This window comes from Saccopteryx leptura, chromosome 5, assembly GCF_036850995.1.
Source record: "Saccopteryx leptura isolate mSacLep1 chromosome 5, mSacLep1_pri_phased_curated, whole genome shotgun sequence".
In the NCBI taxonomy this organism is placed as follows: Eukaryota; Metazoa; Chordata; class Mammalia; order Chiroptera; family Emballonuridae; genus Saccopteryx; species Saccopteryx leptura.
Window position 1 is genome coordinate 85,380,174 of NC_089507.1, and position 288,358 is coordinate 85,668,531.

At 40.1% G+C, this 288,358-nt stretch overlaps 2 protein-coding genes, 2 non-coding genes and 1 pseudogene across 6 annotated transcripts in view; 3 read left to right on the forward strand and 2 right to left on the reverse strand.

Annotated features, from left to right (window-relative positions):
• Positions 1 to 356: 356 nt before the first annotated feature.
• Positions 357 to 131,597, forward strand: NFKB1 (nuclear factor kappa B subunit 1). 3 transcript variants are annotated; one of them, XM_066384707.1, is made up of 24 exons: positions 357 to 490; positions 22,023 to 22,072; positions 27,243 to 27,318; positions 31,422 to 31,462; positions 35,482 to 35,580; positions 77,618 to 77,766; positions 88,012 to 88,175; positions 90,236 to 90,394; positions 92,090 to 92,194; positions 94,198 to 94,289; positions 96,594 to 96,732; positions 104,198 to 104,341; positions 105,613 to 105,702; positions 107,390 to 107,572; positions 110,030 to 110,171; positions 113,996 to 114,110; positions 120,167 to 120,368; positions 120,856 to 121,025; positions 121,342 to 121,444; positions 124,402 to 124,526; positions 126,534 to 126,600; positions 126,915 to 127,087; positions 127,961 to 128,141; positions 130,754 to 131,597. In XM_066384707.1, the coding sequence occupies exons 2-24, from the start codon at positions 22,034 to 22,036 to the stop codon at positions 130,909 to 130,911; spliced, it is 2,916 nt and encodes a 971-aa protein (XP_066240804.1). In that variant the 5' UTR covers positions 357 to 490; positions 22,023 to 22,033; the 3' UTR covers positions 130,912 to 131,597. The 3 variants fall into 3 exon arrangements, with proteins under 3 accessions (XP_066240804.1, XP_066240805.1, XP_066240806.1); XM_066384708.1 differs by having other exon boundaries at positions 31,425 to 31,462; XM_066384709.1 differs by lacking the exon at positions 22,023 to 22,072 and having other exon boundaries at positions 358 to 490.
• Positions 131,598 to 131,742: 145 nt separating this feature from the next.
• On the forward strand, positions 131,743 to 131,818 carry TRNAI-GAU (transfer RNA isoleucine (anticodon GAU)). Its single transcript has one exon. It is a non-coding gene; the product is annotated as a tRNA-Ile (tRNA).
• Positions 131,819 to 145,911: 14,093 nt separating this feature from the next.
• The window catches only part of MANBA (mannosidase beta), a 145,961-nt gene continuing 3,514 nt past the window's right edge, over positions 145,912 to 288,358 (reverse strand). Inside the window, exons 2-17 of the mRNA XM_066383897.1 lie at positions 269,400 to 269,494; positions 264,366 to 264,471; positions 263,366 to 263,536; positions 255,880 to 256,003; positions 242,137 to 242,312; positions 241,143 to 241,253; positions 206,837 to 206,988; positions 196,315 to 196,432; positions 194,975 to 195,061; positions 191,590 to 191,757; positions 178,695 to 178,913; positions 171,499 to 171,663; positions 155,594 to 155,738; positions 151,746 to 151,888; positions 150,264 to 150,521; positions 145,912 to 146,757 (exon numbers count right to left, since the gene is read on the reverse strand). Coding sequence (XP_066239994.1) covers positions 146,533 to 146,757; positions 150,264 to 150,521; positions 151,746 to 151,888; positions 155,594 to 155,738; positions 171,499 to 171,663; positions 178,695 to 178,913; positions 191,590 to 191,757; positions 194,975 to 195,061; positions 196,315 to 196,432; positions 206,837 to 206,988; positions 241,143 to 241,253; positions 242,137 to 242,312; positions 255,880 to 256,003; positions 263,366 to 263,536; positions 264,366 to 264,471; positions 269,400 to 269,494 — 2,463 coding nt within the window. The 3' untranslated portion in view covers positions 145,912 to 146,532. The remainder of the gene's footprint in view (positions 146,758 to 150,263; positions 150,522 to 151,745; positions 151,889 to 155,593; positions 155,739 to 171,498; positions 171,664 to 178,694; positions 178,914 to 191,589; positions 191,758 to 194,974; positions 195,062 to 196,314; positions 196,433 to 206,836; positions 206,989 to 241,142; positions 241,254 to 242,136; positions 242,313 to 255,879; positions 256,004 to 263,365; positions 263,537 to 264,365; positions 264,472 to 269,399; positions 269,495 to 288,358) is intronic.
• Positions 190,111 to 190,237, forward strand: LOC136407392 (small nucleolar RNA SNORA38). The gene has a single exon (XR_010751932.1). It is a non-coding gene; the product is annotated as a small nucleolar RNA SNORA38 (small nucleolar RNA).
• On the reverse strand, positions 277,368 to 279,783 carry LOC136405837 (protein disulfide-isomerase pseudogene; annotated as a pseudogene).

The following is a 288,358-nucleotide window of genomic DNA, read 5'->3' on the forward strand; positions in this document are numbered from 1 at the left end:
TTTTCTCTCGACGTCAGTGGGAATTTCCAGCCAGGAAGTGAGAGAGTGAGCAAGAGAGAAAGACAGAGAAGTGCACCAGCGAGCCGGGGCAGGAAGAGGAGGTTTCGCCACCGGAGCGCCCGGCGACGCGCTGACAGCTTCCCCTGCCCTTCCGTCCGTCGGGCCTCTCGCCGCCGCCGCCGCCGCCGCCCTCGGCCTGCGCCCCGCCGCCGGCCCCGCTCCGAGGGCCCCGCGCAGCCCAGGCCCGAGCCGCCGCGGCCGGGAAGGCGGCGCCCCGCGCTTCCCTCCGCCCGCGCTGCGACATGGCGCGGCGCTGAGTGGCCCGGCCCGGCGAGATCGCGCGCCGCTCGCTCGGATCCGACCCGACCCGACCCGCACCCGGAGCGGCTCCGCTCCCGCCGCCGCCTCCTGCTTCCCCGGCCCCCAGGCCCGCGTCGCCCCGGAGGGGACCCCGCAGGCGCGGGGAGGCCGACTGCCGACTCGCCCCAGGGTAAGCCACACTCGGGCGAGAGGGGGCCACGCCGGGGACCTGCGGCCGAGTCCCGCCGCCTCCCCGCCCCGCGCCCCGCACCCCGCTCCGACTTCCTCCTTCCCGCGCTAACTGCTGGGCCACACCGTGGCAGGAGGTTGACAGGAGTTGAGAGGCACTTAGATTGGCGACGGGGGGAAAAGGCACATCCGGACTTGGCGCGGGCGGTCGGCCCGAGGGCCGCAGCTGGCAGCTGCCCGGGCCGTCGTTTCCCTTCAAATCCCTCGGGAGGCCGGGCGGGATAGAGACCCCGGGAACTTGCGCAATGTTTTGTTTTTTTAACCCCACCCTCAGCCTCTGCTGGGGGATGCCTTGAGGGCTGAGGCGCGCGTGGGCTCGAAGAAGAAGCGGAAGGTGGTTGGTGCAGTGCTGAACCAGATTTCACCTAAGGGCGTCCCATGAAATGAAAGCAGAAGTGCTGGCAGTCCTCCCAGCTCCCCCGAATTGAACAGGATAGCCTCATTCCTTGTCTCCTGCCTCGGGAGGAAGCCCCAGCCTCACACCTTCCCTTACTCTCACGCACACACCCTGTATAGGTCCTGTACAGTAGTTTTTCAAAATGAGGAGGTCTTGATACTGATCCTGCAGGGCCTGGCATTTAAGAGGGAAAAGAAATTACATACATAGAGTACTTTTTAAACACTCGGATTATGTAAAACACTTGAGCAACGGTACCATGTTAATTGTGCATGACCGCTAAAACAAAAATAATGATTAAAACAAAGCCTAGCCTAAATGCAAGTTTTCTTATGGTCTTTAAAAATACATACCGGTGGACATATTAGCCCTGATTTATTGGTTTATCCTGAAACTTAAATGGGACTTAATGATACAGTATCTGATCATCAAGATTTAAGATGTTTTCATGGACTTGTTAAGTGGGGTTTTTCAGCATTGCAGCTTATTAAATAACTATATTTAACTTAAAGATTTTGTCATAAAGCCCATAATCTGAGAAAATGACTGGTATTACTAAAACACTTAATAGTTCTGGCATACAAATGTTCTACAAACGGGGGATCTTTGGTAAACACTAAAACTTGGAATCAAGATGAACAGTGCTTATTTTTCTAGCAGAACACCTCAATTGAATATTCTTGAGTACTTTAAATTAAATTAATGTTTGTGAAAATGTTAAAAGGGATACTTGATTAACATAAAGCCCTTAGCTGATACAGGTTGTTTTCCTGATTTTAATATTGTGCTTTCTAGAGATGAATTCTTTTACTGTTTGATGCACTGAAGAAATGATGTGATTTAAAGCAAAATATTTTCTTGAGCTTATGAACTTGGGAAGCCAGGAAATAAAAATATATATATTGCTTGTAGCCTTTTACATTTATTATGTAATTAAATTGCTGAGGTGAGAAAAACATATATGATAACTGAAAACATGAAATGTCTTGGAATTATTCATCCATATTGATATACCTGCAACTCCTCAACTTCCTCTGGAGCTTGCTTAGATAAAATGTCTTCCTGGGCCACAGCCTACTGGACAAATGTTAGCACAAAGGAAGACTCATTTTGTGTTGATTTAAAGCTAGCACTGAAATACTGCTTACTGTGAAGAGTAAACCACTTCTAACCTGTTTGAAAGACTTTTTAAAGAAAAATATAATCTAATTAGGTGTTGGTGGAGATTTGAAAGTTCATATTTTTATTTTGAAATTTTGGCTTTATCTTAAATTCTGCAGTTGGCATTCAGACAGTCTGAATAAATGCCCCTATTTTTCAAACCTAGTTAGTAAATACTGGAGTATCTATACAAAAATAGTTGTTCCCCTTTGTAAGCATGCTTTGATCTTTGTACTTCCTTCTTCTACCTCTTAAACGAGATCATCTATGTTGACTGAATTGCAGTTGGTAAAAGCTCAGTGAAGTCCGGAATAGGCAGAACTTCAGATTTAGTGATTATGTCCCTCATATTTCTCATGTCATGTTCCTTGGAACAAATAGAAGCTAGTTTGAGAAACTAGTATTTACTCAGGTTGTTTTGACTTCTGCTTTTAGATTTCCAGATAATGGACGAAGTAAGTTACAGTACTACCTTAACATTCAGGAACTATTCATTATGGTAGATAAGACGTCTAAATAATGAATTGGAGGCTATAGGAATCTGGAGCTGTCATTCAATCAGCAAGACCTTATTTTTTGCCTAATGAATGAGAGGTATTCCCCTGTTTAGAAAAGGTGAAAGTTCTGACTTGGAGGGGAAGTGGTTACTTCATAACCTTCAATTAGTTTGAACTTGGGAGATGAAAAACCAGTAGTTGACATTTTAAAATAATACATTAAAAAATAATATCTGAGTTTCCATGTGGATTTTTAATAGTCAAAGTATTATCTTTTTCTTTTTCAGAACTTAGCAGTAGATATCCTGTTCTGAGCAGGGAGATGATTGTAGTAGAAAGTGTTTCTGGAAATGCAGAGTAGTTAAACCAATAGATTAAATTTTAAGATCATGCCCTTCTATTCTACAGATTGAACATGAGTCACATTAGCAGGGATGAATACATAAGAATCAATGAATACACAAAATTCCTCATTAATTTATCTTAGTAGGAAAGGTGTTTTGTTTTGTTGTTTTGCTTGATTGGTTTTCTGTTTATAATATGAATCATATAAGGTGATGTGACTGTTATATGTTAAAAGAGGAGAAGGAGGAGAAGGAAGGATAGAATTTTAATGCTGAAGGACACTTAAATCTTCTATTTCTACAGGTATGATGAGAGTTCATTGAAAACTGCTTTCTTGGTGACCAGTAAACCACATTGAGTTTACTCTGCTTTCTGGGAATTGATTCTCATTTGTACTCTTGCACTATAAGTACTGAACTCACTATAGTGTTCTTAGAGGTGGACAGATAAATTAGAAGCATATATACCCTTTTGAGTTGAACCTGTCACTCCTTAGGAGACCTTGAGGGTTTCAAGAACTGGAGTCATTGAGCCTCAGAAGAATGTTTGAGTTTGTAGCATAGTCCTGCAAGTTAGTTTGGTCCCTTGACTGTGTGTGTGTGTGTGTGTGTGTGTGTTTAATAAAAAAAAGATTAATAATCAAATCCAGGTAACCAAATCCAGGTAACCAGGTAACTTGGTAGAGTTAATAGTTGGAGTGCATAACCAAGATGTTTATCTTGGTGATAGTTCATTAATGAGTATCCAGTGCCTTTTGTTAGATTTTTTTTAAAGTGGTAGTATTTTTTCATGATGATCAAATTGCTTCATAACTTTGGATTCTGCTGTATTAAGTAAAAAATGTGCTCGTGAGTTCCAATTAATAAGCTTTCTTATTTTCAGATAAAGTGGTAGACCTACCCTTAAAGATCAGATAATCATTTAGAAAAGAAATTATGAAATAAAATCTTATTGTTTCACTATAAATAATTTAAATTATTTTTATTTATTTATTCATTTTAGAAAAGAGAGACAGAGAGAGAGAGATAGAGAGAAGGGGGGAGGAGCAGGAAGCATCAACTCCCATATGTGCCATGACTGGGCAAACCCAGGGTTTTGAACCAGCGACCTCAGCATTCCAGGTCGATGCTTGATCCACTGCACCACCACAGGTCAGGCACTATGAATAATTTAAAGCCAACAGTTTTACACAATGTAATATAAAATTTCTTAAAGATTATAGACTCCTCAAGAGTATAGATTATGGATGAAAATATTTGCTTAATTTAGAGTATTAATCATAAAAATATCATTGTTTTGAATTTTAAAAAGAAATCAATTATTCTTTTCTCATATTTTTATAATAATTATTAGATTTAATTATCAGTAATACAAGTTTTATCTGTCTTAATTGGTTGCTTATTTTGAAATTAGAATAATGAAATGGATACTTTAAATCCCCATTACAAATTGGCTTATTATTTTTCACTTACATTTATTCACCATGAGGCCAAAAATCTTATAACCAACTTTATTGTGATTCGTACATAATTTCAACAGATTTTAATAAATTCGAACTGCCTATAGATTCAGTTTCTTTAAACTGTGAGAAAAATTCTGATTGATGGAGCTTTTAAAGAAGACTGTGAAGATTCTATATGGCTTATTCTTTAATAAAAAAGGAGAGAAAAAGGAACTACCTGAGAGAATCAAAATCCTGTCATTTCAGTTTTAAAAATATCATATCTAATCTATACTGTCAAATATCTGACACTTAACATTGTGCTTGTTGGTACACACTGAGCAATCAGTAACTATTTGTTGAATGAAGAAATGACATGTTTTGCTTGTTTAAAAAAGGGCAACCGTTTTCTTCAAGGAACAAGAATTAGACCATTTTGCCTTGCTTTCTGGGAAGAGAGAAGCCAAAAACTAGTTCTTCCTAGATATTATATTCTTATCTAAAGAACACTTGAAGCTTAATAGACCAAGTAATTTATTTAAAAGTACCCAGTGAGTGCCTTCCAAAAAGGAAGCATTTCATTCTGAAAGAGGAGTTTAAGAACTGGAAAAAAAATGGCTTTTAGTTCTAGAGTTTTAAAAGCATTCATCAAACAAGGTAATAAAGTAATTGAAATGATAAAAGGTGCTTGTATGAATAAAATTTAACTTTGGGGCTGTGCTAAAATTTCTCTGAGCTCCCTTGAAGCTGTAATTTCAATACTAGTATCTTCAAAGAAAGAAACAATGTTACAAGCACTGCTCTGTAATCTAAAGATTGTTAAAGCCCATCTAAATCCATCAAAAAGTAAAAACAAATATGTTATGACATCCAGAATTAAATACTTACCACCTATACAAAATTGGGGGTGGGGGGAGATTTACTAGCTATAAAATTCTGGAACAAGTAGGCAGTCAGCAAGATTTACTACTTCCCACTTGTATACTTTAATGATTTTGTGACACTCTAAAACCTGGGCCTCATCGTGGTAGGGTTTTGTTGGTTATTTCTCAGTTGTAGCATTTTCAGAAAGTTGTCCTTGAAACTTGGAGTATAATAGTTTATTCTGTGTGGACACAGTGTGTGAAATGACATGTACCATCCAGACTAGAAAAGAGCACAGTGCCAACACTCTCAGTCTTGTCACTGTGCTCCCAGAGAGTCAGAATCATTTTATTGAAAACTGCTGACTTCGGTCCACTCTGCTTTGCCGCCCACCTAATTCTTGTTCTGACCCTGTCCTCTCTTCGAATCACAAATATACATTCAAGTTTTAAAAGTTAATTTTTAAAATTGTTTACAAATACATAAATGTATAATCACTTTTGCTGTTGCCAACAAACTGAGGAAGAAACGACATATTTACTTGTTGAACAACTATACTGTAAAGGTGGCATTGTTGAAAAGTACTCTGAAAGTGAACAGCAGCAGTGTTGTTAGTTAAAATAATAAAGTAGTCCAAAATGCTCTGAGTGCAGCTTCCCTGTGAGAAGAGCCAGGGGAGGATAAATTTTGCTGTGCTCCATGACACAATCAGCTCAGCCTACACCTTCTGGGCATGAAGAGAAGTATAGGCAAGAACACCAGGTTATAACATTGTCCTCATCTTTGCCATATTGGTCAGAAATGTCTGGACAATTCATATATCTTATAGTGGAAAATAAAGCTATTGTGTTTTTCTTAGATTTTAGCCTTTTGATATCTGAGGCTCTCTAGCATTTGTGGATGAGATGTATTTTTTGCTAAGTTGAATTTAAAAAATATACTAAACCCGCATAAAGTTAAGCACAACTTTTAATTAACATTTAAGATAGTTTGATTGCTATAATCAATTTTGTCGAAATAGAAGTTATTTTAAAAGTTACTTTTATTATTTATCATGTCATTTGGACTAAACATACTATATTTCAGTGTCAGAGCATATCTATTTTTATTACCTCCAAAAATCAATTCTAACATATATCAAGCATGAAAGTAAAAAATTAAAAGTGATGACAAACTCACAAATCAACCTACTTATTTGTTGGTTGGTTCTGTGACCAAGCCTGCAATTCTTTGAAAATAAATTACTTGTCTTAGAAAATATGCCTTCCAACTCAAGAATTTTATGAAAGGAGGGAATGAACATTTTTTAATGTTTTAACATGAAATTCTGACTCATGTTATATTGATATTGAAGAAATTCTTTTTCAGCCAGTTCTTAATTATAGGTTTATTTTCTAGGATTTAACCAATTATCAGTGTTTGATCATTAAGACTTGATATATAAACCAGTGTCTTTTCCTTTTAAATGGGGGAAAGTGTGGTGGTGGGGGGGAGTCAAAAGAAAAAGAGTTCCTTACAATTTACAGCATCTAGTATAAAAATACAAACACCTTTATAATTTATGTATTTAGAATACAGATGTGAAAGTGTGATTGGCTGTTTATATAGAGTAAATTTAAAGTATAAAAGAATAAAAATGAAAGTAAAGAATATGAATTAAGCTTAATGTATTATAGTTCTATTGATTTCAAGGAAGTTCTTAAGGGAATACACAAAACCATTGATTTATGTAAAATTACAACTAAATATAAAATACCAGGGAAGTAGAAAAGATTACTTTTCAAATGTACTCACACTGCTAATTTAATCCAACCAAGAAGTATGGGAAAATACTTTTTGTTGGAGATGGATTAAAATGAGCCAAAAATATAGCCAGTCTTATACCATATTCATTTAATTCCCTTATTTATTATTTTAATATATAGTAAGGTATATATAAGTTGTGTTATATGTTTGTGTTTCAAACCTATGAGTCTTGAAAAATTTGGTCAAAACAAAGGCTAATGAAGCATAGACAAAAGTTTAAGTGAAAAGTCCTCTATGAAATTAGATCTTGATAGACCCTGGCAAGTTGGCTCAGTGGTAGAGCGTCGACAGAGCATGTGGATGTACAGTGTTCGATTCCGGGTCAGGGCACACAGGAGAAGTGACCATCTGCTTCTCCACCCTTCCCCCTCTCCTTTCTCTCTCTCTCTCTCTTCCTCTCCCACAGCCAAGACTCCATTGGAGCAAATTGGCCCAGGCACTGAGGATGGCTCCATGGCCTCACCTCAGGTGCTAGAATGGCTGTGGTCGCAACAGAGCAACAGCCCCAGATGGGCAGAGCATCGCCCCCTAGTGGGCTTGCCAGGTGAATCCTGGTCCAGTGCATGCAGGAATCTTTCTCTCTGCCTCCCTGCTTCTCACTGAAGAAAACAAAAATTAGATCTTGAGTTTTATTATTGACCTGAATGTGAAAAAGGAAAATAATGTAGACAGTGAGTCAGAATTCCACAGAATAGGGTAAATTCTGTATATCGTGGATGAGAAGATGAGGATCATAATGAAAGAAGTAGAGAGAGACTGCCTTTGAATAGAACTTTTTACAGGCATTTCATTGTGAATTATCCTGCTTTTAGTTAATTGAAAACAATGGTCATTTCCCCCACATTCTGGAAACTGTTTAGAAGTCAGTTGTGATTAAGCAAACCTCATGTACCTGGGAAATTAAAATCAGAATCAGGGTATGTGACACAATTAAGTGTACTTCCTGGCTTTCATGCCATATCATAGTGTTCATTTGAAATAAATTCTTTATGGTTTCTCTCCATATGTTTACCTAATTTCCTGTTTTATACAGTTAACTGAACGTAACAAGCATACCTGAGAGCATTTTAATATTTCCTAACTATTTTAAAGCATTACCTTTTGAGTCATTTACTCTGAAGTTCTTTGTCATGATGAGCCAGGAAAGTATCCTATTTCTCTTAGAAAGCCATTAGAATAGCCAAATAGGAATTAGTCCACATTGTCTGAAGAGATAGTTTAATCTTATGTTGAAATAAATGGATGATTTGTGGGACAGTTGTGCTATTTTTACTCTGTATCTGTTGAACTAAAGGAGTCCAGTCATTCAAGGTAGGCCACAAAAAACAATAATTTTATTTCTGAGACACAAGTATATCTTCAGATAGATGTTCCATCAGTATGCCAGTGTACAATTTATCATCATCCCTGCATGCCGTATTGCTTCCCCAGCACACCAGGGATTGCATTCATCAGCCCACTATGGTCCATTCAGTATTTCCCACACCAGAAATATAGGAACCTATTCTCATGCATACTTGTCTCCTCCATTCAGTCCCCAAGTTCTGTCGACTCACCCACCTCCTCATCATCTCCAGAATCCATTTCTTCCTCACTGAATTCCTAGTTTCACTTTTGCACTGTTTCCTGATACATTATGTCCTGCTTCTCTTCCATCCTTCATTCCCGAATAAGGGTCAACTTTCTAAAGTGCAAGTCTGATCATGTCGCAATCTTTGTGTTTCTGAAATGAATCTTCATTGTCTTCCAAGCTGATTCCTGGCACACCTCACCTCCCACCCTTGTTCCTCACCCATCCCCTGTTTCTCATATTATCCACATCACTTTTCAGTTTCTTATTCACCATATTTTCTCACTTCGAATGCTTCTGTGTATACGTGCTCTGTGAGAGGAGTACCCTTTCTTTCTTAGTCATTGTGCTAACTGCGCAATCTTCAGGCATGGTTCAGGCATCACCATTTCTCTCTCCCTCCTCTATCAATTCTCCCTACCCTACACATAAAGAGTCATGTGCCCCCATTCATGTTCACTTGACTTTTTATGCATTCCAGACACAAAATATCTTCAGGAAATGGACTTTATCTTACTTTTTATTTGCACAGCACCTGGTAAGTTTGCTGAATGAATAAGTAAATAACTAGACAGAAGATCAACAGACTGTGCTATTGATTAAGCTGTGTGGCTCCAGACAATTTAATTGACTTCTCTGGGTCTTATTTTCTCTCTGTAAAAACATAAGAGTTAGACGGAATGGACATCAACCTCTAAAGTAATTTGTTTCTTTGATATGATAGTGTTATTTGGAAGATTTCAGATTTTCTTGACATATTGAGAGAGGTCAATTAAGAAAGATGCATATGAGAAGCTACAAAGACAGTTATTGAGTATCAATAGGATAATATATATATATATATATATATATATATATATGGAATGACTCATTTTTTAAATTGATTTGTCATTTGTGGTCCCAGTCTAGTTTCTTCCTGACATCCAGATGATTCAGGAGTTGCATCTTTTCATTAATTAGTCTCTACTGTGAACTCATATTCATATTTCTCAAAAAGAAATTGAAAACAAACTTAATACAGAAATTGGATACAAAAGTCAGCATTTTAATTCTAAATTAGTTTAAGATCTCACTCATTGTAACTACATCTGGAGGAGGAAGAAATGGAAGTGGTGGTGGTGTGAACTGAATCCTCATCTGTCATTGCAAGAAACAGTTTCTAAAATTGACAAGTTAAGGGAAGAGATGTAAGCATAGTATTTGGAGATATGAAAAGAACACCCAGGAAAACCAAAAAGAGAAAGTTAGGAGTGTTAAAAAGTCAGTTGCTCTGAAAAGCAGGATTGTGGAGGTGAGGAGAGGTGGAGCAGGGGAACCTTTGCTTTTTGTGTATGAGCTCTCTACCTCTGCCTATAGGATTTCTTTTTTAGCCATGAACTTACTTGGATATGTGTTGAGTCCTTTCTATGTGCCAGGTTCTAGGCACTGGAAATCCAGTGCTGAACAAGACAGAAGCATAATTCCATGGAGATTATTATGAAATGTTTTCAATTTATAATTTTTTCTTTTTACATTAACCTTTTTAAAACTGAAGAATCACCAAAAGGAAGTGCACAAATCATAAGAGTACAGCTTTAATGATTTATCTCAAAGGGAACACCCCACAAGCACCCTTTCTGCCCTCTTAGCCAGGGCCACTACCCTTCACTCTCCTGTAAAGGGTTTCATTAATGATGTTTGAATTACATGCATGTTGATTCTATGACTCATGTTTATCTACATATAATGGAGAGTTGACTGAATGAATTACTCAAAGATGCTAATGATTAGCTTTATACCAGTATAAACTTTGCTATGGTGAAAAGCTCTAAAGGTCAGTTCATTTCAGATTCTCCTCACTAAACAAAATACACAGCTCACAAAAATTAGGGGATATTTCAAAATAAATTTGAAGCTACAAAATATCCCCTAATTTTTGTGAGCAGTATATATTAGTAAAAATATCCAATCATATTTTACATCAACTTGTCATTTAAGAGTTTGAGTATTTTGTTTATTGCCAGGCAATCAAAATCACTGACAAAGAAACATGAGAGAAAGAAATAGTCTATAGAAGGAAGTGTACTTTAGACATTGATATCTGCTTGTATTAAAGGGTTTATCTATATTAGTGGTCAGTATGGAAAGGCATTCAAAACTAGATTCAAGGTCTGAAAGTTCCCTGTGTAATGCCTGATTTTCCTTTTTTTGTGCATGCAAGTTATTATTTGTGTGTATGTGTGTGTGTGTGTGTGTGATTGGAAGGTCATCATTGTGGCTGTTTATTCAAGGAAACCCTTTTCTCCCTCCAAGCCAGTTGTCACCATGTCCATAGAACCAGGTATTGCTACTTCACATGGTGAATCCTTTTCTTTTAAAACTTAAAGGATTATTTTTATTGATATTTGGGGATTAATAAAAATGGAAATCCAAACTAAAGTCATGTTCAGATTTAAAGAACTTCATCAATTTCTCTATATTTGATTAAAAGAATATTAATCCTAATTTATAATCCTTGAGGTTTCCTTCCTCCTCGATCTGAAAATACAAATACTCCAAAATGATACTCAAGACAAAAGGCCAAATGTGAAATTAAAATTTGGTCACACTCTACTTTCTTAATTAAGAGTTTGTATTGAAAAATTTTTAGAGCAGCTTGAGGTTCACAGCAAAATTGAGGAGAAAGTTCAGAGATTTCCCGTATATCCCCTGCCCCCATCCATGTATTGCCTCCACCGTTATCAACATTCCCCACGGAGAGGCACATTTCTTTTCTTTTTTTTTTTTTTTTTTTTTTTGTATTTTTCTGAAGCCGGAAATGGGGAGAGACAGTCAGACAGACTCCCGCATGCGCCCGACCGGGAACCACCCGGCACACCCACCAGGGGGCGATGCTCTGCCCCTCCGGGGCGTCGCTCTGCCGCGACTAGAGCCACTCTAGCGCCTGGGGCAGAGGGCAGGGAGCCACCCCCAGCACCCGGGCCATCCCCGCTCCAATGGAGCCCTGGCTGCGGGAGGGGAAGAGAGACAGAGAGGAAGGAGTGTGGGGGGGGTGGAGAAGCAAATGGGCGCTTCTCCTGTGTGCCCTGGCCAGGAATCGAACCCGGGTCCCCCGCACACCAGGCCGATGCTCTACCGCTAAGCCAATCGGCCAGGGCCGAAAGGTACATTTCTTACAGTTGATGAGCCTATCACCCAAAGCCCTTAGTTTACATTATTACTTATTCTTGGTGTTGTGCATTTTGTGGGTTTGGACAGATGTATAATGACATTGCATATATAAGAACTTGACAATACTATGCTTCCATTTGTCCTCTTATCTTTCTATGTCTATTTATTATACATTTTACTAATGCATATATTATAAATGCCCAAATAGAATGGTTTATTTTTTTTAACATAAAGAAAAGCTATATACTCACCTACATATTCATCATCTTTGGTGTTTTTTATTCTTTCATGTAGATCCAAAATTCTATCTAGTATCATTTCATTTCAGCATGAAGAACTTTCTTTAACATGTATTTTAGTAGGCCTGCTAATGACAAATTCTCTTAGCTCTTATTTATTTAAAGGATGTCAATTTCACCATTATTTTTGAAAGATATAGAATTGTACACTGATATTATTTTTTTGTTCAGCATTTTCATTATTGTTTCTGATGAGAAGTTAGCCATCATACTTATCTTAGTTCCTCCTTGTGTCTAAATGCTTTTAGAGTTTTTTCTTTTAGCGTTAGTTTTTAACAGTTTGGCTCTAATGTGACTAAGCAAATGGTTTTATTTGTCTTTATCCAACATGAGGAACTTTGAGATCCTTATGGTTTGAATTTTTCTTCTTTTTTTATTTTTTATTTTTTTACTTTTCTTTTTTTTTTTAAATAAATTTTTATTAATGTTAATGGGATGACATTAATAAATCAGGGTACATATATTCAAAGAAAACATGTCTAGGTTATTTTGTCATTAAATTATGTTGCATACCCCTCGCCCAGAGTCAGAATGTCCTCCGTCACCCTCTATCTAGTTTTCTCTGTGCCCCTCCCCCTCCCCCTAACTCTCTCCCTCCTTCCCTCCTGCGTCCTCCCTCCCCCCACCCCTGGTAACCACCACACTCTTGTCCATGTCTCTTAGTCTCATTTTTATGTTCCACCAATGTATGGAATCATGTAGTTCTTGTTTTTTTCTGATTTATTTATTTCACTCTGTATAATGTTATCAAGATCCCACCATTTTGCTGTAAATGATCTGATGTCATCATTTCTTATGGCTGAGTAGTATTCCATAGTGTATATGTGCCACATCTTCTTTATCCAGTCTTCTATTGAAGGGCTTTTTGGTTGTTTCCATGTCTTGGCCACTGTGAACAGTGCTGCAATGAACATGGGGCTACATGTGTCTTTACGTATCAATGTTTCTGAGGTTTTGGGGTATATACCCAGTAGAGGGATTGCTGGGTCATAAGGTAGTTCTATTTTCAGTTTTTTGAGGAACCACCATACTTTCCTCCATAATGGCTGTACTACTTTACAGTCCCACCAATAGTGGATGAGAGTTCCCTTTTCTCCGCAGCCTCTCCAACATTTGCTATTACCCGTCTTGTTGATAATAGCTAATCTAACAGGGGTGAGGTGGTATCTCATTGTAGTTTGATTTGCATTTCTCTAATAACTAATGAAGCTGAGCATCCTTTCATATATCTGTTGGCCATTTGTATTTCTTCCTGGGAGAAGTGTCTGTTCATGTCCTCTTCCCATTTTTTTATTGGATTGTTTGTTTGTTTGTTGTTGAGTTTTATGAAATCTTTGTAAATTTTGGATATTAGGCCCTTATCTGAGCTGTTGTTTGAAAATAACATTTCCCATTTAGTTGGCTGTCTGTTTATTTTGATATCAGTTTCTCTTGCTGAGCAAAAACTTTTTATTCTGATGTAGTCCCATTCATTTATCTTTGCCTTCACTTCTCTTGCCATTGGAGTCAAGTTCATAAAATGTTCTTTAAAACCCAGGTCCATGAGTTTAGTACCTATGTCTTCTTCTATGTACTTTATTGTTTCAGGTCCTATATTTAGGTCTTTGATCCATTTTGAGTTAATTTTAGTACACGGGGACAAGCTGTAGTCGAGTTTCATTTTTTTTCATGTGGCTTTCCAGTTTTCCCAACACCATTTGTTGAAGAGGCTTTCTTTTCTCCATTGTGTGTTGTTGGCCCCTTTATTTTACTTTTCTGAAGTTGGAAATGGGGATGCAGTCAGACTCCCGCATGCGCCCAACCGGGATCCACCCGGCATGCCCACCAGGGGGCGATGCTCTGCCCATCTGGGGCGTCACTGCCGCAATCAGAGCCATTCTAGCACCTGAGGCAGAGGCCACAGAGCCATCCTCAGCGCCCGGGCAAAATTTGCTCCAATGGAGCCTTGGCTGCGGGAGGGGAAGAGAGAGACAGAGAGGAAGGAGAGGGGGAGGGGTGGAGAAGCAGATGTCCGCTTCTCCTGTGTGCCCTGGCCGGGAATCGATCCCGGGACTCCTGCACGCCAGGCCGACGCTCTACCGCTGAGCCATCCGGCCAGGGCCTATGGTTTGAATTTTTAAAAACCAAACAAAATTTCTGACCATGATTTCTTCAATATTTTTTCTCTTATTTCTCTCTCTTTATAGGATTCTAAATTACAGAACACTTGGTATTGTCTCATAGGCCACTGAAGGGGTCTTTATTCTATCTGACTTTTTTCTCTGTGCTTCAGTTTAAATAGATTTTTTTTTACCATTCTTCAAGTTTATTGATCCTTTATTCTATAATGTTCAATATACAGATAAGTCCATCTAGTGAAATTTCATTTTGGTTAAGAATTTTTTTTTTTTTTTTTCATTTTTCTGAAGCTGGAAACAGGGAGAGACAGTCAGACAGACTCCCGCATGCACCCGACCGGGATCCACCCGGCACGCCCACCAGGGGCGGTGCTCTGCCCCCCAGGGGGTGATGCTCTGCCCATCCTGGGCGCGACCAGAGCCACTCTAGCGCCTGAGGCAGAGGCCACAGAGCCATGCCCAGCGCCTGGGCCATCTCTGCTCCAATGGAGCCTTGGCTGCGGGAGGGGAAGAGAGAGACAGAGAGGAAAGCGCGGCGGAGGGGTGGAGAAGCAAATGGGCGCTTCTCCCATGTGCCCTGGCCGGGAATCGAACCCGGGTCCTCCGCACGCTAGGCCGACGCTCTACCGCTGAGCCAACCGGCCAGGGCGGTTAAGAATTTTTTATTGGATTATTTTCTTTTTTTAAGAGTTAATGTCTCGCCCTGGCTTGATAGCTCACTTGGTTAGAGCGTCGTCCCAAAGTGCAGAGTTTGCCAGTTCAATCCCCAGTCAGGACACATACAGAAACAGATGAAAGTTTCTGTCTCCCCACCCCCTCTCTCTCACGAAAATCAATAAAGAAAAATTTCTTTTCAAAGTTTTAATTTTTCTGATAAGATTTTCTATCTATTTATTCATTGTGTTCATCGTTTCCTTTACACTTTCAAACATATTTTTATTAGCTGCTTTCAGATCATTGGTTGCTATTGCCATCATATGTGTCATTTTTTCTTTCTGAATAATGTTTTCCTACTTCTCTGCATGTTTTGCTATTTTTTGTTGAACATTGTGGATACTCTTTATACAGAGTATAGATTTTTGTTTTCCTTTAAAGAACATTAAGTTTTTTTGTAACAATCAGTTTACTAGTGGATGACCTGGTTTTATTGATATGGGTTAGAGTGGCTCTTATTGTAGGGTATGGCCCTTACTCCCATTTAAGGTCCTTCTGGGATCACAACTGAATGCTCACATAGTTCACTGGTCATTCTTCACCTTGAATGATTAGAACTTCAGTGTCTCTCAGAAGTTTCAGGAGTCAAAAGTAAATTTGGAGCCTACCTCAAGTGTTTCTATTCCCTTATGGTGTTCAGTCCTATGCTGTCTTTTGTCCTCTGCTTCAAGTATTTTATATCATTTAATAGTTGAGTGTGGCAAGGAGGTGAGTTCAGTAATTATTATCTGTCATGATTGAAACCAGAAGTACACATTTTGACAAATATGAAGTTGCAATGTTTTTTGCCATTAATGCAATATTAATTAAGAATGCTTACAAATTTGGAAATACCAAAAAGCTAAACTCTCATGTCTACTCTTACACATTTATATCCACTTAAGATCATGGTGTAAATATATAGATAAAGTTTAACTGCTGTAGAACAGTATGCAGTCAAGTGTAAAAATCACCAAAACACTTAAGTATAATATTCTCATGTAGCCAACAGAGCTATAGGTTACAGGAAAAATGTAGTGTTTCTTGACAGAAGTTGGATTTGGGTAGAGGCTTAAGAAATGGGTAGTGTTTAAGTAGGAAAGATGGGACTTTTAGGATGCAAGGCATACTTTGAACAAATATACAAGAAGGAAATGTTTAAGGTGATTTTGAATAATCAGTTGCCTATAGGAGAGGATTTGGTTAGAATATAATAATAGATGATACTTATAATATGATTTAATATAATAATGTAATATGCTGAGTAGTCTAGGGCCTTCGACTAGCATATAAGTAAAATGGCAACAATGTGAGAAAAGCTTATAGAAGAAGTAACACCACAGTAAGGGAGGCTAGTAGGGAGGTTACTATTGTTATTTAGAAGGTTTAAGTAAAGTGAAACAGAAAGAGATAGAAGATATAATACACCCTCAAATCATCAGAAATGTGTGAGATGAGGGAAAAAGAGAAAAAAGGTGACTGAACTTTTGACCCTGAGTATCTGACAGAATGATATATTGGCAGAGATTGGGAAGTTCAAGAATGGGGTCTGTTACTATAAGAATGATGAATTTGGTTTTAGGTATTAGAGAATTGAGGGATTGAAAACATTATTAGCTTGTTTTATAATGGTATCACTGCTTAAAGCTAACAGCAATTTGTTAATATTTATATTTTGAAGATTTTAACAGTACTAATTTTATTTCTGTTTATACCATAGTGTCTTTTGACAAATGTACTTGTTTCTTTTGTTTAGTAGGGAACTGAATTAGCCAATAGAGTAAAAATAACAGTAAACCTTTTACTGTTTCAATTTCTCTTCCCACTTTATTATAAACATATTGTTTATCATGCTGAGTAGAACTCTAACAAATAGGTATAATTGCTGAATTACCAAGATAATTAACCAATGCACCACCTACCCTCCATTGTCCACATTTGAACCCAAGCACTTGACATAATATGATGGCATTCATCAAGGTTTCTTATATTTGGCATTGACATTTGGATCAGATATTTCTTTTTTTTTAAAGATTTTATTTACTCATTATAGAGAGGGAAAAGAGAGAGAGAGAGAAGGGAGGAGGAGCAAGAAGCATCAACTCCTATATGTGCCTTGACCAGGCAAGCCCCAGGGTTTTGAACTGGCAACCTCAGCGTTTCCAGGTTGATGCTTTATCTACTGCGCCACCACAGGTCAGGCTGGATCAGATATTTCTTTATTGTGAAGGGCTACCCTTTGCATTATAGAATGTTTAGCAGCATTTCTGACCTCTACACACTAGATGCCAGTAGGACCACCCACCCAGTTGTGACAGCTAAAAATGTCTCCAGACATTCATTACCAGATTTCCCTAGAGGCAAAATGCAAACATTTTATTCAGCAGTAATAGGATAGAGATAAAGAGGGAATGTGACAGTATATCCATAAATGTAGAATGGGAAAGAAATAAAAATGCTTGATTCTTCTCAGAATACCAAAATATTTATTGTAATTGTTCTTTCCAATTTATCATAAACATATTATGCCAAATAATGAAGTGGCTAACATTTGCTCTGTATCACTAATTGTGCTAATGATTGAATGTTGTACATGTATCTGCTATATCTGCTATGCCTGTTAGATTGACATTCCATTGTGTATAGGGACCGTATCTTATGCCAGCTCCAAGCACAATGTATTTGTCCTTACTAGATAGTTATTCTAGATGTTAGTTGGTCACATGGTACCCAAATAAAACAACAGAGAACTGAAAATAAATGGAAGAATAGGAGAACATGGAAAATGAGCTTATACAAATCTAAATATGGTGGGACACAAATATTGATTCTTTTTCAAAAACGTTCAAAAATCAGCTATTCTGAGAAAATTAACTAAACCCACCATTAACTCTTCTTTCATCATCACTAAGCCAATATATCATCACAAAGATGTAAATAAACAGCACCACGCCTGACCTGTGGTGGTGTATTGGATATGATAAAGCATTGACCCGGAATGCTGAGGTCGCCAGTTTGAAATTCTGGACTTGCCTGGTCAAGGCACATATGGGAGTTGATGCTTCCTGCTCCTCCTTGACTTCTCTCTCTGTCTCCCCTCTCTCTAAAATATAAATAAATGAAATCTTTAAAATAAATAAATAAATAAGTACCACTTAAACATTTTTTTCTATTATATTTATTATGAAGAGGATTTCAATGGTGCTTATAAATGTTTGACTCATTCCATACTTCATGTTTTATTCACTATATGTCATTAATTGTTAAAAATGTCAGTGTTAAACTTTACATTCAGGAGAGGTTTTGATTTTCTCTTTTCTGTTAAAATGTACATTTCCAATTACATAATTGAGCTAGAAAATTAAGACATAGAAATGTATAACTTTAGGGAGTAAAAGTTTCCATGTTATTATATATAAATCTGAACTGCTATTTTTAACAATTAAATAATATATAACTATGAATGTAGCATAATATAAACAATGTGCTATCAAAGGACATTTATATTGTTACCTTTTTTGCTGCAATGAATATCCTCATACTTATTTTTTCACATTTGCTCATAAGATTCTTGGAAGTGGAATTGCAAAGTCAAAAGATATTCTTATTTGACTGTTTCCATTATATGTAGTACACCTGTCGTATAACTTACAGACTTTCTCTCAAAAAAAGTCTCTATGCAAAGAAGCTCCAGACTATTCTTTCTCTTTATAATTCAACAGAGAAATGGTGTTTTCACTCTTTTTTTGAAATTTCATCCTCCTTGCTATCCAAAATGAAATATTAAAAATTGTACCTAACTAGTGTCTGTTGTGGCTGCATATAATCTTGAAAATAGAAGCACTTTATCTCTCTGATTCCCAGTGGCACCCTCTGGATGGCACCTCATTCTGCTTTCAAACTTCACATTGTGATTCATTAGTACAGGGGTCCCCAAACTACGGCGCGGGCCACATGCAGCCCCTGAGGCCATTTATCCGGCCCCCTTCTGGAAGGGGCACCTCTTTCATTGGTGGCCAGTGAGAGGAGCACTGTATGTGGTGGCGCCGCAAAGCGCAGCGTCGCTCACGTACAGTACTACTTCCAGTGACGTGGGACAGACGCCTCACGGCTCCAGAAGTGTGTCATATCACTTGTTACGACTAGCAGTGACAAATATGGAACTGGACATTGACCATCTCATTAGCCGAAAGCAGACCCATAGTTCCCATTGAAATACTGGTCAGTTTGTTGATTTAAATTTACTTGTTCTTTATTTTAAATGTTGTATTTGTTCCTGTTTTGTTTTTTTACTTTAAAATAAGATATGTGCAGTGTGCATAGGGATTTGTTCATAGTTTTTTTTATAATCCGGCCCTCTAACAGTCTGAGGGACAGTTAACTGGCCCCCTGTGTAAAAAGTTTGGGGACCCCTGCATTAGTAGGTCTTAAATTCACTTTAATGGGTTTGAAAAGTTTGGGATTTTGTAAGAAATGAAATCTAATAGAATTAAAAATTCTATTAGAATTTTTGGCCAGTGAGACCTGGTCAAAAGTATGAATATATCTAATTTTAGAAAATTTCCCATTACAAGGAAGGGAGTGTCCCCAACTCCATCTTTAACAGCCCAACCTTGTGGCCTTGGTGTTGCTGTCTTCACTAAGAACTCCTTATGCTAGCCTTTGATGTCAATAGTGGGATTGTCACAAATGTGCAAAAAATCATTCATTAGGCATTTTATGTAGAGATGTAGAACTCTTCACATATTCAGGACTTAGCCAGTTATAACATGCTGCTCATGTGAGAAATACAAGCAGCTCAGTGCAGCTGTTTTATTTATTGCTTGCTAGCTACAATACATTTTCTATTTTTCTTCCATGGTGTGAAAATTGTTCTGAAAACCTCCCCACTGGGGAGAGAGGTGCAGAGTGTAGGTGTGTCTTAGCACTCAACCCAGCAGCTCCCTTTCTGTTTCCAGGTCCTTCCTCAAAAGCACACCTGCGCTGAGGGAAAGTGAGAGGAAGGGTGGGGGAGGGGAAGTTGGGGCTTTCCCTGGTCTTTCCTAATCCTGCAGTTCCAAAGGCGGGCTGCTGTTTCAACATTTTGAAACCAAACCTGCTTTTACAATTAATGCAAATATTATTCAGTGATTCATCCTTTCCAAATCTTGGTTTCTTTTGACATTTATTATTAAATTAGGAATTAACACTGACATCACTCCAGGGTTACTGTTATCACAGCTCTTCTCAATGAACTTAAACTATCTTACAAAATTTGTAAAAGTTTAGATTTAGCCATCACCCAAGTATCTTTGGAGCTTCTGTTGGGCCTCTAAAACTATGCTCTTTGGGCACACGTTTGTGCACGGGGAGGCTGTTAGAGGAAGGACTGTGTTTAGTTGGGTGGTTTGTCTAGTACCTACAATTTAGGTTCATTAAGGTTTGAACAGTGATCCTGATAATAACCCTGCATCGATGCTAATAAAGTAGATTTACTTGAGTTTTTAAAATTAGGATGAGGACCGCTTCATATTAAATCCATGCATTCAAAGGTCAGGGAACCATCCACCAGTTTAAAAATAGAAAATATATTGAATGTAATAGAGGTACTGAACGTGTTCCGTCAGTTTAACAGGCCAGCAATTGCACCTCTGCTTTTGAGGACTGTGGGCTAAGATTGAGAGGATTCAAGTAATCAGCCCAGATTAATGGAAAGCCTAAAGGCAAAAAGATGTGGTTTTAATATACTTTTTGGAAACTAGGTCCCTGTGGTATTCCAAGAATAGGATTTTTCACATGGAATGTTGTAACTGGTATTACCACTGTATTTTAAAACTGTTTTTTACTCATATTCTTCATATAACTGAAAATTATGCTAATGATTCTTTAATATACATATATACCTGAGTACACATGAAAACAAGTTATGATAAACATTTATTAGCTATCATTCTGATTTCTTTTCAAAAGTCCATCCCATAAAACCTCTCATGTAGCAGATGAAGAAACAGACCAGAGAAAGTTTAGCTCTATATCCAGTCACATTCTCAGCAGTGGCAAAACTCTTCCATTTCAAATGACTTAATTCCTCTTTATTGTATCAAGTCAGTTTCCCTCCTTTTAACTGCTTGTCTTAATTGATTACAGCTATTTGTCAGTCTTCATTCAATAATTTTTTGTTTAGATGAATACTTTCTTGCAAATCTTCTTGTTCTATAGGACTGAAGGCGACCCTTTTCCGTTTAGTTGAAGTCAGACACCACCCTGTATCCCATTAGGGGGCTTCACGAGGTTTCCTCACTCCTCAGTCACACACTCTAGCAGATATCTGGAGAATTTTATTGAATATTAGGGTCCTCTTTGGATGATTTTGTCCTTATTGAAGTGTTGGATGATGTATTCATTAGGGTGAGGGCTAAACTGTTTTAATGAAGAGATCCAACAATACACTGGATTAAAAAACAAAGAAGTCTCTTTCTTACATCACCACCAGTATTAGCTATCTGCTACTCATCGTCATCTGTATGGTAGAAGCTCTGTCTCCTCCATGTCTAGGTTTTATGCAGCAGGAAAGAGGAGAAACAAAAACATGGAGGAAGGAAGTCAAGGGCCTTAAGCCCAGACCTGGAAGTGACACACTAGTTCTGACATTCCACTGGCAAGCATTTTATCCAACAGCCATCCCTGATTCCGAGATGTGGGGTAGACTCCAGCTGAGCAGTCACGTTTCTGCTATAACTCTATTAATGTGGAAAAGGAAAGAACAGATTTTGGTGGGCAGCTAACATTTTCAGCCCCAGTCTCAAGTGCCCTTGAGTGCTTTATAGACTTCATATGGTGAAGAAAAGAGATGGCCTCTAAGAATCCAACTACGCATGATTTTTATATTAAGGGTGAAGATTATTGTCCCAACTCCGGGCCACTGTTATGAGCCTGACATAAGGAATTTGGATTACACTTAAATGGTAATTCCTTGATTATGCAGTCTATCTACTGTTAGAATTAGATTCCAAAGAACTACACTATGTCCTCCTCCTAAGATCTTTATAAAAGGGTTATATTTGGTCTTAACTGGAATAATAGTTTACTCCCACATGATGGAGTTTTTAAGGTTCATTTCAGTCTTACACTTTGTTTTTGTTTTGCTTTGATAGACAGCTCCAGAATGGCAGAAGAGGACCCATATCTGGGAGGGCACGAACAAGTAGGTATTGTAATATCCCACTGATCATTTTTGTAAAGGTATTCATAGTTGAAAATATACGGAGGAAACAATAGTAACTATCAGGCAAACTAGAATTAGTAAAAAAGAAAAAATTATTTTAAATTGTTTTTGCAGTTTTCCTGTCCCTGCCTGTGAGATCAGAGAGGACATGTCTTATAAAATGACTAACTTAATCCCTGCTGTCACACACATTGCTGCATAAAGATTATATAAGCTACAGGTCAAATGGTAACCACAGTATCAGCATCCTAGCAGTGCTGTAACAAATGACCACAAACTACGTGGCTTAAAACAACAGAAATATATTCTCTCACAGTTCTGGAAGCTCTAAGTCTAAAGTCAGGATGGTGACAGGGTTGGTTACTTCTAGGCTCTGAAGGAGAATCTGTCTCGTGCCACTTGCCTGGCTTCGGGTGGTTGCCCGCACTCTTGGCATTCAGTGGCTAGAGTAAATGCCTCACTCCAGCTCATGGCCTTCTTTCCTGTGTAGCTCTCATTTCTCTGCATCCAAATTTCCCTCCCTGTTCTCATCTAAAGATGCCTGCAGTTGGATGTAGGGCCCACCCTTCAGTATGACTAAATCTCACTTTGATTGCATCTGCAAAGACCCTATTTCTGAGTAAAGTCACATGAACAGTAATGAGGGTTAGGACTTGAACATATCCTTTTAGGGGAGAACACAAAATATTATTTAAAACTCATCCAATGAGGAAGCAGATTGGTATAGCAAAAAGACCTTTTGGATTTAGAATTTGAAGGTCTTTAGGTGCTGACTGCTACGAATGAGCTCTTAATACTTAAGGAATCACTTAGCATCCCCTTATCCTCACTTTTCTCCTTTGCAAAACAGGAATGCTAACCCCATACTGACAGAGGTGTTGAAAAGACTTAATGGGCAGTGAATGTGCTTCAGGATCATAAAGCAATTACATTAGCATCTAGGAAAAGAAACCAGTGTCCTCTTTTTCTTTTTTCTCCTAGTTTTTTAATTGGAAAAAATTTGAAGCCTATAGAAATATTGAATAGTCCAACAAATCTTTGTTGATTATTAATATCTTGCTTTTATTTCTATATATTTTATATATATAATATAAAAAATGGTTAAACCAACCATTTGAAAGCAATTTTCAGACTCTAGGGTAATTATAATAACAATATTAAAATTTTAATATGATTTTTTAAGACATGTAAATAACTGAAGTTTATCATTCATCAGCTATTTATTGAGGTATTACTATGTAACAGAACATAGGCTAAGGAGGGGTACAAAAATAAGTGATCCATGACCCCAGTGTCAGAAGCTGCCATTCTAATAGGAGAGACAGTAACATAAACAGCTTTGTATGGTGATAAATACAATATCGTAGTATTGATCTATACAGAATGGGACAGAAATGTGAAGAGGGGTCACTCTGTGCCGCCTGGTGAGAAGAGCACAGTTATGGAGGACTTTCCAAATGAAGTCTATGGCAGCTGAGATTTGGAAGATGTAGTTAGTTTAGCTAGGCTAAACAACAAGAAGAAACACGAGGCACCAGGACACCCTAGGCCAAGATTTTTAATCATCTCACACTTCATTTGTAGTGGCAACCACGTAAGAAATTGGAGTCCCCAAATTTACACATGCAACCAATCAGTCAGAAACGTAAAGGCAAAAGTGAAATACTTTTAAGGGGTCTAATTATTGCTTTTAAAAATGAAATACTGGCCTGACCATGCGGTGGCGCAGTGGATAGAGCGTCGGAGTGGGACGCGGAGGACCCAGGTTCAAGATCCCGAGGTCACCAGCTTGAGCACGGGCTCATCAGGTTTGATTGAGCAAGGCTCACCAGCTTGAACCCAAGGTCGCTGGCTTGAGCAAGGGGTTCACTTGGTCTGCTGTAGCCCCCCGGTCAAGGCACATATGAGAAGTCAATCAATGAACAACTAAGGAACCATAATGAAGAATTGATGTTTCTCATCTCTCTCCCTTCCTGTCTGTCTGTCCTTTGCTGTCCCTCTCTCTGCCTCTCTCTGGCTCTGCCACAAAAAAAAAAAAAAAAAAAAAAAATACTGTACTTAACTAGCATTCATAACTCTTGATAAGGTTCTGATTGATTTAGAATAAGGATGCACTGCTTTTCACATTGATGCTCCTTTTGAACTTTATATAGGGTAAATCGCGGATATTTTCTTTGATTACAGCATGAAAGACATTTGGTTACTCATATTATCAAAACCCTGTGTTTTACCTTTCATTTTTAATATGCTGTCTCTAACAAGTAAAGGCAAAGTCTAACCAGTATTAGAGTTGTTTCTTCTTGGTTTTAGACCGTGCTTTCCTGTTTATATACAGGAAATCTTATCAACAAGAGATAGTCCTTTATGCCTCTTGAGAGTAAAATATGCTTTAAAAACATTCATTTTGAAAGTTTTTCTTATGTGGGCATTTTTGTGATTATCAGCAACAGGGGTAGAGCATGTTCTGGTATTTGCATTTTTGAGTGGAAAGGTCCTTGAAATTTGGGGTTTTTTCCTCTGGTCTCAAGCTTAAAGGTATATATTTCCTGCAGTTGACATGTCCTTAGTGAGATACTCTCAGTGTTGCAGTGTGTTCTGAAATTTGCCTCCACCTTTGACCTAATACACAAAGCAAGCTGCTGCACAACACAGCTGCTCTCTTCTTGGAAGTGGAGTGTGTGTCTCTCTCCTAAGATGTGTGTTTTTGCCCTTGTAGGGCCAGTAGTCGCACCCATCGCAGCCAGGCATGTGCAGGTTCACATTAGATTCGGACAGATGATGGAGAAACAGCAGAGCCAAAAACTGGTGGGCCATACCTTTATTCTAGCCTCACACCCGGCAGGCGAATAGAAACACACAGGGCTCCAAAACCCACTCATTCAGCGCTCACAAAGCTACTGACACATCCGGATTTTCCTAGAATCAAAGACCTTCCACCAGCTCAGTCACCTCTGGTTCCCCATCTGCCAACATGGCTTCTTACTCTCTGCACAAACTGGCTTCTCTCTCCTTCTCCTCCATCCTGCCTTCTTCCCTTCTTTACCTTTCTCTTAAAACTTTTGGGTGTGAAACCCCTCCTCCAGCAAGCATTAGCATACCACTGGCCCTTCCCAAGCAGGAAGGTAATTAGCAGTTTCACCTGGGCAGCGCTATTCATGTGGGCAGGGCCATTTTTAACAATTAAAATGAGCAAAATCAAATAAAAGTTTTACAAACTTATTTGCCCAACAGCCCTCTAGTCATTTCAGCCTCCTGCAGGACCATAGGAAAGGTGTTTCTTCTGCTTGGTCATCTTTCTGCTCTGAGACTTCTCTGTTCTGAGAATACTCTGTAGGGCAGGGCCCATTTTTACAATAACATGGTTTTTCATTCCTGTATTTCCTTCTCAGCAAACAATGAAAAGCATAAATGAACTTGACTCTTAAGCAGTGAAGTGAAGCACATTTATTACTCCTCAGTTGAAAATATGCATACCTCACAACTAAATGTTGTGTTATTTACTTTTTAAGAGTTTTTTCTCTTATTTAAATATCCTTACTCTTGATTGAACTAGGCATCTAGGTTCAAAAACCTAGTAATAAGAAAAAGCAGTCAATTGTAATAATAGATTTTTATATACCAGTTCCGGCATCTTTACCAACTAGCATATCATAAGAAGTGAAATATATTTGGTTTCTATGTTGTCCACAGACATTTTAAATACATCTTACTTACGTTGAAACAGTACCAAACTCAGAAATGTGAATTTAAAGTCTTGAATAAACTAAGAAATTTTTTCCTTGGGATAAGTAATTATTAGTAACTTATTAAGATAGAATATAATTCCATCAAAATATATTTCATGCCCACTATATTGGTTTTCTCTTAGTGCCGTAACTAATTACCTCAGATGAGTAGCTCAAAACAATAGCAAGTTATTCTCTTATAAGTGGGAGGTCAGAAATCTAAAATCAAGGTGTTGGCAAGGCTGCTTTCCTTCTGGAAGCTTTCATTTTCTTGCCTTTTTTGGCTTCTAGAAGCTGCCTGCTTTCCTTGGCTTGTTATCCCATCCACTACTCCAACTTCTTGCTTCTGTTGTCACATCTATTATTCAGTTTTTTTAATCCTGCATCTATCTTATCAGGCCCATTTGGATAATCAATCCAGGAAGCTCTCCCCAACTTCTGTATTCTTGCTTTAAAAATACCTGCAGCATTCTTTTTGCTGTAAGAGAGTATTCACAGGTTCTGGGGATTAGGATATGGATGTCTTTGTGGAAACCATTATTCAGCCTACCACACCCACTAAATTTCAGGTATTTTTGCATTGTACTAGGATTAGTGGTCAGCAAACCGCAGCTCTTTGGCCCCTTGAGTGCGGTGCAAAGGCCAGCTTAGGAGTACCCTAATTAAGTTAATAACAATGTGCCTACCTATATAGTTTAAGTTTAAAAAGTTTGACTCTCAAAAGAAATTTCAATCTTGTACTGTTGATATTTGGCTCTGTTGACTAATGAGTTTGCCGACCACTGTTAGGTAAATGAATGTTAAAATTAGTGAGGTAGCTAATTGTTCAGTTATCTGCACCTTGGACTGCAAGTAAAAAATATATATATATATATAATATATATATAATATATGTGTGTGTGTGTAGATGTATGTACATATTTGTGTATTCCAAGGCTCCTATCTATTAATAATTCTTTCAGGCCTTAAAGCTGAATGCCTAGCTTAGGGGTTTATTTACCATGATAAAAGAAATACAGATTTCTAAGATTATATTCTTACATTTATATTTATAAGATAGTACGAGCTTCAAGTCATTTATTCAACAAATATTTATGAGCTGTCCACATGTGATAAACATAGTCCGGGCCCTGAAGATATACAAGTTAAGCAAGCTGCCTCTGTGCACTTTATAGCTTGGTCATTCTTTTCAAAACCCTCTGTCACCAAAACATAGTCCATCCTTATGTAAAGTTCTATACACAGAAGAATTTAGCTAGGTCTCATGAAGGTATTTTTTTAAATACTGATTTGAAATATTTTCAAATTTTTGTATTTGGCTATAGTTTTTGTTCCTGTAATGAAGTTTTAGGGCAGCCAGCTTTAAATACTTAATACAGTGTTGGTAAAATAATGATTGGAAATTTAAAATCTTTTTGTTACAGATGTTTCATTTGGATCCTTTGAATCATACAATATTTAATTCAGAAATATTTCAACCAGAGATGCCACTGCCAACGGGTAAGAAAACTCCTCATTCTTCCTACCCTGTTGTTTTGCTTTTACTTTTGTTAAATTCAGGATATGCTAATAGTCTGTTGTAGAAAATCAGTCATGTACCTAGAAAGGAAATGGTGATTTATATTCTAAAAAACAATCTTAAATATACTTTCTTGAAATTTATGCAATAATGTTTCACCTCCATTACTCATTGTATGACTTACAATTGTTGCTAATATATGCTAAGACAGCTCAGAAGGAATTTCTTCACTCAATATAAGGATTTTCCCTTTTAACCAATCCTACCCTCTTTGGGTTATTTTTAACTCCTCGTTTCTTTGTCCCAGATTCAGGCAGGGCAGTCTTGAATCTCCAGATCTATTTCAAAAGCACGTATTTGAGTGCCCACTGTGTATGCCAGGCACTGGGGAAGCAAGTGTACAAAAATCATAAAATCAGCGTAGCAGGAAAACCATCTTTTCAAAAAGCTTTTAGTTCCACGTTCTGACCAGTTGGATAAAATGCATGCTACTCCTTCCTTCTCTCTTTTAACATGACTGTGTTAATTATCCCCATCCACAAATTGTTTGATCTCTTGTGAGTGATTTTAAAAAACAACACATTTATTCTCTTTTTTATTGATTGATTTTTTATTGAATTAATTGGGGTGACACTGGTTAACATAATTATACAGTTTTCAGGTGCCTAATTCTACAACACATCTCTGTACACAGTGTTGTGTGTTAAACCCCCCAAACCCCGTCTTTGTGCCTCACCATTCTTGATTTTTATGTAAGCTCTGTGTGATGGCTCTTTTTATGTAATCCTCACATCACCAGTGGGACTTAGCAGACATTCAAAACCTGTGAGTAAATCATAGAAGTTGTATAGAAAACAGGGAGTTTTGTAATCACTGAAGTGAACATCAGCTCTTCGGTTTACTATGGACTTGCTTGGCCTCATTGGGAGACTTTTTCTAATTTGTATCATTCTCATTTAAAACTATTATTGTTATTCTGGTACTTTTCATTTTTTAGATCAGAATGTATCCTGGTTTTCTTTTATCTCTGTTATTTTTAGGAGTTCATGGTAGGAAAATAATAAATCTGCTATCCCAAAGTTGGTATTGCTGAAGGCTTTTTCTCTCTGAGCCACAAAACATATTTTGTAGGCTCCCATATCTGAGCTCTCGTGAACTGCTCTCCAGTTTGAGCTCCAGGTCAGCTTCCTGTGAAGAACAAGTAAATGTCTTGGTAGCTTCTGTACTTCCTGTGAACTTTTAATTCTGGGGATCAAAGTATTTTTCTTAGTATTCGCGCTTTATTGAAATCATAAGACCTTGGTTCTGCCCTCAGGAAACATACATTTCCATTTCATGCCTTGTAGTTACCAAACAGCATCAGAGGCAAATGCTTTCATGTTTTTATTTCATCAAGTTTATGGGGACAGAAATAAGATTACCAAAAGAACCATCTTAGTAAATATTCTGTGGTCAGCACTTTACTTTGTAGAAATTATTTTGCTATAATATTAGAAAAACTTTTAACATTATACCAAAAAATCTTATTCCCTAGTTATTACCTCATCATTTTTATTTATATTTTTCCCTCTCTGTTATTGTAGCATAGTCAAGTTTTTATAATCCAATATGTATGCTGTTTTATTCATGTTTTAAAAAGGTAGACAGATTATAGAAACCAATATTGTAATTTTCACATGGACTATTTTATCTTGTATATGTCTTAAAATCTAAACTATGGGATATTGTACAGCTAGCTATTAAGTCTATGACATAATGTATTTAAAATTTCTAGTCACTTCATGTGATAAACATGTGACCAAAAAAATTGGCATTAAAACATATATATGCATATCAAATCTAATTTTCTAGTTGATTTAACTTTTGAATATGTTCCTTGAGAGAGAAAAATGGCCCCATTTCACTAATAAAATTGCCAAACCTTGAAATTTCACATTTTTAAAAGAAATTTAATCAATCAGCAAAAAGTAATAGAAAAACTTCAAGTATTTTTAGGAGAGTCAATAGTGAGAGAGATACCTGAAGCTAATATAACATAATATTAAATGTCAACTTTAATTGAGAAATAAAATTAATTAATTAATAGGTAGTGAGAGACTTAGTTTAAAGTAAATGTGCTCCAACTCCCCGTATTTCCCGTGGCTTCCAAATGCTGCTTTGGTAGATGCCTCACTTCTTCTTACACTCATTAGCATTCTAGAGGGAAGGTTTTTATGACTACCGTATTTCCCCATTTATAAAAGGCACCTTTTTGCAAAAAATTTGGGGTCTAAAAACTGGGTGCGTCTTATACAATGGTTATAGATTTTTTTTACTTGCATTTCCTGCTATTTCACGCTTGTTTTTGTGCTCATTGCTGAAGATAGTGATTTGTCATCAGACACAGATGAGGAAAAGCTAATGGATGGGAGTTTTGACAGTGATGAGGAGTTCTATGAATTTGATGAATAAAATTTGAGTTCAATTACTTTATGTAATACTTTTTTTTTTCAAATTTCGGGCCCCAAAATTAAGGTGCATCTTATACGTGGGAGCATCTTATATATGGGGAAATATGATATATTTGTTACATTGACATGCAAGCTATATGTTAATAGTGTGAAAATATTTCTATTTCTAATGAATTTTTTTATAAAAATTAAATTCTAGACATGTTTTAGGATCTTAAAATTGTAATTTCTTTTTTAAAAGTCATTTCAAATGTCCAGGGATGAATTTTATCTCAATAAGAGAGATAATTTACCTAAATTATATTACATTGGCCAGTCACTGGCCATATTTCCTTTTGTATGTATGTCTTGCCTCAAATTCAGTCATTTTTCAACTTTTAAATTTCTTGGATAAGAACGGGAAACAATTATTTCTTTGTTTCCTATAGTTCTCTTGCCTTATTCTGATTCATCATAAAACTGAGAGGATAAAAATAATTTCTCTCTTAAATGAGTAGTTTATTTCTTATTTCAGCCGGAAGGTATACATTTCTTCATAAATTTACTTATCTAAAATAACAGGTCTTGAACTTCTGGCTGAAGGACAGTGGAGACTGAAATGGACACAAGCATTCTCCTAGTTTGTTGCTGTTGTTGTTAGTACCAAGCTTTTTAATTTACATTCAGACAAGTGAGGAACACCTGTCCTTATTTATTGCAGAGCATTGGGTTATTATAAGACCCCCTGGGGAGATTAGGGACTTTGTCAGATTGAACAAATTTATACTTATACTGTTAGAGGTTCTGATTTTCCTTTGAATTTCCAAAGTCAGATATACTCAGGATATGTATTAAGCTTCTAGTTTTCTTTATGTTTTTATAATAATCAGAGTGCACCTATTTTCAATTAAATTATTTTCAGGATTTTACAAAATGCTTGTGCCTTTTTAGAACAGTTTCTATCAGAGCACGATATTCAAAAATTGTATACAAACATCCAAAGCTATGGATTAATTAGAGGAGTCTGCCATATCTGATAGACCAAAATAAGTCCAGGAGGGAAGGGGAGCCAGCTGACCAGTTAGGGAATGAAGGCAGTGCTTACGGCTTAAAGTAGGGAAAGGAACCAAAACTTTAAGGAAAAGCAGACGGCCTGAGACCATTATCTGTGTATTTCACACATGTAGGTGCCAGCTCAGTCATAATTTCATGTGAAGGACATTCCCTCCAAGAAAAAGAAGTCAGTAACGAATGATGTGAAGGCAAAGGAAAATGTCATGGAGTCCAGGAAGTCACTATTGGTTTTCATTGGTATTAGTGTCACTTTTAAAATGCTTTGTAGTGCACAAGATTGTGAAACCTACTAATATCTTAATCCTTACCAAACAGTAAGACTTTTGTTGGATTGTACACTATTCCATCATCATTTAAGAAATGTTTTATTGTGGTTCTCCAAAGGTGTAAACCTGTTAAAAGAAGGGTAAATTTAATATTCAAGTGAGACATAAATTATTCTTGTGGAATTTTAGCTAAAAAGTTTTAATTGAAACCTTTATTTAAAAACATAATTTCAGTTTTTTACTTACTAAATAGTTTATACCAAATTTGAGAAGCCTCACATTCATTTGATTTCTGTTTGTTGTTTTTGTTTTCAGCAGATGGCCCATACCTTCAAATAGTAGAGCAACCTAAACAGGTAAGAGGATAAAAAGGGCGGAAACTATCTCTGTAAATGTTAGATCCATTAAGTCTAATACTAATATCTCAAGCAGCAAAACATAGTGACTGAATTTTGTGAAGGAAGTAGCTTATCTAGATCAACAACCTGCCAAATTATGTAACAACTTCATTCATCCAGTTTACATTTCTCTTAGTCATTCTTCAGACAGTCTTAAGCCTCAATGCATACATAGTTCTGTAAAACTTCAGTTAATTATAGATCCTTGGTATCTTACTATCTCTACCAACTTTGCTTACCAGTCACTCCTAGGGAAGTTAAGCACTCTCCATTCATATGGAAATACACATACATGCAGCTCACATACACAGAGTTATACATCCATCAGTGGTGTCCATGCACATGCAGAACTCCTTAATCTTCCTCCTACCTTTGATAGCAGCAGCCTTTTATGTTCTGTCTTTGAATCATGTACCTTAAGATACTAAAACTACCAGTGGGGCATAGATAGTATTAGAATGAACAGTTGAGTTGTCTTCCTTCTGGTGTTAACTTTGGACTCAGACAGGAACGTTTTATTTTCTCAGGCTCTTCTTCTTACCACTGGATTCTGTATTGGATCCCTGGGAATCGAAGTGGCCTTCTAACCCTGCTCCAAACCTATGGATAATATTGAATAGAAATTGGCTGAGACCAGTGCTCTGAAAAGGAAGGAAATCTTTAATACCTGTCTATAGATTTCAGTTAGCAGGGGTTAGAAGTAATGTCCTCTCTACAGAATGTGGACAAAGCCAATAAATCTCTGAATGGATTTACTTACCAAATTTGTGTGAGACTGAGAGTGTATATACCTGCTGTCCTGCAGTTTTATTACCCAATACCTTTCCTAAATGTTTTTAGTAGCTTACCTGAGTGAGTGTAGCACTTTTCATTATGTAACACTTAACAAATGCTAACTAGGCTAAGAACTTAAATAAAGCATTTATTGTATTATTATAATCATGGCATAATATATGTATTTGGATTTTTGTCAGCATTGAAAAAGGGTATAAACATCTTAACTATGACCAAATAAGACTATTCTTATGAGGATGGACTTAGATAAAAATTTCTGATGTGGGGACCGGAATGCCACATGAGACTTGGGGTATTGTTCTATTTGCTAGTAGGTGACACATACTGACTCCCAGGCTGCCAAAGTGACTTTTCTTGCTTATGTCCAATTCTATAATAGTGAATTCTCACAAGAGATTATTAATTCTCTCAAAGAACCTCCCAGGGAAATGTATCTCTGAAATTCTATGCAGTGGTCTGGCTTTCTGGAAGTTTTTCTAATTGGAAGATCTAGATAATGTGTGAAACTGAAAAATCAACTAAAAACAATTTGTCTACATACCAAAGAGTATTTTTAGATACTCATTTTCATAAGCATAGCACTACAATGAGAAGTTTAAATACAGTCTGAGTCTAACAGTTATAGGGGAAAATTGATGTTTATACTTTACCTAAATTGTTATATAGTTCATAATTTAAAATTTAATTCACTAAAGGTGGAGGTGTAAAAGCTCATCTGGTTAAAACAATTGTTTATTTACCAAACTGATGTTATTTTGATGTCTGACTCCAGTGAAAGTAAGAATGTTGTATTTAAGTCAGACTTTCTGAGGGTGAACGTAGCCTTGCCTTTGAGGTTGATGACTCATTTTAAGCAAATGGAGTTACTGAGATGAATGGCTGTGGATTCACAACCCTTTAATCTGAAAAATTTAGAATCAGAAAAGCATCCAGACTAGGCGTTGAAGACATTCTATCTTCCTTAAAAAAAAAAAAAAATGTAATAAATTTTCACCCTCAGGTTAAAATTCTTTTAGAACTTGAGATGCTCTTGTGCAACCATGAAAAATATTTATTGTTTTATTTTTAACTTAAGCAAACTATTGACATGTCTTTTAACTCATATTTATTTGATACCATCCCCAATAACATATCACAGTATACGTGCAAATATATCTTCAACTGTCCTAAAGGAATTTTGTGACTCAAGAAAATGAATTGCTTTATTACATTTTAAAAAGTAAAAGTTAGAAAAATGTTCTTTTTTTCTTTGAGGTATCTTTGCCACAGTTCTCCCCAGTACTGACAGAAATGAGTCATAGCATAGAGACCTTTATAGTACTCAGTTCTGTTGCATACTATTTAGTGGTAATTATCTAATACTGTTTAAAAACTGAAGTTCTATTTAAATTGAGTAACAGTAAGTAAATTTCTACCTTATTTCTGGAAGCTAACTGTTGCATATGCTGATGCTTTTTCATGCCTTTAAGAATTTCATTTAATTAATCAAAATAAGCCACAACTTTTGTCTACAAAAAGTATAAGGCTGAATTTGTAACTTATTTTTTAGTTTGAATTTTTTGAAAGGCCAAATGAAAGACTTGCCTCTAAAAGACACTTCCCTAGTATGTTGGCCCCAGTTTGCTGAGCTGATCATATGCTCCGGACCCACCTGTGACTTGAGGCACTCTCCTTCACTAGAGAATTTGCAACACGCCTTACTCACCTCATGAAGCATGCTTTAGTGCTGATCCTCTTTGCAAATCAGTAAGATCTCAGAGAGTATGGAGACAGATGTTCCAGATGCCAGAGGTTTAAATTCATTCAGGGCCCCTGGACCCCTCAGAGACTGTTTCCCAAAGCCCTGTGTGAGGAATAATAAACTACAGTGCAGTCTAAGGTGGGCAGAAATTTCACATTGATCAGTGAGCTCAAAGCTGTTAAAACCTTTGTGCTTGCCAGCATCACAGTTGCTTGGAGGGTGCAGGGTGAAGCCCCTACCAGCTAGTAGTGGGTGTGCAGAGCTCCTCATGGTCCAGTGCTCTGGCATTGTTTAGCTGAACTTAGTCCCACAATAAAAATAAATGAAATATGAGAGTATTAGTATATTAACATAATCTTTTCACCAAAGGGTGAATTTGAAAAAAACGAAAACCATCTGGTTAGTGACTATTTAATTATAAACTACTAGATTGACTTACATCATTACAAAGGTGTCTTTCAGGAAATACATCGAAGGTTCCCTTAATATTATTATAAAATCCATTCTCATAATTTTCTTTGTTTTATTTTTTGTATACAAATATGTACACAAATTATAAGTTAGCTTTGTAAAGCATAAAATGTTAGAACTAAGAAATACATTAAAGATACTCTAGACTAATCTAATTTGTATTGGTTAAAACACATGGGATTTAGGTGTTTGTCAGCCCTCAGTAGTTCACATAGTGAAGACTTCCAGCTAATTCTACATTGATTTATAAACTATAGAAATGATCCCTGAAATCAATGTCTTTACATTGATTTATAGTAGTTGTAAAATTCTTAGTTAAAAATATTTCAATAGACTAGTTTGAGACTCATTCAGATCAGTTCATATAGAAGGCTTGAGCTTGATAATATCAATAATCATAAAATAAAAAATCTTCTGAATTATTGAGAGCTGGACAAATGCGGAGTCTAGCGTAAGATGTTCTACAACACTGAAGTGCTATATTTAACAAGGCATTTCTGTGTTCCCTCCTGAACCAACTGTAATCAGAGTAGATAAAGGAATTCCTTTAAGTAAGAGTCAAGGAAGCATAACTTGAAGTGATACGGCCAAGTTCAGAGCGTGGCGGCAGCAATTTGAGATGAAGAGGCTCTGGTTCAAACAAGCTGTAACACGTCCAGTCCGAGGGCTTACGCTATGTAACTCTTCAGCAGTTCACTCTCTGTGTATGCCTGGCAGAGAGTTTCTGCAGGGTCAGGGACCTGGCTTCTAAGCTACAGCTCAGTACACAAATATCAGTTAACCTCAATGTTCACAATAAATAAAATTATGGGGAAAATGGTTCTCATTTACGCAATCCGCTTTCACATATCTCTTGGGTTTTTTTCTCATCTAATACACAAAAGAATTAAAAATTTGTATATAACTTCGTACCAGTGCTTTTCAGTAAGTATTTCTCAAACTAGTTAGCTGTGTGTGCTCACCTTTGCAGAGAGGATTTCGTTTCCGGTATGTCTGTGAAGGCCCATCCCATGGTGGACTCCCTGGTGCATCTAGTGAGAAGAACAAGAAGTCCTACCCTCAGGTCAAAGTAAGTTCATGATATCCTTCCATGTGGATTTGGAAGATTTGATTTCCTAGGTGTGAAAGTGGTGAACTGTTTTACATGAATACAATTTGCTTTTGCCCCTCAATTGAAATACTCATGTGATTATTATAATTTTTAAATAAAAATTTTTCTCTTAGCAATAGAACTGACAGATTTTAAAACTTCATTATTTCCATTTAATAGAAATTACTTCAACAATAGCTAAACAAGTTTTACTATTACTTGATCACCTTTAAGGGTTTTTTAATTATCTACTTCTTGGCTCTTTAGTAAGTCTTTGAAAGAAGTGCTTAATTTCAGCTCTTGAGAGATTTATTGAAAAATGAAACGTGACTGAGTGTATGGTTATATAGCATAGTATTTAAGGTCATGAATTCAGATCCAAACTGTTACTGTCTGCATGGCTTTGACTAGATCAACCAACACTTCTAAACCTCTGTGCCCTAATGTGTAAAATGCAGAAATAGTGATGGTATATATATATTTAGAGTCTCTTAGAAATTAAATGAGAAGACATACATAGATAAGAGCCCTACAGAGAGCCTGGAAGTATCATTGAGTCTCTGCTTAGCAGATGTCCATTGACATGTGGGATGCTGGGAATGTGCTCTGTGATGATATGCCTGTGGTGTGCTTGGGCAAGCCCTCTACACGTCTTCAGGGTCCTTTTGTTTGTTCATTTCAGAAGAATATCTTTCTCTAAGTTAACTTGGTTTTTTATTTTCATAAATGGTGTCATATTTTATAGACTGATCTATAATAGTTTTTGCAGATAAGCCAGTCAACAGTTGCAATATCATTGTTTATAAAAATTTGAATTTGTTCAATAATTCAAGGCTTCAGCAGAAGATTATCAATTTAGTTCGCATTGAGGTGTGCGTGCCCCTTAGGATGTGACACACTGTTGCCCTCAGTCTTTTCGTTTGTTTGTTTTTGTGAATAGGTGAAGGGCAACAGTTCAGGCCCTCTGTAAAATCATGATGTCAAGGAAATTTGTCTTTGGTTTTGCCAGGCTTGTATTTGGTTTTCTCCCTTTCCTCATTCCCCACTTCTAGCCCAGACCTTTCTAATTTCTTAACCCTGTTCCAAAACAAAAAACAACATACTGTAATGTTATTCCTTACCTTTTGAGTGACACCGACCCATATTGTAGAGTTTGGGTCCTACCAAATCACATATGCATTTTAAGTCTTCGAGCTATCCTGTTGAATGAAAGATGTTTTTCTTATTCAGGGTCATAGGGAGGGTATATATGATGTGATTAGCCCACAGGAGACCACCGTCTATGGTCTCAGTCCTATTTTTTTTTTTTTTGTATTTTTCTGAAGTTAGAAGTGGGGAGGCAGTGAAACAGACTCCCTCATGCGCCTAACCAGGATCCACCCGGTATGCCCACCAGGGGGCGATGCTCTGCCCATCTAGGGCGTTGCTCTGCTGCAGCTGGCGCCTGAGGTGGAGGCCATGGAGCTGTCCTCAGCACCCGGGACAACTTTGCTCCAGAGGAGCTTTGGCTGCAGGAGGGGAAGAGAGAGAGAGCAAGGAAGGAGAGGGGGAGGGGTGAAGAAGCAGATGTGCACTTCTCCTGTGTGCCCTGACCGGGAATTGAACTCGGGACTTCCACGTGCGGGGCCGACGCTCTACTGCTGAGCCAGCCAGCCAGGGCTTCTCAGTCCTTTTGAATCAAGATAAGGAAATTAAATAAAGGAACCAGCATTTATTAAGCACCAAAGTTTTGCTGCGTGTTTTGTATACATTACCTCTTTTAATCTTCGTAACAACTCTGGTAAGTTAACCATGTAATTTAATGCCCATGAAGAAACTGAGGCTCAGAGAGAAGAATTAACTTGCCTTTCTCACAGACTGGTGGCTTTTTATCCTATAGCTGACTATTGCTCACAGAACTCTCACTTGGATTGTGTGCATTTGAGGTGCTGGGGACAGGGATCTAGGAAACAGGGCATAGGGGGACAATGGTGAAACAAGGGGCAGTGAATTATAACTATGGAATCAAGAAAAAGAGAGGCTCGGGGGACAAAGGGCACTCAGATATTAGGTAGCCAGATCCATCCAGCACTTACCTTTCTAACACATGTGTGCCATATATATAAATGTTGTATGTGTTCATGTGTGTACTTGTGATAAGAATAATTGAAAAATACATGTTATCGGCATTTACACTGATTTAACTACTGAAGAAATACGTAACAAAATTCTGTACAGAAATATAAATTATGGTATTTTCATGAACTATTTTGTTGCTCTGATCTTTCGTAGCTGAGTAACAATCATTGATACTAACAAATACATAGCATTAACTTTGTTGTAAATTTATTATCTAGTGAAAAGCTTTATGCATCCAATTATGCTCAGTCTTCACACCTCCTTCTCCTGTAGGGTTGCTGCCTTATATTTACGAAATAATTAGAAATGAAACAACCAAATGGACATTAGGTGTTCTTGTCAATTTATAGTTTTAGTATCAATGAGTTTAATACTTAGTGGGAAATACAGGTATGTAAGCAACTAATAATAAAGGAAGTCAAAATACAAATGTGTAAATTGGTCATTATTAAACTTCAGCTACAGCTTTATTATTTCACTCATTTATTTTTTTATTCACTAACTCAACATATATGTATTGAGCATTAAGCATTTTACCCAGTTGTAAGAAAAAGAAGAGTAGTTTAGAGAATCTGTTACAAACTGGCATTGTTCTCCTAGTAAGTCTATCATCATTTACTGAAAGTTTAAATGACTCTGCTGTTCGTAATAGTTAAAGGAAGTAATTTTATTTATCTTAGAAACTCTTGTTCAAAAAATGAGGAGGAGGAAGAGAAAGAGACGCCGTGAGATATTTTTTTCCAGAATTCTTTTCCCAATATTATTTTCAGTAGTCTTTTCATAATAGGTAGCTGAGGGTAACCTTCCAGTTTACAAGGGGATTTTAAGTCCCTTTGCCCTGTAAAATTCAGGCACAGGAAAGACTCGCACTCGGTGTATATATCTTACAGGAGGACCTTTACACTTGACTCTGTCCTCTGCAGTAGCTACCTAGGCGCCCACTGTGGGAGGCGGTGAGGGCAGCAGCGGGCAGACACGGCTAGATCAGGCCTTCACAGACTCAGCCCTGTTGACCTTTTGGGCCTGAAAACGCTCTTGTAAGGGGCTTTCCAGGGCATTGCAGGATATTCAGCAGCATCCCTGGCTGCTACCCGCAAGATGCCAACAACTACCCTACAGCTGTGACAACCAAAAATGTCTCCAGACATTGCCAAATGCCCCCTCGGGGGTGGGGGTGCAAAACCGCCCTACTTGAAAACCACTGATCTGGTGCAGCATCGAGTCGGCCTTAACCTTTGTCCTTTGCTTACTTTTCTACTCTAAAGCCGTAGCACATAAGGATTGCCTCAATATGTTATTTTGCAAATATACATTTCCTGGTTATCGGAAGATACTTATTTCCAAGATGATGATCATGGTGACTGTATAATTTCTTCCAGAATCTCTGAGCTGGTGTAGTTAGATATTAAGCAGAAAGATAAAAAAGAGAAGAAAAAACATTTAAAATATTCCATATTCCATGATAACTGCATATCTGAAAGTTAACACAGGAGTTCTGTCGGCTCTTGGCATAAACTTAACAGAAGAGAAAGTGAAAGTGGAGATGGGTTCAGCCAAGGCTGTGAACCTGCAGAACAGCTGTGTGTGAGCAGTGGGAGCACAGGTGGAATGGTCCTCACTCACCCTTCTGGAGGAGGGAGCTAGAATGGAGAGTGCCCCCACTCGCTCCAAGAATCCATTCCACAGGGACTTCAAAGGGAGAAAATTTAATTTACTGAGGAAAAAAATGATATTTCCAAGATTTACATACCTACGTATTTAATAAAGTACATTTATTCAAGCTTAACGGTAAAATGTTACGGGCTCTGCCTTTTCCTCACCTGTGCACAGCCTCTTACTCTTCTGCCCCCTCTAACCTCCCTCTCTTTTCCCATAATGCCTCTGTGAGATCACACCACTCCCTTGAGAGCCCTGGAAGGCAGGTGGTTCAGCGTGCACTCGCTCAGTCATATGCAGGCAGCAGCAGGGTTGCGTCTGACCTGAAAGCTCTTGAAGCAGGCTGTGGTTTGGGAGTGCAGACCCCTAACTGTACTTCCAGGCCACGTAAATTTATAATCTGCTTGATTTACTCTCTTGCTGATTGTCTAAATATACCTCAAGTTAAAATATTTTAAAACCAACTCCAGGAGGCTACCCCAATCCTCCTTTACCTATTAAAATTTTGTCCCATGTTTAGAACCCTATTTCAGATAAGCTTGGTGTAGGCTAGCTTGGACACTCTCACCCTGTCGAGATTGTTTCTAGAACTCAGGCTGCTGAGCCATCTGGTGCTCTGCATGTTTCTTTCCTGTCAGAGAACCGCAGTTAGCTTTCTAGAGTCTGGATAAGTCTTCACATTCTCTTCCAAAAATTGGTTTTAATTATACAAGATGTCAAGCATATAGAACATTATAAAACTGATATAATAGACACGATGTATTATGATCTCAATTTAATACATTTAACATTTGACCATATTCACCTCTGTGCTTTCTCCCTCTTTTGAAAATAGAACAGTTACATCTAAAGCCCTCCCCATTCATTATTCTGAGCTTTCATTCTCTGAAATGTTTCTACTGGCTTCATCCTTTTTCTTTTTGTTTTATTTTTCTTTTTAAGTAAGAGGAGGGCAGGTAGTGAGACGGACTTTCACATGTGCCCAATTAGGATCCACTGGCAAATCCCCCGCCCCCATCTGCGGCTGATGCTTAAATCAACCGAGCTATTAGCGCCCAAGCTCGAACCAGCCGGACCACTGGCTGTGAGAGGGGAAGAGAGAGAGGAGGGGAGGGAAGAAGAGCAAAGCAGCAGATGGCCACTTCTCTTGTGTGCCCTGCCCGGGGATTGAACCCAGGATGTCCGCCTGCACAGCTGGTGCGCCATCCACTGAGCAAACCAGCCAGGGCTAGGCTTCATCCTTTTTCAGGGCAAATAAGAGTTAAAACTAGGCTCCATTGAGGATTAGTGTTCACTTTGATCCCATTGATTCCTCTTTATCATCTAAATAAAACAATGTGGAGTTTATTCTGTCTCTTACAGCAAACAATAATAATAGAGATGAAGCTAGATAAAGTAAATATGCAGTCTAACTCATGTCTTGCTCTTTTTAAAAAAGAAGAGTTTCCTGTTGAACACACAGTGATTTATTATGCTGTCCTATAACATTTGCCTAGTTCTGATTTCATCGGGCTCCTAATGGCAGAGGCTGGCAGAAAAGCACCAGTACCTTCTTCCTTAAGGCCAGGCTTGTCCTTGCCTGTTTCTGACTCAGCAAGGAGTGCCAGGGAAGGCTCATTTCCCTCTTTTTCCCAAAAGTTATGCATGAGATTTTTATTAATCAAACAAACTGCCTTCCTCTTCACAGAAGTGGAAAGGTGCCCAAAGGAGCAGCCACACGGGGCTCTGGAACCCTGATTCTCTTCCACAGCGGCAGAAAGCTCCCGTTCTCAGCTGATGGGACATCCTCTGGTGTGGCTCACCCCATGCCAAACAGGAATCGGCATCAGTGACCCTGATTCTAAAACACAGATAGCTTGCCTGTGGTATGCTTATTTTCTCTTTAGTTATAAATATCAAATGCAGTGGGCTACAACTTGAAACATAGCTCATGTAACTATTTTTAATCAAATGTTTTCTGAAAGCTGGTTCTCACCTGTTTTCTTTCCTGAGTGTTTTATGTTAACAGGAGGCACGTGATGAAATGTTTAGGTCAACAGCAGCTTTTTTTATTGTTCCCTCAGCCCCCAATTAACTTTTTAAAGTCAATTCCTGGTGCCTCTCACTTTAAAATCCTAAAGGCTAAATTTCTGTCAAGGTCAGATGAAGACTGGCTGATCTGCTAGGGCATTTAAGGATATCACATATCCTTGCATAATCTCCCTTTCCTCTGTGTGGACTTGTCTGATATGAGATGCTCGCCATTTTAAGGATCTAGTTGTAATATCAACTTTGAATAATTTAATCTGTTTCAATTACTAAAAATAGCAGGGAAGAAGATCACCAACAATCAGTTAGGCAAGTGTATAGAACCTAGTTCATAGCATTTATTAAAATTTTCATTCAGACTCCTAAACTGTTCACTATTTGCATATGTTAATAAGGAAAATCACCATTTTTTTGTACAGAGACCTGTGCTATACGTAGTGAAGAGAAGGGCTTTGTGGCCTGGATCCCTTCTGGTGGTGTCAGAGGGATTTTGGACTTCTGGTTTTATATGCAGATTTTATGTGAATACACCTTTTATCAGATTCAGGCGTCCCCAAACTACGGCCCGGCCCACAGGCCTCATGCCGCCCTATGAGATAATTTATCCAGCCCCCGCCGCACTTCCTGAAGGGGCACCTCTTTCATTGGTGGTCAGTGAGAGGAGCACTGTATGTGGCAGCCCTCCAACGGTCTGAGGGACAGTGAACAGGCCCCCTGTGTAAAAAGTTTGGGGACCCCTGAATAGATCCTCAAAAGGCAGGACCCGAACATGGTTAAAAGCCAGTGCTGTAGAGTACATGTTACTTAAGCTTTTTGACAGCAACCAATTAAAAAAAAACTGGTGTGTGCATATATATATATATATATATATATATATAGAGAGAGAGAGAGAGAGAGAGAGAGAGAGAGAGATCTTTAAACGTTTTTCATTTTATATTTTTGTACTTTTTCATCTTATGTTTATATTTTTGCATTTTTAAAATTCTTTTAAAGCCAGTTGAAATACTTTAGATTTCTCAACACAAAGCCCAGCAAAGCCTCTGCTCACTGTGGCGTAGGGTAGAAAAGAGGGGAGGCTTGGTATCAACGGGTTTCACTGCTTTCCTCTCTTGCTCTTCCATAGAGCTGCTGATTAAACATGAAATTGTCTAATAATGATTAAAGCCAAAAAGCAGAAAACAACTCACTTAACAAGTATTCAGTGAAGACTGTCTGATCCTGCTCTAAACAATCAGAAAAAACTCCCATGTTTAACCACAATCTAGACTTCTAGGTAATTTTTCTTTCAAGTAGTTCAGAAGTTTTTTATTTGGCCCCTAGATCAAAATATTGCCTTGTAGAATGTTTTTAAAAATAGACCTCTTTGTTTGCATGGGGAACGGAGGGCCCAATGGGTGTGTAGAGGGTGTTATATTGAGTGGGACACTTGAAACCATGTCAGCACAATAAACTAAAAATTAAAAAATAGCCCTCTAATTTTGCTGTATGTATTCATAGTCTCTGTTATAAACTAGAGGAAGCTACTTACTAGAGGAAACCTCCAATGCAGGTCAGAGCTGTGAAAATCCTTGAAAATGAGTAGAACCATAAGCTCCTTGAATTTGAAAATTGTTTGAATTTTCGTTTTGTTTTTGTCGGTCCTGGCGTGGTAACCTTCCTCTGTTGGCCGTTCCCGTTTTTCTCCCCTCTACTTTTCCTTAAATGCATGATTATTCCTGTGACAACTCATTTGCTCTGAAGCAAATCTTTGATGTCTTCTTCTAACCCCAGGGTCCCAGTGATTATTGTATAGCATCTCATTTGATTCTGGTTTTCAGGTCTCATTAACTCACATGCTGATTATTCTTCTTGATAAGGTAAGAATATGCTAAAGCACTCCAGCCCCAAATGTGTAACCCCTCCTCCTCAGACAGACTTTCTCAGCCTGTCAGCAGATCTAGAGGGGAGGCTGCAAACCACCCTGCAGTCTCAGTCTCCTCCCTCAGACTCCAGACAGATTCCAGGTCAGAATCCTCGAACCTACATTTACGTCACCAAGGTCTCATAAGGGCCGACTGGAAGTGCATGCAGATTTTCACAAACAGTGACTCTCACCTTTAGTTCCTCATCTACCCAACAGAGGGATTACAGGAAGAGTTCATTGCGCTTATTTATATCATCACATTTAATCATGGCAGCAATCCACTGAGGTGGGGTCTATGGTCCTCACTCAAAAAACGAGGACACTGAAGCCTAGGAAGTTGTAAGGCCAGGAGTTGCAGCCATCGTGGTCGTGCGCATTCAGGTTCTCACTGGATTCAGGCAGACAGGAAAGAAACAGCGGAGCCGAAGGAGAGTGGGCTGTTCCTTTATTAAAGTCTCGCACTGGCCGACGAGCAAACACAGAGAGCTCCCAAAGCCACTGACACATTCTCCGGTTCCACAACCAGGAGAATCTTCTCCGGTTTCTCCTAGAATCAAAGGCCTCACTAGTTTCAGCAGAGCTCGCAAAGCCCCTCAGCTCTGGTTCCCCATCTGCACACCTCCTCTCTCTGCAAAAACTGGCTGCTTCTTCAGCACTCTGCATTCTCTCCTCTCTCACTCTGCAAACATGGCTTCTCTCCTCTCCTTCTGCTCTTTCTGTTCAAAACTTTCTGGTGTGAAAAACATCTCCTTTTGCAAACATTAGCAAAACAATAGCACCTCCCAAGCAGGAAGGTAATTTGCAGTCTCACAGACCACATATACTTGGTGCTGTCCGGCCCCCAATGCAAACTATAAGTGAGCAAACATAAAAATCCTATTTTACAAACTGATTTCACCAACAGAAGTCAAGAAGCTTACTCTGAGTCTTACAGTCTTTCAGAGATGGAGCCCATGATTTCAATTCAGGCAGGGTAAGTTAAGATTCTACACTCTTAACCATTAATTGTCATAACATTAAGAGTCCGTCTCTATTTGTGGGAGTCCTTTGAATCTGGGGTTCCTTATCCTCGGGGTGCATCAGAGTCAGTAAGAATATACTAAGCACAGAGATTACTGGGACCCACTCCAAACAACAGATGAATGAGTAGGTATAACCAGGGAATAGAATATTATGCCACTGTTTTAAAAAATAATTACGAAGGCTCTGTACCTCATGAAAAACGGCTTATAACCTAATGCTGAGGAAAAAAGCAAGATTTCAAATGGAAATCATAATCGCTGAAAGGATTCAACTCAAAGGGTTAAAGTCAAGATTAGAGACAGTAGAAGAAAGAATTATCAAAATGAATAATTAATCCGAAGTAATTGTGTGGAATGTAGCACAGAGAGACAGAAAACTTGAAAGAAAGGGTGAGACATAGGAAGCAGAAGAGAGAGAGACAGGTTTCTAATTGAAGTGCTGGAGGGAGGTAATAAAGCTGCAGGGTTCTGGTCTTATACTTAGAGGTTCTAGGTCTGGGGTTAGGTTCAGGCAGCTTGTGGACCACACTTTTAGGTTTGAAAGCATTCCTCTGAAGTCAGTGAGTGCAGGGCTGGGCATGACGTTGATTTCTAGTTTTGCCACTTATTAGCACAGTTATTAAACCAGGCCAGGCCTCAGTTTCTGCATATATAACACAGATAAATGCTACCTACTTCATAGGATATATATATGTATAAATGGAATTGTTCAATGCATTGCATTTAGTAAACACTTAAAAGTGATAGCTGCTTCTGTTTTTACATACCCACGTACATTATTTTGAGTATTAAGTGGCAACTTTGCTAATTGGTTTATGGAACCAGGAATCTACACAAAAGCTTCACCAGTCCACTCATTTATTTTCAACACAACCTCACTAATAGGTTTTGCTTCCACTCTATTTACACCATGCCTTTCCTTCTCTCTGGGGTTAAGGTAGGTAACTGAATACAGATGCTATGCCAAAAGCTTACTTTTAGATGTAACACATGATTTCTTATGAAAATTTTATAGATAGCAAGAGGCCAGAAAGGAATTTATTAAATTCTCATTAGGCTCCTTTACCTGTTTTCTCTTTGGCACTATGCATATACAAATTTGCATTAGGTATTGTTTGAGTTTCCTATGGCTGCCATAGCAGATTATCACAAACTGGGTGGTTTAAAGCAACAGAATTTTATTGTCTCACAGTTGTGGGGGCTAGAAGTCCAAAATCAAGGTGTCAGCCTGCTCTTCTGACGGCTCTCGGGAGGAATCCTTCCTTACGTCCTTCTAGCTTCTGGTGGTGCTGGCAGTCCTTGGCATTGCTTGGCTTGTAACTGCATCACTCCAGTTTCTGCTTGTCTTCCCATGCTGACTTCCCTCTGTATCTCTGTCTGAATCTCCCTTGCCTTTCTCTTATAAAGACCCCAGTCGTTGCATTTAAGTCCCACCATAAACCATCTGCAAAGACCCCATTTCCCAATAAGTTCACATTTTAAGGTTCTGGCTAGACATGAATTTGGGGGAGGACACTAGGCAACCCCATTACAAGTATATTGTGGCATTAAGCTTTAAAACCAGTGGTCCTGAAACTATGAGATAATGACCATGTTAGCCCCGTGGTGTACTGGGAAGGGCATTTACATGCATCCATGGTGTTCCCTTATATGCTGTTATTATATTCAATACATTTAGAGCAGTGAAAAAAATCTTTCAAGTCAAAGAATTTTGCCAGTATTTTAAATAATTTATTCAAGAAAGTGATTCCTATGCTATTTGTCCATTGAGTGGATGATGGGCCTTAAATGCAATAGTGTGCTAGTAAGTGTTTATAGAGCAGGTTCTCCAGGAATACAAAATAAGGCCCTGATTTATAGCATTTGTTTATTTCCTTGATATAAATTTTCCCACCATGGTCTATTTCAAGTTACCAACATGAAGTCAACTGGCTTGCAAATTTTCTGAAAATTTAACAGTCAACTCTTGTAAGCAGTTCAAACCAACTCTAGCACACCAATGCAAGGTTTCATAAAGAAAACAGATATGAGATCGTGTCCTAGATATTAACCCAATGAGCAGTAGTCAGATCAAGAAAAGATAATAAATTGCTTCATATAAAGTTCTTTATTCATGTGTTATATAATACCAGGGGCTTTGCAGGGTTTTAGTAAACACATTAAGTGCTGAAATGGAGACGTGTGTGATACAGTAGGTAAACTGAGCTGTGGTCTAGTGAGCAAAATATCATACTTGACAGCGGAGATTGTGCCCTTATAGATGGTGTGATCTTCAACAAGCCACTTAATCTTTTCCAACTTTATTTTCCTCATTTATGAGATGAGAAAAAAAAAACCTATGTCACAGGAATAGTATTGGAAGTAAGTGAAGGAATTAACATAAAAGCACCTTGTATAATCCCTGGCATGTCTATAGCATGAAATGTTCGTTCTGGATATGTTTATGTTTTTGATATAGTCATGAAAAATGTCTGTAAAATTATTGTTAGCACGACAAAGACAGGAATTATTTTTTCCTATTTTGTTTACTGCTGTATCTCCAATACCTGGAATAATATCTAAGTAATATATATATACTTAGCTAAAGAGGCGATAGATAACATGATGAATAATGATAGGTTGTTATTGGAAACAGCAAGGGTCTTCAACCGGTCTTCAAGGCTCCCTCAACTGCCCTTCCATCTTGTTCATTGCACCTCACCAGCCTTTCTTTCTTTCCCCTTCCCTACTTCTCCTGACCTGTGGTATCAGGTGACCTGTGTCCTAGTCTCAATGACTTAGGACACTATGACTTAAACCGTAGGCATGTTAAGAAAATTTTCCAAGTTGAAATGGGCTTTTCTGCCTCAGTTTCTCTATCCAGTGGAATCTTTCCATGGCAAGGAAGAGAAAAAACAACTAAAACTAAGCATTAATGGGAATCTATCTGTTTAAAAAGCTGAAAAGTCCAAAGGAAGAGCTAGCTAGCTTGAACTCTCGGTCCCGAGCCGACCCCGGTTGGCTTCCCTGCCCTCAGCACTGGCCTCTGTCGGGAGGCTCACCTTCTGGAAGGTGGCCCAGCAGCTCCAGGCTCGCTCTGACCCTGGTTGGCTTCCCTGCCCTCAGCACTGGCCTCTGTCGGGAGGCTCACCTTCTGGCAGGTGGCCCAGCAGCTCCAGGCTCGCTCTGACCCCGGTTGGCTTCCCTGCCCTCACTGGCCTCTGTCGGGAGGCTCACCTTCTGGCAGGTGGCCCAGCAGCTCCAGGCTCACTCTGACCCCGGTTGGCTCCTCTGCCCTCAGCACTGGCCCCTGTCGGGAGGCTCACCTTCTGGAAGGTGGCCCTGCAGCACCAGGCTCGCTCTGTCAGGGAACCAGTCCTGCAGCAGAGTCTGCTTTCCCCGAAGCTCAAACAAAGAGTTCAGAGGCCCCACCCAGGTCAGGGGTTTCTAGGCCTCCACTGGTCTGTGTTGTTTTCTGTCTGGTTCACCACAGAGGTATCACTGGGGCCAGGGACTGTGGGACAGTCATTATGTTAACAGCTATTTCCAAGATACACCCCTGGATCTGACAGTGAGATTTGTTGCACCACAAACATGTGGACAAATGGGGAATGGGTGGATACTCAAACAAGAAACATGAGTACTGGTAAAATTCAAACATTCAAAGTAGTAAATATCAACTAATTAACAGACTAAGACTTCTACATCCCCTTCATTGCTGAAATTGTGACTTTGTATACTCCCTCTTTAGACAAGACTGGAGAATGTTTGTGTGACATTCACATTGTTTTATTTTTTTTTTAAGTAAGAATTATTTCTCTATTTAAAAAAATCCGGTCCAGCCTGACCAGGCAGTGGCATAGTGGATAGAGCGTAGGTCTGGGATGGTGGCTGGCTCCAGCAAGGGGTGGCTCGGTCTGCTATACGCCCCCCCCCCCATCCCCAGTCAAGGCACATATGAGAAATCAATCAATGAATAACTAAGGAGCCTCAACGAAGAATTGATGTTTCTTATCTCTCTCCCTTCCTGTCTGTCTGTCCCTCTCTCTGACTCTCTCTGTCTCTGCCACAAAAAAAAAAAAAAAAGGAAAAAAAAGAATCAGGTCAATTTTAATAAACATTCAAGTAATTCAAAGACATGTATAGCCCTGGCCGGTTGGCTCAGCGGTAGAGCGTCGGCCTAGCGTGCGGAGGACCCGGGTTCGATTCCCGGCCAGGGCACACAGGAGAAGCGCCCATTTGCTTCTCCACCCCTCCGCCGCACTTTCCTCTCTGTCTCTCTCTTCCCCTCCCGCAGCCAAGGCTCCATTGGAGCAAAGATGGCCCGGGCGCTGGGGATGGCTCTGTGGCCTCTGCCTCAGGCGCTAGAGTGGCTCTGGTCGCAACATGGCGACGCCCAGGATGGGCAGAGCATCGCCCCCTGGTGGGCAGAGCGTCGCCCCATGGTGGGCGTGCCGGGTGGATCCCGGTCGGGCGCATGCGGGAGTCTGTCTGACTGTCTCTCCCCGTTTCCAGCTTCAGAAAAATGAAAAAAAAAAAAAAAAAAAAAAGAAAAAAAAAAAAAAAGACATGTATAGTGAAAAGTAAGTTTCCTTTCTATTCAAGATCCCTCTTCTCCCCAGAAAGAGGCACTGTTATGAATTTCTTGAGTAGACTTCCAAAAATACTTCATGCATATACAAGCCTATGTGTATATGTTTATGTGGATAAGCACATTATATTTATATATTATACATTCAAATACATATAAATTATAAAACTTATGCATTTATACACATACTTTCTGTTCATCTATAAAATATGCTGCCCCTTGATTTTTTTTCACTTAATGAATTTGGTAGGACATTCCTCAGCAGCATATAGACCTCTAGGAAATTAATAAAACAAAATGGTTAATAACACTCAAGAGCACACTACCCTGAGTTCAAATCTAGTTCCACCCTTTAATAGTTGTATAAACTTAGATAAGTTGGTTGTTAGTCAAATAAGTTTGTAAATATGATATATAGGTTTGCTTGCTTATAGTTTGCATTGGGTGTGGGGGATAGGCTGTAAGCAGGCAGGGTCGTTATAGCCAAAGCTTAGTTTTAAGACTAATCTTTTCCCCACACCCTTGTTGCATGATGTGGGGTGGTGTACTCTCATGAGGAATCCCATTATGCCTCAGATAAGTGACTGTATCAGAGACTTCCTTGTTTGTATATTGGATTAAAGGTTTTGATTTCTACACTATAAAATGGGGCAGAGGAGCCCATGCTGGAGGAGAGCAGAAAAAGGCCATGTGGAGGAGAGGAGAAATAGCCAAGATGGCAGAGTGCTGAAGGAGAAGCCAGTTTGTGCAGAGTTTGTGTGGGGAAAAGGAGATGGGGAACAGAGGTAAATAAGACTGGCGAGTTAGAAACCTTTGATTCTAGGAAACTCGGATAAGTCAGTGACTTTGGGAGTTCTGAATGGAAAGAGAAGTGTTTTCCCACTGTGTGTATTTCTTGCTTGCCGGGTGCAAACTAGGATAAAGATGATGGCCCACCAGTTCTTGGCTCTGTTGTTTCGTTACCGTCTGTCCAAATCAAATGCGAACCTGCACAGGCCAGGCGTTTGTGATGGTGGCCGTGGCTACTGACTTTACATTGGTTAACCCCTCTGTGCCACTTTAAGAGTAGGCTAAACAACAGTGCTTACCACACAGGGTTGTTGGGAAGATTAAAATAAAGTAGTGTTTATAAAGAGCAGTGATAAGTGCTCTGTGGGTGTCAGGTTTAGGTATCTGCCTTATTCTTTGCAAGAAGTGCGTGGCATTTCGTTGCTTACCTGCAGCTTCTCATTACTTCTTTTGTACATGCCATCTTTTGCATCTACTTTGCTCTATCAAGGACTAGCTCAAAAATCCTACCTTGATAAGCCTACTTGATCCCAACTTCTTATTTACACTGAAGTTCTTATATTTTTAAAATATATTTTCTCATTAAGTTGCCTTTTTATAGCCATGAAGTTTTCTTTTTATAAAGGTTCTTAATTTCTTCTGAATTATGGGGATATTTTATACTGACTTTATTTTCAGCTCTTTAGATTATCATTTCAGCTCCTTGTTTTATCATTTATTTCCTATGTAGTTTTCTGCCATATATATATATATAAATATATATATTTAAATTTATTGATTTTTGGTGAGAGATGATGGGGTAAAGAGAGAGAGAGAGAAACATCAATTTTTTTTTTTTTATTATTCATTTTTCCGAAGCTGGAAACAGGGAGAGACAGTCAGACAGACTCCCGCATGCGCCCGACCGGGATCCACCCGGCACGCCCACCAGGGGCGAAGCTTTGCCCACCAGGGGGCGATGCTCTGCTCATCCTGGGCGTCGCCATGCTGCGACCAGAGCCACTCTAGCGCCTGGGGCAGAGGCCACAGAGCCATCCCCAGCGCCCGGGCCATCTTTGCTCCAATGGAGCCTTGGCTGCGGGAGGGGAAGAGAGAGACAGAGAGGGAAAGCGCAGCGGAGGGGTGGAGAAGCAAATGGGCGCTTCTCCTGTGTGCCCTGGCCGGGAATCGAACCCGGGTCCTCCGCACGCTAGGCCGACGCTCTACCGCTGAGCCAACCAGCCAGGGCCAGAAACATCAATTTTTTGTTCCACTTATTTATGCATTTATTGATTGATTCTTGTATGTGCTCTGACCAGGGATTGAACCCGCAAACTTGGCGTATTGGGATGATGCTCTAACCAACTGAGCTACCTGGCCAAGACTACCATATTTTTTAGTGTAAGCACTCCTTCAGAAGGTCTGCCCTGATTTTTCATCGTTTCCCCCGCTAAGTTAGGTGGCTTCTCAGTGTTTCTCTTTAATAGGCCCACGACATTATTGTGTATCTTTATTACTTTTCCTCATATTGTCTCACAGTTACTTTCTTAACCTGGTGGTCTCCTCATCTCTAGATTTTATTTCTTGAGGCAGGCATCCAGTCTTATTCTTTATGATATATTCTTCTGCTGGTAGATGTACAACAAATATTTGCTGAATTAACTGCTTTGACCACTCAATTTTTGCTCACCAATTAAAAATAGAAATTTAAACTTAACTAGAAAGTTAACTTGTTTAACTAGCTAAAACTTGACCATGGGGACAGTTTCTCTTTCTCCTTTTCCTCCCTCTTATGGCTTTAAGTAGCCTATATACCATCTGATGCCTTCAAATTCTTTTCTTAAGCTTAGACATCTGCTTTGAAATCAAAGCTCCAGCTGTAGCTGCTTGATTGACGTTATCGTTTATATGTCTGATAGACTTAACATGGTCAAAACCAAATCCCAAGTCTTCCCCAGCAACCTGTTCCTCCTAATATCTTTCCCTTCTCAAAAATGGCAGCTCCATTCTTCCTGCTGCTCAGGCCAAAAGCCCTGGGGTTATCCTGAGCTCAGGTCTTGCTCCACCGCCCCACAGCTAATCCATCAGGTAATCCCATTAACTGGCTGTGCCTGCAGAATTTAACTAGAATCTAGTCACTCACACCTTTACTGCTGATTCCCTAATACAAACCACCATCCTCGGCATATTTTACCCAGTGGTTTTAAGACTCAGGGATGATTCTTTCCTGAATCAATTTTCTTAGTGACTGATGATTATAAATTTCTGAACTTCTATTTACATCATTCCTTTAACTTTTTGTTAGTTGCAATTCTCATGTTTTTTTTAAAAAAAGCGTTAGCCTGACCTGCGGTGGCACAGTGGATAAAGCGTCAACCTGGAATGTTCAGGTTACCGATTTGAAACGCTGGGCTTGCCCAGTTAAGGCACATAAGAGAAGCTACTATGAGTTGATGCTTCCCATTTCTACCCCTGCCTTTTTCTCTCTCTCTTTCTTCTCTCTCTCTAAAAACAATAATTTAAGTCTTTTAAAAAGTTATTTTTAAAAACGGAGCTTTCTCTTTGTATTCTTTTAAAAACTTTTTTAGTAGTAGTATGTACTCCTGGATTATTTTGTTATTCACTGCATTATGAGACATTCCTGTCATTATTTATTTTAATGCTTAAGTTGTCCCAGTCTCGGCCAGTGGGAGTCTACTGTGCTCGCTCCTATTTCCTTCTGATGGATCCCCACTTGATTTTGAACACTTCCTTATTTCTGAACTAATACTGTGAACTAAAGCTCACTCCCTGCTTTCCCTGCCCTGGTCCTGGAATCAGCTGTCTCTCCAAGAGGCCCTGGTTCCTTTTATGAGAGAAATTTTTTCTTGAATTTATACTGGCACCTCTAACTCCAGACCAACGCCACATTCTTTCTTTCCTTCCCCATTCTATATCTGTATTGTCTTTCTCCAATAATAATGAAAACCTTAGTTGCCAATAATGTAAGTATTCTTACTTATTTTTCTCCCCCTTGTGGTACATACAGAATAGCTTCAGAATTGCTATACCAGTATCCATACTAGCTGCAAACTTAGTACAATTCAAAATTTTTTTACAGGTTTTTTGATCTTCAAATATATTCAAAAGAGAGTATTCAGTCAGAGTAATGGATTCAAAAGTTTCTTGGTTTAAATATTTTTCCTTCTATATCACTATAGGACCATTCGGATATACAGTTCTAGTTTTTCTGTTTATATTTGGATTCAGGAATGTCCCAACCTTGTTGGTTTTTTTAACTTTTTAATAAAATTTTATTTGAGCCAGAGAGGATACATCTGGAAGCAAGATCTCCGCGGACTGAGATAAATGCTTCCAAGCAATGATAGTTTGTAGCCTCTTTTATTCACTTGGAATTAAGGAAGGAAGGTAGCAAAAAGAATGTGAAGGTGGGAGGAAGCAAGGTAGGGATCAGATTACTCAGGTTACTCAATATTTGCCTGACCAGGCATTGGCACAGTGGATAGAGCGTCGGACTGGGACGCAGAGGACCCAGATTCGAAACTCCGAGGTCACCAGCTTGAACCCGGGCACATCTGGTTTGAGCAAGGCTCACCAGCTTGAGCCCAAGGTCACTGGCTTGAGCAAGGAGGCACTCGCTCTGCTGTAGCCAAACCCCCCTCCCCATCAAGGCACATACGAGTAAAGCAATCAGTGAACTACTAAGGAGCCGCAACAAAGAATTGATGCTTCTCATCTCTCTCCCTTTCTGTCTGTCTGTCCCTATCTGTCCCTCTCTCTGTCTCTGTCACACAAAAAAAGATTACTCGATATTTAACAAAAGTGTTCTCTTGAAGATGGTCACACTTTAGGTGAGGAGTCTGAAAGAGGCATCTCAAAGGTATGTTAAACTGCATGCACAGAAACAATGAACAAGACTTGCTTAAGTCAAAAATAAGCCTCTTACTAAAGAAGTTATATGCCTGGGGCATGACTACCCACATGCTCTTCCCAGTTAGGAATTTGTGATCAGATCACCCTCTGAGGTTACATTCTGTGGTACTCCTTTTTCATCCACATGAGTTGAAAATGAATTTCCCAAATGAGAAGGGGAGATGATTGGAAGGCTGTCAGGTCTATGGCCTTTACTGTGAAAAACACTGAATCCTTTTTCTCCTGTGAACTATCATGATCTGAATTTTGTATGTTGTCTCATTTTTCTGTATTTTGCATCTAGTATAACATTGACATAAGCGTTAAAAAGAGTATAAATTGTTATACATGTTCAGTAATCATAAATAGTTGGACTATATAGAAAAACTCAAAGGATAAGTATAATATTATGATTAATGTCATTAGCAGACAGGTAAAGAAAATCAAACAGTTGGACTCTGAATTCAACATCAATCTGTAGGTATACAGGCCTGGCTGTCTTGGGCCAACCTTAGAGTTGATTTTATTGGATTTTTTGAATATCAGTCTCATAACCTTTCATTGGCATGAAATTAACTCTTTAGAAGTCACTATAAGTCAGGTTAGCTTATTAATTTTTAAAATAGAAATGTAGACACAAAATGGATCAGTCAGAGCCTTGATTTCAATTGTGTTCTGGATTCTTACTTTAGAAACCTGAACCCATCTAAACCTAGAACATTCCCTTTGTAGATTTCAGAGCCATCTTGGCCTCACTTCCTTTCTCACATTCACACAGCACATGTTTTTCTAGTGCACTCCATACGGCAGGCATACGGCAGGCATAGTGCGAGCTCTGTGGTCACACACCTGAACAGGATCAGCTCTGCCCCCAGGGTTACATGGAACACTCAGGAAGCAGATGCATACAGATGATAATACAGGTGTTACCCAGGATTTGCTGGTGGAATGTCTCGTCAAAAGATGTTCTGCAGTTTATGTGTGTGTGTGTGTGTGTTTGTGTGAGAGTGTATATGTGTGTGTGTGTTGGGGTGTGCTGGGGTAAAATACAGTCTTACTTGAGATCACCTCCTGGCTAGATAGTCCCAACCTCCTCTAATTTTGACAGAATGCTCATGGCATTTGATACATTTATTTCCAAACTAGAGACCGGAGCTGGATATCCATCTCAGGGAACTTAGTAAGAACAAATTACACCAAACATACCTCACTGTCTAGTTTGACTGGGTTTCCAGATGGTGAAATAGCGAGATGCTGGAGATCTCCGGTTTGGTACTTCAGGAGTTAATAGGATTTCTCATCCTGGTGATGTCAACTGGAGGGATATTTCCAGCCCCAGGGGCCTTTCCCCAGGCTCTTCGGTATATTTTATCAGTGCCTTCAATGAGGGCCTTATCAAATTTGCAGTGAAAGATAAATAGACATGAAGTGATAGGTAACTTAATTTGAGTTCAAATTAACTTTGAAAAGCTGGAGCAAAAGGCTAAATTCTTAACAGTGCTATTTAAAAGAGATGAATGTATCCAGAAAACAAATGACCACAAGTACAGAATGGGAGAGATATGCATGCCAAGCAATCTAAAGTTTTAGTTAATAATAAACTCAACATGAGTCAACAATGAGCTGTGACTGCTAAACAAGTAATTACACATTAGGCTGCATTAATATAAGTATGGTATGTAAGACAAATGAGGCAGTGGTTTCACTCCCAGTCTCCATTGAAAGCCACATGAAGATAGTGTGTACACAGCTGGGCACCACATTTGTAACAAAACAGAAGGCAACAGAACACAATAGAAGTGTGTTCAGGGCAGAATGGTGACAGAACTCAAACCTTTCTTAAAAAGGAAGTAGTCATTAAGAGTATTTATAGCCTGGAGAGTTTGGTTGCCTTCAGATATTTGAATGGCTGTCATGGGAAAGAAGGATGAGATGTGTCCTGCCTTTCACAGAAAGCTGAACTAGGAGAGGAGAGTGGAAGCACCGGCAGAGGGAGGTTTCAGTAGTCAGCTGCCTGCGGGTGGACTGTGTCGCCTCAGGATGGAGTTCGTTGTCACTGAACTGGTTCAGAAATAAACTGAAAGACTCCAGGGCAGGGAAGCTGACTTGTGTTAGCTTTACGATCAGTAAATTCTTTTTGTTTATGCCTTTAAAAAGATTTTCTACTTAATAAATTGCAACTTTGTAATAAAGGAAAATCGAGATTTGGTTATAGGACAGTTAGAATTCTCTGGCAAGTCCCTAAAAATAATAGAAATTAACAGCTTGCAGAAAATTTCATGCAAGCATCAAAGTTTATGATTTATTTCATATACTTTGTGTGTAAGTCTGCATCAAGTTATCACATTGAAGGTTTGGCAGTAGGGTTAAGTGCTTCCATTTTCCAGATTACTGGCTGATGTTATCCTAGAGCTTGTTAGAGATTTCGGTGTTTCCCCCCTTTCTCCTTCTGCTTACATCATAGTACATAGATGGTACGGTGTTGGTTAACCTCAGTCTGACACTTAGATTGGTTTTCTCTTTTGCCCTATCAGTGTCTGGGATGTAAATTAACCAACAAATGGCAACAAGAAATCAGACAAAATTTCCCAGTTCTACTCACTTGTAATTCTCCTAATTTAGTAGGGGTTTTCCTCAGGAAATCACAGAATAGTTGAAATTCTTTATCTTATGTACTTTCCTTCTGAAGACAAGAACAGTTAATTGTTTTCTTCCAAAAGTGGTCCAAATTCTTGTATCGGCAGCTGTATTTACTATAATACAAATTAAATGCTACATAAAATGATGTCTCTAAATACTTTCAATCATTGAGAGCCTAATTATTTAATTACATCTCTAACCAGTGTATTTCAGTGAAAGTGATAGAATAAGTTTATTAAACAGGAAAAATATGAGGATGATTGTATCCTGTTAAGAAGAAAGAAATCGGTGAAATTTATTTTTTTAATTTATATATTTTTTATTTTATTAAATGTATTCAGGTAACATTGGTTAGTAATATAAATTTCAGGTGCACAGCTTTATAATATATACATCTGTTTACTCTATCGTGTGCTGATCACCCGAAGTCTAGTCTCCTTCCATCGCCATGGATTTGGCCCCCGTTACCCTTTTGTCCTCCCCATCCTTTTCCCCCTCTGATAACTACCATTCTGTTGTCTATATTTTTTATTTTGTGTTTTTGTTTGCTTATATGTTTACTTTTTTCATATCGCACATGAGTGAAATTATACAGTTTTTATTCTCTTCCATCTTACTCATTTTACTTAGCATAATACTCTCAAAATCCATCCATGTTGCAAATGTGAATATTTTTTATATATATATAGCAAGAAAGAGAAAAAGAAAGAGAGAGGGACAGGCAGGGACAGACAGGAAGGGGGAGAGATGAGAAGCATCAACTTGTCATTGTGGCACCTTAGTTCATTGATTGCTTCTCATACGTGCCTTGACCAGGGGACTCCAGCTGAGCCAGTGACCCCTTGCTTAAGTCAGTGACCTTGGGCTCAGTTCAGCAACCTTAGGCTGCAAGCCAGTGACCTCTGGGTTCAAGCCAGCAACCCCACGCTCAAGCTAGTGAGTCCACGCTCAAGCCAGATGAGCTAGCACTCAAGCCAGCGACCTCAGGGTTTGGAAGCTGGGTCTTTAGCATCCCAGGTCCACATTCTATCCACTGCACCATCTCCTGGTCAGGCAGAATATTTCATTTTTTTAATGGCTGGATAATATTCCATTGTATATATGTACTACTTCTTTTCTATCCAGTATCTGACAAAGGACACTTGGATTGTTTTCATTTCTTGGCTATTTTGAATAATGCTGCGTTGAACATAGGGGTATGAATGTATGTATGTATGTATGTATTTATGTATGTATATCTTTATGAATAAGTGCTTTCAAATTTTGGGGGTAGATACCCAGAAGACAGAATGCTGGGCTATATGGTAACTCTATTCTTTATTTTTTGAGGAACTGCCATACTGTTTTTCATAATGACTACAACAATTTACATCCTACCACCAGTTTTGGGAGGGTTCCCTTTTCCCCACATGCTCTCTAACATTCACTGTTTTTTTCTCTCTCTAAATTGATAGTCATCATTCTAACAGGTATAAAGTGGTATTTCATTGCAGTTTTGATTTGTATTTCCCTTATAGCTAGTAAATTTGAGCATATTTTTATATATCTGTTGGCTATCTGTAGGTCTTCCATGGAAAAGTATCTGTTCAGGTCCTCTGTCCATTTATTTCAATCAGGTTTTTTGTTTGTTTTTGTTGAGTTTTATGAGCTTTTTATATGTTTTGGATATTATCCCCTTATCAGAGATATCATTTGAAAATATCTTTTCCCATTCAGTTGGTTGTCTTTTGGTTTCTTGATGGTTTCTTCTACTGTGCACGAGATTTTTAATTTGATGTAGTCCCATTCATTTATTTTTGCTTTTACTTCTCTCGCCTTTGGGATCAAGTTCACAAAAATCCAAGGTTCATAAGTTTATTGCCCATGTTTTCTTCTGTGTATTTTATTGTTTCGAATTTTAGAGTCAAGTCTTTATGTATGGTGTTAGATAACATTCCAGTTTTATTCTTTTGCATGTGACTTTCCAGTTTTCCCAGCACCATTTACTAAAGAGGGTTTCCTTTCTTCATTGTATGCTTTTGGCTCCTTCCTTGAAATTTAGTTGCCTATATATGTGGATTTATTTCTGGGCTCTCAAACCTGTTTCATCAGTCTGAGTGTCTGTTTTCCTGCCAGTACCATAGTGTTTTGACTATTATAGCGTTGTAATGTAGTTTGAAGTCAGGGCATGTGTTACTTCCAGCTTTGTTCTTTTTCTCAGGATTGCTTTGGCTATTTGGAGTCTTTTGTGGTTCCATACAAATTTGAGTTTTTATTGTTGTTGTTGTTGTTCTCTGTCTGTGGAAAATGTCAGTGGGATTTTGGTGAGGATTGCATTGAATCTGTGGATTGCTTTACATAATATGGCCATTTCAATAATGTTAATTCTTCTAATCCATGAACATGGAATATCTTTCCAAGAGATCAGTAATATTTAATCTCAAGTAAATTTAAGAATCACAGAAGCAGAAGATACCCTTAATCATCTTAAATTACATTTGAGTCAAAAATAATATGTTGTGAGATTTTAAAACTATCTCAAAAGAATGTTAAAAAGCATATTAATAATATATGTTTTAAAAACATATAAATCAGGAATCTACTATTTGTATTTTGAACAACTTCAATTATACCTTGCATGTTGTCGGATCCCTCTTAATTATTTTTATGTAGTTTGTAAGAATTCTTTTTAAACTTTGTAAATTAAACTTTCTCATTCTGTCTTTGTTTTGCTTGTCTTTGCCACCCCTCATACTTGCATATATCAGGAGTTAACAACACAGGACAGGCCCCTACCTTGCATTTACTGAAAATAAACACTTTGGGTATTCAATATCAGTTTTAATGACAAAAGTTGAAATCTTTTCCTAACATAAAGGTTTTTCTTTGTCTCTAAATTTTGACTTTCCATGCTATCAGAAGCCCTATTAAAACAGGTAATTTGAGTGTTGATTGTATGTTTTCTCAGTATGTAATTGTGGTGGAATGTAAAGTGTTCACAATTTAAAACTTAATTTTACCTATTACGTTCCTTCCAACTCAGAAATTCTGTGATTTTAAACTTTTTTGTTGTTTTCAGTTTCAAAATGTGATCTTTGGGTGTTGTCTGTGTGTCCTATAGTGATTACTAGGAATCATAGAATTTTAGAGCTGGAAGGTGCATTAGACACTGTCTAATGGTTTTGCAAATAAAGAATTGAGAGGCTCAAACAGGTTAAGAGACTAACACAAGATCATAGCAGTACTGGTGACTAGAACTTTCACCACTTACTGAAGCACTAAAAATTAACCCAAATGTTCTTATCTGAAACTCTGCAGATTTCAGGAGAACGTTCTTCCACAAATTTAAGAATTTTGAAGCATTTGGATTCAGTACAATTTATTCAACTCTATAAACTGTGTTGTTTTCTCCAAACCTGGAATCATGCTTGAAAATAAATTGTAACTTTGGATAGGGTAAAACTTCCTGATTTCACACTTCTGGGGTATTTCTCAGTGACTTAGACATGTAAACCAATGCTTAAAGTGAGGACTGTTTTCCAGCGGGAGGGTGAGGTCTGTGTTGGGGTGCTGCTGGAGAAAGCCCTCCTGTGCAGTGTCCACTTGGGACGATCAGCTGTCCACATTACTCGGGAACTGAGCCAAGGCAGCTCCTCTCCTCCTCCCAGCCTTTTTAAAACAGTTTTATTGAATTTATTGATGTGACATGGGTTAATAAAACTATATGGGTTTCAGGCGTACAATTCTATAACGCATCATCTGTACACTGTACTGTGTGTTCACCACCCCAAGTCAAGTCTCCATCCATCACCGTCTACCCCCCTTGTCCTCTTCTGCTTCCCTCCCCCCTTTCCCTCTGCGAATCACTGCACTGTTGTCTGTGTCTACTGCTTTTTTGTTTTGTTTTGTTTTTTACTTTGCTTAATTCGTTCACTTTTTCACCCAGTCCCAGAAACCACTTTCCCTCTGACAGCTGTCAGTCTGTTCTCTGTATCTGTCAGTCTGTTTCTGTTTTGTTTGTTAGTTTGTTCGTTAGTTTCTATATATGAGTAAAATGATAAGGTATTTGTCTTTCTCTGACTGGCTTATTCCATTTAGCATAATACTCTCCAGGTCCATCCATGCTGTCGTAAAAGGTAAGATTCCCTCTTTTTTACATATGAGAAATGTTCTATTGTGTAAATATACAACTTTTTTATCTACTCATTTATGGATGGTCACTTAGATTGTTTCCAACTCCTGGCTATTGCAAATAATGCTGCAATGAATATAGGGGGGCATATATTCTTTCAAATTAGTGTTTCAGGCTTCTCTGAATATATTCCCAGACGTGGAATCTCTGGGTGATAAGGAAATTCCATTTTTAATTTATTGCGGTAACTTCATACTGCTTTCTACAGAGGCTGCACCAATCTGCATTCCCACCAACAGTGCATGATGAGGGTTACCTTACTCCACATCCTTGCCAACACTTGTTGTTTGTTGATATATTGCTGATAGCCATTCTGACAGGTGTGAGGTGATATCTCATTGTGGTTTTAATTTGCATTTCCCTGATGATTAGTGATGTTGAACATCTTTTCTTATGCCTATTGGCTATCTGTGTGTCCTCTTTGGAGATGTATTTCTTCAGGTTCTTTGCCCATTGTTTAATTGGATTATTTATTTGATGTTGAGTTTTATAAGTTTTTATAAATTTTGTATACTCTTACCCCTTATCAGATGTATCATTGGCAAAATGCCCCATTCAGTGTGTTGTCTTTTCCTTTTGTTGATGGTTTCTTTTGCTGTGCAAAAATTTTTTAGTTTGATGTAGTCTCATTTGCTTATTTTTTTTTCCTTGCCCAAGGTGATATATCAGGAAAAATATAGCTATGAGAAATGTCTGAAATTTTATTGCCTGTGTTTTTTTCTAGGATTTTTAATGGTTTTGAGGTAAACATTTAAGATTTTTAATCCATTTTGACTTTATTCTGGTGTATGGTATGAGAAAGTGGTCTAATTTTATTTAGTTAGTTTTTGTACGTATCTGTCCAATTTTTCCAACACCATTTATTGAATCGACTATCTTTACCATGTTGTATGTTTTTGCCTCCTTTGTCAAATATTAATTGATAATAAGTGCATGGGTTTATTTCTGGGCTCTCTATTATGTGTCATTGATTATTATGTCTGTTTTATACCAATACCATGCTCTTTTTTATTACAGTGGCTTTGTAGGATAGTTTGATACTAGGTTGTGTAATTCCTGCAACTTTGTTCTTCTTTATTAAGATTGCTGTGGCTATTCTGGGTCTTTTGTGGTTCCATATAATTTTTTTGTGATTTATTCTAGTTCTATGAAATACACCATTTGTATCTTGATAGGAAATTGCATTGAATCTATAGATTGCTTTGGGTAGGATAGACTGTGTGTGTGTGTGTGTGTGTGTGTGTGTGTGTCTGTGTGTGTGTGTGTCTGACAGAGACAGAGAGAGGGACAGATAGGGACGGACAGACAGGAAGGGAGAGAGATGAGAAGCATGAATTCTTTGTTGCAGCACCTTAGTTGTTCATTGATTGCTTTCCCATATGTGCCTTGACAGGGGAGGCATTGGCTACAGCAGAGCAAGTGACCCATAGCTCAAACCAGCAACCTTGGGCTCAAGCTGGTGAGCCTTGCTCAAACCAGTTGTGCCTGTGCTCAAGCCGGCGACCTCAGGGTTTTGAACCTGGGTCTTCTGCATCCCAGTCCAACACTCTAGCCACTGTGGCACCACCTGGTCAGGTGGATAGACATTTTAGTGATGCTAATTCTTTCTATATGTGAACACAATATATACTTCCATTAATTTGTATCTTCTTCAATTTCTATCTTCAGTGTTCTATAATTTTCTGATACATGTCTTTTACATTCTTGGTTAAATTTATTTCTGGGTATTATACTTTTTTGATGCAATTATAAATAGATTGTTTTCTTAGTTTCCTTTTCTGATAGTTCATTTTTGGTGTATAAAGAAGCAACTGTTTTCTGGGTATTTACTTTGGATCCTGCTACTTGACTGAATTCATTTATCAGTTCTAGTATTTTTTTGGTGGAATATTTAGAGTTCTCTATACACAGTATCATGTCATCTACTAATAATGACAGTTTTACTTCTTCCTGTCCAATTTGGATGCCTTTTATTTCTTCTTCCTGTCTGATTGCTGTGGCTAGGACTTCCAGTACTCTGTTGAATAAGAGTGGTGAAAGAAGAGATCCCTGTCTTGTTCCTGATCTTACCCATTCATTGTTAACCTGTCCATTGTTTAGTAAAATATTATTTATCCTCCTTTTTTTATGTGTTTTTTGATATTTTTTCTCGTGATTGATTTCTAGTTTCATACCATTGTGGTCAGAGAAGTTTGGTATGATTTCAATCTTCTTAAATTTATTGGTACTTGTTTTGTGTCTAATATATGGACTATCCTAGAAAATGTTCCATGTGCATTTGAGGAGAATGTATATTCTGCTGCTTTGGGGTGAAATTCCCTGAAGATATCAGTTAAATTCATCTGATCTAGTGTTTCATTTAAGGCCACTCTTTCCTTGTTGATTTTTTATCTGAACAGTCTATCCATTGAAGTAATGTGGTATTAAAATCCCCTCCTATGACTGTCTATTTCTCCCTATGTGTCCATCAAGATTTGCTTTATACAGTATATATAATGTATAGATAGATGCTCCTATGTTGGGTGAATAAATGTTCACAAGGGTTATATTCTCTTGTTGGATTGATCCCTTTATTATTATGTAACGTTATTTTTTGCCTTTTATAGACTTTAAAGCCTGTTTTGTCTGATATAAGTATTGCTATCTCAGATTTTTTTTTGTTGTTTCCATTTGTGTATGCTATCTTTTTCCATCCCTTTACTTGTAAATCTGTATCTTTTTTCTGAGGTGGGTCTCTTGTGGACAGCATATATATGGGACGTTTTCTTATCCATTTATACTGCTCACGAAAATTAGGGGATATTTCAAACATAAATATGAATCTATAAAATATCCCTATGTCTTTTGAGTGGACCATTTAAGCCATTTAAACTTAAAGTGATTATTGATAGGTAAGTATGTATTGCCATTTTATTCTTTTAACTATGTTCTTCTATTTTGTTTTGTTCTTTTTCTTTTTCTTTTTTTTTTTTTTTTTTTTTTTTTTGTATTTTTCCGAAGCTGGAAACGGGGAGAGACAGTCAGACAGACTCCCGCATGCGCCCGACCGGGATCCACCCGGCACGCCCACCAGGGGCGACGTTCTGCCCACCAGGGGGCGATGCCCTGCCCCTCCAGGGGGTCGCTCTGCCGCAACCAGAGCCACTCTAGCGCCTGGGGCAGAGGCCAAGGAGCCACCCCCAGGGCCATCTTCACTCCAATGGAGCCTTGGCTGCGGGAGGGGAAGAGAGAGGCAGAGAGGAAGGGGGGGGTGGAGAAGCAAATGGGTGCTTCTCCTATGTGCCCTGGCTGGGAATCGAACCTGGGTCCCCCGCACGCCAGGCCGACGCTCTACTGCCTGCGAGCCAACCGGCCAGGGCCTGTTCTTTTTCTTGAAGAAGACTCTTAAATGTTTCTTATATTATAATACTGGTTTGGTGGTATGAACTCCTTTAGCTTTTTCTTTTCTGGGAAGCTCTTTATTATTTTTTTAATTTTAAATGATAGCCTTGCTGGGTGAAGTAGTCTTAGTTATAGGTCCTTGCTTTTTATCATTTTGAATATTTCATACTAATGCCTTTTGGCCTGAAATGTGGCTGTTGGGAAATCAACTGACAGTCTTTTGGGAGCTACCTTGTAGATAACTGTCTTTCTCTTGCTGCTTTTAGGAGTCTCTCTTTGTCTTTAACCTATTCCATTTATTTATGATGTGTCTTGGTGTAGCCTTTTTGGGTCCATCTTGTTTGGGACTATCTGAACTTTGTGGACTTGTGTGTCTTTTTCCTTCACCAGGTTAGGAGAGTTTTCAGTCATTATTGTTTTATCTAGGTTCTCTGACCCTTACGCTCTTTTCTCCTCCTGGTACCCCTATAATGTGAATGTTGTTATGCTTTATGTTTTCTCAAAGGTTCCTTAAAATAGTCTCATTTTTTAATGCTCCTTTTTCTTTTTGTTGCTGTGATTAAAAGTTTGCTGCTACCTTGTCTTTCAAATTGCTGATTCGATCCTCTGCTTCGTCTAACCTATTTATTCCTTTCATTATATTTTTTTATTTTAGATTTTGTATTCTTCATTCCTGACTGATTCTTTTTTATGATTTCTGTGTCCCTTTGTATGCTTGCTTTCTCTTTGTTGATGTTTTTACTAAGTTCCTCAAGCATCCTTATAACCATTCCTTTGAACTCTGTAGCTGGTAAATTATTTACATCCATTTCATTCAGCCCTTTTTCTGGAGATTTCCCCTGTACTTTCATTTAGGGCATGTTTCTTTATTGCTCTATTTTGGCTTCCTCTTTGTGTTTGTTTTTATGGATTAGGTAGATCTGACTTCAGGGCTTGGTAGGGTGGCCTTATATAGTAGGTGTCCTATGGGACACAGTGGCACAGTCTCCTTGATCACCTAAGCTGGTACTTCAGGAATGTCCCCTGTGTGGGGTATGTGGACCCTTATGTTGTAATTTAACTTGAATTTCTATTAGCTTGTTTGTGCATGGGGTTGACCCTCAGGCTGGCTGACGGTCAGGATCGACACAGACCACATTGTACAAACTGCTGTGCAGGTACTAACCACACGAAGCAGAATTCGCTTCAGCAGGGTCTGGGGCCTGCTGACATCTCCCTTTGGATATGCCACTTACGAAGCTAATTGGATTCTGCCTTGATGTTGTCTGAAGCTGACCACTGAGTATGTTCGTTATGTGGCCTTTTAGGAGGGACTCTGGTGCAGGCCACTGTCAGATGCTGCCTGTCACTGGCCCTGGGCAACCTGTTTTCAGCTACAAAGTTATCCGCAGTTTGTAACTTCGTCTTTTGTGCCTGGGTATATGTGGAAGGACCAAGCTATGCACTAAGGCCAGATTTTACCAACACCAGGTTTGGGGGCAGATCAGCCAGAATCCCAAGTCACCCCAAGATTTGCTTCTGCCTGCTTCTGCCCATAAGCTGTCTATTAGGCTCAGTGACTGAAAGAGCCTCTGGCATACTCAAGTTGCATGCAATAGGCTCTCAATGAGTCACCAGATAGGGGCAAGTTATGTTCACCAGATTGATACAGGTTCAAACTTGGTGCCAGTGCTGAGCCTGAGGCCAGTCAGCGAATGTCCAGTGCATACTCAGTCTAGCTGCCACCCTCCGGGTACTTGCACACTTTTGTGGTGGTGGTGGCAGGTCTCAAGGAGTCATCAGGGTGAGGCCAGCACAGTTTATCAGGACCAAACAGACCAAGATTTAGCCATGTGAAGGAAGGGCTCTACACTGCTCAGGTGCACAAGGGAAAAATAACCCCCATTCTAGAGCCACACAACTCAGCCTGTCCCAAATTCTGCCAGGAGTCCAATCTCAGCAGGGCTGCACCTCGGAAGTGGGGAGGATGGGACTAGTGGACCTCCTGTGAGGGGGAGGTACCAGTCAGGCTTGGGGGAAGGTGGGGAGTGGCCCCCATTGCAGAGCCACACAACTCAGTCACTGACACCCCTTGAGTCTGCTGGGACCTCTACACCAGGCCCAGGTACTTGACTCCTCAACAGGGCACTAGCTCCACAGGGTGGGGTTACAGGGAGTCCAGAATACAGGGCTATCAGTTTCCCCCAGGCTGATGCCACACGTAGGGGAATGCTGCACCCAAAAAAGATGTGTTTATAATGTGGGAGAGTGACTCAGTACAGGGATTCTCACAGCTGCCCTTTTAGCTCTCTCTCCCGAGCCACAAATTCTAGTCCCTCCTCTGCTCCACCCTCCCTCCGCCAGAGCCCAGTGTGAGTGGCTGCAAAGGAGATTTTGTGCATTGTTCCTTTAAGAGGGCGCCTGTGTCTCTAGCAGACCCTTGCCTCTCCCTGGCAGACAGAATCCCCTCTGTTTTTCACAGACATATGTTATATGGGTCCCTCTTCCCTACTCAGGTGCTCTCCTGGGGAGGCCAGTTTGGAGTTGAGACCCCACACTTCTTGGGGGAACCCCAGCCGAGATATCTCTCTGGAACCCAGCCGCTACCCTTATGGAGCAGAGCTAGCCCTTTTCATGTCTTCCCCTTCCCTGCCATTCTTGATATGGCTTCTTCTGTAAATCCTTGGCTATAAGACTTCTCTTCAGCTAGTCTTCAGTTGGTTATTTAGGTTGATTGCTCTATATTCTAGTAATTCTAGTTTAGTCCTGGTAGGAGGTAAGTGTGACAGCCAACTAGTTTGCCACCATCTTGGATCTCTGGATTCAGCCTTTGATGGTTGTTTTTCACACATCTTATCACCTTGACCTGTCCCCAGCACAAACTGTATGTCAGGGTTAAATTCTACCTGAAAATTGAATTTATAAAAATTAAAGATGTTTTAGCATCTCTGCAGCCAGTCTGTGTATAAACAAAAATTACTTTCTCACTGGAAAAGCCTAAAGTTCTTTAAAAATAATAATAATCCTCTTGTAAATAAAAACAGTGCCAGGGTTAGAGGTTCTCATCTGTGATTTCAAGCCAAGGAGTTAGTAGAATTCACAAGTTAATTAGTTTGGTGTACTTGCCTTTTTCTAGGACTTTCAGAAACTCCTTAGGTAATTCCTCATAGTTATATTAGTGAGGCAGACACTGTCATGTGACGGTAACCCTTCAATAGACCTCAAGGCAGGATAGAGCAGTGGGCCCTGCTGTTAGCATTCTTTTTGAATGCTGCCTGAGAGCTTTTCACCACTTTGCTGTTCCCTCCTTCCTCAGAGTAGGCTGGAGCCAATGATTTATTCAGTCAGTAGTTCTTTTAATAAATATTGACTAAATATAGGTCCTGGTTGTGTGCTGGGAGCCCGAGGAATACAAAGAAAAACTAGTGCCTTTGTCCTCAAGGATCAGCTGGTTTAATAGAGAGACTAAGATATGTCATTAAATGTCTGAAATGTGATAGTATTCTTTGTTTCATTTACCATTAGATAACCAGGACCTATAGCTGACATGTAGTAATTGCTGAATAAACTAGTTTTTGAAGGGAAGAATGAATGACCAAATGGCTCTAACATAAACTTATATGAGCCAGCTAATTAGGGTGCTCATGAAAGTCTTTAAGGCAGAAATTGCATTGGGCTAGAGCTCATGAGAAAAATTGCAACTAACTAGAGAAGACAGCACAAGCAGAAAAATGAGCAGCAAGGTCTCAAAAATAGAAGTGTCTGAGGATAAATTGGAATACTGAATAATTCTGCCGGCATGAAGAATATAAGAAAGGGAAAGGTGGGAATAAGGCTAGACAGGTACAATGGGCCAAAGCGTACAGGCTCCAGACTTTAGACTGGATTTTGTAGACAAATCCACAAGTTTTAATATAGGGACGATATGCTCTAATCAGCATAGTTCTCTAGACATTTAAATCTGGTAGCAATCTGCTAAAGGATATTAGCAGAAGGGAAAGGTACAGAAACATCAGCTTAAAGAATTGCAGTGATTCTTCATGATTTAAAACTCAGAGTGGGGCTGAGCTAAGTAAAATAATAGGACAGAGGAAAAGGACACATGTTCAAGGTTGGGGACAGAGTGTTGCCACCTGGCCAAAATTTGGCAGCTGATTTTACATAGAGGACAACAGAGGACTCCGAGATGAAAGTAGGATTTTGGTGTAATTGCGTAGAAGGTGGTGCCCATTTAATAAGGGTGGGGTTGGTTTCAGAAAGAAGGCAGTTTGATCATTCTTGGGTAAAGTGAATTGTAGAGATATTATGGACAGGAATATCCCTGCAAGGATCAGGATATGTTACAGATGCTTAAGCGGAAATGAAGCACATGAAATTTAAATTTAAGGAGCATCTGAATGGAGTAGACAATTATATCTTGAAGACTAGATAAGAGTGTCAGAGAGTGATCGTGGTGAAGATTAGAAATGAACCAAGGACAGATCTCAGACAGTTTCTTGGGGAAGAGGAAGAGCACCTTCACAGAAGATGAAAGGGCGAGAGAGAGGTTTCAAGGAGGGAATGGTAACAGGCTTCAGAGAGGTTAAGTAAGATGAAGAATAAGAAATGGCTAGTGGGTTTGGAAACGTGGAGTCAATCATGACCTTGAAGCATATAGTTAGTTTGCAAAGGGCTGAAGATTAAGTAGAAGTTTCAGCATTGGAAATTAGAGCTTCTCTTACATACTTGGTAAGGAAAAGAAGGAAGACACTCAAGCAGGTGTAAGTACTTTTTAAGAAACTTTCTCATTGGATTATAGGAGAAATAGTAGAATTAAAGGCTGGTTTTGTATGTCTTTGTGTAGTGCCTGGCCCATAGGTTTCAACAAATGCTAACCATTACAGTTGCGTCATTGTTATCGGGAAAAGGATTGTTTAGAATAAAAGAGAGGAGTGTGCATATTTTGTGGACTAAAGGGAAGTGGTTTTTGGAGAGGGGAGGAGAGTAATTCAAGAAGGCATGGAATTAAGGGCAAAACCAGGTCTAACCCGGAGAAGGGAACAAAGCTTCATTTCTCTGAATTAGGAGAGTATATGTGAAATAATAATAGGGACGTTTTGAGTCTGGGGAACAGTAAGGAAAAGAGAGGTTAAAGAAACTTACATGCACAGGTTTCCATCTTCTCATAAAGTCAGAAAGAATCTCACCCACAGATATCTGCTTAGAGCACAAAATGACAATATTCACAGGTGTTTGTTTTGAGCCTCTTATGTATCAAGAACTGCATTAGACACTTTAAATTATCTCCTTTAATCCTCTTGAAAATTCGAAGATTGTGTATTTGTATTTATATTTTACCAAGTAGGTAAACAAGTTAGAAAAGTTAAATAACTTGCTCAGGAGTACACAGCCAGTAATAGGAGGAGCCAGGATTCAGAGTAGGTCTGACTCCAGAGCCTGTGCTTTTTACTTAAAGAGAGCTGAGCAGTTTGAGACCTTAGAGGTGTAGCCCTACACTGCGTCAGAAGGTCCCGTGGGTGGGTATTCCCTTCAGTCACCAGAGTGAGCGTCATAGAAGGGGCCTTTCATTTGAGAAGTAGGGAACTGTGAGATTGAGGTGAATCGGGAATGTGAATTCTAGGTCCCTGGGGGCAATAGTAAGGCAAGGAGTAGAGAAAATGTTTGAATGCAGTACTAAGACCTCAGTACACCAGAAGACTGCCTTATGGGCAACAGCAATTAGGGTGGGAAGAAGGAAAGACAAGGGGGTATCTTGAACTTTGAACGAAAAGCCGTTACCTTGGTTTTCCAAGGGCGGTGATTCAAGAGTTACCTTTCCTTTCTCACAGATCTCACAGGTGCTGGAATCCCCACCCCTCAGCAGTTAGATTCCTCTCACTATAGCAGGTCCAGGGCCCCACCTAGGTGCCCTCTGCCAACTTAGGCTACTGCCTCGCTGGAATATGATAATTACATCCTAATTGAAGTAGCCTACTGAGAGGCTACACTAGGATCTAGCCAGTATTTTGAAAAGGCAACAAAAGAAAGACTATAATTACCTTATTTCTACCTCCACCTAACATAACTGTTTATATTTTGATAAACTGACTTTCATAAATAACATTTTAATCATGATTTAATTATTTAATTACGCATTCACTAAAGAATTATTATTGAATACCGAAAATATGACAAATGTCACAAGCACTGAGGGTAGAACGGGGAAGAAATCAGTGTCCCCATTCTTTTAGAGCTTCTGTTCTCATAAGAAAGGTAGGAAACAATGAAAATTAGTAAAATGTGTAATATTTTAAATAGTAATGAATAAAGGGAGAAAAATAAAGCAGGAGCAAGGAGCAGAGAATTCAGGGATTGGAGTGTGGCAGCCATAAAAGTTTGGATAGGTGAGGTGACCCGTGAAAGCCTCCATCGATACATTGTACATCATGGCACGTTTGCCCTTCTCATCTCGGCCTAACGTCTGGGCTGTTGGTCGAACAAGTGGGGCATTAAGCTGAAAGAACATGAACGAATCAACACAGATCCAGGAGCACTTCCAGAAAAACAACCGTGTCGTCAACAGCGAGTGGGTCCCACAGGGTATTTTCTTGTCATGCCACCTTCATAACAACACCACACTTACATTCAGGAGACCCAGGATGGATTCCAGAGTCCTCTGTGTCTTGGCTCTGTGACCTTGAGTTACCATATTCCCCCATGTATAAGACGCACCCTTTTCTGAAAAGTTTGGGGGTAAAAACCGAGTGTGTCTCATACAGTGGTTGTGGCATTTCAAATGCCATAGATGGAACTGAGGATGAGGCAATATGTATATGAAGACAGTGATTCATCATCAGACACAGATGAGGACAAGCTAATGGATGGGAGTTTTGACAGTGATGAGTAGTTGTATGAATTTTATGATGAATAAAACTTGAGTTCAATAACTTTATGTAATACTTTTTTTATTCAAATGTCAGGCCCCCAAATTAAAGTGTGTCTTATACATGGGAGCATCTTATACATGGGGAAATATGGGTATGTCACTTGTTAATCTGTCTAAGCTTTTGTTTTCTTATCTGCGAGATGGGGATAACAGTGCCAACCCTAAAACTCACAGGGTCATTGAGAGGCTCGAGGGAGAAGCAAGCTATTTATAAACACAAGAGAAAAAAAGGAACTAGGGCTTCTATGGTACCTTCCCTGTGCCAGGCCTGTGCAGTCCTCACAACAGCCTTCTCAGGTCGCATTATTGACCCTTGTTGTAGATGTGGGCATGAGGCTTGGAGCTGGTATCTAATTTGTGTAAGACCACTAAGCTGCAAGAAGAAAGAGCTGGATTTGGTCCCAGACTGGATCAACCTGAAATCCCTTGCCTCGAAAAAGAAACAAAAACTAACTTGACTGAGTGAGCGTCTTCCTACTCTATGCCAGAAACTGTTAGACGTGGTTCGGTACCATCTTGTGTCATGAAGATTATTCTATACTTTCCGGGTGCTGAACAAATACTAAGGAACAATAAAATCTGATTGTTTCTCATCACTGAGAAAAGATATATTATGAAAACAAAGTTCTTCTCTTTCTTCTATTTCCTTTCTTTTCTTCTCCCTCCCCTTCCCCACTCTCACTGTCCTTTTCCCCTCCTTCTTCATTTTATATTCTGACGTGCAACCCAACAGAGAAGAACCAAAGCCTACTTTAATAATGTCTGTGGCATGATGTTTTTTATGAAGGAAGGTTGCTTGCAAGAGTGCACTTCTGCCACGTCACAACTATCTCAGAGACTTCTTTCTCACAACACACACCAACAAAACCAAACAAACGGGTTTGTCAGGAATAACTGTCGCGTGCCAACACTGCACAGCACTGGGCAAAGGAGAGCTGCAAAACATTGGGCAGACTGCACGTACAAAAGAAAACGTGATCAAGCCAGGCGGTACCAAGTGTAAAGCAAAATGTGAACAGGATTTGGAGGTGGACAGGCCCACGTTCAAAGGACTGCCCGCCCCACCCAGTTATAAGAATGATGGCAGTTCACTTCATCTTAATGTGCCTCAGTTCCCTCAGCTGTGGAAGGGCGTACCGCTACAGACCCCATAGGGCTGATGTGAAGGTTGACTGAGTTAACATGTTCCCTTCCCTTCCATAAAACAGTAAGTGAGGACATCTAGATGTATGTACTCTGGAAATTTAACAAGCAAGAGAGGTAAGACAGTAACCATATAGTTGCCAATTGGTTTTACCATCTTCTTATTGCAGTAAGTTGCCTGTAGTTTTTCTTCCCTACTCCAATGACATCCGCCCCCACCCCCCCAAAGGGAGAGGAGTGGAGTTTTGTACACTAAAATGGTGAGGAGAGCATCATGGAAGATTCAGAATTAGGTCTTACCCTTGAGGAATGGGTGGTTCTAGGTAGAGAAAAGCAGGAAGGGACATCCCCAGGTATTGGAACCACTTTTAGGAAACTCTGAGAAGTGTAGTGAATATGACTAAGAAGATAATAAGTAGGACTCACCACAGAGCCTTTGCACATGCTGTTCTTCTTGTCGGGAATACTGTTCTCAACCTCCTTACCTCCTACTCACCCCTTCCCTTATTCCACTCCTGTTCTTCTTCCAGAGCTAAGCCTCTGTTACTCCATTAAGAAGCTTTCTCAGACTTTCTGACCAGGTCAGATCCCTACAATATATGCCCTTCATCAGTGCTTCACAGTTATGCATTTGCATTTATTTGTGAGATTCTTTGATTAGTATTGGTTCCACTCTTTAATTCCCATAAGGCCAGGAGTTGTGTCTGTTTTGTACTCATTATGTATCCCTTCATTCCCTGACTTACTGCAGGGCATAAAACATAGAGGGGCTTAATAAATACTCATTGAATAAATGGATGCATATTGGTTATCAGTGAGCTGTAATAGCCAGGACAGGAGAATTGATACTTGAGATTGCTAATCCCATTAGGTTCCAAGCACCGTATCAACTCATTTAATCCTTAAAAACAATCCTGTGAAATCAAGTATGTTATTACTACCATTTTAAACATGGAGAAACTGATATCCAGAGATGTTAACTATTCCCTGTTGATCCAGCCAATAAGTGTCAGGAGAGGGATTTGATCTCAGCTTCCAGGCCTCTGAGCTCTTGGAATCCACCACATTGCTCTTCAGCTTTCACAGTATAAAACACAGTTAGGTACACAAGTAACATTAGGGTAGATTTCTGCTTGAAAGTTGTGATTTTTTTTTTCTCTTCCTCTTTTTTAATGATCATCATCATTATCATCTCTTCATGAGAAAAACTGAGCAGAAAAGCACTCTATGCACCAGGTCTTAACATTCATGGTGACTCTGCACTCTGCCAAAGTGATTCAGTCATATTCACTCAGCAAGTAACCCAGGCATTTTAAATTCTGACTCTCAGAAAATTCTAGATCGGTTCTCTTAATAAACTTTAAAAAATCCATCAGTATGTACTTTGTCAGATAATGACAATGTTGTTTTTTTTTAAACAAAAGGAGGTGATTTGACTAAGTTTGTGTTATCTGAGACCTTGGTTTCTATTTCCTACTCAAAAAATAGATACACCCCATGGCCATCGGTAGGTACTGAGTTATAAAGCTCCCGAAAGAAAGGCTTAATTTCATCAAGGAAGCCACGAAATCCAGAGCACCCCAAGAATGATAGCTGCAACTATAATAACATAATTATTACTAAAAAGTGAGCAAAGTTCAATAAAATATGTCACTCGGGGGGAAAAAAAGACTTACCTTAGGAATACAGGTGGCCTTAATTAGTCATTATACTAGCCACCTGCCTTTAGACAGGATTTTTTTTTAAATCATCTCAGAGCTGTTGTATTATTTAAAGATCTCTAAGTAGAGAAGTACAGTATAGTAATAGATAAGCCATAGTTAATACTTGTGAACTACTGTTACTTACTGGACAGTGTTCTTAAAGATTTTACATACATTATCGTATTTGACCCTTACCAAAACCTGTGAGGTACTGTTATTATCTCCATTTTACAGATGAGGAATCGAACACTGACCAAGGCCACACAGCTAGAAAATGATAGAACTGTCTTTAAACCAGTTAGTCTGTCCCTCAAGTCCTTGATCTTAAAATGTTCCTTGGTAGCTGATTACTCAAGTTCTCATCTCTGTCTCCATGGCTGTAACTGAAAACTTAACTTGTGTTTAAACCATTAGAGTTTTAATTAAGAGCCTGCTATGTTCACTCATTTTCAAAAATAACCCCACCTTTCTAGAAGATACAGTTGCTTTCTACAAACTTAATTTACAAGGGAACCACTGTTCAAATTAGTAAAAGAGAAGCTGAATAAAAATAATCAAATTCTCCATAGAACAACTGAATTTCTAAATTGACTGCAAATAGCTCTCAGCTATCGTGGAATTTTATGAAGTGTCTCCCTCTCCTCCCTCATTAGAATCCCATTGTCCCCATTTGCCATGTAACCTGAAAATAGTATTTTTTTTTCTGTGTCATACTTCATCTTTCTTCTTTCAGTAAGTATTTTGGAAAGTCCACAAAACCCAGGGGCCTCCCTGTCCTTGCCCTGTGGTCTGTGTAAAGCCAGATGACGCTGCCGTGCTGACTTGAACTCTTTCAAATGGTTCAAAGAGCACATTACTCACTGGCAAATTTTCAGGTACCTTGACCTCAGAGACTACCCAGTTCCTCATTCTTGCCACTCTTTGATCATGAAGTAATAGCAAAAAAAAAGATGTGAGTACTTTTTGAGGACTCCTCTCACCTCTTTCCTTCAGTGACTGTTCCTTCATAGTGGCGACATTGAAGGGCCCAGATATCCCAAGTGATTGGGATCTAACCACGGGATTCCTTCTGGTGCCCTGCTTAAGCGGCAAGCCTACCTGATTCCTCCAAGTGAGCATTTTGTCATGCCTTACACTGTTGTGTTTCTGTGCTTAGTGCACTCGCACACAGAATTGACATGGTCTAGTTAGTGTTGCTGGAGAAGTCCCTGTGAAATATGCCCTCATAACAGAGACTGATTGCAGATGTCGACCCCCAAGCACAAAACTGGCATCAACGATCCAAAGAGTATGAAGAGACAACCGCCAACTTGGGAGCAAACGTGGACCTTTTCATTCCCTGTCCTGACCTGAAAGGCAAAGGCTTTCTGCCTCTTATTAAAGGGAAAGCACTAAGTGGATGCCCAGAGGGCTTTTTTCTTTAAGTTTTAAATTTTATTTAGAAAATTAACACGGTGACATGGAGCAATACGAGTACATAGGTTTCAGGTAAACATTTCTATGGCATTTGAACTGTTGATGATGTTGTATACCCATCACCCAAAGTCAAAGCATTTTCCGTCACCTTATATTTGTCCCTCTTTACTCCCCTCCTCCAAGTCCCTTTCCCTCTGGTAACCACTTCACTTTTTAAAGTGCTATACCTGTTTAAGAAATTATTTATTTGTGCTTGGAGGTGGTCAAAGCTTGATTTAATCATAAATGTTCTTTGGGATTAGCTTGCTCTGCAAGGACTGGCCACTCCCACTGGTGGCCATGCTCTTGAAGGGCTGTTAGACGGTTCTGAGTGAACTTTTGCAGCAGTTCTGGGTCAAGGTTCAGGCAGAGAAGCCCTGAGGTTTACAGTGGGGCCACACTGTTGGTTATAGGAGAGTCTGTCCTTTGCTTGGGGTGGGAGGATCTTCTCTCTCCCAATGCCCTCTGCAGAATAATCCCAGCTCTTATCAACCTCTCCTCAACTCTTGCAATTAGAGGTTGCATTCAGAGAAAATCCATATTGAAAAGTATTCTAACCAAACCCTGTGTCAACAGAATCTGAATCTACTTGATGATATTAGAGTAGAAGCAGACTGGTTGAAAGGTGTTGGGCAGATAAAATATATTATGCTCACTTTGTTAAAGATGGCGCTGCCCATATGGAAGCCTGTTGCCCAGGTGATATTAGTGTGTGTTGGGGGCGGGCTATGGGCAGGCAGGATCCTTGTAGCCTGGGGCTTGGTTTTAGGACTAAGCCTTTCCCACCCTTTTTGATGTGGGGTGGTGCAATCCCATCATGCCCCGGATAAGTGACTTTGATCAGAGACTTCCCTGTTTTGTATATTGGATTAAAGGTTTTGATTTCTGCACTATAAAATGGGGACAGAACAGGAGCTTGCTCTCTTAGTTCCTGAGATTAGCATTAGAGAGGAGAGAGCAAAGAGGAGAGCAGAGAAAGGCCACATGGAGGAGGCCAGGAGAAGCAGCCAAAGATGGTGGAGTGTTGAGTGAGAAGCCAGTTTGGGAAGAGTTTGTGCAGGGAGAAGGAAGGAGATGGGGAACAGAGGTGAATAAGTCTGGTGAGCTAGAAACCTTTGATTCTAGGAAACTCGGATAAGTCAGTAGCTTTGTGAGCACTGAATGTGAGTGGGTTTTGGAGCCCAGTGTGTGTTTTTACTTGCCCGTCAGGTGCAAGCTAGGATTAAAGATGATGGCCCACCAGTTTGTGGCTCCTTTGTTTCTTTACCGACTGTCCGAATCCAATACAAACCTGCATGGGCCAGACTGCTGTGATGGTGGCCCTGGCTACTGGCTTAACAAAAGGGATTCTGTCTGTTTCCAAGAAATTTTATTGGCAAGTGGAGGTTCTTCCTCAAGTTTGCTACTTGGAATTCCTGTCTACTTTCGTTTCCCTCTGAGGTAAAGGCTATTTGTGTAGGTTAAAATATTTCTAATGACTATATAGTGAGAGACCTTGGATTTAGGTCATGCTCTTCCTTAAGACAACCTGAGTTTAGGAGAGAGGGCGACCGACTCTTAGCCCTGAAAGTCCTGTGTACAGGAAACCCTGTTCGTTCTAGGCAAACTGGGATACTGGTCATCCTTTGTGGAGATATAATGCTTTTTTCTCAACAATTTGACTAAATTTATAACAGGATTATCACAGGATTCAGGAATGTAAAAATAAAACCATTAGTCTTTTCTGTTAATGTGACTTTAGCATTGGGACTTTCTCAAGGAAGGAACCTGTGGTTTGTTCCAGGGGACTGAGGACCAACGACAGGAGGAAGGGTATTGAACCTCTCTGCTTAAAATCGACTCATCCCCATGCTATTTCCTTTTTATTGTTGTTATTATCATTTTAATGGTATAACAATAAAAAGGTAAATTACCTTAAATGGAAAAAATCTGATTTTATCAATTAGAGCTAAATAGTTGTCAGGTCTGAGGATGTGCACGTTGGAAGTGCACTTATTTGATTTGGAGTAACGTATGGTGATCTAGGCATAGGTGACTCCGTTATCAGAGCTCAGCGGGGAGTGCCGGGCTGAAGTCTCCTAAGGGATCACTGCGGGCTGGTCTGTGAGTGTGGGTGTCACTCGATAACGTGCAGAGCCAGGTCCCTCGCTAGACTTTCTCCTGCCTAATCTCGTTGCAGAGACATAGGACGCACTGTTCCTGCTCCCCTCTCTCCTTGCCTAGATGTCCATTATCCATCAGTCCCAGTTCCCTTTTGATAGATCTTTTATCTGACTTTTATGACCGGAAGTTATGATGAGGGCATAGATGAAAATATGTTCTTGGTTAGTAGGAAGGGGATGCTTCCTGGCTGCACAGCAGCCTAAGGATGTGCTGTTCCAACTTCAGAAATACTGACTGTATTGTGTACGTCTGCTCCCTGGAGTCAATCCTCCACACACAAAACAACCGCCATTAGGGTTCTGATTGATTTCCACCCCATTTGTTCGTCACGTATTTTTACAAACAGAGCTGTGATTGTATATGTAAAGGTCTGCCTAATTTTGTGTCATATTTTTTACATTTATTGGCTGTCCTAAGCATTTTTCTACATTGCAATATAGCTCAGATGTACTAACTTTTAAAATGTGCTTCTTACATAGATCTGCAACTATGTGGGACATGCAAAAGTTATTGTTCAGTTGGTCACAAATGGAAAAAGCATCCACCTGCATGCACACAGCCTGGTGGGGAAACACTGTGAGGATGGGATCTGCACTGTAACTGCTGGACCCAAGGACATGGTGGTCGGGTAAGTGAGGGTGTATGATGCTGTAGAAGGTAGGGGCAGGTAGAACATGGCACCCAAGGACTTAGATCATTAAGGGCCTTTCCCAGACCCAAAGAAGGCCTAACAATGAAAATGTGTGACCTCAGTTGATTCTGAAGCATAAGGTACCCACACGCCTGGGTTTCCCTGAGACAGCTCAGTTTTCACTTGTGGTCCTGCCCTGATTACTTGTAGCACCCCTTTTCCCTCTTAAAAGTGGCTCCGTTAGGATTATAAATTACATGGTCACTTGACCTATGACACATTTGTGCCACTTTTAGCAATATTTTTCTTCTAGAACTAAGGACAAGAGCAAGTTAGAGAAAACATAACTATAACAGAAATCAACACTTTAAGAGTGGTTTTATACTCTTGATGATTCCTTTAATAAAGTATTGACTCTGTATTTATAGTGTGAACATTTTGAGCATGAAGTAGATAGATAAATATTATTTCACTTCTGTGCTACTTAGACAGCGTGCGCATACAAGAAGCCAAGGAATGCAAATTTGTTTTGTTTTGACATTAATTAGATTTGAAATGTAAATATGAAGTGACATATTAATTTAAGGGTTGGTCAGACAGATCAAACAATCAATTTTAAATGAAAGGGCTAGTATAAAAATAAACTCAGTCAAAAAAAGTAAGAAAGTTTTGATCGATTTTATATAATTTTTAAAAATATCTGTCAGAGTTTGCTAATACTGGTTTAAATAGTTTATGATTAAATCCTAGTTGATCTGGACTATTCACTCTAAAGAGAGGAATTGCTTTAACCAACTGTAATTAAGCTGATGGTAGCATTTTAGGCTTTAAATTCTGATCAAGTTTCAAGCTGGTTGTTATTGGGGAGGTGGAGCTTTCATGTTCCTAGGTATTTCTTTGTTTGACTGTGAAAATATTCAAGTGTGAAAAACCTAGACAGAGCTTTCTTTTAAGTCACTAAAATGTGATTCTTTTGATGTTAGAAAAAAAAAAAAAAGACTCTAGATTGGAGGAAGAAGCTTAAATTGATTTGAAAAATTCAACTGTGCTTTATATAAACTTGTTTCAACATCCTCTTGAAAGACTGGCCTGTTTCCTGTTGTACGTCACAGTGGGTTCATCGTCTGTTTTGGAATACCCTTACAGTTCCTGACTGACCTAGGAGAGCTTTGAAATGCAGGGTAATTGTCGGCGTTTCAGACTAATTGATCACTTAGTGTTTCTGCAGATTTACTCTAGTAGGCTGCCGTCAGTTTGAAGTGTTGATCCTCTTTGGTCCTGTTTAATCTGTGTGATAATCATATCCTTTAGAGGAAATTATAGATGAAGTTCCCTACTAATAATATTTGTTGTTATAAAACTTCTACTATGTTGTCTGTAATTTGGTGTTTCTGTGGTTTGGCTTAATAATCTTTCAGGATTCTAGAAGGAACTAATGGTTATTTATTTTAGGACCTACAGCTAGAGTCAAAGTTCTCTGTTTCCAAGGAAAGTGAGCAAACCCTTGACTCCTTTGCAGTGCTGAAGTGTGAGGTTCAGTAGTTGGGAGAACCCATTCATTCATTCATTTCCTCATTTCTTCATTCAACAAACATTTTGACTATCCTCACTCTTAAATTTAATCATCAAGATGTCTGTTCAGACAGCTGTGGGATCCCCTAACACTATACAATTTGACTGGGAAGTTAATCCAGAAGATACCACCTGAGAGTTAGAAAAGACTCAGCAGACTTTCTTATTCACAGTGTTCTATGAAACATTGGAACTTCCTTTGTAATTCGATTTTTAACTGAGCAACTTTTGCTTACAATGTTTTCCAAAATGACGTATTTCCTTCATGATTAAATTCTTTCTCTCTCTCTCTCTCTCTCTCTCTCTCTATCTCTTTCCAAAATCAGAACCTGTTACATTTTATTAGAAAAAAAATACCATGCTAGTGGTCTGGAAACCAGAATTCTATTTCCATTTCGGTCACTCTCAACAACAGGACTGGAGACAATTTGCGTGACTTCTTGAGGATTTTCATTTCTTCCCTCTAAAATATGTGTGGAGATACAGAATTTTTCTCCAGGCCCTTTTCATCTCCATAATTCCAGCCTGAACTAACATTAGCTAATACTAGAAATAACCTGAGCAGACTTGCCACCGACGTTTTTATGGTATGTCATCGATTATTATTATTGAGTTCTAACTTGTAGGTGAGAAGAGCACACAGAGAAAGTTAGGAAGATAGCCAGCATTATTCCTTAGACTTGTCAATGCTAGAATGGAACCGAGGTAACCTGTTTTCAATAATATAGCTTAGGCTAAAAGTACAGTATAGATTTATAAGCTTGGCACTTATGCAACGCATCAAAAAAGTTACATAAAAGAGGAAACTGAGATGATAACTAACCTTTAAATTATTAAAAACAAAAGAATTACCTTTCTTGGGGATTCTCAGTAAAATTTAGTTTCCATTTTCAAATATATTTTATCTATATTAAAATATTCACGATTGTGGGGTTGATTGCTTTAAGTTGGGGGATTTGCCCTTTTAATTTTTTAAATTAGTTTTCATTTTGCCTTTATAGTTCTTGTTTATTTAGTTGGCCTTTAATGCTGGTCCTTGTAAAAATAATCTTAGTTTGGTATTATATTTTTGACCCTGAATAACAGCAATTTGTGTCGACAGCATGTTAGTTCTCTGAAATATTCAGGCAATAGAAACTATTATTTGACTTTGTTTTAAGCCACTGTCCTTACCAATAATCACCACACCCTTATTTGCTTCCTGGCAACCCTTATTTAGAAAGATGTGAAGTCTTTTTTAAAAAGCAAAAAAACCCCACTAATATTTATGGCATATACCAAATGGTAAGCACTACAAGTAAATATATATATATAATTTTAAAAATACAAACAAGGAACATGGCCTCCCTCAAGAAGCTAGTGCAGACCATATTGCTGGTTTTGAAGGCCCCAAAACAATTAATTATTGGCAATTTCTTATGGGTCAACCTTAATACACCCAAAAGGAGCGTTTTTGAGAAAATAGACGAAATATGGACTGAGATGGTAAGTATCCAACTTCCAATTTAGGGTGTGAGTCTCAGACTGCCTTTAAATCCTGTGCCATCTCTGAAGTCAGTCCTAAGAGACATAATGGACAGGTCCAGGGGTGACATTTGTATCCCAAACCAATGACACTGGGATTCTAACCTACCCAGAGGGTAATAGCAGTTCCCAAATCATGCTGATGATGGAAACATCTGGCCCAATGCAGAGGATTTCAGACCTGGCTGCTCATTAAAGTCACCTTTGGTCTCTTTATAAAGATACTGATGCCAGGCCCAACTCACAGAGATGCTGATCTCATTGGCCTCCCATAGTGTTGAGCAGTGGTTCTTAACCTTGAGGGTTTTTTGGAATCTCCCAGAGGAGTTGTTAAAACACAGATTGCTGAGCCCCGCCCTCAGAGTTTCCAATTCAGTAGGTTTGGGATAGGATGCAAGAATTTACATTTTAATAAGTTCTGAGTTAATGCTGGTGCTACTGGTCTAGAGACTTCACTTTGAAAACCACTGATGTGGAAGAACGTGGCATTTTGAGTAAGCAACAGAATTCTAGTCTTAGTCTTATCATTAACTATAATAACCTTTTTTTTTTATTTTATTCAGAGTTAATTCAAGTATAATTTAAATGCTATGATACTCACCTTTATAGTGAACAATTCTGTGAATTTTGACCAGGCCTCATACAGGCACCACTGTCAGGGTATGAAAGAGTTCCATTACCCCCAAAAGCCCTGTGTGCCCCTGCTTCCACTCCAGGCCGTGGCAGCCCCTGATCTAATTCCTAGCCCTATGGTTAGTTAACCTTTCTAGGTGACACACAAATGGAATCATACAACATGTAACATTTTAAAATCTGTCTTCTTCCACTTTGTATGCTGCATTTGAGGTTCCTCCAGGTTGATGTGTGTATCAGTAGTTTATTCCTTCTAGTTACTAAGTAGATTTGCATTGTGTCGACGTATTGGTTTGTTTTTCCACCCACCTGTTGAAGAACATTTGGTTTCTTTCTAGTTTTTGACTACAACAGCACTTGTTGTGTGAAGTTTTCATTTCTCTTGGTCTTGGGTAAATACTGAGTAGAATTTTAGCGATGCATGCTAAGGATACATTTATGTTGAAAAGAAACTGCCACATTGTTTTCCAAAGTAGCTATACCATTTTACATCCCATGTATTTAACATTTATGATCCTCAGGTTTTTTTCTCTTGCAAGGTCTATAAAATATGTGCTCTCGTTTTCTATTACATTTTATTATATAAATTTTCAAACTTATACAAAAGTAGGAAGAATACAATTAAGCTATTTTTTGTATCCCAGTGTACCCCTCAGCCAGCTTCAATAATTATTACCTAACCAATCTTGATTTAAATATGCTCTTATCTAGGTACCTTTCAATTATTAATCTCTGATTTAGTGCCATTGTAGTAAGAGAGTACTTGGTATGATTTTTGAATTCTTTTAAATTTATTGAGATTTGTTTTATGGATCAGACTACAGTCTGTCTTGGCAAATGTTTCTGGGCACTTAAAAAGAATGATTAGCCTGAGTAAGTTAAATGAATGTTCTATAAATGTCATTTAGATCAAGTTGTTTGATAGTGTTGTTCAAGTTTTCTATATCCATACTAATTTTCTTTCTACTTGCTCTGTCAGTTATTGAGAAGGGGGTGTTGAAATCCTGACTATATTTATTGTATACCTAGTTCTCCTTTCAGTTCTTTAAGATTTTCCTGCTTATATTGTGAAGCTCATTTATTAGATAGATAAATATTTAGGATTCTTATGTCCTAATGCATCAAACTCCCTATCATTATGAAACGACCCTTTTTTATCCTTGGTAATATTATTTGCTCTGAAATCTACTTAAATTGATACTAATATAGTTATTTAGCCTTCCTTTAAATAATGTTAATTTGAAATGTTGTTTTCCATCCTTTTAGTTTTAACCTATTTGTGTCCTTATGTTCAAAGAAAATATGCTCTGTATATAGTTGGGTCTTACTTTTTTTATTCCATCTGATACTCTCTGCCTTTTAATCGGTATGCTTTTAAGTAATTTATATTTCATCTGTTTACTGATAGGACTTTGTTTAAATCTACCATCTTGTTATTTGTTTTCTGATAGTCACATCTGTTTTCTGTTCCTCTTTCTCTCTCTCTCTCTCTCTCTTTTTGCCTTCCTTTAGGTTAATTATTTGTTGTGATTTTATTTTACACCTTTTTGGGGGGGGTTAGAACTTGTTTTACAGTTTATAGTGTACATCTTAAATTTAACATAGTCTACCTTTAAGTACATTATATCTCTTCATGTATAGTATTCGAACACTGTACTTTTTTGTCAAAATCAATTTCCATTCTTATTTTATTTTTTATAGTATTCACTTTTTATTATTTACTATTTTCATTACAGTTGGCATACAATATTATATTAGTTTCAAGTATACAACTTAGTGATTAGACATTTATATAAATTATAGAGTGATCACCCCAATAAGTCAAGCACCCATCTGATACCATATGTAGTTATTACAGTATTATTGACTATATTCCCATACTATACTTTTGAACAGTATACTTTCATTTCCTCTCTCTTGACTTTTGTGCTATTATGTCATATATTCTATATTGATATATGTAAATATATGTGTTTAAATAAATATTCAGTTTGGGGCTAAAGTAGGTTTACAGTTGTGAGTACACAAAAGTTTATTCTTGTATTATTATTTATTAATTATGGTATTATTTTTCATACAACTGTAAACCTGCTTTTGTCCCACCCTGTATGTATAAATATGTATATAAATATATGACACAATATATTGTTTTTTATTTTTGTTTCAAACAGTCAGTTATCTTTTAAAGAAATTTTAAGGCCTGACCTGTGGTGACACAATGAATAAAGTGTCAACCTGGAATACTGAGGTCACCGGTTTGAAACCCCTGGCTTGCCTGGTCAAGGCACATATGGGAGTTGATGCTTCCTGCTCCTCCCCCCTTCTCTCTCTCTCTCTCTCTCTCTCTCTCTCTTTCTCTCTCTCTCTCTCTCACTTCCCCCTCTAAAATGAATAAATTTAAAAAATTTTAATTTAAATAAGGAAAAATATATTTACCCACATATTTATCATTTGCTGTGCTCTTCATTCTGATTCATAGTCAAGCTTTCTATATGATTTTATTTTCTTCTACCTGAAGCCCTTCAATTTTTCTTGTACTACTGCTTTGCTGCTGAAGAATTTTTACATCTTTAAACTCTTTATTTCATCTTTGTTTTTCAAAGGTATTTTTGACGGGTGCTGTATAGAATTCTAGGTTAACACAATGTTTTTCTTTCATGTCCTTATGCTGGGGTCTTCTGGCTTGCCATGTTTCCCACAGCAAATCTCCCATAATTCTTATTTCCATTTCTGTTCACACAAGTGTGTCTCTTTTTCTATAAACTTTTCAGATTTTTCCTGTTCACTAGTTTTAAGCAATTTTATTATAATGTTTAGTGTAGTTTCTTCATGTGTCGTGTGCTTTAGGGTTCATTAAAACTCTTGGATCTCTGATTAAATATTAAAACTTTTTACCCATTATTTTTTAAAATATTTTTTTTCATTCCTCTTTATTCTCTTTTTTCAGAACACCAATCACATGTATATTTGGCTGTTTGAAATTATGCCACATCTCATTAATGATCAGTTTCAGTTTTTTTTTCCTGTTTCATTTTAGATAGTTCTACTACTGTATCCTCAGGTTTACTAATCTTTTTGTCTTCATGTCTAATATGTTCTTAATTTTATCTAGTGTATTTTTCTTCTCTGACATTGAAGTTTTTATCTCTACAGGTTTGGGGTCTTTTTTATATCTTCCAGGTCTTTCCATAACATACTAATGCTTTCTGTTTTCTTGACCATTGACCATATGGACCATATCTATAATAGCTATTTCAGTATACTTGCCTACAAATTCTGTGTTCTCTCTCATTACTGTATGTGTTTCTATTAACTGATTTTTATCATAATTATGAGTTGTTGTTTTTTTACTTCTTTGCATGCCTGGTAATTTTTTTATTGGTTGGCAGTAGACATTGTTAATTTTGGATGTTGCATGCTGAATTTTTTTTTTTGTATACTTTTACATATTTTTAAGCGTTGGGATGAAGCTAAATTTGAGAACAGTTTGATCTTTTCTAGACTTACTTTTAAGCTTTGTCAGAGAAACAAAGCTTTAGGGTTAATTTCACACCATTAGCAAGGCATTTCTAAATATTCATTCTGATGATTTGTGTATTACAAGATTTCTTGCACTATTCTAGCCCTATGTATCCTCCAAGAATTGTTTTGCCTGCTCCTTTCTGTTGGCATTGGGCCCCTTGCTCACATACAGGCTCTGATAGTACTCAGCTGAAGACTCAAGGTGGAGCCCCTGTACATCTCTGAGTGTCTCTCTGGATGTGGTTCTTTCCTTTATGGTGCTCTGCCTGTCCATTCTAGCCTCCTTGGCCACCTCAAACTTTTCACTCTGTTTTCTCAACTCAGGGAGATCTCTAGGTCCTGTTTGGAGTTCCCTTTCCTGTGCTGCAACCTAGAAATTCTAAGCATTAAGCCAACATAATTGTAGGATTTGTTGTATTTGTTTCCCTTTTCTTTTTTTTTTTTTCTTTTCCTTTTTTTTTTTTTTTTTGACAGAGACAGAGAGAGGCACAGATAGGGACAGACAGACAGGAAGGAGAATGATGAGAAGCATCAATTCTTTGTTGCAGCACCTTAGTTGTTCATTGATTGCTTTCTCATATGTGCCTTGACCAGGGGGGCTACAGCAGAGCAAGTGACACCTTGCTCAAGCCAGTGACCTTGGGCTCAAGCCAGTGACCTTGGGCTTCAAGCCAGTAACCATGGGCCATGTCTATGATGCCACACTCAAGCCAGCAACCCTGCACTCAAGCCGATGAGCCTGCACTCAAGCTGGTGACCTTGGGATTTCGAACCTGGGTCCTCCGCATCTCAGTCCAACGCACTATCCACTGTGCCATGGCCTGGTCAAGCTGTTTCCGTTTTCTTAAGGATTACTGTCCCATGCTGCCTATTGTCCAGTATCTGAAAAAGATATTTTTGCATGTAGTTTTTGTTGTTTAAGGTGAAAGTTTTAGTCTGATCACTGATACTCCAGCATTACTTGAAACAAAAGATTGACTTCTATATTATTTCAGTTATTACCAGAATAAAGTCTCTATTCACATAATGAATGAGGGAGGGTGTTGCCTTTTTTTTACAGGGATTATATTAAAAAATATACATGAAAAGTATTGTATAGATGATAAAGTTTAAAGTGCTACAAAGATGCTTGTCATGACCATTACCTAGGAGTATAGCTCATTTTCCCACAGTTGCAAATGTTTTATATAGGAGTGAGGCCTAAAAGAACAAATATGGAGATGCAGTTTCTGAAAAATTGCCTATGCCTTCATACTTATTAGTATGACATGTTGTGTATTTTTTGTGTGCTGTATTAATTCGTGCATTTATTGATTCAACAGACATTATTAGACATCCAGTGTTCTAGGCACTGGAGATCTCTGCCCTCAAAGAGCTTAAATTCTCTTCATGTATTTTCTTCTCTGTGTATATATAAGCTGTCCCAGTTGTTTTCTGTCACTGTGGATTTGTGTTTAGTTTTGTCGGTGGGCTTCTATATGAGGGGTCATCTCAATCTGCCTGGACTCTTATATTTGCTTTCTATAGTTATCTATAGAAAGCTTTATCTGGCCTTCCCACATTATTATATTCTTTGTTTTATTCAATCCAGTTGTCATAATATTTCTGTCTTTTCTAATCTCTATTTTTTTCTTTCTGGGTGAAAGAGTAAAACAAAAGTCTTCACAAAAGCTTACAAGGTTTTAAAGGATCTATGCCACTACTTACCTCTTTGAACCCCTTGACCTCTTCTTCATTTTCTTCTAGCCACCTTGGCCTTTTGGCCATTGTTGTCTTTAGAAAACACCAGCCATGACCTCAGGGTATTTGCACTTGCTTTTCCCTCTGCCTTGAATGCTCTTCTTCTTCATCTCCACGCCTTTTTCCTCGCTTCCTTCAAGTCTTTGCTCACTTGTCATCTTTTCAATGAGGCCCTTTCTGACCTCTCCCAGTTTTAAGGTGTCATGCCTTCTACTACCTCTTCTATCAACCATTTCTACCTTATTTTTCTTGGTAACACTTAGACTATCTTCTAAATTATACCATAAAATGTGTTTCGTTTCTTCTCTGTTGTTGCACTAGCATATAAGTTTTGTGAAATCAGGAAATCCTTTACTGCTGACAGGAGCAGTGGGACTCTGCCTGGGGCTAATCAGGAGCTGAATAAATATTTGTTGAGTGAATGAGTCTCCTTGGTAAAGGGCTTTTTTGTTTGTTGTATTACATTTATTGAATATACTTCTTTGTTTTATATACTTTATTTTTAAAAATTAATGGTTGGAGAATTATATATATTTTCTTTAAAATCCCTTTAAAAACACTTTATTTAGCTTATTAATATATCTTGTTCTACAGGTATGTAGCCTTCATGAGATAAAAGGTTCTCCATCTCTGATTCAGGCGTGAGTCCATATAGAATTAGATACTATTCTAGTAGTAGCAAATAATTTCAACTTTATAGATAACCTAGGAGGAGATAGAATTCAGATAAGGGAACCCCAAATAGGATCTAGACTTTAAATCTCATCCAGAAATCCAAAAGCAAAAAAAAAATCCTTTAAAATAATAATATTCCTTTTGAGAAAAAAAAATTAGTACTATATTTGGAAATCAAGTATTTTATACAACTCTTCTAGAAACACTTTAAAATGAATTCATGTAAAATTTTCTATTAAGTCATATATAGATATCTACCCCACTCCCTTAATCATAATTTGAAAGTCTAATAAGCTCTTAAAACCAAAACATTTTGCTAAATTTACCACAGACACATTTGGTGGCAAAACCCAATCTGCCCTGATGTGCAGCTGGTTACAATCTTTATTTTTCCATTTGGTGAGTTTCGCTGCAGAAACCATAATGTATTTGATTAATAGTGTGGGCCCCAGCGATTGAGGACCTGTGAAATTTTTTTTTAATTCTCTTTGCTTAAGTGAAACCGTACATTCTAGTTATTAACTGCCTAACTTTTGGTTGCTGCTGTTGCTGTTACTGATTTTTTTTTCTCCCCAGCTTTGCAAATCTGGGCATACTTCATGTGACAAAGAAGAAAGTATTTGAAACACTGGAAGCACGAATGACAGACGCGTGTGTAAAGGGCTATAATCCTGGACTTTTGGTGCATTCTGATCTTGCCTATTTGCAAGCAGAAGGTGGAGGAGACCGGCAGCTCACAGGTGAGTGTCACTCTCCCATCCTTGTTTGTCTGAGAGCTCAGGCTCTCTTTTCTCATGTGTAGGCAATGTGCTCTTCATGCCCAAGGCCTCTCTTTCTCCCAGTCCATACCCCAAGCTGTTCCCATTCTTGTCCTGCTCAGAAACCTTTGATGGCATCTTGTTTCCTCTGTAGACTGGCATTCAAAGCCTTCAGTCTGGCCCCAGCCTCCTTTCTAGCCTCATTCAGCCCCTGCACCCACCTCTGCCCCTTGAACACCTCATTCATCTTCATACTTCTGTTTGTGTATTTCTCTACTTAAAATATCCCACCCTTCCCTTTGCAACCTGTCAAAACTAATTCATAATTCAGGACTTCAAAAAATAACTCTTCTGTTCTATCTCCCCCAGCTCACATTCTTATAAGGAATCTTTATTTCTTTGGGCTTTTCAGACACATTATTAACTATTCGCTCTATCATAAAAATGCTATGATTTTATGTTTTCCTATCTTTGCTCATATTTTTCCTTTAAACTTCAAACTGGTCCCACCACGTGCAGCATTCCTGCTTTGATATGTTCTCCTTTAGTCTGGCCACCCTGTCATCAGCTCACATTCAGCATTCCAAAACCAGTCATCATTTTTGCACAAAATGTGTTCCATCTTCTGATACCCAGACTCTGCACTTTCCATCGCCTTTGAGCCCACCTTCTCCTGGGGCTGCATCTCTGGCTGCTGTCTAGCTGTTCTGTGCTCTCTGGTACTGCACTCCTCACTCCATTTTTATTGTTCTGTCCCTGTCCCTCCCCACTTCTAATCCAGCTTACACCCTATGGCCAGATGGCTCTTACTAAGGCCTACATCTGATCTACTACTTTGTGTCTCCCCCTCGCCTACAAAATTCCAATTCAGGAAGCTGGCATTTAGGCCTCCCAAGTGCTGGCCCCAGTCTGCATTTCCAGCTCTTTCCCATCGTGTCCCTTCGTGTCAAACTGGAGTACTTCACAGAAGCACCTTGGTTTCTCACTCTCATTTTTGTGCCTTGGCAGCTTCCTCCCTCCCTCCCTCCTTTCCTTCATTCCTCCCTCCCTCCCTCCCTCTTACCCTTCCTCTCTCTCTCTCTCTCTCTCTCTCTCTCTTTAAATTAAATTTCTATACTTGCTCTTTCCTCTTTCTGGAATACCCTGTTCACCTTCTTCATAAGTATAAGTTCTACCATCCCTTCAAGATTTAGAGCAACTGTCTCTTCTGCTCTGAAGCCTCAGGGTTCTCCCCTCCTTTGATATTCCATGTCACTTCATGGGTAGCTAGCTCTCTGACAGTGCTTACCGCCTGAATTATCACCTATTGTGACGTGAGCTAATTGTGATTATATTCATCAGCATGAAAGCTTCATTGGGAGGGAAGGAAGGAGCCAAATGCAGTTGAGTCATTCTTTTTTGTTGTTATTGTTTAATGTTTATTTTGTTGATTTTAGAGAGAGGGGGAGGGAGAGAGAGACAGACCGGAACATTCATATGTTCCTGTATGTGCCCTGAGGGGGGATCAAACTAACAACTGAGCTTTGGGTGGATGCTCTAACTGAGCAGGGACAGGGCAGCAGCTGAGTCATTCTCTTCCCTCAGAAGCACTTTCTGAGCACCGACGGTGTACCACGATGGGCTCGGCACTGTGGGATGAACAGTCTGTGCTCAGAGAGCTCTGGGAATACTTAATTTTCGCATTTTGTAATACAACGGATGCACAATTGACTTATTCCATTCCATCTCATCTATTCTTTGTAGCTTCAACTCTTGTCATAGGCAGAAAAGGGAGAGTTCAGGAAAAGATAAGGAAAGGAGAGAAGCAGTGTGATACATGGAGGACAGTTTTTTTATAGTAATCCAGAGGAAAATACAGGTCTTCTTTCGATGGCTTTAATTTTGGATGACAGAAACAGAATAAATTTCAAACTTTTATTAGCAACATGAAGAATTTTTTTAAAAAACAATTTTTATTTCAAGTTTATGTTATTTGTGCTTTATGAAAGCATTCTGTCTAAAGTGGTCACGCTTCCCTCCTGCCCCGTGCTGGGTGGTCCTAGATCGGGAGAAGGAGATCATCCGCCAGGCAGCCCTTCAGCAGACCAAGGAGATGGACCTCAGCGTGGTGCGGCTCATGTTTACAGCTTTCCTTCCGGACAGCACCGGGAGCTTCACCCGGCGCCTGGAGCCCGTGGTGTCCGACGCCATCTACGACAGCAGTGAGTACTTGACTTCTGGTGGGAGGCAGCACCATATACTGTCAAGGACGGACTTGCAGTTACTCTCTCTGAGTCCCAGGGTGAGTGACTCAGTCACTTGGAACTTCATGCTTATCATCTCTGAAATGGGAATACTAAGATCTAATAGAAAAAGTTGATGTCTGCATTAAAGGTGAAATATTATAAGAGGCTCAATAAATGCAGTTTTCTTTTCTCAGATGTGCATTTTTCATCTTTTATATGTAGTGCCAAATCCCTTATTCCTTCCAAATGCCTTGCTATGAGGATATATTGTTGGTGCTCTTAGATGAGAAAAGTATCTCAATTTTTTTCATTGGGAGTCTGAACAGAAGTTAATAAAAGACAACTATTAGTCTTATCCACCTTCATTCTCACATTATAGTTTTATCAACACAGAAACTTTAGGTTAACTAAATGAACAGCATAAATTGGTTTCAAAATTCCATTTCAGTCTGTTTTAAAATGGCCTTCAAATTTATCATGCTAATTTGTATGGTAAAATTTTTGATATGTGTAAGATTTATTAAAAAGATATTTCCAGAAAGCCTGCAAGTGTACTGTGTAGGTTCGTTGAGAGTTTATAGGGTTTGGTCTAAGTAGAAAACCCCAGGATTTTAGTATAACTAACTGATTTCTTTAATTTAAACAAGTTTGAAAGGAAGTGAAAAAGTTATAATATTATGTAGACTCATATACCAAAGATTACCTTAAAGTGCAGCTGTTGGGAGGAAAAAAGGAAGCTTTATACTATACCACACAAAACTTTTGCCCCTGACCACACTGAATTTTAATTTATTTTGGGGAGAAGGAATATAACATCTCCATTTTTCCTTTTCTGTAGAATAAAAATTAATAAATACTTTAAGAAAATCATGCTTCTCCTAAATTTCTAGGAGATTTCTTTTTTTTTCCTTAAACGAGAAGCAGGAAGGCAGAGTGACATCCCATATGTACCCGCCTGGGATCTACCCAGCAAGCCCCCTACCAGACAATGCTCTGCTCATTTGGGACCACTGCTCTGTTGCTTGGCAACCGAGCTATTTTAGTGCCTAAGGTGAGGCCATGGAGCCATCCTCAGAGCCGGGGACCAACTTGCTCCAACCGAGCCATGGCTGTTGGAAGGGAAGAGAGAAAGAAAGAAAGAAAAAGAGAAGGGAGAAGGGGAGAGGTGAAGAAGCAGATGGTCACTTCTCCTGTGTGCCCTGACTGGGAATCGAACCTGGGACATCCATACGCTGGGCCGATGCTCTACCACTGAGCCAACCAGCCAGGGCCTCTAGTACTCTTAAAAATAGTATATCAGTATCATGAAAGCAAGCTTGAGCTTGTGTCTTGGCCTAATTGATGTTCCACCAGCTGGTGGTGCCTCCCAGAACCTCATTAGAGCTCTTTCTTTTTGTATTAATCTCTTTTACTGTGTTAGTGGGAGGAACAGAGATTGCTCCTATCTGCCTGATCTGTTTGGGTGGTAATGAACTAACCAGGCCCAAGCAGTGCTCTGAGGACTTCAGAAGACTTTTTGTTTTATTTGTATCCTTGTTAAAACAATGTGAGTGAAAGCATCAATTTCAACTTTCTTTTGACTAATGTGCTAAGGGCAGGGTTCCTCATAAGAGATTGGCTTGTGAAGCTGAGGATAAACCAGGATGTTTGTTGATTTTCTCCTATGGACAGAAGCCCCCAATGCATCCAACTTGAAAATTGTACGAATGGACAGGACAGCGGGATGCGTAACTGGAGGGGAAGAGATTTATCTTCTCTGTGACAAGGTTCAGAAAGGTAAATATATGCTCTGATCTCAAGATGCAGAATATTTTGAGTGTGTCTATGAGTCACTTTTTTGGCAGCAGATCCAGTAATATCCCTTTACAATTTATACATTTTAAATCTCCCAAATATAAGTTACCCATGTTGTGTTTTTAAACCCAACTAATTCATTTTAAAATTTTCAATAGAAGTAAAGAGAAATTCTAAAATGGGGATAATCAGTGACATTTCAGTGTTTTTATCCTTTAAAGTTTGGTATCTGAACTTAGTTAAACTAAAATGAGTAAAACTGCTGTTACACACATACACACACACACACAGAGAGTGAATAATGTTTAGTGTGTGTTACATACCGTGCTGTGCCATTGAGGCAGCCCTGACTCCCGGCTACTCCATGAACGAGCTGTGTCTACAACATGCTATCTTCAACAGCCCTGCTCAGCTCCTGGAGACTCATGCCTATGGCTCCTTCTGTGGAGTCAGTCCATCTTGTATGTGGCTTTCCTCTTTTCCTGCTGCCTTCTGTCTTTCCCGGAATTCTCATTTCCCTGCCTTCTCATGATGTGTTCGAAGAGGACAGCTTCAGTTTGTCATTTTTGCATTCTGTGACTTTTCAGGGTTAATTTGCTCAAAGACCCATTTACTTGTTCCTCTAAAGTTTTACGTAATATGAAATTGTTTATTTTGTTTATCTTACACTGCTTGGTAGCAACACTGAGAGAGCTTCTCCAAATACTTGCACATGACCCTGTGATGTCAGCTAAGAAACAGAAAGAGAATAGGGTTATAGGGAAATTCTCAGAGCATTTTTTCTCGTAATTGTGACTTTCAGAATAGGTTCTTGGCAGTCATCTCATTGGATACAGTACAAGATGGATAAGTGAGCAAAAGCTGAAGGGGATTACTTTCTCAAACTTCACTTGGTTTTAAAATAAAATGATTGAAAGTTTAGTGTAATAAAGATCTCCTCACTACAAAGTAATGAGCAACTTCAAAGTAAACAGATGTAGAAGTGGAAATATAGCCCCTAAATAAAAGAATTGTGGCTTTAAAAACAAGAAAGTTCTCATTTGAGGCTAAATACTCTGAAATGAAAAGTCAGAAAAAGGGTCAGATTTTAAGGTAAAGGTATATATTTTTATCAAAAAAAAATATTGCATTTTTCTGCTTATTCTGATATCAGCCTTCTTTTAACCCATTCTATTTAAGCAGTATACACATTTCCAGATTCCTGGCCAAGCCAACATCATCAGAGTTCTCCAAAAGTAGAATCCACAACTGAAATGTAAAGTTTAAATATTCTAATTTAATCTGAAGTGACTTGACCAACATAATATTTTTATCATTTTTTTTCAGTAAGGATTAATAAATTATTATAGTGAAGCAGCATAGTAGAATGTTTGTTTACAAGTAGAATGTTGACATTGCAAACTATGTTGTCTGTGTTCAAACCCTGGCTTCTCTATTTCCTGCTGTACAGCCTTAGATAAGTTACTTAACATCTCTGGCCTTCAGTTTCCCTTCTGCAAAATGAAGGTATTAATAGTACTCCTACATTACAAAGTATTGTGTGGATTAAAGCAGTTATTATATACATATAAATTACTTAGAACAGTGTCTACCATAGAGTGAACTTTATAAGTTTTATTATGTAAATCTGTATTGAATTGAACCACATTTTGGAATTCTGATATTCCTCACCATCCTTCTTCTTTCTCAGGAGTGACTTGGTTTAGAGATGGAGAGGTGGGGAGGTCAAAGATTGATTAAGAGAAAACTCGAATAGGTGAAACTGTCATTTTAAATGAAACTTGGGGCCCATTACTGTGGTAACTAATAAAAAAAAATTAATGATTTGTGAAAATTTTAAATTACTCAAAATCAATTCCACGTTAATTACTTCCAAAAATTTAAGTATATATAGTAGGTAGAATCTTGAACCAACTTTTTTTCAGCATGTTTATAAATATTATTACACTTTGTGCAAGTACACACCTGACTGTGACTATTTACAGATGACATCCAGATTCGATTTTATGAAGAGGAAGAAAATGGTGGCATCTGGGAAGGATTTGGAGATTTTTCTCCCACAGACGTTCATAGACAAGTAAGTGGAGGATGATAATAATGATGATCATGATAATGTTACATTTCTATATTCTTGACATTTAGCACTTGGATTCCATGTATGAAAAAGGAAAAATTATAAATATTTATTTAACTTTCATAAAAGAGTGCTGTTTATAAGACTTTTACAAATATTGCAGCAAAGTAACCTACCATAGAATTATGGGCAAGGGTCTATATAACAAAACACCATAGACTATGTGGATTAAACAACAGAAATTTATTTCCTCACAGTTCTGGAGGCTAGAAGTTCAGATCAAGGTTTAACAGGGTTAGTTTCTGGTGAGAGTTCTCGTCCTGGCTCCCAGATGGCTGCCTTCTCACTTTGTTCTCTCATGGTGGAGAAAGCAAGCTTTTTCGGTATCTCTTCTTATAACACACTAATCCTGTCCAATCAGGGCCCTGCCCTTATGACTTCATTTAACCTTAATTATCACTATAAAGGCCTTATATCCAAACACAGCTACCCTAGGGGTTAGGACTTCAACATACAACTGTTGGGGGGATACAATCAATTCATAACAGTATTCTACTGGAATATTATGGTGAAACCTGCTACAAGGGTGTTCTAATAAAGTGTTGAAAGGAAGTCTTCTAGTTGAGGCTGATGGCATCATGATAAATCAAGATTTCCCAGTGACAAGTCTATGACTAAGCAATGAAAATGCTAAATCCCTTTCTTAATGATTACTCTGAATCACTGAGGAATACTATTTTCAGAAAAAAAAAATTGAAAAGGTTCTAAACATCCTTCAATATGTTGCCAATTATATATAAATTCTATTTATGTGATGGGATATTATGCAGTTTAAAAAGAATGAGTGCTCTAGCCAGTGTTGTTGTGGATAGCATGTCATCCAGAGCGCCAAAGTCACCAGTTGGGTTCCAGGTTGCTGGCTCAACCCCAAGGGCTCCAACTTGATCCTGAGGGCACTGACTTGACCCCCACTCAGGGCACACATGAGAAGCAGTCATTGGCTGCACAACTAAATGGAACAATGAGTTGATGCTTCTCTCTCTCTCTCTCTCTCTCTCTCTCTCTCCCTCTTCTCTCTCAAAATAAAAAAAAAATGAATACTCTATGAACTAATACAAAAAGCTCTCAAAGCTACAACCTTGAAATTTTTTAAAGACAGATATAAAACAAAGTGTATATTAAAAAGATTTTATGTTCATGTTTGCACATCCATAAAGAAATGCTAGAAGAATGCCAAAAAATTATAAAGTCCTCTGTGTTTTCCTGGGGGAGGGGATGCGATAAGGAAACAATAAGAATTGCCTGGATGGTGGACAAGAATGGCAAGGAGAAATTTCAATGTATGCCATCATATGCCTTTTTATATTTACAAAATTTTGATCCCTATGAATATATTGCATAGTCAAAAAAATAAAATTTAAAAAATGTAAAAATGCCTAACTTTTCTACGACCACCAGAGGTGTTACAGAATGCCCTGTATATGCCTAGAGCCTTGGCCATTCTCGGCTCAAAATACTCTGCCCCTGTGATGATGTCTCCCTTGCAGGGATTGTTTCTTCTCCTTCTCAGCAGGCATGCAAGCTGATAGCAGTACCACCTTCCTCATCTCTCTCTTTCCACAACCAGTCTTTCAATGTTGCTGCAAATAATCTTGGAGTCTTTTAAGGTTGTTTTGACAGAGGTGTATGTAATGTATATTTTCACATGATTCTTTACAAATGAAGACATTTGCAGTACCTCAGCAGTCCTGCTTCAGTTTCTCAGTGACAATTTAATTAAAATGTATGGGCGGCCCTGGCCGGTTGGCTCAGCGGTAGAGCGTCGGCCTGGCATGCAGAAGTCCCAGGTTCGATTCCCGGCCAGGGCACACAGGAGAGGCGCCCATCTGCTTCTCCACCTCTCCCCCTCTCCTTCCTCTTGTCTCTCTCTTCCCCTCCCGCAGCCGAGGCTCCATTGGAGCAAAGGATGGCCCAGGCGCTGGGGATGGCTCTGTGGCCTCTGCCCCAGGCACTAGAGTGGCTCTGGTCGCGGCAGAGTGACGCCCCTTGGTGGGCGTGCCAGGTGGATCCTGGTTGGGCGCATGCGGGAGTCTGTCTGACTGCCTCCCCGTTTCCAGCTTCAGAAAAAAAAAAAATGTATGAGCATAGAATCCTGAGTTTGTAACTTTCTTTAAGGTACCATATATTTATATATATATATCTTGGTACACTGTGTCTAAGCACTGGTTGCAAAAAATATGTCCAATAAGTAGCATTACTGGGGGAAATGTAGTCCTGCCCTAACATTTGGATCTTTGTTTCCTGCAGTTTGCTATTGTCTTTAAAACACCGAAGTATAAAGATGTCAACATTACCAAACCAGCCTCCGTGTTCGTCCAACTTCGGAGAAAATCTGATTTGGAAACTAGTGAACCAAAACCCTTTCTCTACTACCCTGAAATCAAAGGTAACTCAGTTGTTTATATTCTTGCTCTTGTTTCAATAAGAGGATGAGCTAATTAGAAAATATCAGTCACCTCCTTTGAACAGCTTACTAGTAACTGGCCCCTGAGTCCATGGTACTTATTTTTAGAGAAGTTAGTATGGCATTTTGGGGTCATGGAATTAAGCCCCATCTTTTAAAATAATGTTATTTTCACCAAGCTTATATGAGATCCAGACCCTTGAGAATTTAAAATGATCATTTATTGAGTAATGCAGTGTTCAGGCAGTTGAGATGAAAAGATAAGGCTTGCTGTGTCGGAGAGTCAGCACACCATCAACCAGGCTCACGCAGGTGATCGGAAGACTCAGCCCCCATGCACAACTAGAACAATGAATCAAGTACCATTCTACTGTGCATAAAAGACACACCAAGAAGGGGAGAGAATATCTCCTTAAATAGTTATAATGCAAATTAATTACCGCTCACAAAAATTAGGGGATCAGGGAACGTGCAGATACTCCAGTACTTTCAGCCTTTAATATAGTGCATTGTCACCAATGAAATAAAAGTTGGTTTTGCATCTTATTTGCATAATAGGACAACTTTCTTTGACCTGTTATTTGCTTTTCTGATGTTCTTGTTTAACAAAAAAAAAAATCAGCTGCTTCATTTTTTATCGCTTCATATTCCTTTTGAAATATCCCCTAAATTTTGTGAGCAGTGTATTTTGATAAGTTCCAAAAGTGAGGCGTTCACAAGCACATTTGAGAATGCTGAAGAAAGAGAGCTCTTGCTTCTAAAGCCACTTACAAGAAACCCTGCAGAAGGGTCTTTAAAATTGGAGATATATTTAAGTAGTTGGGTGTGAAAGGAAAAAGGGAAGGAGTTTCCTAGGCTTCAGAAACTTGTGTTAAAAACAATTTGTGTTTGCCTGACCAGGCAGTGGAACAGTGGATAGAGCGTCAGACTGGGATGCCGAAGATCCAGGTTTGAGACCCCGAGGTCGCCAGCTTGAGCGCGGGCTCATCTGGTTTGAGCAAAAGCTCACCAGCTTGGGGTTACTCAATCTGCTGAAGGCCCACGGTCAAGGCACATATGAGAAAGCAATCAATGAACAATTAACGTGTCGCAGTGAAAAACTGATGATTGATGCTTCTCATCTCTCTCTGTTCTTGTCTATCTGTCCCTGTCTATCCCTCTCTCTGACTCTCTCTTTGTCTCTATATAAAAAAAATAAAATAAGAAAATAAAAAAATTGTGTTTGTTCAGAGAATAGTGAGTATTGTGAGCATTGAGATGGACTTCTGAGGCCAGGGAGAGACAGGAAGGCCAGGGCCAGGCTCTGAATTGCTTGGGTTGGCTACTAAAGGATTTGGCATTGATTCTGGAGAGTGGAATGACCAGGCCTGTTTGAATCTGGAACAATGGCTCTGACTTCTTTATATAAACACTGAGGAGAATCTCTGGGCAGCAGACAATGAGTCAGAAGCATAATGCAAGAATCCAAGTGAGAAATAGGTATCAGTGCAAAGAATGAAAGTGGAAGGTGGATTCAAAAGGCAGTTCAGTGATGGTGTCGAGAGGCATGAGACGCTGGTTAAGGAGGGTGAGGGAGTAATTCGGAAGTCATAGATGGTTCTAGGAATGCCAGCTGGGGACGTCCGTGATGTGGGTGAGCTGATGAAAGAATCAGGGGAGCAAAAAAGTATGTCTGAGTGGGCCAAGAGAGAGCTCAGTTCAGGTTCTTGTGGCAAGTTCCTAGTAGGCCAATAAAAAGGGAGGAATGGAACTCAAGAGAGGGCAGGGTGGGAAATTTTGCATTGAGAATGCTCTCGACTGAGTGTGACAGGTATTTCTCTTCCTGGTGTCCACTGGCCCCCAAGGGGTCCATAGATAGAAATGTACTTTAGTATAATTAGTTATTTTTGTAATCCTACTTTTTATTTTACATAGGTGGAATATAAAAGTGAAACTCATGGACATAGACAAAAGTGCGGTAATTATGGGGGGAGGGGAGTAAAGAGGAACAAATACACAGTGACGAAAATGATTGGACTTTGGGTGATGGGCACATAACACAATCAGTAGTTCAGGGGAAATAGAAATGTTTACCTGAAACCTATGTACTCTTAAAAATGTCCCCCCATTAAATTTAATTTTCTAAATAAATTTTTTAAAAAGGAAAGCTGTGATTTGCTGAAGGAATTCAAGACTTCACAGACTGCAAAGTGGGCCATGGCATAAACAAAATTAGAAACCCCTGGACTAGAGGGAAGTGAGACTAGAGAGGGAGCTCAGTAAGTGATTGCCGCAGGCCCCACAGCCACGTCCTGGCTGAGGGTGTAAAGCACAAAGGTGCCCTGCAGCAGTCCACACGTGGTGGATCCTCTGATAGCAACATGTGATGAGTGATTTAAAGAGGACTTTGTTTCCCTGGAATCCATGTTATGGCAGGAGCATGTAGATGCTTCCTGAGTTTTTATTTCTTTTCTGAGGTTGTGACCTCGCCACTGATGAGTCAGATTTATAGTGTGTTCTGTGACTGGTGGTTTGAAAACACTGTCAGTAGCAGGACCTCTTTTTCCTGTCCGCATGAAATTTTATACAGAATCTCAGTGTGCAGACCTGATAGGCTCTGGTTAAAATAGGGGTGGGAAGCTCTGCCCCTTAGCCTTTCCCAGGAGCTCACTCACCTCTCTTCACTACCCCAGCCAAGAGCTGCCTGGGGTCTTCTGAAGGCTTCTGTCTGCATAAAACTGGGAAATTACTGCTTTGGATTAAACATCCATCTTCAAAAATAGACAAAGTTTTTGGACTTTCTAAGAAAAAAAAATAGATTTTTTTATCCTTAACTGTCTCCAAAATAATGCCAGTTTTTCTAACACAGAGAGAGACTCATATTTAAAAAGGAAGCCCAGATATGTATGAGCCTAGGAATATTCACAGCTGAGCTTGGTTTCTAGGCTGCTTGTCTGCCTTCCCTAGTGGTATGCGTGCAGCAAGAGAATGTGATATGGGAGGGGCGTGTTCGGATTCTGACTTTATTGCTACCCTCTCATAATTGTTATGGTAGGAGCTCTCTGATGCTGGATAGAGAAGGCAGTTCCCTGAAAGTTCAGAATCCCACCTGAATACTTCAAGCACTTACCTTTCATGCTGTCATTGACTGAAAGCTCTATGCAATACCAACAATAAAAGAAGAACCATCTGGGAAAATAAGAGTTAGCAGTAGAGCTCCACAGAAAGGATGACCATCATGTATGGTGATTGAATCATTGTGAGATTAGAACTGTTTTATTGAAGGTAACAAATTACCTTAGTCTACAAAACATTCAAGGTTATAAAATTGCAAAATGAAATAATCACAAGAAGAAATAATCACATCAGGCATGTGACTAGTCATAAAAATAGCAGGCCATTTAACATAACAGTAAGTATGTGGAAATGATTAAAACTCTACAACCCAAGGAATCATTATATACACTTCTCAGAAGTCGTTGCCCACACCTTTCACTCCCCCAACCCTGGCAGTCACTTGCTGTCTCATTGCCTAATTTTATGTTCTTCATTATTTTTATTAGTATATAAAATTGTCTTCTCTGCTAATTTATGTATCCATTATCTTCCTCCTACTTCCAGCAAGAGAAATACTCTTTAGGTCACAGATTTGGTCTCTTTTTAAATTTTTATTTATTGATTTGAGAGAGAGAGAGGAAGGGAAGTTGGAGAGAGAGAGAAACATCGATTTACTGTTCCACTTATTTATGCATTCATTGGTTGATTCTTGTATGTGCCCTGACCAGGGATTGAACCCACAACCTTGGCATGTTGGAATGATGCTCTAACCAACTTAGCTACCTAGTCAGGGAAGATTTGGTCTTTCATTTTCATTGCTACATCTCCAGCATCTAGAACAGTATGTGTCGCATAGTAGATGCTTATTAAATATCTGAGAGCTAACTTATTGACTGTACAAATTTGCCTACCTCATTTAAAAGGATAGCAACTTGTTGAAGGCCATCAAGTGGACATTAGATAAAGAAATATAGCATATTCTTCTTATTGTTGAGAATCACCCAGCCCTGAAATATGCTGCTTCTGTTGGCATTGGGATTGGCATTGGCATTCATAAAAACTTCATGGAGATGCTTGGGTCCAAGGAAGATATTTTAAATAATCAAGAGAGGGCAAGGGAAGAAAATAGTTGAGGAACTGCTTTGCAAAAAGCAAAGAAAGACTGTATGACTTTTTAGTCTAAAAAGAAAGAGATGAGGAAGAAACACTATAATCTTTAAATTGTGAAAGAGACCCTGGCCGGTTGGCTCAGTGGTAGAGCATTGGCCTGGCGTGCGGAAGTCCCGGGTTCGATTCCTGGCCAGGGCACACAGGAGAAGCACCCATCTGCTTCTCCACCCTTCCCTCTCTCCTTCCTCTCTGTCTCTCTCTTCCCCTCCCGCAGTCAGTGAGGCATCATTGGAACAAAGATGGCCCAGGCGCTGGGGATGGCTCCATGGCCTCTGCCTCAGGCGCTAGAGTGGCTCTGGTTGCAACAGTGCGATTGCCCCCTGGTGGGCGTGCCGGGTGGATCCTGATTGGGCGCATGCGGAGTCTGTGTGACTGCCTCCCCATTTCCAGCTTCAGAAAAATACAAAAAATAATAATGATAATAATAAATTGTGAAAGATGTGGTTAGGATAAATGCAAGCACCTTCACTGGCAATCTTGAACCTGAAAAGTGAGAATGAGGTACTTTTAAGGCACATGCACAGCAAAAGTGGTGGAAGCTAAACATTTATCTTTAGTAAACTCACCTGTTATCTTAAGTCATTGGTTATTAAATGAAGTGAAAATATTTTAGAGTGTTTCCCAAAGAATGGCAGCTTAATATAATGGGAGGTTCAGTAGACTTTGGATCTGATCTTCACTCTGCCCTGATCTCAGACCATCTAGTCACCTTGGCATCAGTTCCTCTGCTGTAAAAGGAGGGTTTACAGTGAGTGAGTCGCTGTCTACACTTTGGCCCCTTCTAGAGTAGGTTGATATTTCCTAGTACATCCATCCCATGGTGCCACTGTCAAAGGATAAATGAACCCAGTGTGGAAATATCATGTAATCTTCAATTCCATAGAAATTTAGACTATAGGGTTTTGTTTTGTTTTTATTAAAAAGCTTGTCACGTAGAATTTTCTTTATCAATTTTTTTTTCATTGAAATCTTAATGGCTATAGGAGAGTTAATATCTTTTTAATTGCCTTATATGCTAAATGAAATAAGTAAATCAGAAAAAGCTAAGAACTATATGATTCCACACATACACAGGATATAAAAATGAGACTCATGGACATAGACAAAAGTGAGGTTGTTACCAGAAGAGGAGAGGGGAGTAAAGAGATAGATACATGGTGGTGGAAAGTGATTTGACTTTGGGTGATGGGCTTACAACACTATCACCAGTGAAAATGCTATAGAGATGTTCACCTGAAACCTGTGTATTCTTATTGTCACCCCATTAGATTTAATTTCTAAATTTAGAAAAAAATGCATTTAAAAATTTTTCATTTTTGAGTGAAATATAACCAGTTAACATCTGTTCTATAAGTCAAAAAAAAGTACACAGCAAATACAAAATGATCTCTGTGCTCAAAAGCATGTCAAAAGATAACATTTATTTCTGAAGATGCATAAGTTGTCTGTTTCCCTCTCATGTTTCATATTCCCAATGAACTAATATTCTCTGTCAGTGCAACAGTTTATAGGATGAGTAAATAAATATGACTATTAGTTATACTACAACTGGTGGGAAGAATTTATAAATCTCCCCAAAACTTTTGATAGGGAAGTTGTTACAGTGTCTCCACTTTGAGCTCACCTCTTTCTGTGGAAGCACAGTTTCTTCAACGCTGACCCACCGTGGCTTCTTTTCTTCCTTACAAGTCTGAACATGATCAGTTTTTAAATGATGATTTTTTAAGTGCACTTTGCTACCCAACTTTCCCCTGTTTCATCTTTCACCTGCCCTGAGATGACAGCAAGATAATCAGTAAACAGCAGCATTCTTTCTAGCCGGGAGATGACAGAAACAACCGCAGAATTAGAAATAAGTGCAGATATTTCTGAACAGAAACAATGGCCACAACTGACATTAAAAGAATCAGAAATAGGACAATTGTTAAATATTGGGCTGCCCATGAAAAAAAAAGACACTGCATTGACTGTTTATTCAATTTTTTAAAAATCTTTTTTCACTCTTAAGGCCAAAGGAGAGAAGGGAGGGGGTAAATAAATAATAGGAAAATCAGAGAAGAGAAAGGGAAACAGAAAGAAGAAACAAGAATGGAACAGTAGGCTGCGAGGGCAGCGCCAGAGCTCAGAGGGGCAGTGGGCTGGCAGGAGCTCGTGAGGAGTGAGAGAAGAGTCAGACGAGCATCTAGACCTGGACAACCAAAACACTCGGCATCGCTGTATTATAGTCAAGTAGTGGTCGTGGACCTTTAGCCTTGCCTATCTCTTCAGTCACCCCGAGGGCTACAGATCCCTCTTTCATTTTACTTTTGCCATCTACCCATTTTTATTAGCATGGTGACCACTAAGGAACAGTCTCCATCACCATCTGTCTGCACTGTCTCTGCCTCTCACTTGGACTCTATTTTGTCCAGTGTACCAGTGGCAGATGAATCTTCCTAAAACACCAGCACCACACATCATTCCCCATTCAAAAACATTGGTTGGCGCCCCTGCCCATAAATTCAGTCCCTCCAGCTCATCCTCCAGGTGCTCCACGATGTGGTTCCAATCAGAGCTGTTTCTCAAGAATTGCTCAGACTAAACTTTCACTTCAGCCAAACCAGTCCACTGCTGTTTCCTAAGTACAGTACACACTCCTTTCCTTCGCTACTTTCCCTCCATGGCTCCTTCCCAGAACACCCTCCCATTGCCCTCTCCTATATAATGGTGATTCTAGGAGACTCTGTCTGGATTTTCTAGCTGCCTGGCACCTCCTCCACGTCCTTCCTTGAACTCCTGCATTTAACACATATAACATTGCAGTGCTGTCTCTCTCACTCTTTCTCCCACAACCTTAAAATTGTATTGTCGGGCTCTTGACAGCAAAGACACTATGTCATACTTCCTTGTATCCCCAGCACTTAGCTCATGGAAGATACATAATTAAAGGTATTCAGTATCTTAGTCTTCGATGAGCAATCTAGTCTGTCACTAATTTGAATGACATTGGAGACTTAAGAGACTGTTACAGAGAGGACTTGGGTGTGTACTCTTTCTGTGGTCTCTCTGAGGCTGGTTCTCAGTCTTTGTATCACTGGAATAAATATAATGCTTCTTGAAATTTGGCATCTCTTCCTCCTTGGGTGTTTTCTGTTTCCCTTTAGGACATTTAAAAATACTATCAGAATCAATATTCTTTCTGTGGCTGGTAGTGGAACTGAATCAGTCTTTTCTCCTCTGGTTTCTCTTCCTTTAACGACAGATAAAGAGGAAGTGCAGAGGAAGCGGCAGAAGCTCATGCCCAACTTCTCGGATAGTTTCGGCGGCGGCGGCGGGGCGGGGGCCGGAGGCGGAGGCATGTACGGCAGCGGCGGCGCAGGAGGGGGTGCCGGAGGCTCCGGCCCAGGTACGGAGCAGGGCTTTTCTTTCTAAAGACTTCTCGTCAGAGAACAACTCCTGTTTTTTTATAGGTTTCTCAGTTTATCTATAGGTAGATTGGCCATGATATTGAGTGTGATACATCAAATTACAACTTCACAACAAATATTTTTTCAAAGAAATACCATTTCATTTTACAACTTGTAGATAATACCAAAAGTTCTGAAAAGAGTCACCCAAGTAATTCTAGTAATTCAAAGAATTCCTCTGTTTGTATTTTGATATATCCTTTTTTGGGGGGGCATAGTTGTTTTGGTATTCTTAGGAAACATTGAAAATTATAGACAATTTGAAAATACATAAAATCCTGCCATTCAAGGTTAACTTCTAATTATTTCTGTTTATACATAATAGTATATATTTATGCATTTTCCCAAATACATCTGTGTACATCCTTATTCACAGTAATTTAATTCATTTATTTGTATTAGCTGTTTATTATCATCACATCATCATTGTGTGTAGAGAATCATTATGCTGCTTTTCCATAATGGGTTGCCATAAGCATTTCTGAAAGTAATGTAAACATTATGTAAGCATAATTTTTAAGTATTGATTTAAAAACTTGTAATAATTCATCCAGCAAACCATAACATAACTTACTGGACCATTGTTTCCTTTTCCTGTGCAAAATGTTATACTGAACTCTTCTGTGCACATTGCTTTTATTTTATTCCAGATTTTTTTAAGATTAGATTCTCTGAAGTAAAATCATTATGTCAGTGAGTATAACATGTAAAACCAGCTGCTCTCCCAAAGTTTTTTACCAGTTTATGCTTCTGCCAAAATGCATGCGAACAAACAGTGATGGCCATGTTTCTGTTCAGGAGTCGGTATATTTCTTTCTGTGTTTTGTTTGGTTCAGTTTTTGCCTCCAGAGGTTGTTTTCCTTTCTTCTGGTCTTCTGTGTCGGCAAATCTACTTTGGGTGGTGACCACTCTTCGTTAGCCTCTCCGCTCCACAGGTGTGGGAGATTTTCTCCAGCATGGATGCCCCGTGCTGCCCCAAGCCTGAGCACTGCCTGACTTGCCCAGGTGCAAATTTGCCAGAGTGGAATTCTGATTATCTGTCACCCGCCCTCTCCATGATGCATCTTAGTAAATCAACAGAAGCGCTGTGTCAGGCAAATGCCCTCCCACACCAAAGCCTGTGCTCACCTACATGGAGGACACTAAGGTTGCTGAGTCATTATAAAAAAAAATCATGCTGAGAGTTCCTTTGTTCTGCTTGTCATTTCAGGGTATGGCTTCCCCCACTATGGATTTCCAACATATAGTGGAATTACCTTCCACCCTGGAACCACGAAATCTAATGCTGGGATGAAGCATGGTAAGTAATACATCTTTTATAATTCTGAGGAAGGAAGAAAAGAATTAATGCCAAAAAAAGGATTTTTGTTGTTATTTATCACAACAACGTTATCATCTTGAAAACAATGATGAGTGCAAATAAGCTAAGAAGATGCTTTTCCAAAAAAAATATTATTTCCTGGGGAAAATTCTACTCCTGATGCTGTGTTTATACTTACATATTTATTTGGTAAATGGCATGACTAGGGGAAGAAAAGGACATTAAAAAGGGACATGTAGAGACTTGACTATTCAAACTTAAAAAGTAACCAAACTTAGCTATTATCTCCTTTTTTCAAAACACTGTACTTTTGAAAACATTTTGAATTTTATACGGATGGCCTTTTCCCATCAAATACTTCCTCTAATCAGCAGTTATCACACTGTGTATTCATAGATGACATTTCATGTCCATACTCGTGTTCCCATTGAAGAACTAATACAATGAAGTCTTCCCTTCTATTGAATGCTTGTTTTATGTCAGCTACTTTAACCTGTTTTAAGTAATCTTTATAATCACTCTGTAAGGAAAATATTAGCGTATTCATTTAACAGTCAGAGAACACTGAGGTTCAGAAGTGTTCATTCACTCACTGAAGGACATACATGTTTGTGGTAGAAGCAAGATTTGAGCCAGATCCACCCATAAAACATAGGTGCTCTCTCGTCGTGCCTGTCCAGTGACACAGGCGGATCTGGAAGAGCGCGATCTGAAACGACGCGCTGGGCAGCTCCCATGCCAGAGCATGTGAGTTGAGATCACATCTTTACAATGTACTTGGTTAACCCGCATTAAGAAAGAAAGAAGTGCTGTGTTTTTAAGAACTTCAGAAATTCCACTTTCTTGCAATTCACAGAAGACTTTTATTTCATTTTATCCCTTACAAAGAAACAGAAGAAATGTAAGTTTTTAGGAGTATAAAAAAATCTTTTTTAATATCTTAAAAGTTCTCATCACAAGAAAAAGTTTTTGGCAACTCTGTATGCTGATGGATATTAACTAGATTTATTGATTAATGATCATTTTGTAATATATACAAATATCAAATCAGTATGTTGTACACTTGAAATTAATAAAATGCTATATGTCAGTTACACCTCAATTTTAAAAAACTTGTTTAGAGCTGAACCAGGTAGTGGCACAGTCGATACAGTGTCCCCAGAGACATTGTGCACCCAGGTTCAAAACCCCAACGTCACCAGCTTGAGCACAGGTTCATCCAGCTTGAGTACAGGGTCACCAGCTTGAGCGCAGGGTCACTGGCTTGTGTGTGGGGTCTTAGACATGATTTCATGGTCACTGGCTTGAGTCCAAGGTCGCTGACTTGAGCAAGGGATCACTGGCTCAGCTGGAGTCCCCCCTCCTTCAAGGCACACATGAGAAAGCAATTGATGAACAACAAAGGTGCTGCAACTATGAGTTGATTCTTTTCATTTCTTTCCCTTCCTGTCTCTGTCTCTGCTTTTATCTCTCTCTCTCTTTAAAATAAAAAATAAATAAATAAATAATTTAGAAGTAGAGTTTTTAGAAGTGAGAGTTCTAAGCATGTTACTTATGACCATTTTTAAAAAGAATTTTAAAATAGCCAACCTCCATTGTAACAGTGAATTATAACTTAATAAATTGATTTTATTGAGAAAAGCTGATATTTTTGCTTTTATCTTAGGAACCATGGACGCCTCATCTGAAAATGACCCCGATGGTTGTGACCAGAGTGATGACAGAGAGGCTGTAAGTCTATCTGGGAAAGTAACTGCAGCCACAGAACAAGAGAAGTGGGCCGGCCACGGGGACGATGTTACTCTGACGCAGACGAAGGGAGTGAAGGAAGAGAGTGCTAGGCTTCAGGGTGAGTGAGTACACGGATGGTTGCGTTGTGTGGTCAGTGCCAGGTGTAGAAGTGACTTCCAGAAGACAGGTTTATTTTGTTGTTAATGTTAACCTGAAGATGATAATGTCAGTATCTAGTTCACTGTGCTCTCCAGAGTCCTGTATGCCTTTTAAAAAGCATGTGCCGGCCCTGGCCAGTTGGCTCAGCGGTAGAGCATCGGCCTGGAGGGCGGGGGACCCGGGTTCGATTCCGGGCCAAGGCACATAGGAGAAGCACCCATCTGCTTCTCCACCCCCCCCTCCTTCCTCTCTGTCTCTCTCTTCCCCTCCTGCAGCCAAGGCTCCATTGGAGCAAAGATGGCCCGGGCGCTGGGGATGGCTCCTTGGCCTCTGCCCCAGGCGCTAGAGTGGCTCTGGTCTCGGCAGAGCGATGCCCCGGAGGGGCAGAGCATCGCCCCCTGGTGGGTAGAGCATCGCCCCTGGTGGGCGTGCCGGGTGGATCCCGGTTGGGTGCATGCGGGAGTCTGTCTGACTGTCTCCCCGTTTCCAGCTTCAGAAAAAAAAAAAAAAAAAAAGCATGTGCCACGTAATTTTATTCACACTGGGATTTCCATTTTCCTAGTGTTATCTTTGAATATAAAATACAAAAACTTACATATGCATTCTCCAGTTATAATCATGAAGTTTTAGAGCAGCGGTTCTCAACCTGTGGGTTGTGACCCCGGCGGGGGTCGAACGACCAAAACACAGGGGTCACCTAAAGCCATTGGAAAATGCGACCCACAGGTTGAGAACCGCTGTTTTAGAGTATCATGAGATATAATCTAATTTGTTTCTACCAAAAATAATACAGAACAGTTTCTATAACACCTGATGCCCTTTTTAAAGAATTAGAATTGGGAGGGGCAGTGTATTTTTGTGTGCATTTTGAACCAGTGCTCTTTAGAGTATATATCAGGAGTCTAGGTCATCCTAGATTGTATTCAGAAGACTTTCTATAAAGGGGAAGATAGTAAATATTTAGACTTGGCGGCCACATGTGGCTTCATTGCATAGAGAACAAACCCTGCTTAAGTAGGGCGCCATGTAAACACAGGCCACTCACAGGGTTTGGTCCACAGGCCACAGTTCACCTTTCCTGGCCTGTAGGAAACAAACTATAAAAACACCAGTAGCTCATGAAAAGTCTGTCTGTCTGTGGCAGAGACTGTGTTTTTTGACACTATCTAAGGCAGTGGTCCCCAACCCCTGGGCCGGTCCGTGGGCCATTTGGTACCGGTCCGCAGAGAAAGAATAAACAACTTACATTATTTCCATTTTATTTATATTTAAGTCTGAACCATGTTTTATTTTTAAAAAACAACCAGATTGCCTGACTGGGTGGTGACACAGTGGATAAAGCGTCGGACTGGGATGCGGAGGACCCAGGTTCGAGACCCCGAGGTCTCCAGCATCGCCATCTTGAGCGCAGGCTCATCTGGTTTGAGCAAAGCTCACCAGCTTGGACCCAAGGTCGCTGGCTCGAGCAGGGGGTTACTCGATCTACTGAAGGCCCACGGTCAAGGCACATATGAGAAAGTAATCAATGAATAACTAAGGCGTCGCAACGAAAAACTAATGATTGATGCTTCTCATCTCTCTTGTTCCTATCTGTCCCTATCTATCCCTCTCTCTGTCTCTATAATAATAATAATAATAATAATAATAATAATAAACATTATTAAAAAAAAAAAAGACCAGATTCCCTCTGTTACATCCGTCTAAGACTTACTCTAGACGCTTGTCTCGGTCACATGATACATTTATCCGTCCCACCTTAGAGGTCGGTCCGTGAAAATATTTTCTGACATTAAACCGATCCGTGGCCCAAAAAAGGTTGGGAACCTTTGATCTAAGGAATGAATTGCTCAAGACTCCAAGAAGGATTATTTCACCAAGAGATTGAGTATTTACAAGTACAGCAAAATATACTGCTCACAAAAATTAGGGGATATTTCAAAATGAATATGAAGTGATAAAAAGAAACATTTGATTTTTTTTATTAAACAAGAACATCATAAAAGCAAATAACAAGTCAAAGAAATTTGTTCTATTATGCAAATGAGATGCAAAACTAACATTTCATTGGTGAAAATGCACTATCCAAAAGGCTGAAAGTACTAGAGTATCTGCATGTTTTCTGATCCTCTAATTTTTGTGAGCAGTGTACAATCAACATTATTTGGAGATTTATTGTTCCTTTTAAAATAACAGACATCTCTGAACTTCTTTCTCCTTAAAAACTGTACATAGATTTTTGAGACCAGCCTCGGTGATTGATAGCGAGCCAACGTTCAGTTGTGCGCTCAGTGCATGAGTACGGAAAGGAGGATGTGTGTCGAGGTGTCAGAACACTGATGCCGATGGCTCTGACCTCACGCCGTGCCTGTAGAGCAAGTATAGGAAACTCAGCTGTGTTGTGGTCATTGCCTTGCAGATCAGCTCTTCCTAGAGAAGGCCATGCAGCTCGCCAAGCGGCACGCCAATGCCCTGTTTGACTACGCGGTGACCGGAGACGTGAAGATGCTGCTGGCCGTCCAGCGCCACCTCACTGCCGTGCAGGATGAGAATGGGGACAGGTAAGGCAGGGCTTCTGTACGAAGGGCTGTCGTGGGGTAGGGAAGAGAGATGATCATGTATGCATACTGGCTAGTGAAAAGAAGACTTGATCAAAATTATTGGATCCTGTACCTGGAACACTCTCACAAGGAAAAAAAAATGTGTCAGTAAGATGGAGTGGCATAATTTACGGCTTCTGTCCTGTGGCTTTCCACCTCCTGGCCTCTAGAAGAGCTGGAATGTTCATGAAAAAGTGCCTTCTGGGCAAGAAAACTAAAATGTGTTAGGAATATTCCTTTTTGAAAAGCTTTGCTTTATTCATGGAAATAACATTTGGAATAATATTTATTAAACAAATACTTAGAATAATAGTTTTTGCTTTATTTATTGGAATAATAAAAATTAGAATAATATAATAATAAAATTTGGTCCTAGCAAATCTCTAAAGCACTTGTTATCCCAACTGTGTATCTGTGATGATAGTTTACTCAGTAGAAAGAAAGCCCAGTAAAGACACCATAGTCAATGGCCACACCACTGAGCATTCCCGATCTCGACTGATCATGGATGTTTAAGCTGGATCAGGCCTGGTTAGTACTTAGATGGGAGACTGACTACCAGGGAATACTGGGTGCTGTAGTCTTAAAAAGAAAAAGAAAAGGAAAAAGACAGCGCAACAACAAAATGATTGAGGCAAATGTCATTCTTTCCCAGTTACTGGTTTCTTCTCTACTGCCTCTGATAATGATCACCGCCAGCCTATAACTGGCTCAGACTCGTGACTGCTCTAACCCACATTGTATGGGCATCTAACATTCCCAACACCATGCCTTCCATTCCTACTGCGACTGAGCTTATATTTGCAAAGCCACCTGGCTTCTTTCTAAAACCGTTCTCTTTGTCCTTTCATTGAGACTTCTAAAATGATCTCAGCAGCCTATAAAAATAGCAAGAGACAGCAACTCTCAGATTAAAGTCAAATGCCTGATGTAAAACCTTCCTAAAATAGTGTTAACAATGAGAAATCCTTTTCCGTGGAAGAGCTCTTGAGTGCTATGTTTTAAACCTCAGTTTAAAAGCTGAACCAAGTGCTTTAGGAAAGTGCCAGCCTCAGGTTTTCAGACAGACCTTTGTTCTTGTCCCTCGCAGCGTAACCAAGGATGTGGTGTGACCACTGGCCTTGTTATACAGTATGAGAGGAACCGGGACTGCCTTCTCTGTGTAATGCCATGCACAGCAGAATGTTTTTTAACAGGGTTAAATTATCCAATTAGCATTCAGTAGCATATAACCACAAGAGAAAGCAGTTAACCAGGGCAGGACAGCAGCATTTTAAGTGACAGTTTTAGGGACCTGCTGAATTGACGAGACTAAGAAAGACAGCACATACCAGTTAGAAAGGGACTGCTAGTGTTTGTAGGGAGGATTGTGGAAAGAGATACCAGGTGTGTGATTCCAGCGTGTGCACTTAGGGGAGGCCGTGGACAGAGATAGAGGGCCGAGGAGGTGGCCTTCTGCCCCAGCAGGAGAACAGTCCTCGAGTCCCCTCCAAGGACCCCAGACACACTCATGTCGGCATGCTCTCGGAGCTTCCCGCAGCGAGAGGCCAGGGGGCTGAGACTTGAGACCAAAGAGGAGTGAGTCCTCAGAAAAATGCAGACAAGGGGTACCTTTTGGTCTTCACAGCTCAGTCCTCTTGTTTCACTGAGCTTGTCATATGCAGCTAATAATCTGAATCCTGTGGCTATTAGTCATCACAGAAAATACAACAAAGAAAAAAATAATAAAACTTCTGGTACCGGGGAAATTCCCATGAGGGTGTGAGGATTTATGGGGGAGGGGAATGTACTTCTGCTATGAAATGCTGAGCTGCACATGGAAATTTTTAGGCTGTTTTTGAAGTGCGGCCTTTTTCTTGGTATGTGTGCATCATGTCTGCGTCACAACTTCAGGCCTTTTTCAGAAGTCTTCCAGCCTCACATTTCAAGGGACAGTAGTGAAACTCTGAAACCATTCATTTAAAAATGTATCCCAAGTGATGGAGCCAGTTTGGTTTTCGAGGCCTGCCTGTGCCAATGTCAGACCCAGGAAAGCTACATGCAATCACTAAGAAAAAGGCCTGGGTAAAATGGCACCCACTGTCTTTAGAGCACACACAGCCTGCGCCTCAAGTCCCAGAGGTACTGCCATCAGGTGATGCTGTGGGTGGCCCTGCATCACAGTCTGCCCATCCTTTAGAGCAGGGGTCCCCAAACTACGGCCTGCGGGCCGCATGCGACCCCCTGAGGCCATTTATCCGGCCCCTGCCGCACTTCTGGAAGGGCACCTCTTTCATTGGTGGTCAGTGAGAGGAGCACATTGACCATCTCATTAGCCAAAAGGAGGCCCATAGTTCCCATTGAAATACTGGTCAGTTTGTTAATTTAAATTTACTTGTTCTTTATTTTAAATATTGTATTTGTTCCTGTTTTTTTTTTGTTTTGTTTTTTTTTTTACTTTAAAATAAGATATGTGCAGTGTGCATAGGGATTTGTTCATAGTTTTTTTTTATAGTCCGGCCCTCCAACGGTCTGAGGGACAGTAAACTGGCCCCCTGTGTAAAAAGTTTGGGGACCCCTGCTTTAGAGGATCCATCCTCTAAATGTTCACTTACAACTCTTTGGAGCAGTACACATGTGCCCCTAAAGCAGGATTAAGAGATTAAGGGGTTGAGAGATGACTTTGGAAGAAGACGGACAATCTTGAGCTCAAATCCCAGCCTCACTACTCACTGGCTCTGTTGACTCAGGTTGAGTTAAACTATACCTATAAATCTCAGTTTCACCTAGCTTGTCAGATTGTTGTTACGATAAATGAGATAATGTATGTCAAGTGTTTAGCATAGTCTGGTGAATAGATGCTCTAAACAAACAGTAGCCTCTTTCATTGTTGTTATCCAACTAATTTTAATGGTAAGTTTTTTTAACAATTTAAAAAAAAAGGAGTGATGCTTGGCAACCACCATTATTTTTTACCTCGTTAGTGTAAGTCCCTAGGCTCCCTCTGTCATCCTTGTTTTTCGTGCCGAAACTGTGTGCGGGGCCTAGCAGGCTGACCCCGAGAGAACCGCCTCCGAGCAGGTCACAGGCCGGGGAACGAGAAGCGTGTATAGAAAACTGTAGTTGTGCCCCCACGCGGTCAACTTGAGGGGAGACAACTGGCTCTGCCTGGGCAGTTGGTAAAGTCTTCTCCGGGAATGGAAGGTTTGAACCAGAAATTGAAGGATGGAGAGACACTGTCCAGGCAAAGACGAGGGAAGCAAAACCATCTGAGGCAGAGGGGATATTTGAGAGGGAGAAATATGTCTGCCTTGTTCCCTCAGAAATTTGTCTTGAGAGTCTTAAAAAGCTACCACACTGTAGTTTGCAGGATGGAGGCAGGGCTGGGTGAGGTAGCTACCGCTTCGGAACAGAGCCAAGTTCAGGCATTTTACATGCGTCCTCCGTGTGTCAGGGACAGCCAGGGAAACGTTAGGGGGAAATGCCCGGGACCCATAGCACAGAGGCAGAGTTCGGATTTGAACTCAGCTGTCTCTGCCTCAAAGCTCAGGTGCCTTTCCACCTCAAGGGGTCACCTGAATGTCCCCAGAGACAAGACAGGCACCATAAATGAGTGTAGAAGACTTGAGGAGGCAAAAGGGCCTCCTCACCTTAGATTGAGACATTTTGTAGATTCAAAACATTTGGAGGCCAAAGAAAACTAGGTATGATAGCCAGATGCAGTGTACAGTCTAATCATATCTTAGGAATCTTTTGTTGTTTTTGTTAACACTTTAATTGATACTGCCATTATATTTTTGTTCCAGTGTCTTACACTTAGCAATCATCCACTTTCACACTCAGCTGGTGAGGGATCTGCTGGAAGTCACATCTGGTTTGGTTTTGGATGACATTATCAACATGAGAAATGATCTCTATCAGGTATGCAGAAATATCAGGGCTACAACTGAAAAGTCTATAGTTTGTATATACGTGTGTGTGTGTGTGTTATTTCTGATAATGTTAGCAATAGAAAAACATACAAAACATCTTTGCAGGTAATATCCTAAAAACCCATCACTTGGATGTTCTTTAACAAGCTAGGTGCTTTGATCTGTGGGTGTAAGAGCACTCACTCCGCAGTGACCCTGCTGGAGGAAGGGAACTCTAAACTGTACAAGCCATCAGAATCGATCCATTTGAGAAAGAGAACCTAGTGTAAATGCATCACATCTGTCAAAAAAAATAAAACTGAGCCTGCGCAGACAGTGGTGCAGTGGATAGAGCATCGGACTGGGACGCAGAGGACCCAGGTTCAAAACCCCGAGCTCGCCAGCTTGAGTGAAGGCTCATTCTGGTTTGAGGACAGTTCACCGGCTTGAGCCCAAGGTCACTGGCTTGAGCAAGGGGTCACTTGCTCTGCTGTAGCCCCCTGGTCAAGGCACATATGAGAAAGCAATCAATGAACAATTAAGGTGCCGTAACGAAGAATTGATGCTTCTCATCTCTCTCCCTTCCTGTCTGTCCCTATCTGTCCCTCTGTTTCCGTCACACACACACACATACACACACACACACAGAATAAAATTGAAAAAGGTTAAGTTTGAAAAGCCAATAATTTCCAAGAATTTTGAAGTCTGCTGAAACACATTTTGACAACCTTTAAATGTATAACAAAAGGTGCTGATGAAATCAGAATATAAAAAGATGGGGGGGAAAAACCAGAAAGACAGCTCAAAGTGAGGAAAACAGGAAACACTGACAAGTTTTGCCCAAATCAGGTGTCAATAAAAATTAGGCAGCTCAGAGCAACTAGAATAACTCTGTTAAGGAGGTCTTTGGATGCGGAGAGAAGTTAGGGGGAGCCTCAGTGAGGCGCCCTGATGGGCAGGTGCAGATGTCAGGTGAGGAAAGGAGATTAAAACTGCTTGGATAGAACCAGCACCTGGAAGCTGCGTGCTGGCAGCCCCGAGACCTGGGCCAGCCTCTGGCTGAGGGCTCACCCGCTGCACGGGCTAGAGGTGAGGAGGGCTCGCTTCCCAGGGCTTCCCCCGGGCCGGCCTCTGGCTGAGGGCTCACCCGCTGCACAGGCCGGAGGTGAGGAGGGCTCCACTTCCCAGGGCTTCCCCACCTCTCTGGGCGCTGTCCTCGCCCCTCCAGGGTTCTGCACCGTCTGCTGCTCTCACCCCTACTCCTGTTTCCTCCTTTCCTTCCCTCAGCCCAGAGGGACCACCCAGCCCTCCTTGGCCTAGATGGTGGGCTTGGAGGCTTGATTCAAGCATCTGCTTCGCTCTAAAAACATGTACAATTATTTACATGATAAAGGGCCTGTTCCAGTTCTTAATTTTTTAAGCAGGTGATATGAATCATTTTTATTTCCTCAAAGCAAAAGTGCTGAAATGTTTCCATGTAGTTGTCAATAGATTTTTATCTGTTAATAAGTGTGTCCTGGAAAGGCAAAATAAAAATTTCCCATTGGATGTAAGGGCCAATGAAGTGAGGGATTCCTCACTAACTCAATATAAAATAACTAGGGTGAAATCTCATTTCGGATGTACTACATCAGTGGTAGTCAACCTGGTCCCTACTGCCCACTAGTGGGCGTTCCAGCTTTCATGGTGGGCGGCAGCGGAGCAACCAAAGATAGATTTAACTATAGTAAGTTGTTTTATAAAGATTTATTCTACCAAACAGCAAAAATCCGACATAAAGTACTTGGTAAGTAATTATTATTATATGCTTTAGCTTGCTGTAACTCTGCTTTATAACTTTTATAAAGTAAAGTTACTTCCCTACTTTATAAATCAACATTACTGTGGAACCTGTGGGCAGTTAGAAAATTTTACTACTAACAGAGATACAAAAGTGGGCGGTAGGTATAAAAAGGTTGACTGCCCCTGTACTACATTTAAATGATATCTTCTCCAAATACCTGTCATACCATCTTGAGGGTTGTTGGTATTTGGAAAGTCATTTAGCCCATAAAGCTTGATTCTGTTAGGCTTTTGGACTGACTTCCTTTTCACCATCACAAGTATACAAGTCAGACTAGAAATGGAACATTGTCACTTCTTGGTCCTCCTTTCAAAGTCTGCTTTAACTTCACTGCCTGTAGGTCAGATTCCAGGAATTGCTTCTTTTTCTGTTTGTAAATGGGACCTGCAAAGGACACAGAACAAGAGGACTAGCAGTTGTAGTTTACTGTGTGCTGAAGTCCTTACTGTATCGTTCGGTTACATACGCTGAGAGTCCAGTGTGTAGAGACAAAAGCCCTGAAACCACCACCTTTGACACTCTGAGCCTCTGAGTCAGGGACTCTTGAGCAAATATAGGCCCATTCTTTCCCTCCCTCACTACTATTCTAGTTCATGGGCAAGGATTTTTGATCCCCTGGTATGATTTCTTGGCCTCAAACGCATACCCAGTGTCAACTTCTGTTTGAAAGCTGAAAACCACTAAGACTTGGCCTCTCGTTTATCTGCCGTAAAGGTTCCCGTAAACTCTTCTTGATGAGAAATTGAACAGCTCTCTAAGTCGTTTGGGTTATTTGGTAATCATCTTAAACATCTTCCCAAAATACCTTTCTCTAATCTTAGTACATTTCTGTGCCCATCTGTCATGATTAAATCACTCTTCCCACCCACTCTCTAGAGACACACTCAAAATAGTCCATATCCATAGAGCTAAGAGTTCTCTGAAAATATTTGACTCTTTTCCCTTTAAACCCACTTTTCCTCTCCCCTCCCCTCATCTCAACGTAGACAACCACTCCAGTGTGTTTGATATGGATTTTTTATTTGCATATATTCCTAAAAAACATTAGTGAGATTTTTTTTTTGTGCATGTATTTTCTTATGTTTTTAATTATTATAAATATAATAGATATTGGTAGCTTTTAAAATGGCACAGAAAGGCCCTGTCTGGTAGCTCAATGGACAGAGCTTTGGCCCAACGTATGGATATCCCAGGTTTGATCCCTGGGCAGGGCACACAAGAGAAATAACCATCTGCTTCTTTCTCCTCCCTCTCCCCCTTCTCTCTTTCCCTCCAACAGCCAGTGGCTCACAGGTTCAAGCATTGGCCCCAGGCACTGAGGATGGCTCAGTTGGTCCAAGCAGCAGCCTCAGGTGCTAAATATAGCTCAGTTGACTCAAGCATGGCCCCAGACTGAGGTTGACGGGTGGATCCCGGTTGGGGTACACACAGGAGTCTGTTTCACTATCTCCCCCACTTCAGTAAATAAATAAATAAATAAATAATAAAACGGCACAGTAGGGTGTGAATTCCTCGGAGAACCCAGGTGCCCTCCCTGGCAGCGTACCAAGTCTCCCAGCCCCACTCGCAAATATAATTGTGGTGTTTTTAAGTATTTCCCACATATCAGCTACATAAACATATAAACTTTATTTTTTTTATTTTTCAATTAGAGTTGACATACACTTTTATACACTACTGTGTACACTATTATAGTGACACACTATTTCACATATACAACATACATGATTAGACATTTAAATAATTTATAAAATGATCACCCTGAAAATTCTAGTATCCGTTTGACACAATATATAGTTGTTACATTATTGACTCTATTCCCTGTGCTGTACTTTATTTCAGCCCCATAAACTGTTTTTATAATTGGCAATTTGTATATCTTAATCACTGAAATAGGTAGATATTTTAGCATATCCTCACATACGATCCACATGTGGATCATGTTATTATATCTATACTGTGGTCCTGCTCCCGTTAACCTTTCCTTTCCCATTTGAACTTTGATGTAATTATAGATTCATCGGTGGTTGCAAAATATGTAGCAGAAGGTCCCATGTACCTTCAGCTAGTTTCCCCTATGATAACATCTGGGTGATAAGTTCAGTGTCAAAACCAGGAAATTGACATTGATACAATCCACAGATCTTACTCGGGTTTCACCACTTTTACGTGTACTCATTTGTGTGCGTCTGTATAGTTTTTTATGCATGTATTTTAAAAATGCATTAGTGGCTTCGTGCTACGTCACTAGATTTCTGCCTTCTTTCTTTATAGGATTTACCCATGCACCTGTGTGTAGCGCTAGTTCGTTGTTTCTGTTCCTGAGGAGAATCCTATAGGGTCCATCCTCCTCCTGTAATGTACCTATTCCCAGTAGTGGACACTTAGCCAGCTTCTTGCTTCCCACCCCTGTAGACAGTACTGTGATGAACGTCCTCACCCAGGCCCCTTTGTGGATGTGTATCATTCGGTGTATATGTAAGAGTTAGGCTGCATTTGTCTACTTGGCTCTGAAGAATATTTGCATGTGGCCTGGATCCCTATATTGTGTAAGATATCATCCTGGGGTTTAAGATCTAAAGCCTGAAATATCATAGAAAACCTTTGGTGGGACCTTGGGAGAAAACTTTTAAAAAACAGAACAAAATAAAAAAATCCTCTCATGGTAGAGAATTTGTATGCTATGAGAAAGAATTATATTGAAACTTCAGATAATTCCTAATCTCTGAATGCTATAAGATGTTATCATCTCTGATCGTCTTTTCTCATTCTACTTGTTTTCCATTTTCCATTTTCCCCAAATAGCATTTCTGATTAGTAAACACAGCTTTTATTTACTTACTTGTTTTTTTTTTAGAGGAAGGCTTTTAGCCAAGAGCCTACATATCTAGTTTTGAGGATATCATTTCATTTCAAGCTGGGATATAGTCCTAAAAGACAAAAAAGATAAAAATAAAGGGGAAAATGGAAATTTGGCCAAAAATTCCACCTTGTTTCTGCTGGATTCAGTAATGACTGAGACGGAGACTTCAGCAGCAGAGTGTGTTTAGCCCCAGTTCTTGCGTGCTGTGGCCGCGTGCTGTGGCCACGTGCACCAGCCCCGGGCTGTGGGCTGCCGCTGCTGTGGTCCCTGCCCCGTGAGAGGGAAAGTGTAAGCAAACTGTCACCAGACAGGCTACTTCACAAGCTCCTGTGAAATAGACTGGTTAATATAAAAATACTATATTGCTGTTCTCTGTCAGTGACCTCAGTTCTTTGAAAGATACTTTTGTGGTTGTGTTTGTCTTACTCACTTTGAAAACACAGTTTTTAAAACATCTCATTTGCATTCGCTGAGGTTCTACTTCACAGGCAAGGGAGTCAGACGGACCCTTTCCTTAACTGTGAGCTATCGGCAGGTCAGCTGTTTGTTCGTCTGAGCCCTCTGCGTGAGGGGCTGTTGTGCCAGTTATGAATTATAGAATCCTTTGACACCTTTTATAAAATGAGGCTGAAGAGGTCCGTTGATTGGTCTCTGGCACCAGTCAATGGAACGATATCTTTTAATTAACAGATTTATTTTCCATGTCCATATAAAATGACAGCACCTTTGTTAATTGGTTTCTGTTGATTGGTTCATGTAAAATTCTATAGTAAAACCATAGCCTTGATTTGATTTAACATATGGAATTACAAGCTGAAGATAGAGTCTTACTAGAATTTCAAGATAGTTAAATTTACTAATAGATGAGTTAACAGAGCAACAATTAGTGGGCTGGAATAAGAAACAAGAAAGCTATTAAGAATTTTAAACACAAAAATAATCTTTTAATTTTAATATTTTTAATTTATTGATTGATTTTTAAAGAGAGAGAAATATCCATTTATTGTTCCAGTTATTTATGCATTCATTAGTTGTTTCTTATATGTGCCCTGATGGGGAGGTCAGACCCACAGTCCTGGCATATTAGGGTGATACTCTAAACTACCCAACTACCTAGCCAGGACTAGAAACATAATCTCAATAAATGAGTGGCCCAAAGTTAGTCTACTATATATGCTTCTTTAGCATATGATATAGGACAAGGAGTAATTCCTTTGCAAAGGTGAGGAGTTACTTACTTTGGGAATGAAAAGTGGCCCATAGTATGACTCCCATCTACTGCCGGGACCGCTGCCAAGCCTGTGGGTTATTAGTGTTAGCTACTAACAGTGCTATCTCCTGCCCTTCTGCAACTTCCCAGACGCCCTTGCACTTGGCAGTGATCACCAAGCAGGAGGCTGTGGTGGAGGACTTGCTTCGAGCTGGGGCCGACCTGAGCCTCCTGGACCGCTTAGGGAACTCTGTTTTGCACCTAGCTGCCGAAGACGGACACGATAAAATTCTCGGTATTTTACTCAAGCACAAAAAGGCAGCACTACTTATCAACCACCCCAATGGAGAAGGTAAGAGAAAAAACGCACGTCACGGTGTTACCTTCTCTGCTTTCTAACCAGTTAGTAGGTGTTTGATACATGTGTGTTGCTATTTGATTTGCACCCAAAGTGCTTTTCTTAGTCACCTCATCTCTTGTGGGAATTTCTGTTGCTCACCGTAGCTGATTCCTGTAAAGACGACCTGGGAAAGTTAGTCAGTTGGAGGAAAGAGCAGAGGTCTGACAGACCTTGGGCTTGAAGTGTAAAAAGCATCATTTATTCGGAGAACCTTTTTTGCTCTTGGTGTTTCTTGAGAACATAAAGAAGACTGGGTTGACATGCAGAACATTTGACTTACAGTGCCTGATAGGCTATCTAGATAGAGACTCTCTCAGCACTCAACATGCTGAAACCCGTCAGCCTGCCCGCCCTGTGGACCAGTTTCCTTCGGCTCCACTGACGGTCATCTTGTGAGCAGCCTTCTCACCCCGTGACTGTGCCTCTGCTTTGGCCGCAGGTCTGAACGCCATTCACATAGCCACGATGAGCAGCAGCGTGCCATGTCTGCTGCTGCTGCTGGCCGCCGGGGCGGACGTCAACGCGCAGGAGCGGAAGTCGGGGCGCACAGCGCTGCACCTGGCTGTGGAGCATGACAACGTCTCCTTGGCTGGCTGTCTGCTTCTGGAGGTAAAGGATGCATGCCTTTGCATTAAATTCCTAGGAAGAGTTAAGAAAATCTTTTCAGAAAATGCTGTTGGTAACAGCCTTTCTTCCGATGTTCAGCTCTATTTCCTGTCTATGCAAGGCTTCAGAGCTGCAGCATCAGACTTCCCCGGCATTCTTTGCCCTGGGCTCAAACTGGGGATTGTTTCAATGGCAGAGCCTCCTTCAAATAGCAACTGTGCTAGTAATAGAATTCACGGTGCCATGAAGACTGGGGACATGGGGACAAAAGGATGAGAGAACCTTCGACTAACCCTTTCCTGTGTGGGCCGGGTTGTAGGGTGAGGCCCATGTAGACAGCACCACCTACGATGGAACCACACCCCTGCACATAGCGGCCGGGAGAGGGTCCACCCGGCTGGCGGCTCTTCTCAAAGCAGCAGGTAAGGCAGCCTGGCAGTCAGTCGTGGGAAATGTTACCAGGGATGCAGACCAGCCTCAGTCGAGGTAGAGGATGCACACACACATATACGACTTGTCAACTTCAAAGCATATGAGGTAGTCAGACTTTTATTTTGAACACTGATAAAAAAGGGAAAAGAATCAAGGATTGTCTTTCAATACAAAACATACAGGGTGGACACAGAGTCGATAGGGAAATGTTCTTTTTATAAATCTATGCTAGATAATGAGTGATAAAGGAATGATACGCTCTCACCATTTTCACTCCCTCATGAGTGAATTGATCTAGGCGATGGACAGGAATGCTGCTGACATGACCAGATGGGAGAGAATCAGACACTTGCTTACCTGCCAAATACCATGAGATAGTCTTGCCTCACTCACCCCAACCCCGCTAACCCCCCCCCAAATTAAACCTCTATAGCAAACTTCTATTCAGGGTCGCCTTCTTGACGCCACAGATCTGCTGCTGAGAGGCATGAGTAAAAAAGTTCTGTGACAGTTAAAACTCCCAGAAAACACTGGACTAGTAATCCTGGGCTCCATCCTGAGAGTCATATTAGTTTTTACTCTCTAATTCACCGGTTTGTTTTGGGTTTTAGTTAAGTTGACTCCCATGACAAGAGATCTTAAAGGTAAATTTAGTTCTTACAGAATTCTGAGCAGAACTAGTCTGATCACATCAGAAGTTCCCAGAAGGAAAAATGTATTGGTATAAGAAATAATTTAAAGACTTTCTTTTGCAAAAAAGGTCTCTTAGAAATTGAAGTAATAGGGCCTGATCAAGTGGCACAGTGAATAGAGCATCAACCTGGGATGCTAAGAACCCGGGTTCAAAACCCTGAGGCTGCCGGCTTGAGCATGGGGTCATAGACATGACCCCATGACTTGAACCCAAAGGTCACTGGCTTGAAGCCCAAGGTCGCTGGCTTGAGCAAGAGCTCATGGGCTAACCTGGAGCCCCCCAGTCAAGGCACATATGGGAAGCAGTTGATGAACAACTAAAGTGCCACAACTACAAGTTGATGCTTCTCATCTTTCTCCCTTCCTGTCTCCGTCTCTCTCTCTGGAAGGAAGGAAGGAAGGAAGGAAGGAAGGAAGGAAGGAAGGAAGGAAGGAAGGGAGGGAGGGAGGGAGGGAGGGAGGGAGGGAGGGAGGGAGGGAGGGAGGGAAGGAAAAGAAAAAAGAGAAAAAGAAATTGAAGTAATAGGAAAAAGTGGGGCATGTATTGAGTACTATCGTGTGTGAAGCACTAAAAATGGCTGGCATTTATGGATCTAACTCTGTATCAGGCCCTGTGGTAGACATTTCACATACACTGTCTCATTTAATTTCACTTAAACCTCAATAACCTCTTGAGATAAACCCCATTATTATTATTCCCATCCTAACAGATTAGAGAAAGTTTTGCGTCCCAGCCCCAGGGCTGTGAATCACACCTTGTTCTCAACACTCACACTTCATTTCTCTGCTGTGTTTTTCTCCCCTCTCTTGCTGAAGGACCTGCAGGTGTTATTTTACTTAATCCTTGCCTCCTATGAGTATAGAAAAACTATTCCTCTTCATATTTGAATCGCTATGGCCTTGAATATTTAGAACCTGAAAAACTGTTTAATGAAATTGGTATCTCAAACATGCCCTGGTATACCTGATTTACTTTAGAGGTCGTTACATTTTTTTACTTCATGAATTCAAGAAAACAGAGCAGGTTAGATATCTTCTTAAGACATTGAGTCTAGAAAGATATAGGAACGTCTTCTTTGGGGCACCACATTTTTCTAACAAGTAAAATCATATCGCAAATTAACAGCAGCCTTTTCTCCTTTGCCTAGTTAAACTTTCTCTTAATAAGAGACTAGTTTGGTAAGCTAGCAATTATACTTAAGAAGTGTCTTCAGACAAGAAGCTATAATCCTTTCAAAAATGCCTTCTCTTGAATTCTCAGTATCCCATGGAAGGAGTGGCAAGTAGCAGGTTCTCTAGTAGATAAATAGAGAAACTCGGATGAGGAACCTCATCCTGAACTCAAAGTCATGGAGAAGGTCACTTAAGGAAACAACATAGCTCAGCTCCTCCAGGCCTCAGGCCCGTAAATTGTTCCTCTGAATTTCTCCGTTTTCCTAGCCAGATGACACACTCCTCGTAAATAAGGCCAGGACTGGGATAATGAAATAAATAGCATGAAGTTCCTCCTCTGACTCTCCTTAGGCACTCCCTGTTATTACAGTTAGCGCAAAGCAGAGTTCTCCCAGCAAGACAGAAACGAGCGCCTCTTCCCAAAAGGGTGTGCTGGACTTCCTGCTGTTCATTAGGCATCAAGCTAAGCACGCCCTCATTGAAACAGTCACTAAGCCTTGCAGAAGTAACTCTAGCTCTACTGTTTGAGTTCCTTTTGGTGTTTTTTGCTACAGGCCAAGGAACAGATGAGATTTTCCAAGATCAGCCTTAAATTCTCCGCTAACTACACATCTTAACAGAGGTTTATATAGTGCTTCTTGTTTAATGATCAGGGCTCTGGCAGTGCTATACACAGGAATGAAATGAATGTGTTGGCACTAAACTGCAAGTATCATTGGTCTTTTGAGCAAATAGAAGTTAAGAAATGCACGTAAATTTGGACATCAGGACCCTCACCCTGAGGGTGCACTCTGCCCCTGGAAACTGCTGGCATTCTTCAATTTAGAACTGTCCCACCGAGTTAGATGTGAGAGCATTCCAAGTCTTTTGAAAGTGTCCTTAGCTAATAAAATATCACCAGCCACCTTCACAATCAAAAGAAATTAGAATTTAAAAGACAGCCTCTGGCTATTTCAGTAGAAATATGTTTTATATGTTTATAAGTAATATTTTTTATATATTTATATAATCTGACCCAGGCAGGCTGTTGGAATTTGACAAGATATGGGTTTACCTAAAACTGTAAAACTTGACTTCCCAGGAGCAGATCCCCTGGTGGAGAACTTTGAGCCTCTGTATGACCTGGATGACTCTTGGGAGAAGGATGGAGATGATGAAGGAGTCGTGCCTGGAACCACACCTCTCGATATGGCCACCAACTGGCAGGTGGGTGTCGCGCCGTCTGTGGATGGCCGTCCTGGGAGCTGAGCACTCGGGACTGCAGGGAAGATGGTCGGCCTGGGAGCTGAGCACTCAGGACTGCAGGGAAGATGGTCGGCCTGGGAGCTGAGCACTCAGGACTGCAGGGAAGATGGTCAGCCTGGGAGCTGAGCACTCAGGACTGCGGGAAAGATGGTCGGCCTGGGGGCTGAGCACTCAGGACTGCAGGGAAGATGGCCGGCCTGGGGGCTGAGCACTCAGGACTGCAGGGAAGATGGTCAGCCTGGGAGCTGAGCACTCAGGACTGCAGGGAAGATGGCCGGCCTGGGAGCTGAGCACTCAGGACTGCGGGAAAGATGGCCATCCTGGGAGCTGAGCACTCAGGACTGCAGGGAAGATGGCCATCCTGGGAGCTGACCACTCGGGACTGCAGGGAAGATGGTCGTCCTGGGGGCTGAGCACTCGAGACTGCAGGGAAGATGGCCGGCCTGGGAGCTGAGCACTCGGGACTGCAGGGAAAGATGGCCGGCCTGGGAGCTGAGCACTCAGGACTGCAGGGAAGATGGCCGGCCTGGGAGCTGAGCACTCAGGACTGCAGGGAAAGATGGTCAGCCTGGGTCTTACTCCCCAAAGCACATGCTTGCTTTTTTTTTTTTTTAAAGAAAGTCTGCTTGTCAAGTGCTGTATTTATCTTGAAGAGCTTATCCATGAGAGATCTAGGTCAGCCGAGATCTTGAGTGCAAGGGTGCAGGCCTGATCAGATAGTGCTCAGCTGTGAGAGGTTAGATGAGGGAAACACAAAGTTCACATCGCGAGTTATCCGCCTCTGAGCTCACATCAGCATTGTCCCCCATCTTAATTTCTGAGGCTGGGATAAATGGGACGGTTTGCTTGAACTTTGGTAAGTGATTTCTCAACACGAAAGGAAACTGGACATTCTTCTGAGAATTTCAGTAATAAAAACAGAGGAAACAGGCTTAAAGCCTTTCCCACAACTCCACTGACCTGAGACCTGAGGTGAGAGGCAGTGACCAGGTCCTCCTGGCGAGGAGAGCCAGAGAGAGGAGTAGGCTGCACACAGACCGCCAGCGCGCCCAGACTGGCTTTCTGAGGGCAGGCGCTGCTCCCAGCCAGCACGGCGCCTTGCTTCCTCGCGGCCCATGCGCATTGAGCTGAGACCCTGGCCGAGACCACTTGCTGCTGCTTTGACACTGAGCACCTGCGTTCCCAGAAGCCTCACCAGGGAATGCAGACAGATAACCCGCTTAAGTGACCCAAGTCGTCCTTCTGCGGTCCGCCAGCAGAGAGTGCAGAAAGGCCTCCAGAGCTATGGGATTTTGTTTTAACTTAAGACCTTTCTGGCCCCTCAGTTAGAATATTAATAGAAGCTAGAAAGCTAACATCAGCCTTGAGAGCATTTCTGGACCTCAGTTAGAACAAGTTTATAAAACTTGTTCTCGTAAGCCTTTTCCTAGAGAGAAGGGGGCAGCGAGGGGACAGAACTGCACAGCTCTGGGAGGGTCAGCCCTTGCCCGGTTCTCGGGGGACACCACTGAACAAGGCCCCTTACCAGGCATGGTGGAATTGGCAGCCTGGACTGCCTTGGCCCTCAGAGGGCTGTGGCCCTGCTCTCTGTGATGTAAGGCTGGGTCCTCTAACTCTTCTCATACGGCTCTATGGAGCATAGCCTCCCAGCCCCAGAGTCCCTAGGGCCTGTGTACCCCCAAAGTCCCTAGGGCCTGTGTACCCCCAAAGTCCCTAGGGTCTGTATACCTCCAAAGTCCCTAGGGCCTGTGTACCTGCAAAGTCCCTAGGGCCTGTGTACCCCCGGGCATGGTACTGACTCCTCTCCACTCTGCCATCTTTGGGGTCCTAGACCCTCCTGAGAAGCACATTCTGAGTTCATAATTACCACACACACACACACACACACACACACACACACACACACACACCAGATTTCTCTCAAGGTCCTGTTAATGTGCAGTTGTTCTCATGTTTTTCTCTCACCAGGTATTTGACATACTAAATGGGAAACCATATGAGCCAGAGTTTACATCTGATGATTTACTGGCACAAGGTGAGTTCTGTTCACCAGTCTTAGCTCTGCACTGTCATTTGAAGGGAGCGGGAGAGAGCTGGCATTACCCAGGGTGCTCTGTGAATGGCACAGAGGTTATTCAGAATCAGAAGAGCCTGGAGGTATGAGGGGGGACTGTCCAGTTGTAATCAGTCTACTAACTGCTGGTGCTCAGCTGGGCTCTGCCGACTCTCGGGTAATGGCGCTTGGTCGCCTCCAGGAGGCGTCGTAGAGTGAGCAGGTGGCAGCCACCACTCTCTCCACAGTGTCTCTGTTCAGCAAGGACAGTTGTAATTCTTCTTCATTTCCTTCAGGAGACATGAAACAGCTGACTGAAGATGCCAAGTTGCAGCTCTACAAGTTGCTGGAACTGCCTGACCCAGACAAAAACTGGGCTACTCTGGCACAGAAGTTAGGTTTGGGCGTCCTCAATAATGCCTTCCGGCTGAGTCCTGCTCCTTCTAAAACCCTCATGGACAACTACGAGGTAACACGTCCCCCAACATGGCTAACTGTGTTTACCTGACTTTGTGCTGCCAATGTCACTGCTGAGCACAACCTCCTCCTCCCTCTCTTAATTAGAAAGCAGAAAACCCATCATTACCCTTCCCTGAGAGGGTGGGCAAGGCCAAGATTGAAACCCTCCTTCCTAGAAGGCTGTTTTCAGATACCTTGCGATGTTCCCTGTTTTCGGATACCTTGAGATTTTCTGCAGAAATGCGACTGATGGGGTCAGGACAGTCGCAGCACTCTGCACTCCCTGACCAGGCACAATAGACTGTAATCACCTCTCCCCAAGATCGGCCTTGATCTCTCTCAGGACACAGTCAGCTTTCTGCGAGGAAACTCCTAGTGGAGGAGCCATTACCTGGTGATGCTTCCATTTCTAAAACTAAAAGATAAAATTACATGGGATGAGATTAGTTTCTTCTGAAGAGTTTATTGCCAGTTCTTGTTGGCCTGTGGTTTTCAGAGCTTCAGCTTCAGCGGGGACACAGCCTGAGCTCAGCCTTAGGGGTTCCACGGAGCACCCTCCCTCCCGCCTCTCCGTCCCTGCTCCCTCTACACCGCCGCTCTGTAACTTCCTGAGGGCTCCTCGAGCTGAAACAGGAAGCTTGACTCAAAGACCGTATTTTCTGACTTCTTTAAAAATAAAAAAATTTAAAAACCGTATTTTCTTAGACACGCTTCGCTCTGACCTCTCCAGGACCACCAGCTGTTGGATGTCACAGTGGAGGCGGCGGCTTGGCAGGGGACAGGGTGTGGCCCAGTGTTTGTTTATAGCCCGCCCGCCTCCTCCTCGCACTGGTTTTCACACAAGAACACATGAACGTAGTCTTTCTGCATCGCTTCCTTGCAGGTCTCCGGAGGGACCATCAGAGAGCTGATGGAGGCCCTGAGACAGATGGGCTACACCGAAGCTATCGAAGTGATCCAGACGGCCTTCTGCTCCTCGGGAATCACAGTCCCCAGCCCAGCGAAGACCCCCGCTCAGGCCCACTCGCAGCCTCTCTCACCCGCCTCCACAAGACAGCAAATAGGTAATGAACAACAAGACAGGAGAGCAGCTGACATGTTTTCCTGCTTCCCAGGCCAGTGTGTGCAGTCTCTTGGGATATGGCGTGTCCTCCCCACCATTATCTCCTCAATACACTGTCCCAGGGTGGGGTCCTCCCTGCCGGGGGCTCACAAGGTCCCTCCAGCCCCTCCTGACGTCTCTGTTCAGGTAAGGGGCTGTCCCAGGAACAGTCACATTACACAGGAATTACTTAGATTCAGATAATACTAAAACAACACGGCGCCGCTGATCGAGATAAATATTTCTCTCATCTTTTAAATTGAAAAGAGATAGAGACAAAAATGCGCTAGAACCAGCACCGGCCCCCAGCCTGGACAAACTGAGTTGGCCAGCACCTGCCCGGCTCCGCAGCCTCCTCCCGCTCCTGACACTGACCTTGCCTCCCACCCTCGCTGGTTCCGTCTGTGGGCCGCCTGAGTGCACAGCGTGGCAGCCCACTTACCCAGCAGCCTGTGTTTCCGTCATTCATTCACTCTCTCCACAACCGTCCGGCTCTTCCTCCCCAGCCCCCAGCCCCCAGCCCCCTGCCCCCTGCCCCCTGCCCCTGCACTGGGCTTCCTCCCTCCCACGGGATCGCCAGCACGCCTGCTGTGGTCTCCCTCATCTTTCCAAAAATAAACAAAAACAAAAAGCACTTCCTCCATCCCACTTCCCCTTTACGGTCAGCCCGATTCCTCTGCTCGGCCGCACAGCAGAGCTGCTCACGAGAACTCTTTAGCCTGTTCTTCCTGCTTTCTCTCCTGTCCTGACGCCTGCAGTGGGCGCCCAGCCGCCCCTCTGCCAGTCTGCTCCCATCGTGATGCCCAGTGTCGGGTCACCTGCTCACCATCCTTCCCATCCGCTCCGCTGCACCCAGCACACAGCGCAGTTGACCCTTCGCTCCTGCTTCAGAGTCTCCCCTTCTTGGCTTTCCCACAGCCGCTCCCTCACCGCCTCCTCCAAACGCCCCATTGAAAGTCACAACCCCCCAGAGCCCCGTGCTGGGCCCTCCTTACTTGCCCCGTGCTTCCCCAGGACTGGACCGTCGATACCCATCTGAGCTGAGTACCGGCCACGTCAGTCAGCGGCACTGCCACCCTCCAGGAGGTTAAGACAAATACCTAAGACTTGCCCGCGAATGCTTCCGGGTCTAATTCCATACAGCTAGCCATCGAGTCTCTTCCTGTCGGCCGCCCCAGCCTCACCCAGTCCACCGTCACGGCTTGTCCCCATTGCAGCAGCTCCTGACCAGTCTCCCATTCTCCACACAACAGGGAGCTCTACAACTTAGTGAGATCATGGCACTCCTGTGTATGCCTTCCCTTCATCCATTCCACAAATCTTGACTGAGCGCATCCTGCGTGCTTAGTTAGCGCTGTTGGAGGCTCTGACCGTTGGGTGGTGAGCAATAAAAGCAGTGTCACCTCTTGATCCACTCAAGCTTGTAAACATGGCTTTCCTCGGCCCTGCCCCCCAGCCCTCTGCCCTGCAGCTCCACTCTCCTCCTGCTCCCCCCTCACTAGTCCAGTCCGGTCTGAGGGCCTTGGAACCGCTCTTCCCCTTCCCTGCAGAGGTCCTCACCGGCCTGGCTCCTTCTTGCCATTCAGTTTCAGCATCTTGTCAATGTCACCTTGTCAGGGAGGCCCTTCCTAGGGGAGTCAGGACAGGGGTCGCACCTACTTTAGAAAACAAGAGCGTATCCCCCGGGAAAGCGACACACATCTTCTGTCTCATGACCTGAAGCCCCTTCCACACAAAGAAAGGGGTTCTCATAGATTAAAAGGAAATAAGCCCTTGATTTGAGGTTATTTTTTAAATACCTCACAGTTCCTAGAAACACAATAAAGACTGGTTGATTGAATAAATCAATAACAAGACAGTAGTCATGTCACTGCTATTGAGGTCTTAATATACCAGAAGAGAGCATTTTGGTTTAGGCATATTCAACTTCTGTTCCCTTGGGCACTCTCTCTCTACAGGAAATAATGCACATTGTTCATTCAGATCTCTAAAGCCACTTCTCAGTAGGAGATGTGGCCTAATTGTCCTGTACAGACTCATTTTCATCAAATCGCCTTATTTTTTGCCACCAAGCTGTCTCTGAGGCAGTGTGTAGTGCTTCAGAGTATATAAGGTCCAGAAAGAATCTTATTTTTAGTTCCTGCTTCTGTCACCACTTGATTTTGCCCAGGTTCAGCAGTTTCCCCTATTTCAGCTGTAAAACGGGCGCCACAGTGGGTGGAAAAACACACCTGATTCTAAGAAAGAAAGGTACATGTTGGGTCAGGAGACTCTGAAAGGATTCTGATAAACCTGAGGCTAGGTTATAAGAAAGATATAAAAACATTTGGTTGATTTTGAGTCTTCACAGTTCCTATATTACTTTGGGTACTTTCTGACCCTCCCCCCACTGTGAGTAGGAGACACGAGAGGACAGTGAGGTGGAGTGTGGCAACCTGTAGAACCCAGTGGGCAAGCAGAGCCCACCTGCCTTGTAGATCTGAGCGTGGAGCCTGGCCGGGCTGCAGGGGTAGGAGAGCTCAGGCTCGGCGGGGTCCTGGCTGCGCTGCCTGAGTCCATGCTTTCTCCCCTCAGACGAGCTCCGAGACGACAGCATCTGCGACAGCGGTGTGGAGACATCCTTCCGCAAGCTCAGCTTCACGGAGTCCCTGACCAGCAGCAGCTCGTTGCTAACTCTTAACAAGATGCCCCACGATTACGGGCAGGAAGGACCTATCGAAGGCAAAATTTAGCCCTCTGGGAGTTTCCAGCAACTTGTAAACCAAAGTTCTGAAATCGACTGCATTGTCCAAAAGAAGGAAGGTAAAGTGCATCCAAAGGTGCTCCGAGGTTGGCCTGGATCGATCTGGATTTAACTCAAGGCCTTTTAAACTTGGCCTCCTTTCTGGGTCCTTAACGTGAATTTCAGCTCAGCTCACTGCAGATAGGCTCGAACAGCCCAGCGCTGGCTGGGGCCGCCCCTCGCTGGGGCGGGGTGCCTGGCAGGCTTTCCCGGCTGCTTCCTGTCGCCATTGCTGCTGTCTCTCTGCCGCGCCCCCACTGTCGTTCAAAGGTGTACCGGTCCCCACCTGCTGCCCTTCCGGCCGTCCACTGCACAGTCATGAGTTCAGATTAAGGATTAAGAAAATTCTTAATATTTTATTAAGAATATTTTAAATGAGATATTTTAAAATCAGCATCTGTGTAATTAAAAAAGGCTTACTGCTTTTTCTAAGGTGGCTATCGCTGTGATTTGAAAAAAGAACATATATGTGTCAATATTTAAAAATGGTTACAATCTGCTGAAAATGGTATTTTCCCCTTTTTCTGCATTTTGCTATTGTAAATATGTTTTTAGATCAAATATGTTGGAAAAAATGTTGGGTTTATAAATGCTATTTTTTATTTTACTTTTATAATAAAATGAAAAGCAAGTGGATGGCTTGTCTTGTTGGATCTATACAGACATTTTCCTCGCAACCACAGGACCGTTCCACAGCCTGGTTGTCACATTCACATTCCCCTGGAGAATCAATTTTTTGATCCAGAAATAAACAAAAATCATCAAAAAAAAAAGTGGTATAGCCCTGGCCGGTTGGCTCAGTGGTAGAGCGTCGGCCTGATGTGCAGAAGTCCTGGGTTCAATTCCCGGCCAGGGCACACAGGAGAAGCGCCCATCTGCTTCTCCACCCCTCCCCCTCTCCTTCCTCTCTGTCTCTCTCTTCCCCTCCCGCAGCCAAGGCTCCATTGGAGCAGAGATGGCCCGGGCGCTGGGGATGGCTCCTTGGCCTCTGCCTCAGGCACTAGAGTGGCTCTGGTCGCAGCAGAGCGACGCCCGGAGGGGCAGAGCATCGCCCCCTGGTGGGCAGAGCATCGCCCCTGGTGGGTGTGCTGGGCCCGGACGGGTGCATGCGGGAGTCTGTCTGTCTCTCCCCGTTTCCAGCTTCAGAAAAATACAGAAAAAAAAAAAAAAAAAAAGGTGGTGTAACCTGAGATGAAAGCTTGGGTGGTTCAGTCCTTGCTTGGCTCATTTTACTCAGGCTGAGTCACTTCACCTTCCTCCACTGAATGCAGAAGTCTTCCTTCTCACCCCACAAGGTGTTCTCAATGCCTTCATGACGCATAAAGTGTGGAAATTTCAGCATCCCAAGGAGTCTTTTTATTTTTGTGACAGAGACAGAGAGAGGGACAGATAGGAACCGACAGACAGGAAGGGAGAGAAATGAGAAGCATCAGTTCTTTGTTGTGGCACCTTAGTTGTTCATTGATTGCTTTCTCATATGTGCCTTGACCAGGAGGCTACAGCAGACCGAGTGATCTCTTGCTCAAGCTGGCGACCTTAGGCTCAAGCTGGTGAGCTTGCTCAAACCAGATGAGCCCTTGTTCAAGCTGTTGACCTCGGGGTCTCTAACCTGGGTCTTCCGCGTCCCAGTCCGACGCTCTAGCCACTGCGCCACTGCCTGGTCAGGCCCAGGAAGGCTTGCACAAGAAACCTTTCAGTATGAAGCTCTGCTGAACTCCTCACTCGAAGAGTTAGGACTAAGGGAGAGGAGACATGAACAGTGAATTGGGTGCTGTGGTAGACACACTGATATACAACTAAGATCCCTCTTTCACAGAGGACTTGTTGGCCCAGCGCTGGAAGACACTTGACAAATGGCCTCAGCTACAGAGAGCCACCCACCCAGGTCACACACCCATTCCCATGATGGTCTCATGTTACACTGATTGACGTGGCACACAAAACCCTGTCCAACCCAGGACAACGCTGAAGGACTGACCTCCAGAGCTCCCTCAAGGTTGGCTGAGGTGGTGTTTGGGTCTGCATCACAGCTGAACTCTTCCTTCTGCCTATACTCTTCCTCTGCACCTCCTTTCCACAGGTTCGGGTCCCGGGGCTCCCAAATCAGCACCGGGCACGAGGGTCTCCAGCTCTGGGCCGGCTCTCCAGAGAACCCAACCGCACAGATGCTGGGAACTAATGCTGACCGAGTTTGCACAGCATGTGAAGTCACGTATTCATGAAAATAAGCCAATGAGATGTATAGAACTATTCCCAATGTGCAGAGAAGGAAACTGAGGCTTCAAGAGTTCAAGTAGCAATGAGTTTATATATCAGAAGCAAGCTGCTTCTGAGTTTATATCCAGGTCTGCTTAGCCCCAAAGCTCATGGGTTGGAGAATTATCTTGGTAGGATGAGAAGGTAGGTTAAAATAATTGAGCCCAAAATTAGACACTGAAATGTATAAGAATTTAGTATATGATAAAGTAAATTTTCAAATCCATGAGGAAAAAAGATTATTAATCAGTAGGTAGATGTTCCAACTCGTTAGTCACTTGGGAAAAAATTGACCTGAACCCGTGTCCCTCCTTTCACCAAAATAATTTCTGAATCTGTCAAAAATTAAACCATAAAAATACTAGAAATCATGGGCAAATTGAGAGGCCATCTAAGCAAGACTATTTGATGGTGAAAAAAAGTTTGGGTTCTTCATTTTACAGTGTGTCCCAAATGAATGAATTTTTAAAAATTCTTCTGTTTTTTATTATACTACCATTTCTCTACATATCCCAATCCATTATTCCAGTTTTTGAAAGTTGTGTCTTTAAAGTAAATGATAATAATAATAGGTCTGACTTTCTTTAATTGTCCAACAAGCCCATGTCTCCACTCCTCCACCGGTTCCTCTGTGTCAGATAGTAATTTTCTATCTGGCCATGATAAAGCCTCCTATCTTATGGTACAAAGACCAAGGGGAGGAGGGCTACCTTCCTTCCCTGTGAATCTAAGAGGACTGGTGACAAAAATAGAATTGATACTAAGTGACTTCCAAGCTTAGGTCAGAAAATGCAATACAACTTCTGCCCAGTCCTCCTGAGTCACGCTCTTGGATCCCAAGATCTTGGGATCTGAGAGCCAAGTGACCACATGGAGAAGCCTTCCCTGAGGTCACAGCCAGTGCCAACATCAACCAGCAAATGTGTGAGGGAGTGAAGATGTGAGATGATCCCAGCCACCAGTCATTGAGTCACACCTGGCCAGCCTTCAAGCTACCTCAGCTGTCCGGGGGTCAGGCACCTCGGCTGAGCCCCACCCAATGGCAGATCATGAGTACAGTAACTGTACTAAGGGTTGATGTTGTAAGCCCTGGGGGTGGAGTGGATTGCTACCATTGTCTAGGTCTCTAACCTGACAGTTCCCATACCCGAAGGTCACTTTAAAGAGAAGCTGACTGCAGGAGGAACAACTAAGCTGCTCATGCTGAGACTAAAAATAACACTCCCCTTTTTAAATAGGAAGTCCCACTTCTCTTCAGTTCCAGAAGCTTCCTTTTCCTCCTCCCAGAGCTCAGTGCTGACCTGAGCCTCTGTGTGGTGCTCTAAAGAAAAGGCTACCAAGGCCAGCTGTGCCTGTGAGGCAGGAGCCTTTCCTTTTGTACCAGCAGATGGGGACAAATGACAGAAGGAAGACAGGCATTCAGGCCAGCGCTACAACGGGCCTGAGCTCAACCTTCCCTGAAAGCTTGTCTTTCAGCAGGAAGCCATTTAAAAATAGCTTTCTCAGAACCTCCGTCTCCTTTTGATGTTTCTGTACACTGCAGGCGTAACCTAGACTTTTTCAGGATCGGCTGACTTTCTTTCTGGCGGCAGGAAGGCCTGCTGCTGCCCATTTATCTGCCTGAGTCCCCTGCAGTGATCACATGTGGCCTGGAGGCCCCCGGCCGCCAGCACAGGCGCAGCCCCACAGACCGACCTGCGTCTTAGCGAGGGACAGGGAGGGAAGGAGCCAGGCTAACCTGAGCACGTACGGCATGCCGCCTCCTTTGCATTAATGATTTCTAATATTCTCAAGAAGTCATTATCAGGCACATATTTAACCCCACTTTTAAAATGAGGGCACGTCATCTAAATATTAACTAACTCAAGATTTAAATCTAGATCTGATTCCACAGCTTATTCTTTAATGATGTCTGACATCTTTTGAAGAAAAGATGCTATATTTAAAAGAGAAAAAAATTCATTCAAATCTGTACAAAGATGATCAACTTAATATACGCCCCAACCTAAAGTCAAAATGAACTGAAAGTATTGCTAAAAGGATATGTTGCTTAAATATTAACATGACTTAATCCCCCCCCCCCAATAACAGTCTAAGATGCTTGTATGAATTTTTCATGGACCAGAGACCTCTGGTTTTATCACTGTCTTCTTCTTTTGTACTTTCGGAGGGAATTTTCTTTCTGACTGGTGCTTCCCCAGGTGATGAGCCTGGGAAGGCACAGGAGTCAAGAGATGAAACTAAAGTTCTGTTTATTTTCTTAGGATCACAGAACTTGGAGCTGGACAATAGATTAAAGTTCACCTAAATAAATCATCCCCGTTGCCATCTTTCTTTAAACACCTATAATGTGAAAGCATCTCTTCATATATATAGTCTTTCCTCCACTCCTGCTGCTTTGTTTAAACACCAGTCCTAGAGACTACAAGTTCCTGTCCACTGGTTTTCTAGGTTCATGGGTTGGCTTTGGGGTTAGGGAAGATATTGAGGAGGGGCTTGAAATGAAATGAATATCATTCTCCACTATCAGGAATTCTGTTATGTCTACAACAGCCTTCTCTCATTACCCTGGACAAGTGACTAGTTCCATAAAATTTTCAAGCATCATAGAATGAGAGGGATATAGGGGCTTCTCCCTTGTATCAACTAGCTTTTCCATGTTGATATCTCTTTTCAAAATGATTACTGGTATTTCATTGAAATCTCCCAACCATCAAAGAACAAAGATTTCTTGAGCATCTGTTACATGCCAGGCACTAAGTGAGTGGCCATCTTTCACTATTTTATATTACTTGTTCAAAAAGCCCTGTGAAGTAAAAATTTTGTCTCTATTTCATAGATGAGGAAACTGAGGCATGCATAAAGCTTTTAACCACAGGCACTACTGAGTCCAGTAACATTTTTCTTTTTAATGTTTATTTCATTGATTTTAGAGAGAGAGGAAGGGGTGAGAGAGGGAGAGAGAGAGAAAGAGAGAGAGAGAGAGAGAGAGAGAGAGGAACATCAATCTGTTTCTGTTTGTGCCTGACCAGGGATCGAAACAGTAACCTCTGCTTTTCCAGATGATGCTCTAAGCAACTGAGCTGTCCAGCCAGGGCCAGTAACATGTTTTAATGAGCCACACTTGCCGCAAGGGCCAGGGCTGGTGGGGTGTCTCTCTTCCACTTCATCATGAAGGGATCCAGGCTGACAATCACTCTTCCTCCCACCCTTGGCTCCCAAGGTCTTGCTGGAGTGAATGGTCCCAGTCCGCTGGAAGGACAAAAGAGCATAGAGGAGCACATGTAGGAGTTTTTAATGGCACCTCCTGTCACGTTGCACTAGAGAAAAACTTTAGTCCTACGCCACACAGTGAGCAGCAAGGTTGTACAGGTGATCTACCTTTGTTCCCATTATTAGGCAGAGGGTTGATTTTGGTGAACAGGTTCTAGTCTCTGGCATATTACCTGGCATATTACCTGAATGATGGAGTTTCTTTCTAGTTCCAACTTGTATGCAAACATTCACTTACTCTGAAAGTCATAGCAATCATGGTAAATGGCCCCACCAAAGACAAAATCATTTCTCAGGATTAAAAATAAAAGTCACACTGTACGGATAAAGTCAGTTTGTCTCAAGAAATTCTTCAAAGATGACCAAGGGTATTAGAACAGGTAAGATGGGGGAGTTACAGCAGAGACTTGTTTATCCTTCTATAATCCGCAAACACCTGATAGGACCTTGACTGCCAATTTTCAGATGAATGGGAAGTGAGCAGAAGTTGGTTCTTAGGGAAGTAATACTCTCTCCAGGCCAGAAGACTAGCAGATGAAACAGAATTCTAGATACCGCTCTCCCGGGACACCTTGTTGGGACCCAGGAAGCAGAGTTGGTGTGAAAAGGTGGGGCGGGAGCCGCAGACACACGAGGCAGGCGAGCGAGTCACACCAGGGACTGTGCAGAACTGACCCTGGGTACCAGGCAGCCAGGCTGCTTGGTCCATTCTCTGTGAAAAGAGAGTTGTTTTCATTTCAGAACTGTTTCTGTAGTTCCCCTCCCCTTTCTTTAGGCAAGCATTCACAGCTTATTTTTGCTTTAAAAATTTAAATGAGAAACTGCACGCCATGGATTTTTTTTCTTTTGCAGAAAGAACACTTATTTATCACTTTGTTCAAATGTAAATCTTCCTTTTGCTTTTGAAATAAATTATCTTTTGTAATTTTTAATTTAAAAAACTTTTAGAAAAACCAAAACCCTTTAAACATGAATACTTTCATTTACAAAATATTTCCAAATATTCTCATAACAATCCAAGAGGTAACATGTGCTCATGCATGAGTGGTCACTGTTGGGTAAATAAGTTTACAAAATGTGTTATTTATACTCACTTTGTTAAAAAAAATGGCCACTGCTCACACGATAATGCTGCCACATGATACTGATAATTACCTTTCTGCTTGGAAGGGGCTTGGTTATGCTAATGTGTGCTGGAGGTGGGGTGCCACGCTTAAAAGTTTTAAGAAGAAGAAAGAAGGAGGAGCAAGGAGGCCATTTTGGCAGAGACCACGTTGTTGCAGAGAAGACAGGCAGCCAAGATGGCAGGGTGCCGAAGGAGAAGCCAGTTTGTGCAGAGAAGGAGATGGGGAACAGAGGTTTATAGGGCTGGTGGAGCCTTTGGTTCTAGGAAAACCAGGAGAAAGTCAGTGGCTTTGGGAACCCTGAATGGAAAGGGAAATGTTTTCCCGCTGTGTGTATTTACTCACCCACAGGTGCGAGGCTAGAATAAAAGATAGCCCACCAGTTTTTGGCTCTGTGGTTTTATTACTGTCTGTCCGAATCTAATGGGTACCTGCATGTGTCTGGCGGCTGCGACCGCCACAACTACTGGCCTTATAGTCACTCAGCCTGACGCCAAAGCAGTCCTTGCCGGCTTCCCCTCCCAGCGCTGATCAGGGAAGGTCACAGCCACCATTTGGCCGGCCTGCCTTCCTACCTCGCCAAAAGCACAACTTGAATGATGATCAACATATGCACACACAGCATATGGGCCAGGGGCCATATTGGTTCTGAAAAGTAGAGACTCCGAGTTTAACCCTTCAGGAAAGGATGTGTGGGCAGCGCGTCCTCCACACGCCCACTCGGCCCAGCCTTAGCGAGAACGCCGCCATCACGCCCTCTTCGTTCTCATTCCTTTCTTCAAACCTGCCTTGACTCAAGTCTCAGCTTTCCCCTTACTGCTGTTTCTGTGCCTCTGAGGAGCTCACCTGACTTCTCCACCATCAGTGATCTATTCCAGAGGCTTTGTGCTAAGTTTCATAGATCCATAGCAATTAAACTAGGATTAAAAATCATTAGATGCCACCCTTTTGCCAAGGTAGCAACACTGGAAGGAAATAAAGTAAGTGAAGCAGAAATGTTGCTGCACAGATCTGAGCCCGGCGAGCAGCCGTGCTGGAGCCTGTGGGCGAGGGAGCCCCAGGACATACCTGCTCCCTCCTTCCTCTCTCTCCCCACTCTCTTTATTGTTCTCTCTCTCTCTCTCTCCTTCTTCTTCTCCCCCTTTCTCTTCCTCTTTCCCTTTCTCCTTCACCCTTCCTCCCTCTCTTTCTTCCACCCCTTCTCTGCTCTCATCCCCCCTCGCTCTTTGCCTCCAAGCCACCCTGTCTTTCAGGAAAGACACCTGCATTCCGGCGCACGGGCACCAGCTCTCAGTGGGAGCGGAGGCCCTGCAAGCTCTCCCTTAGCCTGCCCTCCTGCCCTCCTGCCTCCTGCCCTCCTGCCCTCCTGCCCTCCTGCCTCCTGCCTCCTGCCTCCTGCCCTCCTGCCTCCTGCCCTCCTGCCCTCCTGCCTCCTGCCTCCTGCCGGGGGAGCCTCAGGAACCAGCGCCCAGGAGCCAGCACAGCCTGCCCACCCGCCTGCCTCACTTCCTGTGCACAGGAGGCCCCTGCTGGAAGAAGCAGAACTTTGCACAACCACCCAACGGCTGGCATGCCTTTTGCTACTCAACTTTTTTGCTTCATTAAGATTAGGAAGAGGCTTACAAAAAAAAAAGGGAATTAGAAGCTTCAGCTGTCGGCCTGAATTTTTCTCCTTCGCCTCAGGTTGGCAAGGAGAATGTAAGACTCCTAGGTCTGTTCACTCCAGCACTGCCAACTTAACCTTTGAGTTATAATCATCATAAGCCAGCATTTACTACCCATTTTCCCACCTGAGGCGTTTTCATCCTTTACCTTATTGAATCCTGAAGACCCTGTAAGATAGTTACTCTTAACCCCATTTTAAAGATAAGGAAACCGAGGCTTAGAGGTTAAGTGATTTGTCCAAGTTCCTTAGGTGTTGGAGCCAAATTTACATATTGGAGGTTCAAGATCAGAGCCGTAAACCTGTGGCCACTACACTACATGTGGCTTTCATGTGTGTATTTTTGACAAAATCTAGTTCATTGTATTTGCAAGGCTGACTAAATTTTTTTTTAGTTCAAGCACCAAAAGTGGGGATAGGGGAGCGCGCCAATCACCCAACTATGGCTGGGTTCCTTCTGGCACAAAGGGGCAGCGTCCTCCCTTCACCCACCTGGGCAAGTGAGGCCTTCCGGGCCTTCCTACCCAGAGACCCTCTGAGACATCTAAGTACCTTTGAGTGGATGACCAGGCTATGTAAGCAAGTAACTTCTTAAAACACTGTTTTGGCCAACAGATCATCCACTGTCCACATATGACCTGACCCATACTTTTTCTACAACTGCACATTCAGGATGACTGGCAGGGTGATGAACGTCTGACTCTGGGAAGGAACCAGGTCCTCACCTCTTCCCTTCCGGGTACCACTGCTTCCCTCATTCCCACCAGCCTCCCTGGCTGACACTGTTCCCATCACCATGGCCTCAGCAGGTTCCAGTTCTGCTCACATCCTTAGGCTTTCTTTGAAGAGTTAACACAGAAGCAGTGATCATTATAATAGCTAACACTTGTTGAATAGTTACTGTGTGCTGACTGTCTCTATGCATCATCTCATGTAGGCCTCATAATTAACCTATGAGTTTACTATTATTATTATTTCCCCTATGTTTAAAGATAAAGAAACTAAGGCACAGAAAGACTCAGCAACGTTTATGCAATGTCCAACAGCCTACTACTAGGGGATCTGGAACTCGAACATAAATATGTCTGATTTCAAAACCCATACCTGTAATTGTGGTAGGTGCTTCTGGTTATAAAATTGGAATACCTGACAACTACTAAATTAAACAAATAGGACCACAGTTTTTTCTTTGTTGTTGTTGTTATATATAAGAGAAGAGTTAGATAATCACAGGGCTAGGTCAGCAGTTCAACGCCTCTGACATCCCACCATGTCAATAATGTTTCCTCAAGGTCATGAAAAGGCTGCAGCAGCTCCAGATGTGTCAGGTCCTCACAGAAGCTTCTCAACTTCACCCAACAGCAGAGGGTCCCTCCTCAGGTCTCTTTCTTATCAGGCAGGAAAACCTGTCCCCAAAACCCCACATTAAGTGTCAACTTCTGTTTCATTTGCCAGAATTGGAATAATATGCCTAACCCTAGACCAATCATTGGCAAGGCAGAATAGAATTAGTATAACTAGTTATGATTCAGTTCCTGGGGATGGACACACAGCCACCTGATGGATGCCAAATAACATCTACTCCAACTACTGGGAAAATCTGAGTTGTCTCCCAGCAGCCGGTAAATTGTACAAAAGTCATAATAGTTACTGTAAAGCCAGGTGCCGTGGCCATGCAGGTTCACATTGGATTCGGACAGACAGTAAAGGAACTGTGGAGCCGGAAAATGGTGGGTCATTCCGTTATTATTAGAGTCTCACAACGGCATATGAGCAAGCAGGCAGGGAAAAACTGCTACCCCCCCCCCATCACTAGCCAAAACCAGCCTGGGTGAAAAACCCCTTCTCTGGCAAACAACAGCAAATGCCCCCACCCAATGGCAGCAGGTAATCTGCAATCTATAATCTGCCTCCCTGAGGGCAAGCACCTGCAGCCTTCCACAGACCACACACAGGGCGCTGCCCCAAGCTCATGCACCAACCAGGCAAAGTACAAGCAAGCAAAACTAACACACTTATAATACACTTATTTGTCCAACAGTAGCAAAACAGAAAAAGACAAGAGGGTTGTTCACACATACATTATGATGCAGAGATGAGTACTAGTTCTCAACCAGAAATTTCCATGATCCCAACATCCCATTTCCCAGGAATTCGAAGTCACTTGGCATTACTGTCATCCTTTGTAACTTGCCACTTCAGAGCATGATGTGAAAGAAGTTGGTGCTCCATAAATCCTGTGTAAAGGTTGAGACCTGACTTAAAGGGTTAATCTGTGTTACTGTCACAAACATTTCTTTCATGGCAGGATTCAGTCACCCATGTCTGCAGAGATAAGGAGAGGTAGTTATAACACTTGACACAATGATGCAATGTCCTTACTTCTGCAAACCCCACTCTCTGTGTGGCCCTTATTCTAGGGCTCCAAGGTGTCTTGGCAGGTTAGCCCAAACTTGGCTTATGAATCACAAGCTAAGAGCCCAGCCTATCTGATTAGTCAGTCTGTGCGTTTCCTTCTTTATATTTTAATTATAGCAGTATTTTATTACACCTTTCTCAATTAAAAAAAATATTCATCTAATATTTTAATCATGAACTTTCTTTTTTTTTTTTTTTTTGTATTTTTCTGAAGTTGGAATGGGGAGGCAGTCAGACAGACTCCCACATGCGCCCGACCAGGATCCACCTGGTACGCCCACCAGGGGGTGATGCTCTGCCCATCTGGGGTGTTGCTCTGTTGCAACCAGGGCCATTCTAGTACCTGAGGCAGAGGCCATGGAGCCATCCTCAGCACCCGGACCAACTTTGCTCCAATGGAGCCTTGGCTGTGGGAGGAGAAGAGAGAGACAGAGAGGAAGGAGAGGGGGAGGGGTGGAGAAGTAGATGGGCGCTTCTCCTATGTGCCCTGGCTGAGAATCGAACCCGGGACTCTTGCATGCCAGGCCAACACTCTACCACTGAGCCAACCGGCTAGGACCCATCATGAACTTTCAAAAGAATTTTTCCTAGTGTTGAAAAAGGTGGCTTTATCTAACATTGCTCCCCCATCACTGTCACATTGACCTAACAGGACTTGTCAGCAGCTGAAATGGCCTTATTTGTTTACTTGCTTATTGTCTGTCTCCCCAAACAATGGACAGTCCATGAGAGCAGAGGCTTGTCACTGCAATACTCCCAGTGATAGGAACAGTGTCTGCTCAGAGTGGCCCTCAATAAATACTTGGTAATTGAATGAACACAGTTTTAAAGTAAACAGTCTTTATAGTCAGAATATAAATGTGTCTGACACTGGTTTTGTCTATGACTTTTAGGGGTTTGTACAGCATCACTCTGGTTCATACCTGCCGAAAAGTCAATTAGAAAACAAGAATTCCAGCCTGACATATGGACATCTTGGGTTCAATTCCCAGTCAGGGCACACAGGAGAAGCAACCATCTGCTTCTCTCCCCTTTTCTCTCTACCTTTTCTCCATCTTCTCTTCCCACAGCCAGTGGCTTGATTGGTGGAACACTGGGCCCAGCCGCTGAGGATAACTCAGTTGGTCTGAGTGCATCAGCCTCGGGTGCTACAAATAGCTTGGTACTCAAGCATCGGCCCTAGATGGGGGTTGCTGGATAGATCCCGGTTGAGGTACATGTGGGAGTTTGCCTCACTATATCCCCTCTTGTCACCTAAAAAAAAAAAAAAAAAAGAATTCCCGCACTGACTTGGAAATATTACTAAACACCTTTCTGGCATAACCGGTTACTTCTCATTTTATGTCCTTACTGAACTGATAAGATTGCATTCACAGTCAAGGTAGACTCCAAGTATATTTTTAAATGCTTTGAATTCCCCACACATACAATGCCTACTTGTTTTTCTCCCTCAATCTTACCAAGTTGGGGAATAGGTTTCATATCTGAAAGCCAGAGGTAGCCCCAGAGAATATTTCTTCTGTCACTTTAGGAATGCTTGGGAAACATATCTTTATTTCTCCTGCCCTCCATTTCCCTTTCATTCCAACAGGACAAAACCTTCTTATTTATTTTCCAGGTGGCTTTCCATGGCTTGAAAACCTCTGACAATGAAAAGTCAAGTAAGAGAAAAAATAAGTGTAACGGTGAATACAAATGAGCAAATGACCATTTTTTATTGTCCTCTTTGCTCTAAAATGCGAAGATGTAACCCAGTGAGCTGACTTCCCTTGTCTCCCTCTCTCTGGAATGTAGCCCTCTGCTCCCCATCCTTCCAATCTATTAGCATGTGCATCACTGCTGACAGAATCAGCTCTCAGGAAGCCAAAGTCAAGGGGAAGCGCGTCAGACTCAATTCCAAAAAATGCAGCAAAATAACCCTATTAGAATGGTAGACATGACTAACCACAGAGCCACACATGAACTATGGGAGGACGGTCTAGACATTACAATTCTCTCACAGAAATCATGTGTATATAGCACATCTCTCTCCTTTTATAAATGTTGCCATCATATATTTATGCCCATTCATTAATTTATTCTTCCTTTAAAGATTCATTCTTCTCTGATATCTTTTCCACTTTTAAAATTGTTTATCAAGACATTTGACTTTGTTTCACTTTTCCTATAGTTTCAGGTACTGATTGAGTGACAATGATTATGATGTTAAAAAAATTAGCCTGACTGGTGGTGGCACAGTGGATAAGAGTGTCAAGCTGGGATGCTGAAGTCCCAGATTCGAAATCCTGAGGTCACTGGCTTGAGCATGGGCTTGCCAGCTTGAATGTGGGGTCATTGAAATGATCCCATGGTCACTGGCTTGAAGTCCAAGGTCACTGGCTTGAGCAAAGGGTCACTGGCTCTGCTGGAGCTCCCCAAACAAGACATGTATGAGAAGCAATCAATGGACAATTAAAGTGCCGCAACAACAGTTGATGCTTCTCATCTCTCTCCCTTCCTGTCTTGTGCTAAAAAAATAAAAAATAAATTTAAAAAGTACAACCGTTTACTTAGCATTTATTTTGTTCCAGACCTTATATCAGGGGTCCCCAAACTTTTTACACAGGGGGCCAGTTCACTGTCCCTCAGACCGTTGGAGGGCCAGACTATAAAAAAAAACTATGAACAAATCTCTATGCACACTACACATCTTATTTTAAAGTAAAAAAACAAAATGAGAATACAATATTTAAAATAAAGAACAAGTAAATTTAAATCAACAAACTGACCAGTATTTCAATGGGAACTATGCTCCTCTCACCAACCACCAATGAAAGAGGTGCCCCTTCCGGAAGTGCGGTGGGGGCTGAATAAATGGCCTCAGGGGGCCGCATGCGGCCCGCGGGCCGTAGTTTGGGGACCCCTGCCTTATATGATTAGTCCTCCCTTTGAAGGTTAGAGATTATTATTTCCATTTTACAGATGAGAAAACTAAAGTCTACAAGGTCAAGTGGTTAGTGGTTGCCCAACGTCACACAGCCGATAAGCCTCACAGCCTGGATTCTGACGCAGAGAAGTGTGGCTGGAAGCCCTGCTACCTCTGTGTAGCAAGGTCACACTCCAGAGCAGCTCTTCCGTTTACAGAGCCCTCTCTAGGTGCCAGCACTGAGCCAAGCCCTTCGGCTAAATTTTTAATTTATTCTTCAAAACAAGCTTACAAAGTGAGTATAATTATTCCCATTTTACCACAAGAAAACTAAACACAGAAGTTAAATGACTTGCTCTGGTGGGTTGATTCAGCGGCCGAGTGTCAGCCCAGCGTGTGGAAGTCCCACATTCAATTCCTGGTCAGGGCACACAGGAGAAGCGACCATCTACTTCTCCACCTTTCCCCACCCATATCTCTTTCTCTTCCCTTCCCACAGCCACGGCTCGATGGTTCAAGCAATGTTGGCCCTAGGCACTGAGTACAGCTCCATGGCCGTGCCTCAGATGCTAAAATAGCTCAGTTGCTGAGCAACAGAGCAGTGGCCCAGATGGGGGCCTGGTAGGGGGCTTGCTGGGTGCATGCGGAGTCTGTCTCTGCCTCTCCACCTCTCATTTAATAATAATAATAATAAACTTAAATGACTTGATCAAGGTCACAGAGCTAGAAAGGGTAGAATTGTGATGTAAGTTCTGGCCTGACTCACAGGGTGCCTGGCATAGCATAGACTCTAGTTTTAAGGAGAAGAGTATCCTCTTGTCCCCCAGCAATAGTTTGAGAAAACAGGAATTTCAACAATGACAAGAAAATGATGTCATATTTATACAGTAAGAATCTTCTGAGTCACATCCCTAAGTCCCAGCCCTCATAAGGCTTTTATAAATAACTGAAATAACTCAACACATAAAACGAAGAAACCCTTAGATACAGAACAAAAGGCCTGGGTTGTCTGCATTTATTTTCTTTTTAGTTACTGAACCATGCGTGAAACTTCTCAGGTTTAAAGCCAAAGCAATTGCCTAGTCTTGATTTTAAAGCCAAATTCTCAATGCTGGTCCATTCTGTAACCAACTACATGATTCTTCCCAGAGGAAACCCCTCAGATATTTTGGTCAGATTCGTCAAACGCTCTCAGTTTATCAACTAGAATAAAAACTTGGCCAAGCTAAATGAAAATTAATGTCCAGCATAGTATTGGGCACAACTGAATGATTATGGAATGATTAAATAAGCCACAGATGAAATATCAAGTTGTCAATGCAATTTATATAAATTTTAATTTTTGCTATGACTCAAACTTACAGAAAGTTGCAAAAGCAGTACAAAAAAACTCCTACACACCTTTACCCAAATTGGTGCTTGTTAACATTATGCCCCATTTGCTTTATTATCAGTGTAGTTTTATGGACCTGATCAAGCGTAATAAAGTCATTTTATACCCTCTTATAATTACTCAATGCAGGTAAAATGATTTAAACCCAACTTTAAAAGAACAGCAATTTGTTGCCAGGGTCAACTGTCTCCTTCTAATTCCTTTGAATTGAATTGCTCATTGGATTGAGCCCAATCGGAAGCCCTGTGGTCACGTTCCCATGGTGCCTCAAAGACCTACTGTGAGGACATCCTTTTCTGGGTAAGAGGCGGCCGGGCTGTATCTGGTTCGTGTGGCAGTAAAGGTGTGAAGGAAGACTGCACGCACGGTGCCGGCTCAGCCTCCCCGAGAGGAGCTGCGCACACTTGGTGGGTGCAGACGCCGATGTGCAGCGGCAGGCAGACGCTTCCGGCTTCCTCCGCTTGGCGCCCGCCCGTGGCCTGAAGCCCCAGCGGGGCACGCTCTCCTCTGGAGCCACGGAAAGGACGGCTTGGATGCTCTCAGTAGAGATCAGTCAAGGAAGTCACATGGAAGGACTGTTCCAATTCACTCTTGCTGGTGGGCCTCCAAGGGTAAAATAATACGGTCTGTTTCTTCTCAGTCATGAGAAAACCATTGTCACTGAACCTCCCTGGGACACTCCCTACATCCAGCCAAACAAAGGGAGCGACAGCCGAGGTTTCCAGATCAAAAACAAACGCGTCCTCTTGCTGAAAGATGCTGGCCTGAAAGAAAAAGGCAATAAAATGAAGGATGAGGGAGGAGCCCTCTGTTCCATATTCAGTGACTATCTGAGCATCATGTGGGCGTAATGAGGAGTATATTTCCTACAACTTTGGTTCTGCAACTGCTAAAGTCACCTACTAAAAAATACATGGAAACTTTTTAAGGCTGTGGAAAATTACCAAATTATAATCTCAAACTAAGTGCAGAAATATGTAGCTTCTTATTACTAAAGAGACTTTCACAAGAAGTCAAAACTTTATAGCTTTTCTAGTTTTTCTCAGGGTATCATCAAGAGAGGAACACTCTGGCCTCACTGCCGGGCCGGTTAATGACCTTCGTGGGAACTGTCTGGAGCCAGCTGCAGAGCACAGCCAGGAGCTCGCCTCCCAGTCCTCCGAAGAGACCAGGAACCCACCCAGCAGCCTGCCTGGCTGGTGCAAAAGCTCCTGCACTCGGGCTTCCTTTTTTTATTGCACAGTACCGTAAAATCACCTCAGAACTTTTAAGATGCGTGAACCCCACACAGTATCAGCAAAGGAGAGTGCAGTTGAAATCTCGTCATTAGCCAGCCCACCAGCACGTGCACAGAGGGAGGCCCAGCTCAGCCATAGAGGGTGGGGGTTTACGAGCCTCACTTAGAGTAAAGTGACCTGATCGTTAAAGTTCTGTGTTTTTCATGAGAAACATGAGTCCTCAGCACGGACACATGCCATACCATAGGTCTGACATTACATGTTATAACACAGTGTGCATGTTATATTATACTGTGCAATGTCATGTTATATATGTCCATTATGTTGTATGTGGCAGAAAGAAAAATTATTACTATACATTTAGCCTTACATACTTGTTTGATCAGCAGAGTTCTGAACTATAAATAAGAAATAAACCTACTTTGGTAGAAGCAGAAAAGTGTATTAGCTCTCAGAGGGTCAGAGATTCAGGCTTCAGGCTAGATGTCAAATTCCCAACTCTGTCACCCAGCTGTTTCTGTGAAGATCACAAAGCAGTCGCAGCACACAGTTCGCAGGGAGGCCCCGGTCACTGCTGCCCCAGGGCCACGGCCAGAGGGGCTCTGGGACCTGCTACCTCGCATTGCCTCCTTCCAAAGGGACATCTCCTTTCTGTATGTCTGACTGCAGAGCCCGGGGCTCAAGCTTGCACCCTGGCTCCATGGAGCAGGGAAAACAAATTTCTGGCATGTACCTGGCAAAAGGACACGCAAGTACCTGGCCTATGTTAAGCCAACAATAAATGTTTTATTATTGTTATTAAATCCCTTTAGGAAGGGCAAGTCCCACTAAAATACAAAGGAGGTAGGAAAAACAAGTAAGTGCTACTGCTCTTCTACCTCAAATTATCCCAAGGTAGTGAAGGCTCAGCTAAGGAAAGAGAAAAGAATTGTTTTCAAAATCCTAAATCTAGTCTGCTATATAGTTCATTTTTCTTTTCTAGAAAGAAGCTATGTTAAGATATGTCATTTCCTTCGTCTGTTCTATATCAATTGTTACAGAGAACATAGATTTTCTTGTGTGAATATTTCATCATTAATTGGGAAAGATGATATATGTTTTTCTTTTTTTTAAGTGAGAGGAGATAGAGACAGACTCCCACATGCACTCGGACCAGGATCTACCTGGCAACCCCGTCTGGGAATGATGCTCAACTCAACTGAGTTATCCCCAGCACCTGAGGTTAATTCTAGGCCCAGTCGAGCCTCTGGCTGCTGGAGGCAAAAGGAGAGAGAAGGGGAAGAGGGAAGGGAGAGAAGCAGACGGTCGCCTCTCCCGTGTGCTCTGACCAGGATCGAACCTGGCACGTCCACACACCACGCCAACACTCCATCCACTGAGCCAACCAGCCAGAACCAAGATAGATGTTTTCAAATCAAGGATTAAGAGTTTTTATATGATTACTTCTGAAGTAAATGTAAAAAAAAAAAATCCTCTCATTTAAACTTCCCCAATAAAGCAACGGGAAAAACAAATTCTAAATTTGCTAAAACTAGAGAACAAACCTTTCTAGAAAAATATTTTCAATCACTATGTGTTGCAGGAAAAGGAAGGAAAGGTCTCCAATAGACTAAAGAGATTCCAAATTCTCCAGCTGTGCAATTTATAAAACAACACATCCTGATCTTCCCATTGTTTTTTCTTAGCAATTATAAAGAGATTTGGTAATTAAGCTACTTTGCTGCAATAAATCAAAGAGAGAGGGATGAAAACCTTAAAGATTAATGGACTCTACTTAAAATCTCAAAATGAGAGTGCTCCTATTGGGCTCCAAAGCTTCCTTCAGTGTGTTAGTCCCTCTAGACTCATCTGTTCACTTGTAAACACACATGGTAATGTAGATTTTAAAAAGGGGTTCTGTATAAAGTAACCTCACAGGGTGATCTGATCATTAATTCCTAACTGAGCAGGTCATGATGTGCAGTCACATCCCAGACCTATGATTTCTTTAGTAAAATGTTTATCTATGGCTTAAGAAAGCCCTATCCACTGTTGCTGTGCATGTAGGTTAACACACCTTTGAAACACTAGAAGTAACACTCCTGGAAGCGGGCATTACACTCAAGATAACAGATAATCTTGTTAACTATCCCGTAATCCAATTCTTGTGTTGCTTCTTCCCATTTCCATGTAATCTTCTTTATGTTCCTTCCTCAATTTCAAATGCATAAATGAAACTGCAAAACTATTATTCTCTGGAGTATTTAAGATCTTGCTTTCCGGCATGTGCCATCAATTTGGCTCAATTAAACTCTTATAAAAATTCTTTTGCCTGACTGGTGGTGGCATAGCGGATACAGCATCAACCTGGACCATTGAGGGCCCTGGTTCAAAACCCCAAGGTCTCTGGCTTGAGCGCAGGCTCGCCAGCTTGAGCACACAATCACTGGCTTGAGTGCAGGATCAGCGACATGATCCCAAGGTTGCTGAGCCCAAAGGTCGCTGGCTTGAGCAAAGGGTCACCGGCTCTGCTTGTACCCATGGTCGAGGCACGTATGAGAAGCAATCAATGAACAACTAAAGTGCCGCAACTATGAATTGATGCTTCTCATCTGTCTCCCTTCCTGTCTCTTTCTCTTTAAAACCAATTTAAAAAATAAAATAAAAAATATTTCTTTAAAAAAAAATTCTCTACAAGTGTGAACATTTCTTACATCAACAATAATACTTCAGGGTTGGTACACGAAAGCCCCCAGGACAAAGCCTGGAAGCTCGTGGCGGGTGACCCTGACACCTCTCCCTCCACTGCACAAGCCCCAGGAGGGAGAGGTGATGGGACAGTAGGAGTCACAGGAACAAAACCTTTGACAAATGCTGAATTAGAAATAAAAATCATTTGGTCTTTGCTTCCAGTGGAAAGGAGCCAAAATTCCTCAGGTCTTGGGTAAATTCAGTTCCAAGGAAAAATTCTGCAAGAAGCGAGATGCAATGCACCTGCCCAGAAGCAGGACAGCTCCGCACAGGCACGGTGACCCCGGCCGCCTGGTGCTTACAGTGATGTGTGCCTTGTGGAGCCCCACGGCCTCCTTCAGGGAGGACAGGAAGTGATGGTTGGTTGAGCTGGAGAGCTCCCTGCCGGCTGACAGGTAAAAGGAAACCACACAGCTCTGCCGTGTGCAGTTCCCGCATCTCCTCAGCAGTTCAGACACCCGCTCCTGATAGAGGAGAACAGCCTCCCCGGCTTGCATCACACTGGGCCGGGTCCCCTGGGAGCACACAGGCTCCAGGGAACTCCACCTGTGGACTCTCATCTGCAGAGAGACAAGACATGACAAAACATTTCTTGGGTTACTATTTTTTTAGAGAATAATAGTAGTAATAATAGATGAAAGTCAGAAGAGCAGGACTGGTTAAAAGACCATGAAACCCGGGTTTAACCTAAGCCGCACCAAGTACTAGTTCTATAACTGAGCAAGTCACTCAGGTTCTCAAAGTCTCCTTTTCTTCCTTTGTTACATGAGAGTAATAACAGCACGAACTTCACAGGCTGTTGTGAGAATTAGATAAAGTCAGCCATGGAAGGCACAGTTCCCGGGGCACAGTAATTATTCCGTGAACATGACCCATGCTCAATGTTCTCCAAACTGTAGCCACACAAGACTCGAATTTCCACCCTCTCTTTTTACTTAGCATTGTTCTCAATCCAAGTTCATTTTTCCATGTATGCATTCTGAATAATTTTACTAATTTCCACTCTAACATATTTTTTAACAATTTCTTTTTAATAAGATTTAGGCTATTTCCTGTTTTCTGTGATTATAAATAACCTTACATTTAAGTGGCACTGTACAGTTTATAATTCACTTTCATCTAAGTCTTTTATTCATTACCCACAGAAAGCCTTTAAGAAGATAGGCTAGGATCTTGTTACAGATGAGGAAACTGAATCACCAAGACATTAAGGCATAAGGTCACCAAATAAGCAACAGTTTCACCCTGAATCTAGGTATTCTGACTCTGAGGACTGCTCATTTTTTGCTACAGGCACTAGAAACATTTTGATACAAGTTAATCCCTCTTCTTTTTCCCAGAAGAAATAGAACCAAACAACTAAAGAAATTATCAGCCCTGGCCAGTTTGCTTAGTGGTAGAGTGTCAGCCTGTTGTACGGATGTCCCAGGTTCAACTCCCAGTCAGGACACACAGGAAAAGCAACCGTCTACTTCTCCCCCCTCTCCCCTCCTCCTTCTCTCGCTCTCTCTTCCTCTCTCACAGCATGGTTCAGTTGGAGCAAGTTGGCCCTGGGCACTGAGGATGGCTTCATGGTCTCACCTCAGGTGCTAAAATAGCTCAGTTGCCAAGCAATGGAGCAACACCCCAAATGGGCAGAGCAGTGCCCAGTAGGGGGTATGCCAGGTGGATCTTGGTGGGGGCACATGCAGGAGTCTATTTCTTTGCCTCCCCACTTCTCACTTAAGAAAAAAAAAAGAAATTATCTAAAATTCTCTATCTCAGAGACAATCCAAGCAACTTACAGTGAGCGTCACATTACAGTCGAAGTGAAGGTCTGACACCCCGTAGACGAAAAACATGCCTTGATTCTCAAAACCCACAGGCAACAATGGCGCGAAGAAATGTCGAGCAAAGTAATGAAGCATTTTCCATTTTCCTCTGTACTCTAAAAATAGGAGAGTTAGAAGAGGGGCAGAAGCAAGCAGTCAGAGTCATTGTCCATATGGCCTGGCTGGGCATGACCTGTCAGGATGCTAGGGACTGAGGGTAAAAGGGACACAATAAGGTCGGGAACCCAGGTTTGTTGAGAGCTCTATGCATTACGGCCATTACCCCATATTATCCTCACATCTGGTAAGGCACACATTAACATCCCACTTTTGCCAAACATACACGGGCAGTATTTTGGGTGTGGACCTGACTCCTAGCTATCACTTTCTCACATGCATTCTGTGTCCAGGAGCTCCACGCATCAACACTCCTTTTTACTATGTGCACATGAAGAAGGATGTCAGGAGCACTGCCAGTGACCACCCATTACAAAGACTCATTTGTTAGAATGATGTAGAACTCAAAGTCTTATTTTCCACAGGCACAAATCCTCTGAGACAAACAAAACAACCACTGTCACTAATATGGCTAGCAAGTTCAGACTGGAAGAGAATACCCCAACCAATGGCAACTAATGACAGTTCCTCAAATACAAACAGAAGTTGTTGAGAATCTGTAAAATTCTGTGCCCTGAAGGCATGTCGAGTATGCTAAACCCACAGACTAAAAAATATTTCAACATCCCTGTTTCAGACAGAAGAGCCTTCCCAACAAAGCACTGCATCACCAAACAACTTCTAAGCAAGAGAGAGACAGAGAGAGACAGACATACAGACGGAGATACCCTAGAATTCACAGTGCAACTGTTGAGATGGAGGAATGTGGTGATGAAGTTCAGATAGATAGAATTAATTTTGGGAGATTTTTCAAAATGTCAGCTATCAGCATTTCAACCTCCACTCTTAGTATTTCCCTTTATAAAACAACATTGAATAGGTAAGGGTGAAGAGGCCTTTCTTCTTAGATAAAATGAACTAGAATTTATATTTAGAAAGTTTTTCTCAAAATTGGAAGGTGGCTAAAATCTGCGGTAGCTTACACACTATTATGTGTGATATCCATTACAGGGAGGGGCGTCAAATGCATGAGTCCAGTGATCAAGGCCACAGACACATACACTCAGGAGAACAGCAACTGAGCAAAAGGGTGCACAGATACACACCCTCGTCCAGGGGTCAGGAACCTTTTTGGCTGAGAAAGCCATGAATGCCACATATTTTAAAATGTAATTCCATAAGAGCCATACAACAACCTGTGTACGGTACGCATTATGCAATAAAAATTTGGTGTTGTCCCGGAGGACAGCTGTGATTGGCTCCAGCCACCCACAACCATGAACATGAGCAGTAGGAAATGAATGGATTGCAATACATGAGAATGTTTTATATTTTTAACGTTATTATTATTATTTTTATTAAAGATTTGTCTGCAAGCCAGATACAGCCATCAAAAGAGCCACATCTGGCTTGTGAGCCATGGGTTCCCAACCCCTGCCCTAGTCACTTATCAGTGACAAAGTCTGGATATCAACATAGCACTGCATAACCAGCGAAAAATGCTATGTGATTTCTGGCTTTCCCACTTGCTCTGTAATTGTTCAAGTTTATAATCCAAGCAAACTGCCCAGTGTACTTTTGTATTTGCAAAATTATAACAATAAACAAGCCTGATTTTATTTTTAAATATATAAGAATCTATAGCCTTCAAATAGCTATTTATTCCTTTAAAGTATCACCATGTCAGATGATAAGAGGTGACATATATCTCCCCCAACCGCATACTGAACCCGATTTATCGAGCCAATTACAGAATTAAGCAGAGGCTCCAAGGCTGCCCAGAGCAGGAACAGGTACAGCATAACTTGCCACAGCTTCTCCCTGGCACCTATTTCCTCCAACAGGTACTAGGAGACAGTGACCCTCTCCACGGAGGCATTGTCTTATTAGAGTTTAGAAAACACACATTTTTGCTTTGCCATCAGACTCTTATACTTGAACTTACCCACACTCTGTGAAGAACTCATTAAAATAATATGCCTGCAGCCATTTAAAAGAAAATTTACAAACACTGGGCTGTCCTTTCGTCCCTTTTCTTTTTTTTTTTTAATTTGTGTGTGTGTGTGTGTGTATCAGAGACGGGGGGTGGGGCAGACAGACAGGAAGGGAGAGAGATGAGAAGCATCAATTCTTTGTTGTGGCACCTTAGTTGTTCATTGATTGCTTTCTCATATGTACCTTGACCGAGGGGCTACAGCAGGCCGAGTGATCCCTTGCTCAAGCCAGGGACCTTGGGTCCAAGCTGGTGAGCCTTGCTCAAACCAGATGAACCCGCACTCAAGCTGGCAACCTCAGGGCTTTGAACCTGGGTCCTCTGCGTTCCAGTCTGACACTCTATTCACTGCACCCCTGCCTGGTCAGACTGGGCTGTCCCTTTTCTTGAACCAAAGTCAGCCTCAGAAGTCTAGAACCTCATCCACAGACAGAGAAACCAGGGTCAGCATCCAAGCATCTCTGAACAGTATCTTTGTCCAGTGTTAAGTGTTCCAGAAGGCTATACCCCACAATCTACCTGTGATTTTCATTCAATACCCTTTTATCTGGTTGGTGTTGATAAAGAGTTTAGCCAGAGAAACTTGATCAAAACTCCAATTCCCACCTGACCAGTGGTGGTGCAGTGGATAGAGTGTGGACCTGGGACACTGAGGTCCCAGGTTCAAAACCCTGAGGTCACCAGCTTGAACACAAGCTCTTCCAGTTTGAGTGCAGTCTTACCAGCTTGAGCGTGGGGTCACCGACTTGAGTGTGGGATCATGTTGATGCCAAGGTTGCTGGTTTGAACAAGGAATCACTGGCTCAGCTTGAATGCCCCCCACCTCCCTATCAAGGCACTTATGAGAAGCAATCAATGAACAACTAAAAGTGACCACCTACAATTTAATGCTTCTCATCTCTCTCCCTTCTTCAGAGAGAGAGAGACAGAGAGAGAGAAAGGGATAGAAAAAGAAAGAAACTAACTCCAATTCCCTTCAAGGAATGCCCTGGCACCAAAGTCTGTGGTGAATGGATTTTAGATTTGCATCCATGGCACATTCAAAAGCCTCACCCAGCAACATGGCCTCTTTTACTTTATGACTTTGCCTCATTTTTAACCCAAAAACTTTTGTTTATATTAACTGAACTTTGTTTCAAACCACCTCTGGTCAAGGCCAAAAATGCACCATTACCCCTTAATTTTTAATGGGCCAAAACAGAGTAAGTCACACTGCAGGTGCCATGCCAATCACCTCCGCTGCTGCTAACTGAACTGGTTCAATTGAGAACCCTTCCTACTTGGACTTCTAACTCTACTACCTTCCCCCTAAGAGATAAACTGGGCAAAATAAAGATAACCTCATGGCTGCTTAAGTAAGTGCTCCTTTTGCCCTGGAAAGTCCCCTTAAATAAATTCCAATCTAAGCAATAATTGTAAGATAACGTAGCTGAGATCTCCACGCAGGAACCTATTTCCTTCACTAACCTGCTTTTGTGATGTTGCACAGGACAGAACTCATAATGAGGCTGCCTCTGAGGCTCCTGGAAAGACTGTGAAGGAGGGGGGCGGGTGGGGGGGTCTGTTCACAGACCAGCTGCTGGAGGACCTCCTCGCCTCGGCCTCCGTGTTTTCTCAGTGCCTCTCCCCACAGGCATTGCGCGCTCTCTCTCTCTCTCTCTCTCTCTCTCTCTCTCTCTCTCTCGCACACCGAGAATGCTGAAACACTTACCTAGGGAGGCCCAGGAAGGAGCCTGCCAGATGTCATTCAGCTGCCAATACAGCGCCCCCATGGTGTGCCCTTCTCCGCCCACTATCTCGCTGCGACTGCGGCGGTAGAATTCAGTTTCTATTTTGACACACTGGGCCTGCATCACCTGATTCGGGGGAAAACATTGAGACACAGGTGTTACTGTCTGTTGTAGGCTGTCCAGATCTGAGAAAATTACAGGCTTGTGTGTTTCTTTTTAAAAGCAAATTGGATAAATCAGGGAATTTGATTAGTATTACATATGCCATTATTATACTAGATCAGGAACTATCCCCTTCATATGAGAAAAGCTGTTGTTTATTAAAAGGTGGTTTGTTTGGAAGGCCCAGTGTTGGATTTATTATAACATTTGGGTAATCAAGAAAAGAGGACAGCCTGACCATTTGGCTCAGTGGATAGAGCGTCGGCCTGGTGTGCAGATGTCCCAGGTTCGATCCCCAGTCAGGGCACACATGAGAAGTGACCATCTGCTTCTCTTCCCCTCCCACTCCCCCTTCTCTCTCTTCTCCTCTCACAGCCAGTGGCTTGACCGGTTTGAGTGTTGGCCTCAGGTGCTGAGGATAGCTCAGATGATTCAAGCATCAGCCTCAAACGGGGGTTGCCAGGTGGATCCCAGTCGGGGTACATACAGGAATCTGTCTATCTCCCCTCCTTTCACTTTTAAAAAACCAAAAAAAGGAAACAGGATAGAATAAAGGTTTTTGCCAATGATGGTGTAATGATGGAAAACGAAGACTGTTACTCTGGAGCAAATGTTGTATGTATTGAAACACAAGATTTCCCTCAGTGATAGGTTTTACTAACATTTTCAGAGCTATTTTTTTAAAGTTTTATTAGAAAAAATTCTATAAGAAAAACAATTATTATTATGAGTCTGATCCTGTTCTACTCTAACCTCTTTTTTTTCTAATCAAGCAATTGTTTTATATCATGACTTTGGAGAATGTAGAATTTCTTATGAATGCAATTCCTTCAATATGGCAGAACAGATAGTAGGTTGCAGAGATGAGACAAGTGGATTCAGTTCTTGTTTGAGAGGCAATAAAAAACTTCACACAAGCCTGACCTGTGGTGGCACAGTGGATAAAGTGTTGACCTGGAATGCTGACGGCTCCAGTTCGAAACCCTAGAGTTGCTCCGTCAAGGCACATACAAGAAGCAACTATTGTCTACTCTCCCCCTTTCTCTCCATCGCCTCTCTTAAAATCAATAAATAAAATCATTTAAAAATATCAAGCAGGACCCTTAATTACTGTCGTTATCATTAAAAAATCAGTCTCTTATCTGCTGTTTCTGACACTGTGAGTGTCTCAGGCTCTCAGCTTGGGGTTGTAGTTAGGAAAGGCTCATGAATGATAGCTCATTAGAAGAGGTCACCAAGGAGAACCTGGAGAGATGGTCAGAGCTGCGAGGACTCCTCCATCAGGCAAAAGGATGACCTTGGAGGAGAGCTGGATTTTCATAGAGGAAGAAAAAGGAGGATACATATATGGCCACTAGAAGACTAAGCCCAGATGCCTTCCTATAAAGCTGTAACAGCTCAGATAGAGGTAGAACCTTTAGACCAAGGATGGCTGGCTAGTGAAGAAGTCATAAATAAAGTTACAATTTCCACAAGGCAGAGCCATAAAATTCCAGAAGGGAAAATCAAGAAAAAATCATGGTCGTTCAACAAATATTTAGTAAGTACTACAGTATGTGTTATAAGCTAACAACAGCAAGCCCCTCCCCCAGTCAGAAAGATGGAGCCTACCCTGTGGAGCTTATTGGCTTGTTTAGAAGACAGATCTGAATCTGAGGACCACACAAATAAATGTAAACTTTATTTCTTTTCATAGTTTTCTGAAGTGAGAATGAGGGAGGCAGAGATAGACTCCGGCATGCCCACCAGGGGGCGATGCTCTGCCCATCTGGGGCGTTGCTCCACTGCAATCCGAGCTATTCTAGCACCTGAGGCAGAGGCCACAGAGCCATCCTCAGCACACAGACCAACTTTGCTCCAATGGAGTCTTGGCTGCAGGAGGGGAAGAGAGAGATAAAGAGAAAGGAGAGGGGAAAGGATGGAGAAGCAGATGGGCACTTCTCCTGTGTGCCCTGGCCAGGAATCGAACTCGGGACTTCCACATACCAGGCTGATACTCTACCACTGAGCAAACTGGCCAGGCCAATAAATGTAAACTTTAAAACAGCAATCAGTGCTACAAAGGAGAGGCACGTAATACTAGGAGCTTGGATGTTAGGGTGTAGCTGAGGGGTGAGGACTGACCTCAAAGAAGAGAATAAGCAGGCGTCCCCAAACTATGGCCAGCGGGCCACATGCGGCCCCCTGAGGCCATTTATCTGGCCCCCTGCCGCACTTCCGGAAGGGGCACCTCTTTCATTGGTGGTCAGTGAGAGAAGCACTGTATGTGGTGGCCCTCCAACGGTCTGAGGGACAGTGAACTGGCCCCCTGTGTAAAAAGTTTGGGGGCCCCTGGAAAGGAAAAAGAGAGGCCGACCTTGCAGCCAGAGAAGACAATGTGTGGTGAGAGGGGAATGCACAAGTGGAGAAGTGCAAGAAGGCCAAGGTGGCAGGAGCACAGAAAGCAGGGAGCCTCGGGAACGGCTGCTGAGCTAGAGGAGCCTGGGAAGGTTTCCTGTGTGGCCTAAACACCACTGCAAGTCACAGAAAGCTGTTAACCTAAAGCAGGGGCAGTCAACCTTTTTATACCTACCGCCCACTTTTGTATCTCTGTTAGTAGTAAAATTTTCTAACTGCCCACCGGTTCCACAGTAATGGTGATTTATAAAGTAGGGAAGTAACTTTACTTTATAAAATTTATAAAGCAGAGATACAGCAAGCTAAAGTATATAATAATAATTACTTACCAAGTACTTTATGTCGGATTTTCACTAAGTTTGGCAAAATAAATCTTTATAATACAACTTACTATAGTTAAATCTACCACTGACCTAAAGGGTGACATAACCAGATTTTACTTTCCAACTGAGAACTCTGATTACTGAAAGGAGAATGGATTACCTGGGACCAGAATAGATTTAGGGAGGCCATTTAGACAGCTATTAAAATCCTTTCAAGCAAGAGATGATGTTAGCTGTGAACAGATGAAGAAAGAGCCCTTCTCATTCTGGAACCAGACCACTGGGACTATAGTAAGGACTGCAGGCAAATGTGCTGTAAAGGAAGAATCCCACACACACACATAGGCATTGAGGCCAACTCAAAATGACCACAAGATAAAGTCCGAATACATTAGTCTGACAAGAAATCAGAGTGAATGCAGTAGAAACCCAGACCTAAAGATTTTGCTCTACGGCAGTCATGCGAATCTGCAATTACACTCTGGATCTCAGCTAGGTCCCTCGTAAAAGTTCCAAGGAGAAAGATTATCTGAGCTGAGGAGAAAGATTTATCTGGGCCTGGATGGCTAGGCACAGAGAAATTAAGTTTGAGTAAGCATTTATGGATATGTTGAGTTATTGTGCAAAATCAGTGTTGTAGAGCAACTTCTAGAAAGTTCAGTGACGATGAGCAGCCAAGAAGTGGAATCTCAGCGGAAACTGATCCGAAGGCAGCACCAATTTTCAATCCACACCCACTACGGAACTTTACCTCACATCAGCATGGAAAGTAACCTCTGCCTGTTTCAGAGTTAATAAATCTAAACTCATGCAAAGCACCCTGAGCCTCCGAATAATGGCCCACCAACCAAGTTAAAATTGGCTCGAGGACACAAAATCAAGTTCCTGACCCTAGAGCATGTACCCCTGAGGCCCAGAAAGACAGGACACCTCTGTTTCATCCCGATTCCTGCAAAATCAGCACTGCTTTAGGGGCTATGTGAGGAAGGATCACAAGAGGAAGACTGAAGAATCTTCATCACATCAATGAGTAACAAGGACAGGGGAAGTGGGATTCTGGTCACCACCAGACATTTCTACAGCTGCTGGCCCAGCCCAGGTTGAGCACAGGCATCGAAAGCCAACTACCACAGACAATCCACTCTGGGTGGCAGTCACATTCTGGAAATCCTGGGACCTGAGGTGTACTCGAAGTCCGGGCCATTCCTGATGTCCTGAAGAAGCCAAAGGACCTGCAATGTTCTGACATTCCTCAGGGACTTGGCTCAGTGCCTACTCATGAATGGAAGAAAAGGCGAGGTGTCACTCGAGAAGTTTGGAACTGGAATCACTTTCCCTGGATCCATATTTATAAAGTAGGGTGAACAGAAAAAAAGTAAAAAACAATGTTGGAGTAAGAACAAAATATCAGCGTATAACACAGCAGAAAATCAAGTCATCTCTTTTAGGTGAAAATGAACACTTCCAGGACGAAGCAATAACCTACTGAAATAGTCACTGTTGTGCTTAGTTAGATCAAATCCAAAGGACAATTAGATATTTTACTGATGTTCTTTACAGAGGAGACCTGCATTTTCTTTTCCTCACAGTGAATTAAAGAAGAAAAAAAAACCTGATGAGTGATAACTTATTTACATCACTCCCAATTCTTTTCCAATCTTTGTTAACACATATTGTAACTTGTTTACATTTAGAATTTTATGTTCTACTTTCACTTAATTTTCATATATGTGCATTTCCATGTGCTGGTGCTTTCTATATGTTTCTGTGCTTTAATTGGTAATATAGTTATACCATACTTTGAATAATCATTCTCCAATTGTTAGGCATTTGAATAGTTTCCAGTTTTTTTCTATAAATACAAGAGCAAAGAACATTTTATTGTCCCAATTAATTTCTTCACTTCCTGTGTTGCCACTTTTGATAATACATGACAAATTTTCAAGTCCTTGTTGTATATTGCTATATTATGATCCAGTCAAGAGGCTCCATAAACTGGTGACTTCCAGGCTAAACTTACCCCACGCAGGTTTTAACTGGCCCACCTGGCAGGTGTTTCATGTTTCTTCTTATTGGTGTTATCACTGTTTAATGTCTTCAATCCGGGCCTCCACACTCCATTCTGCCACAATTCTCAATAATCGCACTCTCGTCCATTTAAATTACCTCCCTGTTGCCTACGAACATTTGAGTTTTCAATCTCTAAACTATTCCAATTTTCACAACCACCTGCGATAATTATTTATTTCTGTATATCTATCCCAAGTTCATTGCTGTAATTTACCTTTTCTGATTTAATAAATATTAATAATCTTTTAAATTCTATAATTAAAGTGGTTTTTTTTTTATGTAAGCAGAACTCCTAACCCTTGCAAGCAGTGAAAGGAGAAGAGCATGAGGCCAGCTCTAAGCAGTAGCCTATCATACCTTAACTTAGAGTGAAAGGGGGAAAGCAAGGCTCTGGAGTGCTCCAGGCTCTGCATTGGTCCAATGCACTGGACAGGTGGTGCCGTGCCAATAACATGGCTCTGGGTTTACCCAAACCAGTGGGTGCCTGTCAGGACTAATGAATGACACTTCTGTTCATAAAAATGCAGAAAGCCACTGCCCACTCTTCTTCTCAAAGGGAAGCTGTACAAACCTAGATCTCTGGAACTGCCTTTTTCCTTTTAAAAACTGTACCTATATTTATACACTAATGCATAAATTTTCCTAAAGAGGGCAATCTTTACATATTAAAAAGATAAATGCTTAATCATCTCCAAGGTTACTCAGTCTCATTGTTAGCAGACAAATCTTATTTTAGTTTCAAAAATATGCCTATATTCAGCAGCTTGCCTGATTGCACTTATGAAATCAGTCTCCTCAGAGAAACAGATGGTATGGTAAAAAAGAAATTGGACCAGGACACCAAGACCTAAACTTCCAGTTCCAGCTCTGCACTGGGATGGAGGCTGCTCACTGTCTACAGAAACTCATCATCCCCTTCCTCCCGGGCGACAGAGTTGTAGCTGGACTGCATGTTCCAGAATCACACCGCTATTCTTGGAAGTAGGAGTAGCCATGTGGCTAAGTTCTACTGACAGATGTGACTTATAGTCTTAATTTACTTCAAGTTACCCTGATGATAAGATTCTGCCAAAAAGCCATTTTCTAAACTGAGGTATAATTCACACCATACAATTCACCCTTTGAGTTTACAATTCGTTGTTTTCTTATTTAATTTGTTGGGGTGGTATTAGTTCATAAAATTATATAGGTTTCAAATGTAAAATTCTATGAGATATCATCTGTATATTGCATTGTGTGCTTACCACTCAAAGTCAAATCTATCTCCTTCTGTCACCATAAACTGACTTCCTTTAGCATTTACTACCCTTCCACCCTTCTTTCCTTCTGGTAGCCACCACACTGTCGTCTGTGTCTATGAGATTCTCTTTGTCTGGTTTGTTCATTTGTAGCTTTCCGTTTCATATCCCACATATAAGTGAAATCATACAGTTCTTGACTTTTTCTATCTGACTTATTTTTCTTAGCATGATATTCTCAATATCTATTTATGTTGTTACAAATGACAATATGTCATCATTTCTTATGGCTGAGTAGTATTCCATTGGATACATGTACCACATCTTCTTTACCCAATCATCTATTGAAGGGCACTTCAGTTGGTTTCATGCCTTGGCCTTTATTAGTATCATTACAGGTTGTGCATTACCTAATTACAGCATGTTTTTATCACCTCAAAAAGAAACATTGTACTGGTTAACAGTCACTCCGCGTTCTCCCCTGTCCTCTGCTTCTGGAAACCACTAATCGACATTCTGTTTCTACAGATTTGCCTATCCCGGACAGTCCACGGAAATGGGATGACGCAATGTGTGGTGTTCTGTAACTGGCTACTCTCACTTAGCATAATGTTTTCAAGGTTCATCTGTCATGCAGCATGTACCAATATTTTATTCTTTTATTGTTGCTGAATATTTCATTGTTCGAATATACCACATTTTATTTATCCATTCATCGTTGATATGTTTGGAATGTTTTAACTTTTTAGCTCTTTATGAAAAATGCTGCTATGAACATTTGTGTTCTATTTTCTGTCAACATATGCTTTCCATTTTCTTAGATATACACCTAAGAGTAGAATTTCCGGGTCCTATGATAATTCTAGATTTAACTCTTTGAAGACCTTTGCACAGCAGGTGTACCATTTTACATTCCCACCAGAATACATGAGGGTTCCAACCTCTCCATATCCTTACTGTGATGGTTAACTTTATGTGTGACCCTGACTGACTTAAAGAACACCTAAATAGCTGGTAAAACATTATTCCCGGGTGCGTCAGTGAGGATGTTTCTGGCGATTTGGTAGACTGAGTAAAGAAGATCCATTCTCAGTGATGTGCGTGGACACCATCCAATCAGTTGAGGGGCTAAATAGAACAAAAAGCAGCGGAAGGAAAAATTCTCTCTCTCTCCTTGAACTGGGATGTCCATCTTCTCCTGTCCTTGGACATTGGCGCTCCTGGTTCTCAGGCCTTCAAACTCCAGGACTCACACCAGAGGCCCCTCAGGTCTCAGGCCTTCAGACTCAAACTGAAATAGCCATGGCTTTCCTGGTTTTCCATCTTGCAGATGGCAGCTTGTAGGACTTCTCAGCCTCCGTAACCATGTGAACCAATTCCTATAATAAATCTCCTTATAATATTTTCTTTTCTTTTTTTTAAACTCTAGATATACTACTATATAAAATCTCATTGTGGTTTTAATTTAAATTTCCGTAGTAACTAATGATATTGAGCATTTTTTCATATACCTACTGGTCATTTTCTTTGGAAAAACAGCTATTCTGATTTTTTACCCATTTTTAATTGGGTTGTCTTACATTATTGAGTTGTAAAAGTTTTTTAATATATTCTGGACATTATATCCTTATTAGATATATGACTTAAAAATTTTCCCCCATTCTGTGGACTATCTTTTCATTTTTGTGACAGTGTCCTTTGACACACAAAAGCTTTTTAATTTTTATGAAGTCCATTTTATCTAGTTTTTCTTTGGTTGCTTGTTCTTTGGGTGTCCTATCTAAGAAACTGCTGTCCAATAAAAATTCACAAATATTTACACCTATGTTTTCTTCTAAGAGTTTGATAGTTTTAACTTTCCTGTGTAGATCTCTAATCAATTTTAAGTTAATTTTTGAATATGATATGGGGGAGGGGTCCAAAGTCATTCTTTCATAAGTGGACATCCAGTTGTTGTAGCACCAAAACACTATTCTAACTCCATTTTATTGTCTTGGCACCCTTGTAGAAAACTAATTCACCAAAGATGTTTGTGTTTATATTTCTGGACTCTCGATTCTATTCAATAAATCTATATGTCTAGACTTATGTCAGTACCATTATCTTCATTACTTTGGCTTTGTAGTAAGTTTTGAAAACGGAGAGTGTAAGAACAAATCTGTCCTTTTTCAAGATTGTTTTAACTACTCTGGATGCCTTGCATTTCCATATGTATTTCAGGATCACTTTGCCCCTTTCTCTAAAAATGATAGGAAAAATTTTGATAGGGATTGGGTTGAATCTGTAAATCAATTTGGGAAGTACTGCGATCTTAACAATATTAAGTCTTCCTATCCATGAACACAGGATGTCTTTCCATGTCTTTAATTTCCTTCAACAAAGTTTTATAGTTTTCAGTGTACAAGTCTTGCATGTTTGGGTTAAATATATTTATTCCAAAGTATTTTATGCTATTGAACACTATTATAAATGATACTGTTTATAAAGTTTTATTTTTTAAATTGTTCATTACTTAAAATACTACTGATATTTGTACATTAGTCTTATATCCTGCAAAGTAGCTGAATTCATTTATTAGTTCTACTAAGTTTTTAGATTGATTTTTTATGGTTTTCTGTATATAAGGTCATGTAATCTATAGACAGTGATAGTTTTACTTCTTCCTTTCCAAAATATAAATACCTTTTATTTTATTTTATTTTATTATTTTTTTTGTATTTTTCTGAAGCTGGAAACGGGGAGGCAGTCACACAGACTCCCCCATGCACCCGACCGGGATCCACCCGGCATGCCCACCAGGGGCAATGCTCTGCCCATCTGGGGCATCGCTCTGTTGTGACCAGAGCCACTCTAGCGCCTGGGGCAGAGGCCACGGAGCCATCCCCAGCGCCCGGGCCATCTTTGCTCCAATGGAGCCTTGGCTGCAGGAGGGAAAAAGAGAGAGAGGAAGGAGAGGGGAAGGGGTGGAGAAGCAGATGGGCGCCTCTCCTGTGTGCCCTGGCCGGGAATAAGGCAGGGAGAGGAAGGAATGCAAAGCACAAATTCACAGTTGCTTCTTGTATGTGCCTTGACTGGGCAAGCGAGGGGTCTCAAACCAGTGACCTCAGCATTCCAGGTCATCTCACCTTGTCTACTGCATCACTACAGGTCAGGCTTATTTCATTTTCTTGCTTACACTGTCCTGGCCAGAATTTCAAGTACAGTGTTGAATAGAAGTGGCAAGAGTAGGCATCCTTGTCTTGTTCCTACTGTAGAGGAGAAAGCTTTCTTTCACCATTAAATATGATATTTCCTATGTGATTTTTTTGTGTGTGTGTGTGTTTGGTCTTTTTTTACAGGGACAGAGAGAGAGTCAGAGAGAGGGATAGATAGGGACAGACAGACAGGAACGGAGAGAGATGAGAAGCAACAATCATCAGTTTTTCGTTGTGACAACTTAGTTGTTCATTGATTGCTTTCTCATATGTGCCCTGACCACAGGCCTTCAGCAGACCAAGTAACCCCTTGCTCGAGCCAGCGACCTTGGGTCCAAGCTGGTGAGGTGTTTTTTTTTTTTTTTTCTCAAGCCAGATGAGCCCGCGCTCAAGCTGGCGACCTCAAGGTCTCGACCCTGGGTCCTCTGCATCCTAGTCCAACGCTCCATCCACTGCGTCACCTCCTGGCCAGGCTCCTATGGGTTCTTCATTGATGCTCTTTATGCTCAGGTTGAAGAAGCTCCCTTGTATTCCTAGTTTGTTCAGTGTCTTTTTTTTTAATCATGAAAGTGTGTTGGATTTTGTTTAATGCTTTTTCTTCATCTATTGAGATAATCATATGGCTATTTTTCACTTATTCACATGGTGTTTGACTTTCACATATTGAGACAGTGTTGCAACTGTGATAAATCCCAGTTGATTATAGTATATAAATTTTTATAATTAGATAAAAATATGTTTGGATTGCTGGTATTTTGTTAAAGGTATTTTTCTGTCTATATTCATAACGGATGTTGATCTATAGTTTGCTTTTCTTGATGTGTCATTGTCTAGTTTTTGGTATCAAGATAATAATGGCTTAAAAAATAAGTTAGGAAGTGGTTCCCTCTCTTTTATTTTTTAGAAGAGTTTGTGAAGGATTGGTCTTAATTCTCATGTTGTTCAGAATTCACTAGTGAAGCCATCTTTATAAAAGGAAGTTGTTTTTTTAATTACTGACTCAATCTCTTTAGTTATAGGTTTACTCAGATATTCTATTTCTTCTTGAGTCACTTTTCACAGTTTGTATCTTTCTAAGAATTTGTTCACTTCACCTAGGTTATATGACTCATTGTCATACAACTGTTTATAGCATTCCCTTATCACCCTTATTATTTCTGCAAGGTCAATAGTAACGCTTCCTTTTTCAGTCCTGATTTAGTAATTTAGGTCTTGTCTCTTTTTTTCTTGGACAGTCTAGCTAAAGGTTTTCCAATTTTGCTGATCTTTTCAAAGAACTAACTTTTGGTTTAGTTGATTTTCTCTATTATTCCAATAAGGCTTTTTTTTTAATGTGCCAAATTTCTGATGTCTGCTTTACTTAACTGCTGAAAATAGACATGATAATTTAACCAAACACCTCAGCAGTTACAGAATTCCCCTTATCACACTTTGTAAAACTATAGTTTTAAAAGTAGAAACCTATTCCATTTATTGCCCTGAGAACTTTGACAAAATATTTAGACTTTCCGAGCCTGATTCCTCACATACAAAATGGAAATAATAACACAGATGTCTGAAGATATTAGAATTACATGAGACAAGGTATACAAATCACCTCATGGCCCAGGGCTAGCATTTAGTAGACACCCAAAGAATGCTGACCGTCTGCCTGACTGTTAAGTTACATGACACATATCAATGCAATATACTAGTACATAAAAGACTATGTTAGTAATCTCACCTTCATTCCCCTCCTTTATGCAACCTATCCCCATCTGAAAAGCTCAGCATGGCCTGGATCATTCATCATGTCTCAGTGCTGCTTACCAAACAAATAACTATTCCAGGGCAGCGCTGTCATCAACACCTGGCCCACTGCAGCACAGCCTGCCTTGTTTTCTTACCTCTTGTGATTAAGTTACTTGCAACATGGGGAGGTAAAATGGACCCCTAAAGAATATGATGCACTCAGAGACATCCACACACATCTAGCCCTCATTACATACCCAATAAATATGTGAAGAATAAATAAAAGCACCAGAGGGGTGATAAGCTAAGGGGTTAGTAAAGACTGTCACTACTCCAGCTTCCTGTCTCAGTGCCTCGTCAGAGGCCATGTGGCAGAGTAAGTCACTTAACAGTTAGTTTAGATGTGCCAGTGTAGCTAGTCAGTCTTCAACTAAGCAATGAGGTATGTGTAACACAGCTTAAGAGGGTGTGCCTGGGTGTGTGGGCGATGTGGAATACAATGCAACAGGACATAGCAGAAGAATGAAAGGTGAGGCAAGATCATTTGTAATATTAAAAGAATTAAAGAGGTAAGAACTTCCAGGGATACCTTTGCAGTTATACAATAAAAAGAAGATAGGGAAGGGTCTGTGAAGAAACTTACTGTCCAGGTTTCTCAGCCAAGGTTGTTCTGAAAGTTGCAAAAAATAATGCTTAACAGAATGTCTTGAAGAGCGGCACACAGGAGAGTACCCTGTTCTTCAGAACAGTATGACAGATTATGAGAAAAAGGACAGGGGGTAGGAGTAGGAACAGAAAAAATGGACCAAAGAAAGGTTTTACATGGATTAAAGATGACTGTCCTAAAATCAAAGAAGGGGAATAAAACTTTTTACCGAACATTCTCTATGTGTCTCTCAGTCAAGAAAATTCAACACTAAAAACTAAAAATTCTTAATTCTGATTTTTCATCTCAGATCCCATCTAGTATATCAAAAAGTCCCAAGGTAGAACCAATGAAGACAGATCCAACTGTGGGCCAAGACCTGATGGGACACTAGTGCTGAATTATCAGACAAAACCATAACCAATAAAACCCAGCAACACATAAGTCCACTTGTCCACTTCCTAACTACCTCAAATGCTAATGAGTTCAAAAAGAATTATTTCTGCTAGTTCTCTGAATATGGTTTTGAGGAAACAATAAAGTAACAGTCAAAAAAGAACAGCTTGGAGGAGGAAAACCAGCATGAAAAACAACAACTGAAAAGGTTCACACATACACACACACACACACACAACACAAACACACACGGATCATCCTGTTTTGCATATCAAAATTGAGACTTTTATAAAATACTGGTTATAAAAAGCTAATAAAAATCAAATGTAACACTTCAAAGGGGACAGATATTAACACTATCTTTAAACTTGTGTTCTTTGAGGTGATTTCATAAATTACATATCACAGTGGCAAAACTTCACTAACTGGTAAGATTATAACTGAAACTTTGAAGTTCTCTTAACCAAGTTTTTGCCTTCTAACAAAGGGTGTTTTGGCTCACAGTTTTCTGTTTCCAATTCATCCTGGGGTTTTGCATTTTCAAACAGGTGAAAACTGATAAGAGTGAGCATGAGTTTGAATAAAAATTGGTACATTAGGTGCTAAGATGCAAAAATTTAAACGTGATCATGTTTGATAAAATTTTGTGATCCATTTCAGATCAACTTACATTACTGGAAATAGGCTCTTACCTTCTCTCTCGGAACTGGAAACAAGTATGGCAAAAACATCAGCCAACGAAGCAGTGGCTTTCATATAGTCTTACATAGTTCACAGTTTCATGAAATAAAATAGGCAAATAAAAAAGCAAAATGGAAATATTCAAATGAAATTATAATCCAAAATTCAGTTCAATAGTTTCTTTTCTCTTTCTTTTTTTTCTTAGTGAGAGGCAGGGAGGCAAAGAAATAGACTACTGCATGTCCCTAGACTGGGATCCACCCAGCAAGCCCCCTACCAGTGATGCTCTGCCCATCTGCAGCTGCAGCACCATTGCTCAGCAACTGAGCTATTTTAGCACCTGAGGCTCGGCCATGGAGCCATCCTCAGCACCTGGGGCCAACTCGCTCTAACCATTTGAGCCGTGGCTATGGGAAGTGGAACAATGGAGAAGCAGATGATCTCTTCTCCTGTGTATCCTAATCAGAAATCAAACCCAGGACTTCCACACACTGGGCTGATGCTCTACCACTGAGCAAACTGTCCAGGGCCTCTATAGTTTCTTAAAAAATTAAACATTAATTTCCCACATAAATAAGCAATTTCACTCATATATTTCTACCCTAAGGAAATTAAAATATATGCACAAAGATTTTAAAGTATTCATAGCAGTACTATCATAACAGTCAAAGTAAAAAATCAATAATAGGCCCTGGCCGGTTGACTCAGCGGTAGAGCATCAGCCTGGCGTGTGGAAGTCCCAGGTTTGATTCCTAGTCAGGGCACAAAGGAGAAGCGCCCATCTGCTTCTCCACCCTTCCCCCTCTCTTTCCTCTCTATCTCTCTCTTCCCCTCCCACAGCTAAGGCTCCATTGGAGCAAAGGTGGCTTGGGCACTGAGGATGGCTCCATGGCTTCTGCCTCAGGTGCTAGAATGACTCCAGCAGCAACAGAGCAATACCCCAGATGGGCAGAGCGTCGCTCCCTGGTGGGCATGCCGGGTGGATCCCAGTTGGGCACATGTGGGAGTCTGTCTGACTGCCTCCCCACTTCTAACTTTGGAAAAATACAAAAAAAAAAATCAATAATAATACAATGTCCCTCAACCGATGAGTAGATAAATAAAAAATGGTATATTCATACAAGAAAATACCATTTAGCAAGAAAGAGGAATGAAGTAGAAATAGATGCTATATCATGAAAGAACTTCAAAAACATTACATTCAGTGAAAAAAGCCAAATGCAAAAAATTACATATTACAATGATTCAGTTATATATCTTGAGAAAAGTAAAATCTTTAGAGACAGAAAGTAGATTAATGTTTGCTGGGGCTGATGTTGAGAAAGGGGAGTGAATGAATCTGGGGTGTATGGAATGTTCTAAAATTGGATTGTGGTGACAGTTGCAAGAGTCGATAAATATAGTAAAAATCACTTAACTGTACACTTAAAATGAGTGAATGTTATGGTATGTTAATGATATCTCAAGAGAGCTGGAATTAGACTAGCCTAGTACTGTGCAAAATGTAACATGCACAGATATTAAGTATACAATTCAGTAACCTTTAACATAGGTACACAGCCATGTAATCAGCACCCAGATCAAGACACAAAACTTTTTCACATTCCAGAAAGTTTCTGTGTAACCTTTCCTACTAGTAGTTCATCATCACCCTCCACAGGAGTGGTCACCACTAATTTTCTATTATCGTGATTCATTTTGTCTATATGGAAACGTCAGTGTTTCTTCTGCTCGACATAATCTCTTTGAGATTCATTCAAGTTGATGCTAACATCAGTAGTTCATTGTTTTTCATTGCTGTGGAGTATTCATTGTATAAATATAGCACAATTTGTTTATAAAATCTTCTGTTAAAGAATATTTATTTTGTTTCCAGTTTGGGGCTATGAATAAAGTTTCTATGAACATTATTTTAGATGTCTGTTGACAGATATATGCACTAATTTTTCGTGAGTATATAGATAGAACTAGAATTGTTGATTTAAAAAGTAAGCAAACTTATAGCTTGGGTAGAAACTACCATAAAGCTTTCCAAAGTAAACAAATTTCCACTCTTCCTAACAATGTCTAAAAGTTTCAATTGTCCTATCTCCTCACCAATAGTTGTAATTTCAATCTTTTTAATTTTAGCCATTGTGCTAAAGTTACATTGTATGTAGAGGTATCCTGGCGTGGCTTTAATTTGCATTTCCTTGATTAAGAATAAAACTGAGCACATTTTCATATACTTACTGACCATTTGGATATCTTCATTGGTGAAATGCCTGATTGAGGTTTCTGTTCATTTCTTTTTTTAACTTTTTTTTTTTTTCATTTTAGAAAGGAGAGAGAGAGGAAGAGAGAGAGAAGGGGGGAGGAGCAGGAAGCATCAACTCCCATATGTGCCTTGACCAGGCAAGCCCAGGGTTTCGAACCGGCAACCTCAGCATTTCCAGGTCGACGCTTTATCCACTGCGCCACCACAGGTCAGGGTTTCTGTTCATTTTTTAATAAACTATCTTTTTCTTATTGCTTTATAGAAGTTCTTTATTCTATATATAAATCTTTTATCAGATATATGTATTACAAATATTGTTCCCCAATCTGTGGCTTGCCTTTTCTCTCTTAATGGTGTCACTGATATATAAAAGTCCGTAATATTAACAAAGTCCAATTTATCATTATTTTCTTTCATAGTTAGAGTATTTTATGTCCTGTTTAAGAAATCTTTCCCCATGCCAAGGTAATGAAGTATCTCATATGTTTTCTCCCAGCAGCTTTATTGTACTGCTTTTCATATATAGTTGATCTTTATAGTAATCTTAAGCTGGGAACGTCTTAATGTACAATTTTTTGTAGAACTTTCTGAGCTGTTCTTGTAAGAAAGACAAATGCAAAAACTTAACTATTTCAAGTCTTAATGTGTCATCATACATCTATCTTAAAGAAGATAAATTCTTTAATGAGTAAAATGAAAAATAGTTTTTACCACATAAGGTTTATAAAACTTACATGATCTCTTATGTTAACTGCAGAAATCTTTTGAACTCCAGAATGAAAATGCCTTACCTGAGTAAGGTAAATGGTATCTTTGAATGCGCGTATTAGATCTGTGCTTTGCGGGAGTTTGAAGTGAAGTCCAGCCTGCTGAAGCATCTCATCGTTACCATTTTCATGATGTTGTCGATGAAGTGAAAATCTGCTTTTGAAAGACCAGTCCTCTTTAGATGAAATCTTTTGAGTAAAGAACAAGAGGTAAAAATTGGAAAAGTAGGAGTAAAACTACTTTTCTACACATTTCTGACAAACTTGAAAAGTACTCTATACACTATCCTAATGTCACAAATGTTTTTGTCATCATACTGGTTACTGGTGAAAGAATGGCCTTTTGAAAGGCGAATTACAAAACCAGGCTTTGGCACCTACATATCCCCCTTATTCATATCTAAAAAATTACAATTTTTTAAGTGAGAGGAAGGGGTACAGTGAGACAGACTCCTGCATGCATTCCAACTGGAATCCACCTTGGCAACCCTCATCTGGGGCCAAGGCTCGAGTACAAAGCTATTTATAGCACCTGAGGCTGACATGCTCTGTTGTGACCAACTGAGCTATCCGTAGCACCTGGGGCCACATTCAAATCAATTGAGCCACTGGCTGTAGGAGGGGGAGTGGAAGAAAAGAGGGAGAGGGAGAAGGAGAGAAGAAGATGGTCATTTTTCCTGGTTGCTCTGACTGGGAATTGAACCCAGGACATCCATTCACTGGGCTAATGCTCTATCCACTGAGCCACCAGCCAGGGCAAAAAAATTACAATTTAAAAACAATTTATTAATTTTTTTTGAGAGAGAAAGGAAGGGGGGAGAGGGAAGGAGAGAGAAAAACAAACATCAATTTGTTATTCTACTTATCTATGCATTCCTTGCTTGATTCTTATAAGTGCCCTCACACAGGATCAAACTCACAACCCTAGTGTTAGGACAACACGCTAATCAAATGAGCTACCTGGCCAGGATGCAGAAAATTATAATTTGATATTTCCATTAAAAGTCTTGTCTTTAGAAAGTATTATTTCTTTTTTAAATAGTAGTTACATGTATTTTTATATGTTATCTTATCTATTTAAGTAAATTATCAAAACTGAATAATGGACTGAAATCAATATTGTTAAAACTGTCAATTCTTTAACAGGAATAAAACATCACTATTAAGATGGTAAATGCTTTAGCATTTGCTCAATTGTTTCCCAGTGATTACTAAATATATTTGAAATGTTTAATTTTGATATAGTTGAAGACACAAATCAAAAAGTGATACTCCATTTCCCTAAAATAAATCCTTCTCTTTTTTTTAAGCCTGGCACAACTTACAGGATCTTTCTTTTATCCCTTTGATAAGCTGTCATCAAACCAAAGTAAAAACAAACACACATTTGAAGTGTCATTTTATCAGTAATTCTGGCTTCTAGGTCTATGATTTAATGCACTATTAGCATTTGTTAAAGATACAAGATAACTGCTGGCTACCTCTGAAAATATCAGAGTTTTTATCCAAGGTATACAGAGAGATTAAAAAAACAAAAACAAAACCATATTCCATGCCCTGGCCAGTTGGCTCAGCAGTAGAGCATCAGCCCAGCATGTGTAAGTCCCGGGTTCGATTTCTGGTAAGGGCATGCAGGAGAAGCGCCCATCTGCTTCCCCACCCTTCCTTCTCTCCTTCCTCTCTATCTATCTCTTTCCCTCCCACAGCCAAGGCTCCATTGGAGCAAAATTGGCCTGGGCGCTGAGGACGGCTCCGTGGCCTCTGCCTCAGGTGCTAGAATGACTCCAGCCACAATGGAGCAATGCCCCAGATAGGCAGAGCATTGCCCCCTGGTGGGCATGCCCAGTGGATCCCAGTCGGGCACATGCGGGAGTGTGTCTGACTGCCTCCCTGCTTCTAACTTCAGAAAAATAAAAAATTTAGAAAAACATATTCCACTTACCTTCAAAGAACCCTAAAAATTAAAAAGTTTAATCCCTGTTCATAAAACATGATTTATAGTTCTGAGTTCTGAGTAATCATGCATTGCATAGATCAATCACCTTAAAAGGAAGAGATATTTTTTAGGCATATATTTACATCAAACATAAGTAATGGACATTAGCCATATTTAATGTGGAAGTTTTTTCAAATTGTACATATTTTTTGAAGCTGTTACTACTAGACAGTGTGAACATGCATTACTACTATTTATTTAAAATAAAGATATTAGCATTACAGTCATCTGTACACATCTGAGATGCACTTATCTTTACCAATAATCTTCCTTTTTTTTTTATCCTTCTTCCTTTTTAAAGTCTGAAGCACACATCTGGGCCTCTCAGCCCCCTCTCACATTGGTAATGATTTGATGTATCCCATAATCAGTAAACCTAACCTTCTGTTATGTGGAAAACTTTCTACCTTTCAATAGCTGTGGTTTAGAAGTCTTAGAAATTTCAGCTATAATAGTGTTACCAGAAGGAATGAGAAAAGTGCCAGGTAAGGTTATAATCATTCTAAGAATATTAACTCATTTAAGCCTCAGAACAACCCTGTGGTAGGCACTATTGTCACCCTATTTTACAGATGAGAAAACCAAGCACAAATAGGTTAAGTAATTTCCCCAAAATCCAAAGCTAATTTGTACAGTCTAGCTCCAGCCTCTAGTTCTTTAAACCTAGATGCATCTGAAGAAAATGTAACTATCATACAAGTCACATAGCCAAAATGGCCTTGATGAGTAGTAACAATAGCTTACATGATGGGCTCTCACTGTGTGTCAAGAACTATACTTAGGCTTCAAAGTATTAATTAACTTGATCTTTACACACAGTCTCTCTCTCACACACATACACATTCTTAAAAGGTTATTTACTACTATTAATCCCAATCTACCAATAAGGACACTGAAATTCAAAACAAATAATTTGTCCAAGGCAATATAGCTAGTGTGGGCAGTTCTAGAATTCAAATCCGGATTTGTTTATTCCAAAGCCCAAGCTTTTAATCACTGCACAATACTGATAACTGCCTGCTGAAAAATATGATCATTTTACAAAGAAGTAATGTATTCCAAAGTAGACAGAGACATTTTAATATTTTTGTTGAATACACCAGAAAAGCTCTAAATAAAAGAGTCAAAGTTTTACATAAAGTTGTTCTTCTGGTTTCTTCTTTCTTTGCAATTACCTATTTAAATCCTCAACTAAGCAATGTTGCTTCAAAAGAGGCAATGACTAAATAAAGGGCTCATACTGAACAGAACTTCCTTCATCTTTCCCTATTTTAAAATATAGTGTTGAACAGCGTCAGACAAATCACAAAAGCATGGAAATTACATCATTTTCAGGAAATGTATAGAAATGCTTATAAATGTAGAAAAAGGTTTAGTAATTTCTAAAACTCACATTTCTGAAATGTAGTGAAAAGAAAGTGACTAGCTTTAGAGTCTGATAGTAAGTTTGAATCCAGATACATTACTATTAGGGATATAGATAGAACTCTCACTCTCCAGCGCCTTGGTTTCCTCCTGAGCTTCAGTCGAAGTGGAAAGAGGATGGGTCACTGTTAAATAAAACAATGGGTGGCCCTGGCCGGTTGGCTCAGCGGTAGAGCGTCGGCCTAGCGTGCGGAGGACCTGGGTTCGATTCCCGGCCAGGGCACACAGGAGAAGCGCCCATTTGCTTCTCCACCCCTCCGCCGCGCTTTCCTCTCTGTCTCTCTCTTCCCCTTCCGCAGCCAAGGCTCCATTGGAGCAAAGATGGCCCGGGCGCTGGGGATGGCTCCTCGGCCTCTGCCCCAGGCGCTAGAGTGGCTCTGGTCGCAATATGGCGACGCCCAGGATGGGCAGAGCATCGCCCCCTGGTGGGCAGAGCGCCGCCCCTGGTGGGCGTGCCGGGTGGATCCCGGTCGGGCGCATGCGGGAGTCTGTCTGACTGTCTCTCCCTGTTTCCAGCTTCAGAAAAATGAAAGAAAAAAAAAAAAAAAAACAATGGGTACCTGATACAGAGTATCTGCTCAGTAAGTATTTTTGCTTCTTTCATTTCCTCATTCCCAGTCTCAATACCTGTTCCTATCTGAGTCAGGATACTAAACTCCATCCTCCTTCATTTTGCAATAATAGAATTCCCAAAAGATCAGCTTTACAATATTGAGAGTAATAAAAATTAAAGATGGGGAGGATAAAACTAAGCTTACAACATTCCTATTAAAGCTAAAGTACAATATAACTTTGATATTAGAAGCAAATATAGTTGTGTCCAGGTGGTGAAATTGAGAAAGTTTTTGAAATTGTCTTAAAATGTTGTGGTTACTTTACATAAGTGGTGGGGGGGGGGCAAGAACGATATGATCATTTCAACAGATGAACAAAAGCATTAGAAAACATCCAACACCCTTTCATGATATAAACACTCAACAAACTAGGAGTAAAAGGGAACTGCTTCAACCTGATAAAGGGAATCTATTAAAAACCTACAGTTAACATCACACTAAACAGTAAAAGACTGAAAGCTTTCTCTTCCTAAGGAAAGTAATGGGACAAAGATATCTGAGCTTACCACTTCTATTCTACATTGTACTAGAGATCCTAGCCAGAGCAATTAGGCAAGAAAAGTAACTAAAAGGCATCCAGATTGGAAAAAAAGAAATACAACTACCTCTATCTGCAGATGACACACTCTTTTATACAGAATCCTTAAAAAATTAAAAAATATATATTAGAGCTAATAAATGAGTTCTGAGAGGTTGCAGAATATAAGTTTAATATGCAAAAAGATAATTTTATTTTTACACTAGTAATGAACAATATGAAAATAATATTTAAAAAACAGCTTAATTTACAATAGCACCAAAATAAATTTAACCAAAGAAGTATAAACATATACTAAAAACTATAAAATTAATGAAGATATCACATGTTCATGGATCAGAAAACAATATTGTTAAGACAGAAATACTTTTACAAACTGATCTATAAATTCAACACAATCCCTATCAAAACACCAGATGGCTCTTTTGCAGAAACTGGCAAGATAATCTTAAAATTCATATAGAAATACAAAATACTCAGAATAAAAATAATCTTGAAAGAACAAAGTTGGTGAACTCATACTTCCTGCTTTCAAAACTTACTATGAAGCTACAGTAATAATGACAGTGCATACTGACATAAAATAGACATACAAATCAATGGAACAAAATTGAGAATCTAAAAATAGATCTTAACATTTGTAGTTAATTGATTTTTGACAAAGGAGTCAAGAATTTAATGAAGGGAAAAAATAATGATTTCAATAAGTGGTGTTGGGTCAACTGACTATCCACATGCAAAAAAAATGTGGACATCTACTACACACCATACAAAATAGATCATAAATGAAATCTAAATTTAAAAGCTAACACTAGAAGACAACACTGGAGTAAATCTTTGTGACCTATGTTAGACAATCATTTCTTAGATATAACTTCAAAAGCATACGAGATAAAAGAGAGGATTGATAAGTAGGGCTTCATCAAAATTTAAGATGTTTATGCTTTCAATGATACCATCAAGTAAATAGAAAGACAACCCACAAACTGGGAGAAAATATTTGCAAATCATATATCTGATAAAGAACATATCTAGAATATATATATATATATATATATATATCTTACAACTCAATAATAAAAAGACAAATAACCCAATTAAAATATGGGCAAAATATTTTAATATACATTTCTTGAAGATATATAAATAAATGAACACCAAGCATATGAAAACATGATCAACATGATTAGCAAAAGAAATACCAATTTCCTGTGAATATAAATGTCCAGGAAAATGCAAAAAAGAAAAAAAAGAAGAAAGGAAAGGAAAGGAAAGGAAAGGAAAGGAAAAGAAAGGAAAGGAAAGGAAAGGAAAGGAAAGGAAAAGAAAGGAAAAGAAAAAAGGGAAGTAGGGAGGGAGGAATGAAGGAAGAAAGAAAAAAGAAAAGGAGGAAATGGGAAATAACTAGTAAGAATGCAGAGAAATCGAAACCACCATACATTGTTCGTGGGAACATAAAGTGCAACCACTATGGAAAACAGTTTAGTGGTTCCTTGAATTGTTAAACATAGTTACCATATGATCCAGCAATTTTACTCCTAGGAATAAACCTAATAGACATTCCCACAAAAACATGTATACAAATGTTCATAGCAGCATTATTCATAATAGCAAAAAAGCAGAAATAACACAAATAGACATCAAATGGTAAATAGATAACAAAATGTGGTATATCCATACCATGGAACACTATTCCGTAATGAAAAAGAGTGACATATTAATAAAGGAAACAACATGGATGAAGCTTGAAAACTGTATGCTGAGTAAAAAAAGCCAGTTTCAAATGATCACATATTTTATGATTCTGAGTATATGAAAGGTGCAGAACAAGTAAACAAAGAAACATGCAAAGCAAATTAGCACTGCTTAGAACTGGGGTGGGAGGAACAGAGAGAGTAAGGAGGGACTACTGGTGGGTACAGTGTTTCTTTGGGGATGAGAAAACTGTTCTAAAATTAGATCATGCTATGGCTGCACAACTTTAGGATTATCTTGAAAATCATTAAACTGCACACATTAAATGGGTGCTTTATATGATAAATGAATTATATCTCACTAAAGTTGTTCTAAAGAGAACACATACAACTCTAAAACTAAACCCATCTATGAAATTGAATCATCAGGAACAGAGAAAGTGAAATGTCTAAGGAAAACCAAATACACCAACAAAGGAAAGGGGGAGGAAGAAGAGGAAATGGAAGGAGAGAAGAAATGAATGATTCGATGATAACATTAGATAAAGACTTATTTATCACATTCATTTCTCCTACTATAAAAAATTATCTAGTTCTGAATATCTGTAAATGATTAAAAAAATTGTAGGATATACAGAAAGTAGCTGAAAGTTATTTTCATGTGTAATAATAAATCAAGTTTAAGCAGCCACTGGCTCCCATTAAATTTGTAAATGCTCCTGAAGGAATATAATTAAGAACAATATAGAAAAGTTATAATCCCCAAAATGATGACTATAAGAGTTTAGCTCCCCAAAGTTTAAAGAAAAAGAATTACCTTCTATCCTCTTATTCCTAAAAAATAATTTAAAATTAGAAGTAGATTTCATTTGGTTTACTGAACCACTATGGAGGAAGTGACATCTGCCCACTGCCCACCATTCTAAATCACTGGGAAATCAAAGATGGCTTACCTGTTCTAATGTACTGAAGGAAGGCCAGGACTGATATCCATATTCAGATACAAATCGGGCTTTTGGGAAAATCTTCCAATCCCAGCAATCTCCAATATAGTCATAAAAATGTACGTCACCAAAATGCTTGTCGTATGGGTTGACAGAGAGCCAGCCCTCTGCAATGGTTTTGGCCCCATTTGTAGGACTGGATGTAATAAAAGGACGAGTCTTGTCTTCCTGAGTTCAGAAATAAAGTGATTTAAATTTTATTTAATATTTTCACCCAGTAAAGTAAAGACAACTTCTTCAAAAATACAATCAAGACCCAGAAATGCCAAGTAGCCAATAGAAAAATAATAGAACCAGTTACCTTCTTCCACATTAAACAACCACCCGTGTCTTTCTGCTATTCCAAATTCTTTATATCCTTTCATAATAACACTTAGCTTATTCCTCACAGTAGCTGTCCCTAATCTTTTACAATCATGTCTTGCTTCAACCTTACCTTCTACCATAATGGATAATGTAGAGTCTAGTACAGAATATCTCAACCTTAGCACTACTGACATTTGGACCTGATAATTTTTTGTTTTTTGTGTGTATGTTGGGGGTTGGGAGTATCCTATACATTCAAAAGATATACAGTAGCATTCCTGGACTCTACCGTTAGATGCCAGGTACCTCCCCTCACCACCACCCCAAAAAAGTACCAGCAGACACTGCCAAATGTCCTCTTGTCCTTTGGGGACAAAAATCTGCTTTTGAGAAACACTGGTCTAATGGTTAAGAATAGAGGCTATTGAGTCAGATGGATCTAAGTTTAAATCCCAGATCAGAACCTTACTGTTTTTGGACAGGTGTAAGCCTCAGTAGCCTTATCTGTAAAATGGGGATAATGGTATCTCCTTACCAGGGCTATTATAAATGGTGAGGAGTTCATGTGTGAAAGAGGTGTCTAAGAATCCACCAAGATTCATGTCCCGTTTCCATAATATATAGAGTTGTCCCTGGAAAGCGCCTTCCTGGCCTTACACCTCTGTGGGGCCAGGTACCTTACTCTCACCCTCTTCCCCCTCGTGCAGGGCCTAGGAGATGGCTGAACCAGGAGATGGAAGGAGCCTACGGCTCTGAAAGGAGAACAGGCTGTGCTCCAGGAGTAGCCATCTTCAGCCAGTGAATAGGAACCTTTTCTTATGTAAAACACTGCAACTATGTGCTTTGTGTGCTATAGCAGCTAGCATATCTGCACTTAATGTAAGGCCTAGCACACAGGTAGCACTCAAAATGTTTTAGTTATTATCATCCCAACAGATAAGCTCACTTCCTATTTCACTGAGAAGAATTGTTCATTTAGCAAGTATGTGCCATGTTTATTGTGTCAGACACTTTGCAGCACTGCAAAAACAGAAAATCTGTGACGTTGTACAGTATATACATCAGCTCTCTTTGGAGCCCTGGCTGTGCACCGGGCATGCAGTTTATTCCGTGCTGGCGGTTCAGCAGGGAACCAGACAGACATCCGACTGACCTCTTAAAAGAATAGACTGAAATCCACTGGTGAAAGCAGGTGCTGAACAAGTGGGGGGTAAGTGTGAAGAATGTTTTGAATAAAAAGGCTCTTTGGAAATATAAAACATATTATAGAAGGCCACTCAGGCTTCCCTGAGAATTATCAGAAAATAGTTTTCTCAACTTTTTCTATTAGGTTTCACTTTTTTTGGTATATCCATCCATTTTTTCTTGTTTCCCTTCTGTCATAGCGGGGAAAGAAAACAAACACCTTACTCCTTTCTTACTCATCTGTTTGGCAGCCTGTCTGTTGTCTGGTCATCTTTTTATTCTATTCTGAAACTATAGCCAATAAACTGTCCTCCACTCTTAAAAAAAAACAAAACCTTTCTCTACTGCCCCACTTCCTCAGCCCAGGACTCCTCTCGTCCTAATGAAAAATCCCCATTGTTCCCTGCAGTCCAGCATTTTCTCTACCACCCACTCACTCCTCAGCATCTGACATTAAGGTCCTGATCATTCCACATTATGAAAATTGTTTTTGGTTTTTGGGGTTTTTTTTGTTTTTTTAAAAACTACCCATGGATTTCTATTTACCAAACTAAGCAAAAATGCCACACTCTTCCCACTCTGGTGTGCAGTAAATGACCTATTTACCACCCATTATTTTGAAGTTCTCTCTACCCAGGGGCTCATTCACTCATCTTTCACATTCCAGTTTCCCCACACCTTTCTCACTCTTCCTTCCCCAGCTCCCTCAGCCTCCCCCAAGGGGTTCCCTCTCACTAAATGCTCAGAGTCCTCCCAGACTACTTCATCTCCACACTCTACCCCCAATAACCAGCTCCATCCTCCCACCTGGCTTGTCCTGCCAACATCTCAGATCCAGCCTTTCCTAGCATAATTCCTTATTCACTATTCAAACTTACTTGACTGTGCTGACTACCTTCACTAAGTGTACCCAAATAAGAGTCATCTTAATTTCTCCCTCTCTCTTTTACCTCCCACATTCACCTCTGAATTACAATACTTTTTTCCATCACTTCATTTCCAGTTCCACTCTATTGAACTCCACTACCTATAACCAATACAATCTTGAACAATTAATCTTCGTAATCCTTCAATGTGTTCATCTCTAAAATAAAGATTATATTACTTACAAGGATAGTTGTAAAAGTTAAATAAATTCTATAAAGCAGTTATATCATTGCTATAATAATATTAATAATAATCGTGATTAATATATCAATGCCTGACATTTATTATTCTCAATAACTTTGAATCCCTGATTTTTATAACTGGTTTCCCCATCTAGACTCTTATCTCCCTAATTATTTGCTGTACCTTTTGGAATAGGTTAGATAAAGTTCCTCCTCTCTCCCAAAATGCCCACTAGCTTCCTACTGTCTACTGAATAAAGAAAGCCCAATTCCATAACATTCAAAGTCCTTCTAAGATTTGCTTCCAAGATGCCTTTTCTATCTTTGACTTTCCATCAGCAAATCTGGAGTCCTTTGCTTCAAGCACTAAGCACTGCTGCTTCCTGAGTACTTTCACATCTTTTTTTTATTAATTTTAATAGGGTGACATTGATAAATCAGGGTACATATGTTCAGAGAAAACATCTCCAGGTTATTTTGACATTCGATTATGTTGCGTACTCATCACCCAAAGTCAAATTGTCCTCTGTCACTTTATATCTGGTTTTCTTTGTGCCCCTCCCCTCCTCCATCCTCTCCCTCTCCTCTCCCTCCTCTCCCCCCTCAGTAACCACCACACTCTTGTCCATGTCTCTGAGTCACATTTTTATGTCCCATCTATGTATGGAATCATATAGTTCTTATTTTCTGATTTACTTATTTCACTCCGTATAATGTTATCAAGGTCCATCCATGTTGTTGTAAATGATCCGATGTCATCATTTCTTATGGCTGAGTAGTTTTCCATAGTGTATATGTGCCACATCTTCTTTATCCAGTCATCTATGGAAGAGCTTTTTGGTTGTTCCCATGTCTTGGCCACTGGTACTTTCACATCTTTTTACCTTTCTCACATTGTCTTTCTGGCCTAAAATATCTACTGAATAATCCTTTGCCTCCAATTCTACTTCACCTTTAAGGATTGGTTTGAATGTTACCTTTTACTTAAAAGCTTTCCTAGATCCTTCCATTTAAAAATAATGGCTGGCTTGAGCACAGGCTCCTCTGGCTTGAGCGCAGACTCACCAGCTTGAGCGCAGGATAACTGGCTTGAATGTAGGATCATTGACAAGACCCCTTGGTCACTGGCTTGAGCCCAAAGGTCATTCGTTGGCTTGAAGCCCAAGGTCACTGGCTTGAGCACAAGGTTGCTGGTTTGAGCAAGGGGTCACTGCATTGGCTGGAGCCCCCTGGTCAATGCATGTTATGAGACTCAATCAATAAACAACTAAGGTAACACAACTACAAGTTGATGCTTCCCATCTCTCTCCCTTTCTGCATGCCTATCTCTATGTATCTCTCTCTGTCTCTCTAAATAAATAAATAAATAAATAAATAAATAAATAAATAAATGGTCTTCCACATCATTTCCACCATTCTGGAACTACATTTTTCATAGCACTTCTTTTACTCTGCCCCGTAATTCTTCTAATGTTCCACCTGTGAGCAGACTATAGCCACATGAGGAAAACTGTTTCCCCATAGCACTGGGAATGGCTTTGTTACTGGTAATAGGTACTTAGCAGATGTTGACTGAACTTAAAACATTAAAAAGCACTGTAAGATCCTGGGTACTCTTAAATTTTAGACAATATTCTGCTATAATGGCTTTGAAGTGAAATTGGAGGCTGATCAATTGGCCTTAATCACTCAAGCTTAATTAATTTCCCTCCATTCCTCCAGATTCGTGAATAATTTGGTAAGATAAGCCAATCGGTAAAATTACTAATGAGCCTCTCCCTAAAAATATCTGCTGCTGCTGATGCACTATGATTTGTTTTCATTTTTGTATCATTTCCTCTTGGGTCCTCATTTTTAGTCTATCTCACAGATGACCTCATTCTAGGTCATGACATTAAATCCTTATTCAGACCAAGAAATGTTGTAGAATAAACCAAAAAGAGAATGATCATTTTTAAAAAAATATGATGTACAATAGGAAACTAATTATAACAATTAGTGTGTGACTAGATCCATTTATAGTCCTTTTCCTTAAATGCCCAATGCTTTGATAGAAATAATACTTTGATAGAATATAGCACTTAAATCCTACCAGTCTTCAAAGAAATTGGCAAACATCCATTATTGCTCAGATAATCTTTTTTTTTTTCTTTACAGGGACACAGAGAAAAAGTCAGAGAGAGGGATAGATAGGGACAGACAGACAGGAACAGAGAGACATGAGAAGCATCAATCATCAGTTTTTTGTTGTGACACCTTAGTTGTTCATTGATTGCTTTCTCATATGTGCCTTGACCATGGGCCTTCAGCAGACCAAGCAACCCCTTGCTGGAACCAGTGACCGTGGGTCCAAGCCGGTGAGCATTTTTTATTTTGCTCAAACCAGATGAGCTCGTGCTCAAGCTGGCAACCTCGGGGTCTCGAACCTGGGTCCTCGGCATCCCAGTCCAATGCTCTATCCACTGCACCACTGCCTGGTCAGGCACTCAGATAATCATTTTAAAATACAAAGATACCTTATGCGAAAGGCATCACATTTCCATTTTATAGACAGAGATGTAGTGGCACATAGAAGCTAAATTTTTTAAGTTCAAGAATGTAGTGTAATTTGAGAGATTAAATTTCATAACTGTCTGAAGACCTATCCTGTTTAGTAAAACCAACAAAGGAAGATAAAGATGACCAGCATTAATTAAAAGCCTATGCACCAGAATCTGTGTAATGCACTATTCATTATTTCACTTAATCACAGCAACTCTTAAGATCTATTTTTAACCCAATTATACTGATAGAAAAGTGAAGATTCAGTAACTTGCCCAAGATTACATGGACATGTAAGTAGCCCAGCAAGGACTTAAGAGTCATGACCACTTAATAATTAAATTTTGAAATGAAAATCCTCAGAAATAAAAATTCATTTCTTAAATCCATCTGATAGGAAAAACATAATACTAATACTGTGAAGTAAAAGATGGTAAAGTAAATGTTATATAAATATTAATTAAAGCCTAACCCACCACATTTTATAAATAGAAAAATTCTTCATGACATGACTTAGTATATCACATAGACTAAAAATTTAAACCTATGTTTTTAGGTATTCTCACTGAAGTTTCTTATATAAATAAAAGTGGGCATATTTGGGTACCAAAATCACATAGTATTCTTTTAAATATATCCCATTTCATATTGCTTCAGGGTATAGCCAAATACTTAAAACATGTAATTACAGATAAAAAGTTTAAGTACAATCAGATTATTAAATCACATGTCAAGCATTAAAGTTTTTTAAAAATTAAATTTTTGAAGGCATTACTTTAAAAAAAAACAAAAATGTTGCTTTCTATACCTGCAAAAAATAATAATACAATTTGTTTTAAGATATAATATACATGTATGTAGTAAATACAGGTATACTATGCCTATTAAACAGAGTAATGTAAAGAGAACCACCCCAAGTGGAGTTGGGAGTCAGCACTTTCCTCTACATTTGTCCCTTATTTTATACACATATTCATTTATTACATATATCAAATTCTACTTCAGCATTTACTTACAGAAATTTATTTTTTGTTTCAATTGCGGTTGACATAAATATTATATTAGTTTTGGGTGTACCACATAGCAATTAGATATTTATGTAATTTACGAAGTGATTCCCTGGTAAGTCTAATACTCATCTGATACTATACTAGTTACTAAGATATTTTTTACTACATACATTCTCTATGTTGTACTTTACATCCCATGACTGCTTTATAACTGGCAATTTGTACATCTTAATGCCTTCCTCCTTTTTACTCATCTCTCAACTCCATCCCCTCTGTTTACCATCAAAATGTTCTCTGTATTGATGTTTGTTTCTATTTTGTTCATTTATTTTGTACTTTAGATTCCATATATAAGTAAAATGATATGGAATTTGTCTTTCCCTGTCTGACTTATTTCACTTAGCATGATACCCTCTAGGTCTATCCATGTTGCATAAATAGCAAGGTTTCACTTTTATAGTTGAATAATATTCCATTGTGTGTATATACCACCTCACCTTTATCCATTACCTATCAATGGACACTTAGGCTGCTTTCATTTCTTGGCTATTGTAAATAGTGCTTCATTAAACATAGAAGCGCATCGTCTTTTTGAATTAGTGTTTTAGATTTCTTTGGATAAATATCCAGAAATGGAATTTCTGGGTTCTTGTTTATCTCTTGTTATATAGCCTTTGTTTTAAGTCTATTTTTTTCTGATATATGTATTGCCACCCCAGCTTTTGTCTCATTTTCATTTGCATGAAATATCTTTTTCCATCCCTTTTCTGTGTGTCTTTCTATGTGAAGTGGGTCTCTTGTAGACAGCATATATCTGGGTCTTGTTGTTTTATCCATTCAGCCACCCTATGTTTGTGTGTGTGTGTGTGTGTGTGTGTGTGTGTGTGAGAGAGAGAGAGAGAGACAGAGACTGAGACAGAGAAGGACAGATAGGGACAGACAAGAAGGGAGAGACATGAAAAGCATCAATTCTTCATTGCGGCACCTTAGTTTAGTTCACTGATTGCTTTCTCATATGTGCCTTAACCATGGGGCTACAGCAGACAGAGTGAGCCCTTGCTCAAGCCAGCAACCTTGGGCTCAAGTTGATGAGCCTTGCTCAAACCAGATGAGCCTACGGTCAAGCTGGTGACCTTGGGGTTTCGAACCTGGGTCCTCTGTGTCTCAGTCCGATGCTCTATTCACTGCACCACTGCCTGGTCAGATCACCCTATGTTTTTGATTGGAGCATTTAATCTATTTATATTTAAAGTAATTATTGATAGGCATGTAGTTTTCGCCATTTTATTATTCATATTTTGATCTTTACTTCTTCTCTTTCCCCCTCCTCCTTCAAGAAGACCCTTTAACAAGTCTTACAATACTAGCTTGGTGGTGATAAACTTTTTTAGCTTTTTCTTGTCTGGGAAGTTCTTTATCTATCCTTGGACGCTAAATGATAGCTTTGCTGGTTAAGAGAAATCTTGGTTGTAGGTCCTTACTTGTCAATACTTTAGATATTTCATGCCAATCCTTTCTAGCCTGCAAATCCTCTGTTGAGAAATCAGCTGACAGTCTTATGCAGTATAGAACTGCTTTTTGCTTGCTGCTTTTAAGATTCTCTGTCTTTAACCTTTGCCATTTTAACTATGATGCATCTTAATATAGGCCTCTTTGAGTTCTCTTTTAGGGACTCTCTATGTTCTTGGACTTGTATGTCTTTTTCCTTTGCCAAGTTAGGGATGTTTTCTGTCAATATTTCTTCAAATACATTTTCAATTCCTTGCGCTTTCTCTTTTCTTCTAGTAACCCTATGATGCGAATGTTGGTATGTTTACTTTTTTATTTATTTATTCATTTTCCTTTTCACTGTTCTGATGGAGTGCATTCTGCTACCTTCTCCTACAAATCTCAAATTCAATCCTCTGCTTCATCTCATCTACTGTTGATTCCCTCAAATGTATTCTTGATTTCAGTTATTGTATTATTCATTTCAGACTGGTTCTTCTTTATGTTTCTATCTCTATTTTTAAGTTTCCCATCTTTTTGTTAAAGTCCTCACTGAGACCGTCCATTCTTCCCCTACATTCACTGAGCATCCTTATAACTAGTGTTTTGAACTCTGCATTTCATAGATTGCTTATCTCCATTCTACTTAGTTCTTTCTCTGGGGATTTCTCCCGTTTCCTCATTTGGGGTATTTTCTTTGTGTTCCCATTTTGGCTGCCTCTCTGTATTTTTTCTGTGTATTGGGTACATCTGCTACATCTCTTGGTCTTGACAGAGTGGCCTTATGTAGTAGGTATTCTGTGGGACCCAGTGGTGCAGTCTCCCTGGTAACCTGAACTGGGTGCTTCAGGTTTGTCTCTTGTGTGGGTTGTGTGCGCCCTCCAGTTGTAGTTAAGCCTAATGTCCATGGGCACATAAATGAAAAGGATTGATTGGTTGTAAGAAATGGTTATAACTATAGAAGAGAAACTGTTGTTCAGGGTCTACCTCCACAAACCAGAATTTGCTTTAGCTAGGCTATTGTGCCAACCAAGTTCGCCCTTTGGGTATGACATTTGTGGAGGTGTTTGGGTTGTGCTCTCGTGTGATCTGAAGTTGGCCACCAGGTGTGTTGGTTTGAGATCTTTTTGTAGGGATGCTGGTGCAGGCCAAGGTCGGTTGCTGCCTGTGCCGAGTCCCAGGCCATTTTACATGAGATCATTTATCTGTGTTTGCCACCTGTGCTGGGCTTGTAAGTGCCTGGGAAAGATTAAACTTCTAACCAAGGCCAGCTGCCACTGGTGCTGGACTTTGAGCCATTTAGCCAAAAGTATGGGGCACACCAAGGCCAATCACTGCAAAGGGTTTGTGAACCTTTGAGAGATTTTAGGAAAGTCTGCATCACAAGCCAAAACTAACTGTTTGTATGGAAAAGGTGCTGAAAGCAGCCTGTGTGGGTCCCAAGTTGGGTACAGCAAGGGCTCAGGGAATCACCAGGATAAAGTGAACAGTGTAAGCCAGGTTGATAGAAACCCAGACTTGGATGACATCAGAGAACAGGAGACGAGAGAGATACTCCAGATCTTTCCCCTTCAAATTTCAACAAATTGAACAACTATAATGTAGTGAATAAACCCCAGCTGGGCTCACAGGTGTGCCTGAAAGATCCACGCACTAAATAGACTAAAGGGGGCATGGTGAAAAGGGAATAAAAAGGGGGTGAAAGATAAAACACAATTTTGGTGGGTTTTGGAGAGGGGAGGAGACAAATCCAGAGTGTCTTTTTTTTTCTCTACTGCACTATGGGGAGGAGGGAAGCTTGGGCTCTCTGGATTTTGTCTGAGGGGTATGAAGAGGGAAATTTGGAGTGACTGGGTCTCCTTCTGTAGGGAGAATTGGAGAGATAGAGGGGCAAAGGGTGAGATAAACCAAAGCAGACAGACTGCGGGGTCACAGCCGATGTTCTTGCGATCAGCCTGTAGCCCGCACTTGGCAGAGACAGAGAAAGCTGAAGTGTGTGTGGCCCCTCAGCCTCCCAGATCCCGCCTCCCTCATCTTGTGGTACTGAAAGTGACAGACACAAACCCACAGCTAGTTCTCCAGAGCTGCTCTCTCCCCTGAAGAACAGAAGTGTTCCACATCTAGTCCCCAGGTCTCTTGAGATGTGGAAAGGAGCGCAGAAAGCCTGAGATCACCATTTCTAAAGCCTTAAAGCAGGAAATCTAAAGTGGTAAAGCCTTCTCAAGAGGCTCCACCCACCAATGCAACTGGGACCCCACCTACATCATTGCCACAGCAACATCTTCGCATACAGTCCAGAAACTTCACAGAGATAAAAGTTGTAATACAGTGACACCAACAGGAAGAAACTTCTTGACACCAAAATTTACTTTTTATTTCCTTTTCTCCTCCTTTCTTTTAATTCCTTTTTTCCTTATTTTTCTTTTTCATTTTTGAGTTTCATTTTTACTAAATTTTTATATTTTTATTCTTATTTTTCTGTGGGTGTTTCTTTTTTATTTTTCTGTTTGCTTTCAATCTTTTTTCCTGTGGTTTTTTTTTCTTTACTTATAACCGAGGCATTACTATATATCGGAACCTGCTGCATTTTTTACACTAATAAGTGAACTATCAGAAAGAGAAATTAAGACAATTCTATTTATAATTGCATCAAAAGGAATAAAATATCTTGAAATAAATTTAACCAAGGAGTTGAAAGACCTGTAAACTAAAAACTATAAAACATTGATCACAGACATTGAAGATACATATAAATGAAAAGATATTCCATACTCATTAACTGAAAAAGTTAATAGTGTTTAACAAACCATTCTTCCTAAAGCAATCTAATGATTCAATTCAATTTCTATCAAAATGTCAATGGTATTTTTCAGCCTGACCAGGCGGAAGCACAATGGATAGAGTGTCAGACTGGACAGAGAGGACCCAGGTTTGAAACCCTGAGGTCACCAGCGTGAGCACAGGCTCATCTGGTTTGATAAAGGCTCACCAGCTTGAGCCCAAGGTCACTGGCTTGAGCAAAGCATCACTCTGTCTGCTATAGCATAGCCCTCTGGTGAAGGCACATATGAGAAAACAATCAATGAACAACTAAGGTGCTACAACAAAGAATTGATGCTTCTTATCCCTCTCCCTTCCTGTCTGTCTGTCCCTATCTGTCCCTCTCTCTGTCTCTCTCTGTCCGTCACAAAAAAAGGTATGTTTCAGAAAAATAGAATGAACACTCCAAAAATTTATATGTAACCACAAAAGACTCTGAATAATAAAATTAATTCTGAGAAAGAAGAACAAAGCATAAGGCATCACACATCCTGACTTCAAACTATATTACCAAGCTATAGTAATTTAAACAGTATGGCACTGGCATAAAAATAAACTTGTAAGTCAATACAGCAGAATAGAGAACCCAGAAATAAACCCACATATATATGACCAATTAATTTACAACTAAGGAACCAACAATATGCAATGGGGAAAGAACATCTTCAATAAATGGTGTTGGGAAAACTGGACAGTCAATGTCTTACAGTGAAACTTTTAAATTCTAGATAAAATGTTATGTTACCAGAAAACATAAACATTATAGTTCCAGGATAAGTTATAAACCCAAACTGGATAATAACCATAGGAGAAATTAAATATATGGGGAGAAATATATGCCCCCCCAAAGGCACTGGGCCCAGACTATTTTATTGGTGAATCTGTCTTAGTAAAATTGATCATCTCTATTTTATTTAAATCGTTCCTATGCATTTATCTTTGGACATAAGAATTGGAATCAAAGAAATGTGAATTTAGATAAGTTTGGGGCCAGCTTGCTCCCTGCATGCTCAAAACCAACCATCACACATAGAATAAATAAGTAAATAAATAGATAGTTTGTATGCATTTTTTAAAGCCTCCTAATTTATTCTGGGAAGTGAGCACAACAAACATATACACACATACAAAATGTTACAATCTGGGTTCTATGGGCCAAATCTATCTTGCCAATAATTATGTATAAATAACATTTTAAATGCTAAATATAAATGTTACGAGACCCAACATCCATTCTCCCATAACCACAGACCTCTCTTCTCTTTTTGTGAGCCTCATCTATTCTTCTTCACTCAACTTTTTAAAACAAATTTGACTTCTCTAGGCATTTGAATTTACAGTTCTTACCAATTTCACTTGTGAATATGAAGTTTTTAATTCTCATTAAAATATTAGCAAATCAAATATGGCATAGAGTAGAAGAAGAAAGCATTATTAACTATATAAAGCTTATACTAGGACCAGGTTATTTACCATTAGAAAATTAATTCAACAAATACAAGGTAACGGAAAATGATTTGACTTTAGGTGATGGGTATACAACAAAATCAACAGTTCAAATGCTTTAGAAATGTTCACCTGAAACCTATGTATTCTTACTGATTAATGTCACCATTAAATTTAATTTTCTATATAAAAATTAAAAAGAAAAACAACTAAATTCTGTTGTGTTTTTTGTTTGTTTTTTTAGAGAGAGATACAGAGAGACAAACAGGAAAGGAGAGAGATAATAAGCATAAACTTGTAGTTATGTCACGAGTCATTCATTGTTTCCTCATATGTGCTCAGATGGGGGATGGGGAGTAGGGCACTGCAGCCGAGCCCCTGACCCCTTGCTCAAGTCAGCAACTTCAAACTTCAAGCCAATGACCATGCGGTCATGTCTATAATCCAAAGCTGAAGACTGCAATCCCGTGCTCAAGCTGGTGAGCCCGTGCACAAGCCGGTGACCTCAGGGTTTCAAACCAGGGTCCTCAGCATCCCAGGTCAATGCTCTACCCACTGCGCCACCACCTGGTCAGGTTTTATTATCTTAATGTCACCTTTAAAAAAAAAGTGGTAGATCAATATATCATCGAATATAGAGATTCACAACTTTTAGGAATCCATGGATAGTCTCCAAAGTGTCTGTGACAACCTGCAATTGTAAGCACAATATTGTTACATGTGTGGTGAGTTCCACAGATAGGTTAATTCTTAAAGAAGGTCAAAATCCATGAATCCTTTCACAGGCTGCATCATTACAATGGACCGCTCCTCATTAAAACGATATTGTTGAAGGTTGCCCTAAAATAAAGGGCATAAAAATATACTATACTAATATTCAAACTGTTCTATTTCTAAAACAGGTTCTTAAATTCTACTGCATTAAAAGCTATCACTTACTGCCAAGACGACCTCTCGGATGTTTTTCACGTACAGTTCCACATAATCCCTGATGTAGGTAGGCAGGTCTCTCCGGTCTATGCTATACCAATTCCTCATCAGTGCTGCTTCATTTTCATTGTTTCCACTCCATATGATGATGGAGGGATGAGATTTCAGTCTCCTGATCTAAAATTTAAGAGAACATAAAACAATTTTCAAATGCTCAACATAAAAAAATCTCAGAGCTATAATATTTATAAAATTACAGCTACTGAATTTCTGTACATAAATTATTATTATGTTCCAGTAAACTCTTCAGAAAATGGCTAGTAAACTTACCTGTAGGGATACATTTTAAGAAATCTCTGAGATTCTTTTTATCTAGATTTTACAAACATCAATAAGATAGGGTTCCTTGGCCCTGGCCGGATGGCTCAGTGGTAGAGCATCAGCCCACCGCATAGAAGTCCTGGGTTTGATTCCTGGCCAGGGCACACAGGAGAAGCGACCAACTGCTTCTCCATCCCTCCCCCTCTCCTTCCTCTCTGTCTCTCTCTTCCCCTCCCGCAGCCAAGGCTCCACTGGAGCAAAGCTGGCCTGGCTTCTGAGGATGGCTCTGTGGCCTCTGCCTCAGACACTAGAATGGCTTTGGTTGCAATGGAGCAACGCCCCAGATGGGCAGAGCATAGCCCCCTGCTGGGAGTGCCGGGTGAATCCCAGTCAGGCCATGCGGGAGTCTGTCTCTCTGCCTCCCTGCTTCTCACTTCAAGAAAAAATAAATTAAAAAAAAAGATAGGGTTCCTCTTCTCTGCTGTATAAAAACTGAAGAAAATATAATCCCTTCTTTAAACAACAACAAAAAAGAAATCAATCTTATCGTTATCCGATTCACCACAACAATGTTCTAAAAAATACAGAATGCAGAAGACGTTACATACAGGGTTAGCTGTCACAGCGCCAGTTGAGCTTTGTACAAACAAAGAAACAAATGAGACAGAGCAAATACTTTGGCTGAAAGATGTATCAAGGTTCCCACGCCATCTCCAACAAGGTAAAAAATCATAAGCACTAGAGGGGATTTTACAAAGTAAGGGAGTGTCAGAGATACTGTGGAAGTTAAAGTCAGATATATAAAATATTTTAAAGAAAAAAGATTAAGACATCAAGAAGATATCTCCTGAAATCAGTATCAGTGTCATGTCCTAAGAAATCAACTAAGGTTAAGTAAGTTACTGAATCTATCTAAACCCTGCCAACCTTAAGAATTGACGTCTGTATGACATGGGTTCACTGTGGGCCAGCCCTAGATAATGGAGAAAGGATCCAGTCCTTCTAACACCCTGGGAGATGTACCCCAACTGGAGAGGGCAATTAAATCATTGAGGACAACGGAGTGAGTCAATGGTCAAAAGAAATTCTTCTGGAACTTAATTTACAGCTGCTCTTTCACTGTAATGGATGATTACAGGGATGGAGCCCAGCTGGTGTTTCCACTGTGGTCTCCAAGATGCTAAGTAATTCATACATGACATAGAGATGCATTAAGGATATATTAAAGCGATATATCTCATTTTAAAAAATCCTGCATTTTTCTAAACCAACCTCAGAAACATTATTCCCTTTATTTGCCCTTATATACGCCCAGGTAAGTGAGGGCTGCTACCAACGGTAACTGGCGTGTTTGTGGTGCTGATGAAAACACAAATACAAACACGGAAGAGGCAAGAAGCTTCAGTGACTCTGTGACACCCTGAAGACTGACCTAGAATTTTATGGTAAACTTTATTTTTAAATGTTAACAAATGTTGCATAAAATGCTCTCTTCTTTGATAACACATAAAAGAACTGAAGGCACATAGATACCGTATTTTAATTATTTGTATGAAAGATATAACTAAAATGTTTGAAAGCTGCATAACTAAAATTTACACTTGAAAAGTTATTCATTCATTCATCCATCCATCCCTGGCGAATAATCCAGCCAGGGAGGGGGACGCAAAGGGGAACAGGCCCTGGCCTCGGGGAGATGACAACCTTGCAGGGGTGACAACACCTAAACAAAGAATTCAAAGTGTGATGTAGGCCATAAAGGGCAATGGCCTCATGTAGATGTGCAGCGTTAGAAAGGCTTTCCCAGAGAAGGCCGTGCTCACTGTCCGAGGGGCCAGAATGAGTGAGGAGGGCCACAAGGGAAGGTGACGCGGACGGTGTTCCAGGGCACACAGCGCGGTGGAGATGGTGCTTAGCACGAGGAGGTGGTGCTGGGTGAGGTGGAGAGGTAGGCAGAGACAGGAGAGGGCCAGCTGAGGGTCTTTACCTTTATCTGGAAGGCTTTAAGTAAGGAATGATTCGACTTGTCCTTTTTAAACCGTTTTTTAAAATAAAATACAAAAAAAGAAAAATTATGGCATAGTAATTGTAAGGCAATCGGTCTGTAACCACCACCAAGATCAAGAAAAAAACCTTTACCAATGACCCTAGAAGCCCTCAGGGGCCCCTTCCCAATGCAGTCCTTTTCTGCTTCCAAAACAACTGCTATCTGGAGTGTTACAGTAATCTCTTCCTTGCATTTCTTTTGATTTTTTACACAAATACACCTCACTATAATTATAATCTCAATTACTGTATAAATACACTTCATGGATTTCAATCCACTGACATTCTTATCCTTATTGAACCTCTGATTGTCCCAGTTTTGGTTGGTTAGAGTCTCGTCAAAGTTCCTTTGGCATATCTTTGATAGCTTCCTTGGTATCTGTGTGTCAAAATATCCCAGGGTTGTCTAGTATATTTCCTGTCCCAAACCTAGAATCAATTTTTCAAGAAGACCTTCTCTTAATGGAAAATAGTACTTCAATATAAGGATGCTCAATATTACTAGGTTGTTCATTGTTTCTAGGCCTTTCCAGTGAATGGAACTAGGACAGAATCACTCCTTTGCATTTACAGATCTGTAAATATAAATATGAGTGTGTGTGTGTGAGGAATGCAAAAGCAATCGGGGAATCAAGAATCACTTTAAATTTTTCACGAGAAATTTAGACTGGCGATGTCAATTTTTGAAAATAGCAGGACAAGCAAGTTTAGAGAAGGTAATACAGTATAAATTTGTTTTGGACATGTTACATTTGGGATGCCTATTAAATCTCCAAGTGGAGGCACGGAATTGGTAGCTGGATTTCAGAATCGGGAATGCAGCACTGAAGTCAGGACTGGGGATAAACCTGAGAGTTGTAAGACGGTAAAGCCGCGAGACTGGGAGGAAGGTCCCACGAAGTCAATTACCTGTGATTTTTCATGGGATTTAGTAAAGAGAACAACAAAAAGAAGCATGGAGAGATTTAACAAGAGGGAAAACTAAAACGTAAGTCTTTTCCTTCTTCTTGGAATGGTAATAACGTACCTGGTAAGCAACTTCTGTTCTCACTGAATCTATGAAGTCTCGATCGGTTGGATAAAGGGCACAGGCAAACATAAAATCCTGCCATACCTAGCAAACCAAGTAAAAGGCAATAAAGCACTTCTGTCGATTTTATCACACAAAAAGAAATTCTTCACTCTGAATTATGGAGATTATCTTTCATGCAAATGAAAACTCAGGTTTGCCTGATGAGTGTGAGCATTTGCACACTACCAGGTGCGAGGCCCTGGGAAAGGCACTCAGGGACCCCGTGACTTTCCAGAAATGCACGTAACTGGAGGGAAACCAGACAAGAGGAAATGTTCGGTAGGCAGGAAAGAATTCAAATAAGGAAATAGTGAATGTGTTGAGAGGAATATAAAATTTAAAATAAAGCTTCCCCCCAACAGCCCCTCCTCACTCCTAATTCAGTCTAATTTTCACTGGGAATTTGGTATTGAGAGATGGACCAGACTGTTAAGAAACAGACATTGTTTATAAAGGAATTAAGTTTTCATAGCCAAAAAAATTGACTACCTGGACATTTCCGTACTGACACTACAGAAGCTCACTCCTAAGGAGGCTGTCATGGAGCATGGCCCCAAATCGGTCACCGTGAGTGGGAACCTAGATTCCACCACTGCCCGACTGTGTGAGAGTGGACAGGTTATTTCATCTCTGTGCATGCAAGTTTCCTTATTGTACAATGGGGATGCAGAACAACAATAACCACCCCAGAGAATAGCATGAAGATGAAATAAAATAGATGCAAAGCACTGAGAACAAAGCCTGGCACTCAATATTATAAAATATTGTAATATGACTATTAGCATTATCAATATTATTATAATTACCACTCTTCTATGGAGATCTTTATATTTGAAAACTGTAACACTAGAACTAAAAATATATTTCCTATGCTTAACCCTCACTAATGCAAAACAGGTTGAAAGTGCTTAATAACAGTATAAAGCACACTCTAACTTTATTTAATTTTATTATTTTTCTTCTCTCTAGTGCTTGTTAGTGCTGCTTAAAGTTAATATTTTTAGATATTTTTTCTTTTTATGCATACTGTTATATCATAAAGAAAACTTCAGAGAAAATGTAGATACTTAGATATAACTTTGTACTATAGAAGATGTCTATCACTTTAAAATAATTAAATAATTATGATATTCACCATCAACTATGGTTCTGAGTTCTTAAGCTGCCATTTATTCTTTTGTAAAAAAATGGAACATCATTCCTGACTCTGAGAAAAGAAAGAATGAGCAATATGACCCTCTTAGAACATCGATATAGTAACATATCAAGAAATAAAGTGCTTGTCAGCTACTCACCATTATTCCTAGTTCATCACAGAGTTCATAAAATTCATCACGCTCATAAATACCTCCTCCCCACACCCGAAGAGCATTCATGTTAGCATCCACAGTGGACTGCAAAAGGAGCGATAACCTATAGACAAATTTTAAAAACAAATACTCATTTAAAATAATTGGGAATGTTAATAAAAGATTTAAAAAACACATTGTAGTTGATAAACATTTAAAATAGCTGTTAGAAAAACATTTTAGCCCTGGCCGGTTGGCTCAGCGGTAGAGCGTCGGCCTAGCGTGCGGAGGACCCGGGTTCGATTCCCGGCCAGGGCACACAGGAGAAGTGCCCATTTGCTTCTCCACCCCTCCGCCGCACTATCCTCTCTGTCTCTCTCTTCCCCTCCCACAGCCAAGGCTCCATTGGAGCAAAGATGGCCCGGGCGCTGGGCATGGCTCTGTGGCCTCTGCCTCAGGCGCTAGAGTGGCTCTGGTCACAACATGGCGACGCCCAGGATGGGCAGAGCATCGCCCCCTGGTGGGCAGAGCTTCGCCCCTGGTGGGCGTGCCGGGTGGATCCCGGTCGGGCGCATGCGGGAGTCTGTCTGACTGTCTCTCCCTGTTTCCAGCTTCAGAAAAATGAAAAAAAAAAAAAAATTTTTTTTTAAATTATGATGGTTTGGCTATAATGCTGAGTGAAGAAAGACAAAATTATATGGACAATAAACTATAACTACATAAAATAAACAAACCTAGAAAAATTATGGGTGAGATTTTCTCGACTTTCTAAATTTTCAGCAACATTATTATACTATTTTTTTTTTATATATAATTTTATTTTTTTAATGGGGTGACATCAATAAATCAGGATACATATATTCAAAGATAACAAGTCCAGGTTATCTTGTCGTTCAATTATGTTGCATACCCACCACCCAAAGACAGATTGTCCTCTGTCACCTTCTATCTTGTTTTCTTTGTGCCCCTCCCCACTCCCTATCCCTCTCCCATTCCCCCCTCCCCCCCCGTAACCACCACACTCTTATAAATGTCTCTTAGTTTCACTATTATGTCCCACCTACGTATGGAATAATACAGTTCCTGTTTTTTTCTGATTTACTTATTTCGCTTCGTATCATGTTATCAAGATCCCACCATTTTGCTGTAAATGTTCCGATGTCACCATTTCTTATGGCTGAGTAGTATTCCATAGTGTATATGTGCCACATCTTCTTTATCCAGTCATCTATTGATGGGCTTTTTGGTTGTTTCCATGTCCTGGCCACTGTGAACAATGCTGCAATAAACATGGGGCTGCATGTGTCTTTACGTATCAATGTTTCTGAGTTTTTGGGATATATACCCAGTAGAGGGATTGCTGGGTCATAAGGTGGTTCTATTTTCAGTTTTTTGAGGAACCACCATACTTTCTTCCATAATGGTTGTACTACTTTACATTCCCACCAACAGTGTATGAGGGTTCCTTTTTCTCCACAGCCTCTCCAACATTTGCTGTTACCTGACTTGCTAATAACAGCTAATCGAACAGGTGTGAGGTGGTATCTCATTGCCGTTTTGATTTGCATTTCTCTAATAGCTAAAGAAGATGAGCATCTTTTCATATATCTGTTGGCCATTTGTATTTCTTCCTGGGAGAAGTGTCTATTCATATCCTCTTCCCATTTTTTTATTGGATTGTTTGTTTGTTTGTTGTTGAGTTTTATGAGTTCTTTGTATATTTTGGATATTAGGCCCTTATCTGAGCTGTCGTTTGAAAAAATCATTTCCCATTTAGTTGGCTTTCTGTTTATTTTGTTATCAGTTTCTCTTGCTGAGCAAAAACTTCTTAGTCTGATGTAGTCCCATTCATTAATTTTTGCCTTCACTTCTCTTGCCTGTGGAGTCAAATTCATAAAATGCTCTTTAAAACCCAGGTCCCTGAGTTGAGTACTTATGTCTTCTTCTATGTACTTAATTGTTTCAGGTCTTATGTTTAGGTCTTTGATCCATTTTGAGTTAATTTTTGTACAGGGGGAGAGACTGTAGTCCAGTTTCATTCTTTTGCATGTGGCTTTCCAGTTTTCCCAGCACCATTTATTGAAGAGGCTTTCTTTTCTCCATTGTGTGTTGTTGGCCCCTTTATCAAAAATTATTTGACTATATATATGTGGTTTTATTTCTGGACTTTCTATTCTGTTCCATTGGTCTGAGTATCTATTTTTCTGCCAATACCATGCTGTTTTGATTGTCGTGGCCCTATAATAGAGTTTGAAGTCAGGTATTGAAATGCCCCCAGCTTCATTCTTTTTCTTTAGGATTGCTTTGGCTATTCGAGGTTTTTTATAGTTCCATATAAATCTGATGATTTTTTGCTCTATTTCTTTAAAAAATGTCATTGGAAGTTTGATGGGAATTGCATTAAATTTGTATATTGCTTTGGGTAATATAGCCATCTTGATTATATTTATTCTTCCTAGCCAAGAACAAGGTATATTCTTCCATCTCATTATATCTTTTTCGATTTCCCTTAACAATGGTTTATAGTTTTCATTATATAAGTCCTTTACATTCTTTGTTATGTTTATTCCTAAGTATTTTATTTTTTTTGTTGCAATCGTGAAGGGGATTATTCTTTTGAGTTCCTTCTCAGTTGTTTCATTGTTGGCATATAGAAAGGCTATTGACTTCTGTATGTTAATTTTGTATCCTGCGACCTTACTGTATTGGCTTATTGTTTCTAGTAGTCTTTTTGTGGATTCTTTGGGGTTTTCGATGTATAGGATCATATCATCTGCAAAAAGTGATACCTTTACTTCTTCTTTTCCGATATGGATGCCTTTTATTTCTTTGTCTTGTCTGATTGCTCTGGCTAGAACCTCTAGTACCACATTAAATAAGAGTGGAGAGAGTGGACAACCCTGTCTTGTTCCTGATTTAAGGGGGAAAGCCTTCAGTTTAGTGCCATTTAATATGATGTTAGCTGATGGTTTATCATATATGGCCTTTATCGTGTTGAGATATTTTCCTTCTATACCCATTTTGTTGAGAGTCTTAAACATAAAATTGTGTTGTATTTTATAGAAAGCCTTTTCTGCGTCTATTGATAAGATCATGTGGTTTTTGTTCTTTGTTTTGTTGATATGGTGTATTACATTAACCGTTTTACGTATGTTGAACCATCCTTGAGATTCTGGGATGAATCCCACTTGATCATGATGTATTATTTTTTTAATATGTTGTTGTATTCGATTTGCTAGTATTTTGTTTAGTATTTTAGCATCTGTATTCATTAGAGATATTGGTCTGTAGTTTTCTTTTTTTGTGCCATCCTTGCCTGGTTTTGGTATGAGGGTTATGTTGGCTTTGTAAAATGTGTTTGGAAGTATTGCTTCTTCTTCAATTTTTTGGAAGACTTTGAGTAGAATAGGAACCAAGTCTTCTTTGAAGGTTTGATAAAATTCGCTGGTATAGCCGTCAGGGCCTGGACTTTTATTTTTGGGGAGGTTTTTAATGGTTTTTTCTATTTCTTCTCTACTGATAGGTCTGTTTAGGCTTTCTGCTTCTTCTTGACTCAGTCTAGGAAGGTTGTATTTTTCTAGGAATTTATCCATTTCTTCTAGGTTGTTGAATTTAGTGGCATAAAGTTTTTCATAGTATTCTACAATAATTCTTTGTATATCTACGGTGTCCGTGGTGATTTCTCCTCTTTCATTTTGGATTTTGTTTATATGAGTTCTTTCTCTTTTTTCCTTGGTAAGTCTTGCCAAGGGTTTGTCAATTTTGTTGATCTTTTCAAAGAACCAGCTCCTTGTTCTATTAATTTTTTCTATAGTTTTTCTGTTCTCTAATTCATTTATTTCTGCTCTGATTTTTATTATCTCCTTTCTTCGGCTGGTTTTGGGTTGTCTTTGTTCTTCTTTTTCTAGTTCCTTAAGGTGGGAAGTTAAGTGGTTCACTTGGGCTCTCTCTTGTTTGTTCATATATGCCTGAAGTGATATGAACTTCCCTCTTATCACTGCTTTTGCTGCATCCCATAGATTCTGATATGTCGTATTGTCATTTTCATTAGTCTGTATATATCTTTTGATCTCTGCACTTATTTCTTCTTTGACCCATTCATTTTTTAAAAGTATGTTGTTTAGTTTCCACATTTTTGTGGGATTTTTTTCCTCTTTTTTGCAGTTGAATTCTAGTTTCAAGGCTTTATGATCAGAAAATATGCTTGGTACAACTTCAATTTTTCTGAATTTGCTGATGTTGTTTTTGTGGCCCAACATATGGTCAATTCTTGAGAATAATCCATGTACACTGGAGAAAAATGTATACTCAGTCACTTTGGGATGAAATGTCCTGTAGATGTCTATCATATCCAGGTGCTCTAGTGTTTTGTTTAAGGCCACTATGTCTTTGTTGATTCTCTGTTTGGATGACTGATCTAGAGCCGTCAGCGGCGTATTGAGGTCTCCAAGTATGATTGTGTTTTTGTCAGTTTTTGTTTTAAGATCAATAAGTAGCTGTCTTATATATTTTGGTGCTCCTTGGTTTGGTGCATATATATTAAGAATTGTTATGTCTTCTTGATTCAGTGTCCCCTTAGCCATTATGAAATGGCCATTTTTGTCTCTGAGTACTTTTCCTGTCTTGTAGTCAGCATTATCCGATATGAGTATTGCTACACCTGCTTTTTTTTGGATGGTATTTGCTTGGAGTATTGTTTTCCAGCCTTTCACTTTGAATTTGTTTTTATCCTTGTTACTTAGATGAGTTTCCTGTAGGCAGCATACAGTTGGATTTTCTTTTTTAATCCATTCTGCTACTCTGTGCCTTTTTATTGGTGAGTTTAATCCGTTTACATTTAGTGTAATTATTGATACTTGTGGGTTCCCTATTGCCATTTTATATCTTGCTTTCTGTTAGTTTTGTGTCTTGTTTGATCCTTCTCTTTTGTTTTTCTATCTTTTGTTTTTATTTGGTTGTATTCCATACATCTTTCCACTGTTGCTATCTTTTTTATCTCATGTGCTTCTGTGGTGGTTTTTTCAATGGTGGTTACCTTTGAATAATGAAAAGGGTCCCTACCCTGTTCATTGTAGCGAACTATTTTGTGAGTACTTTTGCACTCCATCGTCCTTTGCTACTGTTAATCTCCATCTTCTCCCCCTCTTTCTTTTTGTTGTTATCACAGTTTAAATTTGGTTTTATTGTGTTCTTCTTGGAGCTTTTACTTGTGACTCTGTTTTTTTTTGTTCTTTGTATCTGATTGGAGAACCCCCTTTAGTAATTCCTGGAGTGGGGGTTTTCTGATGATAAATTCCCTCATCTTTTCTGTATCTGTGAATGTTTTTATTTCTCCTTCATATTTGAAGGATAGCTTTGATGGGTATAGTATTCGTGGCTGAAAGTTCCTGTCTTTCAGGACTTTAAATATTGGGGTCCATTCTCTTCTAGCTTGTAGAGTTTCTGCTGAGAAATCTGATGATAATCTAATGGGCCTTCCTTTATATGTTGTATTCTTCTTTTCCCTGGCTGCCTTGAGAATTTTTTCTTTGCTGTTGGTTTGTGTCAATTTCATTATGATATGCCTTGGAGTAGGTTTGTTGGGGTTAAGAAAACTTGGAGTTCTGTTTGCTTCTTGAACTTGAGGCTTTAGTTCTTTCCACAGGCTTGGGAAGTTCTCATCTATTATTTGTTTGAGTATGTTCTCCATTCCATTTTCTCTCTCTTCTCCCTCTGATATACCTATTATTCTTATGTTATTCTTTTTGATGGAGTCAGATAATTCTTGTAGGGCTATCTCATTTTTTTTAATTTTTGAGTCTCTTTCTTCTTCTCTCTGTTGTGCCTCAAGTTGCTTGTCTTCTATTTCACTAATCCTCTCTTCTATCTGACCTGTTCTATTAGCTAAGCTTGTTACTTCGTTTTTCAGCTCGTGAATTGAGTTTTTCATCTCTGTTTGATTTGTTTTTATAGTTTCAATTTCCTTGGACATATATTCTTTGTGTTCATTGAGTTGTTTTCTGAGCTCCCTAAATTGCCTTTCTGTGTTTTCTTGTATATCTCGGAGGATTTTTAGGATTTCTATCTTGAATTCTCTGTCATTTAGCTCCAAGGTTTCCAATATATTAAATTTTTTCTCCATAGATTTTTCCTCATCTAGCTGTGTTACCTCTCTTTCTTTTGTATCCATGATATTCGATTTTCTCTTCCTTAATGGCATCTGAGGGTGGTTTTGTTGATAGTATTAATGAGATTTAATAAAGAATAAAAAGTTTAAAAAAATAATAAAAAAAAATCGAAAAAAGTTGTTTTTTTTTAAAAAAAAAATTAATAATGAAATAAAGAAAAATAAAATAAAATAAAAATTAAAAAAAAAAGGAAATTATTCCCCCCCTCCTTTTTTCCTCTCCTCTCCTCTCCCCTCTTGATAAAATCTTGTGGTGGACTGTGAATTATAACAAACAATGCCTGTGATGGAGGGCCTGAATTGGGGAAAAGTAATAAAGGGGCAAACAAACAAAAAAAAAAAAAAAAAGAAAAAAGAAAAAAGAAGAAAAAAAAAAGAGCGTATGGACCCACAAAAAGCAAATAAGGAAAAAATTTGGGTCAAGAATAAAATGATTTGCTTTTAGGTGTTGGTTGTCTAAGAGTTATGATGAGAGGATTAAGAGGAAAACGGAAAAATGGGGGGACAAATTAAAAAATTACTATTGTATTTAGTGGAACAAGAACTAGATAATATGGAGAGCCAGGGATGGGAGCACTGCTCGTGAGTTAAAAAGGTGAAGTAAAAACCCCCCAAAATGCCACAAACATGAGTTTGAGTCCCAGATAAGATAATTTGTTTGTTATTGAGGTTTGAGTGAGAGGAGATGTAAAGGAGAAAGGAAGAAACTAATATAGAGGGAGAAAAGAAAGAGAGAGAGAGAAAAAAAAAGAGGGAACCACTAAAAGAAGAAAAAAGAAAGGAGAGAGAGAGAGAGAGTTAAGGGTTTTGGAGTGCAACCCTCATAGAGAGAAAGGAAGAGAAGAGAAAAGATAATGGGAGATGTAACACTTATGGGTAGTGTAGTTCAAGGAGAGGAGAGAGTAAGACCGGTAGAGAGTTAATTGGCCAAATTGGAGGAGGAAAAAAAAAGTATCAAGAATGAAGATAAGAGAAACAAACGAACAAATATAATAAAATGGGATAGGTTATAAAGTCTGCAGATTATTCTTGATTTTGAGAGGTTATCTTCTTTTTCTTTTCTCTCCCTCTTCCTGGTCGGTGACTCTGTACCCCGGGTTTTGCCCCTTTGCCACGCTCAGGTGGAGGTTTGCAGTTGATAAGTCTCTATGGCAATGTCATGTATTGTGCTTTAGTCTCGTTGGCAGTCTAGGCTATTAGCATTTATAGGCTCCGACAGTGAGAGAGTCCGTGTTCCTAGAGCCTTTCTCCTAGTCTTTCCTTCCTCAATTAGTAGCCTGATAATCCAGCTATGGGGTTGCTGCTGCCTCTGCCTGGATAGTAAGAGGCTCAAAGAGCTGGCAACTCCCCACTCTATTTCCACTCAGCACAGGGCTCTGGGTAAGGCTCAGTCAGTCAGAGCTGCTAGCATAATCAGGCGGGCTTTCCGGCCATTCAAAGACCTCTGGCTCTGCCACTCTGTCCGGTAACACAAGCGGGTGCCCACTTGCGGGGCGCTTGGAGGAAACTCTCACTCACTGGCTGCGCGCGCAGACCAGGATATCCGGCCAGCAGTCTCACGCTCTGAGTGAAACCCCCAACCGCAGGGAAAAGTTGCAGCGTTGGATTTGAGTCTCGCTCCGTCCCCGTGCACGGCTTTTGCAAGGCGCTGGGGCGGCCCGAGATTCCGCTTTGGCCCACACAAAGGCCCCTGACTCTGCCCCTCTGTGCGATAACACGGGCGCGCACTGCCGAGGCACTCGGAGGAATCGCTCACTCCTTATCTGCGCGCGCAAACCAGGATATGAGGCCGGCCGCGTTTCCTTCTGAGTGATACACCCTCCAGTACGGAAAATCTCCACCGTTGGAATTAGTTCTCACTCCCTCCCGTGCGTGGCTTTCCCAGGGCACTGGGGCTGCCCAGAGACTCTGCCCTCGGCCCACAGAAAGGCCTCTGACCCTGCCTCTCCGTGAGGCAACACGGGCACTGACTCCCGGGGCCTAGGAAGAAATCTCTCGCCCACTAACTGCTCACCAGCCAGGAGACCGGGTAAAATGGCCGCGCCGCTTGTCTTTCTTTGTTTGGGTTTGGCGCGAGTGTTAGCTTGTATTGCCCGGGTTGCCACAGGATCAGATTTTCCTCGGCTTGGATCTCCGTGCCACAGCCTGGTTCGGCCGTTTGTTTCGCGGCCTGGATGTATTCACCCCCTTTGCCCGCCTCAGTTTCTATATTCACAGTTACCAGAGAAAGCCGCCCTGTTTAGGTTAGTGAGGAAGGCGGAGCATTTCTTACTCCCTATTTCCTTCGGGGTTTGGTTATATATTTAGCCAATTTTTCACTCAATCATACCTTTGGGTGTATTGCGAAGCATCTGGAAGCTCCAAGTATAGGTTTTTCTGTTTCTGGTTGAAGATCTTGTTGAGTTTTGGGGGAGATTTATCGGTATCGCTTCCTACCCCGCCATTACTCTGACGTCATCCTCTATTATACTATTTTTAAACCTGAGTTTTTGTCTTAAAGTTATTCATGTAGAAAAATACAGTTGTAAATTTTGGAAAGTATGTGCTAATGTTATATAACCATTTTAAACTATAAGACAAAAATCAAAGTTTGAATATTAGTACCTAGCTAGCTTACTCTCGTCTCCTTTTACAATTTCTCCAGGCTAGTAATTCTTTCTCTAGGAAATTTCTTCTCTGTTTTTCCAATTCCTATTCACATTAACCTCAGGAAAGTGTAGACATTGACAGCTCCCTTGAGAACATGGTCCCTCCATCTCCAGAGCAGTGCCCACAAAGGAACAGAAAAGACCACTACCAGGCTAGCCGGGGACCCAGAGCATCATGCTCCCAGCAAAGGATCCCAGGGGCACTTTTACTAATTGGCCCAGCTGTGCTAAACAGCTGCCACTGAAATCAGCCAGGAGAGGAGTGGAACATTTAAAAGGATGAGAGAGAGCTAATTATCTATGCCAATGCCTGGATAATTATTTCAGTTAATATAAAATTCAAAACAATAGGCCCTGGCCGGTTGGCTCAGTGGTAGAGCGTCGGCCTGGCGTGCAGAAGTCCCGGGATCGATTCCCGGCCAGGGCACACAGGAGAGGCGCCCATCTGCTTCTCCACCCCTCCTCCTCTCCTTCCTCTCTGTCTCTCTCTTCCCCTCCCGCAGTTAAGGCTCCATTGGAGCAAAGATGGCCCGGGCGCTGGGGATGGCTCTGTGGCCTCTGCCTCAGGCGCTGGAGTGGCTCTGGTCGCAACATAGCGACGCCCAGGATGGGCAGAGCATCGCCCCCTGGTGGGCAGAGCATGGCCCCTGTTGGGTGTGCCGGGTGGATCCCGGTCGGGCGCATGTGGGAGTCTGTCTGACTGTCTCTCCCCGTTTCCAGCTTCAGGAAAATACAAAAAAAAAAAAAAAAAAAAAATTCAAAACAATATACACATTTTGAAGTAAAATAAAATTACTACAAGTTTGGGCAAACTTAAGAGTTTAGTTACTAACTATATCTACATTCTAACCATCAAATAATATGCTACAATGCATATTTATACATTTGTAAATAAGTTAAATGTGTTTATTTTCACTTCACAAGGTTTGTTTTCACTAACAACACAAAGACAGTTTACAAACCCCCCCAAAAATATTTCTTTCTCATGCTGTTCCATTCTCAAAGCTTCAGAAAAATACTTTAATTTTTTTCTAGATCTAGAGTTCTAAAGATTTTTAGTTCTTTCTATTAAGTTAAAGTAAAATAATATGCAAATACCTTAGCATGAAGAGGTAAATATGGGTTTTCATTTTTTAAAAGTATGAACAAAAATATTTTAGGTGCTCTTTGAAAAACTGGGGAGAAAAACAAATTTAATCATCTTTTTTTTTCAGGAACTAATGATCCAAAATTAGTTACTTTCTTATTCCCCCAGAGAAAATATAGTAGTCTCCTAATATTTGGATGGTTTAAGCAATCTCAAATGGTTTAGCTATAAGACTATATAGCTCATGAGAATGGAATATTGAATTTTTTTTAATTTATTCATTTTAGAAAGGAGAGAGAGGGGGGTGAGGAGATAGAGACAGAGAGAGAGAAGGGGGGGAGGAGCAGGAAGCATCAACTCCCATATGTGCCTTGACCAGGCAAGCCCAGGGTTTCGAACCGGCGACCTCAGCATTTCCAGGTCGACGCTTTATCCACTGCACCACCACAGGTCAGGCCTGGAATATTGAATTTAAAAGTCCTTTCAACTCTAAAGTTTCCATCATCCTAGAATTCTACATTACCCCACAGTTCCTCCCACTGGAGCTAAAGAAAGTAAGAATGAGTAACTCTTAAGCTTTGTGAGACTTAATAAAAGAGAACCAAGGAAGGAAAGATGATAACTTACAAGTCAGAGGTTATTCGATCCTGGAACGAATCTGCTGGGATCCAGTTTGATCCTTTCAAAAATATGGGAACTCCATTAATTTTGAAGTAGAAACTCAGACCAGGAGACCCTTCTATGGGCTCTTGTATCAGATCCACTGTCCTAAAATAAACCTATTGTGAACAGAATTAAATATAGAAAATCAAATTGAAAACATAAGCAAAGGAGGTTACTTTTTTAAAAAGGAAAGCAAACTTTTGAACAATTTACATGAACACAATTTTATGATAATTTCCTATGAAACAGTGTGGAAGTGCACATTTCAGAAAATATATATATATATTATTGCCAGACTTTGTTCTTTCTCTTTTAAAAAAGAGGAACCATTAAAAATTAAAATGTAGACTTCCTCATGAAATAGGCATTTGTTAACTATGACAATAGAAATATATTTGAAGATAACACTTCAAAATTAAAACAAAAACTGATACTATTTCACAAAATTGAGAGAGAAATGCCACCACTTAAACTGATACATCTTTGATCGAAAAACACATTCTCCATTTCAGTGTTGTTAAAATACACCAAAATGTGCACTTAGAATCAAAAAAATATAGCACAATGTATTTCATAAATTAACAACATTCCGATCTTAACAGCACATTACTGTAAAAACAATGTTTACTATGCAATTTAATCCTAACAATTATGACATTAAAGTCAATGTGTGTGAGAGCTCAGGTATGTGACTGAGGAGCTGTAGGCAGTGTTCCCAGTAGAAGATGAGAGACAGGAGCACCCACTTCAATACCATAGTTGCTACGTGAAAGAAGGCTAAGACCTTGGTCCCTGTGAAAGTCTAGCCTGGTTTTCCCACAGTAAAGCAGAAAGCTGCAAGACCCCAGATAGAGTGGGTTGATGTTCTTATTCAAATCTTCATTCTTTCCAGCCATAAACTGGACCAAGGGATGAAAGAAAAATGGTTCTACACCAATAAATCCTAGCCTTAAAGCGAGATTATGAATTTCTTTTGTAAAATAATGGAATGAATGAATCAATTTATTACATATAATAAAAGTGCCCACCACCATTCTTCCATTTTTTTACCCTTGCCCTTATTAATATGACACGACAAAATGCAAAATGTATCTGAGTTAATTTTATGAGAAGACACAAAGTAAGGCCTAGATGGAAAGGATCTTAACATGGAATTACCACACCTGCTTTAGGGTTACAGAATGTAAAAAATGTGCAGCGATTTTTCAGAGGTAACTTCTAAGACACCTTGAAGGTGGATCCAAACATCGACAACAGTGGTGCTTTAAGTGCGGCCTGGTGACCACAGAAGGTTCCTGGGAAGCCTTCAGGGGATTCCCAAGTTCAAACCTATTTTCATGGCAAGCTAAAAATTAGCCTTTTTCATTCTCCTTCTTTTGAGTGTACAGTAAATTCTCCAGAAGTTACACAATGTGTGATAACATCATGGTTCTCACAGCTCATAGACAGTGTCTTGTACACTCTGGAGTGCTCTAGTTCCACAGAAGAGGTTTAGGGGTGTGTTTTCAGAGATTAACTCAGTGTTTTTACTGCACTCTTATTAGCTGTCTGTGGTTATTCCTGCTATAATTTCTGTAACTTCATTATTGTTCAATAAATTATTTTTTAATTGTATTTTTCCTTTTTACTGAATTTATTGGGATGACACTGGTTACCAAAAATACACGTTTCAGGTACACAATTCTACAACACATCATCTGTACACTGTATAGGGTTCACCATCTCAAGTTAAGTCTTTGTCCATCACCATTTATTTCCCTCATATGCTCCTCCACCTCCTCCCTCAGTAACTTCATTATTGTTCATTATATTCTTATTCTGAATCCCAAAGATTTCCTACCATCTTACACAGAAACACAAAAAGACTAGGTACCTTTCAACTTGTTTCACAAGAATATTTTTAAAATTTCAAATAAAAACAAATTTTATTAATTAACTCATTTTAGAGTAATAAATTTTATTTCATTCTAAAAGAAAATTTATAATATATGTTTTCCTAAATAAATGCTAAACTGTTGTTTCAAAATAGGATTATAAGACTACCATTTTCAACCTACAGCTACACTGTCTACATCTAGAAAATGCTGGGAAAAAAACTTACGAATCAGAGAATCTTCTAAATGTGATATTATATAATGTAATGTTTCAAGGTTTGGAACTCTCAGGACATCAACGTTTTTCAAATAACCAATGCATCATATTACAATACCAACATGGATAAAATATCTGTTAAGGGTGCAAGACATACCAATAAAATTTAATATAACAGCATGAGAAGTTGTTCACTGAAACAACTAGTTGTTCTTTAAAAACAACTAGCACTTGTTAAGTTCTAGTGCAGAACCAAAGAACTGTCGCAAAAACATCAAGCAGTTTGAAAAGGCAACTAAAATAGTCCTCTCTTTTCCCACTACATATCTGTGTCAAGTCAGATTTTCTTCATGTTTCAATGAAACAGCATACTGCAAATTGAATGCAGAAGCAGATGAAAATCCAGATGTATTCTATTAAGCAAGATATTAAAGATTATACTGCTCACAAAAATTAGGGAATATTTCAATGCTTCATGTTCATTTTGAAATATCCCCTAATTTTTATGAGTGTATGTAAAACTGTCATTATTCTCACTAAATTTTTATTTTGTAAATATATTTATTTACATAAAACAATTCATATAGTAACATGTCACGAGCTTCGCAATAATTTTTACAAATGTAAAGCAGTTTCGAGTCCAAAAAAAGTTTTGAGAATCGCTGATTTAGAAAATAAAACTCATTAATTTCTTTATTAATGCTAGGCACAGTATTGATGATAAAACATATCTTTCAACATGTTTTTTTTTTCTTTTCTGTGCAAATATTCTTGTTAAAAGACAGCTATTCTATCTTCCAGTTCCTGCAACAACAATTTTATAACCCAGGTCAAAGTGAACCCTAAACCACCTGACAGTGCTCAAAGGAGGAACAGTCATTACCAGCCACCTTTCCCTCTCGGCATTCTTTGACAGGCTGTTGGAAATATGACTAGTGTCAGTAATTCCATGTCCCTGGGCAGTCTTCATAGGTAACAAAATTTTCCTCTACAACAGGTATTCTATCTACTTCAGAGAAAATAATAGGCTCTCAGAGAGGATTTTTTGGAAAGACCCTCAAAAAACACAGTTACATCCAGACTGAATATATTGTCTTCTTACAAGAACAAAAGTGTCTTAAACAGTCCAACAAAGTAAATTACTGTCTATAAGAAAATAAAGGTATAAATATCTAAGAATCTAAATAAGTAAATTGAGCAATTTGAATTTTAAATTTCCAAATTTTTCTACAGTTGAAGGGTCTATAAGCAACTCACAAGGTGAGTTTTTAAATTAGCTTCATGATTTCACATTTAAAATAGAAAGATTAACTTAAAAAGTACAGGATAGCTGAATGGATTTTTTTTTAGAGTTAGGATTTCCTTAACTAAAGGGCTTAAGAGGTGTATGACTGATAAATAAATAGTATACTTCTCAATTTTTGGGGGGGGGTTAACCAAACAGAATAGATGTAATAAATCATGGATTTACAAACTCAGTATTACTTCTAAGTTGTCTGTAATCAAATACTTAAAAAGATGTCATAAAATCACTATATTTATAAAAGAGTACTTTTTTTCTTAAAAAAAAAAAAAAAAACTATTTCTAAACACTGGCAAGTGTTACCTGAAATATTCTTCAAATAATTTTCATGGGTTTGGAAAACATACCTTCTAAAATCATTTCACATCTACTATCATGTATTTTTAACGACAACCAAACACCACATTTCTGCTCTCAAAGTGCTCTAGGACAGAGTACTGAGAAAACAAGTGCTGGGCCCCACAAAGAGCTCCCCTCAAACCGGCCAGTGCAGGATGATGCAAGAGAGGCTCTGTTATGCCCTAGGAGTTGGCAGATTGCACAAAGTTATTTAACAGATTAGAGGCTACGTCAGCATTGTTACCTGATATCTTTGTAGCCAGATGTATATTTAGTGTGTCTGACACTAGATAGGATCACTTTTTAACATGCCCTCTTCTATATAACAAGAGTAATTTCAGTATTAATAGTAAAATGAAATGAATAATAATGGAAGAAACCTAAGTGCTCATCAATAGATGAGTAGATAAAAAAGCTCTGGTACATATATATACCTGGGAATATTACTTGGCCATAAAAAAATGAAATCTTTCCATTTGCAATGGCATGGATGGACCTATGGGTATTATGCTAAGTGAAATAAGTTAGAGAAAGACAAATACCATACGATTTCATTTATATGTGGAATCCAAAGAACAAAACAGATGAGGAAACAAAACAGAAATAGACTCAGATACAGAGAACAGACTGATGGTTGCCAGAGTCAAGGGGGGTGGAGGACTGGTGAGAGTGGTGAAGGCTTAGGAAGCACAGATGGTAGGTACAAAATGGTCCTGGGATATGAAGTACACCATAGGGAATATAGTTAATAATATAGTAACTATGTATGGTGCCAGGTGGACATTGGAAATTTCAAGATGAACACTTTGTAAAGTACATAATTGTCTAATCACTCTGTTGTTCATCTGAAACTAATACAAAATAATACTGAACGTAAACTGTAATTAAAAAATAAAATTTGAATTTAATAAACATAAATTCTATTTTTTTATTTAAAAATTTTGTTGAATTTATTGGGATGACAGTGGTTAATAAAATTATACAGGTTTCAGGTGCATAATTCTGCAATATAACATCTGCATATTACATTGTGTGTTCACTACCAGGCAAGCCTCCCTCCATCACCACCTATCCCCTCTCTACCCTCCTCTACTTCCCCCCACCCTCCTCCCTCCTATAATCCCCAGATTGTTATCTGTGTCTAGCAGTTTTTTTTCTTTTATTTCTAAAAGCCAAATAAACAAAAAAACAATTCCAAAGTATGTGGTTATTTTAATATCTACCATTACTAAAACATATCATTGATGTTATATTTTACTTTGAATCTTTCTTTAGTTTTAAAACAATTAAAAATTTAAAAAAATAAATTTCGCAAATCAAAACTGCAATGAGATACCACCTTACACCTGTTAGATTAGCTATTATTAGCAAGACAGGTAATAGCAAATGTTGGAGAGGCTGTGGAGAAAAAGGAACCCTCATACACTGTTGGTGGGAATGTAAAGTAGTACAACCATTATGGAAGAAAGTATGGTGGTTCCTCAAAAAACTGAAAATAGAATTACCTTATGACCCAGCAATCCCTCTACTGGGTATATACCCCCAAAACTCAGAAACATTGATACGTAAAGACACATGCAGCCCCATGTTCATTGCAGCATTGTTCACAGTGGCCAGGACATGAAAACAACCAAAAAGCCCATCAATAGATGACTGGATAAAGAAGATGTGGCACATATACACAATGGAATACTACTCAGCCATAAGAAATGATGACATTGGATCATTTACAGCAAAATTGTGGGATCTTGATAACATTATACGAAGTGAAATAAGTAAATCAGAAAAAACCAGGAACTGCATTATTCCATACATAGGTGGGACAAAAAAGTGAGATTAAGAGACATTGATAAGAGTGTGGTGGTTATGGGGGGAGGGGGGAGAGGGAGAGGGAAAGGGGGAGGGGGAGGGGCACAAAGAAAACTAGATAGAAGGTGACAGAGGACAATCTGACTTTGGGTGATGGTTATGCAACATAATTGAACAACAAGATAACCTGGACATGTTATCTCTGAATATATGTATACTGATTTATTGATGTCGCCCCATTAAAAAAATAAAATTATTAAAAATAAAATAAAATAAAAAAATAAATTTCAATTCTAAAGATAATGAAATTAGTAACATATTTTGTATATATACTCAAATATGCATTAACCAAGCAAAATTTATATATTATTTAACCCAGTTCCCACTTTTCTCTACTTTAAGTATTTTTTTAAATAAGGATTTTAGTTTTAGAGCAGTTTAAGGTTCTTGTAAAATTGAGGGAAGGGTACAGAAATGTCTCATATATATCCTGCTCAACAATGCATACCCCCTCCCATTATAATATCCCTCCACCACAGTGGCACACTGGTTACAATTGATAAACTTATCATGACACATCATAATCACCCTAAGTCCATAGTTTATATATGGTCCATTTGTACTGTATATTCTATGGGCTTGAAAAAATGTATAATGACATGTATCCATTATTATGTTATTCTACAGAGTAGTCTCACTGCCCTAAAAATCCTTGTGTTCTACCTATTCATCCCTTCCTCTGGCAACCACTGATTTTTACTGTCTACATAGTTTTGATTTTTCCAGAACATCTCATACATGGACTCATACCATATGAAGCCTTTTCAGATTGGCTACTTTCACTTATTAATATGCATTGAAGATTCCCCCATGTCATTTCATGGCTTTGTAGCTCATTCCTTTTTAGCACTAAATAGTAGTCCCTTGTCTTAATGGACCACAGTTTATTTATCACTTCACCTACAGAAGGACATTTTGGTGGCCTTTAAGTTTTGGCAATTAGGAATAAAGTTGCTATAAATATCTATTTGTAAGTTTTTGTGTGGACATAAGTTTTCAATTCCTTTGGGTAAATACCAAATAGTGTGATTGCTGGATCACATGTTAAGTATATGTTTAATTTTGCAATAAGCTGTTAAACCAAGGGTAGTCAACCTTTTTATACCTACCACCCACTTTTGTATCTCTGTTAGTAGTAAAATTTTCTAACTGCCCACCGGTTCCACAGTAATTTATAAAGTAGGTGATTTATAAAGTAGGGAAGTCAAGTTAAAGCATATAATAATAATTACTTACCAAGTACTTTATGTCAGATTTTCACTAAGTTTGGCAGAATAAATCTTTATAAAACAGCTTACTATAGTTAAAGCTATCTTTTTATTTATATTTTGGTTGCTCTGTTACTAGCCACCATGAATGCTGGAATGCCCACTAGTGGGCGGTAGGGACCAGGTTAACTACCACTGTGTTAAACTTTCTTCCAAAGTGGCTGTACTATATATTTATTTTGTAGCCCCTCCTGCAGTGAATGAGAGTTCCTGTTGCTCCACTTCCTCATCAGCATTTGGTGTTGTCAGTGCTCTGGATTTTGGCCATTCTAATAAGTATACAGTGCTATCTCATTTCTAGTTTTCATTTTCCTGACGGCATGTGATATGGAATATCTTTTTATATGCTTATTTGCCATCTGTGTCTTCTTTGGCGAGGACCCTGTTAAGGTCTTTGGCCCATTTTTTAATCAGGTTGCTTGTTTTCTTATTGTTAAATTCTAAGTCTTTTGCATATTTTAAGAGATGTGTTACTTGCTAATAGTTTCTCCCATTGGTGACTTGTCTCCTTATTCTCTTGACATTGTTTTTAGCAAAGTTTTTAATTTTAATGAAATCCAGCTTATCAATTAATTCTATTTAAAATTTTAACCATAAAAATAAAAACTCCAGGAAGTCACATTGAAGTAACTCATGTTGAATTTCTTTTTTTTTTTTATGATCACTGTGCTATTGTTATTTCTAATCTACGTTTAAATGTGAAAATACAGGGGTAGTTAAAAGTAGTTTTATAATAACTAATCAATAATAATATAAAAATAAACTGTGTTCCACATACTCATAATTGTAAATCTACTTTTGCCCACCCCTGGGTATAATAAGATAGGGGCTGGGAATACAAGCTATGTCCAAAACAAGTTTAAATGATTTCATAGTGTTGTGAACTTACTTTCAAAATGACTGTATGAAGCTGAGTCTCTGGACAACTATATAACCAAGAGCTCTCTAAATTTGCTTCCATGTAATATATCACATTTATTAAAGGGCTAATAATAAAAATGTGCTATTATTAGTAACCCTTTAATAAATACGATATTCTAATATAAAAATGTGCTAAATTGAAGCCAACATAGATGTTATCAAAACTCAAGAATAATCTAATACATGAGCAAAAGTTGGACCAACAAAAGATTTGGGGGAGGGAGGAGTTATATACTGACATTGTATAGAATTGCAAGATCATACTTCTAATAAATAACAGACCAACCTGTAGTCTACACACACCATATCCACTTACTGCCCATACCCAGGGCTAACTGCTCCCATGGCCCACCCTAGGTATGCCACTGCCTGTAGCCATTTAAGCAATGTTTAACTAAACTTTAACAGGGAGAAAGATAGGAAGAAGGTATACTGGATTAAACAGTGTCCCCTCAAAAATTATGTCTCTCGGAGATGACGTCAGAGTAATGGCGGGGTAGGAAGCGATACCGATAAATCTCCCCCAAAACTCAACAAGATCTTCAACCAGAAACAGAAAAACCTATACTTGGAGCTTCCAGATGCTTCGCAATACACCCAAAGGTATGATTGAGTGAAAAATTGGCTAAATATATAACCAAACCCCGAAGGAAATAGGGAGTAAGAAATGCTCCGCCTTCCTCACTAACCTAAACAGGGCGGCTTTCTCTGGTAACTGTGAATATAGAAACTGAGGCGGGCAAAGGGGGTGAATACATCCAGGCCGCGACACAAACGGCCGAACCAGGCTGTGGCACGGAGATCCAAGCCGAGGAAAATCTGATCCTGTGGCAACCCGGGCAATACAAGCTAACACTCGCGCCAAACCCAAACAAAGAAAGACAAGCGGCGCGGACATTTTACCCGGTCTCCTGGTTGGTGCGCAGTTAGTGGGTGAGAGATTTCTTCCTAAGCCCCGGAAGTGAGTGCCCGTGTTGCCCCACGGAGAGGCAGGGTCAGAGGCCTTTCTGTGGGCCGAGGGCAGAGTCTCTGGGCAGCCCCAGCGCCCTGGGAAAGCCACGCACGGGAGGGAGTGAGAACTAATTCCAACGGTGGAGATTTTCCGTACTGGAGGGTGTTTCACTCAGAGGGAAAGCGGCCGGCCTCATATCCGGGTTTGCGCGCGCAGATAAGGAGTGAGCGATTCCTCCGAGTGCCTCGGCAGTGCACGCCTGAGTTATCGCACAGAGGGGCAGAGTCAGGGGCCTTTGTGTGGGCCAAAGCGGAATCTCGGGCTGCCCCAGCGCCTTGCAAAAGCCGCGCACGGGGACGGAGCGAGACTCAATTCCAACGCTGCAACTTTTCCCTGCGGTTGGGGGTCTCACTCAGAGCGTGAGACTGCTGGCCGGATATCCTGGTCTGCGTGCGCAGCCAGTGAGTGAGAGTTTCCTCCAAGCGTCCCGGAAGTGGGCGCCCGCTTGTGTTACCGGACAGAGTGGCAGAGCCAGAGGTCTTTGAATGGCCGGAAAGCCCGCCTGATTATGCTAGCAGCTCTGACTGAATGAGCCTTACCCAGAGCCCTGTGCTGAGTGGAAATAGAGTGGGGAGTTGCCAGCTCTTTGAGCCTCTTACTATCCAGGCAGAGGCAGCAGCAACCCCATAGCTGGATTATCAGGCTACTAATTGAGGAAGGAAAGACTAGGAGAAAGGCTCCAGGAACACGGACTCTCTCACTGTCGGAGCCTATAAATGCTAATAGCCTCGACTGCCAACGAGACTAAAGCACAATACATGACATTGCCATAGAGATTTATCAACTGCAAACCTCCACCTGAGCATGGCAAAGGGGCAAAACCCGGGGTACAGAGTCACTGACCAGGAAGAGGGAGAGAAAAGAAAAAGCAAGAAGATAACCTCTCAAAATCAAGAATAATCTGCAGACTTTATAACCTATCCCATTTTATTATATTTGTTCGTTTGTTTCTCTTATCTTCATTCTTGATACTTTTTTTTTCCTCCTCCAATTTGGCCGATTAACTCTCTACCGGTCTTACTCTCTCCTCTCCTTGAACTACACTACCCATAAGTGTTACATCTCCCATTATCTTTTCTCTTCTCTTCCTTTCTCTCTATGAGGGTTGCACTCCAAAACCCGTAACTCTCTCTCTCTCTCTCTCCTTTCTTTTTTCTTCTTTTAGTGGTTCCCTCTTTTTTTTCTCTCTCTCTCTCTTTCTTTTCTCCCTCTATATTAGTTTCTTCCTTTCTCCTTTACATCTCCTCTCATTCAAACCTCAATAACAAACAAATTATCTTATCTGGGACTCAAACTCATGTTTGTGGCATTTTGGGGGGTTTTTACTTCACCTTTTTAACTCACTAGCAGTGCTCCCATCCCTGGCTCTCCATATTATCTAGTTCTTGTTCCACTAAATACAATAGTAATTTTTTAATTTGTCCCCCCCATTTTTCCGTTTTCCTCTTAATCCTCTCATCATAACTCTTAGACAACCAACACCTAAAAGCAAATCATTTTATTCTTGACCCAAATTTTTTCCTTATTTGCTTTTTGTGGGTCCATACGCTCCTTTTTTTTTTCTTTTTTCTTTCTTTTTTTTTTTTTTTTTTTTTTTGCCCCTTTATTACTTTTCCCCAATTCAGGCCCTCCATCACAGGCATTGTTTGTTATAATTCACAGTCCACCACAAGATTTTATCAAGAAAGAGGGGAGAGGAGAGGAGAGGAAAAAAGGAGGGGGGGGGAATAATTTCCTTTTTTTTTTTTTTTTTTAATTTTTATTTTATTTTATTTTTCTTTATTTCATTATTAATTTTTTTTTAAAAAAACAACTCTTTTTGATTTTTTTTATTATTTTTTAAACTTTTTATTCTTTATTAAATCTCATTAATACTATCAACAAAACCACCCTCAGATGCCATTAAGGAAGAGAAAATCGAATATCATGGATACAAAAGAAAGAGAGGTAACACAGCAAGATGAGGAAAAATCTATGGAGAAAAAATTTAATATATTGGAAACCTTGGAGCTAAATGACAGAGAATTCAAGATCGAAATCCTAAAAATCCTTCGAGATATACAAGAAAACACAGAAAGGCAATTTAGGGAGCTCAGAAAACAACTCAATGAACACAAAGAATATATGTCCAAGGAAATTGAAACTATAAAAACAAATCAAACAGAGATGAAAAACTCAATTCACGAGCTGAAAAACGAAGTAACAAGCTTAGCTAATAGAACAGGTCAGATAGAAGAGAGGATTAGTGAAATAGAAGACAAGCAACTTGAGGCACAACAGAGAGAAGAAGAAAGAGACTCAAAAATTAAAAAAAAATGAGATAGCCCTACAAGAATTATCTGACTCCATCAAAAAGAATAACATAAGAATAATAGGTATATCAGAGGGAGAAGAGAGAGAAAATGGAATGGAGAACATACTCAAACAAATAATAGATGAGAACTTCCCAAGCCTGTGGAAAGAACTAAAGCCTCAAGTTCAAGAAGCAAACAGAACTCCAAGTTTTCTTAACCCCAACAAACCTACTCCAAGGCATATCATAATGAAATTGACACAAACCAACAGCAAAGAAAAAATTCTCAAGGCAGCCAGGGAAAAGAAGAATACAACATATAAAGGAAGGCCCATTAGATTATCATCAGATTTCTCAGCAGAAACTCTACAAGCTAGAAGAGAGTGGACCCCAATATTTAAAGTCCTGAAAGAGAGGAACTTTCAGCCACGAATACTATACCCATCAAAGCTATCCTTCAAATATGAAGGAGAAATAAAAACATTCACAGATACAGAAAAGATGAGGGAATTTATCATCAGAAAACCCCCACTCCAGGAATTACTAAAGGGGGTTCTCCAATCAGATACAAAGAACAAAAAAAAAACAGAGCCACAAGTAAAAGCTCCAAGAAGAACACAATAAAACCAAATTTAAACTGTGACAACAACAAAAAGAAAGAGGGGGAGAAGATGGAGACTAACAGTAGCAAAGGACGATGGAGTACAAAAGTACTCACAAAATAGTTCGCTACAATGAACAGGGTAGGGACCCTTTTCATTATTCAAAGGTAACCACCATTGAAAAAACCACCACAGAAGCACATGAGATAAAAAAGATAGCAACAGTGGAAAGATGTATGGAATACAACCAAATAAAAACAAAAGATAGAAAAACAAAAGAGAAGGATCAAACAAGACACAAAACTAACAGAAAGCAAGATATAAAATGGCAATAGGGAACTCACAAGTATCAATAATTACACTAAATGTAAACGGATTAAACTCACCAATAAAAAGGCACAGAGTAGCAGAATGGATTAAAAAAGAAAATCCAACTGTATGCTGCCTACAGGAAACTCATCTAAGTAACAAGGATAAAAACAAATTCAAAGTGAAAGGCTGGAAAACAATACTCCAAGCAAATAACATCCAAAAAAAAGCAGGTGTAGCAATACTCATATCGGATAATGCTGACTACAAGACAGGAAAAGTACTCAGAGACAAAAATGGCCATTTCATAATGGCTAAGGGGACACTGAATCAAGAAGACATAACAATTCTTAATATATATGCACCAAACCAAGGAGCACCAAAATATATAAGACAGTTACTTATTGATCTTAAAACAAAGACTGACAAAAATACAATCATACTTGGAGACCTCAATACACCGCTGACGGCTCTAGATCGGTCATCCAAACAGAGAATCAACAAAGACATAGTGGCCTTAAACAAAACACTAGAGCACCTGGATATGATAGACATCTACAGGACATTTCATCCCAAAGTGACTGAGTATACATTTTTCTCCAGTGTACATGGATCATTCTCAAGAATTGACCATATGTTGGGCCACAAAAACAACATCAGCAAATTCAGAAAAATTGAAGTTGTACCAAGCATATTTTCTGATCATAAAGCCTTGAAACTAGAATTCAACTGCAAAAAAGAGGGAAAAAATCCCACAAAAACGTGGAAACTAAACAACATACTTTTAAAAAATGAATGGGTCAAAGAAGAAATAAGTGCAGAGATTAAAAGATATATACAGACTAATGAAAATGACAATACGACATATCAGAATCTATGGGATGCAGCAAAAGCAGTGATAAGAGGGAAGTTCATATCACTTCAGGCATATATGAACAAACAAGAGAGAGCCCAAGTGAACCACTTAACTTCCCACCTTAAGGAACTAGAAGAAGAAGAACAAAGACAACCCAAAACCAGCCGAAGAAAGGAGATAATAAAAATCAGAGCAGAAATAAATGAATTAGAGAACAGAAAAACTAGAAAAAATTAATAGAACAAGGAGCTGGTTCTTTGAAAAGATCAACAAAATTGACAAACCCTTGGCAAGACTTACCAAGGAAAAAAGAGAAAGAACTCATATAAACAAAATCCAAAATGAAAGAGGAGAAATCACCACGGACACCGTAGATATACAAAGAATTATTATAGAATACTATGAAAAACTTTATGCCACTAAATTCAACAACCTAGAAGAAATGGATAAATTCCTAGAAAAATACAACCTTCCTAGACTGAGTCAAGAAGAAGCAGAAAGCCTAAACAGACCTATCAGTAGAGAAGAAATAGAAAAAACCATTAAAAACCTCCCCCAAAATAAAAGTCCAGGTCCTGACGGCTATACCAGCGAATTTTATCAAGCATTCAAAGAAGACTTGGTTCCTATTCTACTCAAAGTCTTCCAAAAAATTGAAGAAGAAGCAATACTTCCAAACACATTTTACGAAGCCAACATAACCCTCATACCAAAACCAGGCAAGGATGGCACAAAAAAAGAAAACTACAGACCAATATCTCTAATGAATACAGATGCTAAAATACTAAACAAAATACTAGCAAATCGAATACAACAACATATTAAAAAAATAATACATCATGATCAAGTGGGATTCATCCCAGAATCTCAAGGATGGTTCAACATACGTAAAACGGTTAATGTAATACACCATATCAACAAAACAAAGAACAAAAACCACATGATCTTATCAATAGATGCAGAAAAGGCTTTTGATAAAATACAACACAATTTTATGTTTAAGACTCTCAACAAAATGGGTATAGAAGGAAAATATCTCAACATGATAAAGGCCATATATGATAAACCATCAGCTAACATCATATTAAATGGCACTAAACTGAAGGCTTTCACCCTTAAATCAGGAACAAGACAGGGTTGTCCACTCTCTCCACTCTTATTTAATGTGGTACTAGAGGTTCTAGCCAGAGCAATCAGACAAGACAAAGAAATAAAAGGCATCCATATCGGAAAAGAAGAAGTAAAGGTATCACTTTTTGCAGATGATATGATCCTATACATCGAAAACCCCAAAGAATCCACAAAAAGACTACTAGAAACAATAAGCCAATACAGTAAGGTCGCAGGATACAAAATTAACATACAGAAGTCAATAGCCTTTCTATATGCCAACAATGAAACAACTGAGAAGGAACTCAAAAGAATAATCCCCTTCACGATTGCAACAAAAAAAATAAAATACTTAGGAATAAACATAACAAAGAATGTAAAGGACTTATATAATGAAAACTATAAACCATTGTTAAGGGAAATCGAAAAAGATATAATGAGATGGAAGAATATACCTTGTTCTTGGCTAGGAAGAATAAATATAATCAAGATGGCTATATTACCCAAAGCAATATACAAATTTAATGCAATTCCCATCAAACTTCCAATGACATTTTTTAAAGAAATAGAGCAAAAAATCATCAGATTTATATGGAACTATAAAAAACCCCGAATAGCCAAAGCAATCCTAAAGAAAAAGAATGAAGCTGGGGGCATTTCAATACCTGACTTCAAACTCTATTATAGGGCCACGACAATCAAAACAGCATGGTATTGGCAGAAAAATAGACACTCAGACCAATGGAACAGAATAGAAAGTCCAGAAATAAAACCACATATATATAGTCAAATAATTTTTGATAAAGGGGCCAACAACACACAATGGAGAAAAGAAAGCCTCTTCAATAAATGGTGCTGGGAAAACTGGAAAGCCACATGCAAAAGAATGAAACTGGACTACAGTCTCTCCCCCTGTACAAAAATTAACTCAAAATGGATCAAAGATCTAAACATAAGACCTGAAACAATTAAGTACATAGAAGAAGACATAGGTACTCAACTCAGGGACCTGGGTTTTAAAGAGCATTTTATGAATTTGACTCCAATGGCAAGAGAAGTGAAGGCAAAAATTAATGAATGGGACTACATCAGACTAAGAAGTTTTTGCTCAGCAAGAGAAACTGATAACAAAATAAACAGAAAGCCAACTAAATGGGAAATGATTTTTTCAAACGACAGCTCAGATAAGGGCCTAATATCCAAAATATACAAAGAACTCATAAAACTCAACAACAAACAAACAAACAATCCAATAAAAAAATGGGAAGAGGATATGAACAGACACTTCTCCCAGGAAGAAATACAAATGGCCAACAGATATATGAAAAGATGCTCATCTTCTTTAGCTATTAGAGAAATGCAAATCAAAATGGCAATGAGATACCACCTCACACCTGTTCGATTAGCTGTTATTAGCAAGTCAGGTAACAGCAAATGTTGGAGAGGCTGTGGAGAAAAAGGAACCCTCATACACTGTTGGTGGGAATGTAAAATAGTACAACCATTATGGAAGAAAGTATGGTGGTTCCTCAAAAAACTGAAAATAGAACTACCTTATGACCCAGCAATCCCTCTACTGGGTATATATCCCAAAAACTCAGAAACATTGATACGTAAAGACACATGCAGCCCCATGTTTATTGCAGCATTGTTCACAGTGGCCAGGACATGGAAACAACCAAAAAGCCCATCAATAGATGACTGGATAAAGAAGATGTGGCACATATACACTATGGAATACTACTCAGCCATAAGAAATGATGACATCGGTACATTTACAGCAAAATGGTGGGATCTTGATAACATGATACGAAGCGAAATAAGTAAATCAGAAAAAAACAGGACTGTATTATTCCATACATAGGTGGGACATAATAGTGAAACTAAGAGACATTGATAAGAGTGTGGTGGTTAAGGGGGGGAGGGGGGAATGGGAGAGGGATAGGGGGTGGGGAGGGGCACAAAGAAAACAAGATAGAAGGTGACAGAGGACAATCTGACTTTGGGTGGTGGGTATGCAACATAATTGAACGACAAGATAACCTGGACTTGTTATCTTTGAATATATGTATCCTGATTTATTGATGTCACCCCATTAAAAAAATAAAATTTAAAAAAAAAAAAAAAAAAAAAAAAAAATTATGTCTCTCAGAAACTAAAAATGTGACCTTATTTTGAAATTGCGTCTTTGAAGTTGTAATTAGTTAAGTTAAAATGAGGGAATAATGGGTTAGTGTAAGCCTTAATCCAGTGGCTGGTGTCCTTATAAAAAAAAAGTCAGAGAGAAGGCCACAGGATGACAGAGGCAGGGATTAGAGTAATGCATCCACGAGCCAACAGATGCCATGGCCCACTGGCAGCCACTGAAGCTGGAGGAGGCAAGGAACTCTTCAAAAAGACCACGCGTGACCTGCCAACACCTTGATTTTGGACTCTCAGCCTCTAGAACTGTGAACAAATAAATTGGTTTTGTTGTAAGTTATTCCATTTGTTATAGCTTCCCTAGGAAAGTTAGGAAATCCAGAAGGAGATACATTTCACAATCTCTGTAAACTGTCAGTATTGATCAAAATACAGAAGTGGTCAGAAATACAAGTTGATTACTCTGAATTCCACATTTTTTGGTCTATATATCTTTTGGATACTTAGAGAGACAAAGGTAGCATTTAGAGAGAAAAAGAACAAATCCCACTGTCACTGTGCTCTCTTCCTGCTCTGTGCATATAAACTGCAAAGAGGAAACAGAACTCAAAAAACAAAGAAAATGTAAATTTTTAAAAAGAATTTTTCTAATTGCAATAGTGAGGGGCAATCTTTTACCTTTTCTGGTGTGGCAACAGCAATACAATTTCTAATTGTGGAATATATATTACTACATTGTTATTTTCTATTTCCCTGCAGTAATTTAATTAAAGAATCTTGACAGCAGATCAAATATAAACAGTAAATACCTTCTGTTGTTTTTAGCAGAAATATTTATCTTATATAGGGAATACTTGAGAAAGTCTGACAAAATAAATTATGTTAAAGTGACATAGCAACTAAATGATTTTCTATTTTTCCAGAAAAGTAAACCATAATAGTCATTCAAAAATATTTATTATGCCTTTAACAAATATTAGGCAATTCAATATAATCAAGTACTAGGCTAAAATATAATTAACCTGGGCAGAAAATGGCAAAAATGGTGATTGGGAAGATATCATTTTATTCCATTTACCCAGAACAATATTTCCCACTACCGTGTTTCCCCGAAAATAAGACAGTATCTTATATTAATTTTTGCTCCTAAAGACGTGCTAGGTCTTATTTTCAGGGGAGGCCTTATATTTCTAAGTTTGAAAAATATTGCACTAGGTCTTATTTTCAGAGGATGTCTTATTTTTCCATGAACAAAAATTCACATGTATTGTTGAACAAAAAAAAAATCAACATTTATTAATATTCTGTAGTCATGTCATCACAAACATCAGCATAACCAGCCAAACTCTGAATTCCATCAAGAATTTCTTGTGACTCTATTTCCATGTACAACAATCTACCCTGTTTCCCTGAAAATAAGACAGTGTCTTATATTAATTTTTGCTCCTAAAGACGCGCTAGGTCTTATTTTCAGGGGAGGCCTTATATTTCTAAGTTTGAAAAAAATTGCACTAGGCCTTATTTTGGAGGGATGTCTTATTTTGGGGGAAACAGGGTACCACTTATACCAAAACACTTTCTCTTTTGTTTAAAAATCAAATTGGTTTCCCAAACTGATAAAGCTGACTCTCCCAGACTCGTACTCCAAGGGTCCTCTTGAAATGACTTGTTTGATAGAATTATCTCCCAACATTTATCTTTTTAAAATTTATTTATTTTTAAAGTGCCTATTGATTTTTCTTGATATCGCCTCCCTTCATACTTAAATTATTTGCTCCAAAGTCACTCCTTTCAACAACAAAATATAAGTTCAGTCATCAGGACATTCTTCCCTGCTCACAAGGCAGCACAGACAGCACCTCCTCCTCCCCCGTGGTACCTGCATTCTCGGTCTGATCCAGTGCATCTCTGCTGCATGGGCCACCTTGGAAGGCAGTTGAGCATTCTCTCTAAAAGCTGAACCTATGTACACCTGGAGCGCCGGCAATTCACTTCCAGCATAAATGCTGTATGTACTCCAAGCGCCACATCAATAATGTTCATAGCAGCATTACTCAATATAGCCAAGACTGGAACCTACCCAAATTGCCAACAGCAGTATGTATAATGCAAGGAAATATTATACAGCAAAATAAATAAACATAATACAGCTACACACAACAGTATACTTAAATGTCACAAACATAATGTTGAGCCAAATTAGCGAGACACAGAAGATATATACTATGTGGTTTCATGTATGTCAAGTCTAAAAACGGGCAAGAACAAGCGACAGTGTTAGAAGTGAGGAGAATGGCTCTTTAGGAAGGAGAGGTGGATAATGATTCAGAAAGCCCACAAGGAGCTGGGGCTATAGAGGTTCTAGTAATGCTCTATTTCTTGATGAGGATGACGGTTACATGAGTGTTCATTTTTTGATCATTCATTTTGTGTTTCTGCTGCTTTCTGTGTGTTTTTCTGTATGTGTTATACTTCACAACAAATAAAAAATTAAAAAATCCCAGTCTGACTCATTCCTACCAGATAAAAACTGGAAAGAAATAAAACTAAGAGCCTCCTACCAGGACGCAGATAATGATAGCAACAGTTAAATTTCCTGCTTGCTGAAACACTGGCAAGTCTGAAATTATCTGAACCACTAAGAAATTTAGTTCTGGTAAGACACTGAATTCCCTGGAAGGACCACACTGGATGGAAACAAAGGTGAATTAGACATTATCTCTTTCACCAAAGTAGGCATTAATCTATACTTTTTATCTAAATATCAAAAATAAGTATTGATTCCTGAAACTTAAAAAAAGTTCAGATTTTTACATCATTCTGGTTTCTTCTTTTTTTTTTTTTTGTATTTTTCCGAAGTTGGAAACGGAGAGGCAGTCAGACAGACTCCTGCATGTGCCCAACCAGGATCCACCCGGCATGCCCACCAGGGGGTGATGCTCTGCCCATCTTGGGGCATCACTCTGCCACAATCAGAGCCATTCTAGCGCCTGAGGCAGAGGCCACAGAGCCATCCTCAGCACCTGGGCAAACTTTGCTCCAATGGAGCCTTGGCTGCGGGAGGGGAAGAGAGAGACAGAGAGGAAGGAGAGGGGGAGGGGTGGAGAAGCAGATGGGCACCTCTCCTGTGTGCCCTGGCCTGGAATCGAACCCGGGACTCCTGCATGCCAGGCCGACGCTCTACCACTGAGCCAACCGGCCAGGGCCTCTGGTGTCTTCTTTTGGGGAGTCAAGAGATAATTCCATCCAACCTCTACCATCCCAGCCAAATGGACAAACGGATTAAACACTATTCAAAGTTCCCACTCCAAATGAATTCTGAGATGTTCCTCAGTTACTCTCTCTGACATAAACAGCGCTGACTGTCACACAGCCTCTCCCACAAATAACCTCAATCTCACATGCTCCAGTGTAAGCTCACCTCCTCCTCCATGCCTATCCTAGTGCAGATAAAAAAATAAAAAAAATCATAAATAACAACTTAAAGAATTAGCAAACATGTCTTCAGTTCTCCCTGAGGTTAAATTATCTTATTCTTTTGTCCTTTCTTCCTTGAATCACCTCCATGGCTCTTCTCTGAACATTCTAATGAGCAGAATGCAAAGCTGACTAAAATGTTGCAGAAAGGTTTTAATAGGCTAAATAACATAGTACCTTAAAACTCCTACATGATATACAATTATTGCTCCTATAACATTTTAGAAATAAAAAGATAATTTCCACAACCATAGCAAAGAAAGATCCTGAGTTTTGGACCCAAACCTTTCAAGAATGGCTCAAACATGAGGGATTTAATTAGGCTGTGCATAAACAGGGTGGACAGAAGGCCCAGAAAACAATTTCACAACAAACCACATACCTATGATGTCTTGCAAAACACTACCAAACCAGCTGAACATATCACAATCACCAATCAATAATTCTTTCAAAGGAAAGGTGTTTGGACTCTCAGGTAGAGAGGTTTACAGTTTTCCATCTCACCTGGGCCCTCAGTGCTGCCTGACTACCCTATCATGTTGCCTTAGCCCTTTCTAGCACTTTCTCCACAATGGTTATCTCAAGCCTTTGTTTTCCTCACATTTCTAACTTGCCCCATGTTACTCTCAGCAGGCAACATTATGTCCTAGTTTCCAGGGAAGAAAAAAAATTATCTGACCAGAAGAACTCAGTAAACTTTCCAACGTTCGCTTTTTCCTCCTTCATCTCCATTGAAAGACAGTTTGCAATTCCCACAAAGAAAATAAACCTTAAGTGGTCCTTCCTACATATCTTCAGAATCACCTCCATCCACAAGCTCCATCCTCTCCTCTATATATGTTATTTTACCTTTTGTCCCCATGTCAACAAGAACAGAGCCCCTCACCCCCAAGTGAATCCATCGCCTAGGCCCTAGGGTGGTGGGTCATCTTCCCCACCTTATCAGGGCCTTTGTCCTCTCAGCTAGCTCTCTAGTTTTGAGCTGTTTTCTGTCTTTCTCTGTTTACTTGCCCCTTCTCATCAGGATTTTGTTGCATTGCTTTTCATCTTCTTAATGATGTCCTATTTTGTGCTGAAACAACTTCAAACTTATAGAAAAGCAGCAATGATAGTACAAAAAACTGCCTAAAGCCCTTCTTGCACAGACACCAGTTTTGTCAGTTGCCCAATGACACTGTTTATAGCCAAAAAAAAAAAAAAAAAATCAGGCACCAACAACTGAAGAACCATTCTTAACGCACTTTTCTCTCTCATTCTTGAAACATCAAGCCTTATGATATTATCTTCTAATCTCTCCCAAATCTATCTCCTCAGCAATTCTATAAGACCAAGCAATCAGCTTGTGCCTGAATTACCATCATTAAGTGGCCCCCCACTCTGATCATTCTTCTAATCTGGTCTACACAACCTGTACAACAAATGCAATCATTGCTTTCTCCTTAAAACCCTTTAAAGAACTGCCATTGCCCTCAGGACAGCCTCGTCCCCTTATATGGCTCCCTAGGCCCTGCATGATCTTGCCCTAGCCTACCTTCGCAACATCATTCCTTGTTCAAATTCAAACAACCACACGGATATTTCTTTCACCTCCAAAAATAGACAATATATCTTCAAGTCCCTGGCCTTGACATATTCTTGTCCCTCTCTTTGCTACATTTATTGGTCAAATACTACATATCCCTCAGGACACAGACATCACCTCTGGGAATCTTAAAAAGAATGACCCGGTTCTGTTTTTCCACAGTACTCTATATTTCTCTAGAATTCTTTTCACGCTTTGCTGCAATTGCTTGTTTAATTATTTAATTTCCCAACCAATTAGCTTTATTATAATCTCATCGTGAAATGGATGCAGTGTCTCATGCACTGCTCTATCACCAAACCTTAGAAAAGTGGCTGAAATACATTAGGTCTCCCTAAGTATTTAGAGAATAAATTAGCCTCAAAAATAACAAACTCTACCGCAGCCACAGCCAGAGAGCACATTTCACAAGCGTGCATTAACACACGGCATGGAGCAAGACGTCTTCCGTCACTCCTGTTGCTGGTCAAAGAATGGCATTTTAACATGATGCACCCATATAAGCCTGAATGAAAAAGAATTATTTCCCACAAACAAAAAAACCACAGAAGTTCCCCTTCTTTCTCTGTGGTAAACTGGAATGACTCATTATTTTTTACACTTTCAAGAAGGTGACACACAATAAACTCAACATTTGAGAGAACATCTTTGGACAAAAGGGTTAGAATAAGAATGAATGTTTAGATTCTTTAGGCAGCTCTACTACATTCTCCCTGTATATGATATGAACACACACTCACAACATCCCGAAAATACAGAGCTTGATTTTAAAAAAGAAAAGTAGAAAATGAACAAACTTGGCAGGGTGTCTAACCCACAGGAGAGGTAATATAAAATGTGAGAGGTGACACCAGAGTCCAACTCCAGCCAACTACAAACATCAAAAGTTGATGCCTGAAGGAGGACATATATAAAGGTGATTAACATCAATTATTACTTATTATATACTATTATAAACCAGATCCAAGTTACTTCATCTTTACTGTACTGTTCTACATATAAGGAATTGGCATTTGAAGGACCTAAAAAAGTAACTTATAGCACTGGGGAACAAAATTTTTGTTACATCCACAAAAATACTTGTTCTTACCTAATTCGAGTGTGCTGATCAAATCCGACATTAGTTTTTCTCTGTAATCTACAGTTTTTTGCAATTCAAGATTTTAGGTTTTCATCTTATTGTAAAATTTTCAACATTTACTTTAACATAATGAAGTAGAATGTCTTCTTGGGCATCAACTTTGTGAAAATACAATAATTTATATAATGCAGTAAGTACACTAAAAGATATAATTACATCAGAATTTGTCTACAATTTCAAAATAGAACATATTAAAACACTTATTTTAATCATAAAATTTGTGCAAAACTTATTTAAATTCTATTCAGGTAAAAATTTGTGTTTGTAGCTCTTGCGTTTGTGTACTTGTTGAGGACAATCTCGTTTGATGCTCCAGCAGTAGTCTGCTCATCACTAACAGCTCCAAGATTTTGGGGAAACTTATCAAGGTGACTGTTCAGGAAGTGAATCTTAACGCTCATGTTACATCCAATGTCGCGGAAAGCCAACAGCATCCTTTGAACCAGAAGTTCATAGTTTTCTGCTTTTTTGTTGCCAAGGAAGTTCTTTGTAACTGCCACAAAAGACTGCCATGCTGCTTTCTCCTCCTTATTCATCTTCCTGGCAAATTCTTTGTCACGTATGAGGGTTCAAATTTAAGGTCCATCGAATACACCTGCTTTTATCTTCTCAACAGACAAGGTAAGAAAAACAGAAATAATATGTTGAAAACATTCACTTTCTCTATTCAAAGCCTGAACAAACTGCTTCTTTAAGCCAAGTTTGATGTGAAGTGGGGGAAAAATGATCCTGTCTTGATTAACTACAGGTTCATTCACAATATTTTGCACCCCTACTTCCAGAGCTTCACATTTCGGCCACTCCTTCTGTGTCCAGTGTTTCTCCTGAGCTCGGCTGTCCCACAAACACAGAAAGCAAGGATACTTCATGAAACCTCTCTTGTCCTAACAGGAAATTTACCATTTTAAGATCCACACTAATGATCCAGTTATGCTCCTCATACTTCAGAAAGTCGAGGACAATTTTTATGTCATTATAATCTTCTCACAGATGAGTTGAATAACCAATTGAACCCGCTGTATAAACATTACGGTTGTGTAAAAGAACACATTTCAGACTCTGTTTAGAGCTGTCAAGAAATAGCCACCATTCTGTTGGACTGTAAGTGATAACACCTAGCTGGCTGATATCATGGCAGTAAACAAAGTGTTTGTCTTCGGAAAAAAAGTCCACAAAAATTTGTTCACACTTCTTGAAATGGGATACTTTAGCTGACCGGTGAAGTATATTCTTTTCTTGAAACCTGGAGGCTAATAACTCACCTGCTTTCTTTGATAGGCCCAAATCTCTTACTAAGTCATTCAATTCGGGTTGGCTAAACTGCTGAGGGGTTAATGACTGATAGGCATCAGAAGAAGACCCTTCAGATTCTACAACCATTTCCTCATTTCCTCATGCATCTTATCAAAATACACTTGATCACCATGTTCACTATCTTTGTCCTTAGAAGAAATAAAACCATTGAAAACTGGAACCGGGAGTGTCTCAGAGTGTGGGATCGGTCATATTGCTGAAGGAATATTAGAATATGCGATCATATGCCATTTTTTCTTGCCAAAGCCCTTTGTATGGATCAGACAGAAATAACAGTCACTGCTGTGGTCCTTAGGTTCACGCCAAACCATGGGAATACCAAAAGGTATTCCTTTGCATTTTCCTTTTGTCCAGTCACAAAGCATTTCCTCACGATTATGACATACAATATGAGGAGCCCAATTCTTGTATTGATCGCCAAGGGGAACTTGAAAATAGGCAATATATGCACATGTCACAAATGATGAAATATTGCACCTTTGACGTTGAAGTGTGTAACAGCCACATATATAACAGAAGATGTCACGACTATTCTTACATTTACATCTACTCGAAGAAGCTATGATTCGATCTTAAAACAAAATAAGAGGGTGTTTTTTATCAGATTGCAATTTTTTACATTTAAAAACAACTACAATTATGTAAAGGTGATGTTTGTAAAACATTAATTGTCTTGTGGTTATGTTCAATCCAAGAGTCGTTTCCCTTTAACTCCAATTTAAAAACCAATGCATACCATAAACTGTAACAAAAAGAAATTAAAATTGCATAAAAACTAGAGCATGCAACCAAAAAATGGACTTCAGATTTGGAATCAGTGATGCAGAAATATATAGAAAAAGTCCTAAAACCTCATGTAACAGAAAACGAAAAAAAAATTTTCCCAGTGTATCTAATAAATACCAAAGTGTTGTTCTTCCCAATCCTAGTGCTATATCTCAAACTAGGCAGGTGCTAGTAATTTCTTTAGATTAAGTCAAAATTTTCCTTTCAACATTCTCCAGCTGAGATTACTATAGGCTTACTCATAAAATTAGAGGGGAAATAGGTGTTTATGTCTTCAAGGGGAAACATTTTTATGAATTTTTTAAAAATATCAGTCCTGGCCTGACTGGGCTGTGGCGCAGTGAATAGAATGTCGGACTGGGAAGTGGAAGACCCAGGTTTGAGACCTCGAGGTTGCCCATCTGTTTTGAGCAAAGCTTGTTAGCTTGAGCCCAAGGTCGCTGGCTCGAGCAAGGGGTCACTCAGTCTGCTGTAGTCCCCCCGCTGGTCAAGGCACATATGAGAAAGCAATCAATGAACAACTAAGATGTTTCAACGAAGAATTAATGCTTCTCATCTCTCTCCCTTCCTGTCTGTCTGTCCCTGTCTCTCTGATTCTGTCTCTGTCACAAAAAAAAATAAAAATAAAAAATAAAATATCAGTCTGATAGGTGAAGGAAGATTGGCCCTTCTCTTGATGTACTTTGAGAGTATTACTTTAGAGGACAGGGGTTACTTTTCCCCACTGGCCTCTCTGGATAGCTCCAGTTCTAGCCCTGCCCCAATTTAAGAATTTTTAAAGTGACATGGAGAGGCAGTTTTATGTATAATTACCTATAAAATGTTTTATTGTAAAAGCAGAACTCAAGTACATTGTTTTAAAGAAAGAATTCTGAAGCTCACCTATCATTCTGCCTTTCCCAATAAGAGAAACTAAAGATTCAAAGAAGCCCACCACAAGAGGGGGAAGTGATAAAACCCTTTGCTCCAGCGGTCCCCAAACTTTTTACACAGGGGGCCAGTTCACTGTCCCTCAGACTGTTGGAGGGCCACCACATACAGTGCTCCTCTCACTGACCACCAAAGAAAGAAGTGCCCCTTCCAGAAGTGCGGTGGGGGGCTGGATAAATGGCCTCAGGGGGCCGCATGCGGCCTGCAGGCCATAGTTTGGGGATGCCTGTTGCTCAATGGTAAGAATTTTAATCCCCTGCTGCCACTTGACTCTCTGAAAGGTAACAACCAGTCTTGTACTTCCCAGGCAAGAGAATAATGTCCTCACTAACAAAGTTAAACACACACACACACACACACACACACACACGATCTATGGCAACTGACATGTGGGCATCATCTTATGATAAAGTCAGTTTCCACTTGAATACCAAACATTGAAGCTCACATCTATATTTCTGTGCCTTAATCTTCAGAATAAATGGACAACAAAGACAATTGGACATTCAAGGAAAGTCGCAAATGGGAAAACACAGACCAAAACAAATAAAAAACATAAAGGAATGTGGAAAGCAAAAACAATGCAGAGAAAACTCTAAAAATAGTTATATTAATAATTAATATTCTAACAGAAATGAGAAGATATTATAACCATAAAATACAAATACAATATAATTTTTAAAATAAATTTTGACTCCAAAGAAGCAGAGTATACATTCTTTTCAAGTACACATGGTCTCTAGAACAGACCACATTTTAGGACACAAAACAAGTTTTAATAAATTTAAGAAGATTTAAATAAAATCAAGCATCTTTTCTGACCATAATGGTATGAAACTAGCACTCAATCACAAGTAAAAAAGTGAAAAACACACAAAGACATGGAGGCTAAATAACATGTTACTAAACAATGACTGGGTTAACAATGAGATCAAGAAAGAAATCAAAACATACCTTGAAACACATGAAAATAAAAAAACAACAACACAAAATCTATGGGATACAGCAAAAGCAGTCCTAAGAGGAAAATTCATAACATTATAAGCCTATCTCAAGAAACAAGAAGAATTTCAAATAAACAATCTAACTTTACACTTCAAAAAACTTGGGCCTGACCTGTGGTGGCGAGGTGGATAAAGCGTCGACCTGGAAATGCTGAGGTCGCCGGTTCGAAACCCTGGGTTTGCCTGGTCAAGTCATATATTGGAGTTGATGCTTCCAGCTCCTCCCCACCTTGTCTCTCTGTCTCTCTCTCCTCTCTCTCTCCCTCTCTGTCTCTCTCTCTCCCTTTCTCTCTCCTCTCTAAAATGAATTTAAAAAAATTTTTTTTTAAAAAAAACTTGAAAAAGAACAACAAACAAAACCAAAAGTGAGTAGATAAAAGGAAATAATAAATATCAGAGAAAAATTAAATGAAATAGGCCCTGGCCAGTTGGCTCAGTGGATAGAGCATCAGCCCGGTGTATGTACATCCCAGGTTTGATTCCCAGTCAGGCCAAACAAAAGAAGCAATCATCTGCTTTTCTTCCCCTTCTTCCCCTCCCAAAGCCAGTGGCTCGATTGGTTCAAGTTTCAGCCCCAGGCACTGAGAATAGCTCGGTTGATTCAAGGATCTGCCCCAAACAGGGGTTCACATGTGGATCCAGGTTAGGATGCATGCCGGAATCTGTCTCACTATCTCTCCGCCTCACTTAAAAAATAAAAAATAGATGAGCCTGACCAGGTGGTGGCACAGTGGATAGAACATCAAACTGGGAATTGGAGGACCCAGGTTCCAAACCCCGAGGTTGCCAGCTTGAATGCAGGCTCATTCAGGTTGAGCACAGGTGCACCAGCTTGAGCATGGGGTCGCTGGCTTAAGCATGTGATCATAGCCACTACCCCATGGTTGCTGGCTTGAGCCCAAAGGTCACTAATTTGAAGCCCAAGGTCACTGGTTTGAGCCCAAGGTTGCTAGCTACAGTAAAGGGTCACTCACTCTGCTGAAGTCCCCTCCCGATCAAGGTACATATGAGAAAGCAATCAATGAACAACTAAGGCGTCGCAACAAAGAATTGATGATTCTCATCTCTCTCCCTTTTTGTCTGTCCCTGTCTGTCCCTCTCTTTGTCTCTCTCATTGTTTCTGTCACAAAAATACATAAATAAAATAAAATAAATGAAATAGAGTCTAACAAAACAATACAAAAGATCAATAAAACCAAGAGCTGGTTCTTTGAAAAGATAAACAAGTTTGACAAATCCCTAAACAAATTTAGCAAGAAAAAAAGAGAGACTGCAAATAAAATCAGAAATGAAAGTGGAGGAGTAATAACTGACACCAAAGAAATACAAAGCATTGTAAAAAGAAAAATATTACAACTATATGCCAGCAAATCGAACATACTGGAAAAAATGGATAAATTAGTAGAAACATACAATCAACAATCTTCCAAAACTGAATCAGGAAGAAACAGAGGATCTGAACAAACAGATTACAACTAGTGAACTTGAAACAGTAATCAAAAAACTCCCAACAAACAAAAGTCCCAGACCAAATAGCTTCATAGGTCAATTTTACCAAACATTCAAAGAAGAACGAACACCTATTCTTCTCAAACTATTCCAAAAAGTTCAAGAGGAGAGACTCCCAAGCTCATTTTATAAGGCCAGCATTATCCTAATTCCAAAACCAGGTAAAGACACTACAAAGAAAGAAAACTATGAGCCAATATCCCTGATGAACATAGATGCTAAAATCCTCAAAAAATATTAGCAAACCGCACCAGCAATGGATAAAAACAATCATACACCATGATCAAGTGGGATTTATTCCAGGAATGCAAGGTTGGTACAATATCAGCAAATCAATAAACATGATACCCCACATAACAAAATGAAGAATAAAAAACACATGATCACATCAATAGAGGAAAAAAAGGCATTTGGTAAAACCCAGCACACATTTGTGATAAAAACTCTCAGCAAAGTGGGAACAGAGGGAACACAACTCAACGTAATAAAGACCATATATGAAAACCTAAAGCCAACATGATGCTCAATAGGCAAAAACTGAAAGCATTTGCCTTAATATTGGGAAAAAGACAGGGATGCCCACTTTCATCACTCTTGTTCAACACAGTACTGGAAGTCCTAGCCACAACAATCATACAAAGAAAAAAAAAAAAGGCATCCTAATAGGAAAAAAAGAGGTAAAACTGCTATTATTTGCAGATGACATGATACTGTACATAAAAAACCCTAAAGATTCCACCAAAAAACTACTAGAATTGATAAATAAACTCAGTAAAGTAGCAGGATACAAAATAAATAGCCAGAAATCAGTTGCATTTGTATACATTAATAATGAACTATCAGGGAAACTAAGAAAACAATCCCATTCACAATTGCTTCAAAAAGAATAAAGTTCCAGGAATAAATTTAACCAAGGATGTAAAGGACGTTGGTTAAAATCCTTGGAAAATTTTAAGATACTGAAGAAAGAAACTGAGGAAGCTACTAATCAGTGGAAGCATGCACCATGTTCATGGATGAAGAGAGTTAACACCATAAAAATGTCCATACTACCCAAGGAAATGTATATATTCAATGCCATTTCTATCAAGATACCAATGGCATATTTCTCAGAATCAGAACAAATATTCCAAAAATTTATGTGGAACCACAAAAGACCCTGGATAGCAATAGCAATCTTAAGAAAGAAGATCAAAGTTGGATAAATCATGCTACCTAATATTAAACTATACTACAAGGCTGTAATAATCAAAACAGCATGGTACTGGCATAAAAATAGACATATAGATCAATGAAAAGAAATACATAGAAAGCCCAGAAATAAACCAATGTCTTTATGGTCAATTAATATTTGACAAAAGATGCAAAAACATACAGTGGGGTAAAGATGGTCTATTTAAAAAATGGTGTTGGAAAAATGGGACAGATGTGTGCAAAGAGATGAAACTGGACCACCTTCTTAAACCAGAATAAACTAAAAATGAATTAAAGACTTAAATGTTAGACTAAAATCATAAAAATCCTAGAAGAAAACATAGGCAGTAAAATCTCTCACATTTCTCTTAGCTACAAGTAATATGTCGTTGGGCAAGGGAAACAAAATAAAAAATAAACAAATGGGACTAAATCAAACTACAAGGCTTTTGCACAACAAAACTATCAACAAAATGAAAAGAACAGCCTACTGAATGGGAGAATATATTTATCAATGATATATCTGATAAAGGATTAATACCTAAAATTTATAAAGAACTTATAAAACTCAACACCAAAAAAAAAAAAAAAAAGCAAAAACAAGAAATACAATTAAAAAATAGGAAAAGGACCTGAATAGACACTTCTCCAAAGAGAACATACAGATGGCCAGCAGACATATGGAAAAGTGCTCAACATCACTAATCATCAGAGAAATGCAAAATAAAACCACTGAGAGATATCACCTCATACCTGTCAGAATGGCTACTATCAATAAATCAACAAACAAGTGTTGGCAAGGATGTAGAGAAAAGGGAACTCTCTCGCCTGACCAGGCCGTAGCACAGTAGATAGAGCGTTAGACTGCGACGCGGAGGACCCAGGTGTGAAACCCTGAGGGCACCAGCTTAAGTGTGGGCTCATCTGGTTTGAGCAAGGCTCACCAGCTTGAGCCCAAGGTCACTGGCTTGAGCAAGGGGTCACTCGGTCTGCTGTAGACCCCCCCCCAGTCAAGGCACATATGAAAAAGCAATCAATGAACAACTAAGGTGCCACAACAAAGAATTGATGCTTCTCATCTCTCTCTCTTCCTGTCTGTCTGTCCCTATCTGTCCCTCTCACTGTCTCTGTCTCTGTCACAAAAAGAAAAAAAAAAAAAGGGAACTCTCATGCATTGTCATTGTTAGGGAGAATGTAAATTGGTACAGTCACTACGGAAAGCAGTTTAGTTTCCTCAAAAAATTAAAAATGAGCCCTGGCCGGTTGGCTCAGCGGTAGAGCGTCAGCCTAGCGTGCGGAGGACCCGGGTTCGATTCCCGGCCAGGGCACACAGGAGAAGCGCCCATTTGCTTCTCCACCCCTCCGCCGTGCTTTCCTCTCTGTCTCTCTCTTCCCCTCCCACAGCCAAGGCTCCATTGGAGCAAAGATGGCCCGGGCGCTGGGGATGGCTCTGTGGCCTCTGCCTCAGGCGCTAGAGTGGCTCTGGTCACAACATGGCGACGCCCAGGATGGGCAGAGCATCGCCCCCTGGTGGGCAGAGCATCACCCCTGGTGGGCGTGCCAGGTGGATCCCGGTCGGGCGCATGCGGGAGTCTGTCTGACTGTCTCTCCCTGTTTCCAGCTTCAGAAAAATGAAAAAAAAAAAAAATTAAAAATTAAACTGCCTTATGACCCAACAATTCCACTTCTGGCATTTATCCAAAGAAACCGGAAACAGTAATTTGAAAGAATATAGACACCCCTGTGTTCACTGAAACATTATTTACAAGAGCCAAGATTTGGAAGCAGTCCAAGTGTCCATCAGTAGATGAGTGGATAAAAAAACCTAAGAATACCAAATCAGTGATTCAAAAGAAGATATGAATTCCCATGTTTATTGCAACATTGTTTACAATATCCAAGATCTGGAGACAGCCCAAGTGTTCGTCAGTGAATTAGTGGATTAAAAGCTATGGTACATATACACAATGGAATATTATGAGGCCATGAAAAAGAAAAATTTTACCTTTTGCAATGGATGGACCTGGAGATCATTATGCTAAGTGAAATATGCCAGGCAAAGAAAGACAAATATCATATGTTCTCATTCATATGTGGAATCTAATGAACAAAGTGAACTGAGGAATGGAATTGAGGCAGAGGCAGGATCACAGGGAGCAGAGGGACAGCTGTCAGAGGGAAGGGGGAAAAGGGGATGGGATCAGAGAAGGTGAAAGGAATAGTAAAATTATGTATACATAACATATAGATACAGATAACAGGACAGCAAATCCCAGAGGGAAGGGAGGAGAGAGTTAGGGGGAGGACGGCAAAGGGGATATAAGAAGGGATAAGGGGGTGGGGTGAGGGAGTTACATTGAGTAATATAATTAAATCAATATTAACACAATACATTAAAATTAATAAAAAAAATAGCCGCCAAGAAAAAAGAAACAGTGGTATACATATACACAGTGGAATACTATTCAGCCATAAAAAGAAGGAAATCTTCCCTTTTGCGATAGCATGGATGGACCTGGAAAGCGTTAGCTAACTTAAATAATCCGGCCAGAGGAAGACAAGTACTATATGATTTCACTGATATGTGGAATCTAATGAACAAAATTAACTAATAAGCAAAATAGAGAGACTCACAGATAGAGAGCAGGCTCACAATTATGGGGGAAAGCAGCGAAGGAATTGAGTAAAGAAGGAAATAAAAGAGAAAAAAACTTATGGACATGGTCAACAGTATGGTGATGGCTAGGGAGAGGGGACATGAGAGAAGGCAAAGGAGGGTGGGGGGGGGTAAATGGTGATGGACCTAGACTTGTTTTTGGAGAAGTAAACACATAATACAGGGTACAGATGATGTGTTGTAGGGTTGTACACCTGAAACCTGTATAATTGTGTTAACCAATGTCACCTCAATTAATTCAACAAAATGGAAAAATAACTTAAGTTATAAAAATAAAATATCCAATTTTAAAAAACTGAATATAAAATGAAGCAAATCTCCCAGAAAATAGAAAACAAGATAGAAGAGAAAATCTAAGAATATGGCTCAGTCAAGGAAGTCCAATGTCTGATTAGTTGTACTAGGAAAACAAAACACTGATAATAAATGATAATTTATAAAAGATTACAAGGAATTTCCCGATTGAGTTTCTACATCAGAAAAGCTCAGATGATTAGCACAACAAAAAACTCATTTTCAAAATTTCAAATTTTTGATTTTCAGAAATAAAGAAATCCTCAAAGTTTCCAGAGGCAAACAAAAACAGTTCCATACAAGAAAGCAGAAATTACAATGTAAGTACATTTCAAAACCAAAAATGAAAGCTAAGAGATAATGAAGCAATAACTTCAAAATTCTGAAGGAAAATAATTTCCAACTTAGACTTCTAAACACAGCCAACTATCAAGTAACTGTGAAGATAAACTTTATATATTTGCATACTTACAAAAGTGTTCAAAATATCATTTTCCACATATCCACCCTCAAGACTCTATTTAAAAAAATGTTTCACCAAAAGTGTAAAGCCAAAAAAAGAAAAAGAAAAACATGGGTCTATCGAAATAGGGTTCCATTTATAATCCAGGAAAAAAATTAAAGAAATACCTAAAAATCCCAGAAGATAGGAGGAGGTGATTCCTATAATAATAACAAAAGGAAGTTCAAGGACAACAGTTAAGTAGAAGGTCCAGAGAGTAACTAACTAAGCAAGGTCTGGGAAACGAGAAAATGGCTCCAGGAGAGTTTCAAGAATTAACAAAAATTAAAAGATTAATAACAGTAATAATAAAACAACGGATAGATTACCTAATAAACATGACTATATTTAAAAGGTATTTCAAGTACATCAGAATGTATGTATATGATTTAGAGGAAAGTCAATAGAAAACAAAGAAACATGAGATAGCTATTCACTCTAATGAAAACAGAAAGTTGCACCAGAAAATAAATACAATTTTAGTACACCATGAGGTTTAGCTTTGAATAGTATTTTCTTTTTTTTAAGATTTTATTTATTGATTTTAGAGAGTGAGAGGAGAAGGGGGTGACAAGAAGTATGAACTCATAGTTGCTTCACTTAAATTGTTCATTAATTGCTTCTCTTATGTGCCAAGGCTAAGATTTCAAACTGGTGACCTCAGTGTCCTAAGTTAATGCTCTATCCACTGAACCACCACAGGTCAAGCTTGAGTATTATTTTCATAATATAATCATGTAAACACTGAATATGGAGTTAACAAGAATGGCCACTACCTACATTAGGAAAGCAGAAGAAGGTAAAATGTTCATGGTGGGGCCAAGCAGGGGACATCAGAGAATCTGTAAGGGAGCTACAGCCCCTCCTCTAGGTCAGAAGTCAATAGGCAATATACAAAGCTGAAAAATTAGAACACACTATTAGAAGCATGTTATTTGGAAAAGTGAAGATATACAGCAAAAGAAGCAAATAAAAATAAAAAAGCGTTGATTATGAGGAGTAAGAAATAGAAGCAGGAAGGGCTGGGCAAGGGATCCTATTTTTCATATAAACCTGGTAATATCTGAGCTCTAAAAGTATACGTATGTATTACTTTGAAATGAATACTTTGAGCTCTAAAAGTATACGTATGTATTACTTTGATATAAAGTAGAACTTAAAACACAGTAGGAAAATACTTATAAATAAAATAATATTACTAGACTTATTGAGGTGATCCCTTCATAAGTTATATAAATATTCACTGTTGTATACTTGAAACTAATAATACTGTATGTCAGATGTAATTTTAAAAAGTTTTAATTATTTTTTAAAATTAGATTATATAAATATACAATTAAATAAATTATATTAAAAACAAAAAATAATATGTAAATTCTGACCCATTTAAAACTACAAATATAGCAAGTCTTCGAATAACATCATTTTGTTCAACGTTGTTTCCCTATAACGGTTGATGAGGTACAGAGGAATTTAACCCTTGTTTTTATCAATTAGCCAATGGTAAAACTGAATTCATTAAATATCATTTCACATAAGTCACATACCCTAGCAAGGATGTTAGTAAGGACTTATTGTATACACACACACAAGCTTTGGAATGCCTACAACTATTACTAGTGATTATCTCTGAATGATGGGATTACAGAAGTTCTTTTGATTTTTCTGTTCCAACAAAAATATGTATTGTTATTTTAACAAGAAATAAACTTTTTTTCACAAAATATTTTAAAGTATTTGCTTACCTTAGCTGATTTTTTAATGTTTAAGTCTTCATTCAGTTTAAAAAGAATTGTCATGTTGTACACAGTCTGGTTTCCATGTCCATGAGGCCACCAAGTTTCTACAGTAATGTTCTTTTAAAAAATAATAAAAATCATTCTAAGTAATCTATGGCATATTTTCAGAAAATAATGTACTGATTCAGGGCATTATATCAATTTCTCATAGAAATTCTAGGTTCTAAAACAATATAAATCTCTCTCCTTATTAAATGCCAAATTATACCAATGCACAGATAATATTTTAAAGTCAGCATACTAGGAGTTTAGCATGGTTTAACATACTAAAAGGGAAAGGAAAGAAAGAGTAACATGAATGTTCAGAAAAACAAGTCTTCCCATTTCTATCACTCAAGCTTACATTTATTCTATATTCTTAACATTTAGAATTGGACTTTGAAGTTGACTTCTTTTAAGCCCAGAAATAGACATTGTTTTGAGTTCTTACTTTATCTGAATGTTGACTTACTCCATCCTTTTCCATTCACAATTATCAATTAGAAGAATTTTTAAAAGGAAAAAGAAAAGGTAAAACCTAGCCCACTTTTACTCAAAAAAAAGGTCATGGAATTAGAATTCTGCATGTAGAATAAACATCAATATTCAAAATAAATTTATAAGTACCAAAAATAATCACCGTGTTTAAATATAATGCTTAGAATGTATTTTGGATTTAGAATATTGAAAATACTGCAGAAAAATTAAAATATAACACACCTGCCTTCTTGAGAGAAAAGGATGCCAAATTTGACACATATTTTCCATTTTCTAAACCTTGAAATATGGGAAAATCAATCCTTAGCACGCATGCGCACACACACACACAATATGTATAAGAGGTTAAAATTAAAGTAAATAGAAAAAGTACATTTTTCTTTCATATTCAGACGCTTTTAACCCTTTCTTTTGAACAGTATTGCTTTTCATCTCATGCTTCCTGGGAAGTACCATCATTCACCTTGTTAATTTTCACAAATAGCTTAACAGTCCTTTCCCCAGGCTGAAGCTCAATGCTGTGTGTCTGCTGGGTTTGCAGTTTAGGGATTTCTACGATCACTTGACCAGAAACTGGCTTTGAGCCGACAACATCAAAAGAAGACTCTATTTTGAGATTCCACTCCTGGGTAAGGCAATCTAAGGCAGAAAAAAGAAAAAGAAAAAAATATATATATATATAAAATATGCTAAGCATTATCACTGCACTTCTTAGGATTCACTGAAGAAAAGACCAAAGCAGGCTCTACACCAGAAAGTGCTCCACAAACGCGGCCATGATACAAAGTTAGGTGGAAATTCTCTTTAACCTTGAATTTAATCTGTCATCCCAGAGAAGAGTAACTAAATTTATATATTTTGCACACATTCAACTCTAAAAAATATTAAAATCATAAGCCATAAAAACTATCAATATAAGTAGGGAGCAAATAGGAAATTACAAATGAAAAAAATAGCATAAATTTCCCAGGATTGATATGCACTTGTTCCTTTTTATTAAGTATTGTAAAAACACTGAGGGTTTTAAGTCACATAATTAGGTATAAACTTAGATGTATTTGAATTAACCAAACATGAAAAAAACAGAAATATATGTTTAATGTAGATTATCTAGCCAAGAAATATTTATGGTGAATCTTCTATGCACTGTGTACTTTGCCAAGTGATGGGAATGAAATGGTTGGCAGGATGAACTTGACCCTGCCCTCATGAGCTAAGTCTAATGGGATATAGACTAGTACCAAAGTGGGATAACGTTACTATGGGAGAAGCAAGAGGCTGTTCCGAGAAAATACTCACAAGAAAGAACAGCTAACTTACAGAGGATGAGGGAAGGCTTTTATGAAAAACAGTATGTAGCAGAGCCCAGAGGATGCTTTAGCTAAGTTCAGAGGAAAACAACAAGTATTCTGGACACAGAAGAAGCAAGTGCAAAAGTGCAATGAGTAATAATTAGCAATGCCGTAACAAGGACTCAGGCAATGAGAGACGGGAGAAAAGGGGACCCTCCTGCACGCTAGTGGGAATGCAGACTCGTACAGCCACTGTGGAGAACAGTATGTATGGTGTTTCCTCAAAAAATTAGAAATGGAACTGCCTTATGAACCAGCTATCCCATTTCTAGGAATACATCCGAAGAATCCAAAAACACTAAATCAAAAAGGAGAAAAAAAAAAGAATGAGCAACACCATAACAAGGACTTAGGCAATGACCAGACTGGTGAGGGAGACCAGCATGACTGAGGAGGGGAGCAGGTTCAGCTCATGCTGGACCGTGTGAGGAACCTGGCATCTTCTTGCTGGAGCAATGGGGAGCCACTGAAGATTTTTATCAGAAAGAGTAACTTCATCAGATTTGTATTTTTTAAAAAATAAATCACTAGGGACCACAGCACAGTAGATGTAAATGGAAGAAGCAGAGAGACATAAAATTTCAACCTGTGCAGAAAGGGGGAAAAAAATCCAGGAGAGGAGGAAAAGAAAAGAAAGAGTGTGCAAGGCTGAAGAGGAAGGTTACTGAGAGAAAAGTAAGACGAGACAGCTGCCTAAGGAATGGGAACACGGGAGTGGAGTTTGGGGGTGGGGCAGAATGTTTCAGCAGGGTCTGAAGTGGCATTTTAAATTATGTATGTACAATATAACCCCTTCCTCCATCATCCGTTTAATTTACATTGTTTGCTTAAAAGTTCCAGAAGTGGATTTGCATTTGAGTTTGGATTTTTAAATAAGACACTGTCAAAGCAAGCTTTGGGCAAGGCAAGGTAGAAAAGCAGACCCATGATTTTCAGGTTACACAGGAGAAACCAGTGATCAAGTACCAAAAAAGGCTGGACAGGCAGGGTGTCAGAGCCACCAAGTGTTCTCAGTCTTTACTGCCACAGAAAGGAGGTGCTAATGCACTCAGTTTGTATGATTCCTGGCAAGAAATTGAGGGGATGCCTATTAAATGGCTTCTGTTTTCCCTTCTGAAGGAATGATGCGAGGTTATCAGCTGGGAAATATCTTAGGGACCCTTCTCCTACAAATAAGGAGAGGACTGATAACTTTCCAATTTCAGCATCACAAATTTGTTTGTGGATAATGACCATAGCCTTTAAAACTGGCATTCCTTCCGAATATAGATCCATCAGAGCTGTTCTAAGATGATCACACCACATCTCATCACTTGCATCTCACAGCAGTGAAAAGTATAGACAGATTTGACGCGCACTTCAGAAAACCTAAGCCTGGACTTCAGAACTATTTTTATTCATTAATTGATTCATTCTTAGGAGCACAAGTCAATGAGCCCTGAATTACATTTGGTCTGATCCAGTCAATTTTGCAGTTTACCCACACATAGCCTACAAGTTTTTCTAAGACACAGCAAAATATATCAAGACAACCACACTTTTTAGTTAAAGATGCTTTTCTCCTACTAAGTATTTATATATACTGAGTCTCTCAGTTTTCCCTTTATGGAATTTTTGTTGTTTTTAAACAGAAGCGTACAGTCCAATCTGATCCAAAGTTGTTTGTTTTCTAAAATATCTCTAACTCTTTGACAGCTACATGACCTTTAGATTCCTATGATTTTCCTTCTGGTTTCTCTTATTTTAAGAGATAATAATAGACCACAATTACCAATAACTTACTATGAGCTAGGCATTGTCTATGCTCTCAACATGTATTAACTTTTTTAAGCATCACAACATTACTATAAGGTAAATTCTATCATTATCATCATTATTCAGATGAGAAAACTAAGGCACAGAGAAGTTAAGTAACTTGCCCAAAAGCTTGGATATGAACCAAGATAGTCTGAAACTAGAAACTGTACACTTAACCTCAGAGTTATGCCCATCTCACCCAAACCATTTCACCAAAATCATGTCTCACTGGTGCTCAGGATTATTACAGTGGAGAGGGGGTCTTATTACATAGTAGAGCATTTCTGTTTTTAATGGTATCAAGATATGCTAGGCATCAACTATGTCTTTTGGCTAAATCTTTAACCACAACAGCACGGATACATAAAACTTTTGAACTAAAAGTATGCTGATACATCACATAATCTAATTTATGGTGAATGGTTCCTTCCCAGTGGTTTTCAACCACCGGTCCATGGACCAGTGTTGGTCTGCCAGAAATTTCATGCTGCTTCGCGAAAGAGTTAACCACCCTGATGTTGCACAGACCAGTACAAAATTTCTAGTGGACCAGTGGTTGAAAACTACTGCTCAAGAGTCTAGATCATGGACTGACAAACTATGGGCCTTAGGCCAAATCTGACTCACCTCTTATTTTATAAATAAAATATGATTTAAACACAGATGCTACAGACTAAATTTTGTTTCCCTATCACAAAAGAAAAAGAAAATGATATGCTGAAGCTCTAACCTCGCCATGTAATTGTATCTGGACAGCGGGTCTTTAGGAGGCACATAATTAAGTTTAATAAGGTCATAAGGGCGGGGCCCTAACCTGATAGGACTAAGGCTTTATAAGAAGAGGAAGAGCTCTATCCATCTTTTCCTTTCTCACCCCACCTGCCCCCCTCCCCGACCCTATGTGAGGACACAGAAAGAAAGGTTGCCATCTGCAAGCTAGGAAGAGAGCCTTGACCACAGACTGAATTAGCCAGCACTTTGATCTTAGACTTCCCAGCTTCCAGAACTAGGAGAAATCAACTTCTGCTGCTGAAATCCCCTAGTCTGCGGTGCTTTGTTATGGCCACCCAGGCAGGCTAAGACAACAGGGATGCTCATTTGTTTACAAGTTGCCTTTGGTGGCCTTTGAACACCAACTGCAGAGCTAACTAGTTGCAACAAAAGCCATGTGACCCAAAGAGTTTAAAATATTTACTACCTGACCCTTAATAGAAAAAGTTTGCTAATCCCTACACTAGCATATTTACCCCAAAAGATCATACTATCAATATTCTTTCTTTAATATCTATAACAAAAACCTCTGCCTCACACAATAGGCACCCCATTTTGCTACCTTTGACTATTGTCAAATCATTCTTTTCTTTAAGTGAGAGGAAGAAAGATAGTGAGATAGACTCCCACATGCATCCCAACCGGGATCCACCCAGCAACCCCACCTAGGGCCAAAGCTCGAATCAAGCGAGCTAACGCAATTTGGATCAACCGAGCTATCCTCAGCACCTGGGCTGACTCTCAAACCAATCAGGACACTGACTATGGGAGGAGAAGAGAGAGAAGGGAGAGAGGAAAGGGGAGAGAAGCAGATGGTCACTTTTCCTGTGTGGCTTGACCAAGGATCGAACCCAGGATGTTCATATACCCGCTGACACTATCCACTGAACCACCAGCCAGAGCCTAGTCATTCTCTACACTGATTTGAAATCCACTTTTCTTTCATTTCTACCTAAAGACTTAAGTTCTGCCCTCTAGGCACCTCCTACCAACCAGTGACCACCAACTTCAAGCCAATTCTTTTGCTGCTTCCTATCATTTCTGCAGTGGGGAACTAGTTGCCCGTAAGGGCCTCTGGGCAAACACTGCAATTCCCAAAGATCCAGATCATCCTGTCAACTCCCTTTGGTGCCACTAAATGAAAAAACTGAGGCTGCAGAATTAAAAACTCCACATGAAGATTCACAAGCCTATTGCGCCATCACCTGATGGCACAGTAATCAACAATTTTCCTGGTATTATCTGTTCACTGCTTTTCACTTGCTAATTTTATAATATATAATCTGAGTTCCTAATTAAGGAGAGCTCCCTCATAAATTAAGACCTATTTCCAGAATACAGTTTCCTATTCTATCTTTCCAAAAGAATACCTATCATCCCCTAGCTCTCCAGAAGTAGAACATAAGATCATTTCAAAAATGGACAAGTACTGGAAAGAAAAATGATTCTTAAATGATGTAAAATTTCCTCCCATGTCTTCCTTCCAACCACACCAAGTTGAACATCCCTTCCCTGCCCTGACTAGTCAGCTGAAGGCCCAAACAGGACAGGAACTCTTTATCAAAACAGGGTGGACAGGCCAGGTGGACCTGCTCTCCCTACAACTTGCGGTCTTCTCTGGCCTGGAGACTCAGTGAAGTCCTAGCTGGTGTCCTACTCCCTGCATAAGAGACTACATCCACATTTGTCCCATATAAACCTCAACCAGGCAGCAACCAGGGATGGCAGATAATGTGGTTCTGCCACTGACTCATTTTCAGGACTTTCCCAAAGCTGATTCAGTGAGGTTTCTTTAAAAATAAAAACAAGAACAAACAAACCACCATGAGTTTGACTTGGATGAGAATTTGTAGAAAGAATAAGCAGCTACAGAGCCCAGAATACTGAGTGCTGCAGTCTTCAAGACAGCTCCAATTTGTGTAGATGTGGCCGATATATGAACCCTTAAAATCCTTTAAAATATGCCAGCTTCTTTTATATTTTTATACAGTCTACTTCTTTGTCAAGATGTGGTTGGGGGTGGGGGAGACAGCTTTATTCAGTTGTATCAGAGAAAGAAAAATGTATAAGAAGACATGGAAGTAGAAAAAATAAAAGATGGCTGAGTTACATTAAGTCACATATGTTCATTACTAACGCCAGCTGCAGAAGTGAGTGCAGTTAATCCTCAAGTATCAATGTCTTCATCTACTCATTCGCCTAGCTTCAAAAAAAGTGGATTCTTCCACACTTATAACCTCAGTAGGTTGTAATGACTGCTGTCATTTGCAAACACAGAAAAAGACCCATGGAATGTCAGAGGCAGAAGAAAGTTAGCGATCTCCTAGTCACTCTGCAGATGAGGTTTCTGAGGTCCGACTGCAGAATCCAGCTCCAAAGCCCCCAAGCCAGTGGACAGGACGAGGGTCCCCGTTCCCTGACGCCACTGTTCTCCACCTTCCATGCACGACTCTCAGAGGTTCCTAAAGACACACATCCTGATGGAAACTGGTATATGAACAAGGAAAAAACCCAAAAGCATAGGTATAATTTGCCTTTCAGAGTCCTAAGTCCAAGTATCAAACACAGGCAATGTGAAACAAAGCACTAGGGTACTGTAACAAAAAGTGTTAGCCTCTTAAAAAGGGTCTTTGAAAGAAAAGAATGAACATAGAAATCTACAGATGTGTCTGACTCTCCACAAAATGCATAATTATGATATATGGTGCACAGTTCCTCATTTGTCAAACTACCATCTTTGTATCAGAAACTACCTGATGAGGGCAGGACAACAGTTATGCAAGAATTTCCATCAAACACAAAAATGTATTTCTTGGATAATTACTGCCTGTAAACCTTGACAAGCACTATAAACTACACCCCAACTCAAAAAAGCAAAAATGTTGAATCTACTTAGAGAAACAAAATATACCCAAAGGTCACAGTTAAGAATCCAGAAGAAATGGAAGAACAGTCAGGTCAGCCTGGGACTGATCTGCAAATGTTGGTAAATTGCTTATGTAAGGGAAAAAAGATGCTTCGTCTCACTGAAGGGAAAAGCTATTCAGAGACAGCTGCCTTGATTAGCTTCGCCCTGCTGAGCACTGAGCAGCTCCTCCTCTTGCCTGCTCTCTTCTTCTTGCATCTTTAATAGGTGATGAAAGGCTGCAGTGAAAAGGTTGTCCTGCACATTGGAGGAAACAGGAACGACAACAAGCTGAAACGACCAAGCCACAGAATGTTGAAATTCAGCTGTCGGAGACTTTCCTGTGTTCTTGCTGGAATTAAAGCACAGACTCTAGCAGCTGCTTTTCAAAGAGATAACATTAGCCAAAAAGTAGGTTCCCAGTTAGTTACAACAGCTGTTTTCCCTGCCTTTACTATGCAGTAAAGATCTCCTTGCCTACTCAGCAGGACAAAACAAATGAAATCCAGGCAAAAAAAAAAAAATCACCCTCAAAACAAGGATAAATTGGTAAACTCCAGAGGGAAAAAAAAACCTATTTATGCAACAAGGCAGCTAATCAAGAGGAGAGATTATTCAAGCAACCTACCTACCCATAAAGATATTTTCAAAGGTGAATGCTGTCATTTTTATGAGTAAAGTAATTCAATGGTGAATGAGAAAGTGATTCAAAATGAATGCATCACACAAGTCACTAAGCAAGACTGACAAATCCTTGCTCTGCTGTATTAAGCTGTAAGCAAAGGGCAGGACTGACCTTAATACAAGCTTCTATTGGGCAGACCAGGATGGAGCTGAGAGCTAGACTCACTCCTCCGGGACAAGGCTAGTCTGGGAGAATGGAGGAGGGGGTGCCTCAGGCTGAGGCCGCCAGTCAACCTGAAGAGGCTGGGGGGAGGCAGCACCTGTGAGAGGCCCGAGCACGCTCAGTATCCACACAGAGCTCCAGAGGATTCACACACTGAAAACATCTCTATACTATTTTTTCTATAACTGTCAGAACAAAAGATTAAACAACATAGCATTTCATCAGAACATTCTTATTATATATTTGGATTTAATAAGTTTATGTAACCTTATGAAAAGCTCACAAAACTAGACAATCATCCCCCCCTGACAAATTTTAGGGCCTAATATGAACAACTTACATCAGATTACAAATATGAAAGATCCAGCATAGACACTATCTATAAATGAATCTCTCTCTCTCTTTCTCTCTCTCAACACACACACAAACACACCCCACCCCACCATCTACCTCCACCACTACCATCACTACCACACAGGGCCTGCATTTTTGGCTACATTATCTGCTTGTAAATGTCCAAATCTCTAGGAGCGGGGCATCACCCCTGCACACAGTCGTCTTCACCCATCTACTCCCCACCACATCCTGGAAACCTGAGTCCAACCCAGACTTTTCTCTCCCCTTTTCCAGCAGATGAGGTTAGTCTCCCACACCCTCCCCAAGGAAAAAACAGTAGAATCTTTCTGCATTTCCACAAGTAAAAAGCACCTGAGCTTCTCTTTTCAATACCAGGGTCAATCTTTCACTGTTTAAAATACTGAAGCCTAGCCCTAGCCGGTTGGCTCAGCAGTAGCGTCGGCCTGGCGCGTGGAAGTCCCGGGTTCAATTCCCGGCCAGGGCACACAGGAGAAGTGCCCATCTGCTTCTCCACCCCTCCCCCTCTCCTTCCTCTCTGTCTCTTTCTTCCTCTCCTGCAGCTAAGGCTCCATTGGAGCAAAGTTGGCCCGGGCGCTGAGGATGGCTCTATGGCCTCTGCCTCAGACACTAGAATGGCTCCAGCCGCAACGGAGCAACGGCCCACATGGGCAGAGCATCGCCCCCTGGTGGGCATGCCGGGTGGATCTCAGTTGGGAACATGTGGGAGTCTGTCTGACTGCCTCCCTGCTTCTAACTCCCAAAAAGTACAAAAAATAAATAAATAAAATAAATACTGAAGGCTGACTAGTGGTGGCACAGTGGAGAGAACATTGACCTCAGACACTGAGGTTCCAGTTTTGAAACCCCAAAGTCGCCAGCTTGAGCGCAGGGTCACCAGCTTGAGCATGGGATCATCAACAAAGTCACTCTGGCTTGAGCCCAGAGTAACTGGCTTGAGCACGGGGTCACTGGTTCAGCTTGAGCCCTCCAGTCAAGGCACATATGAGAAAGCAATCAATGAACAAATAAAGTGATGCAACTACGTGTTAATGCTTCTCATTTCTCTTCCTTCCTGTCTCTCTCTCTCTCACTAAAAAAAATAATAATAATAATTAAAATAAAATAAAATACTGAAAATATGGGTGCTCTAAAACATCTACTGCAATTTAAAACCTGATTGGAATATTTCAGGGCAAAGGTTGAATCATTCAAATAAATATTTTAATGAGCTTTTAAAGAAAGTCACATCAATGATTTTGGTAACTTTTAATACCTAGAAAAATAAGGGCTTGAGAGATAATGAAAGTAATTCTTTTTTTCCTTTGACCTAAGTTTTTTCAAATATAAATGTGTTTTTCATTATTTTAAACATTAAGAGATGTAAAAACATCATTTAAGAAGCTGATGTTAGGACAAAATCCAACCAATGACCTCATAATATTGAAAACTGCTGAATTTTAGCAAAAACTATTATAAGGACTGAGAATACTGAAAAGAAAATATCTTTATATATAAGCACAAACATAAAGTAAATTAATTCACAGGAATTTCAAGTTAATATTTTAAAAATATAACAGCTTTTTTGTCATACTATATATACACAATTATACTAGGAAATTAAGATTGGTCATTTGATCTTCAGGGTTAAACTCACTAATTTTGGGGTGTTTTTTTTTAGAGACAGAGACAGAAAGGGACAAAGAAGGACAGAGAGGGACAGAGAAGAACAAAGAGAGACAGGCAGGCAGGAATGGAGAGAGATGAGAAGCATCAATTATGTGCCTTGATGGGGGAGGGGGGGATACAGCAGAACAAGTGACCCCTTGCTCAAGCCAGAGACCTTGGGCTCAAGCCAGCAACCTTGGGCTTCAAGCCAGCGACCTTTGGGCTCAAGCCAGCAACCATGGGGTCATGTCTATGATCCTATGCTCAAGCCAGTGAACCCACACTCAAGCTGGTGAGCCAGTGCTCAAGCCAGATGAGCCCATGCTCAAGCTGGAAACTTCAGGGTTTTGAACTTGGGTCCTCTGCATCCCAGTCCAGCGCTCTATATACTGTGCCACTGCCTGGTCAGGTTAAACTCACTAATTTTAAATTAAGACATAAATAAGGCCCTGGCCAGTTGGCTCAGTGGTGGAGCGTCGGCCTGGCATGCAGGAGTCCCAGGTTCGATTCCTGGCCAGGGCATACAGGAGAAGCGCCCATCTGCTTCTCCACCCCTTCCCCTCTCCTTCCTCTCTGACTCTCTCTTCCCCTCCGGCAGCCAAGGCTCCACTGGAGCAAAGTTGGCCTGGGCGCTGAGGACAGCTCTATGGCATCTGCTTCAGGTGCTAGAATGGCTCCGGTTGCAACAGAGCAACGCCCTGGATGGGCAGAACTTCACCCCCAGGTGGGCATGCCAGGTGGATCCCGGTCGGGCACATGTGGGAGTCTGTCTGACTGCCTCCCTGTTTCCAACTACAGAAAAATACAAAAAAAAAAAGACATAAATAAAACATTTGGAAAACCAAAAATGTTCTCTTTCAAGCCTCAACAGGGAAAAAGCAGAAAGTGTCACATAGTCAAATTAGTTTAACCCTTCAGAATTAATTAGCTAAAATTACTAGATAGATTAGTTCGTTATAGTTACTACTTCTCCTTACTATAGAAACAATATAGGCTCAATATGGAAATTTAGAAAACAGTTGAGCAGAAGAATAAAATACAAACTATCTGTAGTATTAATACCCAGAGATACCCATTGTGCATATTAGTTTCAACCAATCTCATCTCACACTAAATTTTTTAAATAAATATCTTTTATTTTAAATTAAAATTATATGCATGTTCTTTATTATAAACTTTTTTTTTTTTTAGTAAATCTCACAATGCCAGTTTCATAGTATGTGTAAAAAAATACATAAAAGTATCCAGATTGCCCTGGCCGGTTGGCTCAGTGGTAGAGTGTCAGAGAGGCATGTGGATGTCCCAGGTTTTATTTCCAGCCAGGGTACACAGGAGAAGCAACCATCTGCTTCTCCACACCTCCTTATACTCTCCCTTCCTATCCCGCAGCCATGGCTCATTTGGTTTGAGCGCATCGGCCCCAGCCTCTGAAGATGGCTCCACAGAGCCTCTGCCTCAAGTGCTAAAAATAGCATGGTTGAGAGCATGACCACAGAGGGGCAAAGTATTGGCCCCTGACAGGGGTTGCCAGGTGGATCCCAGTCGCAATACATGTGGGAATCTACCTATCTCCCATCTCCCTTCCTCTCACTTGAAAAAGAAGAAACAAAAACTATCTAGATTATATTAGTATCTTATTCTCTTTATTATTGTCTAACTTTTAAATATTTCCTTTTTTTTGACAGAGACAGAGAGAGAGAGTCAGAGAGAGGGACAGATAGGGACAAATAGGGACAGACAGACAGGAAGGAAGAGAAATGAGAAGCATCAATTCTTCGTTGCAGTACCTTAGTTTTCACTGATCGCTTTCTCATATGTGTCTTGACGGGGGTGGGGGGCAGCAGAGAGGAGGCTACAGCACAGCGAGTGACCCCTTGCTCAAGCCAGCAACCTTGGGCTCAAGCCAGCAACCGTGGGCTTTAAGCCAGTGACCTTTGGGCTCCAGCTAGCGACCATGAGGTCATGTTTATGACCCCATACTCAAGCCAGTGACCCTGCGCTCAAGCTGGTGAGCCCATGCTCAAGCGGGATGAGCAAGCGCTCAAGCTGACAACCTCCATGTTTTCAACCTGGGTCCTCCATGTCCCAGTCTGATGCTCTATCTACTGTGCCACCACCTGGTCAGGAAACTTTTAAATATTTCTATTAATTTCAGTGATAAAAAAATTCTGAAAAAACTCCTAAAGGAAGTTCCTCTCCTAATGCTTTCATAAATTTATGCTTCAATTTTCTTTATTATAGCAAATAAACAAATTTAAATCTATAAAGTTAATCTGTAGAAATATAAAAATTACAGCTTAATATATATATAGCGCACATCCTCTAAACAGGAAACATAGTCTCCTCTATGTTAAGTACAAAATAAACTGCAGTCATAAAACATTAAAAATGTTGATACAGGGAATTGATTACACAAAATTTAATTAAATTTTAAGCATCATTTAAATCAATTGATTTAATTCAAATAAAATTCACTCAGTCACTATTGACTAATAAACTGAACTCTAATGACTCATATTTAAGAAGAAATGTTTAGGTTCATGTTCAAAAATTGTAATTAAACTAGAGCAGTGTTTTTCAAATTTTTTCAGGTATCAGGGTCTCTGAAACTCAGTGCTTTTTGCTATCCACCTAAAACACTGATTAAGCTTTGAAACTATTAAATAAATAATTTTTTGAAAACTAGAACCCTTTTTTAAACTAGACCTTATTATAGACACAGGATAAGGAAAATAAAGAAGACGTAAGTTTACAGTTGTTCCTATGGAAAATAATACAATAATTAATAAATAATATAAGAATAAATGCTGTTTTTGTTTTTGTGTACTCACAATGGTAAACCTATTTTTATCTTACCCTGTATATCTGAGAAAACCAATGGGTGAGTATGGGGGAGAATGAGCCATTATTTGATTTTAGTAGCACAGTTCAGTTCAGGTTATATCTCTGAAGAATAGTTTGAGAAATACTTAACTGGAGAGCTAAAACAGCCACATTTATAGGTATAAGTCATATTAGATCTTTTAATGATTTTCAACATTTAAAAATGCCAACAGTACCAAATGACCTGCTCAATTATCAACTATTTCTTTTTTTTTTTTTTTGTATTTTTCCGAAGCTGGAAACGGGGAGAGACAGTCAGACTCCCGCATGCGCCCGACCGGGATCCACCAGGCACGCCCACCAGGGGCGACGCTCTGCCCACCAGGGGGCGATGCTCTGCCCCTCCAGGGCGTCGCTCTGCCGCGACCAGAGCCACTCTAGCGCCTGGGGCAGAGGCCAAGGAGCCATCCCCAGCGCCCGGGCCATCTTTGCTCCAATGGAGCCTTGGCTGCGGGAGGGGAAGAGAGAGACAGAGAGGAAGGAGGGGGGGTGGGGGGGTGGAGAAGCAGATGGGCGCTTCTCCTATGTGCCCTGGCCGGGAATCGAACCCGGGTCCCCCGCACGCCCTGCCGACGCTCTACCGCTAAGCCAACCAGCCAGGGCCTCAATTATCAACTATTTCTGATTTGCTTTTGTTTCTTCCTTTAGAAAACAAGACTGAATAGCAGTCTTGTCCCCTGGGCCCTAAAGATAGCAAAACTCTTGTATTAACACACCACATTCCTGTTTATTGATTTCATCGAATTAGGCGTACATGGAATTGGACTGAGCATCATGAGCTATCCTTGAAGATTCACCTTCATTCACCCCGATTTCCCTAACTTCTCAAATCCTCGTGATCTTTGATTTTCTGAACTACTGGGGCTCTCATCCCAGAAGACCATTACGCAATCTGTTCTATTCAGTAATCACTTATATCTCCCCCTCCTGCCCAACCAACATGCAGGAATGAGATACTTTCTTTCCTATGCCAAACAAATACAGTGCCAGCAAAGAACACAACTAATATTTGACAGCTTTTCACTGATTCACTGACGTCCATGAGATTTCTGAGCTTTTAATCAATGCTCCCTTCTTGTGAATCGTTCCTTCAACTGAAAAAGTAGTATGTTTTACCTTATAAGACTTTCTTTATGCCTTATTTGCCTTCCAGTTTATTTTTAACTCTTAACAAGGCTAGTGTGTCATGGCCATCGGAGGAGAAAATGTGCAATGACAGAAAGTCAGCCTGATCATTTGAGCAAACCAAGACCTCAAGACAGTGGAGTTCTGAAAGTGACCACAGAGGCAGAAAAAGCAGTACAAACCAGCTGGCCCAATTCTTTTAAGAAACAACACCTAGCTTGGGAAAGCTACAGCTATTCACACTTCCATTCTTTCCATTTTTCTTTCTTTGCAAAATGTGTTAAAAAGGTGTTTACCTGCCCACCTACCTGCTTTATACTGTAAATTTTTATGACAAACCACAGTTTGTACATACTTTTAACATTTTAAAATTTAATGTGTCACAAAATTTTTAAAAATAAGCCTCTGAAAAGTAAATTTATATATTCAAACTATAAACCCAATTCTTGCAACAGGGAAGAGGCCCAAAAAAAGTAAAACAAGAAACTGCATCTCTTAGCTTACCATATATAGGAGAAAACGTGAAGTAGTTCAGATGACAAATGTTATAGGCTTCAATTCTAACATCTTTCCAGATGCCTTGGGTTGGAAAGGAAGGCCCCCAGTCCCAGCTAAAGGAACACTGCTCCTGTAACAGCAGGGGAAAAAGAAGACTGATTCTGATTATTATGAAATTTAAACATTATTTTAAAAAAAGAAACTTTGCTTTAAAAATAGCATGAAAGTATATATTAGTTTGCTAGGGCTGTGATAATAAAATATCCCAATTTGGGTGGCTTAAACAACAGAAATTTATTTTCTTACAATTCTAGAAGCTGGAAACCCCAAGATCTAGGTGTTGGCAGGGATGGCTTCTTCTGAAGTCTCTCTCCTAGGCTTGCCGATGCTGCCTTCTCTTTTTTATTTTTTTATTATTAAGTGAGAGGCAGGGAGGCAAAGAGATTACCACATGTGCCCCAACTGGGATCCACCCAGCAAGTCCCCTATGGGCAATGTGCTGCCCATTTGAGGCTGCTGTTCCATTGCTTGGCAACCAAGCTGTTTTAGCACCTGAGGTGAGGCTAAGGAGCCATCCTCAGTGCCTGAGGCCAATTTGCTCCAACCCAGCCATGGCTACGGGAGGAAAAGAGAGAGGTTGAGAGGGACAAGGGAGAGGGTGAGGACTTGAGAAACAGATGGTCGCTTCTCCTGTGTGCCCTGGCCAGGAATCAAACCCAGGACTTCTACACGACAGTTCGACACTCTACAGCTGAGCCAGCCAGCTAGGGCCAAATGGTGCCTTCTCACTGTGGTCTCACAGTCTTTTCTCTGTACACGTGCATACACCTCTCTATTGTCCAAATGTCCTCTTCTTGTAAGGACATCATACATATTGAATTAGGACCCACTCTAATGGTCTCACTTAACTTAGTCACCTCTTTAAAGACCTTATCTCCAGATATGGTTACATTTTGAGCTCCTGAGGGTTAGGGCTTCAACATACAAATTTAGGGGGGAGCACAGAATTTAGTTCATAACTGTGTGTTTCTCCTATACACAGGGTCTAAAATGGCCCACTATGATCCCCTCCTGGTATTCATGTACTTATGGAATCCCTTTCCCTGATTATGGATTAGACCTAGCAAGTCACTTCTAATCAGTAGTACTCATCAGAGGCAATAGCTTCCAAATTTAGGTTATAAAAGAATGCACCTTCTGCTTTTCCCACTCTCTCTTGGCCCCAGGGAAAGCCAGCTGCCATGTTATGAGGCAACTTTGTAGAGAGGCTCAGAAGAATGAGCTTGGAAGCTCATCTGAGGCCTTCCAATACCACATGACGGAGCTTAGACACGAACTTCAGGCCCAGTCTGCCTTGAGATGACCACAGCCCTGGTCCACAGCTTGACTGCAACCTCAGGAGTGACCTTGAGCCAGAGACACCCAGCTAAGCCACACATTCTTGACAGAAAAGATGACAATTAATGTTGCTTTAAGCTGATAACTTTTGGCATTATTTGTAACAACTCAGCAATAGATAACTATACATAGACCTATGTAACTAGTTAAATTTTGCAGAAATGTTCTAAGAATAGAAATTCATGCACATTTGTTCTTCAAAAGCTTATTACATTGAGGCAACAAAAGTTACTTTTTAGACTTCTCAGAAATATCTCTAAACCTACTGTTGTACAAAATGGAATGGAATGGAATGGAATAGAATGGAATGGAATGGAATGGAATGGAATGGAATGGAATGACTACAGAGAACGTTGTATTCAAATGGAATAACTATAAAGAATGAAGAAACATACTGGAAGATTAAGATATTTATAAATGGGCCCTGGCTGGTTGGCTCAGCAGTAGAGCATCGGCCTGGCATGTGGAAGTCCCAGGTTCGATTCCTGGTCAGGGCACACAGGAGAAGTGCTCATCTGCTTCTCCACCCTTCCCCCTCTTCTTCCTCTCTGTCTCTCTCTTCCCATCCCACAGCCAAGGCTCCACTGGAGCAAGGCTGGACCAGTCGCTGAGGATGTATCCATAGTTTCAGTCTCAGGCGCTAGAATGGCTCCGATTGCAGTGGAGTAACACCCCAGATGAGCAGAGCATCACCCTCTGATTGGCATGCCGAGTGGATCCCGGTTGGGCGCATGCAGGAATCTGTCTGTCTCCCTGCTTCTAACTTTGGAAAAAATACAAAAAAAAAAAAAAATTTTAAAAAGATATTTATAAATAGCTTTAAGAAACTGTAGCTAGACTTGCCAATCCCTATTTCCTCCAGGATCAATTCAGAAGTACTTGTTTCTGAACTTACAGCCCCAAAACAAGTCACTGGTACAGGCAGACAGGGCAGACATCTCATCCCGTCTTATCTGGCCTGGCTGCCTACCTCTCCTTTCAGACACATTTCAGGTTCCATATTAATTTACAAAGGTTCAAATTCAAAAACAGGAGATGGTTCCCTGAAATTAAATCCTTTTTCAAGCAGAATTTTTCTAATTTCTACTTTAATTTTTTTTTTTAATTTATTGATTTTAGAAGCAGGGAGAGTGAGAAAAAAAATCAGTTTGCTGTTCCATTTAGTTGTACATTCATTGGTTGTTTCTTTTTTTTTTTAGTGAGAGGTGAGGAAGCAAAAAGATTCCTGCATGTGCCCCAACCAGGATCCACCCGGTAAAGCCCACTAGGGGGCAGTGCTCTGCTCATTTGGGGTCATTGCTCCATTGCTTAGCAACTGAGCCAGTTTTGGGGTTTTTTAGCACCTGAAGCAAAGGCCACAGAGCCATCCTCAGCACTGGAAGCCAACGCTTGAACCAAGCAATGGCTACCAGAGAGGGAGAGACAGAGAAACGGAGGGGGAGGAGTGGAAAGCAATGGGTCACTTCTCTTGTGTGCCCTGATCGGGAATCGAACCTGGCACATCCACACGCTGAGCCAACACTCTACCACTGAGCCAACCGGCCAGGGCTATTGGTTGCTTCTTGTACGTTCACTGACCTGAGATTGAACCTGTAATCTTGGCACATCGGGATGATGCTCTTTCCAACTGAGCTACCTAGCCAGGGCCTAATTTCTACTTCTTTAAAGAAAAAGTTATTTTCAAAATACAGTTAATTAAGCCTGATCAGGTGGTGGCGCAGTGGATAGAGCACATAACTGAGACGTGGAGGACACAGGCTTGAAACCCCAAGGTTCCCAGCTTGAGTGCGGGTTCACTCGGCTTGAGAACAGGCTCACCAGCCTGAGCTCAAAGTCACTGGCTTGAGTGTGGGGTCATAGACGTGACCCCATGGTCACTAGCTTGAACCCCAGGGTCACTGGCTTGAGCCCAAGGTTGCTGGCTTGAGCAAGGGATCACTTGTTCTGCTGTAGCCCCGGGTCAAGGCACATATGAGAAAGCAATCAGTGAAGAAATAAGGTGCTGCACCAAAGAATTGATGCTTCTCATCTCTCTCCCTTCCTCTCTCACTGACTCTGTCTCATTCAAACAATTTAAAAAAACAAAAACCAAAAAATACAGTTAATTAAAATGTGTGAGACAAGAATTCCGTTTTTAAAAAAGAACAAGCACCAGAGCAAGTACTAAGATTTTTCTGAATGGACAATTTGTAGAATACAGCTTAAGGATTTGGCCAATCTGTTCTTATTTAAGTATTATTTCCTAAGCTCTGTATGAGAGACAAACCCGTAACAAGAAAAAACTAAGAATTAAAACTACTTCATAGCATCCCTGTTGAAATTCGCCACGTTAGGTATCAGATTCTCATGTTTAGAATGAAACTCATCCCAGGGATATTTATTGAAAAGTTGTTAAGTTCAGAAGGAGGAGGACAAAAATATTCAACATCATCTAAGGCAGACTATTTTCCCCACCAAGGGCAACAAGTCATTTCTATTCACACAACCTCTCCAGATAAAAGTTAACACTTACTCAAAAAATATTTTGAAGTGCTTCCTATGTGTCAGGCTGGTAGTACATCAATGAACCAATCAGACACAGTCCTTCTGCTTATAGTGCTCACAGTACAACAAGAAATTCAGGCAATGCATAAATAATTACAAAGGAAACAGGTAACAAAAAATGGGAGAAGGAGGTGTCAAGACAAGATTTTCTGAATTACAGTGACTTTCATATGGAGACTGGAAGGGTGAATCCCACTTGTCCAGTGTGTTTAGGGGAGAAGAAAGTGAAGAATCACTTTCAGAAATAGCAGTATGTACAAGAGAATGTGACACCTTCCAGGAAATGAAGAGAGAACAATGGAAGATGTGGGGGAAGACTGGGCTGGTGGGCAGACAGCTAAGAAATTTAGACTTTAGTCTAATGGCAATGAGAAATGGTTGAAGCGTTTTAAGAAGAAAAACTGCTATGATGAACTGGAGGAAGGCAAATGAGGTTGTAGGAATGCCAGTTAAGCAACCAGAGTAATATTTCATGCAAAAAATGATAACACTCTACTTGAGTTCAAGTATGGTAGTAGAAATGGAGTGTGGGCAGATTCAAGAACAACTGAAGAGGTTAACATCCGCATTATCAAAAGGACTTAGTCATGGATTGGAAGAGGAAAAATAATGAAAAGGAGGCATAAAAAAATAACTCAGGTTTCTGGCTTGAGTGATTGTCCTGTATAGTATTCCATTCAGCAAGACAGGGCGCCTTGGGCAAAGCATTTAGATCCCAAGTGCATTGTTGGGCATACTGAGGTTTAAGTCCTTGTGAATCAGTCAAGTAAAGATGCCAAATAAGCAACTGAATGTCAGATATGGAATGAAAGAGAGGTCTGAACTGACAATACAATATTAGGAATCACTAGAAACTCAACTGGTTATAGAAGAAATTAGATAAATGAGATAGACTAGAGAGGGTACAAAATGAAAGAAGAAAAGTGTGTAGAACAGAGAGAGGACTGAATAATAAGACTCTTAAGAGGAAGAGGTTGGTCTGGAAAAAGAGACTTAGATGGAATGGCCTGAGATGTCGATGGAAAGCAAGGATGATGTTGAATATTCCAAACAGGGCAGGCGAGGTGATGGGTTCTACTATCCAACCTAGACAGAGAAGGAGGCAGAGATAAGAGAGGACTTGGGTTGATGTGGAGAAAGCAAAGGGTCAAAGAATAGATGGAGAGTAACATTTCCTCATTGTCCATTCTACACCTCTATCCCACTACCTTCACATAAGCTAAGTTGAGGCATTTTGTCAGCTATACACTTAGAGGTCTATAATTATAAAAATAAGTCTCCAAAATAAATATTATTACCAACCAGCATTTGGAACAACTGGATAGCACATTCTAGTATGGAAAGTGTATTTACATTAATATTTCACTGTATCTTCCAATCAACAATCAGGAAAGAAGGGAAGGGATTAGCTCCACACACAGATGATAGACTTGGCTGCGATCCTCATGGGTTTGTAAAGCTAGAATTCAGATCCAGAATTCCAGACCTGGACATTCATCCAGGTCCCTTCCCACTGGATCAGGTCAATCTAGCCAGAAACACCAAGATGCAACTCATTTGCTAGCAAGTTTGTCCCAAGTTCAGTCTTCTACACACAATGAGAGCAAAAACGTGGGTCTGATTCCTGTTATCAGTGACAAAAGATAACCTGAAAGTGTGGTTTAAATGTCACAAAGTGACCAAGAGTAGAGGAATACTATTACATGAATATATGTATAGAATATATATGTACCTTTACCAATGACCTCAAAAGTAAACCTTTCAAATTATCATTCAGGAAGTCCCTGTTTTGATAGAAGATTAAAGATTGAAGAGGAGAAGGGGAAAGTTCATCCTCTAGTATTTAATTCACTGTATGCCTGACCTATGGTGCTGCAATAGATAAAGCATCAACCTGGAACACTGAAGTCGCTGGTTCGAAACCCTGCACTGCCTGGTCAAGGCACATATGGGAGTTGATGCTTCCTGCTCCACCACCCCCCCCTCTCTCTTTCTCCTTCCTTCTCTATCTCTCTCTCTCCCCTCTCTAAAATGAATAAATAAATAAAAATCTTTAAAGAAAAAAATAAAACCACTGTATCATTTGAAGGGAAGGCATAGCTGAAGTTTAAATAGAAGGATAAGTACACTGTGTTTGATGGAATGCCCGACCTCTCAGGCACACACTGTTCAGTTAAAGCCATATGAACATATGGGTATCAGCACAATGATGTCAATCTAGGTAGCCTGAGTCAACTGGAGAGATAATTTTGACCTTAGTTCTTATCTTTAGGAAATATGATTTAATGATAAGTCTATCCAGCCTAATGAGAGCTGTTTAACTTAATCAGAATTTATCAATTGAGTTTCTAGTCATTAAGTACTGAAAAAATACACCTAATATCTTCACAATGAAACCAATAATTGCATTTGTTGTTAAAATTAAATGCTAATTCCTCAAGACATTTAAAATAGAATCATCAGGTAATGCAGTAATCCCACTTCTGGTTATATCATATATACAAAATAATTGAAAGCAGGATCTCAAAGAAATATTTATATATCCATACAACATTATTCAAAATAGCCTAAGATGGAAGCAACCCAAATGCCCATTAACAGATGACTGAATAAACAAAATATGGTATATCATACAATGGAACATTATTAAGCTTTAAAAAGGAAGGAAATTTTGACACATGCTACAACATGGATGTATCTTAAGAACATTATGATAAGTGAAATAAGCCAGTCACAAAAAGACAAAGACTGTATGATCCCACTTTTCTGAGATATCTAGAGGAGTCCAATCCATAGAAATAAAAAGAATGGTGGTAGTCAGGGGCTTGGAGAAAGGGGAAATGGGGAATTTTTTTTTTTTTGCTGAGTATAGAATTTCAGTTTTGCAGGATGAAAAAAGTTCTAGAAATTGGTTTCACAACATGAATATGCTTAATAATACTGAATTGTACACTTAAAATGATTAAAATGGTAAATCTTGTGTTATGTGTATTTTACCACAATTAAAATAATTTTAAATAAAAAATAAAATAAAAAACTATATAATTCAACCATGAATTAGAATAAATCCAAATCATATAGCCTTACATAAAACCCAAAGAAAAATATCCCCTATAGCTTTTATTATTTTTAGACTTTATTAGAACCTACCAGTAAAATATAAGAACATGTCAGAAAATATATTAATATTTGCAGAAGGCTTCCTAGGAACAAAAATTACTAATAAATATAAACCTTAGAGTCTGGTGAAAAGTTTGATAAACCTTAAGGCTGAGAAGTAATCTGTAAAGTTATATTACCAGTCACCTATTTGTCTTTCTTTTTTCCTGATGTCACCTAAGTCCTGAAGCATGCTTTAAGAAAAAACCTAGAAAGACAAAAATTCTCCACAAAAAATTCATATAATCTTTTGGTTCTTATTTTTCTTTAATATTCAAATCGCACTAAGGGGACAAGAAAGAGATGCCCAACTTCCAGGGAGTCTTCATTCTCACACCAGCACATTGCCCTCCCCCAAGGTTAGAGCCCCATCCAATTGCAAGACCATTACCTTTCGAATAAAATTGACATGGCATTCTCCCTTCTGTACACTTGGAGGGCAGTTTGGTGGCACCTGGTAGCGAGTATGAGCTCTGCTCTGCTGGGCTGCATACAACACTGGTGACTGGAAACGCAGCTCAATGAAGTTTACGGCGTTGACCACATGGGTAATATCAAAGCTCTGAATTAAAGGGAAAGAACATGGAAGTAGCCTTGTGTATAAAATTTTACATATAGGCATAGATAAGATGAAAGAAGAGATGCATAAAATAATTGAAATCTTTAGGTTGAGCCTTTTGTAGGAGAAAGCACTTTTCCGAAATAGTGTAACTAAGTTGCTGACTTTGAGTTATAACTGAGTACCTTCTCCTACCCAAACATGGATTTCTAGGTTTCTCCTTGTTTTTCATAACAAATGATGGTCCTAGTAAACAGCAGAAGCAGAAAATATATTTATCTCTGTAATGTCTACTTTGGCTATTTACATATGGCTTGAACTGCCAAGGATTTCCTAGATGCTTCATGACAACCTGACTCTTTGGTATAAATAGCATGTATTTCTAAGTCATAAGTTATTTTTGTTTTGGAAAGTCTACCCCTTGAAAGGGAAGGAAGATCAAGATATCATCTAATAATGTAATTAGCCCAGAAAAGAAAGAACATTTTCTTTTAAAATGCTGTATCAATTGTCATTTCCCATGAAACTCTGGATCACCAAGTAGCAGAAAAGGGAAAGGCATTTGTTGAATACTTCCCATGTGACCAGAACTGTGCCAATCATTTTATACAATTACCTTACTAAATCCTCATAGTAACTCTATAGGGTCTGCAGTGTTTTCATCATCCCACAAATGTGGCAACTGAGAGATAAAGTAACTTATGCAGTGCTTCAAAGAGCGTGTACCAGCCTGCACGGGCAAGTCTGCACTCAGCTTCCCCTTCTCACAGTAACAGTAACACAAACACATGTCAGGGGAGTTGTTTTTAACCCGATGGTACTACATACTTACATATATTTTGAACATGTTGTCTGTTTCCCCAATAAGAACATTATTGAGCAGGACTTTTGCAACTGTATCGACGCCCTCAAAAATCAAATTTACTTTTTGCCATTTGCTAAAATAAGAAAAGATTTATGAAACATGTTTAAAGCATTAACTTAGTTGTCTTTTTTGTTAGTTAGTTAAGAACTAAAGGAATATTTTACAGAAAACATACATCCTTAAAAATCAGTTTCCAACTTAATTTTCCAAAGTATTAGTTTAACATATTCTTATATTGAGAGGGCTTTATCTTTATTCATATTTCAACATATTCATCATAAAATCATGAGCACCACTTATAATATCCAAGTCCATTGACTTTTTTTCTAGAACTTCACAAAGTTACAAAAAACAAGTTAAATAACAGATACAAAATATTTTCACAAACTATTAAATTTACTGACACTAAGAGAACAAATTAACCAACTAACAAATATCTGTGAGTTAACATTATATGTTCAGCACTCTGCTAAGCCTCACGGGAAACTAAAACAGTCTCTAAATTGAAGAAGTCTGCAGTATGGTTGGCATTCAAGCCTAAAACAGAGAAAACAAAGAAAAAACTTTCAATGTCCTCTACTTTGCAGTACAGTCTTGGACAGACCACAGTCCTTTTAGAGTTTACATCATAAGGAAAGACTTCAAGAAGAAAACAAGAACTTAAGGAAGAACAGAATAAATAAAATGTGGTATAGCCACACAATAATATACAATTTGGTCTTTAAAAGAAATGAAGTACAGCAGGTCCTCAATTAATGTTGTTTTATTCAATGTCATTTCATTATAATGCTGAGGAAGAAAAAGTAATCAATTCCTGGCTGGGGCCACTGTCTGTGCAGTGTTTGTATGTTCTCCCTACGTCTGCGTGGTTTCTTCTGGGGACTCTGGTTTCCTCCAGCATTCCATAGATGAATTGGCATGTCCAGATTGTCCCAGAGTGAGTGTGGGTGTATGCGAGTGCCCTGTGATGGAAGGGCGTCCTGTGCTGGGTGGGGGTCCCCCCCCCCAAGGCCCCCTGAGCTTCCTGGAGACGCTCCGGCCACCTGCAACCCTGAACTGAAATAAGTGAATTGAAAAATCAATACCTTATTTGTGTTTACTAATCTTCGTTATATGTATGTATAGTTCTTTTAAAAAGCATTATTATTATTTTATTATTATTATTATTTTCTTCAGTGAGAGAAGGGGAGGCAGAGAGATGGACTCCCGCATGCGCCCGAACAGGATCCACCCAGCAAGCCCACTAGAGGGCGATGCTTTGCTCTTCTGCTCAGCAACCGAGCTCTTCTTAGCATCTGAGGCAGAGGTGATGGAGCCATCCTCAGTGCTCATGGCCAACTTGCTCCAATAAAGCCATGGCTGCAGGAGGGGGGGGGGAAAGAGAGAGAGAGAGAGAGAGAGAAAGAGAGAGAGAGAGAGAGAAATGAGAGGGAGAGAGGTGGAGAAGCAGATGGCTGTTTCTCCTGTGTGTCCTGATTGAAAATCGAATCTGGACTTCCACAGGCTGAGCCGATACTCTACCACTGAGTAAAATGGCCAGGACCATTTTTATTACTTTATTAAGATTTTATGTATTGATTTTACAGAGAGAAGAGTAGGGGGTGGTGGCAAGAAGTATCAACTCATAGTTGCTTCACTTTAGCTGTTGCTTGCCTTATGTGCCTTGACCAGACAAACCCAGGGTTTCGAACCAGCAACCTCAGAGTTCCGGGTTCTTTATCCACTGTGCCAGGCTGTATAGCTCTTTTTCATTTCCATGTTTACAAATGTTTTGGGTCTCTATTTAGAAGTTTGGTGATGTTTTTGTGACCAGGATTATGCCTTAGAAACTTAACTCTTGTTTATATCAATTCGCCTATGATAAAATAGGGTTTGCTATATGTAGTTTCACTTTCAAGAACCTTTCAAGAATGTTAAGTGAGGATTTACTGTACTTGTGAATGTGACAATACAGATGAACATTAAAAACATTATTATGGTAAGTGAAAGAAGCCAGGCACAAAGGAGCACATATTGTATAATTCAATTTATATGGAATTTCCAGACAAGACAAATCCATAAAAAGAAAATAAATAGGTGGTTTCCTGGAACTGGGGTGGAGATGGGGGGAAAAAGATGTGAAGAATGCAAAATGGCTGCTAATGGGTATGACTTTCTTTTAGGGTGAGGAAAATGCTCTAAAAGTGATTATAGTGATGGTTGCACAACTTTGTGAATATACTAAAAACCATTAAAATATATATATTTAAATGAATGAACTGTATGGTATCTGGGTTATATCTCAATAAAGTTGTTATTGTTTAAAAAACAAATAGAAATGCCTAGGTAGACCCCAAGGGGAAGAGCAAAACAAAAACAGGGAGTTGCTAACGGCATCCAAAACATTAAGGTACCAGGCTTGATTCAGGCGCAGACGTCATGCTGAGAGCTAAGGAGAAAGCTGGACAAGTCAACAGGGATGGCGTGGATGCAGGAAGTGGTACAGGGATGGACAACATTAAGCAGTATTTCACAGACACACAGAGAAGGTTAAACTTGATTTGCCAATCTGAAGGGAGAAACTATTGTTATTGAGCAAGAATGTTATGGTAAAATCAATATTTTGGGAAGATGAGTCTCATGTTTCTACATAAGAAAAACTGGAAAATAAAAAACCAAGCAGAAGATTTTGTTAGGCAGTTTTGGCCTAATTCCAGGCCCTCACTAATAAAGACACAGGCAAAGGTGAAAACTTGGAAAGGAGGAAGAAGGGGTTGAATCAAGAGCAATGCTAGGCAAAAATTAACAGGACTCAGAAACAGACAGAATAGAGGAAGATGAAGAAAAGATATGATGAGACAAAAATACCTTAACCATAGAAGCCGGGAAAATGGTGTTACATTAAGAGAAACAATGAGGGTGTTATAATATAAAGTAAACTTTAAGTGGAAAAGTCTACTGGTTAAATTTTGGATATGTTGAGTTCAAGGTGAAAACAGAGCCTTAATAGAGGTATGTTAAGTATATTCTAGAAATAAAAGCCTGGACCACAGTAACTCTTGTGATATTAAGTACCATATTCTGTTTCTGTTTCTCTTTTTTTTTTTTTTTTTTTTCATTTTTCTGAAGCTGGAAACGGGGATAGACAGTCAGACAGACTCCCGCATGCGCCCGACCGGGATCCACCCGGCACGCCCACCAGGGGCGGTGCTCTGCCCCCCAGGGGGCGATGCTCTGCCCATCCTGGGCGTCGCCATATTGCGACCAGAGCCACTCTAGCGCCTGAGGCAGAGGCCACAGAGCCATGCCCAGCGCCCGGGCCATCTTTGCTCCAATGGAGCCTTGGCTGCGGGAGGGGAAGAGAGAGACAGAGAGGAAAGCGCGGCGGAGGGGTGGAGAAGCAAATGGGCGCTTCTCCTATGTGCCCTGGCCGGGAATCGAACCCGGGTCCTCCGCACGCTAGGCCGACGCTCTACCGCTGAGCCAACCGGCCAGGGCCTCTGTTTCTCTTTTAAAAGGCCAGTAAATAGCTATGGTCAGGTGGGTCAGTGGATAAAGCATCTACCTGGCATGCCAGAGGTAGCAAGTTCCACCCCATTCCCCACCCCCGGTCAGGGCACATACGAGAAGCAATCTACTAAATGGAACTAAGAGAAATAACCGGTTGATGCTTCTCTCTCTCTCTCTCAAATCAATGGAAAAAATTAATTTTTACTTATTGACTTTAAAGAGAGAAGGGAGAGAAAGGGAGGAAAAGGGAAAGGGGAAGAGAGAGAAAGAGGAAAAGACGAAGAGAGGGGGAGACAGAGAGAGGAACATTGATCTGTTTCTGTGTGTGCCCTGACTGGGGATCACACTGGAGACCTGTGTGCTTTGGGACAATGCTCTAAACAATCGAGCTATTGCCCAGAGCAATGGAAGAAAAGTTTTTAAAAAGGCTAAGTAGGCCCTGGCCAGTTGGCTCAGTGGTAGAGCGTCGGCCTGGCGTGCAGAAGTCCCAGGTTCGATTCCCGGCCAGGGCACACAGGAGAAGCGCCCATTTGCTTCTCCACCCCCTCCCTCCTTCCTCTCTGTCTCTCTCTTCCCCTCCCGCAGCCAAGGCTCCATTGGAGCAAAGAGGGCCGGGCCCGGGCGCTGGGGATGGCTCCTTGGCCTCTGCCCCAGGCACTAGAGTGGCTCTGGTCGCAGCAGAGCGTCGCCCCTGGTGGGCGTGCCGGGTGGATCCCGGTCGGGCGCATGCGGGAGTCTGTCTGACTGTCTCTCCCCGTTTCCAGCTTCAGAAAAATACAAAAAAAAAAAACCAGCCTGAACAAATGATGCATCTCTCATGTACTTGACAATATTACAAATATCTAATATATACTCTACTGATTACAGTGAGCAGGGATCAGAGAACTGGCCAGGTCTAGGTGACCATTATAACCACAGGAAAAATTACTAAGATATTATTTCTTTTTTTTTTTTTTTAGCAAGAGAGACAGACAGGAAGGGAGAGAAATGAGAAGCATCAACTCATAGTTGCAACACCTTAGTTGTTCATCGATTGCTTTCACATATGTCCTTTGACCAGGGGTATTCAGCCAAGCCAGTGACCCCTTGCTCAAGCCAGGGACCTTGGGCTTCAAGCCAGCCACATTTGGACTCAAGCCAGTGACCATGGGGTCATGTCTATGATCCCATGCTCAAGTTGGCAACCCCAGGCTCAACCTGGAGAGCGTGCACTCGAGCCAGAGACCTCAGGGTTTCTAACCTGGGTCCTCAGCGTCCCAGGTTGATGCTCTATCCACTGTGCCACCACCTGGTCAGGCACTAAGACATAATTCATGACTAATGATCGGTGGCACCATCCTCATATACAAATAAAAATATAAACCATATATTCACTCTTATAGTACAAGACTTTAATCAGATAACTCTCTGATACACAACCTAAAAAACAAGAAATTATTGCAGAAACAGAAAAAGAAGGAAAATGCCAATATAATAATAAATAAATAGATACAGATGTACATATATACATACCTAATGTCAAAGGGGACTTGAAATTCCTTGCTATAGGTCCAGTTATCCAAGGCGATCCATCTGTATTCAAGGTCATTAAATCTGTAGTAAGGATCCTAGTGATAAAAATTATGGTAGACAATTAAGTATGCAAAACCAAATAAATATACATAAAATAATTTTATTTTATTTTTTTTTTTTTTTTTAGCGAAAGAGAGACCAACAGGAAGGGAGCAAGATGAGAAATATCAACTCGTAGTTGTGGCACCGTACTTGTTCATTGATTGCTTTCTCATATGTGCCTTGACTGGGGGGCTCTAGATGAGCCAGTGACTCCTTGCTCAAGCCAGCGACCTTGGGTGCAAGCCAGCAACCAGAGGGTCATGTCCAGTGGTGGGATTCAGCTGGCTCGTACCAGTTCTGCAGAACTGATACCTAATTTTTTATTGAATTTGGTAAACCAGTTGTTAAAATGGCACTTGTAATCAGGGTTCTCTCTAAGGTGAGTGCCTGGGCAGCCACCCAAAGTGGAAATCACAAATTTATATTCCGTACTCGTTTTTAACGTTCACCTGCACAACAGCATACTCTAAGCACACGTAGTCATGGTCATTCTGTCCATAGGTGAAAAAATTGCAAGTGAAGATGCCAATCAAGAAGCAATAAGGAAGCATCTTAAATAACACTTTTATTGTTTTTTGTCAGGTATTATTTAATGTTTTTTCATTAACATTTTAAAATTCTTATAACATAATCTAATTTGTGTACCTCTTTTATTGTTCTTATTTAAGTATTAACTACCTGAAATAATAAACTACTTTTCAGTATATCATTTTTTTATACTTAAAATAGTCATTAGGGCAGAGAACCGGTTGTTAAATTATTTGATTCCCACCACTGGTCATGTCTATGATCTCACGCATTCAAGCTGGCAAGCCTGCACTCAAGCTGGACGAGCCTGTGTTCAAGCTGGCAACCTCAAGGTTTTGATCCTAGGTCCTCAGCATCCTAGGCCAACGCTCTATCCACTGCGCCACCACTCGGTCAGGCTACATGAAATAAATTTTTTATGATATCACCTTAGGCCCTGGTCAGTTGGCTCAGCGGTAGAGTGTCAGCCCAGCATGTGGAAGTCCGGGTTAGATTCCTGGCCAGAGCACACAGGAGAAGTGCCCATCTGCTTCTTCTCCCTTCCCCCTCTCCTTTCTCTTTATCTCTCTCTTCTCCTCCCATAGCCAAGGCTCCATTGGAGCAAAGTTGGCCCTGGATGCTGAGGATGACTCCATGGCCTCCACTTCAGGCGCTAGAATGGCTCTGGTTGCAATGGAGCAACGCCCCAGATGGGCAGAGCATTGCCCCCTAGTGGGCATGCAGGTGGATCTAGATCGGGCACATGCAGGAATCTGTCTGACGGCCATCCCCCCATATCCCCCCATCCCATTTCTCACTTCAGAAAAATAAAAAATAAAAAATAAATTGTATCACCCTAACTACTTATCACCTAAACATGCAGCACATCTTATCCTCACGGCTAAAGCTCCATCTATTTATGAGACCATTACCTTTCACACAAAGTTGACTTGGCATTCTCATACTAAGAATACTAAAATATGTTTTTAAAAAACAAATTCAACAAAATACCTGAAATGAAAGAGCTCTGAAATATAAATCATATAGTTTCATTATCAAAGAACGTGTGGAGATTAAAATTGGCTTTGCTTGTTAGAACCTCCACGGTATTAGCACTAAATGAAGGACAGAGTATCTGACGTGCAGCCATCACTCTCTCATTGTAGCAACTGTCTCAGCTGGCCTCCCGGGAAAATCTGTCTCTTCTTCTACTGCCCACAGGTCAGCGAAACTCCCACTCCTTGGATTCACTTAGCGTTTCCAAAGTTATTTTTCACTCAGCTTTACTAAATGAGCACAAAAAGGATCTCTACAGAGACTACACAGGAAGCACAGATACCATCAAACTTACAAACTTCAGTTTTCCTGTATTATCCTGGATGAGGTCAGCAAACTACAACCCACAGGCCAAATGCAGCTCACTACCTGTTTTTGTGCTACTGGCCGGCAAACTAAATATGGGCGTGTGTCAATAAACAAAGTTTTTGTGGAGAACAGCTATGCCCATTCCTTTACACATTATATATATGGGAGCCTTCGTGCTTCAGTAGCAGAGTTGAGTAGATATAACAGAGACCGCACGAGCCGTGAAGCCTAGAACAGTCTCTAGTCCTTTACTATAAAGGGCTGCCAACCTCTGTCCCAGGTGATCAGCCTGCTGGGTGTTCACCATGCTGTTCCAACTGAGTGTTCGGCCTCAAGTCCTCCCTTTCCTCATCCTTAGGCCTTCTCCTGCTCACTTTCCACCCTTCCTTCCCAGGTGAGGGCTCCCAGACAGGAGGCAGAACGGAAAGTGGAACGCAGAGCTTTGCGGTTCATGTTCTGTGAACAATCCCCACAGCTACACAGAGGGAAACGGTGCCGCCTGACCGACTGGCAGGCTCCTCCCCCTGACTGGGGCGGGCGAGGGGAACTTCCTCTGCGACTGCAACTCCAGACAGGGAAAGAAAAGCCAACTTTGTCTAAGTTCCACAGAAGTACGGACTGGATGACCAAGTTCAGCTGGCAGCTGGGCACTTGCCCAGAAGCATAAACCTATAAGAGACAGGACATCACGGGGTATGTATCAAGATGGAAAAAAGTCACCTGCCAGAAAGTGCTCCTACTGGAAGATATATTATGATAAGCTACTAGGGGAGGGAGTGGTTAACGAGATTTAATAACCAGTATTCACCCAACTGACTTTTAAGGTCTGGCTTTGTTCTACCAAATGAGGTATAACAGTCAGCCAACTTGCATCCTTTTCTGCTCTTCCCCACACACAGGACTCAGCCTCTCCAAAGAATAAGCACGGAATAACTACCTAAGAACATAGGTTTGAAGAGGCGCCTAATTATCAGCCTGCCCGTGTGCCTCCACCCAGCCCTATTTATAACTCTACACTGTGGACTCGGTCCAATACAGTTAAAAATATCATGAAAGGAAGGTGTGAAGGCTAATGCAGTTGCAACAAGTCCACCTGCTAAGCCTTGGGGCTGCTGCTGATCTGGCTTTCAGGGCATAAGTCCCCTTCCTGTCTCCCCCCTCCTTGAAGGAAGTTGCATGTTGATTTCAAAAAGGCCATCTTCTCAGATATATTGTTTCTAAACAAACATAATTTAGAAGTTAAAATTTTTTTCCTACTCAAAAGAAGCTGCTCTGGAAAGGCTACCTACTGTTTGATTCCAACTGCTTAACGTTCTGGAAAAGGCAAAACTATGAGGACATAAAAGGACCTGTGGTCGGCAGGGATTAAGGGGGAGAGAGGGGTGAACAGGCAGAGCACAGAGGGCAGGGAAATCACTCGGAATCATACTATAGTGGTAGATGCCCATTGTACATCTGTCAAAACCCTCAGAAGGCACAACACCAAGAGTGAATGCTAATCTAAACTACAGACTCCGGGTGATAATGCTGTGTCACTGTCGGTTCATTGATAGTAATAAATGTATCAACTCTGGTGGGGGGATGTTGATAATGGGGAGGCTATGCATGTGTGGGGAGGATATGGGAACTCTCTTAATTTTCCATTCAATTTTGCTGTGAACCTAAAATTGCTCCAAAAATGGAAGTCTTAAAAAAAATCTCTTACTAAGGGAAAATACCCTTTTTATCTCTAAATAAAAGTTGCAGAAGCATAGATTACATTTACAATAACTATTCCAAATGTTAAGACCGGCTTAATTTGGTTCCAAATTGGTCTGATCCCCTTTGCACATATTAAAATTCTGAGTCCTACTTAAAGCAAATAGAAGCTCAGCATTATTAACATCTGATGACTAAGGACCCAGGTAAGTCGCTGAGTTGTTAAGCAAACCATGAACCCTAAAAACCATAACAGTGTCACTTGTTGACCATTTACTATATATTAACCTCCAAGATAGGCACTCAGACATTCTTATTCTCATAACAAACGTGTAATAAGTACCATTTTATACAGGAAGAAACTAAAGCACCAAGAGGAGGAGTGACTTTCCTGAGGTCCCACGATTAAGCAGAAGTACATCCAGGAATGAAACCAACCCAGTCTAATACCAAGTCTGGGTTTTCTCAACTATAGGGCAGCACCCAATGCCATGTAAGCTTACACTTTACACCAGAGGATCACTGCAACAAAAGTATCTAAGCGTTACTGCCTGGGGCAGGTATTACCATCAGCCCTTTTACTAAGACTCCAAGGCTCAAGTCAAATGAGTGTGAAGTAGTGGAGCACTGATTCAGACCCAGGAAATCTGGCTTCAGAGCTCACAGGCTTCATCATTACCTAACACTGCCATCAATGTCACAAATGCTGTCAATAATCACAATGTCAGTGCTACCTACCAAGTGGGAGCCAAAAGATAAACATGCTATGTGGGACCTCAGCTAGTTATTTATAATTGATATTTACCACAGTTACTGTACATCAACAAACTCTGTCGCTAACCATGCAATAAAAGTATGTCTTGTTTTCTCTATAAGCTTCTGAACTTCCTCTATTTATATCTGCTTATAGGCACAAAGACTCCTTAGCCACATATATCTCTTCTATTCCCCAATTCTGTTTCTGCCCAATGCCTGATTCTATTCCAAACATAATTACTTCAAATGAAATTAAATGGGGAAAAGGAAGTTTACAGCTATTTTATTTACAAATATTGTGTTCTTAGAGTCTTATGGGAAAAAAATCAATCAAATTTAACAAAACATTTATTCAGAAACAAGCAAAACTGAACAATATATTAAGATTCACAGACATTTCACAAAACTGTAATAGGTAAAAAGCAAGAGAATGATAATTCAGGAAGAGGCAGGCACTGGGGCTGGGAGGGACAAGGTCACTGCAATGGCATTGGGAATGCACAGGCTCATCAACTGGACAGCAGGCGCATGGCCATTCATTTAAATTAGACTTCAAAATTCATAAGCACACGTGCACCTAACTTTCCATATATCACATACCATATAAGAAAAAAAAGGAAATGTTCGTGGGAAGCTAAGCTATATATTTGCAACTACTGTACATGGGGATATTTCTGTGCTCCATTCTAGAGAAGCTGTACTCTACAACCCTCAGTTTCTCTAGTGCCAAATATGAGGTACAGCTACAATCCTTACTTTAGAGCAGGGGTCCCCAAACTACGGCCCGTGGGCCACATGCGGCCCCCTGAGGCCATTTATCCGGCCCCCACCGCACTTCCGGAAAGGGCACCTCTTTCATTGGTGGTCAGTGAGAGGAGCATAGTTCCCATTGAAATACTGGTCAGTTTGTTGATTTAAATTTACTTGTTCTTTATTTTAAATGTTATATTTGTTCCCGTTTTGTTTTTTTACTTTAAAATAAGATATGTGCAGTGTGCATAGGGATTTGTTCATAGTTTTTTTTATAGTCCGGCCCTCCAATGGTCTGAGGGACAGTGAACTGGCCCCCTGTGTAAAAAGTTTGGGGACCCCTGCTTTAGAGGGTACCCATATGTACAACAGATTCCAAGCTCATGAGTCAGTCAAAACATTTTGGTGGACTTTAATATTTTTTTCTAAAATCCTTAAACCGGTAAATAGTGCTTCCCAAATAACACAGCTCTAAGTGAAAAGGGGTTACAATTTAAGGAAACTCCTTATTTTATGAACAAAGAGGATTTAAAAGGACAATTTAAAAGGGGAAACAAGCCTTGGACTGATAGCTCAGTTGATTGGAGCATTATCCCAAATCATGGAGGTTGGGGGTTCAATCCTTTATCAGGGCACATACAGGTACAGATCAATGTTTCCAATATTTGCTTCTCTCTCTCTCTCTCTCTCTCTCTCTCTCTCTCTCTCTCCCTCCCTCCCTCCTTTTCTCTCTCTGAAATCAATAAATAAATTTTTAAAAAATAAAAGGGAAAACAAGATAATTTTTCTTAGCCCACTCCTAAGTGCCAGGCTAGAACTCATGAAAGATTAGGATAAATGCCTGGAGAGAGTCATGACGAATACAGATAATCAGAGGAGAAGATCTCAATCACACTCGCTCAGGAAGCGAGGTTGGGCAGGTGAACAGATCCATAGCTATAGCGACTGCTTCTGAGATGGAGCCGGAAGGTGGGTTGAGCTGACAGCTAAAAGCTCAGTGTGGAGCAACCTTTATTGCATGGATTCTAGTCCCAGTTCAGCCCGAATATCTGTGAGACCTTGTAAAGCTAGTATAACACCCATTTTCTTAGTTCTAAAGTGGGGATAGAAATAGCACCTCCCAGGATCAGTGTGAAAATTGCAAAGAAGTAACATATAAAAAGTGCTCAGAACTGTTCATGGCACATAATGGGCATTCAGTAAATCATAGCTATCATTATTAGTACATGGACTAATTAGAAATGACTTCTAGGATATATTAAGTTAAAGAAAAAAAAGTCACTACCAAAAATGTACATAGAATGCTATCATTTATAGGGAGAAGTATATACAAATCTATATATGCTATATGTCTCTATATGTTCAGACATAATATTACAAGATAAATAAATATATATAAGAAACAGTGGTTGTTTCTATGAAGAAAAATTGAAAATTAGGAGACAGGAATGAAAAAAGATTTGCTTTTATTATTATACACCCTGCCGTTAATTTTTTTTAATCATTTTTAGCCTTATTTCTAAAAGTCCTTAAAATTAACTGACTTCTGTTTTTTAAAAAAGACGATATATAGCTAGGTTGATAGCTAAATAAATGACTAGGAAGAAACGGTTTTAAAATGTTTAAGCCAGGCCTAACCAGGCAGTGGCACAGTGGATAGAGCGTCGGACTGGGATGTGGAGGACCCAGGTTCAAGACCCCGAGGTCGCCAGCTTGAGCGCGGGCTCATCTGGTTTGAGCAAAGCTCACCAGCTTGGAACCAAGGTCGCTGGCTCGAGCAAGGGGTCACTCAGTCTGCTGTAGCCCCACGGTCAAGGCACATATGAGAAAGCAATCAATGAACAACTGAGGTGTCGCAATGTAAAATGTTTAAGCCAGACCTGCAAGATCCAGCAACTGACAATATACCTGAGAAGAAACACAAAATGGCATTGAAATTCTGGGCCTCATTCACTGAGAAAATATTGGTACTTCTATTAGAAATAGAAACAATAATAAAAACTAAGAATTGGAAGAATTGAGAGAAGAGACACGTGAATATACTGAGTTTCAACATACTTGAAACTTGAAGACATTCAGGTAGAAAAGTGGAGCAAATTTTCCAGCTGTAAATCAGGAGAGGGTTGCAGTTAAGAGATTCAGGCATTTGAGTAATTCTGGCACAGAGGTGATGGCTGAAACTCAGATGCTTCCAAGAGATGGAGAATAGAGAAGGGATGTGTAGACTGACCCTCAGGAAATGCTTGTGCTTATCAACAAGTTTTAACGAACAGGATGCCTTTGGTGGTATATTTTGAACAACATGATATTGTGCTCTTGTCACTGTTTTTACTGAACATCTTTAAATTAAAATAGTAACTGTACCCTTTGCTTACTCTTTACTCTTCTTGCAACAGAAACCGAGGGTATGAAAAGAAAATATGGGTTAAATCCTTGCCCCACCATTAGATGCATGACCCTAGGCCAGAACTTCTCTGAGCTTCAGTCAATGTGAATAATTATACCTTCTCCACAGGGCTATTGTGGGAATTACATGAACAATTGCACCTGAAGGGCCCGAGGATAATGTATTGCATGTAGAAGACAGCAAATAAATACAACATAAATTTCAGTTCTATAGACTTATATGTGATAAGGACCAGCCAGCACTAACCTAAAGCCTTAGTCCTCACAGATCCTTTGATTTCCATTGTTAGGCAAAGAAGAAGCAAATCCCCCTATGCCCTAAATACACTCCATCAAATGAAGAAACATATGTCCAGGTTTAAAGAACAGAACCCTTTTAGGATATTTTTTTCTTTTTTTTTAAATTTAAAATTTATTTGGCCAATGTGTTCAATTCCAATATTGTGGTAGAAATGCCTGAAGAACTGTCGACAACTGATTGGGCTCAAGCATCCCTGGCTGTCTCTCAGCCTGGAAAAGGAGGGTCATGGCTCTCTGTGGTGCAGGCCGCAGGCCACCCTGTCAGAGCAGCCAGGAGCCGACTCTGGGAGGGCCCTGTCCTGGCCCAGCTGGTGTCTACCGCCCATCCTCATGGTGGGACCCTTGTGACAGAAACCTAAAGTCTGTGTTTACCAGACAATGTAGGAGCCGCGCGCAGTCATGGCTACACTGGCACAAGTGCGAGTGACCGTCCAGCCTGGTGTGGTTCCTCTCCACGCAGGGGACACCCGTCTCCAGGGCAGCCCAGCCAAGATGAGACAGAGACCCTGATGTCCCAAAATGTCTAAAAATCCCACAGATAGAATATTTTTAAAGTGATGGCATAATAAACCTAACCAGGAGGCATCATTGTCAGCGTGAGATTGCAAAACATTTTAGGAGCACTCTGGTCAAATCTGTGTACCAAAAAGTACATCACAATAAAAATTAAAAAAAAAAAAAAAAAAAAAAAAGCCCATCAAGATGGCTGTTCTGGAGAGAAATTCCTTTTCAAAAATTGAAAAGCAGAAGGAAGAGACGGGTCTAAATTTACACGTGTTAGAGTAAAGTGTTGCTTCAGAAAGTTCCCTGCAGTTCCGATTGGTGCTCCATCCTCCTGGGAGGGCGTGCAGGCTCCGGAGGCTGTGCTGCTGGGGGTGCAGCCCCGGAGGGGCGTGTCAGGGGTGTCCAGGGCTGGTTCCCACGTTATAGTTCGTCTTTCACAGCTTTCTGATCATCGTCTTCCTCCAGGTCAGGCTCCTCTGCTTCCTCTAGATCGTCCAGATCATCATCATCCCCTGGTCCATCCTGGCCGCCACTCTCCAAGAACTTCTTAAAACCATCTAGTGTCCGCTCCCCCTTGTAACCAATGACCGTTCTGTCTGCACTGGCGGGGAAGAACTTGAGTGTGGGGAAGTTGTGCACTTTGACGGCCTCCACCTCATTAGATGTCGAGTCCATCTTGGCAATGATAATATTTTCATGGTCCTTATAGGTCTCTCCCAGCTTATCCCAAATGGGAGCGAACTGTTTGCAGTGACCACACCACGGGGCATAGAATTCCACAAACACCTTCTTCTTTTCATCAAAAGCCACCTCTTTGAAGTTCTTCCCAACTAGCACTTTCACAGGCTGCTTGTCCCAGTCTTCAGGCAGCTCCTGGCTCATAAGGTGAGGCTTGATCTTGCCCTCCAGGAAGCGGTGGCAGAAATCCGTGATCTTCTCTGCCGTCAGCTCATCCGACTCAGGCTTGTACTTGGTCATCTCCTCCTCCAGGGTGATGAGGTGCACAGCAGGGCACTCCTCCTTCTTGAGTCCAAAGAACTCGAGGATGCGCTGGTTGTCAGTGTGGTCACTGTCGATGAATATAAACAGGATCTTGCCCTTGAAGCTCTCAGCGGCTTTCTTGAAGTTGCTCAGTTTGCTGTCATAGTCAGACACGCTCTTTGGCAGGAACAGCAGGATGTGAGTCTTGATTTCAGCTCCGAAAATCTTTGGGGCCGTCTGCTCAGTGAACTCGATGACCAGTGGCAGCTGGTTGTGTTTGATGAAGTCGAGTAGCTTCTCTTTGGTGACCTCCCCTTCAAAGTCATTCCGGCCTTCGTCAAACTTTTTAAAGAGAACAACTCCATCCTTGTCCAGCTGTTATTTGGAAAACACATCACTGTTGGAGGTGATACCGAAGGGTATGTCATCGATGGTTTCTGCTGCCAGCAGGAACTGCTTGGCAAAATCTGACTTCACATCCTTGAAGAAACCGATGACTGTCACCTCACTGGAGTCCACCAGGGCCTCTGCGGCAGCCCGGTCCAACAACGTAGTGGCTGCAGGGCCCGTGCGCTTCTTCAGCCAGTTCACTATGTCATCAGCTTCTCTGCCAGCTGTATACTCTCTGGGGGAAGCCTTGTCTCCGTTCTTGAAGAACTTGATGGTAGGGTAGCCTCGGATGCCATAGTGCTGGGCCAGATCAGACTCCTCTGTGGCATCCACCTTTGCCAGTCTGATTTCAGAGCCTTCGGCCTTCAGTTTCCCAGCTGCTTTGGCATACTCAGGGGCCAGAGCTTTGCAGTGGCCACACCAGGGGGCATAGAACTCCACCAGCAGGTGTTTGTGGGCCGCCAGCACCTCCTCGAAGTTGCCCTTGTGGAGCACCAGAACGTGGTCCTCCTCGTCGGGGCTGGCGCCCGAGGGAGCCAGCACGGCCAGGCTCAGGCAGAGCAGAGCGGGACGCAGCATGTCCGCTGTAGTTGCAATGGTGCAGTTGGCGCCGCCAAACAGCTAGGCCACCTAGGATATTTTTTTTTAATGAGGGCTTAAAAACCTCATGGTGTCCTGGTTAGTTGGCTCAGTAGTAGAGTGTCAGCCTGGTGTGTGGAAGTCCTAGGTTTGATTCCCAGTCAGGGCACACAGGAGAAGCGACCACCTGCTTCTCCATCCCTTTCATTCTCTCTCTCTCTCTCTCTCTCTCTCTCTGTCTCTATTCCACTCCCATAGCCATGGCTCGACTGGCTCAAGCAAGTTAGTCTCAGGTGCCGAAAATGGCTCCATGGCCTCTGCCTCAGGCACTAGAAAATGGTTCCTTTTGCAATGGAGCAACAGTCCCAGATGGGCAGAGCATTGCCCCCTAGTGGGCTTGCCAGATGGATCCAGGTCAGGGCACATGCAGGAGTGTCTCTCTGCCTCTCACTAAAATAAAAGTTAAAAAAAAAAACAACTCATGGTTTTCTCTTCCCAAAAATGCAGTGACATTACTATTATTATTATTTCTTTTTTTAGGGAGAGACAGACAGACAGGAAGGGAGAGAGATGAGAAGCATCAATTCATGGTTGCAACACTTTATTCATTGATTGCTTTGTCATATGTGCCTTGATGGGGGAGCAAGTGACCCCTTGCTCAAGCCAGTAACCTTGGGCTTCAAGCCAGAGACCTTTGGCTCAAGCCAGCAACCATGGAGTCATGTCTATGAATCCCACACTCAAGCCCATGACCCTGCACTCAAGCTGGTAAGCCTATGCTCAAGGCGGCAACCTCAGGGTTTAATAAACCTTTTCCAGTCCTATAGATTTCAAATCTTTTCCCATTCTGTGGCTTGTGTTTTCATTCATTTTAAGATGCTTCTTCTTTTTTAATAAATGGAAGTTCTTAGTTTAATGCATTCCATCACTCAATTATTTCCTCTATAACTAATGCTTTAAACTTTTTTTTTTTTTGTATTTTTCTGAAGCTGGAAACAGGGAGAGACAGTCAGACAGACTCCCGCATGCGCCCGACCGGGATCCACCCGGCACGCCCACCAGGGGGCAACGCTCTGCCCCTTCGGGGCGTTGCTCTGTTGCGACCAGAGCCACTCTAGCGTCTGGGGCAGAGGCCAAGGAGCCATTCCCAGCGCCTGGGCCATCTTTGCTCCAATGAAGCCTTGGCTGCGGGAGGGGAAGAGAGAGACAGAGAGGAAGGAGAGGGGGAGGGGTGGAGAAGCAGATGGGCGCTTCTCCTGTGTGTCCTGGCCGGGAATCGAACCCGGGACTTCTGCACGCCAGGCCGATGCTCTACCACTGAGCCAACCGGCCAGGGCCTTAAACATCTTATTTTAAAAACCATGCCCTAGTTTAAGGTCATGAAGATATTCTCCTATATTCTCTTCTCAGTGCTTTATATTATTGACTTTTACATGTAGGTTTTATTTTTAATTTTAATTTTTATTTATTTATTTATTTATTTTACAGAGACAGAGAGCCAGAGAGAGGGATAGATAGGGACAGACAGACAGGAACGGAGAGATGAGAAGCATCAATCATTAGTTTTTTAATCTTTTTTTTTTTTTTTTTTGTATTTTTCTGAAGCTAGAAACGGGGAGAGACAGTCAGACAGACTCCCGCATGCGCCCGACCAGGATCCACCCGGCACGCCCACCAGGGGCGACGCTCTGCCCCTCCGGGGCGTCGCTCTGCCGCGACCAGAGCCACTCTAGCGCCTGGGGCAGAGGCCAAGGAGCCATCCCCAGTGCCCGGGCCATCTTTGCTCCAATGGAGCCTAGGCTGCGGGAGGGGAAGAGAGAGACAGAGAGGAAGGAGGGGACGGGGGTGGAGAAGCAAATGGGCGCTTCTCCTATGTGCCCTGGCCGGGAATCGAACCCGGGTCCCCCGCACGCCAGGCCGACGCTCTACCGCTGAGCCAACCAGCCAGGGCCCAATCATTAGTTTTTTGTTGCGCATTGCAACACCTTAGTTGTTCATTGATTGCTTTCTCATATGTGCCTTGACCACGGGCCTTCGGCAGACCGAGTAACCCCTTGCTCAAGCCAGCGACCTTGGGTCCAAGCTGGTGAGCTTTGCTCAAACCAGATGAGCCCACGCTCAAGCTGGCGACCTCGCATCCCAGTCCTCCGCATCCCAGTCCAACACTCTACCCACTGTGCCACCACTTGGTCAGGCTACATGTAGGTTTTAAATCATAGTCTTCTAATTTTTGTTTATTCTATGAAGAAAGGATTCAATTTGTGTGTGTGTGTGTGTGTGTGTGTGTGTGTGTGTGTGTGAGTATACAATTGCTCCAGCATAATCATTTGGGAGTTTATCTTTTCCTCACTGCTTTATAGAGTCATTTCTTTACCATTTTTATGCTTCTGCATGGGTTTGTTTCTAGTCTTTTTATTCTTTTTCTTTGGTGTAATTTCTGTTCCTGCAGCAATCCCAAACTGTATTGATTACTATTCCTTCATAATATATTTTGGTATCTGATATATTTAAGTTTTCTTTTTGTTTTTCTTTATAAAATATATCTTAGCCGTCTCTAAATGATAATAATAGCACTATTCAGAGCTAAAACTTACATTGCACTTAATATCTACCAGACATTGTAATGCTTTACACATATCATTCCATTTATTGACCATGAAAGACTTTATGGGTAAGTATTATTGTCTTTGTTTTATAGATGAAAATGCTGAAGCACAGAAAAGTTAACTAATTTACACAGTCACACAGCTATTAAATGGCAGAACTGGGTTATTGATGTAGGCAGTCTGTACTTGTGACCATGTCCTCCCCTTCTCTCTCTCTCTCTCTCTCTTTCTCGCTCTCTCTCCTGTCTCTCTAAAAATGAATAAATAAAAATCTATAAAAAAAATTTTTAAGTAATGTGTTACATCAATGAACAAAAGAGAAATTATTCTAATCATGAGATATAGAAAGCTGACTGACCACTTGAAAAAATTCAAAATAATCAAAATTTTAACTATAAAGAAGGAACTATAAAGATAATAAAAGGAGAAAATATATGGAAATATTTAATTGGGAGAGAAAATTACTTTCAAAGCATAATACTAAAGCCAGAAATAATCATAAAAGAAAGAAGTGTATAAGATTTTAATACATAAAACTTTAAACATCTTCATGACATTAATTTTTTTTGAAAATATATAATAAGAGGACTAACAAATCTGTTTTTAAAGATGACTAGCAAATAAAAAATTAGATAAAAACACATGAATAAGTAACCTCAAATCACCAATAAACATATTAAAAACAAATAAAAGGTATTTAACCTCACTACAATGTAAATTGGTTTGAGGGAGTTGAGAGAGACAGGAAGGGAGAAAAAGACAGGAAGGGAGAGAGTGAGGGAGGGAGACAGAGTCAGAAGGCAACTTATAGTTGCTTTCACTTTAGTTGTGCATTGATTGCTTCTCCTGCGTACTTACTTTGGGGATCAGACCTCAGGCTCAAGCCAAGTGTTAGGCAAATGAGTTTGTAAAATCTTTTTTTTTGAGTTTGCTCACTTTTATTGTTACAAAATGGCACTAGGCAGCCACGTGTGTGCTTGCTCTCAGAGCAGGGAAGTTGGTTGCAAATTGCAGATCGCATTTCTGCTTCGGAGGGGCCATTGTTTTGGTAATATTTGCTGGAGGAGGGGTCTTTGTGGGCCCCAGTCAGTTTTGCAGGGAGACTGGAGAGAATGCAGAGTGCTGAGGAAGAAGCCAGTTTTTGCAGAGAGAGAAGGTGTGCAGATGGGGAACCAGAGCTAAGGGGCTTTGCGAGCTCTGCTGAAACTGGTGACGCCTTTGATTCTAGGAGAAACCGGAGAAGATTCTCCTGGTTGTGGAACCAGAGAATGCATCAGGGCTTTGGGAGCTCTGAATGAAAGGAAAGTGTTTTCCCTGCCTGTTTGCTCGTTGGCCAGTGCAAGACTTTAATAAAGGAATGGCCCACCATTTTTTGGCTCCACTGTTTCTTTACCGTCTGCCTGAATCCAGTGTGAACTTGCAAACAGGCTACGTATGTATGTAACAGCATATAAAGCTGTTACAAAATATTCAGTATAAAAAGGTTGTTAAACTTGTATTATTTCAGTACTTATCATCAATGTGTATACATAGTAAACTTCTAAAAGGATATATTTTAATTTTAATAGTAGTAGTTATCTCTGGAATCAGGTTTCCAAGTTTTCTTCTTCTTAGGTCTCTATATTTTCTTTTCTTTATTTTATTTATTTTTTTTTTTACAGAGACACAGAGAGTCAGAGAGAGGGATAGATAGGGACAGACAGACAGGAACGGAGAGATGAGAAGCATCAATCATTAGTTTTTCGTTGTGCATTGCGACACCTTAGTTGTTCATTGATTGCTTTCTCATATGTGCCTAGACCGTAGGCCTTCAGCAGACTGAGTAACCCCTTGCTCGAGCCAGCGACCTTGGGCTCAAGCTGGTGAGCCTTGCTCAAACCAGATGAGCCCGCGCTTAAGCTGGTGACCTCGGGGTCTCGAACCTGGGTCCTTCCGCATCCCAGTCCGATGCTCTATCCACTGTGCCACCACCTGGTCAGGCAGGTCTCTATATTTTCTAATTTTGTTACTCTGAGAATATCTTCTATTTAAAAGGCTTTTCAAACTTACACCACTGAAGAAGTGCACAGGAAAGCTAAGAACATTCCTAACAAGAGTCCCCTTATCTAAGCACTTAACATAAGGTTATTAATTAGGTTTTCTGCCTCACTACAATGTGGCCTCCCACAAAATAGGGACTGAGTCTTACTTATTTCTTTTTTATTTCTAATGCCACTTTTAGCATATGGCATAACAGCAGGATGAATGAATGAATGAATGAATGAATGAATGAATGAACGAACGAACACCCGTAGGAGAGAGCTATGACACCAAAGGTGTAGATTCGGTATAGGAAACACACAGTTGCTTACGAAACACCCAAGGCTAGCCACGGAGCCTCTCAGTAAATACCCATTCCATTTAACCAAGTACTCAGACTGAAAAGTCCTGAAGTTTTCCTTAACTCCTCTTTCTCTCACCTCACATTCAATCTATTAACTAATCCAACTGAGCAGATCCTGTTCATTCCATGTTTAAAATGTGTTCTCACACCACTCTCACCATTTCACTGCTATCACCCTCATCCAAGCCAGAAACCTTCTGCCCATACAACTGTAACAGTTCCCTACATGCCTCCATGCTGCCATTCTGATACATTATAGTCTTCACACAACAGCCAAAATGACCTTCTAAAAAGCAAATCTCATCATGCAAGTGCAAGCTCAAAACCCCAATAGCTTCCCATCAGCTGTAGAATAAAATCCAAAGTGTTTCCCACGGCTTACAATGCTGCATGATCTGCCCCCTATGCCTCCTTTGAATTCATCCCCCTCCCCCTTGGCTCACAGGGCTCCTGCCACACTGGCATGCTTACTATTTCTGGAACTTTCAAACATGTTCCCACCTCAAGGCCCCTCCTCACCTCACTCCTGTTTTTTCCCTCTTTGCTAGGAAAGCACTTCTCCTTCACACTGATCCCATTGGCCTGATCAGGCAATGGCACAATAGAGAGAGCATCAGACTGGGATGCAGAGGACCCAGGTTCAAAACCCCAAGGTCACCAGCTTGAGTGTGGGCTCATCCAGTGCGCGGGGTTCATCTGGTGAGCAAGGATCACCAGCTTGAGCATGGGGTCGCCGGCTTGAGCATGGGATCATAGACATCATAGACATGACCCCATGGTTGCCAGCTAGAGCCCAAGGTCGCTGGCTTGAAGCCCAAGGTCACTGGCTTGAGCTCAAGGTCGCTGGCTTGAGCAAGGAGTCACTCGCTCTGCTGCAGCAACCGCGCCTCCTTGCCCCCATCAAGGCACATGTGAAAAAGCAATCAATGAACAACTAAGGAGACTAAGCAGCTGCAAGAAAGAATTGAGACTATTCATCTTCTCCCTTCCTGCCTGTCTGCTCCTATCTGTCCCTCTCTGTGTCTCTCTCTGTCTCTGTCACAAGAAAAAAAAATGACCTCATCAGGCCCTGGCCAAGTAGCTCAGTTGTTAGAGTGTTGTGGCAATACACCCAATATACCAAGGTTGTGGGTTCCATCACCGGTCAAGGCACTTACAGTAATAAACCAATGAATGCATAAATAAGTAGAACAACAAACTGATGTCTCTCTCTCTCTCTCTCTTCCTTCTTTCTCTCTAAAATTAATAAGTAAGAATTTAAAAAAATAACTGACCTCATCAAAAAGACTAAGAAATGACTAACCACTTTCTAAAAATAGCAATCATTCTCAGTCAGCCTTCACTTTCTCTTCCTTTAAACTGCTATATTTTTCTTCAGTATGCCACCTGTCATGATATTATCTATTAAGTTGTTTATTGTCTATCTCTTCCACTAGAATATCTGCTGGGCAAAGACTTTGTTTTCTTCACTATTCAATACCAAGCACTTAGAATAGTGCCTGCCACATTGGAGACAATGAATAAATACTTATAAGATAATTAGGTGAATGAACAAATAAATAAATGACTTTGGCAAGATGTGCTTCAAGTTCTCATGTAAACACAGTATTTGGGCCAGTGACTGCTTTAAACTATAGAATATTTACTGAGGTCAACACCAAAAAGGAATGTTGTAATAAAGCAGGTGTCATAACAACATCACAATATTCAATGATACTGATATTGATATTGATGATTACTGTCAATTGGCCTGGAGTGCCCCAATCCCCACAAAAATCTCCATCTCTCATCCCACTACCATTTAAGACCCACATCCATCCACTTTATTGAAACTTAAAACTTTCTTAAGAATTTATGAACAGATACTGTAAGTTATTCCCGTGAGGAAAAGTCAATGATTTCATATTATGAGCAACCTCATACTCATTGACTAGTTACTGAATATTGTTTCCTGATGTGTGGCCCTGTAATATGGAACAATAATCTCATTTGTTACAGCCAATAATGATTTCCCATTGGACCAATTCTACATGAAATGAGGCAAGGAGAGACCCTGCAAAATGAACACAGGCATTCTCAAGGCATGTGTAAGTGAACCCTCAGGGTGCCAAAGTCAGCTGTGGTCTATGTCACAAGTTTGGTAACTAAAAATAAAGTACTTAAGTCTTGAGAATTATTCACTTAACTCTTAGAGTAATACAAATGTTCCTGTATGTCCTCGTGCCTCCTGACCATCTAGAGCAGGGGTCTCAAACTCAACTCAGCATGTGGGCCGCAGAGCAAAATCACAGCCCTTCGGCGGGCCGCACTAGGTCTACAAAAGGCAACTGTTACGCAACACTTTTCTCACTGCAGTTGAAAACAAAAAAAAAATCAGTACAAGCACAATCGTACATGCAGTTTACTCAGTGTCACAAAACGACCAGAAACTGTAGTTCGCATCACAACTGCTGTTAACTAAGCTAATATCTAGCTAGGATGCTAGAGAAATGAAAAATACAAGTAGGCCCCTAGGCTTACTTAATTTTATCCAAAATATTTTGAACTTCGTGGATTAGTCTGTGGGCTGCACAAAATTGTTCGGCGGGCCGCGAGTTTGAGACCCCTGATCTAGAGTATGATCGATTTATTTTAAAAATGTGTACGGCAACATTAAAAAAAGGCAAATGTATATTCTTCTTGTTTCCATTAATTAGTTATCAAACAAACATGATTTTAAGTTAATAAAACTGTAACTGGAACTAAATTCATTTTTTGAAAAAGAAAACTCACTTCCAGGGGTCAGCGAGCATGAAAAAAACTCACTACTCAAAGGGTTAAAAAAAAAACTTGGACTGTAGTCAGTGTCAAATACACCTCCTTTCTGACATACATTCTTGCGGGGGGCGGGGGGGGGGGCTAAAGAATACCAGATCAGAAATTATGCATAACCCTAGTTGACCATCTTGTCATTTAAGTAAATTTGGAATGATACTCCTGTCAAACACAGTGCTTCAAAAACACATGGTAGTTCAAAACACCAGAGTAAGTGTAGCATAGCACGGACCCACACTACAGAATCAGGCCAGGTGGGGTTAGACTTCTGTTTCTGTCACTTAGGTGCTCTGTAATCTTAGAAAATTTCTCTAACTGCTCTGGGCTTCTTAACGCCATACCATCCATAAAATGCAAAGACATATTCCGTGTAGTTGTTATGAGGACAGAGGTAACGGGTGCCAACTACTTATCATGAGAAAGTAATCTTGAGAAAGAATTACAAAGTTGGGGGAATCACACTATTTGATATCAAACAATACTATCGGCCATTGTAATCAAAATAGCACAGCACTGGCATAAAAATAGACATATAGATCAATGGAACAGAATAGAGAGCTCAAAAATAAACCCATGCCTTTAAAATAAATTGATATTTGACAAAGGAGGCAAAAACATACAAGGGGGTAAAAAGATAGTCTATTCAATAAATGGTGTTGGAAAAATTGAACAGGTATGTGAAAAAAAAATGAAACTAGACCATCTTCTTACACCATACACAAGAATAAACTCAAAATGTATTAAAAACTTAAATGTTAGATGCAAAACCATGAAAATCCTAGAAGAAAACATAAGCAGCAAAATCTCAGACACATCTC

Excerpts from the sequence above, each read along its gene's own strand:
- NFKB1 (XM_066384707.1), top strand. The coding sequence starts at position 22,034 with ATGGCAGAAGAGGACCCATATCTGGGAGGGCACGAACAA. Across the intron at positions 27,319-31,421 it reads AGAGATGCCACTGCCAACGG|CAGATGGCCCATACCTTCAA; the intron begins GTAAGAAAACTC and ends TTTTGTTTTCAG. Across the intron at positions 114,111-120,166 it reads TGAGAAATGATCTCTATCAG|ACGCCCTTGCACTTGGCAGT; the intron begins GTATGCAGAAAT and ends GCAACTTCCCAG.